Below are 288,358 nucleotides of genomic sequence, written 5' to 3'. Positions count from 1 at the left end.
CTTCACTATAGAACCCTCCTTGGGTCACCATTCTGCTCGTTGACATATTCAAAGCATGCAGAAATGGCCTTTCAGACTACAAAGCGACACCTCAAAGAATTGAGTCAGCTATAATATTCAAATAAAATGTTTTACGCATTCACATGAATCTCGTGACAACCACTCTCTCAGCTCAGATACAGTATGCCGTGTTCATATCAGAAAAAGGGGACCACCTTAATTTGTCTTTTTGCATTAGCTTATGGGAGAACGTCTCTAAAGCCAAGTTCTGTTTTAAACCCAAAGCGTATTGAACTAGTAGATCAGATCAGCTACTCTACTTTCGGTGCACGGCGGCGTCGTATGACAGAGCATAAATTAAGCATTAGAACGTTCAGGAGAGAAATCTGCAGTGGTCTGAACGACCCCTAATAGAACAGTTGGTTCTGTGGGCTGTGTGCAGTCTGAGGAGCGGAGCGGATGAGCCACATGGAGATAGATTATGTGGACTAGAATTTCGCCCCCCTTCGGGGGGCTCAATCCTAGTGTCGTTGCAGCGCAATATGGGAAGAAGGAAATTGCGGGAATTGACAGACTCCACTTCATGTTTCAGCTGTGGTTTTAAACTCAGTAGTGTGCCCTGCACACAGCGCACACTCGCAATTGCAGCTGGAGGGCGACGCGACACACACACACACACACACACACACACACACACACACACACACACACACACACACACACACACACAGAGCGATGTGTGGATAAATCACTGAGATTTGGGAAATGTGTTCAGAAGTACAACGATTAAGCACGCACAGGCAAATGTCAGAAGCATCTGTTTCGGTTTCCAAACAGGAAGTTGTAAATGTGCTTATTAGACGGAGGCAGCGTGATGCTGGCATCTATTGTGATGCCAGCATCACCACATTTCACATAGAAATATAAGCACCCATTTACTCGCTTAGCGGAGACTGTGGGGTGGTAGAGGACATCTCCCCGGACGCGTGGGTATGTCCAGATAGTTGCCTCGCGGAGGCCTCTTTGTCCAGTGTCCATTCTGGGTCTGGAAACGGCACTTTTTTGAGTGTTGACCCCAATAGAAGGTCTGCTGCTCTGAATTTTACACCTCTCCCGCTTAGCGGAGACTGTGGGGTGGTAGAGGACATCTCCCCGGACGCGTGGGTATGTCCAGATAGTTGCCTCGCGGAGCCGTCTTTTGTCCAGTGTCCAGTCTGGGTCCGGAAACGGTAATTTATTTTGCATTGACCCCAGTAGAAGCTCTGCTGCTCTGAATTTTACACCTCTCTCGCTTAGCGGAGACTGTGGGGTGGTAGAGGACATCTCCCCGGACGCGTGGGTATGTCCAGATAGTTGCCTCGCGGAGGCCTCTTTGTCCAGTGTCCATTCTGGGTCTGGAAACGGCACTTTTTTGAGTGTTGACCCCAATAGAAGGTCTGCTGCTCTGAATTTTACACCTCTCCCGCTTAGCGGAGACTGTGGGGTGGTAGAGGACATCTCCCCGGACGCGTGGGTATGTCCAGATAGTTGCCTCGCGGAGGCCTCTTTGTCCAGTGTCCATTCTGGGTCCGGAAACGGTACATTTTTTTGCATTGACCCCAGTAGAAGCTCTGCTGCTGTGAATTTTACACCTCTCCCGCTTAGCGGAGACTGTGGGGTGGTAGAGGACATCTTCCCAAACGCGTGGGTATGTCCAGATAGTTGCCTGGCGGAGCCGTCTTTTGTCCAGTGTCCACTTTATAAAGTCCATGCACTCCAGTGAATAGCATTTATCCATTTAGATAACTTTTTTATGTTATTTAATTACTTATTTTTACACAGAAACATAATGTGTGTCTTTACAATAACTGTAATGTAATAATAATACTAATAATGTAATGTAAAAATTATTTAATTAACGAATTAAATAATCTTATTTTATTCTGAAAGCAACCGGATGTCTTAAATCTGCTAGCTGTCAGACCGGAAGTTCTAAATTTGCTCATAAGACGGAGCCTTAGACGGAGCCAACTCGCAGGCAGTGCGAGAGGCTGGTTACAGGATTCTATAGGTCAGCCGTTTTGGTGTGACACACACGGCTTCCACATTTAGCTTCATACTGGGTGAAAGTGTCCTTCCAAAAATTATTATTTCGCTCGAAATTCTTATTCACAATGACATCGAGTTGAGGTGTTTGTGTTTTAGGGTAATTGTTGCATAAGCGCTATTTCGCACTATTTCTCCCTCCCCTCCCCTGTGTCTGAAGCAGCTAGCATGGAAGCTATATGGATTATGGAAGCTTTCCCTCCGATGTTATCCACGGAGTCCATCCGTATCCACGCGTCCATCCGATTGCTTTTAATGTAAATGTCCCATCCACTGAGCAATAGCGATATAAGCGCCTTATTCATTCATTCGATTCATTTGGGTGTGGGGCTGTGCAGTGCTGTGGGCAGCCTTTCTGACGGAGGCTCGGAGCTGCTGCTGCTGACGCTGTTCGAGTCGCATGGAGCAGTATAGAGTAGGCGTGGCGCAGCATTAGAAGGGCGCAGCAAATGCACGACATTGAGGGGTAGAAACCATCCCGGTCGCGTGGTTCATCTAACGCGTGTGTCACTGTGAAGGACTGGCCCCAATAAGTGAACGTAGTTGGCGTAGTAGACGCCAACATGACGATTCTGACGTAGGCTGGTGATGTTGAGCAACAATGGCGTGGTTGACAAAAGTAATATTTATTCAGTAATTAAGACATTTCTTTCAATGAAATGTAGCCTATATGTATTCTGGGAGTGTGCCGAATTTATTTTGCATATAGAGATGTGTGGTGAAAGTGTGGTTGGGTCGGAGAAAGCTGTTGGATAAACGGCCATGTGCTTATGTACCCCTGTCTATTAGGGTAGCAGGATTATTATGATTATTATTAGTAGTATTGTTATTGTGATTATTACATGGATTATTGTTGTGATGTGAGCTTGTGGCTGACTCACTATCTAGAAAATAAAAACATGGCACTTCATTTAAAATAGGTTACAGACCCCTGTTATATGCGCTTGTTTTGGGATTCTTTTTAAAGACCTATTTACTTGTTTCTATGAGACATGGCAACGCCAACAGCGCAGCGAAAGGCATCCACGTCTTTCTCTTGTGAAATGCTGAGATTAGAAACGACCATAATTATTTCATTTCTCAACCTTAAAAAAAAAATAAAGACATCTCCATAATCCTTGGGAAGTGTGTGTAGCAAAAGTAGTCGGCATTGTCATGGTTGAAAGTATTCATGCAACACTGACGCTGTAAGCTGTGTGATGCTAACGCGCTAACACCGTTAGCATGGTCTGTGTTGGTCAAAGGAAAAAGGATAGATATGAAACTACTGGCCAAAGTGTCATACAAAACACAACACCTAAAATCGGAATGTGATGGTGACCTATTGAGCACAAACAGACAATCATGATTTGCTTGCTGGACCTATAATTAATTTATGTGCATTACATTTCCACCTCGCACATATAAATCAAAAGCAAGATGGATGCTAACGCGCTAACACCGTTAGCATGTTCTGTGTTGGTCGGAAAAAGGATAGATATGAAACTACTGGCCCAAATAAATGTCATAGAAAACACAACACCTAAAATCGGAATGTGATGGTGGCCTATTGAGCACAAACAGACAATCATGATTTGCTTGCTGGACCTATAATTAATTTATGTGCATTACATTTCAACCTCGCACATATAAATCAAGCCACAGTGCAGTCAGAGAGTAGTTCACAGGTCACACACAGGAGCAGTGAAAGGGGGAGGGGACTTGGGATGGCAGTGTAGAGTAGGCACGACATTGAGGGGTAGAAACCATCCCGGTCGCGTGGTTGATCTAACGCGTGTGTCACTGTGAAGGACTGGCCCCATTAAGTGAACGTAGTTGGCGTAGTAGACGCCAACATGACGATTCTGACGTAGGCTGTTGAGGTTGAGCAAGAATAGCGTGTTTCAGAAAAGTAATATTTAAACAGTAAAGAAGACATTTTTGGCGAATGCAATGTAGTCTATGTCTTTTGTGGGAGTGTGCAGGTTTTATTTTGCATAGAGAGATGTGTGGTGGAAGTGTGGCTTGGTCGGAGATAGAGCACGAATGAACGGCCAGGTGCTCATGTACCCCTGTCTATTAGGGTAGCAGGATGCTCAGCTACATGAGGAAATCGTGTTGTCCTAGCACTAGGCCATGGCTGGCATGGACCCCAAGTACTCCCCAAGATTACAGCCACACACAGTAATAAATGGCTGAGGATCCCAGATGCTGGAGGCCTGGGTGGGAGAGAAGAGAGATGAGCTTGGTAATAGGTCAAAGCTATTACTAGGGCCTTATCATTCCCTTAACGCCATTCCAGTGGAGTCACCCTGCACCGGCAAACAGAATATGTCAGCCTTTTTTCCCAATCATGAGTAATATGGCAGCTGAAGATAATAGCTAAAAACATAATGCATCAAAGTTGCTTATTTATTGAATTATTCTAGTAGAGTGGTCTACATCAGATGTTGCTCTTGCGTTTGCTATTTGATACTTTTGTCAGAAAACAATCAATTTTAACTGGAAAGCTACTGTACTTGTACTATCTACTTGTAGCTATCTGCTACTTTACATAATGTAAACCGTTAACTGCATTCGTAATAGACACCTGTATTTTATCAGATTCAAAAGCAGCGTCCTTCCACCATGTAAAAGTGTTGTGCCTTGTCAAGGACACTTTAGTACTGGAAGTGGGCATTGTAGAGTAAAACAAAACGCCTGCGGTCTCCGAGGCTACTTTTCGAGTAATTCACAGCTGGAATGTTCACAACTGTTGCTGCCAGAGATTAAACCAGCAGGTGCTTAGTCTCTCTGCCTTAATGCTCATCTGCTGGTTTAATTAAACTAAATGTGCAGGCTTGCACGTGCAGAGGCGTGCCCTATCCTGAATAACTTTGCCCGGCTAAAGGACAGACCTATAATGAGGTTGTTTACTTTATGTCTGGCATTATGCTGTCAAAGTGCAGGAGAAAATATCCTTGAAGTAAAGTTAGAGGTAAAGCTTGAAGTGAAAACTTTATTAACCCATTCTGACCTGAGATCAGATTCATACGAGGTTTCCACTGGACACACACTGGTCTGATGAACCCATTCTGACCTGAGATCAGATTCTAAAAATGTCAGTCGTTCTTCGAATTTTTCAAAAATAGCAGACCTACAAGCTCGTATCGTGCCACTCGGTGGCGCGATATGAGCTTGTAGATCTGCTATTTTTCAATAGGTAAAGCATAACATGATGCTAACACCAAAATGGGTGCCCGGTCAGAATGGGTTAAATGAGCCATCAAATATGAATCACTATCATTTGCCCTAGTTCTTCAGTTTCATTGTCATGCAGCGGGAACAGAGAACAATCTTCATTTCACAATGATGAGCCTAAATAATTGAAACAGTAGTTATTTATCTCAATTTGTGCTCTGGCCTCTGCCTCCTTCTTTTAAATTCCACTCTGTTAAGGGAGATGTGCTGAGACAGATCTGCTGATAACATATCCTGCTACCCTAATAGACAGCGGTGCATGAGCACCTGGCCGTTCATTCGTGCTCTATCTCCGACCAAGCCACACTTCCACCACACATCTCTCTATGCAAAATAAAACCTGCACACTCCCACAAAAGACATAGACTACATTGCATTCGCCAAAAATGTCTTCTTTACTGTTTAAATATTACTTTTCTGAAACACGCTATTCTTGCTCAACCTCAACAGCCTACGTCAGAATCGTCATGTTGGCGTCTACTACGCCAACTACGTTCACTTAATGGGGCCAGTCCTTCACAGTGACACACGCGTTAGATGAACCACGCGACCGGGATGGTTTCTACCCCTCAATGTCGTGCCTACTCTACACTGCCATCCCAAGTCCCCTCCCCCTTTCACTGCTCCTGTGTGTGACCTGTGAACTACTCTCTGACTGCACTGTGGCTTGATTTATATGTGCGAGGTTGAAATGTAATGCACATAAATTAATTATAGGTCCAGCAAGCAAATCATGATTGTCTGTTTGTGCTCAATAGGTCACCATCACATTCCGATTTTAGGTGTTGTGTTTTCTATGACATTTATTTGGGCCAGTATAGTTTCATATCTATCCTTTTTCCGACCAACACAGAACATGCTAACGGTGTTAGCGCGTTAGCATCCATCTTGCTTTTGATTTATATGTGCGAGGTGGAAATGTAATGCACATAAATTAATTATAGGTCCAGCAAGCAAATCATGATTGTCTGTTTGTGCTCAATAGGTCACCATCACATTCCGATTTTAGGTGTTGTGTTTTGTATGACACTTTGGCCAGTAGTTTCATATCTATCCTTTTTCCTTTGACCAACACAGACCATGCTAACGGTGTTAGCGCGTTAGCATCACACAGCTTACAGCGTCAGTGTTGCATGAATACTTTCAACCATGACAATGCCGACTACTTTTGCTACACACACTTCCCAAGGATTATGGAGATGTCTTTATTTTTTTTTTAAGGTTGAGAAATGAAATAATTATGGTCGTTTCTAATCTCAGCATTTCACAAGAGAAAGACGTGGATGCCTTTCGCTGCGCTGTTGGCGTTGCCATGTCTCATAGAAACAAGTAAATAGGTCTTTAAAAAGAATCCCAAAACAAGCGCATATAACAGGGGTCTGTAACCTATTTTAAATGAAGTGCCATGTTTTTATTTTCTAGATAGTGAGTCAGCCACAAGCTCACATCACAACAATAATCCATGTAATAATCACAATAACAATACTAATAATAATAATCATAATAATCCTGCTACCCTAATAGACAGGGGTACATAAGCACATGGCCGTTTATCCAACAGCTTTCTCCGACCCAACCACACTTTCACCACACATCTCTATATGCAAAATAAATTCGGCACACTCCCAGAATACATATAGGCTACATTTCATTGAAAGAAATGTCTTAATTACTGAATAAATATTACTTTTGTCAACCACGCCATTGTTGCTCAACATCACCAGCCTACGTCAGAATCGTCATGTTGGCGTCTACTACGCCAACTACGTTCACTTATTGGGGCCAGTCCTTCACAGTGACACACGCGTTAGATGAACCACGCGACCGCGATGGTTTCTACCCCTCAATGTCGTGCATTTGCTGCGCCCTTCTAATGCTGCGCCACGCCTACTCTATACTGCTCCATGCGACTCGAACAGCGTCAGCAGCAGCAGCTCCGAGCCTCCGTCAGAAAGGCTGCCCACAGCACTGCACAGCCCCACACCCAAATGAATCGAATGAATGAATAAGGCGCTTATATCGCTATTGCTCAGTGGATGGGACATTTACATTAAAAGCAATCGGATGGACGCGTGGATAACGGCATGGTTGTGTGCAATCGGAGGGAAAGCTTCCATAATCCATATAGCTTCCATGCTAGCTGCTTCAGACACAGGGGAGGGGAGGGAGAAATAGTGCGAAATAGCGCTTATGCAACAATTACCCTAAAACACAAACACCTCAACTCGATGTCATTGTGAATAAGAATTTCGAGCAAAAAAATAATTTTTGGAAGGACACTTTCACCCAGTATGAAGCTAAATGTGGAAGCCGTGTGTGTCACAGCAAAACGGCTGACCTATAGAATCCTGTAACCAGCCTCTCGCACTGCCTGCGAGTTGGCTCCGTCTAAGGCTCCGTCTTATGAGCAAATTTAGAACTTCCGGTCTGACAGCTAGCAGATTTAAGACATCCGGTTGCTTTCAGAATCAAATAAGATTATTTAATTCGTTAATTAAATAATTTTTACATTACATTATTAGTATTATTATTACATTACAGTTATTGTAAAGACACACATTATGTTTCTGTGTAAAAATAAGTAATTAAATAACATAAAAAAGTTATCTAAATGGATAAATGCTATTCACTGGAGTGCATGGACTTTATAAAGTGGACACTGGACAAAAGACGGCTCCGCCAGGCAACTATCTGGACATACCCACGCGTTTGGGAAGATGTCCTCTACCACCCCACAGTCTCCGCTAAGCGGGAGAGGTGTAAAATTCACAGCAGCAGAGCTTCTACTGGGGTCAATGCAAAAAAATGTACCGTTTCCGGACCCAGAATGGACACTGGACAAAGAGGCCTCCGCGAGGCAACTATCTGGACATACCCACGCGTCCGGGGAGATGTCCTCTACCACCCCACAGTCTCCGCTAAGCGGGAGAGGTGTAAAATTCAGAGCAGCAGACCTTCTATTGGGGTCAACACTCAAAAAAGTGCCGTTTCCAGACCCAGAATGGACACTGGACAAAGAGGCCTCCGCGAGGCAACTATCTGGACATACCCACGCGTCCGGGGAGATGTCCTCTACCACCCCACAGTCTCCGCTAAGCGAGAGAGGTGTAAAATTCAGAGCAGCAGAGCTTCTACTGGGGTCAATGCAAAATAAATTACCGTTTCCGGACCCAGACTGGACACTGGACAAAAGACGGCTCCGCGAGGCAACTATCTGGACATACCCACGCGTCCGGGGAGATGTCCTCTACCACCCCACAGTCTCCGCTAAGCGGGAGAGGTGTAAAATTCAGAGCAGCAGACCTTCTATTGGGGTCAACACTCAAAAAAGTGCCGTTTCCAGACCCAGAATGGACACTGGACAAAGAGGCCTCCGCGAGGCAACTATCTGGACATACCCACGCGTCCGGGGAGATGTCCTCTACCACCCCACAGTCTCCGCTAAGCGAGTAAATGGGTGCTTATATTTCTATGTGAAATGTGGTGATGCTGGCATCACAATAGATGCCAGCATCACGCTGCCTCCGTCTAATAAGCACATTTACAACTTCCTGTTTGGAAACCGAAACAGATGCTTCTGACATTTGCCTGTGCGTGCTTAATCGTTGTACTTCTGAACACATTTCCCAAATCTCAGTGATTTATCCACACATCGCTCTGTGTGTGTGTGTGTGTGTGTGTGTGTGTGTGTGTCGCGTCGCCCTCCAGCTGCAATTGCGAGTGTGCGCTGTGTGCAGGGCACACTACTGAGTTTAAAACCACAGCTGAAACATGAAGTGGAGTCTGTCAATTCCCGCAATTTCCTTCTTCCCATATTGCGCTGCAACGACACTAGGATTGAGCCCCCCGAAGGGGGGCGAAATTCTAGTATTGTTAACTGACAGCATGCCACGTCTATATCTGCACAATAACACTCCACACAAGCCTTTAGAAGTCTATTGGACTCATTACCTGCGACACAGTGATTTAATGAAAAAGGTTTCTCTCCCACTCTCATTTGCTTTCATGTTGGCAGGATTGAAAAGATGAATAGAAACTATAAATGAGCTGCTGTGAACCACTGTAGTGTATGTACAGTATTACAGTACAGAATGTTGGTGTATGACATAATTTGAATGGCAGATTTTCCATGGTAAAAACAAGATCCTGGTATGCAACATACACGGCCCTAATGACTGTTCCCATTTTATTTAGTCTCCTGCATTGTTAATAACCACTTTAACCATGGTGTCCCTATTTGTTGCATAACATTCTAGGATCTAGGTGAAAATGTCTAATTTCAAATAGAGATGCATATTACGACCTGGCTCTTAAGGGAGGCATCCTTTGGTAGACACGTGACTGGTTTAAAAGTGTACACAATGATACATTAACTGAAATATGCAACAAATCATTTGGGGTGTGTTAATCAGTGAGATCAGTAGTGTAAATGAGTCAATGTAGTGGTGTGTTGAATGGTGAAAATGCTGCTGCTCTCATGGAAGGAGCGAGGGACTGAGTGTGACCACACCCAGCCTTTTATAGTGCACACTGGGAACACTGACCAGGTGATCCCAAAGCACCTGATTGTCGTGCCAGCAGCAGAAATCAGCCCTCAACAGCTTCTGTCAGAAATATGGGGAGGGGAAGCCTCGCCACCACGGGTGATGCTTCCCCTCCCCTACCCCTCCCTTACTGGGCAGGGCTTTTCTGAGTTGGAGATTGGAGATGAAAAAATATATAATAATTAATGATATGATATACTACATTTAACCCTTAATCCGCCAGGGTTCATTAATAACGTGCCCCGTTCAACCCTTATTTTGAAAATCCAAAACACCATGACCGGATGTTGTGTCAGCTTAATGGTGTGTGTGTGTGTGTGTGTGTGTGTGTGTGTGTGTGTGTGTGTAATTGTCGCATCGATTGTTATTGTTTCACAAGCCGAGGAGAAGCATAGGCCGGCGCCATTACTGCGACCACTAGGCTCCGTGCAATAAGTGTTGTTTTGACCAGAAATGCCGCCTGGGATGGGGATTTGGAGACTAATTCGACTGAAAGCGTGCGTGTGCGCGCACACACGCGCGTGCACAATTAAGATGGCACAGTCCAGTGTCTAAGCTAACAACAGATAGCCATCCGAAGCTAGATCGGATCAAACACATTTATACAACTGAATAAACGTAGGCTACTGTATGTATTTTGTATTGGGACAAATGAATAGGATATTTTTCAGTGGGTCCAGAAAACCACACCCACTGCTATGCTCTATAGAGCGTCGCAGTCCCACCCCCTTTCATGACGACGCCAGGCCCAGGAAATGTTTCCCAATGCATTTTTCCCATAGACATTTAAAAAGGTATTTATTTAAAGACAGTTACACAGCGGACAAAACTAACTCGAGTCGTGACAACTCATGACAACAAACACAATATTTTGGACCAAACTAATAATTACAAAGAAGAAAAACAACAAAAGAAGTGTTGTAACCTGCCGTTTTTTTCTTCTTTCTAATTATTTGTTCGGCCCAAAAAATGGTGTTTGTTGTCATGATTTGTCACGACAAGAGTTGGCTCTGTCCGCGGCGTAAACGTCTTTAAATAAATACTTTCTGAAATGTCTATGAGGAAAATGAACGGAGAATCATTTCCTGGGCCCTGGTAGGGGGCGGAACTGCGACGCTCTATAGTCATGCAGTTGTAACAGGGAGGAATCTTTATTTCACTATGAAGAGTAAGAGTTTAACTGGTCCACTGTGTTGGTATGCTGAAGGCAGTCTCCATGAAGCCGAAAGGGATCGATATGCGTTCCATCCTGAGGCACCTATAACCATGCTGTGGCCGTGCCCCTCGCATCCCGTGTGGGTTTGACACAAGTCTCATCCAACCGCAGGGCCGCGAGGTGATTTGGAGGACCTTGCCTTTTTCTTTTGTTACAGTGACAGCAAGTCAATCCAAAGCGCAGGAGATAAACCTCATCGATCCATATCCGTTTTCCACACAATGTAGCGGTACCCGCTGTTGATCGATTATCAGCTTGATTAAGTAACCTTGCGCCATATACAGTATTTACTTACTGTAGATCCTGCACTGAATAGCAGTTCAGACAGGAGGTAGAAAAATGGAAGCGATACCTTGACAATACATTTTCTCTTCGTCAAAAATGGCTGCAGTTTCAGGGGGAATGATGGCCATTAAAAACTGTTTTGGCTGTCACATTACATACTATTACTTTTTAGTTTTTACACACACACACACACACACGCACACACGCACGCACGCACACACACACACACACACACACACGCATGCACGCACGCACGCACGCACGCACACACACACACACACACACACACACACACACACACACACACACACACACACACACACAAACAAATGTGTGGATGCACACATAAACACACATTCATGCACTGCTGGTGCTGGATCTCATTATGCAAATGCAAACATTTGTGTTCAGTGCTGTTACAAATTCATCGTCACTCAACATGTTTGGAGATAGAAATGACCCATTTGGATTTTACATGAGCCCATCTATAGTACAATACGAGGTACTGTGTATCATATAAATGTACCATTTATCATTTAAGTGTAAACTGGAATCTCTTCTCTATCTGTTCCAAAAAATATTATTATCATACATACTGTACCAGTATTAGTAGTTACTCCATGGCAATTTATTACTCTCATTTACTTATCAGTCTAAATGTTTAATGCATAGGCATTCGGGTGGGCCATTGTGTGTCTCATGTATTTGTTGATGAAGGCATTTTCCTGGAATTGACTCTTAATAACGGCTGGGAACTTGATGTTAATGAATGAAATTTCTCTTGGCAAGTATTGATTTCGGGGTCTTCATTTCTCTGTTGTAGAGCCTTGAAAACGCTATGAGGTGGAGACCATTTAAGCGCGCTGCTACATTTGCTAAAGATCAATAGTATTCTATTTACAAAACAGACGAAGGTGACTCAGTTAATTTGACCATGAGAATACCATCTCAGGTTGTCAGCCTGGACAATGGACAAAAACGAATGGAATAACCACAAGATGACCTCCTAAAGTTAACATTTTCCAGAGTGCCTTAAGTTTGACGTAATTTCACATCCTACCCGGTTTGCATTTTTTGCCCCCATTCTGAATTCCCATAAACTTTTTTCATATCGCGTTAAATAAGAACTGTGTTCCAAAAACATAATTCTGGCGGTTTGACTCATATGGATAAAGAAAGAATCAAACGCTGTTACTGCTGCCGAATTAGTAACATTTTGACCAGAAACAGACTGTATCAAATATGAGTGATACAGAACAATATTATCCAAATTGCAGAGACATTTTATATACGAGATGATTTCAACATGACCCAATGTTATTCTGCATCTGTTATTATTTATATAAAGTCCTGATGTCACAATATCCCCATGTATCTCTAATACATGGGGATATTGTGACATCAGGACTTTATATAAATACAAATGGCTTGAACTGGGCCATTGGAAAGATGGAGAGCAATAAAAATCCAATGCTGAAATGCATGTTACATCGGCCGTGTATTTACCCAGACTTTTTCATTGCTAGTGAATGACTCATACTGTTATTTATTTAAGCAGAGTCTGAAACTTATCTTTTCATTACCAACTGTGCACCCTTTTCAGCTAGAACATTGACATGGGCTAGAATAAATAAAATAAAAACTCACTTTCACTGATATTTTTACAAGAGATTGGCTGTATCTGTAAACCCATCAATTATTTAAATGACCAACAAAACATCCACAATGAATATTTGATTATTACTATTATCAGCCACTGCCTAATGTGGAATTTGACGAAACAAGTTCAGCCCATGGTATAGGAGCCACAAAAGTGTGTTTATGTGTGTGCGTGGGTATGTGTCATATACTGTACCATATGATATGTGATTATGCAACCATATTCAGTACATCACCAGTTAAACATGAATCATGCAATGTTCTATGTCAATGTCTTAATAGTATTAATAGCAATATGCCCAAAGTGTTACCCAGGTGGCTTGTGCAAATTAGGTCCAGGTGGGTGGAGCAATCTGTGGCCTGTCAGTTGACAGTGAGGTGTGCTGCAGACCGAGATGTAGCCCAATGATGCAGACTGGTTTCAGGCTGATGGAAGCTGTGGAGCAGACAGTAGGCTTGAGTGTGCCCGGCCCACCGTCTGACAGGGCACACTAAAACCTGCATGAATAATTACCTAATGTGGCAGAACGGCACTCTTGACATGCACACGCTAACGTCTTCCAGACAAGATCAGCCTTCTCTGCCTCAACTTTATAATCATCAAACTCTCTGCCAAAGGAATATGCCCATGGACAATGCCATATTTCCATTGAGGGTAATGCAGTATTGCCTTACCGTGTGAATAATGCTGATGTTTGATTATGCCACCTATAGTCAAGAGGCCAAATGCACTGAAGACCTCTTATTCTGCTGCCTGGACAATTTGCGCTCAATTTGTGAAATGAACCTATTGAATATTTCATTAGATAACAAACGCTTGTTTCCACTCAGAATCTTTTAGCCCATTCACTATTCAGGTCTCTGCACATTGCCATGATACAATGGCCTATGAGTAATGGGATCAAACTGAGGATTGTGTATTACGTGGTTTTTGCTGCTCACTGGTTTTTGCTCTTGTGGTTTTCCTGCTTCCGTCTCCCTGGGGTGCTGATGAAAGTGATTTGACTAGTTTTGCAACATAACAGATGCATGCAGTTTAGTGCATGTCCTCCACACGGGAATTATCCATCAATGAGAGATGTCCCCAGCTCTACTCTTCAGGTCTACTGTTACAGTACAGACTGCAGAGAATAAAATAGAGAATTCTCCAGTATCTTAATTTAATGACTCAAGGCTACAGTATGTGGGTGAATTGGGAATCAAAAGGCAATATAATTGTATTATACCTAACCACTTGTTTGTACTTCAGTTGCATTACATATCACAAAAGTCTGTTTGTGATATTGTCTCTGTTTAAACTGGAGTGACACCAACTCATACAGACAGTCACGCTGCCACCTCACCTTCATCCCCTTCACCGACAATCTTTCTCCAGGAAGTTAATCACTGAATAATTCATTCTGCTCTGTTCCTTCCGTGAAATATATGTCTGTTGTTTGATAAAGCTCCTGATCTGAGATTCTGAAGAGGAATTCTTTGCCCTAGCCTGTACATTCCAGTCTTTGGTTGCGACTTGGTACAGCATGGGTGTCAGCTGGCCCACTGTGCTCGTCCTGTGTCAGAGAGAAATCAAAGGACAGCTGGACCATATCCACAATTTTTATTTTTTTCAATTATTTTGGGTGTAGGCTACAATTATGATGCAAAGCATTTGGCTGTTTCGTACTTTGCCGAAAAGCGGTTTATAGGCAAACTGTATGCAGAAGCTGTGCTCAAATCAGTGAGTGGGCTTTGATCATCAGTCCTGCAGTAGGTGGGTATTTTCAAAGGTATCAAGGAGAAACAGACATTCTTTGATCCTTGCTGGGTTCTCTTTCGCGTGGAGAAACGATTGCTGAGGAATTATTATAAGTACAGTATGTTATCAGATTAGTGATAAAAGCCTCCCAAAACACAAGCCTGAACACTCAAATGTGGTAGTAGATCAGAGGTACAATGATAATTAAATTAGGTAGAGAGAAGTTGTAAGCCAATTGTTGGCCATGCATGTACTAGTGTAACTGTAAGTTACAGGGAAAAGCTCAATGTGGAGTAACTTGGAAGGAATTGCAGAGAGAGGAGGGGAGTGAGTCTTAAGCCTGATTTATACTTTTGCTTGAATATTTGTTTTTGTCGGCAAGCGATTGATTGATTGATTGAGTGATTGATTGATTGATTGAATACTTTATTAACATCCATCTGTAGCCTGTCTTGGACGGATATAATCCTGACGTAAAAAACTATCCATTATCAGTACATGCAGTACAAGTACAGTGTCAAAGGTTATACTTAAAAGGATAAGACAAAATTGTGGTCCATACCATGCTATGGCAACAGAGGTGGACTAAGTACATTCTCATGAAGGTGAGAGTGAAAACGTCTGAGGTGAAAGATCACTGGCTGGGAGCTATATACATAGGACAAGAGGTACCCTGAGAGAATAGTCCTGAGCATGGGAGATGGGCTATCCAGGGTCGGAAGCTAACTATGACCAGTGAGTGTGTAGATGGAGCCATGATTTCAGGTCTTTCCTAAATATTGCAATAGAATTTAGGGATTTCAGGGCTGGAGGGAGTGCATTCCACAGAGTAGTGGCTGCGTAGAAAAAATATTTTTTTCCCTTGAGTGTCCTGAAACTGGGGGGAACTAGATCATAAGGACTTCCTCTGGTTGAGTACCTGTGAGCATCCCTCACTCTGGGCAGGTAGCCCAGCAGGTACTCTGGAACAGAGGCACCTAGGATCTTGAAGACCAGACACAATGAGAGCTGAGATACTCTCTCCTCCACCCTTAGCCATCCCAGGCTACTAAAGTGGGCAGGTTAAATCTATTCATGACTGAATTAATATTTGATTCATTAAAGTAAACTACTGTGATCATGCTTTCCAGAACTTTTCTCTTCACATGAGATTGAGATTGAATGGAAGAATAATACTGCTGAGAAAAAATGTCAGAATTACTGTAAGTCTTTCTTTTCATTTGCAGACCTTGAAAGGCTTTTGGAACAACCTGCCTGAAAGTATAAATTATAACAAATGGATGTACACTGAGCCATTAATTGGCTTGTCTGTATAAGATGTTTTGGACATTTTATGCTTTATTTCAGATAGGTCAAGGTCAATATAGAGAGACAGGAAACCAAGGGGAGGGAGAGAGAGAGAGAGAGAGAGAGAGAGAGAGAGACAGACAGAGAAGAGTTTGGGACGTGTGGAGCGTTGTCCCGGCGGTTTTAGTACCCTCACTAAAAACGCGAGGACAACGCTCCACAGTCCACACGTCCCAAACTCTTCTCCCTTCTTTCCCCAAAACTGTGGAATGCACTTCCCGTTGCAATCAGAACTGCAGCATCACTCCTAATCTTCCGCCGTAGTCTGAAAACCCACCTTTTCAGACGCCCATAGCACTTACCCTACCCCCTTAGTTAGCACTTTTTAGACTTACTGTAGATAGCATTTTAAACAGACTTATAGCATGTCATGTAGACAGCACAATAATTGCATTGTATGTAGTCATAGCACTTCATAGTACATAGCATAGTATAGACAGTATATATGTATAGTTTATATGTATAGTGTCATTATATAGATATGTTCTAGTTACGTTCTTAGCTTACGCATGTTTCATGATAAATGCATTTTTTATACAGTATGTGATGTATTCCCATGCCTTTTTGTTCTTGCTTAATGTAAATCACTCTGGATTAAGAGCGTCTGCTAAATGCCTAAATTGTAAATTGTAGAGACATGCAAGACACAACGGGTCCTCAAACTCCTCACACTGTCAAGTAGCATGGTCTGTGCACTAACTGGCTGAGCCACCAGCCACCCTGACCTTTCTGTCTGAAAAGCCTCTGCTCTGTAGAGGGGTCACTGACCTATAGCACTGTGATGAATAAGAGAGAATGAGAAAGAGACAGCATTGCAGCATTGGATGACCGTGTTCTGCTGGTGTATTGTTAGACATTTTATGGGAGATGGTTTCTGGTCTTTGATCAAGGGCATGTGTGAGTGAGCTCACTGTGAGCATGAGGACAGTCTGCACTTCTGTGCATCTCTGCCGTTCACTCTTTCTTGGACTGGTTTCATCTCCTCATATTCACAGATTTGTTTTCCCCTTTGCATTTTCTCATCTCACAACATTTATTTTCAAACTTTCAAACTACAAATATCTATGCAAATGCAATACTTTGTTTTTCTGCGTGCATGTGCAAATGTGATGTTTTGTCTGCAGTAAGACTATAGTGTTTCAGTGTATTCCTTTATCACGACACAACAATACTACAGTATTGCTCTCTCTATCTTTCTTTATCGTTCATTTCTTTTTTTGCTCTCATGCCCGCTTCTGCACCCCATTTTGCCTCTCTGGCCTGTCCACCATGCGACCATGGTTTCGTCCTCGGGTTGAGTACAGAGTAGCCTGGAACTCACCTATGCTTTTTATGGCATAGGCAGCTCCCGGCAGGATCCGCCGGGAGAATATATGCGCAGCTGCGCGACATGAGACTAATTACTTAGAGCGACAGAGAGAGAGAGGAGCGTGTGTGTGTCAAGTTTACAAAGGTGCAGACAATCAGAAATCAGCAGAGAGTGAGCAATGTTTGCGCTACTCTATGCCGAATTTTCTCCCTGGAAATAAAAACGTCTGTGTTTCCGAGGCTAAGTACAGAGTGACGTAGAGGGTGCGCTGTGACTGGCCAGTCGCTGTGATTGACAGCCTACACCTAAACCTAACCCTAACCGTAACCTCAGTAAAACTATACCTAAACCTAACCCTAACCCTAACCTTAACCTCAGTAAAACTATACCTAAACCTAACCCTAACCCTAACCTTAACCTCAGTAAAACTATACCTAAACCTAACCTCAGTAAACTATACCTAAACCTAACCTCAGTAAAACTAACGCAGTGGCTGGGGGGCGTTTCCAAGAACCCGAATCCGAGGACGAAACCATGCTAGCGTCCACCATGCATATGGACAATAATGACTTGCACAGAGTTCTTACATCACTCATATGGACAATAATGACTTGCACAGAGTTCTTACATCACTCATATGGACAATAATGACTTGCACAGAGTTCTTACATCACTCCCATACATTGGCCTCAGGAATAATTCTGCGACTCTCACTGCAATATGACAATTCCTCCCAGTCCCCAATGCCAAATTGTTCGGGTAGCTTCATCTGGACTATGTCCTAGATATAAGTACAACTGCATTCATTACTTAGGTCTGATTGGATAGCTGTAAGGATATGTAAAACTGGCATTGTGGGAATATCAGGGCCATGTGAAAGTACAGCCAAGTCAGTGTGAGAGCTCTGAGCATTGGGAAATGAGCCACATCAATTTCCCTTCAATGGGCTCGACATGCAGGCCCATAATGCTTGGCAGAGAAGTCATTCCATTAGAAATGTGCATTAAAGGAAACCATCAAGTTTTATTGCATCATAATTGTGCACATTCTTATCATTTGTAAGAATTACATGAAAGTATTTCTTTAAATTATAAGTTTTATGACTCATGCATAATGTATTAATTGCAATACTTGCATATAAGTTATTAAAGTAATCTCAAAATCTACTTGTAGGAGTCAGAGGCTGTGAGACAGAAGGAATCAAATAAAGTGCAGTACTTTCATAGCACCGCAGGGTACTAGTCTCTTAAAATCAAGTGGTTATGAGATCAATATACTGTAAGCTGCATTGTTCTTGATTAAATATATTCATTATAACTTGGCATAGCCAAACGGCCGGCTAATCAAAGCTCTTCAGGTTATGAAAGTCATTAAAGGATGGAGTAGACAATACTACTAATGCAGAAGTGCAGAGAGGTGCCGAACTGTATGGGTTATATGCAGACCACTGATGTACATTAGATAGCACACATGCTAATGTCTTCTAAGGCTTTTGTCACACTCCCTCATCAGCCAAGAGGAATGTAATGAATCATTTGTGTGTTGAGGTTTGTGAGACTTTGGTTTTTGTGGTATGGGAGAGTGATGACTGTGTTGAATGTCTAGTTCAGAGAATGAAGTGGAGCCTGGGCAGGCCACAGGTAGGTTATTGTGGTATGGGAGAGTGATGGCTGGGTTGAATGTCTAGTTCAGAGAATGAAGTAGAGCCTGGGCAGGCCACAGGTAGTGTGGTATGGGAGAGTGATGACTGGGTTGAATGTCTAGTTCAGAGAATGAAGTGGAGCCTGGGCAGGCCACAGGTAGGTTATTGTGTGGCAGTAATGTTTTGCGGCAACCGGACACTGCATGCGTTCATGATTGGAGGCATGTTGTTCAAAATGGGCCCACTGCTGCAAACTTTGGAAGCCAATCGAGGTCAAAACACCGACAGACGTTGGTTTACAACCGACCGACGTTGTAAAAAAAATGGGTCCAGGAAAACTTGGCCTCCAGTAAGCGTGCATGGTTTCATGCCTGTAACCGAGACTCTATATCAACGAGCCTGACATCTGGTCTGGGAATTGCAGCCGAGAGACTAACCGTGGTAATTACGGTCAGAATGATAGTCCCTTGAGAATAGGTGAAATAGGTGAAATAGTGGAAAGTAAGCTAGTAAGTAGTAATCTCCCCAAATATCTTCTTAATCCGACTTGGTTATCCTATTTAGGCCTGATATAGTCTTGGTGATCATCTCTGACATCACTGCTGTGATATCCTTCGTAACAATGCCCATCGGTCTAATGGTGCTGGTGATTAGCTGTTCACAGACGGACGGATAAACAGACACACAGTCACACACACAAACACATGCGCGCTCGCATGCATGCACGCACACACACACACACACACACACACACACACACACACACACACACACACACACATACTCATCACCATTACTATCGCTAAGTAAACGAGCCTCTTGAATTGGTAATCAAGGAAACAACTAAACACCACACAGTGGTCACAAGTGACCTGTGAGCTTGTAGAGCTCACAGGTCACAGGTCACGCTATTTTCAGATATTTAATGTACAACAAAAAACGAAAAGTACCTAGTATAGAGACCTTAGGGACTCCGGTAAATCAAGTATGGCGTTTAAGTGTAGGAATTACGTACATGTTATAGGCTATGGTTCTAGGCCATGAAGGCCATGGCTATTGTGCCCCCTGGGTTTGGCCTTATGCCCCTCTGAAGAATGAAATGACCCGAGGCCCGCCCACACTGTCCCAGTGCCCTAGAGCTGATTTCATATTGTTCACCTCTGACCTCATTCTTGTCAATACAGTTCATAGATACCAGTGTCTTTTATTTGGAGTCTGAATTCTTAACAAATACCTCCTCTCATCGTCTCACTCCCTGATCAACCCCTACAACACCCCATAAACTCCCCACCAATGCTTATGTTTAGTCCAATGCTTTGTTTGTCTGGTTCCCTTTTGTTCATTTGTGTTGTTCTTATTTCTTGTGTGTTGTGCTCACTATGTACCAGCAGCCAAAAAGCCTTATATTTATACTTCGGTGCGCGTCAACGTGCACAGAAAATGTGAGATGTGACCTTTTAGATCGTCTATACAGTATAAAATACTTCATGCAGTGGTTCCCAAAATGTTTAGCCTGTGACCCAAAAGAGAAATTTGTCTCCCCAGGACGGGACCCACAAACGGGGTCCCGACCCAGTGTTTGGGAACCATTGCTATTTAATTTAGCATAAATCAACCTTAAGATTCTCACGGCATCAGCTCTGTACAGATTCTGCGGGGTCCCCCACCCATGTGTTACACGATGTGAAGTGCGTTGAGGTTTCTCCTGTCAACCCGTTTACTTGTATCTCTGCCGGCATTATCATTAATTCAGGGACTGCTCAAGTACACGCCTTGTCTCCTCCCCCCTCCTCTTTCTCCCAGGCCCCTTGCCTTGGCCTCTTTGTTATAGGAATGAAAAGGACAGGATGATTACACTGTAGGAGTTTCTCCTACTTGGTAATTGTAGTTGTGCTGTCACATTAGAAGATTTAATTGTCTCACACTGCAAGAGATCAATCAGAGCAATGGTGAGTTTTGCTACAATACACTGTACTACCGTACACCGCTCACCCCGCCCTAACAGGTATGTAAAATGTAATAGGTTGCGTCACCTATTACATTTTACATGTCAAAGTCTACATTTTGTTTCTACATAAATAGAGACGCGTTTATGCATTGTACCTATACCTATACCCTGTTATTCCATTATTCGGTGGGATATTTAGTCTACCTTAATTGCAGTTCGATTATGTGAAAACTGGCTGGCTTCCACTTTGTTCTCTGCTGCTTGACAAACAGAGGGGGTCACGCAGGCGCTGTCCCAGGTGCTGAAATGAGACGACAGATCTCGTTAAAGATACACAGACATTCAGATTAGACTGACGATAGTGTCCTGCCTGAGTCGCATTCCAAGTTGTTACCTCCAGACGAGTCCAGAGGTAAACGGTGCATTCATCAATACGATGTGTGCAGCTTATACATCAGTTGTGGCCTCCCATGTAAGCCCTCTTGGTACAGTAGGTACAGTAGTAGTAGATTACGGGAACTCAGAACGCAGTCCTCCTGGAGGACCCTTGTGTTGAGGTCAGGGGGGCAGAGGTGTTGGGGTTGATTCTTAGGTTTCTGACCTTTATGAGTCTGGGGGGACTAGGGTGTTGAATGCAGAGCTGGAATGTATAAACAACATTCTCAATTTCTCATGTAGGATTTCCTAATTTCCAGGTGGGAGAGGGCAGTGTGTCGTTTTGTGGCATCGTCTGTGGATATGTTTTCCCGTTTCCCGCAAATTGGTGCGGGTTAACAACTTGCTATTGATCAGCTCTTTGACATGCTTCTCATGCCCACTATATGGGGGTGAGAGCCATGGGCCTGATGGGGGACCCGGGGACACCAGTCATTTAGAGACAAAAAAAAGACTGCAGCTTTTGGTACCTCTAAGTTGAATCTGTAGGCTACTTTATCCCTGTACTGTTGTTTGGCTGAATGAACTGCACTTCTAAGGACATACTGTAGCTTGTGGAATGTTTCTCCTCCTCAGTTCCAGACACAAAAATAACCTTTAGTTTTGATGGGGGCTAAATCAGTTTGATTTACAACAGCAAAAGCATTTCTTTTAAATATATGTACTCCATCACTAGACACTCACCGTGTTCAGCCAGTAAATGTCACTGCTTACCATTGTCACCATCCATTAAGTGGTTTCTTGTGTCTTAGCTCAGGCTCACTGTTCTGTGAACCACTGTGAAGGACACGTCTGACTCATGGAGATTAGGGGGTTAAATTAATATACGTTTATAAGAATATAAGTATGGTTATGAGAAAATAATCTGCAATAATAATAATAATCGTTTCAGGCAGCCATGTGTGGTTGGACTTTAGAAGTCTCCATAATGGCCAGAAATACTACATACAATTCTTCCATGGTTGTTATTCAGCTACAGTAATGTATTTTTGTCAGCCAGGTGTTTCGCTAATTACGAACCAGACTGCTTCCATGAATTAGAAGTACATTATGATTCATTACGCTAGTTCTGTTCTCATTAGCTGTGTTTGTAGAGTAACTGTAATGTACGTGTACGTAAATACAGAAAGGTTTTAGGGCTGTTCACCTATACAGTACCAAGGGTTTACAGGATTGCTGACATAAGTTATGTCCACACTCCTACATACAGTACGTTAATAACAATCATATTTCCCCCTTATTCAATGTCAAATGAATTGCATTTTTCCTTTGGCCCGAGTCCCCACAACAGAGGGTAAATATGAAATATGTCTGTGTTGAAGGGCAGTATTTCTCCTTGTTGTTATCCACCCCTGCTAGGACAAGCACTTTCAGTATGCACACCATGTCAAGTGCAGCCAATGCCAGCTTCCTGACAAGTAAATGAAAGGCCCCATCGTTCTTCTTGTTTCTTCCCAGGTGACACCCTCTGTCCCCATTCCGTCACCATCAAAAAGCTGAACAAGATGCCGAGAACCTCAAAAACGGTCCATTATGGGCTGCCAGGGGGAGCGCAGACACCATTAAGGAACGATATCGGTTACAAATAATGCATGTCTCCAGCCTCATTCTCATCCTGTCTGAGAGAGGAGGGACAGCGCTGAGATGTACAGATGCACCACAGAGACCTTGCAGGCGGTGCAGCGTCCTCGCTCTCGCAGACCAAGGGCATTTCCCCCCCACCAGAGACATAGTTTCTGCATATAGAGCATGTCATGTAATTCCGCACTGAACACACGTACCGAACATACACTGTAGATAGAGCGATTGAAATGAGTGAACTATATTGCCGCCCTAAGCACACGCCATTTGCGTCTTTACATCACAGCATATTGTGATGTTCTTTATTGCTCTGTTTTCGGTGATGGAGGATACATAATACTGCAGTTCATAAAGTGGTCTGATAAACGAGGGCTCTCATCAGTCTCAATAACCTCACCATCGGTGATATCAATGTCACTTTTCATGGCTGCTGAAATTAAAGACCGCAGGGATGGAGGAAGTCATTACTTAGAAAAGTCATTTAAACATCTCCTCCCATAGTGTATGAAACGGCACTGTCAAACGACCAACCTTTGCGTTCGGCTGCACAAGGTTAGTCAAGCACGTAGTACTTGTAACATCTCCTTTAGCGGTAAAAGATGCAGTAATCAAGATGAGACAAATTCCACAATGGTTTTTGTGTGCTAAGGGAACCTTCGCAGTTCGGTAGGCTTAATCACATTTGTCTTACCATAAAGTTTGTGCTGGGGTTAAACTCAATTATCTTCCTCGTGTTTTACCATGATGTAATTTTCTCTTTAGATGATCTCGCTAGAAACAGTAGTGATAGGAAATGATTTCACTGCAGCCAACCATGGTTTGCTGGATTCAAACCCAGGGAAAACAAACTTCTACCACTCTTCCAATCGGGAATTTCTCCATGATGGCAGAGTTTCTTTACTATACTACCACAAGCACAGACAAGACAATAGAAAGACAAAAACATTTTAAGATGTGTTGCAGAACTTTACTGTAAATCATTGGATGACTCCAAGCTTTTACTGTTGATTGTTTAATTGTGATAAAAAGGCAACAGTCAGTGACCAGATAAACAGTAGTATAAGTGCAACATTCTTAAAATGTAATCTCAAAACCCTGAAGGCTCACCCTTTCACAGTGAGATGCCATTAGGTTTTGAGGCATTTATGTCTTTTTAATGAGAGAGCTAAATTGCTTTCATACGCAGTGATTTTTGTGCAACTGAAAGCCTTACAGACTATGCATGTCAAGTAGACAGCTAAATGTTCCCTGGCACAGTGCAGGCCATGGGCTATAGCATTAGGAGGCTCACAAATGACCATGTGACTTCTGCTCTGCAAGAAAAGAAAAATTACAACGTAATGGATGAAATGCAGATTTCTGCCAGGAACAAGCTTTACGCTACAAGTCACCTACTCCTACATACAGGATATCATCACTTGTGGGTGGAAACTTTGTATGGTTACATTTCAGAAAATGTCAAAAAGCGCCTGTGATCCAATATAATTATTATTTATTCACAAGCTCTTTTCATTGGTTAAAAATGTCTAAAAAGACACACGTAACCACCTATAGTTTCACTTAATTGTAGCTTTTCTTTAAGAAATATAAAGAATAGATGATCTACAAGCTCCCAACACATAGGTAGGTAAACTGAGACCTCGCGTGGCTTATTACTTTTCTAAAGCGGTTACTTGAAATGGCAACATAAAAATCATAGACACGTCCTAATTAAAACAGTTCTTAATAATTCACTACAAGAACAACTTCTACAAGAAAGTAGTTCTCGGGTACCAGGAAGAGCAACTTCAACCTGACAGAGATGAGTGTCTGTTTACTCAACCACAGCCAGTCTATGTTAGACGTCAACTTTCCCCAAACAAACACATAGAGAAACAAAACTTAACTGTTTCTAAAACATAACTCAATATCTAGATATTCAATAGAGCAGGGATTCCCAAACTGTTGTGTGTGCACCCCCTGTGGTGTTTGAGTGCCTTCTAGGGGGAGCGCCTAGGAGGTGCATAACAAGGCTAATGGTGCTTGCGAACACTTAAAATTACAATTATAGCATGATGAACATATACTGCAATATATGGCAAGTGTATGCAGAATATACAGTATGCCATATATGTGGATATGAAATATTATAAGAGCAAAAAGTGTGAAGAAAATTCTGAATGGTGGAAAATCTTTCTAGACGCAAATGGGCGTGGCCTAAATGTTATAGTTAGTAGCTATAGAGCGTCGCAGTCCCGCCCCCTTTCATGACGACGCCAGGCCCAGGAATTTATTCCCAATGCATTTTTCCCATAGACATTTCAAAAAGTATTTATTTAAAGACGGTTACGCCGCGGACAAAGCCAACTCGAGTCGTGACAACTCATGACAACAAACACAATATTTTGGACCAAAAAAAAAGTGTTGTAACCTGCCGTTTTTTTCTTCTTTCTAATTATTTGTCCGGCCCAATTTGTTGTCATGAGTTGTCACGAATCAAGTTGGCTCTGTCCGCGGCGTAAACTTATTTAAATAAATCTTTTTTTAAATGTCTATGAGGAAAATGAACGGAGAATAATTTCCTGGGCCCTTGTATGGGGTGGGACTGCGACGCTCTATATGGCAAAAGGTAAAGTGGCCACCTGACATCTGTAATGACAACCACAGTCACAACCAGGAGATTATGTTCATGTATACAGTACACATTAAAGCATCAGTTGTTTAATATTTGCCATAAACATGGTATGGCTGAATGTCCTAAGATCAGCTCGCTCCTTTTGAGTACAGATATGTCCTCCTAATTAGTAGCTCCACCAAGTACCAACATTTTAGTCGTATAGATTTAAAATGTGTTTAAACAATATGACCATTGTGTTTGTAACTGCTGGGAAAACTATCAAGCAACCAGAGAAACATATATTTGCTAGCTGGCCTACAAAATGTTGTTTATTCATTAGTAGATGTACTAGTGGTATAAACACTGACTGGACATTGACAAGGTTTTCACACATCTCCTATTGCAGCAGCATTAGCATGTTGAAACCATCTAGGGCCTCTCCTAGAGATGTTAAGCAATAAATCATTGCAGATAATCATATTTCTTTCACCAAAAAAACAAAAACCCTGTCCATATTGGTAAAGAAACTTGCTTTTTCTGATGAGCTGGTGTTTTACATCTAGTTTGAGACCGCAAAGAGATGTGACGGGTAATGGATATTGTTGTCAAGACGAATGTGAAAATCTGTCATGCACACTGTCAGCATGAGAGCCTTGAAATAAATGAAACACAGAATAGCCAATATATGTCAAACTTTTCATGATGACAGGTGGAACTAAATGTAAGTATCATACAGTTTACATTTCGTTATGTAAATTGTGGAATAAGTCAGTAAGAGTAGACAGGCCAAAGACTGTGACTACATGTTATTATAGATGATTCTAAATATAAACAATCCAAACTCATTTTATACTTTAATACTTTTTACAAAATGTAAAGGCATTTTAACATCTATTTTCACTAATGAAGAGCATAAAAGTTAATGTACTTTGTGTAATTATGCCTTATGTTAATGTAAATAACATTAAATAAATAAGATCAGGCTGAAATTAATTATAATAAAAAGACTTCTGGTGGGTAAAATTAAGTATTTATTTCTCAGGAGATAATTGCTTTCTACTAGTTTTTCTTTGTGGGATCTAGCATAAACACTGATAGCAATTATTTCCCTCGTTGTACCCCATAATTACATTCACATCATGATTTTGACATTCAACCTTAATGCCCTATACTGTTCCAGAAAAATGCCTTGTGTGTTTAGAACAGAGAATACTTTATTAGGAGCGGGAACTTACTGTATTGCCTGTATAGGGAGCAAGGGTGTAGTATTTATAGTGCTTCACCCCAGGCTACAGGGCCGCATTGATGCTGAAATTAAACCTTGGAATCCTGCCAGACAATCTTCAGGGAGAGTCTCCTGGCAGGACACAATGCACTATAGCACAGTTCTTGGCCTTTCGCTCCCAGAAGGATAGTATGTACGTTCTTGTGCAGTTCCACAGGTAGACTGCATTGTTGTTGTCTCACCTGCTGGGGAACAGAATTCCTCCCTCAGGACTCATCCCATGTGTTAACGAGATGGCGACAGGAAGGCCAAGACAGTTTGTCCTCTACAAACCTTCTTTGATGAGATTTTAAACCCCCTGCCAATGGCCACATTGCAACAACAGCCAAGTCAATTTATATTCAGCCATATATTCTAGAATGTTTTAGTGTCTACACTTCTAATATATTGAGTTTGAATTGACCTCTGAGAGTGTAGTGCTCGCCGGGTGGTACAGTGGTGAGGTCCCTGCCCACACCACCACGGAGTGTAGTGGTTTGAATCCACCGCGGTGCATCCGGCATTGTTGAGCATCTATTCGGAAAAGATTGGCCTGTATTTGTCACTGAACGTACTCCTACAGCAACACCTGGAAGTGTTGGGTTGGAGGACTTTTCTCCCAGTGTGGGCTCCTCACTGGCAGGTGAGCCAGTAGGGTACAATAACAGCGGCGAGTGGCGCCCTCTGGCCAAGTGGTCCAGGCACATGCCACATATAGGCTTTGGCCTATTGCGCGTTCCGTTCATGACGACCTTTGCTGCATGTCTCTCCCCTTCTCTCTCTCCCTCTTCCCTGTCCATCTTCACTTGATACTATCAATAAAGTCAGAAAAGCCAAAAACGAATCTTTATTTTAATTTTTATAATAACCATACGTACCTGTGCAGTTCTCTATATTGGCCTTTACACTGTTTTCACTTTGCAATGTGGTACTGTTTGTTTGTGCGAGGTAGAAATGCTAAAGGAGTCTCTCAAAGAGCTGTAGAGTAGTTTTGCCCAGGGCAGCACCACCGGCACACCCATATATCCATTATCCAGTGTTGAATGCCAAGGTCCAGACATGATCTGCTACTTTGATGTAGAGTTCATGCCTGAGCTGTAGGCACGTTATCTCCAAGCGCCTGTATGTTTGAATGGTGGTAGTGGTGTTGGGGAGTGAACTTTTTATTATATTCAGTACGGGGCATGAAGGTGAAGATTGGCTAAACCTGCCTTTGGTAAGGTTGTTGTGCACATGTATCTCATGAGACACACTCACTCACAGTGGAGGAGTTTATTCTCTGTACCAACTGTAAGGTTGTTGTGCACATGTATCTCATGAGACACACTCACTCACAGTGGAGGAGTTTATTCTCTGTACCGACTATATTCTTCATCACACTTTTGGAACTGCATCGCAACCTAAATAAAAAGTAAATACTATATGTTGTTTGTAGATCTACAGTTAATAGTCTTGGTTTACATTTACACTGTAAATTACTGTAGATTCCACAGTAATTGTGTCATTATTAATTGCATTATAGGTAAATGAGTCATACTTTCGAGTTTCGTCCCTTTGTCTTTCTGTAGTAGGCCTACATACATCTATCTACTGTATGTAGGTAGTACTGTATGGATGCCCCCGTGATCAATGCCTGTGTGTTGACTCCTGTAGCACAAGCTTGCTGACTGGGAGCTTGTGGTTTCTGTGGCGGTGACTGACCAGCCCCTTCTCCTGGCTGCTATCTTCTCACTCACTGGATGTTCTGGGGACCCCCCAGGGACTCCTCTGGGACCCCCGGAGACCCCCACATGGTCACTCTCTCATTTCTCTATACTGTTTCGGATGTGGGGCGGCTCGCCGGAACCGGGCCGTGGTCCTGTGGGTCTGGAACTTCTGGGGAACCCCCGGGGACCCCCAAACGGAGTTGCACCACTCACTTCACAGTCACACGGGTGTGATTTGTTCTGTATTATGTTTCTATTCACATGAATGAAATCATTATGAACATCTTCCCAGTCCCACACCAGTAGGGTAGTCTCTTTGGAAACAAAGAATGAAGAGAAAGCTGCTCATATCTAGCAATCTAGCAGCAAAAGGCAAAGAATAGGGTAACGCACAACATAGGCAGAGATGAACACGGTGAACACGGCAGTTGAAGGGGAAGATTGACGAGTGAAATCACCAGTGTGATTTATCTGACAACCTTTAAGGAAAGGTTGTGTGTCCCCAGGGAGTGCTGCCATGCAGTAGAACATAGTGAAGAAAAGGTCAAGAGTCAAGTGAGGTGCAGGATTGCAGAAAGAGAATTTCCTCAGATGTAGCATTTCTTGTCTCCACTGCATTCTTGCAAGGCTGTTCTGGGTTTGTGTATACACAACATTGGCTTGTGATTGGCTGATCACCCCATAGCGATGATTTGATTGGCTGAGCAAAGTACTTATTGAAGATAAAGTGAGTGCAGAAAAATGAAGACGGAAAAGTGAGGATGCAAATTGTGATTGGCCAGAATGAGATGATGTATGATGATAAGAGCGCCCCTCACTTCACACGTGTGTGATTGCTTTGAGGAGCTCTAGCTCCTCATGTTCAGCTTTGGGTGTATGTGCAAACACAAACGTCTTACACAAACATTACATGCCATTGACAATGAATGGACAAACACAAACATTGCAACACAAACATTGAAGTCAAAAGAGATGACACAACTTGTGGCCGAAATGAGATCATATATGATGATGTATGATGATAAGAGCGCCCCTTCACACAGGTGTGATTTTTATATTCTATTGTGGTTGGCTAACATCTAAAGTGTGGTCTACTACTTACAGTACACTGCTCACTGCATTAGCCTTTCTTCTACACTTTGATTGATTGAATACTTTATTAGTCAGCGATGTAAACAGCATGAGGTACAGTCAGGTCGTACTCAGACATAGGGACATACATAGATACAGACATACACACTCCGTCACTTAAAGGATCGGTTGGCACCGCTTAAAATAACACAAACATTTCATCAATAAATACAAAACACTATACTGTATATATCAGTACAAAGGAGAAAAGGGGAAGACATCAGTAAAGTACACCTCCTTTCTATTGGAAATTGCATTCACCCACCCTTGTGGTCTCATGATAGATATTTGGTACAAAATCATTGTCGCTTCCTCTAGTAATGTTGTTCATACAGATCAGAGCGATGGTTATTGTTTCACTTCACCCTGATGACTCGTTCACCTTCAAGCACATGATGCTACAATTTCAAAATTCTACACTTGATCTGTTTGACAAGAGATGTCAGCTTATCCACCGATTCCAGTCATTCCACATCCAAAGGCATGAGCTGAGGCAAAAAGTACATACCGGTATGTCCTTGACTCCTTTTTAGTAGCATGCAATCATGGAGGGGCAGCAGGCTGAAATCATGTCATTGAGGTTAATTACAGGCAATTAAACGCCAGTTGGCTGTTGCACTGACACTAGGTGAGGATGAGTCGTGGTTTACAGTCTAATGAGTCTATCAGAAGTGTCTGTCCGTGTGGTGTTATTGGAGGGGGCGGGTGTGGGAGCCTGAAGGTGTGGGCTCAAGTCTACTGTAACTTCCTGTGGAGCGGTTCTATTTTTGTTAAAGTGACTTTTGTCCTTCATACATACTTTTGATATTCTACATTCTACACTACAGTATTAGAGCTGTGTGTTTTGTGAATAAAGTCTTGAAACACTGCATTATGTGCACACGGTGCCACACAACGTTATATTAAACAATGGAGCTTGTGAAGCTTGTAAACTTAGGTTTCAAAAGGCTGACAGCTTTCAAATCATCTTGATTTGATAGCTGACAAATCACTGTAGCCCGGCGTAGATGAATCCTACGGTCCGTGGTATTAATCTTCACATCAGTTATAAAGCTGTATTGCTATCTGCTTCGTCCTGTATATCACCTCTCTTAATTTTCCCTTTTCCCCCCGTGATTCCATTCCTCCCCATCTCATCCTCTTAAACAACCCTATTTAGCCTAAGTTGCTCTGCTTGTTTCTGCTGCTTCAGAGCTGAGCATTCTGGGGAATCGGGGATGAGTGAGATTCAATGTATCTCACATCCATTATTGATCCTTATCCTTATTACACGGCTTGGTTGAATGCTTGATTCTGATTGGTCAGTCACAACATTCAGCGGTGTGTTATTTCTTGATAACAGACCAGTCCGCTCAGAGCGCTGACTAATCAAAAGCTCGGAGCACCTGGCTGCGGCGCTGCGCTGCTTGGATTTTATGCTGTACCCAAAATGACATAACCTGACTCCGCCAGCTGGTGGCAGCAGAGATTTCCTCCTCCTGCTCCCATCTGGTCCCTCTTGGGCAGAGACGATGTACTCCGAGCCATTTCTGACCGGAGAGATATGTGCCCGTATGCGGCCGCTAGAGGCGGAATTAACGCGATACTGATGATGTATTGCCGCGCTGCCACAGTGCAAATGTAAACACAACCTAACAAGACTACGACTCGAAATGATTGTGGAGATATCATCATTTTTGTCCCGCTGCTTCCGGTTTGTCGTTTCTGCTTGAGAGAGCCCAGATCCAGGCAGGAGGAGGGAACTTGTGGACTCAATACTGCCGCAATCTGGCGGAGTCGGCTAAAAAAATGACAGCCATGTAAACTAACACACAATGTCATTTAACTAAACAACATGCTTTCAAGAATGTTTTTGAAAACATTTGAAGCGAGAAATAGACGACGCAGTACCCAAACATTTATTCCATTTGATCAACACTCACTTTCTTGTTTCCGAGACGACTCGTTGCGCTCTAGCTGCTGCGGCATTATTATTACATATTTAACCAAAGTTGAACAAGGCCTCTAATTAAACACTTAAACACACAAAGGTTGGGAACTCTTTCCTGAAGGATTTGTCTCTGTTACAGTGTTAATGGCTGTCCACATGACAAATGTTAGCTGTAACTATAAATACATATTTTTAAAACAATATCGTTGGGTCACTTTTAGAGCAATTTGATGGACCATAGAATACTGACAGCGAATCAAATTTTACAGGGCATCACATTCAGCACATCACTTACCGTATGTACATAATTATTATTCGTTATTATTGTGTACAGTAGATGCTCACATTATTATCATTATCAATCTTAAATTTGCAGCTGCTATTTCATTCATTCATTCATTTTCCTTGGTGGTGGTGTTATTATTATTATAGGTATCCTTATGATTTACACTCTGTCAACACCTCATATTGTGAGCTTGTATAGTTTGGCTATTTTTTGGCATGTGACATCAGTTGTACGGTGAAGTATAAATCAGGTTTCAGAAGGGAGAAGCTCAGCGAGACGTCTCCACAGACACTGATGTGTTGTGACACTGATGGTGCACACAGCTGACCTTTGAGGCTGTTGAGTGCGGCTCAGACAACACTTGCTGCATGTGTTTGTGTCCCAGAGACAGTCTAATGAGGATGTGTCTGCCCACTCCAAGAGGAAGTGCCAGAATACAGCTGCTGCCAACAGCGCTGTAATCACAGCGCCTTTGCCTGACTCATATTGCATTACATACTTGTCTGGGGAGGATTATTCCTATGGTGCTTTAAAGGGTTGAGATATTATCCCCTAAATTAACTTACTGTAAATCTTATATATATTTTGGTATTTTTGTGGTTTGATGAACCAGACAATAATATTGTTTTTGTTTTGTGCACTTGGCTGAAGGATTGGTTTTTAAAACATACAGTGTGCTATACAGTGTAAAATCTGGGAGTGCAAATTTAACTAGTCTATAAATAGACTCTGCAGTGGCAGGGAGGAAATGCTGTTTTTGGTAGTAGACAATTGTTAATGAAAATTAGATGAAGTGGCTCCACCAAAGTACAGTATGACTGAAATTACAGTAGATAATTTGATCTATCTTTATTCTTTACTAGATTAATTGTATTATTCCATTATCTGTCTGTCTGTCTGTCTGTCTGTCTGTCTGTCTGTCTGTCTGTCTGTCGTATAGTATAAATCAGGCATTACAGCCTTGAGACTGTGTGATTGTTCATGTGCACAGACATTTTCCCTGTGCAACCTATGTCCATTCCTTTGTGTGAATTCATGTGGATTACCCAGTAAAAACTCTGTATTAATTTAACTCTGAGGGTGCACAAAATGTCAAACGAACACTCAGGATTTGACAGTGTATTTTATGTTTGTTGTTGAAAGAACTGAAGCATGGAGCAGCTTTGGAGTCAGTGTGAAACCTCAGTGGCGCGCTCCACTTTATCCGGCCGGTCTGCTCTCGGGGGTCACATCAGATTGCCGCTCCCATTAAATATTCTCCTGGCACTCTTGAGGAAGACGTCACCTTAGGGGAGGCCTGCTTGGCCAACACCTGTCCCATCTCTGCTCTCCATTTGAGCTTGTTTTGACATACCTGTGGTTCAGGGGAGTGATAGATCTCCTTGGAGGTCCTCAGCCTTGCGATGAAGGGCGGACGGATGTGACATGCTGGGTTAATGGACAGGCAGGTCTCAAGTGTGCTCAAAAGAAAATCGATCTCCAGGACAGCTTTGAACGGATACTGTTGAGTTAACCTGTCATATAGTGCTATTTATTATGATGTTTTGAGTTTTGAGTTCATCTGCTTTGAAAGTGTTCTATATTCACACATTGTTAAACAGTAATGCTGTATTTCAGGGCAGATTCTGTTATCCTCCTTCAACCAATGAGGCGCAGTACTGTCCTCTACTTTGAATGTCCTTATGTTGGCACTACAGAATGCTGATGAATCTAAGTAAAGCTTCCTCGTTTGTCTTCCATGTTCAGTGGCTGTCCTTAGTCTTACAAGGATTGAGGAGATAGTCACTCTCTGGAGGAGAGTCAGTGGTGCATATGAAAAAGAATCACTCATTTAACAGCAACTCACCACCAAAATGCCAATGGAATACATTTTATGCTCTTAGAGGCTTTATAGGATTGGCTGACAAATGATGAGTATAATTTGTGCCTCTTCCTCTGAGCTTCACTTAGCGTAGGTGGGTCCGTTTTATTGACGGTAATCATGCCAATCAGAATTTCCTGAAAAGGAAATACAGGCAGGTACTGGACTAGGAACAAAAAACTCATCTTGCACTCCCTGTATGGTGCAGAAATACAATGTACTGTAAAAAGCTCTCTCTGATAATCTCATTACTGAAACTTTCTGTTTGCCAATTAGCATTCAACCTTGAAGTGTGAAGCCTAGTCAGAAAAGTCACCATCTGTCAGTACAATGCAGGGCAACCCTCTGTGATGTTGATGTGCTCACAGCTCTCTGACTGTGTTTGTTTTGGCTGCAGGAACTTCTACTACATCACCATGCTGCGCGACCCAGTCTCCCGCTACCTGAGTGAGTGGAAGCATGTGCAGCGCGGAGCCACCTGGAAGACCTCCCTCCACATGTGTGATGGACGCTCGCCCACCCAGGATGAGCTGCCCACCTGCTACAGTGGTGATGACTGGTCGGGTGTCACCCTGACGGAGTTCATGAATTGCCCGTCCAACCTGGCCAACAACCGGCAGGTCCGCATGTTAGCCGATCTCAGTCTGGTCGGCTGCTACAACCTGTCCTCTATGAACGAGAGCGAGCGGAACCACATCCTGCTAAGCAGCGCCATGAGCAACCTGAAGACCATGGCCTTCTACGGCCTGACCGAGTTCCAGCGCAAGACGCAGTATCTGTTTGAGCGGACGTTCAGCCTTCGCTTCATCGCTGCGTTCACACAGATCAACAGCACGCGCGCCGCCAACGTGGACCTCAGCGAGCCCGTGCGCAAGCGCATCGAAGAGCTCAACTTCCTGGACGTGCAGCTGTACGAGTACGCCAAGGACCTGTTCCTGCAGCGCTTTCAGTTCACCCGCCAGCGGGAGCATCAGGAGGTGCGCTTGAAGAGGCGCGAAGAGCGGCGCTGGCTCCGGGAGCAACGAGAGCAGGGCAGGTCCTGGCTCCCCAAGCGCAGAGGGGACGGGAACAGAGGTGGGAATGACGGAGGCGATAGAAAAGTTAATCACGGTGAATTAATTACCACTACTGAGGACTACACAAGCCAAGTGGCCCGTTGGTGAGGCTGTGGTTCCACATAGAGAGAGTGAGAGTGAATAGAGATTCTACAGAGAACAGTTTCAATACGTACTGTGAGCCTCTCTCTCTCTCTCTCTCTCTCTTTCTCTCCATCTCTCTCTCATCTCTTTCTATCTTTTTTTGTCTCACTATTTATCTATCTACTGTATCTATCTGTTTCTCAGCTTCAACGTGATCCAAGCGCTCTGCTAGTTTCTTTATTGTTATGAAAACTGCCAAGTCTGTGAGTCTCACAGCAGCTCTGCCTTGGAGTGCCCTTTGGTGTCTTAAATCTTTAAATGGATGGTTTTATTGATTATTTTGTAATGGTTGTTGATTTTGGTTGATTTTGGTTCTTATGTTTCGCTCCTTTATTTATAGGCTTATGCCTTGGTTATTCATTAACATGCAGATTGTTATAACTATTTAAAGACAGTAAAGCTGAAAGGCAAAACAATCAATAGAAACCGCTCATATGCTGCTGTGTTTTAATTTTAAATTGGACATTCACTGTGAAGGGGCGAATGTCAAATTAGTTTTTCTCGTAACTGGCAGAATAATTGTTCCACTTGAATTCTGTATAGAATAATTTACCGTTGCATGTCACACGTCCATGTTATAGTTATAGAACTGGGGAATGGAGAGTGACTTCCATAAAGAAATGATGAAAGCCAAAGTAAACACATTTACAAATTATATAAAAGTATATCTCCAATGTTGATATAACTGCTATACACCCTTTTTTAGTGCAATATTCTGCTGATTGTACCTATCCCAGAGAGAACTTATTCTTCATGCATTTTCTTTTAAAGGTATTTTGGGGGCTTTTCTGCCTTTATTTCTTTGGATAGCACAGGAAACAGGGAGAGAGAGAGAGAGAGAGAGACAGGGAGTGACACGCAGCAAAGACCGTCAGGCTCGGGAATTGAACCTGTGACTCGCTGTCAGGGATATGGTTAGGCTGCATTTGAGCTTAAATGTGGCTGAATCAGTAGGCCATCGGCACACCATTCAACACGCATTTTCTTTTCTGTCTCCAACTTCAGTTCTGACATTCTGAAGTTGCTATTCATAGAGCCACAAAGGCATGCTAAAACCATTAACGCATAATTCAGCATTGTTCAGCCAGGTACCATTCTGCCTCACTCTGAATGAGACTTTAACCACATACTGTAACCGTATAGACAAATCCATGTAGACCAGGTGTAGCTAATTAAGGCTGAGGTGTAAAGCTGCGCTTGGTACACCTCAGTTATGGCTGCGCCCAATCCTCCATGGATTTGTCTATAGACTTTGTTGATTTGTTAGACTTTGTTGACTAGTCTTTCTATAGACTTTGGTCTGTTGGTCCCCATCTTCTTTCACCTCCACCCTGTATATCTTTTATCTCACCAAAAATAGCAGCTGAATATTCACCTGTATTTCTGTCAAAACTGTTCATCAGTGACACGTTATCGTCCTTATCGTTATCGTAAGTAGGCCTACTCTGATGTAATCCAAAACATATAATTATGCTCGAGTTATTTCAGATTTTCTGAAGTAATAGTGGAGATTTGGTAAACATTGCAGTTGATGAAATAGGTCAGTGTGGCTGGAGCGTGTGTGTGGCCTGACTACCAATGTAACGCTCAGCATTCGGCAGGAGTGCTTCTCTCGCCGGTCACAGCGGCTGCACCATCCTAAATGTTAGTAGATCTCCACGTCAGCCGTGCCAAGGGCCACCAGTAGCCTAACCCATTTAGACCTGAGGACGCGTCTGTATCGTCTTAGCTTTTAACCACTTTAACATCAATTTTAAACTTTAGCTACTGACAAATAGCAGATCTACAAGCTCATAGCGCGGCACCGAGAGCTTGTAGATTTTTTTTTTGAAAAATCGTGAAAATGTGGTGCAAATCTTTGGATATATATTATTTCACAGAAAACGTTTTAACACAAGTCTTTGCTTCTGGGGGGTCCCTGGTATACAACATGTTTTTAGGTTGGGGGTCGACGGCCGAATACATTCTTGGGGTCCTTGACATGAAATAGTTTGAGAACCACTACGTTTTTCAGATTTAAAAGACATTTGTAGAATCTGATGATCTCACGTCTTAATGGGCTAATGTCAGCAGAGACAGCTGGTGTACAAAGCCCAAACTTAAAGCAAACAACGGAGAAATAAAACACGCCAGTTTCCAGTCCCCCAAATACAATTTGTAGGGCAGTATACGTGAAAGATGAATGCGGACATTTCATATATGGTTAAACGGGCATCAAAGGCTGTGCAGCTCTCATGTCTCTTATCTCGTGCAATGTTAAATGTCTGCTTACCATATTAATGCCTTAATTGTCTGTACAGTATAGGCCTACTCATCTTGCTCTTGCTGGTGGTACAAACCACCCAGGGATTCATAGGCTACAACTGTTTTATATAACAATCAAATTCACTGCTGTCAAAGAAGTTGTGTTGGTTCAGATGTTGGGCAACTGAACTGATACAATACAGTTGTGTGAGTACGTGTATACTGTACGTGTTCATGTAATGTTATACAATTATGAGGTATTTGCATTTTAGAAAGAACATACTGTACTGTGTCATAATAGAGGAATGGAATGTTTGTGGCATGTTATTCATGTTTCAGTTTTTAACTGAAACTTTAATAGCATATGGCTTTTCTGACACTGTAAGCTTATAATAATAATAATAATTATTATTATTATTACCCCTATTATTATAATTATAATTGTATTTGTGTTGCACTTTGCTCTGCACTGTTGGAGAGCACGTATGTGTATCGGTGCATAAATATGCAAGTGAGTGGGTAAACGGGATATGGGGAAGATACAAAGTCAAACCCTGTGAGGATAATTAGTGGCATATTGTGGGGATCACCAAGTCTGTTTTACCCACCATTCAATACATCCATCCTAGACTGCAGTTGAAATCATTAGTATTATTTTCAGTTATGGTAAATGCGTCCAAGATATATTTAGAATGTTTTGCTCAGTAAATTGCCTCATTGTTCCCCTACTATTCCAACTTCACATTTATAAAAGGTGTGTAGTATGAATGTGTTATCAACTAGAAGTAAAAGCGTGGTAGCGAATATATATATTCTTTTTTTGGTACTGTACTCCTCCCTGGCCTGTGTGTGTGTGTGTGTGTGTGTGTGTGTGTGTGTGTGTGTGTGTGTGTGTGTGTCTGTGTGTGTGTCTGTGTGTGTGTACGTACACACATAGCTCCGCATAGGAGTGGCGCTAGCGCCACAAAAAAATGGACAGACATTTATATTTACCACATTAATTGTTAAATTAACACAATTTGTGTGCTTTTCTGTTTTGGTGTTTTCGCAGTTAACTTTGCAGTTAAAAACATTTGTATTTTTGTTTTCATTTTATATATTTTGCAAACTTAATAAAACAACCACACCTAGCCAATTAAACCCTCTGATATATCTTAGTACAACAGACCTAAGTTGCAACTGTACTTCACCAAATCTCTTTTATCTCAAATTAAACGATCTATATGCGTTGACACGTTGTGAGCATGTAGATCACTAATCCATTGCTCCAGCATCATCAACATTGGAGATACAGTAGCCTATAAACTAAAGGCACGAAACAATCCAATTAATCCTCAAACCAGTGTATGAATCTTTCATGCATGCTAAAGGGTGATTTATAGTTATTTGCACGCCGGTGTCGCGCAACTAAGTATAACTCAAGCATATGGTTAATTTCTTTATTCTCAGCGAGAACAAAATATACATGGAATGACTGCCTGTTATAGTGAAAGAAGGCTAAATAAAGTGTATATAACTATATTATTACTGTGATTATTTATTTACCAAATAATTTCCTGAAAGAAACACAATAAATTATGAAATTAAAAAGTGAAAGCCTATCATTAAGTGATGAAACAAGAGTTAATAAGGGTTTGTCATTGTACTGCCATTCCCAGAACCGTGACATGTGACATCTTGTGAAAGAATGATTTGAATAAACTTGAACTGCCACTCAATGAAAGTGCACATATCTATGGAGCTGATTAACTTGTATTTGTTTGTTTATTTATTTATGTATTGTTGCAAAAATAATTATTTTGCCTGACAGAAAATTATAGGATTACCAAAACTGAAATGATGGTGAAGGAAAGCTTTCTTAGTGTAAGAATTTATATGTTCCTGTTAAAATGATTGTGACATATGAATGGACCGGTTTCAATGCCATTTGGCATGTCATTTTATCTGCAATTTACTTGTCAGATCTGCAAAAAATAAGCAAATACTACTTAAGATATCCAAAATAAATGCATTGAATGGCCATACAGTATAATCATGTTTGGATTAATTTCGTATGTTGTTGTCCTTTATACTGCATGTGTATATGTATTGTGTCTTGTCCTTTGTGTGTGTGTGTGTGTGTGTGTGTGTGTGTGTGTGTGTGTGTGTGTGTGTGTGTGTGTGTGTGTGTACAGGAAGTTAATAGTCAAATTCAAGGGCTAAAGATTACTGTGTCAATCATCTAATGTGATCCTGGGCTCTACACACCCTCCACCAACCTAGTCCCCCATATATGGGGGACAAGGGGAGAGCAGCGGCCTTGAACTCACGCTTCCTTCATGCCTGAGTGTCCAAGTTGCTCCTTTACACCTGACAGGGGGGAGTTTCCCTGGTTGGACGTAGCGCGTGGAAGGAACACGTTATTCCAACCAGTTCCTTTCCCCTCCATCAGATTTTTTATATTATTGACGTCATAGATGACAAACGTCATAGACTGGCCCCATGATCAACATGGAAGCCACGCCGTTAACCTAATGATGACGCCGTTAAACTGATATCTGTGACTCGCTCAGGGTCCCAAATGATGTCCTGTCAGCAAACTGCTGCAGGCACCCAATTTAGCCAAATGCAGGTAAATGTATAGTATTTGTTTTGGGGAGTAAATTTTGGAGACCATCTGCCACTGTGGCCGGTATAAAGAAAATCTACTTACGGTAAATCTACTCTTTCCTCCTTTCTCTTCTACAAAACTAACAACAATACTAAACGGAGGTCAGATTATGTACTTATCTGAAATGTACAGTGTTTACATTGCTAACTCAAATATGTAAAGTGCGTGTGTGTGTGTGTGTGTGTGTGTGTGTGTGTGTGTGTGTGTGTGTGTGTGTGTGTGTGTGTGTGTGTGTTTGAGTGTGCATGCATTATTATTTATTCATATAGGAATATAATATTTAGATTTTGTTCTATTGTTTTATGTGATCATAATTATACAAAACCAATTTGTTGGAATGGTTAATATTAGATAGTTAGACTTTTATTGATCCTGCAGCACAAACACAGGGTATTTTGTACCCTGGTCTTACACACATACAGTATGACACATAATAACATACAGTCATACAGTATATGCACTCCATCAGCAGTCATCGAGGTAACATTGACACTCACCCTATTGTAAGTGCGTCTGCGGGGGAAATAGACCATAAGGACACAGAACAATTTGAAGGAATATTCTTCAGAGTTTTTCCCGTCTTGTTAAAGGTCAAGTAGTAGAATGTTCAGAGAAGGTTATATACAGTAATGGTTAGTGTATTTTAGTGTATTTTGGCCTTGGCAGTGCAAGGAAACAGAGCAGACACCTACCTATCGTGAAGGAGTGTAAGGACATACAATATAGCCTATACCAGTGGTTCCCAAAGTGGGGTCCGGGGACCCCCAGGGGTACCTGAGGGAGTTCCAGGGGGGACCCATCTATTTTGTTCATGTTCATAAAGTGCTAAAGTGTTGAAAGCAGTGGTTCCCAAACTTACATTTAGACGTCTACATTTAGACGTCTGTATACATTTTGACCAGTGGTTCCCAAAGTGGGGTCCGGGGACCCCCAGGGGTACCTGAGGGAGTTCCAGGGGGGACCCATCTATTTTGTTCATGTTCATAAAGTGCTAAAGTGTTGAAAGCAGTGGTTCCCAAACTTACATTTAGATGTCTACATTTAGACGTCTACATTTAGACGTCTACATTTAGACGTCTGTATACATTTAGACCAGTGGTTCCCAAAGTGGGGTCCGGGGACCCCCAGGGGTACCTGAGGGAGTTCCAGGGGGGACCCATCTATTTTGTTCATGTTCATAAAGTGCTAAAGTGTTGAAAGCAGTGGTTCCCAAACTTACATTTAGACGTCTACATTTAGACGTCTGTATACATTTATACAACTTTACTTACTTTACTTATGCTCTTCGCCCCCATATGGGGTATATGCCTATATGGCATTGATAATGTTCCTCCACCTATGACAGTCTTTGGCAACCAGTTGTGCCGTGCCCCACGAGAGACCCATCTCTAGCAGCTCAGCCTCTACAGTTCTGCGCCAGTTGATCTTAGGTTGGCCTTGTTTCCTTTTCCCTGGGGTGTCCAATCCATCTGAGGGCCACTTTGGGGATCCGCTCTGGGGGCATTCGGAGTACGTGTCCAGGCCATCTTAGACTTCTGTGATCACGCATAGAACACTATAGTGCTATAGTCCTATAGTGTAATTTCCAGATAAAAATGAATTCATGAGACCTAAATCTTCTTGGAACAGTTTTCCGTTGCAGTATAAGTAAATCATTAGTTGATTTATAAAAAGCATTTATCGACAGGATTGTTTTGTTGATTTTAATGTTTGGTTAGTTACCCTGTGTAATTGATGGTCAGAGAGTAATGGCCCGGATGGTTATCTCAACCATCTGGGCACCCTCGCACCTTGACTGCTGAGCCAGCCTGATGGTGAACTGCAGGTTCAACTCCCGATCCCAACGGCCTTTGCTGTGTGTCTTCCTCCCCATTTCCTTTCAGATTACTTTCAACCTATCAATAAAGGCAGAAAAAGCCAAAAAATATATCTTAAAAAAAGAATAAGTGTGTTTGGGGCCAGGTGAAGGGATGGGGTAAGTGAATGTTTTAATGATCGATATAAATGTAATATAAAGATGAAAAAAATGAATATATTAGAATTAGACGCTGATGTTAATATATGTTAAAATAATGTTTAGAATGATGCAGTCAAGTTGAGTCAACCTACGTAGGTCAGAACTTATTCATTCTCCATCACCTGATCTAACTATTATGCTTGGCATATGGCATATGCAATCCAGCTCTGCATCATGGTGCTCCTACACTCACAAGTCACAACCAACTGACTGTGCCTCCCTCAACCCCTCTGTCAGTGGATCACCAACTTCCTGACAGGCAGGAACTTCCAGGAAGCAACATGTCAGCTGGAAAAGCACATCTCAAGCCCACTGACCCAGCGGCACCCGGCACCGCAAGGCTGTAGTGTAGTTTGTACTGTACGTGTAGTGCTCTGCTCTGCTCTCCCCTCCCCTTTATTCCTACACCAATCTACACCTCCTCTACACAACACAATCTACGAACTCCTCTGTAAAGCTTCTCAAGTTTGTGGATGTCATGACCATGATTATGCGACGCGTAAACCGTAAAGAAAGAAAGGACTGTCCATGAGGTGAAACATGATCTCTCTGGTGACAGGTGAGGATTCTGTGTCAAATGGCCCTGGCATTGTATAAAAGAAGAAGATGATATTCATGATAAGTGTTTGTGATAAGTGTGTGTGTGTGTGTGTGTGTGTGTGTGTGGGTGGGTGTGTGTGTGCGTGTGCGTGTGTGCGCGCGCGTGTGTGCTCGCACATTTGTGGAAAGATAATGCTTTTGACATATAAGAGGACACTGACATCTAGCGGCAAAGACATAACATTGCATAACATTGCTACTTGTATTATATTCTGATTATTTCCTTGAAATGCAATTATGCAAACAATTTCCAATTTTATTTTTGGTGACCTTTAAGATTGCAGTAAAATTAGATGAGAACAAATTCTGGCTTTATCTCTGAAATTGAGCCAAGTCCAAGTATCCTCCATGCCAAACAGCCAAACACTCCACACATAATATGCCCTAGTTTGTTTCATTGAAAATGCATCACCACTAGATGGGGTGGTATTCACTCCCCTGAGTGCCCTCTATTGCCAAACTTGTTCAAATGAGCCAAAAAGCCTTATTTATATATTAAAACACCATTTGAATCGATCTAGTTTATGTGATTTGAAACCTGAGAAAGTTCTTGTCAGTGCTTTTAGTCCCCTCCATCCAAGAGCAGTTGTCTTTCTTTTTTTAAATCCCCTGATTTTACCTAGTTTTTAGTTTGACCCTTATTATTATTATTATTATTATCTTCTTTTAAAGATTTATACGGTTCACTTTAGAAAATTAATTGCAAGCACATTTATATTTTGTACATTGCCAGATATATATGGTTTTTTGTTGCAGGATTTCAAACATACAGTAAAGGCATGTAGTTCAAAGTTAATATGTGATAGGACACCACAGAGTGCTGCATAACTCCTTCAAATACCTAGCTTAACTTGAATATTATATAGCATTATGTATAATTACGCTGATACTGAAGGTGAGTTCCGCTAAGTACATAAAAAATAGAAGTCCACACATGACTTTGCAAAAGCTCCCTGCAGTCAAGGCTTTATTAGGCCTAGATTAACGTTTTGACAGTCTTCTTCAGAATGTTGAATTTCCCCCTTTTGGGTTATGTATGAGACAGGTCAGAATCAATACATTTTAATTATTAAGAATAACCTAAATCATTGGTCATCCATTCAATCCAATCAAACAACCAACCAACCAACAGAATGCTTTGTAAAATGGTCAGCAGCAGTAATGTAGGCTAATATTTGAGAAATATTCAGTTAACCTTAACATGCCAAACCTCTGAGAATTATAGGTTATAGGTTGAATTCTCTGTACTGACATTTCCCTCGAAGGCTGCAATATGGTGAACTTTTTATGTGGCTTGATGTCACTGCTCTTTAGAAGGGGATTGTCAATGTGACAGATCAGATCAGATACAGTAACGTAAATACAATAACAAATAGGCTACACCATAACTGGTGTGTGTGTGTGTGTGTGTGTGTGTGTGTGTGTGTGTGTGTGTGTGTGTGTGTGTGTGTGTGTGTGTGTGTGTGTGTGTGTGTGTGTGTGTGTGTGTGTGTGCGTGCGTGCGTGCGTGCGTCCGTGCGTGCGTGCATGTGGAGGCGGGGGATTAGGCCTATGCTATTTACCAGCCAGGGACATATTAACATTGATACATATAATATCCTATGTCTTTGTTGAGTTAGTCTCATGCAGTTAAATAATAGCATCACATAAAAAGAGTTATAATACGTTTTGAATAACTCAAGTACATAAGTTAGACACAACAAAGAGTTGCAAGTGCAACCAGAATCAACTGCCTGTTGAAAGTGTGGCCTTTTCTGTTGTTACCATAATTTGGCACATGCATTTGTCAATTGGCAGTCAAATGTGCTCTTGCATTGCACAAATGCACATGGAAGGTACCATATGCTATGATGTTGCCAGTTAGGTGGAGCACAATTATAAAGCTTGCCAACGGTCTGAAATTCCAGTCTGCTCATCTTTTTTTGGACGCATTTAACAATACAGCCCATCATTCCATGCATACCAAATTCAATCTACTGGAAAGAATGTGTTGTCTCCATAAATACCTATCTAATCCCAAATCTGGCACCCGGATAAATGGCAGAGAAATAGTAGTACAGTTAGCCTAGGCCCTACACATAGTCCATGGAAGGTGAGTCCAAACTCATAAGGCAAGAAAGACATGATCTCATTGAAAGTGGAGCACCTATTATACAGATACAGTGAGGAAAAAGTAAGCAACATCTCTATTACACACACACACACACACACACACACACACACACACACACACACACACACACACACACACACACACACACACACACACACACACACACACACGGTTGATAGGTCAACATCCATCTTATATGACCTTGAGAGTTCATGTATTATGTATGTACGTACGTACATACGTACGTACGTACATACAGTACATACAGTTTGACAGTGGGAGAGCAGCCAGTTACAACGTGCATGGACGGCAAAGCATCGTTACATACAGGGCATTAGACATAAATCATGGATAAAGGAAACAACGCCTCCTCCAAATTGAGTGGCTTCGTATAATGGCTGAAACTGAGCAGTACCTCGCTAACTGCTTGGCTCTCCTTTTGGAAAGGCCGGCCATTTGTAAGCCCCTCACAACCAACATATGCACATGCCCTAGGCTGCCAAAGATAAAAACTAAAAGTTTACATCTGTAGCCTAGCTGTGAGATGGTCTGCACTAGCTGCTGATACTTCAGCACTTTGGTTAGAAAGGCTTCTTCCAGGCTATAGTCAAAGGTACAGCCGACCTCGAGAATGAACACCTCTCTATGGTTTTCATTTACAACAATGACATCAGGGGTGTCACACACACACACACACACACACACACACACACACACACACACACACACACACAGGGTTGATAGGTCAACATCCATCTTATATGACCTTGAGAGTTCATGTATTATGTGCACGCACGCACGCACGCACGCACGCACGCACGCACGCACGCACGCACACACACACACACACACACACACACACACACACACACACACACACACACGTACGTACGTACGTGTGTGTGCGTATGTATGTACACCGGTAGTCACCGTTACTCCGTTAGCCTGACTTTGGGAAGTCTGGAGTCGTTTTAAGGGCCTTTGAGGTGCTGTACACATGGTACCAGAAGTCTTCAAGGTGTTTTTGTTGTCCAGTGAGGAGATCTTGTTCTTTGGTTGACCTTTTAGATTTTTTCACAGGAAAGATTTGCCTCCAGGATGGTAGGCAATTTCATCTTTTTGTGCCTACGCTATACATTTTATAATATTATTAGTTTTTATTCCTTTTTACAGGTCAAATACAGACAGGCGATTCAGTCACAACAGTTTTTTTTTTTCTTCCCCCCCCCCTTCCCCCCGTCCAGAGACAGCAGACAGATGCTAGGATATATAGTATATATACGCAAAGTTTATATAGAGAAATGGTAGCACACACACATACAGAATACAAAAACAGAAAACAAAAGACAATAAAGGTACAAAGACTGTAATAGTAAAGAATCTATATAAAAGTAAAAAGCCTACGCTATACATTTTAAGAAAAATATATATACAGTATACTTGAATCAGAAAAAAATGAATGAGTGGATGAAATGTCATACTTTATCCAATCTGTGGTCTCAGTAAAAAGAAATCTTTAAATAAAACAAATAGCCTAAATATGCAAATAGAGTAGACACATAAACGGTCTCAATTGGAAACAATGAATCTTAAACAAAGTGAATAGAGTGAATAATTGTATATGTTTGACACAAATAAAATAAACAATTATCAATTGCTCATACATTTATTATGAGTAACAAACATCTGTAACGTGGAAAAACCTCACTGTTTCACTCCTGTTCCCTTGGTAACAAGCAAACCCTTGCCCTTCTAAGAGCCTCCTGGTATTCGTGTGGATCGTACCATGTTGCGCTGGTATAGGGGTACATCAGTACATTTCCATTATATAAAATCTGAACTTAACCGGCGATTGGCATCTTCAAAACAATTAAACGTTTTGGTATTTCAACATATTTTATAATTTGATATTATATGTTTGACATCTTGCACAGTGCTAAACACTGTTACTGTGTTGGATTGCATGTGCACCGGAGGAAACCCCTTCATCACATCCAACTGGCGTCTGGCCGTCGTACAGTAAGCTGTCAAAAGCTTGTTGCTTAAATCTGTGCAGTGCTACAAACTAACGGAAGAAGTGAGGTTCTGGCATCTTGACAGGTTTGTCTTCAACGTAGTTGATACACGATGCAATTTTGCGAACAGGGCGAGAATTCGGTGGATCATTCAACAGTCGCTTCGACTTGATTTGGTCTTGTTTTCCTTTAGTTCAATGGTGCTCCGTGCCGTCGGGTCCTGGCTGGTGCGTGACTGCTGTAGCTCGGCTCTGGGGAGCGGTTCTCCGGTGATGATGAGGTAAGCAGGTGTGTTTGTTTGTGTGTGTGTGTATGTGTGTGTGTTTGTGAGTGAGAGAGAGGGATTTTTCTAGCACTCTAGCTAACGTTAGCTAATATCAGAGTCCTGTATGCGACGTCACTGTCTGGCCAAGTATTTATGAGTAGCTGAAGTGGCCTAGCAAATAATGCTAAGCCAGATAAACTATAGATGAAGCCCGAGGAAGTAGCCAAACTAGCTGACCGATCAGACCGAGTAATCTATGCAATGTTGGTTAACACAGCTAATTTTGTCAACAGTTATTGAACGGCCGGGGGTTGATTTAGCTTTAAGGCAAGCTGTTGAAACTTTGTTATCCATGTGGCTAGGTGACTGTTATAAACGTCTGGTTTCCGAGGCTAGGTGACTGTAGGACGAGTCTATGTTTGGCCTACTATTAATTTACAGCACGTTAGTCAGGTATCGTTGCCAGTGTGGCCTCGGGGAGGTGTTGTTATGCGTCCTACATACATCATGTTATATTTTCACCAATCACCTCCATTGTGAGCTGCAGAAAGACTAGATTTATCACAGGCGTTTTCAAACTTTTACATGCCACACTCTTAGATGAACTATGTCCTGGAGATCCTGGTATGAAAATGTTTATTTTGTTTTAAATTAAATTGTCCAAATTTAATAAATTACACGAGAAATTGATTTCATAATGATGACATTGTATATTACATAGAATATGCACACATACAGTTTCTATTTGGCAATAATTTAATTATAGTGAAATCAAAGGGACCCCCTGCAACCCCCTTGAGGGCCCCTGAGGTCTCCTTTCCTCCTGACATTGAAAACCACTGGGCTATCACACTCAATGCTATAATAATCAATACGTGTGTGTGAAGGTCATGCTGCATACAGGAACCGAAAGTATGTCAATCTAAACGCAATATCGTGTTAATTAGTTGCCACTGGTAATTTTGGGCAAATAATCGCATGTACATTTCAGGTTTCACATACATTCTGTATCGATATTCTGAACCTGAAATGAATTGATTTTTCTCTCCCAACATTTATAAATGTGTAATTGCATTTAAAAAAATATAGCAATCGACAGACGTCTGTTCATAATGTCAAATTGTAGCTTGCCTACCAAGAAGATTTAACCTGACTAGAGATTAGTAGAGGTGAGAAATTAACACATTTACAATCCAAAATATCCTAAATACAATCCATACAATAGTTTATATAGTTTGTGTATATTTGTGGACTTTGAGTTCAACAAGACAAGTTACTGGTAGTTACTAACCTCGCCTCACCAGGCTTTCCACCACCTCAAAGGAAAGCCTGGTATCCGTTTCAAAAGTCTGTATGATCGATTTTTCTCAATAAAAGCTAAAAAAATCTGTTTGAGGGAAAAGGAAGTTGCCGCCTGTTGTTCCTGTCTGTCGACTACAAAACAATACTACAACATGACGTAATGATATCATCCGCTCCCGACAGGATCATTAATACCCTAAATGAAATGGTGCCCAGGCTAGGTAGTTACAGGATGCATATTAGAATACAAACGAGTAACGCCACATGAATGGTGGCCTCCTTGTCCAATCTTTAGCCATGAATAAAGTACTAGTGGTGTGGTTCATGAACGAATGAATCTGCAGTTTCTGCACCAATTACAATGCAGTGTTTGATGGCATTGTCCCCACATGGACGAACTGGCTGCTTGTGAGCATGTAATTTCGTGTCACACTTGAGTTTCCCTTTGGCATACCTGGTCCATTGTACTGTTTATGCTGCCTATTCAGAATCATGAAAACCACCTAGTTTGACATGTCACATCACATGCTACATAATGACATTTTTTAAATCTTGCCTTATATGGTATGGTCACATATATCCCCCTATAAAAGATTTCTCAATACCGACAGCCGGTCAGCAAGTGGATTCATGAATGTATGTATATAGACAATAGCAAATTTCAAAATCTCATATAGGCTGCCGGACTATAATGTGAAAAAAAGGTGAATGTATTTCACATTTTGTCAATTCATGATCTCATATCCACCCGTTGATTCACAGAACCAAACTCCAAATCGGGGCCAGACCTATGTCATCAATTACAGGGTGGCTACACTGACCTTGTCTTCTTCTCTCTGCAATGTTATATCATATGGCCCTATACCTTTCTTATGTCTTCTAAAAAGATGAAAGAAAATGTCATCATACAGGATAAAAGGCACCTCACTTCACACGAGTGATTTTAATTTAAATTTTATGGAAAGGCAGTGGTGATAGAATCATGCTGTATATGGAAATCATATGTCATATATATGTCATGACATAGAGGACTGACTAGCCACACTTCCTGCCGGAGCTACAGTTTACACTCAGTGTTGGCTTTACATAAACCACACACTAGTGTAAACTTATATTGACCTAGTCAAATAACTTGCAGAGTGTGAGTTTGTGCCTCATGATTACTAGTCTACATCGTCAGAGGCAGAGCAGAGTGAGAGTAAATAACCTCCTACTGTTCTTGTGTCAACTCTTTCATATCATTGCTGTCATACATTCTGTAGTATTGCATTGTTTTTATTTACCAAAGAGATCTTGTTCCAAGTCACAGTTTGAATGATAAGCTACAAACGGCCTGCAGCACAGTCTGGCCTGTGTGTGCACACATAGATTTCTAGTACACAGCACACCAGCTTCTGACTTTCTATTGGCCAGTGATTTCTGGGAGGTCTTTCCTGGAGGCGGGCACGAAGGCAGGAAGGGGGTGGCTGGAAATGTTTCAGTCAGAGTTAAGCAGACAGCCTTTTTCCTACACTATTGCGGAAAGAAAATCTTTTTATGGATACCGAGGCCACAGGACGGCAAAGAAAATGAGATATTCTCCTGGTGATTATCTTCAGATGGTAACTACTCAGTTGTTGGACTACTAACCCATATACAGTAAATGAGGTTAGAGACTGTGTTCCCACTTCCCAGTACTGCATGAAGTGGAGGTTAGTTCTCTTGCTCTTGTTTCCTGATTTGCGCTTGAAGGAATTTGCTGCATTATGCTGTTAAATACCATGTGGTGTGGCTAAGGGGGGAATTACAGTATATGATTTCAGTTTACAGTGGTGTTTGGAGAGAACATTTTGCTTCTGTTTGTAAGTTGGCAGTCACTGCTGACTACTTTCAGTGCATTAGGTGTGTTCCTAACTTCCTACTGTGTAAATGCATTCAGCTAGGGGAGTTAACCTCCCTTGATGCCTGCTCTGCAACTTCCTGAGTGAGTCAACATTAAATGTACCAATTTGTCTACCCCGTGTTGAACTCTCCAAATCTTGTAAGCCTATGGTTGCAAGTTTCGCGGTAGTGCTTTTATTATTTCAGTCAACTTTACAACACTGTTGTATCTATCTATCTATCTATTGGAAAGAAACAGTCAAGCAAAGTTGGGTATTCAAGGAGAGACATTATGGGCCTTTTAGATTTGTTTTGGAAGTTCAGTCACAAGTCCATGATCATGACAGTCAATCTGTAGCTTGACTGTTGTAACTCATTTTGGCAAATAGTGCAGTAGGACTACAAGCACAGATAGCCTTCAAAATGGATTTTGTGTGCACAGCTAGCCTGCTCAGGAATACCAGATATACTTTTAAAGATTGTTCAGTAAGCTTTTGAAGGCCAGGAAAATGTTCCTCACATAATAGCACTACTCTAAACTGAGACTTGTTTTAATGTAAAAGCTCAGATAAACATTCCACAAAGTTATCCTCCCATATGTTATAAATGAATCTGCAGATCCAGAGAGATTCACTGGATGTCATCACAAAACAATAAAGATCTCTCTTTAAAAAATAAAATACTGTATATAGTGATTTGTGTCCAACTATAAAATGACCAGGCATTCAGGGTTTGTTTTTGTTCAATTTTCCCTTTAAGATTATTGACTTATTAATATACCTATATACTTGGGCTGACTCGGTAAACTGATGCATTCATGAATGCTTGTTTGGTGATCTCAGCACTAAACTAGGAAAAGCCAGCAGTTTTTAAAAGCTGCTTTGTATCCCTATGAATTCAAGTCGGAGTTCATTACAAGATGAAATTCCAAAGGGCTAACAGTTGTGGAATCCAGGTGCAATTCTACTTTATTTATAATGTAATACACACACACACACACACACACACACACACACACACACACACACACACTACTCAGGACTACTACTTCGGGACAGTGTTATACATCTAGATAAGTTGTGGTTGTAGTGCCCCAGTCCCCCAAATAGGCCTGTATCTGTGGCTTTGTCTAAATGGACGTTTTCCGGTTCCGAGTTCTGATGAGATTGAGCATACTGTAGTACTGCATGGAATTCAAATTTCATAAACTCCAGGCTGAAGCTAATTCTAGGCCAGAGATATTGGTCAGTCACATGACATGTATCATTCTGATTGCAGAACACCACAGGGTTACCACAGGGTTACAAGGCTGACTCGTCAAATCAGACACACTGGATATCAGTGCTTTTCCCCTGGTGTGCTACGTCTTTCTCCCACTTTGATTAGTAGACTTATGGCCTACACATCAATTACATCAGTTACAATTGTCCAGAGGAAGTTCTCATGTCTGCCAGAGGGGTAGTACCACAAAATCCAGAGTGAGCAATTGAAAAAATGTCAGGTCTATTGGCCCAATTAGTTCATACCACTTTAGTTTAAATTAACAGGGGGTGGCAGTCTTATGTGAAGTATTGGGTGCTTAATCAATTTGAGACCATGTGTTGTCTATCCAGTCTAGGTTGAGTAGGTGAACTTCGACTTATTAGAAACTTCATTCAACACATTGATATCAGTTATAACCTATTCAGCAGAGATTGTGGTATACAGTAGTAGGTCATAATTTTAACTAGCTACAGTAATAGTAATTAATTACTGACATATATAGTTCTGCCTCTGATATGTAGGTCTGCCTTTGTACACAGTGAAATCCTCAAGTGTTAATTTTAGGCTGTGTAAAAATGGACACAATTGCATTTTTAAACTCTGTTAAATAACTCTAATTTGACTGTAAAGTGTGTATCTATCTAAACTGTAATAACAGGTGAGCAGTACTTGAGTAGAAAACGACCCTACTTACATGCCACTGCAAATAATTGAGTGTGCATACTGTGTGTAATTGGGGTTGTCAAGTTGGAACCGCCCATATCAAATTTCTTGTTGAATCAGGTTCAAAACACAAATGTCTCGGCTTAGTTGCATTGCATCCGCTCTTAGCGGGAAGGTATTATAAACCTTGTTTTTATTTACTTATTACGTCTTGGCAGTTGGCAAAAAGTCTTTGTGTGACGTGCCGGCGCGAGTTGGTAAATGGGCGACTTTGTTGGTATTCTTTGCATTGTTAACTCAAATATGTCAAGTGTAGATCAATGATTCTCTTCAATAATGTATTCTTCTTTTATCTTTCAGATCAACAACAGGAAGTGCCTTTCATACAACGCCCCCAACTTGAAGCTCGTCCTGTGAGCCTTTACTCCCTTTAAGGCAGAAAGATACCTCAGCCACATAACCTCTGCCACCATTTCAATTTGTACAACAGCAGCACCTAAAGGAGCGATTTAATGTGGAGGCAGGAGAAGGCCAAAGGACAACAGTGCAAGAAATTGGGACCATCTTTTTTTCTTTTTTTTTTGCTGAACGTGATATTTCTGGTCACTACCAGTAAAGGAGCACACTTTGAATGTGTCACAGAGCAACACTCTTGCTCACTCTTCCCTCAGTCGGTGTTGGCTGTTACAGAGTGATTGACTGGTCCTCTAGTTTATTCATTGCAACGGATGGAGGGCTCATTGGTGTGCTTTAATAGAGGACTTTTAACACGGAGCCAAACATTTTGATCAACTTATAGTTTTTATTTTTTATATATATATGGCATATTAGCCAAATAATTGGTTTTAAGGTTTTTAATTTGTACCACAATCCGGTCTCTGGACATGGCTTTGAATAATTTTTCCTCAATAAGGGACACAAAATGGCTAACTCTGGAAGTGTGTCGGCAGTTTCAGAGAGGAACTTGCTCACGTAGTGATGAGGAATGCAAATTTGCACATCCACCAAAGAGCTGCCAGGTTGAAAATGGGAGAGTTATTGCCTGCTTTGACTCACTAAAGGTAAGCAATATCAAGCACACTACATTATGCCTGACAACTTATAATGATACATTGTTATAATAAAAAAGAAATGAGCTCGGAGACTTTGGAATCTTTACACATCCCCCCCATGTCCTATAGAACTGTAAAAGCAGAAAGTAATTAGTTTAATCACTTAAAATTGGTTTTAATTGAAGGCAATTTGCAGCAAGTATAAAACAAATCACACCTGTGTGAAGTGAGTGGTGCAACTCTGTGTGGGGATCCCCAGGGTCTTCCCGGAACCTCCAGACCCACATGAACGAGCCGGGGGGGGGCAGCCTGGTTCCGGCGGGCCGCCCTGCGACCGAACAAGCGAGAAATGACTGTTACTGTGTGGGGGTCCCTGTACTGTACTGTCACTGTACTGTCTCACCCAAAATCGTGTGTGTGTGAAACTAGTTACACACACACACACACACACACACAGTTGATGTGTGTGTTACGCAATTTTCGTACTCGGACACAGCCAGGGACCCAGAGACACACAAAGCTCCGTATAGGAGTGGTTGCACCACTCAATAACACGTTTGTGAGGTTAGGCCACACTCTTCCTAATATTGCAGACAAACACTCACTTCACACTCCTCGTTGAATCGAGGTTATGGATGACTGCTGGCTTACAATTGGATTTCAGCTGATTACACCCCACCCCCCCCCTTCATCCCTGTGCAGTGTGCGGCCAGTTTGGGGTTAATCTGCATTGTGGCTTTCGCTGCTATCACAACACAATGCAGTCATGCCCCCTTGATTATTCTCATGTGGAATCATCATCTTAGTGCCTCAATTGCTAGTCAACATGCACGGCCAAAGGGCCTATTTTATATATATATAGTGTATAACATGATAGACTATGGGTTGTAGTGAACACCAATGAGTATCATCCCTAAAATTAGCTAATTGTTCAGAGCTTATGTAGTACAAGTAGAGCAGTTATCCTGCTTATGTCTGCATTATTTCCCAGTCATTAATCATCATGATTATTACGAAGTGTCATACTGTTGCCACTGATTATGTTAAACAGTGCATGTATTGAACTGCTCGTCCCCATGGGTCCATATCTACTGTCACGTGTTCTATTGTGATTGATGCCATCCCACCGAGAGAGAGAGAGCGAGAAGCCTGTGAGGGGACCTGCTCCTGCAGGTCTCCTCACCTTTTTACCAAAAAGACATTTGTTCAATGTTTTGTCATCTTTTGAAGTTATTGTTAAAATATTGTGGTGAGAAAACACTAGGCTAATGCCATCAGCAGCTTCAAACGGGATAGAAATGCCCACAGTCGCATGAACCCACCCACACGTAAAAATTCACATATTGACGTGATTTTAATTGTTGCCTTGTAATTTCTGATACTGTAGCTGGGATTGTATCAAACCTGCATTGCAGTATTTGGTCACACCATCTTTAACCAAATAACCTCCTACAAATACACTGTCACTGTAACCTAATGGGAAAGTGTATTATTTATTTTGTACATTCAAACCCTAAGGAACATATTGTGTTTTGAAGCCTAGTGTTTCTTTCTTGTTTTGATATCTGGAATTTGTACAAGCCTTGAAGAATTACAGGGAGTCTGTCAAGATGGAAAGGAAGATTGGCTGGGAAATCTGCTATGACTGCAGTCATGTGATGAAGTCACAACTCTTCCTCGTGAATAGCCTGTTGTTTAAGAAAGGTTCTCTAACTAGTTGTCTCTTACTGACATTCACACTGTTATCCTGTCAACTAATACTAACTTGCCAACCATTTGGCAGTATGTATTACAAGCTACACAGTTCTGCTATATAACTAATGTTTATTTTTCCTTCATAGTCCTCTTGTCATGTAGGGAATGTGTGATTTTGAAGGACATTACCAAACTTGGTGGTTGATTTCAGGGTAGCCTTTAAAGTTAAACAATTCACAATTGCAGAATTCCTGTAGTAGGTTTCTGCTGATTGACCAATTATTTCTAACATTCTTGAGCCAACTTGATTCCGTGCATGTGGTGTCGTATAGTAACTAGTATCTCATGACTACTCTCAAATTGGTTAAAGAAAGTCCAACAGAGACTTGTCTTGTCCCCTGCTTGGCTCCATCTTTTTTGAGGGGCGCTAGCCCCTCCTATATTCAGCAATCGGTATAGATTTTTGTCTTATGGCCCCTACAGACTGTAAGAGTTTTAAAGTTGTCGGTGAGTCATCAGACCGTTGTACAGGAGTCTTTTCTTTTTAATTCGACTGTCATATCTGTGTGGCTTTCACACTAAACCATTGATAGCCATCAATCAGGCATCACACACTGCAAGAGTTCACCAAGATGCCATCCAGACCTGATAGGCTCCATTTGTTTTTTATTCCAATTCATTTTGACATCTCACACACATGCAGGATGCCGTGATACAAGCACGAGACCGACACAGGACGCCTCTCTCTCTGCGTGCATGCCACACACAGGGGGCGAAATGTTTATTCCGATGGGGTTTTATCTACATTATTCAAGTGAAATGTGTTGGTTTTATAGACTATTTAACAGCACCATTGGGTTTGGGCTAATATAGTTACCAATATGTACGACACAGGGATAAGGAATAAAGGTTACCGGTATATATATGATCATCTATCTATCCATGCAGTCGACAGACGGTGTCAGTGAGCACAGCTGTCCTATGCTCTCATTGGCTGTAATACAGGCCTTCTCGGTGTGCGGTCGCAACCCAGTTCCAGAGCCATCTAATAGAGTTGCGATTTGGGGACGTAGAAAACAGCCCAGTCACGTGGTTCATGTACTTGCGCGAGCCCATAAACTCCAATGCATTCTGTAAACTTCTGGTTTAAACCAATAGATGGGTTATGGGTTACTCCGTGCCATGGTGGGAAATAAATAATTAATACAAGTACGATATAATACAAGACTCTCAAGAGAATTGACAGCTTGGCACACGTGGCAGTTACTTTTATTTTTGTAGAAGAGGCAAACTAATATTCTTTATGCCGTTGGCCTGTTTATTTGTATGTTTAAACTTGAAACATTATTGTATTGTAAAATGGTCTCTTTTTCCATGATCTTTTTTAGTATAATGGTATTAGTTTACTATAATTGGATTAATACACGATAATCACTTAACACTTTAATTTAGAACACAGCCAAATCAAATCATTGTACATACGTATTCAATCAAAGCAAACGGCACAAACTATTAGTTTGCCTCTTCTACAAAAAATTAAGTCACAAGTTACTGTCTTGCGTGTGCCAAGCTGCCATTCTCTTGTAATTGTATATTTTTATTTCCCACCACGGAGGAGGAAGACGTGCAGTGACGGTAGGCCAATCAGAGGCAGGCTTGGCGTTACCATGTCTATGCTCAGACGTAGAATAGATATACGCGTTACCCCCACATGAAGTAAGGGCAAAATGGCCGCCCGTCATGTGGTAAGGGGAACATGTATTTATTCAAGCTGTGGTGGCTTTCAGCCGGTTGCAAGTCATGATTGCTGGCTAATTGTAGCTGCTTCCTGTGTCCTGCCCTCTGATGACTGTTTTGGGTCAGAAGAATTCCCAGCAGAAAAGGAAATGTTGCTAATTCCCTTTGACTACTGGCATACTATAGTATCGTTGTTATTCCAATTCACTTTCTCACTCACTTCTGTTATCAGTTTTCCCGTTTAGTAAGTAGAGTAGGTGATCATTGGCTTATAGTGTGACTCTGTACTGTACAAGTAAAGTAGAATCCCTAGACAGGATGGGACTCACTTCACATCTGAAATTAAATGGTCTACTGTACTTTTAGGTTTAATAAAGCCTCAGTTATAGCCTAATACCGAAACATCCACTTGCAGGAGTATGGTTCAGAAAAATATCATCCTGTAGCGTTATTGAATTATGTATGCTATATAAGCTTACCATTACCTTGCCCAGTGAGAAAAATTATGTCTTTGTGGGGGTTTCTGGAACTCTGACCTGACGCATTAAAGACTTTGAAGGCAATCAGAAGAACCATAACTATATGATATAGAACTGGTTAATGCCCTACTTATGTGTTTACACTATTTACTTTTCAGAGGGATGCAAAGATGTTTATTGCTATGGATAAATAACCTGCATGACATGCACAGTTGCAGAGGCTTCCATGGTGGATTACTTCCTCTTCCATGTTTGACACAGAAGCACAACATTGCTATAAATGGAAATGAATTTTACACTTGTATATTTCTATGGCAAGAGTACTGCTCATTGCAGTAATCTTTAGACTGCCTTCTTCCAACTTAATGCTCTGCAATACTTAAGTATATTTGATTTAAGGTTTTTCAGGAAAGCAGAGGTATCTTAAGTACTGTAACTACTGTACCATATTATACTCTAATGGGATTGTCCTCACCGATTCTGGTTGGGGGACCTGGGTTGCACCATGTCATCCCTCTGTCCTTCCTTTCCTGTCTCTCTTCACTGTCTAAGTAAAGAGGTGTTGTCAGATAGACAGACTAGCCAGCCACACAAGAATTACTTTGTGAATCAATTATTTACTAGCTTACCACAAAACCAAAGTTAAAAGGACTTGAGAGACAGGGAATACTTTCACTGACACCACAAACTCTTATTATTCCTTTTAACCTGCTTCCAGAGCACCATAAAGTGAATTTGGTATGATTTTTTGTTTTTCGTTCCATTGCAGCCACTCCCCAGCTTTAGGGCTGTCTGTTTTTTGTGGAGTGGTGTTTAACATTCAGTGTGTGGGTGGGGTGCCCAACTGCCCACCACACCATGCTGCCTTTTACACTAGGATTTGTCAAATAGTATATGCACTACAAAATGTTTACAGCTAATAAAGTTGTTATGAAGACTGCTGTGAACAAATACAGTGACACAGAGACTAGCGTGTTTGACCTATGTCATATAATACACATAAATTGATGGGTACTGTACTTACAAATAAGTAAAGAAATGTGGCTACCAACAAATCAAAGGACATTTGTTTCTAGATGAGGCTCATTGTTTTATGTACATTAAGGATTACAATTTGGGCCAGATGGTCATTGGCATTCTATAATCGAACTGTTGGTTATCTACACTGTACAATTATGCTCTCTTTTTATCTTGTAACATAAAAAGCTGGGTTATTACTAATGTGTGGGACGTAGATTCGATTGGTCCCCAACCTTCTTAAAGTATTTTGACCCTAGTATTTCTGGCACTCTCCAGTTGGTTGGTGCCAGAGCCAACAGGAGGCTCTACTGCCTTGTGTGTTCTTGCTTCAAATCACAATTTAGGCATTTAGCAGACGCTATTAATCCAGAGCGATTTACAGTAAGGAAGAACAACACATGGTAATACATCAAATGCATACAAATAGTCTATACTCATCTAAGAACCTACAGTAGAACATCTGTACAGTGAATGTACACCAATGTAATGAGTATACACTATAGAGTGCTACAGTATGTCTACATCAAATGCTATCTAAATGACATACGTTGAGCCTTTGCATATGCCTATATTGCAGGGCTAAAATGGAATCTGAAGAGGTGGGTTTTCAGACTACAGTGGAAGATTAGGAGTGAGTCTGCAGTTCTGATTGCAATGGGAAGTTCATCCACAGTTTTAGAGCCAGAAGGGAGAAGAGTCTTAGTGAATGTTCTGCCAGCCTTCCTGTGTTTGCTGATCTGAGCACTTGGAGGTTTGTATGGTCCGATCAGACAGAAGACATGGGGGTTCTATACCTTTTTGGTTGCTTTGAAGGCCAGCATCAGAGTTTTGTACTCTGCAGCAACCGAGAGCCAATGGAGGGAGCGGAGAGGGAAGACATTTTGGCTGGTTGAAGACCAAGCGTTCTGCAGCATTCTGGATCAATTGGAGAGGCTTAAAGGGACACTTCACCCTTTTTGCTAAAAAATATATGTTAATGACGTTTAGAAGCTTTAGAACACTTTCCTGGGGGTATTTATGTGTGTAATATGTGGTTTTAGATATTTTAGATTGTAGCAGTGAGCCTGTTGTCTCTGATGTCATGGACACTGGGCTCACTTCCTTCCTGGACTACATGTTGTCTCAGTAAGACAGCTCTCCCCCCTATCCACAAGGAGGAGAAGTGCACCAAATAATTATGGGAATTGTAGTCCAGGAAGGTAGTGAGACCAGTGTCCATGACATCAGAGACAACAGGCTCACTGCTACAATCTAAAATATCTAAAACCACATATTACACACATAAATACCCCCAGGAAAGTGTTCTAAAGCTTCTAAACGTCATTAACATATATTTTTTTGCAAAAAGGGTGAAGTGTCCCTTTAACTGCACATGCCGGTAGGCCAGTAAGAGAGTTACAACAGTTACGTTTTTATATGACTGTCTGGATAAGGTGCTGGGCTAAGTCCTGGGTGAGGAAGGGTCTAATCCTTTGAATGTTATATACAGTAGTGTAAACCTACAGGATCGAGTGACTGCTGTAATGTGTGCTTTGAATGAGAGCTGTCTAGGACAACACCAAGTTTCTTGGCTGTTGGAACCAAAGTCATCAAGGCGTTGTCTATGGAAATAGTTAGATTCTGCATGGGGCAGGACTTGGCTCGAAAGAAGAGCAGCTCAGTCTTGTCTGGGTTGACTTCCTGCCTAGGGTCCTTCTACGTCTCACACAGACTCGCAGACTGTACATGCATCCGTCCTTGTCCACACTTGGCCTAACTCTAGTGTATTTGAGTCAAGGTGGTTTGTTTGAGCCTTCTGCGTCTGTCACTGTCCTTGTTGCCGTGGTTGAATCTGTCCTAGGGAGTCTCTCTTCCTCCCTCCTCTCGGGAGCCTGGGGGTATTGCTCATTTGTATGATCTGTAGCTTGCTTGGTGCCCTTGGTGCTTGGTGCGAGTGCAGCAACAGGGGTTGCTGGCCCCTGTTACCCTGCCAGTCTTACTTGGAGGTCAGCAGTCTCTCCAGTGTCCTGACCTTCCTTGGTTGCCACCCAGACTTTCCTGGAAGTCACTGGTTGCCCGGGGAGTTCAGTTTGTAAATACATCAAAGATGCGATTATAATCCATCTATAATGGATAAAGCCTTGGCCTGGAAGAGAGGTCATCAGGTGGTCACTAGCCAACACATTTACTGCCATTCACACATACTTCAAACACACCTGTTGTCTGCCATTAACGAATATATGTGTTAATGTTGTATATTGATTCAGAATGGTCTCGTTATAAGCTCCATTTTCTTGCAGCGGCCCAGTTGCTAGACAACGCTTGCTTCGGCTTTGCTCTGCCTTTTCCGGATTTCCCTGCCGTCCACTTCCTGTAGTCATTTTGACTTAAAGTAGCGGTGCCATCCAAAAAAGGGGGGTAATCGTCAGGCTATCTAATTGGCTAATAATTTGATGATGCCACATTGGGAGTGTAAATCTAAATCAATAACTAAATAACTAAACCAGGAAGTGACTTTACATGAAAAATTCCTTTATTTGTAAATCTGTGCATATAAAATATATATTTTATTTCCCCTCAAATATCTTAGTTTTACCAACATTGTTCATGCTTATTTATTGAAATGATGAGAATCGCGGCTTCACTCATTCAGAGCCCTGATGGTCCGGGGGTGTAAATCTGAAATTCTGCCCCAGGAGAATGCACCTCGGCTGGGGACACACAGGGCTTGGTGACCGTAGGCTTGCGGGACTCGAGTGTGATATTGTGATTATGCAACAGTTACCCTAAAAGAAAACACTCCAACTCAATTTCATTGTAACTAAGATATGTGACTGTTTAGTACCACAGTCATGAGGTATTTAACGCCCACTGATCAATCGTATATATTTGAGGGGCGCTAGCCCCTCCTAGGCCCAGCTTTCCGGGTTTGTGTGAACACAAACATTGAAGCTAAAAGTGAGGGCAGAAAAGTGAAGACGGAAAAGTGAGGACGCAAATTGTGATTGGCCGGAATGCCATTTGTGATGATTTGATTGAGCACGGAATGTGATGTATGATGATGAGAGCGCCCCTCACTTCACACGGGTGTGCCACACTCCTGCCACATTCCTGCTTTCTAAGAAGGAATGTTACCTCAACAGAAGTCATCCTTTTAAGCTTGGATTAAACAGTGGACAGCTGCCTCAGTGGTGGCATATCAAATAATTAAAGGGCCCATCATCCTTGTTTGTACAGCCTAAGACATGGCATGACAAAACCCTAGAGCAGTAGTGTAAGAAGACAGATGAGCACTTTGTCTAATTTGGGGGAACAGTGATCTTGTGTTCATAGACCTTCTTTACATTTTCTGTTTAAATCTGGCTATTTAATTTGGTGATGAATAGGGATGGGCTGGACTGGAGGACACATCATAGATCTCGCTCAATGCAGGCTAATTTAAATATGTGCACCCCCTTTTTTATGAACAAGGCTAAATTGTGTACACTGACCAGCTGTTTTAGCTCCTCTGTAGGCCTGCTAAACAGTTATTCTGTGTCCCATTGATGAGGGATAGTGTCTCATTCATGTGCAATGTAAATTACACACTACTAGATTTGAAAATCTTTTAGCATACAAAAATGTGTTCTGTGAATCAGTAGTTGGTTACCATGATATAAAAGCACCACTATTGAAAAACATATAGTGTTCTTGAATAAATTATTAGGCCTATTTGTAAGAGATGAACACAATAGTTTGTTCCTAAACTCTTGAAACGAAATATTTCTTTATTAACATGCTCTCTGAATGCAAATAAAATGTAATTATCTTATTTAATTGTAACAGTGCTTTGTTTAGGCTATGTTATCTGAATATGTAATGCAATATTGAATATAATCTGCAGGCTGTAGGTGACCGAAACAGTAAGATGATAGACCTTATGCAATAGCTCATCAAAGTGTTTCATTCCTTAATGAATATTAATTGTAGGTTAAATCCACATGGACAGTTATGGGAAATAATTATTGATTCTCTTGGGAGAAAATGCAATTGAGTTGAAATTAGTTCTCTGCTCATTTGAAGGATTTACTATATGAAAATGTAGGACAAAAGAGGCTAATCTCTGATTAGGCTAATTCACTTGCTTGATTGACAGATATGACAGCATTAGGCTAATTATGCTGTCAAGTCCATTAGGATAGGATATAATATGATATGATAATATCCTGTTATTTATAAGCACATGTTGCTCACATATCAGCTCAAGGCTATTGAATATAATTTCCATCTATTTCAAGTGACTGTAAAGAGGCTTTTGGTGAATATATATTGTACATTATACTGTATTATATACTGTAATATACACCATGGTATATGTTAGTAAATGGTAGTATAAACACAAATTCACAATTAGGATTGGTTCACACTACAGTATGACTGTTGTTTTTTGCCCCTTAAATGTCAGATGTGTGGTTGGAATCGGCATAGTAATAATCTCACAGTATGTCGTGCTGTAATGTGTTTTGAGCTTGTAGATTGGCTGTTTTCAGTGCGGGACAACCGTGCACAATGAAGTATAACTCTTACGTGTGGATTGTTGGAGGAGGATAATTGACCTTTTGCAGACCGGGTCCATCTTGCCATGAGAGTTTGGAAGCGCTCGTTTTCAGTAAAGCAACGTCCTGCTGCCTCCTGTATTATGTGCAGAAATGGGTGGTACGCATGGGTCCGGCCGTTAAGTGATATCCAACGAGCACTTCCAATCTCCAACACTTAGAAAGATAATCGCCTGCAAAAACAGAAAGTAGCTCATAAAATATATGGATTTTTATGAAACAATCACTTTGCAGATATAGATGATAATTCAAGCTTTTCGTACAGCTGCAAATTGTTGGTGACTTGTTTGATGCTTACATTTTATACAATCAGATGGGACTTTTCTGTTTGGATTTATGGGTTCAGGTTGTCGGTGGGAAAATAGGTGGAGGGCTTCAATGAGGGGAGGGCCCATAGGTGGAGGGCTTCAAGAATATACTGCAGCTAATGTATGAACTATGAAGAACCTTGGAGTAACTAGAGGGGAGGGCCGTTATGCGGTCCTCACCACTACGCTGCACTGCTAATCCGACTCATAGACTTGGAGGGCTTTGTCAGACTACCCGTTGTACCCATCAGGCTGTGTCCCTTTTTATGCCCATATATGGTCCTGGTCATGGATATATCTGTATCTGTCGGTGCCCCCTGGTGTTCAATGACAGATCAAATAAAGAAAAGTAAGATCAAGTATCTGCTACTCAATGACGTCCCCCATTCTTCATTTGTCATTGTTGTGTATAAATATCTCATGGGAAATCTCGCCAGTCACCACCGTTTTAGAAGAACTCCTACAATATACATTTCCATGGTTGACGTTGAAACGGACCCAATTGAAAAAGAGCCACTGACCCGGCCACAACCTTCAGTTTCTGATCTCCTCTTTCTCTCTGAATACAGGGCCGGTGCTCAAGAGAAAACTGCAAGTATCTTCATCCACCTTCGCACTTAAAAACCCAGTTGGAGATAAACGGACGCAACAATCTCATTCAGCAGAAGACGGCAGCAGCCATGCTGGCACAACAAATGCAGTTCATGATCCCAGGAACAAGCATGCAGCCTGTGGTGAGTTGCTCGTACTCCTTAAACCTGCAACTACCACTGACTTCTTCAAGTTTTTTACCCTTTATGATTTCATTTAACATTACATTATAATAAACTATAACCTCTCCCCTCATAGCACACATTTCCTGTATCGCAGGGACTTGGTTCCAACCCTGGTCTCAGCTATGCTCCGTATATTACACACATGAGCCATGGAATGGGCCTCGTTCCCACGGAGATCATGCCCAGCACGTCCGTCATGGTCTCCGGAAGCCCGCCCATCAATGTCCAGACCTCCTCCTCTTCCTCCTCCCCCACACAGAAGCTGCAACGCACAGACAAACTAGAGGTATCGCAACAACACATGCATGGGTCCATTCTACATACGGTACACACAATATGAAATCTTAGGAATAGGAAGAGTCGATGCAGCCCCCAAAATGAAGCTTGTTTTTTTTACCTGCAACTTCACTTTAATTCGGTCCCCACCTAGGTATGCCGTGAGTTTCAGCGGGGAAACTGTGCAAGAGGGGAGACGGACTGCCGCTTCGCTCACCCCAATGACAGTCCCATGATAGACACCAGTGACAACACAGTCACCGTTTGCATGGACTACATTAAGAGCCGCTGCTCCAGGGAGAAGTGCAAGTATTTCCACCCGCCTGCACACTTACAGGCCAAAATCAAAGCCAGTCAGCAGCAGGTCAACCAGACAGTGGCAGCCCAGGCCGCACAGGCAGCTGCTGTAGCCATGGTAAGACAGATGCTTTTAAGCCTACATTTTCCAGCGAAAAACTCATTTTTCACTCGAAAATCTATGTATGACAAAGTATTTACGTACTCTCCTGACTTCTGGAGCATATTAGGCTATGACTTTTAAATAAAATCATGCCCTAAGTCAACGTGAGATTAAAAAAAAGAATAGTGCCACAGTCACCAGGTTCACCTAAAACATCATAGAATGTGGAGCACTGCTTTTTATTTAATATATAATATAGAGGGGAAAAAACTGTTGTGGCATAAAATAAACAAAACCAAAACCTGAGTAGCAGTGTAGAGTGATTTGATAATAAACTGTCACGTAAAAGCTTTATGGGCTCATTTATAACCGCAAAGTGTGGCAGTGACATTTTTTTTTAGATCTGTCATTGAACATACACCAGGCATTTAATACAGTAGAATGGCTTGTTGAGTAGTTTCACAGATAGAGGCTAATTTAAGCAATGGCTAGCCATCTTCCACTATGACTCCACTAAGTGCCTGCCTGGTAAAGTGCAATAACGTCAAATGCCACAGTATTAATCATGACACAGGCTAAGTTAATTATCTAAAAGTTTAATTTGACCACCTTCTTCTGCTCTTAATTACTTTGCAAACTTTTGTTGAGTGAAACAACTCATTTTCTTATTGTGTTACTGTAGTTGTACTAATCTGAAAGGTCTTCTTTAGGCCTAGCAGATGATGTCTAAAAGCTTATAAACAACATCTTTAGATATTGGCACTTATTTCTGTTCCTCGCTGATTATTATGGATGCCGTTGACAGACTGCCCTTGTAGACCCACTACTTGACATTGTCTTTTGTGTATTCCATTTTAAGTGGTTAGTATTTCATTTACATTTTCTGTGTTTTATTTTGTGCATGCCACTTGGTGCTCGTTTAGATGCTCTGTTATTCTGGTATAAAACTGTAGAAAGGTTACAGAAACCTAAAAAAAACTATTAGTGTAAGAAATCAACCAAAGGTCATACCTTGGATATTATATTCTAATAGTAAACGGAGCTCCACATTCTGTGCTTTTTCATATTAGAGAAATATTATTCTTGTGTGACATTGTGGACTTTGGCTACCTTTTAAATTTGTGAATGCTCTGAATCAAAATCTGCTTTATCTCGTGGATAAAACAAAGTAATCTTGTTCATGAAATATCAACATGAAATGTAATGTTGTGGTTGTATGCTTTACCTAATTATATCTTGTGTAGACTAGATTATCATTCTTAGAGTGGTAGCTGCAATATTTCTATTATGATTAACAATCACTGATTAACCAATTATTTCAAGTGATCAATCTAAATAACGATCTGAAAATAACTATGGCACTGTAGAGTATTCTAAATCGTATTAATTGATGCTTTTGATTAATAGTATATGCTGGCATACTAATTGAGAAGTTACACACTATAGTTAGCCTAGCTGTGTGTCCTTGAATCAGTTATTTTGGTTACTGCGCATGTGTATTGTTTTTGTATGTGGTATACTACATTCAGATTATTTTGTTTTTTGTTTTTTTTCCTTCTCACCTATCCACAATGCAATGCTGTTCCCCCATGACGCACCTCTGCTTGCTGTTACCTGTATGTTAATACGCTTGAATCCCATTGGCCCACTGCCATCATGTGCTCGCTGCCTGCTATTAAAAGACTCAGTCGACTGCCAAAGCAATGAAGCGACCCCTCGAGGCGACTGTAGACCTGGTACTTTGACCTTTTGCTTTGCATGTAGCTATTAATTATACTGTAATAACACTAAAGTTTTTGATTTTTGTCATTTTGTTGTACAACCACTTAAATACTCATGTATTGTTATTAGTCTATCTTTTTTTTAATCTCCCATCAGTTTAATTAATTTGAAGGATGTTTTTAGATGTGCTTGGTTGAAGCATTATTGCCATTCACATTGTTTTATCATAAATGCTTGCTTGATTTTTGTCATCCTGTGGTAGTGGTAACCTTTTCATAGTGGTGTCTAGGCTGTTGTTGTTTTTCTTTAAGAATACTATGTACAGTTTTTAGAGTATGCGCCTCTTCATTTAAACTTTGAGATACGACTGCATTGCTCAATGAAAGAAACCGATTTGAGCGATGCTGTTGTATGACAAAGTACAGTATAAACTAGATTTTAACCAAACAAAACGGCTATTATGAGGGAGGTTGACTGAGTTATGTCTTGTCACTTGCAGGCCTTTCCCCATAGTGTCCTGCAGCCCCTACCAAAGAGACAAGCATTTGAGAAGAGCAACGGTGCCTGCTCTCTCTTCAACCCCAGCTTTTTGCACTACCAGCAGGCTTTGGCCAATGCACAGTTCCATCAACCCTCGTTCTTTCCACACGGTAGGTCCAAAAGCAAACATATCTTCTTATGTCTTTCATGATTTACTGTACATGGTCTGTTTCTTTCTTCTGCATGAGTCAGTATTCCTTAAATATGTATGTGTAAATCATGCTCCAGATTATTTTATTTTTTTCAGGAGCAGGAGGAGGTGGGGGATTACATGCGTTTTCATATTTCTGACGGTTACAAATAGTAATGAAATTAGATGGGTCTGTAATCAGTGTGATCAGAATGTGCTTACTAAGCGTAATAAATGTAATTGGCCCATTATTAAGACCTTGATCCCTGGGTATTAGTGCCTAAATAGAGGCCCAGTATGTTGGAGGACATCTGCTTGGTTCCAGACCAAGTTGAGTAAATCACTTGTGTGTTGTACATTGTTTGGAGTCCTGAATACTAGTTTGTAGTTATACATTGTTTGTAGTTAAACATGAAACTTAACAGTAAACTATGAACTCCACTTTTTGTGGCATCTTTTAATCAACAGGAGCAGACAGTATATGAACAGACAGGAACAGTGTGCTGCCTTTTACTAATTTGGTGTTTTGTCTCGGTGCCTTGCTCTTGTATGTTTGCTTCAGTTACATTATTAGTTTGTTCTGCATGCTTATTCCTTTGGGAGAAAACAAATTAAAGAATGCCTCACCACTCTACAATATACTGTAGGATTTTTTTGCTTCTGGCTCACTAAACTAAATAACTTACTAATTAAGTTTATTTAAAGAAATTTGCTTTCCATAGAGGTGCTCACATCTGTTTTTATTTGGGGGATATGTGTAAATCATGCTTCGAAGTAGTCTCAACCTAACCTGTTTTCCACTTTCCATTACATAATCACACAGGGTCAGTGTTGTGCATGAGTCCTACCGGCGTTGGTAGGTCCCTTGCTTATTTTTTTTTGTAATGTCTTGTAATGAATGGAGTCCATGGGTTGAAAGTTTGTTCTGTTGATTTAAAAGTCATGCTTGTTATTTTAATACGGCATGGTTAAACATGACTTCTAATCAAGGGGAACTATTAAGCAATACACATAGAGGCACACATTTCAGAATCACCTGAAAGAAGGTGTGTGTGTGTGTGTGTGTGTGTGTGTGTGTGTGTGTGTGTGTGCGTGTGTGTGCGTGTGTGTGTGTGTGTGTGTGTGTGTGTGTGTGTGTGTGTGTGTGAGAAAGTATGTTGGGAATATTTCACAACAAACTATTCATTTTGCCTCATTCATTCAGGTTGATGCTTATATTCTTTAAAAAGAATAAAACTAAATAAACAACGTCGCTATATCTCCGTGTAATCTAATCATGTTCTGTATGCATGTACTCATGACACAAATGGCAGTTTAAATTGATGCAAATTAATCACAGGAAATAAACGCTCCTGGTGTGTTCCAGATACTCAAAGCACAATAAATACACTCATTCAAGCATTTTTGGTGAACATAATTTATAGCTCTTCACAATTAAGTTTGATCAGTAGCCCAGAAAACATACTCTGCACTTTCTTATGCTTTGCTAATACTTGAATGCAAAGTAAAATGCTTTAAAAAAAAGGCATTGCATAGTACGTTTCACATGGGAATCAATGCTTTGATAGGTTTAGCTTCATTATATGCCATCTCCCTCTTGGGATGTTAAAATATGGACACATTTCCTAGGCTGCTTCTGTTATTAGCCTTCCTCTATTATGCCCCCCTCCCCCTGCTGTCTTGCTTTGCTGTGTGATTGCATGCCATCTGCTGGTCTAACCCAATGATGGCTTGCTGCTAATGTCATTCTGTATTCACCCGGCAAGGGAGAGACAGAGGGAAAACGTTGCTATAGTTACCATAATGCTCCACCTACCTTCTCATTGCTTTCATGGTTCCCTTCCTGAAAAAGTCCCCATGATGTACAGTGCTACGCCTGCTACTGTCTCTGCAGCATCTACTCCTGCCACAAGTGTTTCCTACGCAGCAACAGCACCAGCCAATCAGGTTTGCTCCTTTTTAAAGCTTTCTTTCATAAATCCTGGATCTCTAAATAAGTGCATATTATTATTATTATTAGTAGTAGTAGATTATTAAATAGGATTAGTGCTTTGTTATCTTTGCACTAACATACTCACATGGTCCATCACAGATTACTCTAGAGACCTGTTGTTAAGCTGTATTTATTAAGTATGCTTATGATAGTCTGCACTTCTTTAGAGATCTCTCATCTGCATACAGTAGTCGTGTTGCATACGTTTCTTTTTTGCATGTTTTGCTTTTTTCTGTGTTTTTTTTTTTATCAACATAGTTAGAAATTATCTGTCTTAGCTACTCTACCCTACCCTGATCCGGGGGGGGGGGGGGGGGGGGGGGGGGTGCACTCTCACATACATTAGTATGTTTAATTGAACAAACTGCTCAGCTGTGAGTGAGAGGATGGTTGTTGCAGATTTGGGACTTTACCGGTACTTCACCTCCACTGCCCTAGACCAAGTCATTAAATGGTAGCAAGAGGTGAAGTGGGTGTTTGTGCCAAAGATTAACCTTTACTTTCTAATCTCAAGGCATGTACTGTTGTTGCACATGTGGTGGTATTCAAATATATTGATTATAATACCTCCTTTCTTCCACATCACACACTGGAGTCGACTGAGATTTGCTGATCTTTTAGCAAGTCTGTATGTTTTAATTTAATTCTGGAAATTGTATAGACATTATTTACACGCTGATTCCAAATCCATGTAAGCAACTGATTAATACTTTCTCCTAAGAAAAACAAGACACATTGACCCGGGCCTGTTCCTGGTGAGTGCAAATAGTGAGTGACATCTTTTTTTGTTTGTTTTTGTTTTTTTACCTCTGAAACAGATCATCCTCAAGTAACCACCCGAAACGGACGCGAGTGCCAAGTTGCTGCCATTAAAGGCGCTAAACAGCCCTCCTGTAAATACCACATTAACTCAATACACAGTCTACATCAAGCTGCATGCTGACTGGAAGATTACCAATGTAAACATAACCTTGATCTCTGGTAACACAATGCATAGGAGGAGTGCTAGGATTATACTGTTAGATATACTGTACAGTATGTCACAGGATTATTATGCCGCACACACATAATTGGAGATAGTAAAGAATTTAATCACAGATATAGTTAAGAGTTTAATGAATTATATTTAACAAGCACTTATTTCCTTCTCCTTTTTAACATTTCTTGTAAACTCACAGAACATGTATGTCTCACAGTAATGATTGTTTATCTGGTGCCAGATGGATGTTTTTTTCTTTTTAATGAACTATAGAAAAAGCACTAATATTTTAACCCTGCATTGTAAAGGTCACATTTGGCATCTCGGTCAGACTCTCTCAGAAGTTCATTAAGAAAGCCACCTAAATGGGGCTGCTTTTTGTTCAACCTCTTGGCATCCTCATATAGTAGAACAGGATCAGTGCTCCACCTCCTGGTGTGCCTTTGCCTTGCATATGTGTTAGTTACATACTGTAACCCCAGTTTCTATGAGTATAGAATGCGCTTTCTAAGAGCTATTGTACATGTGGGGTTAACCCTGTACCCAGCAAACATGTCATCGTTAATCAAATGTCTTGTGAATGTTGGTCCATGTGTTGGAGGTAATCGGGATTAATTCATGTGTTGGTGCACAAGGAAAAATATTACTAAATAGAAAGCGAGGAAATTGATGCTATGAAAAAAGTTTTAACCTCTATATTGGCCATAATATGATGGCATATTGCATTTAGAATAACACATCAGTAACACAATGCTATAAACAAAACACTACCTTGCACACTCAAGTTACAATTTTATACTGTTATACCATTCCCAAAAATTCATGTCGGCAAATGGTTAAAATAACTTCACATTTATAGGTGTATTAGACTTGGCCTCGACAAAGATTGAAGAAATGTTTGCTGGGTAGTTATAGATCTTAAAAAGCGAAGTTTATACAAAATAGAAAAGCAGTTTGAATGAGACATTGCTGCTGAATAGTTTTTTTTTTTTTTCCTATGTTAAAGTAGTAAATCGACTGTGATTCTGAAAGTTTTATTCTCGAGAATTGTATATAGTGTGACACCATCTCATTGGCCTGAGTTTTGGTTGGATTGTTGCATTCTCAAGAGATTCACACTTGAAAAGTAATGGTGTTCGCCCCACTATTTGATGTCATAGGGACTGAAATAGACATAGCTTGTGAGCTATGAATCCTAAATCTAATCGTCGTTAATCCTGAGTTATTTGAATGTTAGAAGTGCCTAAAGAATCATACGGTGACAACTAAACATCAGACTTTGTGTGACAATTACTAAACTATTGACAGTACAATTCCTCTTACTTTCAGAGTCTACTCCAATCTAAATAAATGATTAGGTTCTATGATACTAATTTGGTGCATTGGTATTCTCTGTACAAGTATATAGATGTAGTCTTTCAGCAGATTGTCATTATTCTTTGCATAACTGTATCAATGATTTATCATTCAACAGAATTGTATTTTGTTTGACCTAAAGTTAAGCGACCCTAGTTTCCAGCTAAGGAGAAGATATGAAAGATGTTCAGAGGAGGAACGTTAGTCTATTCATGAGTCTCAATATGTATAATGCACATTATCTACAGTACACTTGGTCACAAACTTGTCAAGTAGAATGATAGACAAATAGATGTATTGGTGATGTTTAGGTGTGGTATGATGCTTTATCACATTATGCAATTTAAAGTACTTCATTATGTCATACTGTTGCCGCACTTCTGTGCTGTTTGAAACTAGCACCAGACAGAGTGGACCTTTTGGCTGGTAAGATGTAAATGAAGAAAAATGAAAAAAAGAAAAAAAAAACTTTTCATTTAGATGTGTATTGTTTTTTCAGCCATCTTTTGTATATTTCATTATCAATATTTTATTTTGCATATGTGCAAATGGTTTAACTTTCCTTTTAGTTTTACATTATTTTCCCTTCCTTAATATCTTTTGTGTGTCCGAAATCAGTTTGCATACAAATACGGTAAAAGTTATGCGTATAGACAGACAATCCACATAGAGACTTTGGGTATTCTCGATCTCTTTATTAGTACAATATGTTTCCAATTTCATTGCAAAACTTTTTACACATTGTTGGATGGACTATACGGAATATACTTACAATAGTTTATTAGTTTAGCATTAGTTATAGAACACATTTTTATAATGTATTCTGATATTTTAAAAATGAATGTAATTTATTAAGCTGACCTTAGATCTGCTGAAGGTTCCTCAAAGGGCCGTGTCCTGTTACAGTAGCCTATGAAAAGCTGCCTGTGTTCAGGGATTGACTGTTGGAGCCATGTTGAGCTTAAACATCTCATCCTTGTCACCGCTTTGCCACCTGTGCAGGACGATACCTAAGCATGAGCAAGGCCGTACAGTTTCCTTTGTTATGTATAAAATGTATTGGATAGGTCACATTTTACAAAAAAGGAAAAAAAAAGAAATAAAAAATGCGTTTCTTTATAGTGTGGTATATCATAACTGCATTGAGTTGTTGCTGTGGCAACCTGAAGTTATAGTGATGAAAAATGTATTTTTGTAGGTGATGAAACTCTTGTTTTCTTTTTCTGCAACATAACTCATTATACATTGTACTGCCAGAATATTTTTTATTTTAATGGCAACAATAGCCTTCTGGTATTTGAAAGTGTCATGCTCCTGTAACACAGCATACCCATTTTTCATTTAATACAGGTTTTTTTAATGGCATGCTAACATCTCACAGTAAAAATAAATCCCCAATAGAATAATCTGATTGCTGACAGAAATACCAAGGACTCGGATAAAAGTTGTTTATTGGAAACACCGATGTTTAGAATTGCACTTTGTCCCCAGAATTTAATTCATTTTCAAAATGTAGCTTTCTCTACATGTGTGACATTTAGAACTAATTTCAATTGCAAACTAAAAGGCATATTTCACAATGTAAATACCAGTATTGTAAGCTTGGAAACATAATTTCATTTGTTTTTGACATGCCTGAATGCCATGTAAGATTCATCTGCACATGAGTCATTTCATATTTTAGTTCACCCACTCAAAAAAGATGTGGACAGTCAGAATGTTTGCTCTTACTGATGGAAACATAATTCTAAGCACTTTCTGAGCAGTTGGTAAACTGAGCAGACAAGTTCTTTTGTGAACTTTGCCTTATCTCTGGCCTATTGTTCTTAAGTTTCTGTGTGTTTCTGTAATTCTGTTAATTATTAAGACATTTATATAGTATGTTAGACATTTAGTTTTCAGTAAAAAATAAAAAATCCTTGAAATTCTCACTAAGTTTCCATTTTGAGGCCACAGATTGTAAAACAAACTCTTGGATTACAATGCTTGATGAATAGACTGGTTAGCATGCCATTATAAATGGCTATGCTAAAGCTTTTGCAGAACTCTGTTGAAAGCCTGATTTATACTTTGTCATTGCTGAAAATAGCAGATTTAAAAACCTCAACAATTGTGTTGTGAGCTTGTAGATCGGCATTTCCAGCGTACAACAGCTTCATACAACAGTATAAATTAGGCAAAAGATGCTGTGCCAGTGCCGCTTGGTTCCATCTGTAATGCCATAGACGAGGCCGACAACCTACATATAAATTTGATTCATTTTAAATGTTTGTGATTTTTAAATATTTTATTTGTGTATAATTGTTATTTTTATGTGAATAGTTTTGTTCCAGTAAATCCAAAATTGTGTAAAAGCTAATGTTAAAGAAAATAAAGTTGAGTAAATCCATGCTTTGTATCCTGTGTTTGTGTATATGTATTGCACATTTGTTGGCGTAATATTTTGTTTTAATTTCCTAGACTAAATGTAGGCTATTTACAGAATAGCGGAATGACACACACACACACACATACACATAATATATATATATTTATTTATATATATAATTTCAGCACTTGTTAAGAATATACACTTTAGGCCTAGGCCTGCATAGAACATTCTAGACATTGTTATTGCTATACATTAGTTTCCCCCCCACAAACCAATTTAGGTTGGAGCATGTCGAATGGCTTCACATTAAGTTTTATTTAGTTTTATCCACTTGCACTGTTAGACATCAGCCAATGATGTAACAGGTCCCTGCATCAAATTTATAATGTTAAGCAGCTTTTATACAGACTTCCATTTAAACTCGCTGCAGCGTTACCATAGCAACAGCATCCGGTGCACTTTCCTCCTCTTGGATACACATCCTCAAGCTGCCACCGTGATTGGATGAACGCTCCCTGGATGTCACTGGGGTAACCGAATGATGGGCATTTTAACACATGAACGGAAATCTAGGTAGTGAATTTGACTGGATCCCTCCGTGTGGCATTCAAACGGTCATCACAGAGGTTTAGGGGTAGCCGATGTATCCCATTGGACAGTTTTCACATCTTTCTACCGAGGGAGGTTCCATATCGGTTTTGTTGGTACGGGAGCCGAGTGGGGACTAGCTAGTTACGCAGCGGCGGTGGGTCTCCGCCCGAGAGTATGGCGGCTCGGGTTGTATTGGTGAGCGAATGAGAAACGGAGACTTGCAAGAGATGGTGGAAAAGAAACAAAGAGACGAAAGTTGTTTTATTAACTATCGATATAGTTTTATTTTAGCATCATCTTCTCGGGTAGCCTAGCTCGTGCATTTGTGCTCACACTCCGTTCTAGGATTTGCCCAGTCCCCCCCCTCAATGTCTTCGATGGAGCAAGTTTGTTTTTTATGATGCATAGAAGGGTGAGCTGAGCTAACTAAGCAGATGAAAACCCGCACGTCCCCATCATCGGGCGCTTTTTATTTGTATTCCTTGCTATGCATATTTTGACATTTCAGCTCTCGGATGCATGTGTAATTATCATTTATCAATGCCTGACCTGCGTGGAGGAATTTCTACAATGAAATTCATCTTAGGGCACCGAGTCTTTGTGCTCTGCCATAGCTGAGCAGCGGCGAGCAAGATTGTATATTATTGACAGCCGTTCAAAATGAGACACGAATGGTGAATGTAGTTTGTGCGAGGATATTTTAGCTCATTTCAATGTCGCGCGGAAATTGATACTTTTCGACAATCTCTTGATTTAATCAATTAGCAAGGGAGCAATGCGCGAGTATAAAGTGGTGGTCCTAGGCAGCGGTGGGGTCGGGAAATCCGCCCTCACTGTGCAGTTTGTCACCGGGACGTTCATTGAGAAGTACGACCCTACCATAGAGGATTTTTACCGCAAGGAAATTGAGGTAGATTCCTCGCCCTCAGTTCTGGAGATTCTTGACACTGCTGGTACCGAACAGTTTGCTTCTATGCGGGACCTTTACATCAAAAACGGCCAAGGATTCATACTGGTCTACAGCCTTGTCAACCAGCAAAGCTTCCAAGACATAAAGCCGATGAGGGATCAAATCATAAGAGTGAAAAGGTTGGTACAATTATGCATGTGAAAGAATTATGTCCAAATACCGCGGTGGTTCATTATGGATGTAATGCACTTTTTCTGACATGTTGGCCTGTGGGCCCTGTGGTTTCAGGACGGGCCTATAGGCCTGGCCTTATGTATTCTCCTTAAGGGCAGGCTACACACCACATCATCTGTTCTATGTTATATCTGCTCACATTTGTCAACATTTTCTGGTCTTAATTCTTAAATGACTGTCTTCTCTGTTTTTAAAGATGTATTTGTTGGTCAAGGCAGTAGTCATTCAAGATCTTAACAAGATCTCACCTGCACCATCAACAAAGTCAGGGCCAGTCTGCAGCTCTGTTGTCATGACATGACAGATATTGTCTCTCACATGCTGCTGTTTGTTGCACAGAATGTCCACAGTGCTGGATGCTGCAACCTCTGTGAAACAAGTCAGTCAGAATAAAATACCCAAGCTTCAGAGCAACAGGGTCTCAGCAGAGAGCCCTCAGACACACCGCTAAATCAATAGGGGGCTTGAAGTCACATGCAACATTTGGAAAAAGCCCACCAGTTTGTGCAGAAAAGCCATGTTTTTAATGAACAAACAATCTGGTTGGAAAGACAAGAAGAGCGAGCATCCCAACCAGGAACCAGCCATGACTCTGAGCTACTAACATCCGCCACGCATGATGTAGTGGTGAGGTCATCACCAGTGGGGGATGCTGATTGATACATGCAGAGGTTAACTGAGGGTGTTTGAATATTCTGTCTTGTTATTAGTATTCCTATAGCTCAGGGCTATTGTCCTATACAGGGACAGTTCACCCCCCCAAACAAAATCAGTTTTTCTATTGATTACTAGCCCGGGTCGCCCCATGGAGAAAATGTCATTTCGGGGGTTAACTATCCCTGTAATATTAACTGATTCGAACATGCCATGGAAAATCACTGCCCAAAATAACTGCATAGACCAAGTAGTTTAATTATAGGGCATGGAGTCTACTGACATGCATGATGCATAGTTGTTGTGTACAGGTCAAGATCCTCCTGTAGAGTGTACTATAGAGTATGGCATGCACTGTGCATGCCATGTGCATGGCATGCACAGTGTCAGTGAATGAATCATGCAGTCAGAAAATCTGCCTCAATGGATGGATGTACAGAGTAGACAGTGTAAACTTCTAGAAAAACATCCTCTGTGCAAGCTGTCACTGAAGATATTCATACAGCAGGATAAATGCAGAGCACTATACAAATGCTGTTCATCACTTGGGGTGATTATTTTATTTTCCTGTGTGTGTGTGTGTGTGTGTGTGTGTGTGTGTGTGTGTGTGTGTGTGTGTGTGTGTGTGTGTGTGTGTGTGTGTGCGCGCGCCTGTGTGGGGGTGTGTATACATACACGCACAGTGCGTCAGTATGGATGGTTTGACTTTGAGGGTCAATTAAATGCAGGATCTCCCAAATGGCCTTTATAAACATTCTCCAAAATCCATGATTCTGGATGAAAGAATGAGGTCAACATGTTTTCCTTCCGTATGGAGGCATAGGGAAAAGGTGTGTGTGCGTGTGCGTGTGCGTGCTCACATGTAAGCTACATGTTCACAAGCACACAGCATATCAGGTGTGGCCCAGCTGTGTTTCAAACATAGCCTAATACCCAGAGAGATTCCTGAAATTCCTGTTATTTTATATTCCCAAAAGTCACAGGGAGCTTTTTTTCTAAAATCCAAACAATGTGATGAGCCTATTCAAATTGGTTGTGTGTGGGTGTGTTTCTGATCATTATGACTCATATCCAGTGTTCACTGTACAGTCCTTCACTGACTTGTTTACAGTGTAGAAGATTAGCTATGTTTTTATGACTTTAGTATAATACTAGCAAACGTTTATGTTAAAGGTTGAGCAAAGGATACCTCAGATTGGGGGTCTGAGAAACCATCACCAGTGAGTGACTATATGAATCACCATTAGTACTGCAACATTTGGGAAACCTTGCTTCATTTAGTTACATTTCTTACAACCTATCACTATCATATACAGACAAGGTCTCGTTGTATGTGGGTCTGACTATAAACTTTAAGACCTTATTCATAACCGCCCCCTTTCATGTTAGCCCTGCTTGTAAACAGTGTAATATACCATTTACAAGCATGCACCTAAACGCTGGTCTAAATATTGTTATGAAGAGAAAAATGCCCTGCTCACCTGTATCAAATTTACCTAGCAGAGGTGCTGGACTTAAAATAATAATATTCTCTGACAGTTTAGATATCATGAAAATGTGGATTTTCAGTGTTTTGCAATCATCAATGCAGACGTTCGGCTTCTTCAGAGTTGGATGTAGGTTGTATGCTCCATAACGCGGTGACAAGAGCAATGAGCCCATAGTGAAAACAGTTAAGAATGCTGTTTGATTGTTTGAAAAAAATATTTTACAGTATGTATGTAGAATGGGTATTCAAAGTAACAAAAGCACAAGTCAATACAAAAACTGCTACTTTGTGGACGAAACCATGAAAAGCACAAGACTTGTTTACACCGGGGTCCATCATTTTCAATTAATAGATATGCAAATATACACTTTTATGAAAAAAACAGGAAATCATCATATAAAGAAAATAAAAAGGGGAAAACGTGTACAGTATGGGGCTAAAGAGGTGGGTGGGGTTTGCATGTGGTTTGTTGAACTCCCTCTGGTGTTGTGAGTGTGGACTTTGTTGACATTAAGGAAGTATTTAGACAGGTATCTTGGTGGTGTAGTGAATCTTGTAGGCCAGACCCATTGCAAGATGCTGTACTCTGTCGTCAACCCTAAGAAATTCCAGCCTATCAAAATGGGCAGGGGTGAGGTGGGTTCTGGGAGTGAGGCCAAGTAGTAGCCTGACCAGTTTGTTTTGGGAAGTCTGGAGGAGCCTTGTTTTAAGGGCCTTTTGAGGTGCTGTGGTACCAAGCCGTGCATGCATGCATAGTCGAAGAAACTTTGTACGAGGGCTCCTGTTTTTAAGGTGTTTTTGTTGACCAGTGAGGAGATCCTGTAGCCTACAGGAATCTGTATTTGGTTGACTTTTCTGACCAGCTTTGTTGTTGTGTTATATCTAGTGTTTGTGTTTGGAGCTACAGTATGATGCAGTTTATTTCTTTCTCCATTGTATTATTATATCTGCAAACATCGGAAAAGCAGTATTTAAACAATAAATGAAATGCCATAGAATAGATGAAAGGAAGACATTTCCCCCAGTATCAATTCAAATATGGTGAAGCATTTATTTTCTGCTTGCAGAAGGTCAAGGAAGATCACAAATATGCAAGGCAAATGCAAAATTGTCTGGTCAACAAGTGTTTAAATTCCAGTCACTATAACAATGTATTATGGGGACACTCAGAAGAGTTGACTGGAGTCTGGAACTTTCAACCTGGTTCTGATAGGGGCTTGATAATGATATACTTTGTTGTGTGCAGTGTCACACAAAATATATTGATCTACAAGTTCACAGTTCAGCTTGTAGATCTAATTTTTTTAGTGTGTGACACCAGTATCTGTCGCAATCTGGCTTGATAATATACACAATGGTCGTCCATACTCGCATATAGAGGGTATTCGCATTCATAAAGTGAGTGGAAAATCGAGTGGCAAAGTAAGTTTAATGTTGTTTAACGTTGTTTAATGCAATCAGATTTGTTTGGATGTATGGGCTGTCAAGGCCAGAAAGTAGTTTTTACTAGTCCTTACCCGTCCTGAACATATGAACAGCAAATGATGTTCAGTGTGGGTAATGCAATGTAATAGATCACATTACTGATAGGGGGGAATTGTTTCCAGATGGTCTTGGGAAGTTGGGTTGGGCACAAAAGTAGGCTAATTAAACGTTTCTGTAAATGCTGTAGTACACCATTGATGTGTGATGTAAATTTGGTGGTGATATTCTGCCTATAATTGGAAGTTCAGTCAGACAACTCACAAATAGATTTACCTGAATATTTATTACAGAATGAGAATACAAGACAAGTGTGCATTATGATATTACACTTGGTGTTCGGCTCTGCTGCATTTTCTCCCTGCTCGGCGCGATTAAACACCAACGTAAAACATTAAGAGCAGGGAGATAGATATACAATAAACCCCCATGGGGAACATAAATAACAGAGCCCACCGGTGGTGGTGGGAGCAAACATCACATAACAACCAGGAACCATATGCAGAGGAAGGCAGGAAGAGCATGCAGACTGGTGAGCTTAAGTAGCCCGCCCAATTGGTCAGCTGACTACCACATCAGCGAATGACGTGTGGGACTTGCACACAATTATACACCCACGAAGTAATGCAGCATGTTAACCCCTTGAGTATAGTATGCGCCTTTGAGCATGGCATGAACCCCCTAGAGTATGTCTGAATGAACTAACTCTGCAAGCTACGTCTCATTTATTGAATATTTTCACGTTCGGTGTTGCACTTTGTAGACGGTCCCTAACCGCTCCCCGTCTGCTGCCCATGGAGATAATAATATAAGCTATTAAACGATGAACGCGGAGGTTGGCTTTTTGTGCTGCAAAGTGCAAAGCAAGTTGTAGTTTGTTATTTTTATAATCAGTCTTGCTCTATGCTAAGCAAGTATTCTGACTGAAAGACAGCGAGCGAGCGAAATAGACAGCGAGCGAGCTACCGCTAAATTATTAGATAGATTATCGTGTGAACGATGGCTTCCATTTTCGCATTGCAACTTTTCAGGAATAGGAAGCCTGCAGTTTTTATTAACTTGGTTTCCACATCAATGATGTGGAGGGGTTTCTGAACTGCCTACAGCCCTCCTATGAGACACAGACCGAGTAGAAATAAATTGTGGCATTTTATCATGATCATTAGTGAGGACCAATTATATGAAGATAGGTTGAAAAGTGGTGAAGTGGTCCTTTAAGAGAGACCACCAATTATTTTACTTTCAAATTCAACCTTTAGAGATGGCTTAAAGCAGTGTTTTTCAACCAGTGGTCCTTGAGGGGGTTCCAGGTGGTCCCCAGCTAAATGACGGGGAGTTGGAAAACAAATCTTTAACCATTGAGAGTGTAAAATTATTGTTAAACATCCGCATTACTTAATTTACAAGAAGTCTACACAATTTAGAGAATGTGGAAGAACTGGTATTTTGATTGTTTGCCTCTCTCAGCATGGAGTTGTGGACAAATATTCTAAGTTTTGCGTCTGAGAGGCTAAATGTCATCAAATGGTGGTCCGTGACTCAAATGCTGAATAAATAATGGGAAAATTAGCACTTTTTACTTTCAACAACTGCAGATGAAAATGAGCTCTTTTCTAACTCTGGCTCATTTACATGGATGTGAAAGCTGAGATGTTGATTAATGTGCCTCCCTGGTAATTAAATAAAAATATATTTATTTTGGTTATGTTGTGCTATTATGTTTGAGGATCCTACTAATCACTCATCCTGTTAGATCTATGAATGCAGTCACAGGACTTCCAACTGCTGTAATTCAATTAATTCTGAAGTCAATGTGTCAAGCTGTACCAATTGGTCAGGGAAAATAGAGGAGTGTGGTTGGAGGCGTTTTTTTGTGTTAGTTTAGCTGTTTGTTGGTATGTCTTTAGTTCATTATGCATTTGTTTTAACCTGTAAACAGTCATTTGTATTGTGTCTGCAAATACTAGTGCTGTTCGGTTCGATGTCTTCTAAAGTTATTTAGTTCTGTATCTAAAAACAGTGTTTTAAGGATATTCGTTTGCTTTCTGTATCTAAAAACAGTGTTTTAAGGATATTCGTTTGCTTTCTGTATCTAAAAACAGTGTTTTAAGGATATTCAAGTGTCACAGTGGCTTTCACTTTGGATGCTGGTAGAGGCTGAACTAAATCTACAGGACATCCAGTCGGCCGATTGGTTGTAGTTGCACTGGGAGGTCAATGAGAGCCAGGTGGACCCGCTAATGAATAAACACCATTTCTGAACGATTGCGACCTTTGAAATAATCAATTCAGGAAAATAAAAGACATGCAACACTTTGTTTTCTGCTGTGTTGCTTTTCGATGTGCGCACTATAATTAAAAGTCCATTTAAAAGTTTAATCTAAAGAACACATTTCTGAATGTGCAGTAAAGTATGGGATGTTATTACGAGACTGTCAATCATTGACAAGCTGTCGATACTGCCGAGCCAGAAAAGATATGAAGATATGAAAATAATTACATATATTTTACATATAATTACATATGCGGACATCGAAAAACAAGTGATCAGAAAACATTGTGTCATAATATGTGATTATATGACAATGGTTGAAATGCAATCATGCAATATTGTTTGTAAGCTGGTCCAGCTGGCTCTCATCGACTTCAATGCTTTCTATAAAACATCCGGTTCCAGTTTGCCTCTCAGGTGCATCATGCCCAGCATCAAACACGTCCGTTCCTTTGTTCTTCCTTGCTGTAGTCCAGGAAGAATTGAGATTCCCACTCACATCATGGATTACATATAACTGTATAATGAGGATGGGATTTGGGTTATAGACATTATAAATGTCACATCATGATGTGAACATGTTATGTTGCAACATCAAATCTGTTTAGATGCCACGCCAGAGATGACGTGATTAATCTAGCTTTGTCCAGTTCGCCACCCCCGAGAGAACGAGATTTGATTAATTGGCGCTAATCGAACGTTTAAAAAAAATTAATTTGCATTTTTAGCTAAAAGCAGCCACGTAAAAATGGCCAAAAGTCCCTGCGTGCACTCACGCAGGGAGAAATAGGCATGATCGGCACGTCGATCGACTTTGTTTCACTTCCACCAAAACAACAAGACCGCCTCTTCTTCGCTCATGTTCCAAATTCACCCCATTCGACCGAGCCTTTTGAACTGCAATGAAAACAGGCAAATTCATAGGCACAATTGGCAAATTGTTATGTAATTTGTGGACTCTTGCATCACAGTCCACAGGAAACTCGAGAACGTGGAAGAATTCTGTATAGCAATGTTGAAAACGAAGAGATGCATGTGCCTTCACTGCATGTACACATTCAGTCCCCGACTGCTCAGGACTGGAGGCTTAGGCTTGTATAGTCGAGTTGACACTGCTCACTTCAATCCTGCCCCCACCCAACCCCACTCTCGTCATCGGCCCACCCTGGCGGCCCAGCGTGGTCACATGCCACCCTCCCAGGTCAGGGGTGCTCCCACTCTGAGCGCTGTCACCACCTATCAGTGTCTACTGTCTGTGGAACGGGCAGGCATTAGCACAGAGGCCCTGTAACACGACCGCTGGGGACCTCATCACAGCACACTTCAGCAACAGTTAGCTATACATCCAGGTGACGCTTTATGAGGGGTGCTGTGTGACTGTCCAGGCCACTGTTACAGTGAGTCTCTCTCTCTCTACGTAGCCCTGGCTGATACAGTGAAGTGCTCTTGTTATTTTGTTTGATATTTTAAGATTTGCACTCCATGCTACCACTCGACAAGTCCGTCAACCATGATGTATTTTAATGGATGTAAACAAAGCATACAGTTTTAAAAGGATAATGTTTGTACTTGTCCTGCTATAGTTGATCATATCGATCATATAAATGGCCAGTTGATCACTCAACACTAACAAGTAATGCTTTTACTTGATTGAATACTTTATTAACAAGCTTATTATTAACAGTGCAGGTAGTACAGTTATACTAAAAGGATAACACAAAAACTCCAGGCACTTGTTTCCATTGTGTTCCATTTATTGTTTACGGATAAGGTCATTCTGTTTTGAACAGAAGAAATGGAAATATTTGAAATTGATAACATTTTCTTCAGTCACCACCACTGGCATACTGCTTTTGTTATTTCAAAATGCAGTGCATTTTAATTAAACCACTCTCAGTATATACTGTACATCTACTACTTACCTCAGCATTGCAGACACTTGTGCTGCAGGGCTTTCAATGATGGAGTCATCATTACAGAACTTGTTCATTTGCCAGCTGGTCGAAAGGATCCAGGGTCATTAAATAAATGTGTCAGTGGTCTCATTTTCCTTATTGCGGCACTCCAGGGAGAAAAATCCCCCTTTCATCTGTGTCTTGGTTGATTGTGAAAGCCGATGAAAAGTCCAAGACCAAAGTCTAATGTTGAGTACTGTAAAGGAATTCAGTGGAATTGGAAAGTGGAGAAGAATCTCTTGAGAGACAGCCAATCTATGATTCGTTCAATATATGTTTTGTATAGTTGTTGTCTGTTGAAGTACAATGGCTTTGCAAGAGGCCCATTGTCTCTGCAAAACAACCATGTCTATTTGACCATTTTGGCTGAGCTTGTCCGCTTTAGCCTACAGTATACCACAACTCTAGGGTAAGACAGAGTGGATAATAATGGCACATTATTCTGTGTTATGATCAACACGTGCATGGTAGACCATGGCAAATATCATTCGGCTATTATTAGAGAACTATTATCATACATAAGACTTTTTATGCTGTTGCCATGGATAATGATGAGGTGGACGAAAACAACAGGCAATTATGAAAACAGCAACGGAACAAGCAGCCTGAGAACAAATATCTTTTATAGCTTGTTCTTGTTTTCTACGGCATAAATGCTTTTGGGGGAGATTACATCCAAAACATAATTGTAATTGTTCATAGCTGACTGCCAAACATTCTTAATTGGTAACTAAACAACACAACAATTGTGCTACACAGAATATTTATAATATCAACAGCCTATCCTCATCTGTAGTGATTCCCATGGCTATTTGACTTTCTGTTCTCCACCATTATCATAATGGTAAAGTCATTATGCTTCATGTAGTGTGACTGTCATTTTCAAGTAGACCCAGGAATCAGGAGATGGAGAGAAGCAGGAGGCGGACTGACGGGCAGTTCCACTATGGCCATCTATAATTTACAAAAACCCATAAATTAGACTCTGCTAACTATAGCTTCTTTGCTTCTCCTTTCCCTTCCAGATACAGTAGTGTCACTTTGCATTTCAGATTCCCGCACATGTAATTTGTAAGACTGGGAATTTGTCTTTGAAAGTGTAATTACCCAGTATACCAGCTATGAGAGTACAGTGGCTGAGGGGAGCATAGCAAATGTATCTCGTCCAGGAGTGACAAGCCTATGCGGCTTGTAACACTGCCACATGTCCTCACCGTTTGGATCTCGTACAGTTTTGGAAACCCGTCATCATCTGAGAATAGTATCAAGAGCTTTGAAGGAAACGGGAAGAAAGAGAGTTTCCTTTTGCTACCTTGAGAGGATCCACATGAGACTTTTGTAAGGAGCCTGGATGATAGAGTACTATCCCAGCTGTTGTTTTGTGAAATCATTCATTCTCTTGAAGTTTTTTATATGCCACTGCCTGGCTGACTGACCTTGCTGCATTGAGTAGCCATGGCTCCTTGTAAATGTGCAGTTAAGTAAATGGGTAAATGGCTTAAAATATCTAGACCTTTACTGTAAAAGAGGAACGTATTGCACCCCGTAACTCAGCCAAATGCGAGAGACTAGCTCCAGGAAAGCCACAGTTCTGGGCAGCATAAAGCAGTAATCACATCCCTCTCTGCAGCAATCCAGCATACAGTACATGTATCATAGACAACTTTCTGTTAATTATTTATTTTTTACAATAAGTTTCAAGTCTCTGCATGTGATTATTATATCTTGTCATATTTTTGAACACTAAACAAAACCACGGTATGCTTTGGAGTTTGGAACACTCATGAATGTCAAGTATACTGTGAGACTGAGACATATGTGGGCCAGACTTCTGGTATGGTACTTTATGTGGGCCAGAGCCAACCCAGAGACTTTGGGACCACCAGGACTGGTCACACCCTGCCCTGGCTAGGTCTATATCAGTTGATGCATCATGCATTATAGATAAGCTATGTCTGGGAGAACCGGGGTGGGAGTTTTTGCTGTATGAGTGTTTCAGTACAAATGCATAGTCACACTCGCACGCTTTAGGCTACAGTAACACATGGCAGGTTCTGTCAACTGCTGTGTCTGCCTCGTTTGCATTGCTGTTTCTTAATCTCAAAATTCTGCAGTTGACCGCGACTGTCATTGAAGTTGGGGTCTAAAATGAGTCACGTAACACAGACACAGCTGCCCTCTGCCCCTGTATGTGTTTTATGGGCATTATCCACTGTTTAATCCAGGCGCAGACAGCGAGTGGGCAATACCCCACCCACGTCGGCACCATGCTGAATCCAATCCCTGGGAGTTTTTGTATCCATGGCAGCCAGCCGCCCTCACACCTCCTGAGTTTGCAGGTTTCCCCTCTGTTATTATGGCTATTTATAGAACTCCTCCCCGTTGGTGCCAAATGACAAGTGTTTTTCTTTGTGCTGCCCACAGCCCACTGGCCTGTGATGAGGCTGGAATGAGATACAGTATTGAAACTGCATGTAGCTTGGGTTTCAAATGTAATATTTAAAAAAGGAGCATAAATTATGATCTCATTTTTCTCCAATATGATTTTGTTCCCCCAGTGAGCATAACACACATCATGAAGGTACGTTTCTACAGTCTAGTGCAGATCAGGAGGAATGTGTTGGATTCCAGAGCTCTGTGCTGTTGGCACAGCAGTTATAACAACATCACAGGGGAGATCAGCTCAACTGTGTAATGTGCTCATCCGCACATCAGAAGTCACTTCCCACTTGAATGCCCTGGGTCAAAAATCATAAAGCTATTGACAGAAACCTTGTATCTCCGTATTTCAACTTTTAATGTTTTGTTTATTATATACATATACATATACTTATGCCTATTTGTGCTGCGTTATGAGCTTGTAGATCTGCTAATTTGCAAACTTTTGTATAGCGAATATGGCTAAGTCTGACTGTGGGGTTTACTTTATAAATATTTCAATAAAATAAAAAAGTATTTACAAGAGCTTGTGACTAAATAATAACAACATTGGAAGTTGGAACACTGGTTTATTTTTTATTTATTTTTTATTTCCTGAAAAGTATCGGTAAAGTAAAGGTTTCTGCCCAACACGGCAACAAATTATTTTCCCACCTATTTCAGGAGAGAAGAGCTGTGCTGTGTGCATTTGTCAGCCTCGGCTCACATACACTCATGTGTGTTACTCTCAATAGAATGCTGTTTCTGTGGAACATGCCTTTCACAGTAGGGGCAGGACAGTTCACAGTAGGGGCAGGACAGGTTAATGGAAGCTTGGATGAGGCAACATGTGAACTGATGACAGTGTGAGATTCAGGCTTGCAGCAACAGATCAGTAGCTGAATGGCGCAGCCGCATATATACCAAATGGCCGCAGAATGCCTTCTTCAGCGTGATTCGGTTTGACTCCCTGCTGGCCAGACTGTTTGCTGTGTGTCATTCCCCTGGCTCTCTGTCCACCTTTCCTCTCTTTACTTCACCGTTGCAAAAAAAATCTGTTACCATAGTGATCATGAAAGACAGTGGGTGTGTTTAAGTCAAATAAACCTACGGTAAATTATTTAGGAGCATGAATATTTCATAGAGCCAGGCAAACATTTGAAAACTCTTAATGATGATGAAAGGTGTCTGTATGCATTATTTTCTCCAATCTGCGATGTTGCTCTGTATCGCCGGCAGAGGTAGGGGGGGGGGGGGGGGGGGTGTGTGTGTGTGCGTGTGCGTGTGTGTGTGTGTGTGTGTGTGTGTGTGTGTGTGTGTGTGTGTGTGCGTGTGCGTGTGTGCGCGCGTGCGTGTACGTGCGTGCATATACTCTGTAAACACCCGTTAGTTGTGCTTGATCTTTTCTTGTGTTATTTTGTTTATGTTAAACAAAATGAAGGCGACACAGTGTTTCCTTATGTATTCTATGGCACTGACATACCGAAAATAGAGTTTGTGGGGGAAATCCTGGCCTGTTCAGAAGCACAGCAACCTACATAATGTGACATGTTGTGTCTTTAGTTTCTCCAGTAGTAACTAGTCCAGTTCCACAGTGGCATCCACTCCTCGTGTAACATGGCAGCGAGTTCAAAGCTCACAGGATTATGGCCACTTCCTGCCCTCAGGGGAGTGGGGCTATGTCGCACCATTTCCCAGTGGTGTAAAGTAACTAAGTACATTTACTTAAGCACTTGTACTTAAATACAATTTTGAGGAACTTTTACTTAAGCGAGTATTTCCAATTTTAAGTACTTTTACTTCTAGTCCACTACATTTAAGAGGCAAATATTGTACATTTACTCCACTACATTTAGAAATGAGACATTCAGCATAATGAGTACTTTTTACTTTTGATACTTTAAGTACATTTTGATGCCAATAGTTTTGTACTTTACTCAAGTACATTTTGAATTCTGGACTTTTACTCGTAACAGAGTATTTCTACATCGCAGTATTGATACTTTTACGTAAGTAACACAAATGTGAGTACTTTTTCCACCACTGTCTGTTGCATCAGGCTCCAAACAGACACTAATGGTGTCATGAGAATATAGGCTAGCACGTGGACATGCAGAGTGGTCTATTCTTCCATGTAACCCCCCAAACATTCGATAACTGCTATAGGCTGTTTTAGTCAATTGTATTTGAAAATAGTATGGATGCACTTTACATAAATGGCTCATTAATTGCTTGATTGATTGTCTTTCAGTGCCAGAGAGAGACATATTCTTGATTGGCTCTTGTAGCAGTACATGTAGAAAGATGGATGAGGAGTACATGTGTCACTACAAGCAGGGTGAAATAGGTCTGCAACTAACGAATGTCTTCTTTTTAAATTAACCAAATAATTTGAGTTTGTTTTTTTATAATCAATTAAATCAATTAATCTGATTAACCACTTAAATGCTGTTCTTGTACAACGGCATGCAAGCTTGTAGATCTGGCATTCACCCACAATAGCAGATCTACAAGCTTTGCAGATCAGTTATTTTTGTCGAAGTGTGTAGAGATGAGAATAAAACGGACCAAATACAGTTCAGTCAGGACAACTCATGAATGGATGGAATATGTATTTAATATTTATTGAATATAAAATGAGCAATATATTTATTATAGTTTGGCGATTAATTGGATCTGCTTTTTAGACCCCGATCAAGCGCATCAGGCCCAACCATAGGGGCTCCGAATCCCCCGTACCTAAACGGCAGATCCAAAACGACAGGTGGTACGTAGCTGGGGTGGAGGAGGGTGAGCAGCAAAAGTTTAGCAGAAAGCAGCACAGCAGTATCAGTGTGCAACAGCAAGCAAGCAGGATGAGCAGTGCAAACTTCCAGTTTAAATAGCCGGTATGAAGTTGGAATGAGTGTGTGTGATTGGATGAGTGAATCATGTGAATGAGAACGTGATGCTGAGGCGGCCCAATGAACGGCCGCCGGCAAGTGCACTGTATAAAAAAGTGGAGAGAAACAAGTTTCAATGTCTTCATCCTTATGCTAACATGCTGTCTTCATCAGTATAGTATGTCAAACCCACAGATGTTATAGTTCAGAATCATTTCCAAAGTGATCAAATTATTTTGTGCAATTAAATGGTCAGCTAGATAATGATAAAAAGGTGAGTATGTGAATACCAATGATGGTACCAATGATATTTCAGGATATTGTTTACTAATGAATTACATTGTTTCGGTACTTTGGTGTTTAAAACGCATTCCTACTTCATCTAGTGTAAACTCTAAACAACTATCCTCTCTCTCTCTCAATTCAATGCAATTTAAATAAAGGTGAAGTAAAACTAAAATGCACTAAAACGTGGCGAGTTCTCCGGTTACCTCTGTGACAGGCGTGATGCTCCTTTGCAACTCGGGTCCCTTTCACTAAGACTAGAGGGTTTAAGTCAGTGGTTCCCAAACTGTTCAGCCCGTGACCCAAAACAGAAATATTCGCCCGGGACCCATACTAGTGAAAATAGTGGTTAAGAAAATTCTCGTTAACTCACTTTCCTCATGTGACGTCTCTCTCTCTCTGTGTGTGCCTGGGTGTCTGTCTGTGTCAGATACGAGAAGGTGCCAGTGATCCTCGTGGGAAACAAGGTGGACCTGGAGAGCGAGAGGGAGGTGTCCTCCAGCGAGGGCCAGGCATTGGCCGAGGAGTGGGGCTGCCCCTTCATGGAGACGTCGGCCAAGAGCAAAACCATGGTGGACGAATTGTTCGCCGAGATCGTAAGGCAGATGGACTACGCCGCGCAGCCAGACAAGGATGACCCCTGCTGCTCCTCTTGCAATATACAATAGCCCTCAGCCAGGGCCTACAAGGAGCACGTCAGGCAGGAAGTCTATACTTAGAGGAAGTTGTTTCCGACTTCAACAGAGAAATATACTTCTAGACACAAACACACGCATACACACCTTCACATGCGTGAGTGCGCGTGAGCGCACACACGCACACGCACACGCACACACCCCAACTGAACAAAAATCCATGGTTGAACTAGTGGGATTTTAACACTCCCTCTTTGGTGCATAAAATGAATCGTGGCATAATAATAATAATAATAATAATGACATGTCAGTAATTAATATAATTGAATGAAGAATGCAAGGAATTTGCCGCAAGAGAAATTGACAAAGCTGGACAAATTAAAAAACAAAAACAAAGTGCACTCGCCTTATGTTTGTCTCTGGTTTCTGTTGTTTTGGTGCATTTTTTTTATTTTATCTTTTGGGTTGATACAAAAACAATGAAACAAAAAAGATTCAACAGTGTAGAGTTCAGTTACTGATCAGGTTTTGTATGCTCTAATACAGTTGTTGTGCAAGCTGCTTTGGTCAAGGATTTTGGTGAAATTATCCTTCTGTTGTTGTTTTGTTCAGTTTTCATGACCCAGTTTTAAACACAGTATATCTAGCTGGAGTGCTCACTGCATTGTTTCTGTTACCATGCAGCTAAAAAGCCACTGTACACAGACCTAAAAACTACTTGTTAAAAACATTGATGAGTAATTGTTTAGCGGGTGTACCGTTTTCTTTCTTTTTTTCCTCTCTCTCTAAGCTTACAGTTTGTTTTTTTAATTGGTTGGCCAATTTGTTCTTATTGTTTTACATCCAGTACTTATCACAGACAGAACCAAAGAGGTGACTTGAAAGCGCCTCCATTTATTTTTTAATTATTATTGGTTTAAGGGAATGGAATGAAAATGGTTTAAAAGTCAGTGTCTTTCTTGAAACATCTGGTGCAAACTAGAGGTGTCATCTCCTTTTCAAATGTTGTCATTTTGGAGATCTAATTGTAAGCATAGCAGAGTCTCACATATATTTTAGTTCGTTTGTTGCTTGTTCATTTAATTATTTTTTTTATTTGTGGGGGAGGGGGGTCTTGAGCCCATCTCTGAGTCTAAATAGCTCCACCAAGGATCTCTTATAAAAAATCTATCTTCTCTTCAGGAATGGATGACACTTCAAGTGAAGACACCAACATTTGTCATATACTTTCCATTTCTGTTCTCCGCACTATCAAAATGGTGTTTGAGATTTTCAAACATCCCTATTCCCATTGTTTATGTATTCAGAGTATTCAGATTCATAATAAATATAATAATGATGGCGACAATAATGAGAATAATTGTTGGTAGTGTAAATATTTTGTATTGAAAGTGCCAGCTCCTTTGAAGACACTGACTCAACACGTGGAATTGTCAACTGTATGCATGGCTAGTAAACAAAAAAGGACTTTTATTGTTTGAGATTAAAATAGGCTGTGGAAATGTGCAAAGCAAACACATTCACGTTTGGATCTGGACACTGTTCTCAACTGTACATCTATATTGCCACGGGAACCAGACTTTTCCCCGTGTTACCATTTTCATTGTTGATTTTCTATTTTTTTATGTGACCATTTACTCTTTATTCCCTTCCCTAAATTAATGGTGACACTGTTTCATTTGATACCTAAACAATAAAAGTGTGTTCAACACTAGACTGAGACTGTGACATGTCTCTGAAGTGAGTGGCATAATGTCAAATTGTTGCTGGGAAACTGTTTTAGAAGGAAATTAATAATTTGATATCACTCTTGTCCTGGTTGTTTGTATTGTACTTTCATGAATAATATATCTTTTGTATGTCCCCATTGGTGGTGGTACACAGATATAGATTGATATCTTTGTTGTTGAGTACTGGTCCTGGAATATGTATAGCTTACTTCTAGCCTGTTCGGTTGTGGGCCCAAATACACAGTTTACAGGTCCTTACTTTAACCACAAACCCCAGCTTTCATATTCTGGTCATGTCATAATAGGCAAATATAAACATCTGGCAAACATTCAGCAAAAATAGCAGATGTACTTGCTTTGTGAGCTAGTAGTAGATAGTATTTCCGCTATTATGCTGTTAAAAAAAGTATGCATTGGTCTGACTACAGCAATAATGTGCATGGACTGCTTTAATGACATGTACATTAGATTATAATACAGTCCACTAGACACTTTCAGGTTCCTGTATTTTACTGTAGTAGGTACTTCTAGGTAATGGAAAAATGCATTAATTAGGCCCAGTAAAGTGACTTGTTTCCAATTAGGTAATGAGTTGTACAAATTGCTACGGTAGATATGTCAACAGTAATTTGATCGTAAATGCTATAAAGCCATTGTGACATAAATGTGGTTCTCTTAGAGTAAAGTTTGTAAATTTGTTAAAAATTGAGCGGTGCCTAACCACTCCAATGACTGGCCACATCTGTATCTGTATGTATGTCTGTTTAGGGTACAAACAGCTGCAATACCACTGGGTGACCTAAAGTGGCACTGTTGAGCAGCCTAAATGACCATTCACACTGAGCATTATAACTAACTGCAGCCAGCTAGCGGTGTTGTTGAGCAGCCCGCACCGCTCAGTTCACACGGGTGTGATTTTTTTTTAAACAAGCACACATACTGTAGATCTAATGCTGAATTTAGATTTTTAAGCTATTGGTATGGTGTTGTTTAGCTATGTACATAGCGCTCAAGGATTCGTGTGATTCCTTATTGTGTTAGCCACAGAGAAGCAGAGGGGGGAACACTGTGCTGTTTCACTCTTAAAAAGTCTTGCACTCTTGTATTATCTCTCACTCTCCTTAGTCCTTACTCTCTCTCCAGGGGACACTACAGCCTCGATTAGGGGCAGCTCACGACAGTGAATACTGAGGATTGTTTTGTGTGTTTATTTAAGATGCAATTATGATTTTAGATATATTGTACAATGACTATGCAGATAGCCAATTTGAGCTGGGCTGCATGGAGGTTAATTCTCTTGTTTGATCCTGGAAAATGGATTCCCAGCTTTGAATTACATTGACTATTAATGAACAGATGTTGCATTGTTGTGGCCACAGTATGTGGCATTGCAAATATTCAATTTTTTGTAATATGAAAAAGTTATATGAAAAGCTAACATTCTCTTTTCTTTATTTGGATCCCCACTAGCTGCCGCCGCCTGCCACCAATGTACAGTAGCAGATGTTCTTCTCTCGTTGACTTTCATGTGAACCCAAAATGTACTTGAGGGATGAAAATGCAAGAAAGGATCAAAGCCTCCTCTTGATTCCTGTCTCTTCTCGGTTCACCTCCAGGCTAATTTTAGCAATGGTGTCACTGATGGACAAGTACAAGTGTCACATCAGGGGAATCACTGGCTACTAGATCTAAAGAGGTGTCTGCTGCATCTCCTCTGGGGCACCTGTCAGCATCCACGTTCAGTCCTTCACAATCACACACCTTGCTGCCTGCTGCAAGGTGTGTGCAGCCTAATGTATATACTCTGTCGCCAAAACCAGACAAACTAAGAGCCCACAATGCATTGTGAGCTTGTAGATGGGTTATAGTTAAAACAGTATCAAGTGCATCTTAAGTGTCTGAGAATGTATGTGCACAGGGACCACATTCTCCCAACACAGCCTGTTTGTGCTGTCAAGGCTTGTCAAGGTGCTTCATCCAGATAGATGAGACCACACAGGGGGGCCTAAAGATCCTTGTGGTTGAGGTCTCAGCGGGGTTCATTAGGAGACAAGGAACCTCTGGCATTACTCGCTATGCAACAGCATCATTAATGTTTATGGGAGGATTATTTAAGCAATGCGACACAATATGATCGGGTAATAGTCTAATGAGAATGGATTGTCAGACGCTGGAGAACACATCCCTGCGTTTGTCGTGTGGATTTGCACTTGAACTGGTGTGTGATAAATTATAATGTACACTCCTGGCAAGTTTGAAAAGGTCACCATGCACTCTGGTTCCTCCCTCCCACATGTCCTTACCACAGAGTCATCACAAGAATGACTTTCAGAGAATGCAAAGCAGCATGATGACAGTCTGCATTCTCTGTGGAGAGAACAGGCTTGAAAAAATAAGAGAACCCCCTGAGCTCTGGCGCATAGGTGTATGAATTAAATAGGAGCTGAGCTGACTCATGGTTACCTGTTCTCTGCACTGTAGGCCAGAGGGGCTGTAGTGCACAAGCGCTGCAGCTGTGACACATTGTGCATTGTTTATTCCAGCTGATGTCCACCACATCCGTACGTCAATTGTCAACATGAAGGCAAGAGCTGCATTAGTCACGCCACACAGCAGCCCTACCCCCTTTTTTAAACCAGTCCCTTGACTTGAAGTGCTCTCGGGAGGTTCCCTCGTCAGGAAGTGCCCCTCCAGCTGAATCAAGTTCCCTTGATTAGGGTGCTAGGTATAAAAAACAGCTTGGCCCTTTTTGTGAATATAAGGCCCTTTTTGAAACCGCCTCCTCGCCACTTGCCCTACACACTTGGACTCACACTTGCACTCTTGCACTTGCACTCGTTTGGTACGTACAATTCTGTTTGTGATACAAGATTTGGTTAAATCTTGCCTGTCTGTATTCTTTTGTGATAGTAGTTAATGGCCGATCTACAGAGAGCCCAAACACGACCCCTAGGTCAAGGTGGTGCCCAGTTGTCCCCATAACCCACATTAAAGGTCATCTTTGGCATGTTTTGGCATGTTTCTATATCATAGGCCTAATGGCACTAATGGCTTTTATTGCAACTGAAGGTCGCAGTTAACTCTGAAACCTTGCATTTTTTGTCACTCAAAATCCCCATACATTTTGTCACTCAAAATCCCCATACACGGGGAATGCCCCCATATATTGTGCCCATGTCTCGTGACATCACTATGACATAGATCTTGTGACATCACTGTGACATCACTATGACATCATCAGGGATGATAGTATATCAGGGATCATCTCATAGTAAATGCGACGTGCTGTCGCAATTAAAGGACCACTTTTCAACCTGCTTTCATATAATTGGTCGTCACTAATGTTCATGATAAAATGTCACCATTTTTATCTACTCAGTCTATGTCTCATGGGATGTGGGCAGTTCAGAAACCCGTCCACCAGTGACATCATCGATAGGGAATCCAAGAAAATAGAAACTGCAGGCTTTATTCGTGAAAAGTTGCAATGCGAAAATGGAAGCCATCACAACACACAACATTGTGTAATGTTGTGTCTCTGTCTCCTATTGTTATGTGTTTTTGTTTGTCACTGGTGTTTTACTGGTGTGGCTGCAGTTGGGGTGAAAGCTCAAGACACATTTCCCTTGTGGACAATAAAGTTTACCTTGACCTTGACCCTAATTGAATGATATTAAAATTTAAATTTGAATGATATAAAATTTTGCAGCAAGTCTACTGGATTAGGAACAGTGTTAAGTATACCAGTGGTTCCCAAACCTTTTCATGTCAAGGACTCCCAAATTGACACTAATTAGCCCACGGACCCCCATTTGAAAAGATATGCCAGGAGCCTGCATAATATAATATAATAAAGATTTGTACGGCTCTAGCAGTGATTTCAACCTGTCTACAAACCCCCATTTAATGGCATTTCTATCTCTGGGACCCCAATTTATATTGTAAAATCTATGTTAATTCTGAGAGAGTGCAAATGTACACTCTCAGAGTTACAGACCCATAAGGGTCCATTTGGTTCCAAACTATCATTTACCTGGGGGTCTCCGGACCGGCGGACCCCATGGGAACCACTGCAGTAAATACTTAAAAGTGTTCAGTGTTCTGACTCCCCATGCCAAAGCGCAATCGCTCGCCCAGCAGTCTGCTGTCACCTGTCTGCTGTCATCGGATATGTTGATCTGACTCCCCATTCCAAAGCGCCAACGCTCGCCCAGCAGTCTGCTGTCACCCAGGCGGATGCTTGCACGCCCTAAGGCTGGTAGTATTTATATAACAGTAGCACAATTTGAAATTTGTATACCTTTATGGCCATAAACATTATCTGTACAGCATGGTCATGTTACGGTGAAATTGATGACCGGCTGTAGACATCACATAATGTAATAAATAATTGCGGTTTGTTTATTATTAGAGTTTTATCTAGCACTATTTAGGCCACGTATTTAAAGACTGGGAGGAGACCCCGGGGCAGACCAAGGCACAGATGGAGGGATTACATCGACTCACTGGCCTTGGAACGCCTCCGGGATCCCCCAGGAGGAAGTCACTAATGTTGCTCTGGAGAGGAATGTCTGGAGCTGTCTGGTGGAGTTGTTGTCCCCGTGACCCGACTACGGATAAGCGGTTGAAGATGGATGGATGGATTTAAAGACCGTGAAAGTTATGTGAAGTCCACATGACTATTTTTTTTTTTTTTTTTTACTTTTTTAAGGTGTTTTGCTGTTGCTTCAAGACTAACCGAAGTGCCCTCTAGTGGATCATGTACGAAGTGCAGCACAGACTAGAGTTCTTCCAACTGGTGGCATAGTATTAATTTATATAGTTTAAGTTTAATAATAATAATAAATGAATTACACTAATATTTTCACAAAGTTAATGTTACAAAGTGTTTTCCACTGTAATGTCCCTCTATGCTAACCCTCAGTCTGTGACATGATTTCCTTGCCTTCCTCACTCAGAAGGCAAGTCATTACATGTCCATCATATTGGAAAGAAAACCAGGTAGGACTTGTTTCAAATGATCAGAATAAGATGTTTGATCTTTCTACATTAAACGCTAACATTTGTCACAATTATTAACATCGACTTCAGCTCTCTCAGCAGTGTTGGGATCGGGTGAATTGGGGTTATTATCAATACTGTTCACTGAAAATGTCAATCAATCAATCAATCCTGTTTCTGTAGCATGAGGTGGTATCCCTCAGCCAGCCAAGTACACCCTGCCACTGGATAGTAGGCCTATGTCGCAGCCTCATGGACTTACCAGTTAAAGGGATATTTCACTTTCAAAAAAACTTTTGGTCATTTCATCATCTACTCAGTCTTATGTGAACACCCCAGACAGTTTTCATGTTGCTTGGTTCAACGCAAACCGCATTGTAACTTCAAACTCCATTTACTGTTTTCATTTATTTTTAATAATTATTTGGGTAAATGTGGCAGATCATGTAACGAGAGAGTCTCTCCCCATGCCTTCGGACTGGTGGAGACAATAAATGAAAACAGTAAAATAAAAAGCACGGCCCCCTCACGTATTAGAAGGACAGTATCAGTCACCATAAAAAAGGTTGGGTGTTTTCGATGAATCTATCATGGTTACATTTTTTGAATAGGAGGGGGTCGACCGGTCAGGGGAGCTAAAATGAATATCAAATATCTAAAATACTGAATCAAGCAACATGAAAACTGTCTGTGGTGTTAAGACTGAGTAGATAAATTAACAAAAGTTTTTTTGAAAGTGAAATATATATATATATATCACCCATTCTTGAGATAAGGGACAAAACTTTTTTCAAACTGGATTTTTTTTTTTTTTAAGATACATTCAAATCAAATAGATGTATTTGTAGACACAGGTCTCAACTACCAATCTTGAGAAGGAACAGGTTTTTCGCATAACATTTCTTTCTAAAATGGGACATTTATGCACTTAATACCTGATTCATGTCAACTCCGTCAGACACACTAAAATCCCTTTTAATTGAATTTTATCATTTCAACAATAATATAAAGTCCTCAGTTATCTTATAATGGCTTTCAGTAATCAAGTTAAGTAATACAAATCTTTTAATATCATTTTGTTCCAATATCACACTATTATGAAATATCCAATTTCTCAAAACCGTCATTTCAACCTTTATTTTCAATATTATAACATGAAAACCATGTAAAAAAATATAAAAATCATCATTACGTATCATTTCAGTTGGTGTTTCAATACATAAGCACAAAAGATTTGACAGCGAATTTTCTATTTCTTTGGAAATTAACAAAAACATCACGGGACGAACGTCTGACGGAGTTGACGAACATCTGACGGAGTTGACAAGTTTAACTGATTTAGGTTCTAGACCACCTAGGATCTTGATTCTGGTGACTAATCCCACATTTTCAAGGATGAGGAATACAGTGGTACTATTTAGATTTGCCCTGTGAACATGGCAGCCATTTTTCAAAATGGCCGCCAACTTTCTGTTATTTCCCAATAACTCAAGTTCTACACCACCTAGGATCTTGATTCTGGTGACTAATCATACATTTTCAAGGATGTGGGATACATTGGTACTATTTAGATTTGTCCTGTGACCATGGTAGACATTTTTCAAAATGGCCGCCAACTTTCTGTTATTTCCCAATAACTCAAGTTCTACACCACCTAGGATCTTGATTCTGGTGACTAATCATACATTTTCAAGGGTGAGGAATACAGTTGTACTATTTAGATTTATCCTGTGACCATGGATGGTAGACATTTTCAAAAATGGTGGACCTGCTATTATTTTACCAATTTACTCAGGGAATATTATCAGAATAATATAAAATCTGTGAATACATTTCTTACCAAGAATTTTCTTCACCAATGTTTGTAAAGGTGTCTACTAACATATCCCACATTGGTTTCTATTTGACCACCCTAGGGGCATGTTTGACAGCTGCTGAAAGTTGGGTACCATCAACAACCAATATAAGGCTAAATGTTCTAAATTTCATTATGCTTTAAGTAGCATGTGGCATGTCAAACTAGGGGCTTTTCATGATTCTGGATCCATTCCAAGCATTAGTTTTGCACAAAAAACACTACGTTGGCTAAAAACGGCCATAGCCATCATCACAGATGTGATGAGGTCGGCACATTTGGGCAAGTGGCTATGGCCAAACTAGGGGGTCTATGGCCAAACTAGGGGTCAAACTCCTTGGGCTAAATTCGGTGAGGTGAACAGTGAGCAGTGAACAGTGAGCGATAGACTGAAGACAGAAGATTTGGCTTCAGGACCATCAGGCAGGATGTGCAGACACTGAAGGCATCAGTGTCTTTCTCTGTGTCCCCAGCATGTCAACCAAAGCAATGTTACCAAATCAAAGGAGCCTTCACCTCATGTCACCTGGGGCTGGGTGAGCAATCGTATCCTGTATCTAAACTCACAACTAAATACAGACACTTGGCCAGACTGCCGTTTGAAAGGGTCAAACCCCTCATCCTGATTGGGGAAGACCACCCCACCTAATCACACCAACCGAACAAGTGAGGTTGGGGCCTCCAGGTGGGCCAGCAGCCATCTGCACAAGACTGGGCTGGACCCTGCAGGAAAGCAATCTACAATGTAAGTTGACTATAACAGAGCCCCAGAACACAGAGCTCAGGAGAAGGATGGAGAAACACTGGCAGGAGGCCACCAAGATACAATGCCCCAGAGACCCAGAGTGTGCCACCACTGGCAGTAAGGAGATCAACTGCTGCAGCAAAGATGTCATGAAAGGCAAGTCTCCACCAAAAAAAACCCTGAACCTAATCGGGGTGTGAAGAGACCAAAGTTTCTCCCCCACAGTTCCCTGCAGTGGCCAGTGAAGTCAAACTGTGCATCTGTACCTGAAAGGGGCAAGTCAAAGGCCAGAAAGCCCACCTCCTTTTAATGTCCTGTCAGTAGAAACTCAACTTGCACCTGAAATAAGCCCTTACCTCTCCCAGAGAAAGTTCATCCTTGAAAATGTAATGATTAGTCGCCAGAATCAAGATCCTTGGTGGTCTGGTTATTGGTAAAATAACAGCAGGTTGGTGGTCATTTTGAAAAACAATGGCTGCCATGGTCACAGGACAAATCTAAATAGTACCACTGTATTTCTTATCTTTTAAAATGTATGATTAGTTGCCAAAATCAAGATCCTAGGTGGTCTAAAACTTGAGTTATTGTAAAATAACAGCAGGTGGCGGCCATTTTGAAAAAAAAATGGCTGCTATGGTCACAGGACAAATCTAAATATTACCAATGTACCCCACATCCTTGAAAATGTATGATTAGTCACCAGAATCAAGATCCTAGGTGGTGTAGAACTTGAGTTATTGTAAAATAACAGCAGGTGGCGGCCATTTTGAAAAATGGCTGCCATGGTCACAGGGAAAGTCTAAATTGTACCACTGTATCCCTCATCCTTGAAAATGAGGTCTTAGTCACCAGAATCAAGATCCTAGGTGGTGTAGAACTTGAGTTATTGTAAAATAACATCAGGTGGCGGCTCTTTTGTAATATGGCTGCCATGGTCACCACGAGACAAATCTGTGATGGCCCCATAGCCAAAAATGTTCCTTAAGGCATGCTCTAACTGTGTGCCAAATTAGAATACTGCCCATTATTCAAAAACAATAATTTTATTGTTTTAGGAACACTTTTGTCAACTCCGTCAGTTACACGTCAACTCCGTCAGACACAAAATCTGACGGAGTTGACGTCTGACGGAGTTGACAAAATGGCATTTGTTTTCATCTTAACCCTCTTTAGTACAATGTAGCCATTTTGTTTTTGCTTAATTTTGTTAGCTAAACCTAACCCCTAAACTAAAATAATAAACATTATTTTGGAATTCTTAACAAAGATCATAAAAATGTGCAGACGGAGTTGACATGTAAAAGCTGTGACCACATTGTTATCAACATTGTTTGTTTAAAATATCAAACAATTGAATGCTTGTCAGACCAGGTACTCCACTGTTGCAACAAATATAAATGGGACTTGGAAAAGGAGTCTTCAGGCTAAATCTGTCGACAATATTTTCTGATTAATTTAAGACTTTAAAAAAAACCTGACGGAGTTGACGGAGACGTGGGACGAACATTTGATATGAGATATTTAATAGAAAATATAAATTAAAATTAACTGTGTATATTATTTGCTATGTTGTTGACAATCTACTTTAATTTAGTATGTATATTTATGTGATTGTGACAGTATTAGACACTTTTTTGGCAGTTTGAAATTGTGGCCACTTGCTGGGGACAGGCTAAATACAGGCCTTTTTGGGTACAGGGCCTGCTTTTAACTAATTCAGATGGAATATGAAAACAATTATAATGGAATTAAGGGCATAATAATACACAACTGTATTACACTTAACTTTGCAAGTGCTTTTATTTTTATGAATTAATTTATTTTTTACATAAAATAAGGCTCTTATGTGTGGGACATGTTTTTTCCACTTTTGTCCCTCATCTCAAGAATGAGTGATATATATATATATATATATATATATATATTAACCCCAATGGTAAATAGGCCCAGCCGAGGAATTGAACCCTGACCCCAATAAATAAAACAAAATAAAGATCCATCAATGATCAATGGCTGTTAGTTACTAAATCAATTTAATACAGTTGGAATACTAGGAATTTGTTTATCGATTTTATAATTAATTGCATTTTATAGCACTTTTCCAAGTGCTCAAAGCGCTTTACAATGGTTCATTCATTCATACATTGGGAGGTGAAGCGGCGAACAGTCGACGTCAGCGTCCTCACTTCACTTCCCACATTCACACACCAATGGTGGCGAGCTCACACCGACCAACTCATTGGAGGCAATGTAGGGTTCAGTGTCTTGCCCAAGGACACTTCGACATGTGGACAGGAGTCAGGAGGAGCCGGGATTCGAACCGCCGACCCAGGGACAGGGACGGATTAACCCCTACGAGGGCCCCTGGGCCGGTAATATTTTCAGGGTCCCCTTTCGTGTTTTTCTGTGTTTTTATCATCTTTTTAACCTAAATTTAACACAATCAACAGCCAATAAAGGGCCCCAGGAGCCCTTTTCAGGGCGTCAAACCTAGTACCTCACGGTCCAATTTCCCCAAAGGGCCCCTGAGAGACAAGGCCCCCTGGTCCACGGACCCACTGGCTAATTTGTCCCTGCCCAGGGATCATTGGACGACCTGCTCTACCTCCTGAGCCACAGCCGCCCCGCGTGGCACCACTAGATGGTGCTATTGCTATTCAGTTGACGCGGTCTGTTACCAAAGCTGTAGGCACTGCGCCTCCTTCATTGTCTGAGTTCTTACCAAGTGGATCTGCCGCTCGTTTCAATGTAATCCCGTTCCGTTCCCGTCTCTCCTCGGCAGTCGGCACACACACCGAGTCGTCCGCAATGGCGACCATGAAAAAGCCTCTCTCCGGAACGTCCAGCATCTAAAGTGAACCAGGCTCCTGAGCTGCTCGCTGCGACTGGAGGTGGATGTAATATCTTCTGTCAACTGGGAAATACATACGTGGATTGCCCACATTTCAAAGAAGGGGTAAGATTCCAGTCTTAATAGCTCAAGTTCTGTGTGTAGAATGTGTGATCAAGTGATCAACTTGTTTGAGGAGATTAGACATAAGTCGGAGAAGTATCTTTGCCATCGATTGATGTGGTTTAGTGGATTTGTGGAAGGAAAAAACAAGACACACAACATCTAAAGCCTTATTTAGTGCATAGCGGTCACTGCCCGGACAGAGACGAGGGTAAATGAATTTAATGCTGCAGGCATTTCACTCAGTGATGGGTTGGTGGCGGAATGAACTATGATGATCTACATTTAAAAGACGCAATTGTCAAAATGTTGCACATAGTGGATTGCTACTTTGTTAGTTGGTCAGGTGAGGCAGGCGGTCCATGTCACATCATACGCGTGGTTGCATACTAATGTGTTTCGGATTACTTGTACTGTAGCCTGCTCTCTTAATCTAGATTACATTATTGATGTCAACACAATCAGACCTTTGCGGGAACAGTCTACACATGGAAGGAAGATCAGCATTGATCCCCCCCCTGAATTAATACTTAACTGTGTAGAATGCGGCTCTTGTGAAAATACTTAAATTCCCATTCAATTTGGTTTATGGCACCAGGATAGCCCATTGCTGGTCATCATTTTACATTGAATCATCCAATGCCCGACGCAACATATTCCCTTTAATGCACACATGTTATGTTGCTGTCTGATATCAGCGGGAACTTCCATACCATGCAAGGCGAGCCACACCCAAGTATCAATGCAGATCCGTGGTGCTGAATAAAGTGGAAACGGAGCTTTTTGGGGGCATGTTTCAGGTAGACTCGGGCCGTCCTCTGGCCGTTCAGCTGTCAGTAATGAAATCCAGCTGTGCAGCTGCAGAAATGGTGCCTGCGTGCATGTGTTGGACTGCACTGAAGGGGCTCTGTGTGCCCTTCCCCTTGCATACAGAGAAAGCACTGTTACACCATACGCCATACACCAGCACAGCGAGAAGCCACGGCGTACATGTTACACAGTTGTGTGGGGAATTTCAAGCAAAACAAGTTCAAAGGCATGGTAATTCACCCCAGAAACGTTCTGGTCTCTGGCCTGGTCTTCTATGCTTCTTCGTACGACGGTATCCGGCGACGACGATCTACGTAGCTCACGAGTCACAAGACAACGCGTTGCAGAGTGCAGACTGCAGACTATAAATTAGACATGTGAGTTTATGACCCTCCAGCATTGATGTACTAAAATTGCCCATGCCAAACCACCTGTGCATACCGTATGCACACAGTATGCGTTTGTGGAGCTGGATGCCTGGTGACTGTTTTGTATGTTGTTGTGTTTTTGTGGCTTTTTTTGGGGGGGGGGGGGGCAGAAACTGGGTACTTATTTAGAGTTAGCCACATAAACTGAAGCTCATGACTGGTTGATTCATGAGCTTGGGGGCAGGGTGGCGTAGGTGTTGGCTGTCAGGCTGAAATAATCACTGTCTGCTCTTTCATTGCCCTCTTGTTTCACTCATCTTTTGTTTGAAGAGTGTAGGGTTACTGGCATTGCTGGCGTGGGTCACAATATACAGTATAAGCCATGAATCTACGGACTTGACATAAAACATTTGCCAATGATCAAGCCAGGGGCCAGTGATGGTGGCACAAAGGGGTACGGTGTCATAATTGAGGTTTGGACTGAGCAATATGCATTTTTCATTCTATGACCCTGATGACCACATTAACTCTGGTTTCCATCAACTAACCAAGGGAATGGAGACCTTGCGATGGAAAACTCAAACAGATCTCATCTCACGCACTGCCTTGTGATGACAGCGAATGGACAGGTGCAAATTATGAGCACACACACACACACTACTATAGCTGAACAGCTCAGCTGTTTGGAGAGGCAACAACCTCACTCCAACTAGCAACTAGTACTCATTCACTGCATGCAGTGGAGGACCGCTCCCCCCGGGTCCTCATTGAAAACAAAACGCTTATTTGATCCGCTCTTAGACTGACTGTTAGAATTAAACAGATAGCGCACTTTTGGCCTGTGCGGGCTCCCTTGGATTGAAACGTCCGCTCTTTGAAAATGGTTTAGCTTTCAGCTTGAACTTGGCAACATTCTAATTTCTAACCCACCCACCACTGTGTTATCTATCCTGAACAACTGCCCAGTGCCTGCCCATGGTTGCCCCTTCCACACTCCGATGAACCAGTTGGTGGGGTCTTGAGGTGACATCAGCAGGCAGGAATGTGTGATGAAGGGAGAATTAAAGAGGACAACAGGGCCTCTGGGGGTCTGACTGTGTAGACTAGACTAGACGGGGTGGGGTGGGGTGGCAGGGGTAGATAGTGGCCTACTCATGTGTCAACCCAGAATGAATGGCTCCACGACTAGTCCCAACATATTCCAGCACCTGGGGCTAGCTTTCACAAATAGCCACAGAATGAGTCACATTTAACATTATTTAGGAATACTGGGCATCAGCTTTAATTAAAACATCACAGAGGGGCGAGGGCCTAATGGTGACCACAATTGCAAATGTTTTATTTTGTTTGTTTTTGCCTTAATACGTTATTATTCTGCAAATATTAATGAAATGCTTCAAGTTATCTGAGCAGCAAGTTCCCCATGGTAAAGAGCATTCAACTGCCAACATGGACTAAACTACTGAGATGTCTAATAATATTCACAACTGGATCTACAGTAGATAACTGAACTGTGGGCTTAACCTGCTACAGTACCTACAGTGTGTACTTGCCAATACATAGATCCCAATTCATTATTTCCGTTTCCACTTTTAGATCGGACATGACGCCCTTGGGAACAATAAAGACCTGTGTCTCTGTGTGGTACTAAAGTTGTGCTTACGACTTCCTGATTCAAGTCATTCTTTTTCTATTGTCATTCTGACTCTTTGATCTTTAATGCCAAGATATATTATTCAGTTATTAATTTAGGATGGTCTGTGCCTTGAAATCATAAAAACTCTTTGTACAGTAATTGGTTATCCCAAAGGCTTCAATTATCACCCATTAGCTTAGAGTGAAAATACATAATTTGCAGTTGTATCATTAACCCATTCTGACCGGGCACCCATTTTGGTGTTAGCATCATGTTATGCTTTAGCTATTTAAAAATAGCAGATCTACAAGCTCATAGCGCGCCACCGAGTGGCGCGCTACGAGCTTGTAGGTCTGCTATTTTTGAAAAATCGAAGAACGACTGACATTTTTATAGAATCTGATCTCAGGTCAGAATTGGTTAATCAGACCAGTGTGTGTCCAGTGGAAACCTCGTATGAATCTGATCTCAGGTCAGAATGGGTTAAGCATGATTTACTTCATACGACGGTGTCGTGCAATCAAAATAGCATATCTACAAGCTCACGACAAAGCTATGAACTCTCTTCTGTGTCCTAATGTATTTCATGTAAGCCATCTACCAGTACCAGACAGTGTGTGTATCCTAAAATCACTTGAGTGTATTGAGTGTTTACCCCTTCCAGTTTCTCACATACCGTGGCTTCTTGTACAGGCTGGGCAGCATCAGCGCAGCAGAGCACCATGGTAGAGCCAGAACCAGTGGCTTCTATAGCAGGCCAGCGTCTTGGCGCCCCAGAGACGCTGGGCGTCAGTACCCTGGACCCCAGCCACAAGCCTCCAAGCATGCCCCCCGGACGACACATCAGCATCAGGGTGCGCATGCTGGACGACACAGAAGAGCTTTTCGACATATCGGTAAATTGTTTAATTTATTCCTATTTCCTGATGAGGTTGTTAAAGTCAGAATATGATTCTTCATTATTCGCCCTCCCACACCGTAGTTGAGGGAGACTTCTTGTCTTTATCATTGCAGCAGCAGTCTGTCGTTAACCTGGCAACCAGTTGGCATGGCAACTGAATAACTTAAAAGTGCTGAATACATGGATGAGATGGGAGTGATCTCCATAATGTCAGCTGGCTCACATCTTAAGGTTAATTCATACTTCATCAAATGACTGTCTCAGAAAAAAAAAATACAAATTGTCTTGATGTTAATACTATACAGCTATATATAGCTATAACAACTATAATACAACTATAATTTGTATATTATCTGTAATAATTGGCACAGTCTTTCGAGAGTATAACATTGTGACTTAGTGCAGTGATCTTTGATTGTTGAGTAGCAGTCTCGTATCATTCTTTAGACCCCTTGAAACTATTATTAAATCCTTGGGAAAGTGTGATTTGCTAGGAACAACTGAACTGTTCTGCTATCAAATCCTGAGTCAGAGACACCTGACATCTTCATAATACAAACACCTTGGATCCATGCACATGATATTTCACAGTTCTCTCCGATTGCAGACGTAGACATGTGTGAGACCCACAGGCACTGATACTAATATTGGTAGTTGGATCGAAAGGTTGGTTTTTAATGTTCTTGAATGGGTGGAGGTGTCATTGTCTCCACCAGGCCGAAGGCATGCAGGGGAGAGTATTTTTTGCACTCCGTGTGTGTGTGTGTGTGTGTGTGTGTGTGTGTGTGTGTGTGTGTGTGTGTGTGTGTGTGTGTGTGTGTGTGTGTGTGTGTGTGTGTGTGTGTGTGTGTGTGTGTGTGTGTGTGTGTGTGTGTGTGTGTGTGTGTGTGTGTGTGTGTGTGTGTGTGTGTGTGTGTGTGTGCGTCCGTCCGTCCGTCCGTTACCAGCTAATCTCCTGCAACGTTGGCCTGCCGATGCCAAACTTTGCACACACACTCCCTGGATGCCAACGACGAACCTCTGCCCCAATTATTTTGCAAAACACATTTCTTTATATTACTCGTACATATTTTATCCATACATCACGTAAATCGGTATACACTATCTCTATAGTCATGTGATCAACACAGACCTGTCCGCTTCCCCATATTCCATCTCCAATGGCTAAGATTGCCCTCCAAAGTTTGCAGGATTGGTCCGTTTTGAACAAAATGCCTCAACTCATGAACACAGCGTGCAATCAGATATCCCTGAAAATCTGCACACACATTCCCACTAGTTGGAATTAGAATTGCTTTTGTGGTTCCAGGTATTTATTAACCATATTATTCCAACACGATATAAATCTATATTTAGATATGTATTGTTTATTTTGATCTATGGCTTTAAACTTGAGTCTTTCTTGAATGATACATGATTTTAAGCTTTATTTTGGTAAAAATGACAAAATAGGGATGTACATTTTCAGTCAGTATCACACAAAGGTTTGGATATGCTTTTTTATGCCTATGATGCATATATTATGTTGCTTGATGTTGAGTTAATGTATGCATTCAATTAGGCAGCACGGTACCAAAGTGTTAAGATGTGAGATTTGGGGAGAGAGAGGGAGAGATTAGCACTTCCCTCAAGAATTCCTATGAACTTGTGGTATTTCATAAGGTATACTCTACAACCCCATTTTAGCAGCACAAATGCAGGGTGGAGCAAGGGAAAAGACTGCTATTTTCCTGAGAATAGAAGACCTAGCAATTCTCTGACCACAGTACTTCCGTCTGGAGATAGATGAGTAGATATAGAAGAGAGAGCAGAGAAGTGGTGATGGAGGGAAATGGAACAGAGGCGTTTTTCATTTGTGCAATGAATGGAGGCTTGGTAGTAAAGCTGCCTGAAACGGAACTCTTAACGTACAGTATAGTGAGTGGGCAGTGTGGAGATGTCTGGTTGAATGTTTCCCAGGGACTATGGCTGAGCTGAAGTCTTATTCCCACAGTGTGCTATCAGACCCTGATCAGTCCTTCAGAGAGGATGGGGTGCTAATGTGTTTAGCTAGTGCTCTCATGTGCTGTACATCACACTTGGCTCACTTGAGTATCTTACAGTGAGATTCCATAACAGACAGTGGGCAGTCCTCATTTAACTCAGATCGTGCCTGATAGCTATTTCTTGTCCTTTGGGTGAGGTGAGTCATAATAAAGGATTCATAATAAAAGAGTAATTGGCCTTTGTTTGCTGTGTCAGTGACTAATTAGAAGATCTTTCCCTCCCTCTTTGCAAGGACATGAGCTAAACACAAGTGCCCTGGCCTGTATGTGTCCCTAATGACACCCGTTGCTGCATTTTTGATTGCATTATTTATCTCTGATCATTTGTAACATTGTAATATAATATTCCCACTTCAAATTGTGCTATACTGCATTTATTCACAGTTACAACAAACCAACATCATAACCGGATGAGGAACGTATTCATTTTTGTGCACTATAATCTACACTTTATTAAAGTGTAGATTATAGTGTATAATAGATTATTGAAAGGTAAAGCATGAATGTACAGTAAAGTTTACTGTACGTTCATGCTTTGCCTTTCAATAAGCCTCGGTTTGTCAATCATTGGCTGGCATTCTTGTAGACAAAACAGTGTTGCAATGATTTTGTTGATTTGTGGTGATTGAGGTCAGTATGGCTTTTGTAATGGGCTGCAAAAGGCTGAGCTGATGCAAGCTGAAGAGACTGCACAGGAGAGAAAGCTTTTCTCAATGCTCAATTTAACACATATTCAATCTCTTTTTTTTCTTGTCGTCGCAGCACTGGTGGAAGAAATGTCAGTGGTCTGTTTGGGCTTGCGTATTGCCTATGTGGTGTCCTATAGAGACCATTTTCCAAAATCACTGGTGCATTATTCCGGGAGAGAAAAGGTTGCTTATCTTTTGAACAAATGCAATGCAAAATTTACTTTCCACTCCATTTGCCTAGCGCCTTTTTTCTACATTATTATTTTTGCCTCAGTAGCCAGTAGACGATTTGAACATTTGATGCTTGTAGCACTCAGCTCTTCATCCATTCATCCAAAGTGTTTCCTCTCCCATTCCAACTGATGGGTTGTGTCCTAGTAGCACCCTTTGAAGGAGGCTGATTGAAACATTGAGGACCTTTCTGGGGGTCCTGTAATTTGGTGCTATTTAATTTACTTTATGTTTGCGGATACTTTGCACTGTTGTTTGCATAACTCTTTGCAATTTTCAGATTTAGAATTGTGTTTATTTCTTTCAGATATATTTTCTACATGAATATAACCATATTATAACCATATAAGATTTAATGGGAGTTAAATGACAAAATATGACTCCTAACGTCATTGAAGCGGGACTCATAAAATGTCCATGGGACCCATCTAAAACACCCCTTGGTCCCGGGAACCTTACCATAAATGGTAAATGGTGCATTTATATAGCACCTTTATCCAAGGCGCTTTACATAGACTATTACATCTTCCCAGACAAGTGCATTACATTTTTACTTGTCCGTTGGACAAGTGACTCTTGGTTTCACTTTTTCTGTGACGCTCCAACCAGTCTGGCTTTCCTAATCATCACCTTTCCAATATTGTTAATAGCCCTAGAATGTCTGTAATCTTACATACAGTTCATGTATTCCAAATACCAAATACACAGGTCCTATCAGAGCAGTTAGCAGACTTACCACGTCAGCATGTAAACTTGTAGCACTGCGTGTATACTCACCCAGTAATTAATTACTAAGACTTTGAGTCAGATACTGTCCTCTAGTTTCATATCCATGTGACATTTCTGGCAGAAAACATATGTTATGTAAAATATCACTACTTTTACATGAGGAAAAGCTAGACTGAAAATAATATTCAAACATGTATTCACCAAGTAAAACCAACTTACAGTTAGTTGATTTAAATTGTAGGCCTATTTGTGTGCTCTTTTGTGTACCCATTCACAAATGTACTTGTCCGAAGGACAAGTGCCTCAAAAAGTTAATTTCAAGCCCTGCACCCATTCATTCATACACCAATGGTGGCGGAAACCATGCAAGGCACCAACCAGCACATCAGGGGCAATTAGGAGTTCAGTGTCTTGCTCAAGGACACTTCAACACTAACTCTAGGGGAGCCCGGGTTCGAACTGGCAACGTTGCGGTTACCATCCGGCCACTCTACCCCTGAGCCACCGCCACCCATCACATTAAAAACCTATTTACATCACTGTGAGGGTGTCAATAACTATCTTCTGTTTACACTGGCTCATGATCATGTAATGACTGTGTTTGGTGTTGTCCAGTTCATTCTAGCAAATGAGAATGTCAACCAGCTGCAAAGGTAGGCAGGGGATGCTTAAATGAATGACTTGGCTTGTACCCAACAGAGATTGATGTTACCTCTGCAGTGGTGAGGAAAGATGATTGTGTAGTTTCAAAATCACTTTTCACAAGCAGTTAGCTGATGATCTTGTAATCTTGTATTTTCATTACAGGAACATTTTGTGCCATTAGTTACAAACTTAATCTGAGATTTATGCTCATTGTGTCTGAAAAACAACACAAGTTCCAACCCCCAACCGTAACTGATACACACGGCTATAGTTGCTATTTCTCTGGCTCAGAGGGATAGGATTCCACCTCGCCAGGCAGGGTATCAGATGTTTGAGAAACAAAAAGGGGCCATCTATCTATCTCGTGGGTCACATACCATACTGTGGCCTACTTAGTACACTGGCTGTGAACAAGCGTCTGTCTGCAGTACAGACAAGACAGGCACTTTTTTTTTTTTTTAATGTTCTGTTTATTCATTTTTTGTTTTTTACAAATAGAAGTAAATTCAGAAATAAAAACAGAGTGACAAATACAAAAATAAACTAAAACACACACACAATGACAAAACACAAACTCCAAATCAAGACAACCAAAGAACATTCAAAGCACAATAAAAATAATATATAAAAAATAAAATCCAATATAGTCAATATACATAGATCATGGTCACAAACATCATCCAGACAAGACAGGTTGGCCAGTCAGGCGCCAGTTATACAGGTTCAATCGGGGGCACAAGTGTAAGGCGGTCAACATGAGATAGAAAAGGCACTCCAATTTATTCAATATACAAAGCAGATCTCGGTCACAAACATCATCCAGACAAGACAGGTTGGCAAGTCAGGCGACAGTTCAGGTTCAATCCGGTAGTCAGGCACATTTTGACTCTATAGTGATGCACCACTTGACCACAAAATGGCACTCCTTTCGTAGATGTTGCTTGCATTTTACCTGACGTTTGTAGCCCAAAAGCGACCAGAGGCTATCTGTCGAATGACGTTTACAGCAGAGGGTTCATTCGAGGAACGGATCCACATGATAACCTCTGTCTTTCCAGTTGGTCTAACATGTCCTCGATGGAACTATGATTATGTGGATGATGCTTAATGTTTGCTGACGGGTGGTGAAAGCTCCACCAGCAGAGGACCTTTTGAATGGATGAGTCTTTGAATGTAACTTGTAGAGAGAGGGATGGAAATAATGAGTTAAGGGGAAGGACCGCTCTGTGCTCATTTGTCAGCATGAAGTCAAAAGACAGGGTGAATTAGCACCAGATATGTAACGAAAGAATATGAACACATTCCACTGCTCTTTTATACTTTATTTCTTCACTGGCAGGTGCGCAAATCCAAATTGAACGCGATGGGGTGGTCCATCTCCGGATGCGGAAATAGCCGGATCTAGCCGGATCTGACAAATTATATATAACTCTATGATCTAGCCTAGTGGGAACCGGATACGTTGTTTCAGAGGCTGGACAAGAGCGAGGACTCGATTAATAAACGGCGATAAAACAATAACTCGTTACTCGCCCCTGTCTCCCCCTATTTGTGTCCGTGACCACTGGAAACATTGAATAAAGGTGTGAGTTTGTGTGTGTGTGTGTGTGTGTGTGTGTGTGTGTGTGTGTGTGTGTGACGTGTGTCGTGTGCGAATAATTTATATATATACCGTACAATTTATATACCTACTACAAGATCATATTATTTCATTTTTGTCGAAATCCAACTGCATCACAGCAACATGCAACCTGTAAGTCCCTTACATTGAAGAAAGCCAATGTTATTATTAATAACAACCTAAACCCACCCCCTTTTCTGCCAATGTGAACCAATGGCATCAGGTTAATGGTTTTAGTTTAATTCTCTACTCAATAAATCACTGCGCCCCCCCCCCCCCCCCCCCACACACACACACACACACACGCTCAGGCACTTGTGTTCTCTCTCCATTAGAGCCACAGTACAGCTCTTGGTCTGCGAAAAGCCATGAATTATTTAATTACAGACCCATAGTTCTCACTCTTACGTTTTTATTCACGTTCCATAGGAGACATGAGAGCAAGTGGATGTAGTATATCTATCTACCCAATACGTCATCAGCCTGGGATGTAACACTGTTATATATTCTCACTTCATATTAATAACGGGACACATCAAGTGTACACACACACACACACACACACACACACACACACACACAATGTAAAAGTCCTCAGCAAGAATGGTTTTCTGAATCCCATGGCCTCTGTGATGGTTACTAATCCAGCCAATGGGCGTCCGATCCCCCAGTACTTTACCTCCACAACAATGGCTAGATCAGGGTTTAGATTAGGATTCACTGAAGACCAGGATTCATGGCTTGTTCTACATGCAGGTTTTTATACTCCCCGCAACTTTTTTCACACAGTATTATCCAGTAGTTATATTCTCTATTTATTCTCTATAATGCTGTGATCTAATATGAAAATATGCATTGCAATATAAATTCGATATTTCGTAAAATCAATCTTTTCTCCAGGGTTTTTCAAAAGTTTTAAATGCTTTCAAATTAATACAAATTTTATAATGGCCAAAAATAAAAAAGGAAAATTCTTTTGTTGGATGACCCACCCACCTCAAACCAAATTCAAGACCCTGCAACTTCAAGTACATTTTAATATCGTACTGAACTGAATAGAAGCCCAGAAGCCTTGAATATCAAAGAAACCACGGCATGCCATGCTTTGGAAAATGGTTGGCAGACAAGTCAAATATCTGGAGTCGTAGTCCATGGGATATATACTGTACATGCCATCAATATTGTGGTGATATGGTGCTTTAAGCCAGTACTGTATACTTATGAGTAAGCCATACTATGCAGTGATATATGAGATCTCTCCATCCCTGCAGTGAGCACGACACAGGTCAGCTGCATCTGTCACAGTGCTGTTGCATACATGGATTCGTTTCCCATACTGTAGACCATGTTCTTCATGTCTCTGAAATGTATTATTCCCATGGCCACATTTGATCACTGTCAAAGGACAGCGAATTCTGATGTACTTGAAGGGAGATGAGATCACCAGGGTTTAGCTACTGTCTTGAACAAAATACATTTCTCCACTGTATTATTCCTGGGACCAGCAATTTCTGACCTACACTATATTGGGATCACTCAAAGGGCCTCTGGCGATCCATCCCTTTTGCTTCAAACCCCATTGCCCTTTTTGTTTATTCCCAGAACTTTTTTTTTTTAAAGAGAAAAAAGATTCTCGCCCCAAAAAGTGGGCAGAGAAATCAGGGCAATAAGGACCACCCATGTTTCAGTAGACTGTGTCACAAAAGGGCGACCTGTGTTTTTTTTTTAGGGCAAGACACTTACACCAGTCCAGAGGACAGCACAATGAACGCAACACTCATTCGTTCCCCGTTTGCTGACTGCCATCCATTCAATTGCATGCAATTAGGGCAGTAAGCTGCAGTGTGCCTCGTTGACAGTTGAATGGTAATGAGGTTCCAACTTAATGAGTAGAAACTTGATGAAGGGCTTCTTTCAGATTCACCAGCTTCAATATGGATGCCCACTGAGTCACTGACTGAGAGGTGTGGCCAAACTATGATGGTAGCAGGGCACACATTTACCTCCATCTGGTGGATTCTCATCCAAAACATGTTTTTTGATCACTGATTAAGAAGACAAACATGATAAAAGCCATTCCGACTATCATTCAAGTGAGTGCCTCGGCTCAGCTCAGCATGCTGTTGTAAATTAGTCAAAAAAGCCTCAATAACTTTGCAAAGCGAATTCAGGCATGAACAGTTGATGGGTAACATTGATAGCGAGTTAGCCATAAATCCACAAGTCTGCAGATGTTTCTCTTCCTCGCAACTCCCCAGTGAGGTGGGTCCGTCCACGTAATTGAAAATTCCAGTTGCGCGTTATCGGGTCATATTACAGACCACCAAAGGCTCTCAGCGTTTTGCGTTTCATGGAGTGTATTTTCATATGTAATATCTCGGCTGTGGTTAGGGGAGAGGCAGGGCTCAGAATGAGAATGAGGTAGACGGCGTAGTCTCAGAGCACTGTGTTAAATCCTGTTTAACTCAGAGCTGTGGTGGAGTCAGCGCTACACGGTCTGGTACACCAGTCTCATTGTGCTAGAGGGGGAGAATTGACAGTGATGGTGGTTTAAAGACTCGGGCACGGAGTATGATTTGGCGCTGGTATTGTTCTGATGAGACGTCATTGGCCAAGTATGATAAAGCGGATATGATTGTCCCGTTCTCGCTGGGGGGAGGAATGGGACGACACCCGCGTTACCCATGGGTGTGACCATGAATCTTATTATCTACCTTCATAGTGTGACAATGACGCTTTTTTATTTTATATCCCATTACTGGCTCTTGCCTTTCACTGCCATGACTTATACAACAGTAACATCAAAAAAGGCAACATTAAATTAAGCTATTTCCCCCCCCCTATTACTGTAGAGAATGTGATTTTAGAAAAGAGGCCTAAAGCCAAGCCACTCCACATCCAACGGGCGAAGATGTGCAATAAGATGGTGACCATGGCAACCTGATCCCCCCAGGGTGTGCTTGGCTTTACAGAGAGTTGTGAATGAAGGGATTGTTAAAGACAGTGTGCAGACACATGAGTGTCTCTCTAATTTCATTTCCCATGATGACTGGGAGGGGGGGGGGGGGTGATCTGAGTTTTGTGTGAGAGAGAGAGACAGACAATCACAGACAGGCCTTGATTTAGTAAAGGAACACGGGAGTCACTCGCCGTCGTCTGATGTTGACGGCGTGGAAGCATCTCTTATTCATCCCAGATTCTTACTCAGGATAACAGAAAGAACTGCAGTTCTTCTGGGAATTTTCAGGCCCTGCTAATCTCTTTATAATATTCTCTTAGAAGATAATGTGTAACTATTATAGCTTTCTGTGTCCCGCCTGCTCTGAAAATAAATTCGTCAGGATTCCCCTGTGCCAAATACGTGTCATTTATCATCCCGCGGCCGCCCTCTACTGTACACAGACCACCCTGCTGACTGTCCCTGGCTTGGCTACAGTGTCCTTGGAGCTCACCAGTCTCCTCTGTATAGAGTGCTGCCGCTCGAGCTGTGTACGCTTGCTCAGTATAGTGCATTTTTCATCACTATATGAGTTTGTTGGCGAGAGGCCACATAAAATCATGGGTTGCCTCCCTGCCTATCTCTGTAGGGTTGTCATGGCTACGTGTGAAGCAGAGGGGGGAGGGCGGATCTGTCGTGCTGCAGAGTTCTGTCTTCCACTGACATCTCGCCGCCATGTCCTCTGACGTACACTGTGAAAATCCTGAGCATCAATTTCACCCACAGAGTGTACAAAATGGATCCATAATGGTTATTGAACCCGCGGGGTCTCCATGCAGGGGTTTAATGAGCATATAGTGCGTCTGTGCATGCATAGGCTGCTGCAATGTGCCAATTACGACGGACGTGTTCAGGAGACAGTCTGCTGCTTCTGTGCAGACCTTTTTCTGTTTTTTTGTAATCTAATTTAATTTCCTGACAGAAAATATGGCTGACAATAAATTTTGAGGGATTATTAGCTCTTCGGGCTTTCAATGTAGATTGACCCAGTTTCACTGAAACATGGCATTGTGTCGGCATGGCAGGGGCATCTGGAGGGGGGGGGGGCATACCCTTTGTGTCAACATGAAAATATAAACAGTGCCAGTGCTGAGCCAACATATCAAAGGGTCTTCCACAATGGATTGCAAAATGAGGATGAAGGCTTTTTCCTAATCTTCCTCTTTTTGAATTAAGCAGATGCATAGTGAAGCAAAGGTACTGTACAGTAGTACAGTACGTGATGTCACGCTGTTGCGACATCAGAGTCGTTTCACATTGTGCACAGGGCAGGTTCACCTTGTGTCACTCCGGGATTGAATATCAGCTGCCTGTCTGTCACATAACTAGAGCACGACCAGGACCAGATTTCTAGATCTGATGCTGATCCTGATTTTTGGGACAGTACTAGACCACCGATAATACATCATTTATATGTGAGAAACACAAATAAAGTTTGAAAATAACATAATAACATTTAACAATGAACAATCAACCAATTAAAAAATAAACTTTTATTTAAACACTTTTCCTTGTCCTTTTCAAAACATTTCGGATACCACAAAAAAAAAGTCAAATTATGGCCAATATGTTGGCCAAACTGATATATTGATCAACACACATTTTAACACTTTCATCCTTCCCTCGGATGAACTCTGAAGCCTGCGCTGCCTTTTTCATAGGCATGAAATTGAAATCTCACAGAGGGATGTCTCCACGGGTGCGCACTCGGGACCACTTTGCAGATGTTGTGGTAGTGTGTATGATGCGTACCGTTCCCGGGAGCGGATCACCCAACCGTACACGGGATCGCAATCAATTAAGTCTCGGATACGGATCACTGGCTGCAATGTGAAAGCCGTTTTTATAATGACACATTTACCTGAGTTGTACTTCTGGTAGTTCTACTTGAATATTGACAAAGAATGATTGATTATCCGCTAGTGTTTGAGTAGCACAGCACGAGCCGGAAAAAAAAGGGAAAAAAAGAAACACATGCCATGCGCAGCAGCTAGGACAAACATACCAAGGATATGTACGTGACATCACCGTCATACAGACGAGAGATAACGTTACATTGCGCTGTTTAAGACCATAACCGCACACTGCTTTAGTTGTGTGTTGTTATTTTAACTCAAGACAACGTCAGGAACACAGCCAAACTTTATTATTTGCTCTAAACTCTGAAAGTGACTCTTCTATGACATGACATTTTCTGTCTCCCAAAGCCCCATAGTCCACAGCGCCCCTCTGAGGCACATAAGTTGAATGAAGTGTACCGGGTGCGCTGTTGAATCTCGGCCAGGCAACCGTATTCAGGAACGGTTCGAATCAACCAATCATGTTTGTCTTCTCAGTGTGAATACCCTTATCAGAAGTCTGCATTAGATGAGCACATCTCTGTCCATGCAGATTGGACAGAGACATGTGCGTGTGTGTGTGTGTGTGTGTGTGTGTGTGTGTGTGTGTGTGTGTGTGTGTGTGTAACTGTGTATGCTCGTGCTCGTCAATCAACAACGCCATGTTTCCCATATTTGCAAGACTCCCTAGCGGTGTGAAGAAATTACATTTCAGTCAGCCATCTAATAGGGATGTGTACTGTACGTCAGATGCATTTGAGTGCCTCTGAGAATTGGTTGAACTTGTTACGGTTCTCCTGTCAGATTTCCCAGATTGGGGACCGTCTGGGGGAGTTTCAGTTGATGGGTTGTGAGAGACAGACTAATGTCTGGATGCCAACATTTTACATCATGTCATGTGTGTAGACTAATAAAGCGGGTTGGAAGAATAGATTTATTCAGTGCCTGTGGCACTTTTTACCTCTAGCTGCAGTAACAGCATTTACTTCATCTCTGCGCAGATCTGTCATAATCGCAATAAAGTGACAATAATGAGTCTGCATGAAGACTTAAACAGGCAACATGGCGTTTGAAAATCCAGCATGACAATGCTTTATGCAGCAGCCCATTCACGTTTCATGACCACTGCAAACTGTTACACTGTATGGACAAACTGACGCTGACGCATAGCAACACCAACTCACCAAGGTCATCAGTTTGAGCGAAACTGTGCCAATAGTACAATGCTGGGTTCTGTTTGCTGCACTGGATTCTATATTGTGCATAGGTGCATTGGGACAAGTGATGCCCTTTTATAATAATATCTGTCCTGTTCCTATGGTAACTCAGCTTGCCGTCCTTGTGGAACCCCTTCTCGTGTTTGTTTGGCTAAGTCTACTCTGAGTCGACTCTGTCTGTGAACTGCCATATTGTCAGACAGACAGAGTCAGGATATGCAAACACCACCAGGAATCTCTTTGTTGTTTTTTTGTATGACAGATGCATGATGGGGGGAAACCTCACATGCCCATGCACAAACTCAAAGCAATCACATAACATGATTTATTTCCATTGAACATTCTTCAAACATTTTTATGAATAAATTCGTATTATTTCATTACGCCGTGATTGAAGTCATGGAGCTGCATCCCAGTGTCAACCAGTGGCTGAACAGTGGTGGTCGGCAGCATGTCCCAGTTGCACAGTAACTTCACAGCTGGCATCGCCCGCCCTCAATGAATAATGAATCTCTCATTGATATTCCAAAGGCTGATTAACATGTCAAAGCCACCCAACGGTGTGATATCGTAGGATTATCCCGATCTTGCGGTGCCTTATTTTACCCTAAAGCCCTGACAGTGGGCTGGGTTCACCTTTCCTGTCCCCCGCCTCCCGAAACACCCTCCTCGTGTCCTTGTTCAGCTACATATGAGCAAGCACAGCGAAATCCTGAACACTGTAACGGTCAGCAGGATTGGTGTAGACGGAGCTGGGATTTGCAGCATTGTTCGTGTTGGCGTCTTCTTGACTTCAATACAATGATGTCACGACCAAGATGTGTTTGATTCTCCCAGCCTCTACCCGGCTACAGTGGCTAGGCCTCTGCGTCTGCCTCCCACTGCTCTCTGACAGTAATTGCATTTGGGACCTATAGGGTAAGGCAAGGCAAGTTTATTAGTACTAGAGTTTTGGACGTTGTATGTAGGCCCTCGCACTTATGTTGCACAGCCGATCCGATCAATATGTTTGAGTCACATTGGAGGCTTTATCAGAATACCCGTTGTACAAGTGTGTCTGTGTCCCTTTTGTGCCCATATATGGAGATCTCTGTATCTGTCTGTCCTTCATTCAATGCTCATGTATGGTAAATGGTGCATTTATATAGTGCTTTTATCCAAAGCGCTTTACATAGATTTGTGCATTACATTCTGCCATCCACACAGCACACACTGATGGCAGAGGAAACCATGCAAGGCACCAACCTGCACATCAGGAGCTGTTAGGGTTTCAGTGTCTTGCTCAAAGACACTTAGGTCGCCTTCACAGCAGAAAGCTTTACTGCGATTAAAACGAATCCTGCTGCACATTGTCAGAAAGTGTGCTTCGTTTGGCAGATGTGAAGCCTCAAATAATGAAGCAAACAATGTGGCGGATGAATGAGGAGTAAAGTTGGACTAGGAGAAGGGATATTTTACGCAGCGCTAAGATGTCACCCCACTAAAGTTGGTACTATTTTGGTTACCTGTTACATTATGCATAGGTCTGGTTTGGGCATAATAATTAAACCAATCCGTTGCCGTTATGCCCAGTGCTATTGCTTCATAGCCTTACAGTCTCCCATGGAAGAGTGATGCGTTGCTTGCCTTGAAGTCTTACTTGTGCTGCACTCGCCCCCTCCCCCTCTGTGCCGTTTTTCTTCTTTTCTTCCCACAGCGCACAGAGCCAAGAACACTTGTTCTCTTCATTGAGTCACAACTCATTTTTAACATTTCAAAGTGCTGTGTGTACATCGAAATTCAAGCTTTCATTTGGTATATAGATCGGATGAAACCCCATTTGCTGCGCTTTGGGGTGATGAAACTGAACGAGCAATATCGCGCACAATGGCTGACACAACTTAAGTCAAATAACTTCTTTGACTAGACATATATAAACACAATGGACACAAGGAAGGCACAAGGAAGCTGGCACTCACTTCTGCTAATTATAGGAAAATTACAAAGAGATTAAGGAGAATAAGGAGAGATGATCAGATGAAGCAGCCTGACTCTCCATTGCAGGCGTGCGGTGCGCTAACTAATTGGCTTACGGGTGCTTTTAAACTCCACTATGCGCCTTCCCAAATGTGTGTGACCAAAATAGCAATTTAGGGGAAAGCGTGCCAACACGCCTATGACCACACCTCTAGGCGCAAATACCGGTGTCGGCATAATAGATAGCGGGTGACGCTAGACCAAAATACCATTTAGGGACAGAACAAGTTCCTATACGACAAAAATGGAGACCATGGTCTTTCACCCTTTGAGCAGTGGTGTGATCTCCACTGAGAAGTTGATCATCTTGTTATTGAAGAGCACAAAGTAGGCTACTTTGTGAAAAGCCAGAGTGCACGTAAAACACACACACACACACACACACACACACACACACACACACACACACACGAAGCAGTGGAAGAATGCAGAGCGAGAGAAACGGGGAGAGGGAGAGAGATTAAAAAAAAACACGGTGACATCGCATCTAATCAACTTCTAGTGAAGCAGGGACCACACTGCGAGTTATTGTGTAGCAGAGAGACATATTTAAATGGGCCGCCCTGTTGAGGGAATGAGGCGTGATTGGAGCGTGTGACGTAATGATCAGTTGAGATGTGAATGAGGCAAAGGAAGCTAGGCTGATGGATACAATCAGCTGACTGAGGCGTTGCAGTGACCCTGTATAAACTAATGCTGTGCTTCATTTTTACTAACCTTTCAAGACCTGCAGAATATTTTGCTCCAGTGTCTCAAAGGACGGAGGAGAGTCTCTGCTTTCATCTTAGGTATTGGCAGAGGAAGAAAAATCCTTTAACATTAGATCGGATGGGGTTGGATTTGTTTAGACCACGTTATGTGTACTGTGTACACTGCTTTGGAAGTCATAGGATAACTGAAAACGGCTCCTCTCCTGTTTAGTTCTGATTCTGGGTTCAGAAAGCAGACTCGTCCCAGGCGACCTGAGAAGTCTGGATGGCTCATGATGTATCACAAGATCTGAATTGTATTTAGGAATGTGGCAAACAGAGAGCCAGTGTAAAGATCTGAGTAGTGCATGCTGGAGTGATACGATCCACTACTTGGTGTGTGAATAAGGACTCGAGCAGCAGAGTTCTGAATCAGAATGCAGCTAAAGACAACACATCGGTCGGCCCATCTGTAGTCTGCCTTCTGGGCAGATATTGAAAGGGCAGCAGTGCCCTCACAAGAGGAAACCGTTGCATAAGCCTTCACAACATAAGATTTAATTTGGCTCCCCAGAGCACGAAAATGGACAGGTTCTCAGCCCCTTCCTCTGCCTAGTAGTCTGTACTGTAGGTATGTTTAGTCCATTTAGCTTTAAACTGGGCATCCCTGCTGTGCAGCCTTTCTGTGGCTGTCTCCATTGGTAAGTGACACTCGGAAGTCCTGCACTGAATGAATCAAAGCTTTGTCAAAGGGAGCCAATGTGTGAATGCCCCCTAATTGATATCAAAGGGTCTGTCACTGGGGACGTCTCCTTTCACAGAGCCAGCAGGGACAATCTGCTATGGGCATGCAAGGCTGGGTAGGTAGCAACTAGTCCTCTGAGACCGCAGCCGTTAGGTAGCAACTGACTATTTAAGGTTGTCTGCATTTGGCCATATTCATCAATGGCCGTTTCTCTCTTATGTCATAATGGTTGGTGGGAATTAGGGTAGAGTGGCCGGATGGGAACCGCAAGGTGGCCAGTTCGTACCCGGGCTCCCCCAGAGGGGTGTCGAAGTGTCCCTAAGCAAGACACTGAACCCCTAATTGCTCCAGATGTGCAACTTGGTGCCTTGCATGGTTTCCTCTGCCATCTGTGTGTGAATGGGTGAATGTTATGCACAATCTATGTAAAGCGCCTTGGATAAAGGCGTTTAAATAGTAGATTAGAATAGAGTAATATAATTTATTTTTCAAAGGTCGGCCTCCTGGTGGCGCTATAACAGGCCGTTCTGGAAAATGTGGGGCAGAGGTTCATCGTTGGCATCCAGGGAGTGTGCGTGCAAAATTTGCCACCGACCGGGTTAACGGTGCCGGAGATTAGCTGCTAACAGACGGACGGACGGACACACTCGCTCACACACGGACTCACACACACACACGGATGGAGTGCAAAACATACTCTCTCCCCATGCCTTCGGCCTGGTGGAGACAATGAGGGTACAATTGAGGTAGCCTGGCTCCAGACCATAGACCACGTCCAATCCACTGAGTGGAATGCTTCTTCAGTCTGATAATCAGGCTCAATTGAGTATGGACAATACTCAATAAAGGTTATGTTGATGATAATTGATTATAATTATCTTGTTATTAAAGATAATGAAGGCATTATTCCATGTAATGACCACATTTCATTTTTGTTACAGGTCAGCACATTTACTTATTTTAAATGTAGGGGAATAAATACCGTACTTGGGGAATACAACTTTGGTGGTCTAAAGACATTGTGTATGTTTGTGTTCTACGGACAGGTCTTGTGATCTCATGTGATTTCACTTGTCTTATTACGTTAACATCAATTACATATTAATAGTGTCTTCTTGGTACTCAGTTGACCTCCTTTTGTACAGTTGGAGGGAACATGGGAGAATTTAGCTTAATATGCGTATATTTAGTTAGTGAAATTGCACTCAAATGACATGAAGTGTGATGTAAGCGCAGAATTGGGGCCAGAAAGTCCAAATCTAAACCATGTGCTCTGAATGATCATTTTATTAGTAGTCTAAAACAGTTGCCAATAGTACTACACATTTTTCTATGAACTTTCTTATGCAGCTTTCTTTGAGGGGCGCTAGCCCTCCTACAGTATATTCAGCTATTGGTGTACTGTAGATTCCCGTCCTACACAAACATTAAATTCCCATTGACAATGAATGGAGAATTTTACGTCATAGTGTCTGAGCTAACATCAATTGATGTACGATGACAAGAGCGCCCCTCATTTCACACGGGTGTGATCTTTTTGTATGTACTTGCATTTTTCCCAAATAATTCCAAATATCAGATCTTCAAATTCACAATTTATCCCACCGCGAGGGCTTGTGAGCTTGTAGGCTGGCTATTCTCGAATAGCCAAAGTATAAAATAGGGCTTATATTAAGTGGTTAATTACAGAGAGTGAGTGAGGCCATGACATGACATGCGTTAAAGATCAGGTCTGGATTCAAACCTGTAACATTGAGGGTACATGACAAGCACTTTAATCCCACTATATCACCGGGATATCCAGGTTCTCAGTTCTTCCACAGAACTTGTGGGAGGTGCTGGAATGCTGTGTGTAACAGGCCTTATCCCTGACTAAACCTCACCGCTATTCATTATGACATGCCTCGTACCACTCCCACCCAGTGGTGAGCAGCTTACTCTTCTATAGCCCTTCATTTAATTTCACTCAATGGGGGCTTAAAGCCACAGTGGTGAGATGCTGGTAACCACAGCCAGATCTATCTGTGATAGCGGGCCACAAGTGGAAAGGGTGATAATCTGGACAAAATGGTCTGTTTTTGTATTTGAGAAGCCTTGTTATTCTGAGCCTGTCAAAGCATCACCATCACTGCACCCAGCAGGAGCATTGGCCCTTTCTACTGCAGTGTATTCTGCTAGTCAGCTCAGGTCTCAGCTTCAGCACTCTGAGCTTCCCCGGGGAGATGAAAATGGTCTTGGGTGTGCTCGAGAAGTCATAATATTATGAACCGGGTGTGGTGTTTGAGTCCTATCTATTTTAGATTCCAAAAACCACGGTTCTGGTCACAGTAATTATAACATTATTATGCAGAAAACGAGAACTCTCTGCTCTGGACTGGAGCATATGGTTACACTCTACAGGAACACGAACAACACAGTTTTGCGTGAAGATAATTGCTGCTGTATGTGTACAGTCACAAACCATTTAGCTTATGCAAACACACTTCCACTGTTCTACAGCTCTATTTGATTCCAGCATTTATTTAATTATTTCTTTCTTCTGAGAAATTAGGAATCATATTTTATTTTTTATGTTGCCATGGTTACTGTTCTGGCTCTCTCTTCAGAGGGAGGGAAATTGGTATTCTGTAGTCACAAAGACCTAAATTCCTGCTAGACCCAGTGTCCTGCAGACATACAGCCACAACAGCAGGCCTTGGCAATGCAAGTTTGTCCCAGCTCCTGTTTTTCGGAGCCTGTGCTTATGCCTGTAGCTATTCCCTTAACTAGAAATGAGCGTCCCTCACTGTAACAATAACAAATGTGTATGAATGCATAATGGTAGGTAGCATTTGGTGTTAGAGTAGAGGGTTTATTCTACTATGTAAGGTAAGCAACGTATAAAGTATACATTAGTATAGGCTACTTTTTCTGTGGCTTTGTAGATTGTAGAAGTGGTAGAAAGAAGTCTTGTCAGTGATGTGTTCCACAAAATGACAATTTAAGGGGCAGATGAAAGTCAAAGTGTGTGGAAAAAGAACAGATCACATTGAGGTGCGGCACGTTGTTAGCTTGTAGATCTGTGCTGGAAATGTGTGATATAAATTGTGTCAGAGCACATCTGGAAGTAGTCTGCAAAAGTATGAGGCAATAATGGAGTTTCATGCAAACTGTACATCCGTGCGCAAAGCAACCTATAGGCAGAGCACTGAGCTGGATGTGTGGAAAATGTGGAGTTAGATGGAGGACTCGTGTGGTGTGAGACCCTCCCCAACGCTGACTACGGCTGCCGGGGTACGGGCTTCAATTAGGTAGCAAGATGTGAGTACTACTCACCTCAGGCCAGCATCCACATGTATCACTGTTTGAACGTATGGCCTGGGCTGCTGCCAGCCAGTGGCTCACATTTTTGTCAGATTTTCATCTCACTGCAGTTACAGAATCATGGGTATGATCAGCTGAACATGTCTGCTGTGCATTAAAGTATAAATGAGCCTTAAGGGGCCTTACGTGCTTTTTGATGCCATGCATTTCTATGGTAAACACAGGCTGGAGCCCTAGTGCCAAGCATAGCTTGTCAGAGCGTTTGGCTCTGAAGCAGAAAATAATTGTTCGACTTTAGTAAAGGAGTAAAACGCTTTTGTGTGCTATGACTTGCTTACTATACTGTTATTGTCAGTGACCTGGAATTCGGGTTGAACCCCATATGTGCTCCCAATGCAGCAGTAACACCACAGTGCTTTTAATCAGTTGATTTAATTTCAGGGGAACTTGAAAAGTATCCATTTGGTCATGCACGCAATACTCTATTCCTCACAGTTCAACACCCCTGCTGACCAACCTTGTTGAGTCGCTGGTGCAGTGAAATGTTGCCCATCCCTACCCAGCTTTCCATCTGCGAACACGTCTAATTGTGGTTCTATGGTGGTTTGTACAATCCAGAGGTTATGTGATTACTAGTTACAGTATGTTTGTCTCAAACAGGAAGTGATTTCTTGGCTGTTGACCTTAATCCCTATCCACAGCGAGTGTGGACTCGGGGTCCGGGGTGAGACAAATCGACAGGTCTGTGTTCCGGAGGGGGGGTTTGGCGGTCGGACGGTCGACATAGAAGGCGATATCCCTTGTTTCTACGATCAATTATGTTGTAGTATGCCTGGGAAATTCTTGAACTCTTCTATATTGACAGGGTCCGCCTGATGCAATCCTCTGATGATTGGAGGCAAAGTGGTTGGTATGTTGGAACGCTTACTTGGGTCATAATGACTTATTGATTCAATGCAAACAATCCTTGGAGTTTAATTTGTCATGCAGCTAGTATGGTGATTGTGATTGTGTTCTACAATTAGCCTATCTGTGGGACTTTCTACCACACTCTGCAGCTATGGACAAATCAACTTGTAAAAACACTAATTCTGAAGATTATTGCATCAACAGTGCTTGATATGTGGAAGATTAAGGTTGATCACTCTGATTGGCGTGGTACAGTTTCATCATGATTGTCAAGATTAGAGAGGATGCATGCAGTACAGTGTCTCTCGTGCTTTCCCACAGCATGCAGAGTACCGTACCTTGGATTTGTTGCACCGACTGCTAAGTAGTTTAGGCTAATCTCTAGGAGGCAAATTGATTGGCCTTGCCAGTAACGTGGCTTCTGTGGCTGTCTTTACTTATTACCGGAGAAGATTATGGGTAAAGGGCAGGACAGTACTGTCAACCAGCATACTCCTCAGGAAGCCTTGGGTGTCCCCAACCCAAACTTATACCCTAGTTGAAGTCTCTCTCTCTCTCTCTCTCTCTCTCTCTCTCTCTCTCTCTCTCTCTCTCTCTCTCTCTCTCTCTCTCTCTCGCTATATTCTGTTGTGGTGGTGAGACAGTAAAGCAGCTCATGGATGGTTGGTTCAGTTACCCGGCCTTTTGTGTCTATTCAAGTGGATTTGTGTGTTTATGCCACACAACATCCCCCAGACAGAAGGCATCTCTTATACAGTAGTGCTAAATCATGAGCTGGCAGACTTCCGTTGATGTGACACTATTCACAGGATCTGAAATTTGAGACCACCCATTCGCATACTTACACTGAGTGTTAATTTAACTTTTTATTTTAACCAAATGGACCCAAATGTAGTTACATTTGTACAGTCTCTGAGTTAAATGAACACGCAGGATTTTACTCTGCACCCGGTGTTTTCCTGAATTCTTCCTGGCAGCTATAACTTTCATTTGCATTTTTGTTATCATTATCATGTTGTCTTTGCCTCTGCGGATTTTCTAAACCAAGCCCTGTGTTTTTAATTAGAATGAATATATTTAATAATGTTTATACACCATGGCTTATTAACATTCCATCATAGTTCTCTGTTACTGTATCTCTCTCCCTTTCTCTCTCATATGACTACAGTACAAAAGTGAAGTCACACAGAGATGAAAGTATATCCCCGCCAGGCAGAAACCTTGTACAGTGTCTCCACATTTCAACGTTTTATGTGTTTTTTCCCCCCGTAAATGAATACCTTACTTCAATGCAAGAGTATTGCACAAAGTGAGCTTGTACCGTGTCTATTTTCACTATTAAATTACAAAATAATAGTAACGATAAAAAAGGAGTGGTTTTGGACGTACGTTCCACCCGACATTGCCGATATCGATATCCCTGTGCTTTTGTTTTGCATATGAAAATGTCATAGTCTGCCATAGTCTGAGGATACATTTCCCAAGATGCCTATTAACAGACTTTGCATAATTTCTTTTCAAGAAAAATGTGTCCTGTCCGTTTTGTAACTGATGGGTTTCTAAAATGAAACATGATAAAATGCCTATTCACTCTGAACTATGTCTGCCCAGGTTGCTACAGTAATTCAACAGCTGCTCAAAGCTACACTGTGTAGTCACTTTTTGTGAATACATTTATATTTTGACCAGTCTGTATGGTAGAGTATGTTAATACAATATAACTAAATTAACACTACTGCAGTGGTTGTATTTGGTTTTCCTGCTGTTAGGTTATTAGAGAAATTTAGGACCACTACTGGTTGACAAGTGGTACTGCTTGTAGGTCAAAAAATCTTTGCGCAAGCAGGGAGGAATGCTATTATATTTACTTTATTTATATATCACCTTTTCAAAAACAAGTTTACAAAGTGCTGCAGTTGCAGTAGCACTGCCTCATTGGCTATGTGGCTCAGCAGTGAATATTTTAGCACCCGTGCAGGAAAGCCAGGTTTGAATCCCTGGTAGGATGCGAAAGTTACAGAGGGCAGCTAAGTGCACCGGGCCAGTGATTTTCTGCTTTGGATTACACTTAACAGTAGTAACCTACTACTAGACACTGTAATATCCTGAGCGTTAATTTGAACTCTGAGAGTTTACGAATGGAACCACTATCCACAGATGGTGAAGGTATTTATACCCTAGTGAAGTCTCTCTGTCTTAGATCTCTGTTATCTTCAGTCTGTTTGTTGTTATCATAGACATTCTCTCAGATGCACTCATTATGCATTTGAAAGCACTGATAGGCCCGTTGGCACATTAAGCTCAGCATAATGCCATGTACAGTTCCACTGTGCTCCGGGGCCATGTTCCCGCCTGGAATCATGTGATGTTATTGTACACCAGTGGTGTAAAGTACATTTACTTAAAAGTACTGTACTTAAGTACAATTTTGAGGTACTGTACTTGAGTATTTATTTTCGATTTCAAATACTTCTACTCCACTACATCTCAAAGACAAATATTGTACTTTTACTCCACTACAATTATTTGAAAACTTTAGTTACTAGTTAAGTTACTTTGTACTTCTTTTAATATTATTACAAAACATACATTAACCACATCAGCCCTATTTCGGCCATTTGAAAATAGCAGATCTACAAGCTCCACCGCTATTTGCAAAAGATGTTTATACATTTGAAAACTTGAAATGGGACATTCTGCACAATGAGTACTTTACTTTTGGTACGTTAAGTACATTTTAATGCCAATACTTTTATACTTTCGAGATTATGGATTTCACAATGCCACGCCAGACTTTCTGGTCCTTCATTGCCACCCCCAGTTCCTGCTTACTGATGCATGTGTCCCTAGCCATGACATCAGGGAACGACAGTTTTCTACCTCTGGTCTGCTTTGAGGCAGGATTCCAGAGAAGAATGGAAGAATAGTACGAATAGTACAGTAACAGGAGTACGGTACAGTACTACTACAGTGCAGTACAGTACGTATAGTTGCACCGCTCAGTTCACACGGGTGTGATTTTTATTAACGTTATATTACAATCTTTTGGCAATTACTTTGGAGCCCCTTGCAATATCCTCACAGCCCACCAGTGGGTAGACAATTTGGAGTTAGATGAAGAATGTGATTAACTCAGCAGATGATGATGCTTCCCCCTCTTATACAGGAAGTCCATCAATACAAATAATGAACAATTATATCTTTAATGACTTTTGTAAGTTTGTATAAAGTGTGTGTATGACAGTTTTGGCCCGACCCTTGTGCTGGTCGTTGGTGAGAGTTACAGTCAATTAATCTCTTAATTAACCTATTGAACCGATTGACTTCAGTCTCATGAGCACTAAGCTGTATTCAAATCTGTGAAAGAGAGAGCGTCCACCTCCCTCTGTGATCGATGTAGCCTCCGTTTAGGCTACGTTTATTTCAGAAATGATGACAGACATGCATTTATATGTGTTATGTCATAATTTGTTATTTTAGTAACAAGTAGAAGTAGCAAGTTGTATCTTTGGCCCTCTGACCATAACCACTATCTCCGGTTCAGTTACAGCTGTGCCTCATGTCAAGTCCTCAATATGCACACACATTTTATTCTTATATTAATCTCTATTACATTTATGTACTTTTATATTTTATGAATCTTAGTTGTGTCCCTCTACTCTTACCTGCACCTGGTCTGTTTAAGCATAGAGCTCAGGTATTGTGGTCGTGCTGGTACGAATGCACGTGTATGCTTGGTAGACCTTGATGGTGACGTATTTAATGCCGGGTTATAACTGGCTGATGCTGACGTAATAAAGAGAGGTTTCAGATTACATACATGTATATATACATACAGACATTACCTTTAATTCACCCGACACTGAAACATATCCTAATTACGTCACCATCGACAGCCAGTTATAACGGAATCGGTCAGAATCAGTATCGGCAGATATGAGGACTGCAAATAATCGGAGATCGAATATCGGTCATAATTTCATAATCGTGCACCCCTAATATCAATATAATGTCATGAATGCTGCAAGAGCGATACAGCGGTTAATAACATTTTGAAATCCTTCTTTGGTGATAACTCAGGGAAATGGCACCAATCGCAGGTTAGCATTCATACAGTGTTGCCGTTGGTTTGCAATCAGTCCCAGAGTGACAGCAATTCTTGTAGCTCTGGGAAAGCTTTAGTAGCTGAATCTAACCAGCATGGGTCTAGAATTTCAAGTGCCCAGAGAGAGAGAGAGATGTTTTCTTTGGTAATTTGCTAGTTTCCTTCTCATCCGCTCTGTACTTACAGTATATCCCTGATCCTCTATGTCAGAGAAGAAAGATCCTTGTGACGTGACGTCCTTTATAGTAACTCACTCCTGTATGTTTCACATGAGATCATGTCTTAGTAATGGTCACTGAAGCAGAACATGCCTCCTCCTGCCAGTCTGTGCATTTTGGTGAATCCTTTCCTATGGCTTGTCTTATTATCTTCCACTGGGAGGGCCGCTAAATCAATTTGGTGATTCCTGGCATTCAGACTAAACAGTGGGAGTTCCTCGCACAGAACCCTGCCAGGTTAGCTATTCAGTGGCGCAATTGTCACAACAGGACATATATTATGTTTTATGCCAAATCAATACATCTCTAGCTGTCCAGACAGGCTTCCAAAGAGGGTGGAAAATGAAGACAATGCGGGGGGGAAATACCAGAAGACTGAAGAGGATGCTATCACGGTTAGCTACGTAGCTCTACCCCATTCCCAAAGCTAGAACCTCGGAGACATTCTTGTCATGGTTTTCCTCTCCAAGCCTGGAGGCAGACCTACTGAGACAGAATGATTCCGACAGCTGTTGCAACCAAATAACGTTTCCTCGGTTTCCTTTTATGTTGATGTTTTTCATCTGTGGTCTTGCGGTTTAGAAAAAAGCAAAATAGGGAATAGGAAAAAAACATTAAATATTTACTGCTTGATACAGACAGTATCTTTTTTTCTCCACGTTAAAACCTGTCACAGCTTATTCTATAATATTGTACATATTAAGTATTGTATACATTTGTTTACATTTTGTCCAAAGCTAAAGCTAAACAAAAATGCACAGTTAATCATTTTTCCAAGGACTGTTTTCTGCACTACATACATTTACACACATTAACCAACAAAGCAAATACGTCCACACAATTATATTTTGTGTATAGCATTATCTAAGTATCTCGAGTAAGTTTCAAGTCTCTGCAGGTTGATTTTCATACTGTAGGCCTACATAAATAAATGAAAGACCGAACAAACCACTGCTAAAATGTTAAGTAGTAGTTTAGTTAGTGGTTTTTTCCCCCTTTTTTTTCTTCTTTATTGTATCAATTTTGTCATTTTGTCATTGTTTCTGGTTTTATTTGTCTCTATGTTGTCCTATGTGGCCTTTATATTTCGTCATACGAAACGACAGTCACCTGCCAACATTACTGTTTTGAAACTAAAACGTATTTTTAATTTTCAGTTACTTTTGGACTAGCACTCTAGTAGAACAGAGTATTTACACTACTAGGCTTTCTACTGTGTGGCTGTGTTTAGACCAGACCTATTTGTATTACAGTTGTTCATCTTGATGTGATGAGAGAAAAGCTGTCTGCCCTAATTCAGAGCACAACCTTGTGAAATAAACCTGTGTGCTTCCTCGTGTGTGTGTGTGTGTGTGTGTGTGTACACTTACAGTACACACACACACACACACACACACACACACACACACACAGTCACACACACACACACACACACACACACGTGACATGCGAGGGCACGCATGTTGTAACGCACACACGCAGTGAATTGACAGTATTATCGTGTGCCTCCAACTGATTCGTGCTCCTTTGTCAGCTCACTGCTGCAGTGGGGAGGGAGTCACCGTGGACACACTGCTGCACACCACCTGAATGTCAATGAAGTATCACTCAGTGGTTCCTGCCCCTTCCCTTTACAGTATAGCCTACATGGCATGCACATGCGCTCACGCACATTCACACACACCACATGCACAGTATGGAACCCCATGCAAGCATGCCCACATGTGCAGTATGGAATTTTGAAGTGTTGTGATTGTAAGGTGGCGGTGCATTATCCCACGTGCATGTGTAACTCCACCTAAATTTAGACTTCAGAACAAGGTCAGACAATGTTTCTGTTTCACTGACGGCACCAGGAGGAGTGTGTTGTAGTACTTAGTAATGATTGATTGATTCATTGATTGGATTCATTGACTAATTTTATTTCAGATAAAAAAGACAACAGGATAACATATGTTCTTTCTAACATGGTGCATGACATTATAACCATTATTGACCATAACCATAAAGAATATTACTCCACTCCCTGTTGGTAGAATCTTCCTTTTTAATCCCAATACATTTGTCCTAAATGCATTCAGACACACACACACACACACACACACACACACACACACACAGGCACGCGCACACACACACACACACACACACACACACACACACACACACACACACACACACACACACACACACACACACACACACACACACACACACACACAACATAATGATGTGCATAGGACCTGTCTGTCATTGTCTGGTTATCTTACCCCAGAGATGAGCCCTGACCTCTAAAAACCCTCTGGAATTTCACATTTGATGCTAAGTGGAAAGCTGTTCCACACTATGGTCCCTGTAGCTCCAGCTACACCGTTCACTCGTGGCACCTTGCATGAGCATAGTGTTGTGACCATGATGATATGAACATTGCTGGGATCCCAAGTATTCAGGGGAAGCATTACTGATGATGTTATACACTTGCTCGAGTTTCATCTGTTCCACCCTTTGATGTATTGGCAGCAGGCCCACCTTCTTGAATTTACCTCCTACATGAGTTCTGGACGGTTGATGTTATTATTATTCTGCATAACCTTTATCTTGTTCCTTAGTTTCGTTGTCAGGTCACTGTACCATGCAGAACAGCCATAATCAAAGTGATACTGTATCCGTCTTGTAACAAGGAGTTTTTTTTATAGTAATTTCAAACACTCTCGTTCTGTAACAGGGACTTGCGTTTATGGCTACTCTTGGTCTTGACTACTTTCTTTTCTTTCTTTTTATGATTTTCCTTTGGTGGGAGAGGAGGATATTCTGCCGCTACTGGGGGAATCCTGGTTAGTTTATTTTCCTCCGCTTAGTAATATGCTTAAATTCAGCGGGTCCTCTCGTCTGATCTGAGGTCGTTGTGAGAGTTTGTGGGGCTTTGTGCGTGTCCCCCGTGACGTCATGTGGCAGCCAAGTCTATGAACCTTTTATGTTTGCTTTTGTGTGTGCCCCACACAAGTTTAAAAAATACATATATACTATATTTGGTTCAGTTTATTGTTGTTTTAAACTTGAAAAATATGACATAGGCCATTGCTTTCAGAAAGTGATGATATTTAAGCATTGTGTTTGGTGACTTGGCTCTGTTGCGGTATCTCCCTGTCCTTCCATGCACAGCCACAGAAAGCAAGCAAAGCACACCCCCTGCAGAGCAGCAGTAAAAATGGCATCAGACGACAATGACATTTGTAAGATCAGACAAGCATAAAAAGGGAGGAGCTTGGGTGGGGGCATGCATATGCTGTGGCAGGAATAGGCAAAAAGTAGCGTTTATAAACGGCATTGCATAACGTGAATGGCTAATGACAGTTGAACATCAGCTCATATGCTTGAGCATGCTTGGCATAAATCAGCTGAATGCTGTCAAGCAAGCTTGACTATCAAGTCTTACCACAACTAATGCTGTGACTGCAGCAGCCTTCAATCTAGTCGTCTATTGATCTCTTCTAGTTTGGGCAGTAGGCTCCTCGTGTTCAGGGGAAAGAAATTAGTCCCCTCTGAATTAAGTGCTTATGGGGTACTTCATTCTGCGCGTCCAGGCTATCTGCTGTCTCCTCCACCAAGACAGCCAGTTTATATTCATATTTAGATTATACAGTACACTTTAACTTTTCTATCAGCAGAGTCTTGCTAGGTTTTGGCTTGTCCATCCATACGTGTACAGTACATGTGATTTTGAGTTTGTTTTGTTGTTTGTGTCTGTGTGTAATGCTGGTGGTGGTACTGTGGGTTCATGATGCTGTTTTATCCATTGTTGCTTTTGTATTTTGTGAACTTCTGTGTGCTTCTTTCTTGACCAGGGCTCACTTACAAATGAGATATAAATCTCAATATGATTTCTTAAAGGATACAAAAAAAAAAAAAAAAAGGATGCTGCCAGGGTGACATGCTTGAAAAAGATTGCACTGTATTCAATATTCTATAGCATCATCATTTTTTAAGAAATAATTATTTATTTGCACACTTGTGAACAATGGATGCCAGAGCTGTGTTGACAGTCTCGAGTTACTATGACCTCTCTCGGTTTACAGTTCTTCTGACCTTTTTGAAATGCCACAGCCAGGGAATTACAACCGTGAGAGATACACAGCATGGTGGTTGTGTTATAACCAGAGGATACCTGAAGAATGCCAAATTAAATCATAAAACCATGTAATGTCACCGGTGACTCCCGCACCCCACCATCCTCCATTCCTCCAGTTCACCATGTCTCCAATACCTAACCAGGCATGACTCCCTTTGTTCTCCCTCCGTGGAATTGTGTTCATCACCCAAACCCCGCTGCTCACCCACCCTTACATCCTCACCCCCAGGAGAAGTTTAGTGTGCAGTGGGCTGGTTCACGGTGGGTGAATTGGACCATGCCAAATGTGTCCTGGGGGTGCAGTGGGGGGCAGTGGCAGGCATTGCTTTACACCTGACCTCAAAAAGATTCTTTATTTATGTATTTATTTATGTATTTATTTTGCTGACACAAAAATATGAGCTGAAGAGGAGATCAAAGGTTTGACTAGGCGTATGTAGAGATAGGGCCGTGTGTGTGTGTGTGTGTGTGTGTGTGTGTGTGTGTGCTGTCATCTTTATTTACCCCCCGCCCCCCCTTTCTATCAGTGGAAGCGTGTAGAGGTCAGTGGAGCGAAGAGTGAGCGTCTGGGTTCACAGATGTAAACAGCAGTAGCATCCTATGAGACAGTGTTCAAACATGAGAAACCCAGACAGCCCCTTCAGTCTGAAGGCCTGGAGGAGCTGAATCACTGCGCAACGTGACTGACGCTATTTAACTGCTACTACTGTGTTTCTACTACTACTATTTACACAGTAAAATCCAGAGTGATCATTTAACTCTGACCCATTAGGGTACATTATTTCACTCTCAGAATTATCATGATTTCACTTTGTGTTGTGCTTTTTGAGGGACTCTAATGTGTGCCTTTTGAAGATTGCATCATACTGGCAGCCAAGTCTATGGACTTTTTAATGTTTATTTAGAGCATGTATGACGTAAATCGTTTGCCCACCAAATCAATGGAGGGCACTAATGATAATGTAAGACGCCATGCGGCCGATATCTCTCACTTCACACAAGTGTGATTTTTAAATTGTAGGCCAAAGACTTGTGAGTTGTGATGTGCCCTTATAGTACATTACACAAAAAATGTGGGTGAGCATGTACAGTATTACCTTTTCGGCGCACGGGAATCATCCATACATGTGCGCCAGGACCAATGCGCGCGTGTCATCAGGCACAGTCTTTAGCGTAGTGCTGTTCGATCTTGCATGCATGTGGTACCCCTATAAGTTGACTTTATAGGGGTACTACTACTACTACTACTAGTCCAGACATAGTGACCTCGGATCGCAGAATGGAGCAAGATTGAAGGTCTGACCATGTGAGACTCCCGATGTGCAGGTTGGTGCCTTGCATGGCTTATTGGCTTCCTCTGCCATCGGTGTGTGAATGGGTGAATGTAATGCACAATATATGTAAAGCGCATTGGATAAAAGCGCTATATAAATTTACCATTTAGAGAGATTAAGAGATTTAAAATGGGTTCTGTAGCCTAACTGGGGGTCCTTGAAATGAAGAAATACGTGTAGCAATTCTGCACACTGCGCAGTAGCTGTAACCTGGCAGCCATCAATTGTGATGACTCATGTGCTTCATTAATGGCTCGGTTCTTGTTGTGTGGGTCTTGTGCTGGCCTGGCTATTACTCCAGTGGGATGCTCGCGCGTTTAATCTAATACGGCCAGCTCTAATCAGCCCCAGCCTCGGCCCAACATCTCTCCGCTCATTGCAATCCCGCACTGACTGCATCTTCATTCTTCATACCGGCGCTGGTAATGAGGGAGCTCCACTAAAACACATGACAGGCCGTTCGATTGTCTTCTGTGTCGTTACTCTCCCTTAGCGTCACATATACTGTCCTAATGGGTCCAGGAAACTTGCAAGACGTTCTCAAAATGTATCCCAAATCCCATGTTCTCTCCTCTGGGGGCCATTGCAGTGGTTCCCAAATGTTTTAGCCTGTGACCCAAAAGAGAAATGAGACGTTTGACCGGGACCCAAACTAGTGAAAATAGCAGATCTACAACCTCACTTGTAGAGGGGCCCATAAAAATGTGTCTGCGACCCACAAATGGGTCCAGACCCACGTTTTCGGAAACGGTGGTCTACACAGCAGTGAGGACTGGAGTGCAGCTGTGTGTGTGTGTGTGTGTGTGTCTTGTGTGTTTTGGCCAGTGTCCGTGGTCCTCCAGCCCTCCCTGTGGCTGTGGTGTCGCCTCATCAGCCAGCCACCACATGGAAACAGCTGGTCCCCAGTGGCAGGCTGCCCTCTGACAGTGTTGCCAGATTTTGCGAGAGAATTAAGCTACCAGGTCTATGCCATAAAAGAAGCGACTAGGCTACGGCTATTTGAAAATGACCAGGTGCAGTTTGTCTGGTGAAGATGGATTATATTATGCTGTGTAGATTTGGTTGTGGAAATGTAAACCATCTTAATTTGTGTAAGTGTGAACCAAGTACCAACCATTTTACTGCGTTGATGGATGAGGGCTGAATGACTGAAGGTTTTATTCTGTTAGAATTAATGGACATACTGTTTCTCAATGAAACACTAGTCCTACAACACACATTTCCTAGTGGGTAAATCCTTTAATGTCAGAGGAAACAAGGAACTGTTACACAAATTGAGTTGATTCAATAAAATCCTTCCTAAATCTTAACTGTGTCATTGTAATAAACAGTCTTATTATTTAGTTTTGATGCGAGGGAGGGGAGATTTTGGTGTGCACAAAGGATTGGAAACACTCTAAACAGTACTGGATTATTATCCCAGCCAGGGGGAACTGGTACCATAAACAATTGCATAGCTCTGCGCTCTGGTGCAAACCAATCACAAGAATGCCGCCCAGCTTTCTGCTATAACACATCTGTCTTCTCAGGACATTTTATTTTATTCTTAACGGTGAGATTTGTCTTTATGAAGGGACAACAGTGGCCTTTTGAGGTTGTCATGATGTTTGCCTGTGATTTGTCCTTTCTCCTTTGGAATGTCAGGGTTCATAGCGCTGTGTTTTTGTTTGCGAGCACGTGTTGGGTATTTGGTGAAGTAATCGCCCACCTCTCTTGACTCTTGACCGGTTTCAAAGGCTGTTGATGGTCCGGTCTCCAGTCCGTCAGTGACACTGGAAAAGCAGAACAAAGTCTCAGGGACAGCTCTGCATGGCCTGACCCCTGAGTGTGCCCCCGTACCCCCCTCAGCTTGTTTTGAGCTCACAAACTGAGCCTTTGAAGCCTGAGGGGGAGATGAGGAAAGGGTGGTGGGGTTAGTCAGCCAGGGAGGGAATGCTATTTATTCTGTGTTGGTCTTCTGTGTTCAAGCTTCTCTGTCATTAGGGGTTTTCCAATGTTTAATGGCTTTTGATTGGCTTAGAAGACTGTCAGATGTCACATTGCCACTGCAAACAACGACAAATTGTTCCAAAAATGATGATAAACGCCAATGTTTTGTGTTTATTTATGTATGTGTTTATTTATCCAGTGCACCACAAGGCTTTGAATTTCACACTAATTTCCTTTCCCTTTTTCACAGCAAAGAGCCTCGGGCAAGGTGCTGTTTGACCTGGTGTGTTCCCACATGAACCTCGTCGAGGGCGACTACTTTGGCTTAGAGTTTCAGGACCACCACAAGATGATGGTAAGCAAGTTGTTGAAGAAAATCAAACTGATTGGCTTGTTAATGTTTCTACCCTGAATAGCAAGCTGGTGATCATTTTCCTTTGTTTCACAGGTTTGGTTAGACCTCATCAAGCCCATTATCAAACAGCTCAGACGTAAGTGACTCTCCGACAAGGGTTTATTAGCAGCTTAAAAACCTTCATATGACAACATTGTTCTTAATGCGTAACATCATTTGAAAACTCCATGCTCTAATCTTGAGAGCAATCGGAAAAGCTGTTGATTTTAAAGGAGGATACATGCTTTTAGTTTCACACAGACTGGGGAGTTCTGTTCAGCCAACGCTAACCACAATGGAAAAGTTTAAATTCCCTTCAGGCATTTCATTTGGATGTTGTTTTTCTCCCACATCTGCACTAACTAACTTGTCTCGTCCAGTTGGGAGAAGGGGAGCAAAATGGCTGCTATTTTTAATATTGTCAATTTCTACAGGGCCGAAGAACACAGTCCTGAGGTTTGTGGTGAAGTTCTTTCCTCCGGACCATGCTCAGCTTCTGGAGGAACTCACACGGTGAGGTCACACACACACAGACCACAGCCAAATGTGTATCTCTGTGCTGCAGGTGTGCTGTGCTTTTTTCCACAGCTATGTGGTAATGCACCTGTAAAGGTCCTTTCAGATGGGCAGTGACTGAGCGACTATCGACTGCTAGTGATTGATTTTCAATGAGAGCCCTGCGTTTTTCTTTTGTACGTGAGCAGAAGTTGAGGGGCGACAACGCAAGCGGCATTATGTGGGCGTGTTCCTGTGGAATTGTTGTGCGCGTGCTCGTTCCGTGCACACGCCCGCAGCGACTGACTAGACCTGGATTGTGTTGAGCTTTTATTTTTGTACGCTTGCGTTGTCACGCCCCTCATGAGCAGACCTGGAGCAGACCTGTTGTTGATCCAGGCGACAGCGTCTGCGCCACCCGCTGCCCATCTGAAAAGAAGGGATATTTCACTTTCACTTTACTTTTGGTCATACTACTCAGGCTTATGTGAAAACCCCAGACAATTTTTAAGTTGCACGAGTCAGTACTATTTACATATTTCATTAGCTGCACCACCCCCTTCTTATACAAACCAATTGTAATTTCAAACACTATTTTTCATACTTTTAACCATTTTCATAAATAAAACTATTGTTATGCTTGTACCATACTCCTGTATCCTTATCATTCACTGTTTTCATTTATTTCTTATAATTCTTTTTGATTTTATTTGTCTCTTGCAGGCTCCTCCTGGATGAGGAGCCTTTCCAGAAAAACATATTAAAATTAAATGAAAACAGTAAATGGAAAAAGGTATTAGAAGACGATACAATGACCAGACGTTCTTTTGTGAAGTGAATTATCCATTTATTGCTGTTGAATGTGGCATACTGTTGCAGCCAGCAGTGTTCATAATTAGCATGGGATATAGCTCCACCCTCTATTATGTTTGTTGGTGGATATAATGCATGTCCATTTGCGTAAATGACTTCGATGTGACTAAAAGTGAATGCTAATGCAGAATTGGGGGGGAAAAAAGTGCCTCAGCCTCCGTAAAGATTTATTTCCTCCCAGCCGTGTAATTCCCATCACATGCCTGCCATGTTTCTCATTTAGCTAATGATTTCCCGATTTCTTGTTTCTCTTTGACTGGGACTTGACAATTATCCTGTTTTGTCATTCACTCAGATGATGTAACCCCCCACTCCCTCTAGTATGAGTCCTGTGTTGTTATAAAGTATTCATAAAGCAAGTAGATGTCAAATAGATCATGATATCTTGGTTAATTAAACCTCAAATACCATAACACTCTTTGATGGTCCTACATGAATTATACAGTACATGGTGTTGATTAGCTCGGAGCTCATCTGAGAGGTTCATTTGATCTTGCTCTGAGAGAGTTGCCATTATCTGTTTGATTGAATCCTGTCGCCTTTGTATTTGTTTTCTTTTGTCCAGGTACCTGTTTGCCCTGCAGATAAAACAGGATATGGCCTGTGGACGACTGACCTGTAATGACACTAGTGCTGCGCTGTTGGTCTCCCATATTATCCAATGTAAGACTCTCTTTCCACTTCCAACCCAGGAGACCAGAGAATCAACAGAGCACATAACTGTGTCAGAAAATACATTGCTTTTCATGCAGAGCCATCCCCAAACAGTGTCAACAGCATACTGCGTAGCATAGCAAATCAAAAATCCATGGGTTGCTATGGATACCTTTCAGTCGAATGTCTGCATGTAATCTGGCAGTGCAGGCTCAGAATAACCAAACATGGCAGCGCTTTGAAACACTGGGCCTTTTCTGAGATATCATACTTGAGTATGATTTATAAACTTTACCTTAATCTGGTTTTTTACTGTAATTGGCTTGTAGTGTGCATGTACTGTTAAGTGATTTATTTTATGTATTTATTCATAAGAGAAAGCCTGTAATTCAACCTACACTATATAGAGGATAAGACACAGTGATAATAGATGGACTGTTTTATGATAATTACTAAATCTGTCTCCTCTTCACCTGTGCTGTTTAGCTGAGATTGGGGACTTTGAGGAGAGCCAGTGCAGGTCGCACCTTCTCAATAACAACTACATCCCAGATCAAATGGCCCTGATGGATAAGATCATGGAATTTCACTCAAAGAATATGTGAGTTGCTGATGCTAGTCTAGACAATTCTTAACCAATTAAACCTTATATGACTGGGGTATGTCTGCTCCTTCTTACCAGCTGCTTGAAAAGCATGCTTGTCTATTTTCTCTCGGGTTGGCTTCCACGACCAATTTCTCATTGGCTGCCTTAGTGACGACCTATCGAGCTGTACAAGCTCACTAGGTTGCGATGCATTGTCAGGTCGTAGATCTATTTTTGCCAAATGAACATTACCATAAGGATGCTAATGTTCCTGGGGTTAAAGAAGCTGCTACTTGGAAGCCAATACCACTTTGTAACACTGCTGTAAAGTTGTTAAAAGCCAGGGCTGAACGCTGGGATTATTCTCCTCACCCCTGAATAGAAAATAAAGTTGTTCCAGACCTCACTTCCCTGGGGAATGTTTTATAATGCAGGTGACACATTCAGGAAGCTAGCTACTGAATGAATTGGCTGTTTCTCAAAGTGCTTTATGGAATTCTTTATCGTATTTGGACAAGGCATAGCAAGTCCCTGTTTTACTGCCTTTGCCTGGGGGTGAATGTGGGGTTGTCTGCCACTTTATTAACAAAAGACTGCTCTTCTCCCCAAAAGGACTAGAATGCTCCTTCAGACCAACCAGCCAAATGTGTCACATAGCCTCTGCCAGAAGGGTTAACGGGTTAAGACCTCAGACTGTCTCTGAACCTATTCTCCTGCATCTAATGAGAACATTTGTTTAGGGGAATGTGTTCTTGAACCCATCTCCTTTCCCCAATCTTTCCTCAGCACTGACACCACTGAGTTGCACCGAGTGTGCATCAATAAAAAGCTTCCGGATCTTTTGCCACCATCCAATCTCGAAGTGTACTGATTGACGCAGCGTAACTGCATTTTTGCCAAAATACGGCCGGCCCCTGTCTCACCCCCACGCTACAGTGGTGCCACGGATGAGATGGGATCACAGCTGGAAGCTGACACATGAAAGGAGCCCCATTAGATGTGAATGCCCAAATTTCTGACTATTTCTTTTTTTAAATTTTAAGGCTTAACAGTTGATAACCGTAACCACAGTGTTTTTGGCAGGGTGCCGTGCTGAGAGTTAAGTCTCAAATTAAGTACCAGTGCCACATACAGGAAACAGGAAGGCTTTGTGCTGATAAGAAATTGTAAAGTCAGTTAGTATGCAGCTTATTCCCCTCCTCGTTCTGTCTCGTATCAAATGAACATGGGAAGACCAGTTCTATTTGAACTCTGACCTCAATTAGTGAGATACACGAAAGGATTTCCACGTATCGTGATCTCAGTAATTTGTACTAAACTGCTGAAGGTATAATCCACGCTACAGTAAGATGAGGGTGAAACCAGTAGGGTATATTGAGTTCTTTAATACCTGGCTTCTATACTGTGTACATTCTGCTCTTTACCAAAACACATACTTTCTTTGTCAGATCAGTACAAATTAACCCGTAACTTTGTGTGTGTTTTTTCTTTAGCGGTCAGACACCTGCAGAATCAGACTACCAGCTATTGGAGGTGGCGCGCCGTCTGGAGATGTATGGGATTCGCCTCCACCCTGCAAAGGACCGGGAGGGTACCAGGCTCAGCCTTGCAGTGGGACACACTGGAGTCCTGGTCATTCAGGTGATTAGCTGAAATGTGTACTTTGGAGTCAGCTTCATTGACACACATCACACGTTTGTGATGTGTGTAAAATTGTGGGTGAAATTTGGTGTGAAACTGTTCGAATATGGAAGAGAGAACAGTGAAGAAAGGAACACGGAACATAGAATGTGCAATGGATAGATGACACTAAGGAAAGCAGAAATGCTTCTTGTGAAGGTGAAAAAAAGTATGATGGGTGGTTTGGTAACATTGACCGTATTCACATGGCCAATGGTCAGTTACAGTCTGTTTTCAATAGATGTCTTTGGTGGTAAAAGTCTGAATATTGTTGTCTATTTCAGCCCAAGTGAAAGTTTATTAATGCTCTCAACAGGGACAAACGAAGATCAATGCCTTCAACTGGTCTAAAGTGCGTAAGCTAAGCTTCAAAAGGAAACGATTCCTTATCAAGCTCAGGCCAGATTTAAATGTAAGTCATGCTTCTTGACCTCTCTGTAAAACGCAAAACATATTGTCCATTTTCACACAGCAGCCCGTACAATACTGTACATCATACTCGGAGTGGGGTATGATGTATGAGTAAATTTGCTGCTACAGTATGTTAATATACTCAATTGATGCTTGGAATTACAAATGTAAATATATCATTGGCAAGTAACATAACTATAAATGTGCCTACCTTGTACCAGAGTTCATATCAGGACACTCTAGAGTTCCTGATGGGCAGCAGGGACTGCTGTAAAGTCTTCTGGAAGATCTGTGTTGAATACCATGCCTTCTTCCGCCTCTTTGAAGAGCCCAAGCCCAAGCCCAAACCTGTGCTGTTTTCACGAGGCTCCTCGTTCAGATTCAGGTAGGCTGGTTAGACCTCTCTCTCTCTCTCTCTCTCTCTCTCTCTCTCTCTCTCTCTCTCTCTCTCTCTCTCTGGACAGTTAACCACATGAAACCTAGCATCCTTATTTTGGGCATGTCATAGTAGGCAAACATTCAAGCTCACAGCTCAACGAGTTGTGAGCTTGTAGACTTTCACTATTTGATGTACAATACGAAGGTTTTATGCGTTTAAGAAAGCTGGCAAGTTTGATGAAGTACCGGCACCACCACTGCCAGCCTGTGAATCTAATTTCTACCTGTTACATAACACACGTTATCTCCCCTAGCTCTTGACGATAGTTCACTTACCTTTGTCATCCCACTTGTGCTTGTCTCTGCAGCGGTCGCACACAGAAGCAGGTGATTGATTATGTAAAGGAATCAGAATTTAAAAAGATCCCATTTGAAAGGTAAAGGCTCTGTGCATTTTCAGTTTTTTGACACATGTAGTCTGCCCCTGCAGACAGTTTGGAGACCCTGAACGCTGACCTCTGTCAACCTGTCTCCTAGGAAACACAGTCGGATCCAATGCAACAGTCGTCTGTCACCGTTGCCTTCTCCACGCCGCCATGAAGTGCCAACAGAGGTTGGTGTCTCAATCATTCCTTCAGTACTCCTAAACCATTACAAGCAAAGTGGTCCATAACAGGAGCAGCTGTGTCTGCTGGCCATCTGATTGTTTTCATTATATACAAAGCAACGGTTAATTAGGTCCGTTCATTCAAAATGTCAGTATTGATTTCGTGTCTATGACTGAATCGATCACGTCATGATCATAAATTAAAAGTATTTCTCGTTTACTGCTCCTTCTCGCCAGAGTGGAGCTCCAGGAGATATGGTTGACTCTCCGACTCGGCGCAACTGGAAGGAGTCGGCGTTGGTGAGTGCTGAAGACCCCTCAGCCCTGCGGACACGGGCCAGCCCTTCCAGCCAGAGAAACGGCCGTGAGGACAGACAGGGGCCCGGGGCCAGCCCGGGGACGGAAGAGGCCAGAGACTCCAGGCCGTACCACGCAGAGCATCTGAGTACAGGTCCAGCCTCTTGGGCTGCTAAAGGCAGCAGCTCCTCAATCCCCTACATTGACTGCGGTGATATAGATAGTGTATATGATATGACATGGGGCCCAGCTAGCAGGTTTAACGCTAACCACAATTATGACAAGCAGGACATGCCACGCCGTGGCTCTGGCACTGGGAGTGTCGACGGGGCTGTGCAGGCTCAGCACCCTCTAGGCAGGATGAGATGCAGGGAATCCCCATCCTCTCCTAAAGCCCAGCTCAACATGAGCAGTGAGCTGGATGTATCAGTCAAGCAGATGCGCTATGGCTATCAAAGCCCTCTCCACAACGCTGTGACGGAGCCCAGTGTCTACAGTGTACAGAGTGGACTGCTGCACAGTAGCAGGAGCAGTCCCCTTACAGTTCGACATGCGGCAGGTTCCAAGAGTGCCACCTCCAGCCCCGTGATAAGCACCTTCCACCGAGCAGGCTCCCTCAGTTACGCTGAGCAGAATGGCCTGAGCTCTGCCCCCCGCCGCGGCCTTGACACTTGGGCGCAGGGAACCCGTAGCGATGAGGGTCTCCCTCACAGCGGTAGCTACTCTCCCATCCTGAGCCGTTCTCCACACTTACAGAAGCTCCATCAAATGCAGAACCGCTCTGACACAGACCCCTGTGTCCTGAGCCAGACATTGCCCGTGCTCGCACACGAGCCCCGGCCTGTCCTGTCCCGGGCCGAGCGCTTCGCCGCTCTAGAGCGCCGTATGTTGGCCAACGGCCTGACGGTACCCGGGCGGGCCAGGGCCAGCCCTCTGCAGAAGCGCTTAGGGCAGCCCAGTGCAACACATGTGGGTGCCGTTCAGATGCACGACGGCTCCACTACCAGTGGTTCAGAGTCTAGCGAGTCCGAGATAGAGGCCGCCAGGGGCAGCCCTGAGAGCGACACACTGACGCATGGTGGTGGTAACCCCATAAATGGAAAGCACTCTTCCCCAATACCCAGGAACAAGTACTCCTTTGGTAGCCTCCAGCTGGATGAGGAGGCAGAGGATGACAGTGGCCATGCCTTTAGTGATGAGGATGTGGTTCCGGTGTTCAGTTGTTAGGCTTCATATCTGCAACCGAGGAGAATATACTGTAGGGAGCTTGCCTCTGGGTACAAATGGGATATTGGAGGTGATGAGCAGTTCATAAAGGAATAGATTTTTTTTTCCTGTCAGGGGACCAGGGAACCAAGTGGACCAATGTGTTGTGTGCTCTTCCTGTGCACTGCATAATAGAAGCACTGTCTAAATCTAAATCCAGTCTGTCTCCCATTGGGATGAGCTGACCTTTGTGAAATTGCATTGAAGAAGGGATGGATTGAAAGCCTTTTCATTCATCACATTGAGGGCTTATCTTTCACGTCCATATGTGTTGATTATTAACATATCTTTGTAAAAGGTTGTGTTTAAGTGCCAATTCCTATGATTTAAGATTGTACAGTCAGTTATTTTTACTAAAGAGCGACAGTTCCCAATGCTCCTATATGAAAGATGATATTTTGGAAACTTAATTCTGGTGTTGCACTTTTTCTTATTCTTTGAGCAGAGTCCAGCTCCTCCGTCAGATGCCTTTATTATTTCCTTCTATAGAAAGAATGCATATCAATATTATTTTTTAACTGACAATAGTAGATGAATGTTCTATTGTTTATTGGGTAGGTCGATTAATGTGGAAATATTTTATAGTTGAAACCCGTTGACCTTTCTGGTGGACATGCTGAATGGAGATGAGGATAGTCAGTCTCAAGTGATCTGGATTGTATATGTATATGTTATAATGTGGACAGAACTCTTGTAGATATTTATGGAAGTAATCATATCTCTTTGTATTGTTAATACTGTATACTCCTAAGTCTCCTATGCTGGTCTCGTCAGTGATAGTTAGTTTGTAGATCAGATTGGCTTCAAGTCCCACCCTGAGCGCCTAATCGGTTTTCCATAGTCTTTGTTTACAATAACTTCTCTCCTTTATCAATTGGTAAAGGATCGCTAGTTTTCCTATCATTGTTGTGAAAGTAATAGGGAAAGGACATGTTATCTCACATTGTTGATGTATATCGTCTCATAGGATATGAGACAACTGTGGTCTGTTCAAGATGAATTGAAGTGTGATTATAATTTAGTGAAACATCTGTTGTAGTGGTAGCTTGGTCATGCCACATCAGATTAAGGCTCTTAGGCTCACTGGTGATGGCCTGCTCTGCACTTGACCTGTGTTAGCATGTCTCGGGCAAACATTCTTTTGGTTTTGGACTCAACAAATCTAAGTAGCCTTCCCATAAGGGGTGTAAACACAACTCACTGGCTTGCCCTTTCCCAGACACTGCAAAGTTTGCAATTCTTTTAACAAAATGGCACTGCACTTTTTATTTCTGCTCTGTGGCACACCAATCTTATTTTTTGCTTCATTTTTGTCATGTTTCTTTGTTTTGCATTACATTGTGTTGTTTGAGCAAGCGATTTGCTTTATATCACAATTCTGTTCTGTTCACCTTTCTTTTTCTGATGTATGCAATTCTGTCAGCATGAAAAGTGTCTTATCCTTTCTCTGTTTTCCCTCTCTGACAGCATGTAAACCACCTGTACCTGTACTGCTGTTCTGTCATTTACTACTGTATGTATGTAAGAAGGAGAAAGAGACTACCAGTAACTGGGTTCCCCCTTACTGCACTTATCCAGTTACCAGGTACAGTACAGAGCAGACAGAGGACAGTGGCCAGACTGGAAATGAGAAAACGCGTCAGGTTAAGGTTTAGGTTTGTGAATAGCCTGGACAATAGGGGCAGGATTCAGTATGTACAGTACTCCATGTATGTGTATGTGTAATGTAGGTGTGAAAGGCAGTTTAAGGGCAGCACCTGAAAGCTCCAAGTCTCTTGGCTCATCCATCACTGTCAAGTGCTTTACTGCTTCTATGGCCCTCCCAGACACTTTCAGCAATGAGTGAGATTTTGTGGAGTATGAAAATATTAGATTTTTCATGGCCCATTGAATGAATTCACAGATGAGTTTGAAAGCTAAGAGAGATGATGTTAATACGGTGTTACTGGATCACTGCAGTGTGAGAGAACCCTCACTGGTACACAATGCTCTCTTGTAGATCTGGAGTGTCAGACTGCTACACATTCTCTTGAAAATGCAGAGTATCATAACGACATTACAGTATACATTTTGGAGCAGATGGAAAGTGTCAAGCCTGGCATTTGTTCGCTAAACCTGATTAACTCTAGATAACTTAATCTAACAGTGCTGATGTGGCAACTGAAACTCACAGGTCTAGAGATGAGGCTTGTGTGTGTTTGCAACCATTGCTGTCATATAAGCCTGATTTCTACGTAGTTGTGCGACACCACACCACGTGCAACAAAGTATAATCAAGCCTTAAGAGTTTTGATTCCACCGCATGTTTCTCTAACGCAGGACGGCTGCGGCTCACCTGCCCTGGTTGTGTTCAATCAATCCGTTGACTTCAAGTCACAATAATGACATCATTTCATTTTAATGACAAATAATGTAAGCCAACATCTTAGTCAATAGAGAATATTACTATTTGATGTTTATCATAAAAATATAACGAACATGAACATGTTACAATTATAAATGGCAGTTTAATTAAAACTGTTTTGTATTACGGTAATTATTGGGAACCTCTGTGTTCCTCATGTCCAAATGGCTGTCTTAGTAAAGTAACTGAAATTTATGTCACAAGGCTGCGTTGATAAATGCATGAGGCAGACCTTCGAGGTACTTAATATTAGACGAGGCCTAGAATTGTATTCATTAATTCAGAAAAGCTTTTCTTACTGCCCTTGCCCCCGCACCACCCCCTCTCTCTCCCCATCTCTCAGTCTCTCTCGTCCACTCACAATGTCCCTCTTAACAAATTATGTGGTTGTGGTACATTTTATATCCTCCCCTCTTAATGGAAGATTTGATTCATTTTAACATTGTATGAAGCTGTGTCATGCTAGTGTCAATAAAAGTTGACCTTTATCCAGCGGAATTGCCGAATCGTCATTTTGAGACGCCAACGTCATTGTCACAGTACAGGGCTTTCTCTGTTAGCCTCCCCTCTGCCTATTGTCGTAGGCTAGATGTTGTAGTGTTAGTTGTGTTGCTAAATGTCTGTAGTCTGTTAAATTCAGTCATGTCTGTCTTGTGAATGTGCTTGTATTGTTGCTATTGTGGGTTCCCCTCCCTTCCTCTGTAATGTGTAGAGCAGAACTTAACCACAGTTGTGTTCGTTTATTAAGCAAAGCGCTAACCTTCTAGCTGTTTTCGTTTCTTTGAGCAAAGAAAGCCTAACTGGAGTTGTGCGGTTGTGTTGAGGAAACGCCATCCCAGAGGTGGTGCTGGTGTGTTTAATCACTCTTCTGTTCATGCCCACCTGTCAGAGGACAACCCAGACAGTGGTGGAAAATATGCTCAGTCAACATAGTGAGTAAAGCCTAATTTATATTTTGTTGTACGACTGCGTACACTTGCCGGGCATACAATAACAGATTTTCAACCGAAAAATTATTGGGATTTTTATGTTGAAAATCTGGCAAGTGACACCATCATACGACAAAGCATAAATTTGCCATAAGTAGGTTTAGTGACCGTAGTGTAGATGGCATAGGACAAGCCATTTCTCTTGATTGTTGTAGGCTACTGATCCAATCAGTAGCAGAGTGTGTACCTCGGCTGGCCTCGTGTTGAAAGCCCAGCAGTGGTGGGGGAAGCCGAGCATCAGGGCTGTCTGGACTGTGGACTGAGTCATGATGATGACTGAATGTCACCAGCCAGAGGAAAATCCTCATTGCTCTATAGTCTTGTGTGGCTCACATACACTGTGTAGACCTGGGCCAAATTGTACTTTAAATATGGCTTGTTTTAACTCACCCTGGTGTCACTGAATAGGGTTTGCCACTTAGGACAATATACTAATGTGGTATACTGTTCTGTGATAGTATAGTAGTGCACCTCATACTGTCTGTAGTGCTCTAATGTGGCAAACCCCACTTCATTGTCCCATTATCTAGTACTCCAAACAGGTTAAAATGATTTGCTGTTTTTCCCAGGTCTGCTAGACTTGTGTGTTTGCTGTTATTTGCAAAACTCTAACTTGGCTCTCCCCTTCCTCCCCCATCTCTGCGATTCCTGCCTGAACCTGTACAGCTGTGGTGGCTAACAGTCCGCACCTGTCCGCCTCCTCTGGCCATTCCCAGGGAATGGTCAATGGTCAGAAGTCCCTGGATCTGTGTGGTCACAGTCCAGATGGTCGACAGCCCTCGCCCCTCACCAGCCCCCTGCTCAACGATGCCTGCAGCGTTCGCACTGATGATGAAGATGAGGTTCGGAGGAAGGTTTGTGGTTTGTGGTCCAGTGAGGGCCCCTCTTAACCACTTTCAACCTGGCATCCCTATTTTGGGCATGTTATCATAGGTGGAAATTGAAATAAATTCAGTTTTTCAAAAATAGTGAAAATAGCAGATCGACAGTATAACGTGTCATATTTTAATGCCTGTACTTAAAAAACACTACTGTCTCATGCTTAAAATAGCGCAGGACCTAGATTACCTGTCCTAAATAACTACCCACTGGGGCGTAGGCTATGTACTGTCTACCAAATCGAAGAAATGGGTTATGTGTCAGGAAATACAATTGATGGGATGGAGAAAAGGGACATGAAGCACTCATTTGCAGGCAAATGGTCCAGTTTGTGTCTCTCATTGTCTTTTGGTGTGCTTCCTGCAGAGGTTCCCAACCGACCGGGCCTACTTCATAGCCAAGGAGCTGCTGACCACGGAACGAACCTATTTGAAGGACCTGGAGGTGGTAACAGTGGTAAGATAAGACCATAGATACACCATATTATCTGTGGATGAATGACTGATTTTCAGTCGTGACAGAGTACAAATTAGGCTTAAGGCAGGGGCCCCCTCTCTGTCAAAACACTGCTCTCTTGTTTGTTTTCTCCTCTCCTCTGGGGAGAAAACATCGATTATTCCGGTTAGCTGCCCAACCCGCAAAACATACAGTGGGAACTAGGCGATACAGGGATTTTACGGTAGCTGTGATTCTTTTTTTCCTACTTTTTTCCACCAGAGCAGTGGTCCAAAAAGCATTTATCCGTTAGTCTCACTCAAGGCTTTGAATAATAAATCGTGTGTGTGTGTGTGTGTGTGTGTGTGTGTGTGTGTGTGTGTGTGTGTCCCCTTTCTCACTGGAGTTGACTTCCTTCTTCAGACTAGATTCTTTAGGTTTCACGGGGTTGTTATAGTGTATATACACACACACACACACTATAATACTCACTCATCATAATATATGGCCACATTTGTATTTGGTCTGATCTTAGGGGAAGATCCAATGACAGCAGGATATTAAACAGGAGGGGCTACTCATCTCCTCTGCAAACAGGGGGATGTTCTTAATAGGCCGTGTGTGAGAGAGAGACGGGCAGACAGACAGACAGACAGACAAAGTGCTGTGGTTCTTCTCCACAGAGAGCCCATTTCTGTCTTTTTAAGGGCTACAGCTTTTCTCATCCTCCTGATGTTCAGAGAAGGCCCTCCACACATCTCATAAATATTTGGGTTGGCTCCTCTCCCCATCCTTTTTCGGAGTGTGTGTGCGTGTGTGTGTGTGCGCGTGTGTGTGTGCGCATGTGTGTGTTTATGCACGTGTGTGTGCACACGCCATTCGTTCTAGCTCTCTCTCCCGCTCCTGCTATTCTTGCTCCCCAGCTCTGTCGCTTTCTCCATTCCCTCTATATCTGTCTTTCTCCGTCTCTCGCCCACAGACTGGTGCTGCTGTTAGGGTGAAGTCATCTGAAGAACAGCTGTTGCCCTCTGGTTCTCTTCCCAAGCCTCTCTTACAATGCTCTGTTTCCTCTGAGCTTCCCCGGCCCGTTCCCACCTCACACTACTAGCTAAATAAAGCCTTTTCTCCCAAACATGCGGCACACAATGTTTCTCGTTAGCCTTAATCTGATGGGCTTGTTCTTAATGAGGTGGTCCCTGGGGCTGCCGTTGAGAATGATGGGCTATCGATTACTCCGTTCATCCCTCGCAGTTAAAGGATTTAAAGGGAGGTCATGAGGTGTGACTGCTAAACAAAAGGAACACACACAGGTCGTCCATCCAAAACAAAAAACTAATTGTTTTCCATTTCCCCCCCCAATTTTATTTTATATATATATATTTATATATATTTAAAAAGATTAATAACAAAGGCAAATAAAAGCTGATTACAAGCTCACAACTGAACTTGTAGATTGGCTAAAATCTGTGGTACCATTGAAAATGTATCTAAAATAAGATTAGCAAAACTCTTTGACTTACTTGATGCTTTACCTCCAAAATCAAATTATTGCTGTAAATTCACTGTGTGTGTGTGTGTGTGTGTGTGTGTGTGTGTGTGTGTGTGTGTGTGTGTGTGTGTGTGTGTGTGTGTGTGTGTGTGTGTGTGTGTGTGTGTGTGTGTGTGTGTGTGTGTGTGTGTGTGTGTGTGTGTGTGTGTGTGTGTGTGTGTGTGTGTGTGCGTGCGCACGTGCATGTGATTTCAGTCTTTTCAGGGTGCTGTAGGTAAGGAAGAGGCTATTCCTGAGTCTCTGAAAAGTGCCATCTTCTCCAACTTTGAGCCTCTGCACAAGTTCCACACAAGCTTCCTCAGGGAGGTGGAGCAGAGATTGGCTCAATGGTGAGAAACCATTGCTTTGTCAATGTACACATACACTCAGACACATTGTTATGGGTCCCTAGTAGTTTGTTTACTACATTTTGTTGAATTAATATTTCAAAAGAGAATTCAAAAAATATTCCAGTAATTTCATGACTGATGAATGATTTCAAGGACAATCTAAGAAATTTCATATATCAGAAAACAAATGTTTAAGAAGTAGTGAAAATAGTCGATCTACAAGCTACAAGCGTTGTGAGCTTATAGATCTGCCGTTTAGGTCTCAGGCTAACCTCTCTTTTAGGTTACAAGCTAAAAAGTTTGGGAACCACTGCCCTAAAACCATCACTTACAGGCTTACCGCCGCAGGGCTGACTGACAACGTGGACAGTCGGATCTCTTCGGAACGATTGATCATAATTCCTGACCCTTATTTAATGAGCATTATTGGCGTACAGTCTCTGAGGGCTCGCCAGAACAACCCCCCCTCCCCTTAAAAGACCTGAGGTGCTGACGTCTCCATGGCAACCGCTGTGCCGCATCAAGGCTTGCCTTTTCTTGCCTGTGGGCTTCTACTGTCTGATCCTCTTAATGATGTCGATGTATCACATAGACACACACACACGTCCGCAGACTGTGACACATAAGGCCTGACATGCTGTCAGGGGTTAAGGATATGGCCTTTAGCCACAGACATATTTTTTATTTCAATTCCTAATGTGACTATGTCAATGTGAGACCTCTGGAATGAGAATGAAAGTGACTAAAGTTGAGCCTCTTTGAAAGTGACTAAAGTTGAGCCTCTGGTGTTGACAAGGACCACAGTCAAATGGGTAGAGCATGTGCAGTATTATACTACATTTAACTCCATAGCTACTTTGCATAATTAAAATATCTTCTATCCTTCTTGTTGACCAGAAGTAGAGCAGAGATACTTAATAAAAAGGTTATGTTTATTTATTTAAAAAATGTATCCAGTGTTTAATTTTTTTCAGTAGGCTATGTGATCCGAAAACTACAGACATTTTGCATGAAATCCACTGAGGCAGGCCATTCACATTTGCATGTGGATGGGTTACATTTTGCTCAAGGGAGACACCTGCTGGTGATGCTGGTCAATTAAGTTCAAACTTGATTGGAATTAATCTTGAGTGAACACTGATGCTTTCTTGAGCAATCAATAGGCTTTATGCACTGTTCTTTTCTGTAGGAGTTTACAGAGGCCAGTAGCTCTATAACATTTCAAGCATGAGAAGTGCTGATGCATTCTCTTCTTCAGGGAAGGGCGTTCCAATGCTCACATCAAAGGAGACTATCAGCGAATTGGTGATGTCATGTTGAAGAACCTCCAAGCCCTAAAGGTAAAAAGCTAACTATCATTATATTTAAAGCTCACAAATGCTTCAATATTGTAATGGAATACCATATAATGTTGTTGGTTTGATTCCAGTTCAGAGAAAATATTTGTTCTGTATTAGAAAAGTGGTTCTCAAACTTTCTTCATTCAAATTAGTTTTTAACTAAGTACACCACTTCAGCAGCACATAACATTATTCCTGATACTGACTGTGACACATTTGTGGTGTCCTGTCTTCAATGGTCTATTTTATGTTATTTGTTGGCCTTTTAATGTTAATAAAACAAAACAAAACAAAAGATTTTAAAGTTTCTTAATACCCCCTAGGGGTACTACTAGTGTCCAATTTAACAAAACTATCCACCTAGAACTGTAATGCTGATTGCTGACCGTGTTAGTATTAATTCTGTCCACATTAGCCCCTGACGGCAAACCTCCAGAAGCAGTCGGAGGCCCTGGTGGAACTGGAGAAGGTGTGCCGGGGGTCTCGCAGGTTGGAGGGCCTATGCAGGGACTTTGAGCTGCAGAAGGTGTGCTACATCCCCCTCAATGTCTTCATACTACGGCCGCTGCACCGTCTCATGCATTACAAGCAGATTTTGGAGCGCCTGTGCAAGCACTACCCACCAACTCACGTGGACTTCAGGGACTGCAGAGGTACTCGCTGACTGTATAGTTTTTATTATATTTTGACACTTGCTTTGGCAATGTAAACCATGTATGTTTTCTCATGCCAATACAGCTCATTTGAATTAATTTGACTGTACTGTACCGTACCTTCATGTTCAAACAGGCATATCTCAGGGCGACCTGATAAGCGAATGGTTAGCTGGGGGCACATATCACATGGTCTCCAATGCATGACTGCGAGTCATGACCTGCGCTGTAGACGCTATCATTTGTTTTGGGAGGAAGTTGCAGGATTTGGGCGGAAGTACCGCTCAAGGAAATTCCGTTGATGCTTTACAAATCAGTTTACATTCTCTGTGAATGAGACGAGTGTTGTGATTGGTCGGAATTATATCGTATCCGGGGGAAATGCATCTGACGGATGTTCCGGACCGACACTTCCACAGATAGCGTCTCTGCCTTAGGTTGTGACCAGGCTTTTCTCTTCGCAGATGAGTAAGCCTGGGACCGAGGCTAGACTGCGAGTCCCTGGTTCAGTTTCCAGCCAGACCATTTGCTGCATGTCACTCCCCTACTCTCTCTCGTCACTCCCCTAATCTCTCTCCCCCTACTCTCTCTCCCCCTACTCTCTCTCTCTCTCTGTTTCCTGTCTGTCTACAGTACACACTGTATACCTATCAAATGAAGGCTCAAGGAAAAAACTAAACTAAAAACATGCCTATCTCCATTCTCCAGTACAACATCACACCATGTCTCTCTTGCTAGCTGCTTTTCCCCTGGCTGGGCTCTTTTATTTCTAATGGCCTTTTCTCCATCTCGTCTCTTTTATTTCTAATGTAATTCTCTCCAGCGGGTCTCTTTTATTTCAATAGCCTTTCTCCAGCTTTTCTCTTTTATTTCTAATGGCCTTTTCTCCGGTTGGTCTCTAGCTGCTCTGGCAGATGTGTCTGAGGTGGTGGAACAGCTTCAGGAAAGCATGATAAAAATGGAGAACTTCCAGAAGCTACTGGAGCTTAAGAAAGATTTGATTGGCATTGAAAATCTTGTCATTCCTGGGCGGGTGAGTTCAAGGACTGAGCATCTGCCTTCATTCATTGTCCTCAATATTTCATTTTTATGAGGTTAACTTTGTCCTGTTTTATTCATTAATGTCTTTGTCCTCCCCTTTCTGTTATTAAGGAGTTCATCAGGTTGGGCTGTCTCAGCAAGCTGTCTGGAAAAGGCCTCCAACAACGAATGTTTTTTCTGGTAAAAACTGCCTCTGAGTAATAAATTGTTCAATTAAATGTCATTGGAAAAATATATTCAAATACATATGATGTGACACATTTACAAGTATGCTTCACTTACATACTGTAGCCTCAGGAAGATAACTTCTGGTGGTTTATATATAGATATGAACTTTTCTCCTGCCTGGTCATTTACAGCTACAGTATGGTGTCGGTAAAAATATAATTTAGTCAAACAAGACATTCATCATTTGGTCTAAAAGATTGGAAATGTATGCGGCTATGTAATATTTATTTTATACTGAGCCATCTTACATTGTTCTTGAGGTCTGTGCAGATCAGATAGCATTTCTGGTGTGGGCTATCTAATACATAAATGCATGGTGGTAACAGTCATTACATTTGTATCTAAGATGAATAAAGGGTAAGTGAATTTAGACCACTACTTTAGAATTTCTCTCTTGTTCTCTGTTAACAGTTCAACGACGTCATTTTGTACACAAGTAGAGGGATGACGGCCACCAATCAGTTCAAAGTGCACGGGCAGCTGCCACTCCATGGCATGACAGTAAGTGTTGTCCTGCACACTCAATGTTTAGTTTTAAGTTTTTATTGAATTAAATCAGACTTCAGAGTAAAACAGGTTCATGGAGATGCAACATTGAAAAAAATACTTTATCGATTGTATTGTTCATTAACCACTTAAGCCCTATATACTTTTCTGTACGGCAAATAACAAAAATAACAGATCTTCTATTTTCGTTGAATGTTCGCCCATCTTTGCCAAATGTTCTTCTATTTTGCCATGCCCAGAATAGGGATGTGCGGGTTCATGTTCGAGAGATATATTGTCCAGCCTTACATCTGTCTCTCTCTCTTGTCTCCTGACTCTCTCTTTTTAACCTCCGCTCTCTATTTCAGTCCTTGCTTGTCCTAGATACTCATTCTCTTTCTCTCATGCATTTTCTGTATTTTTTTTTTCCAGATCAGAGAGAGTGAGGATGAGTGGGGTGTGCCTCATGCATTCACCCTGGTTGGGCAGCGGCAGTCAGTTGTGGTAGCAGCAAGGTGAGAACATAAGACTATCTGGACCCGAGATCTGTATCCATTTATTTGGTGAAGACGTTCTATAAGCAGAGACATTATGTAACTCATTGCATCGTGTCAACAAGAATGTCTGAATGTAAATACGAAGGCACATTCATTATTTACGCTGTTTGTTTGTAAAAAAAAATCACACACATTTGAAGTAAGTGGTGCAACTCCCCGAAACTTCCAGACCCACATGAACGCGCCCCCAGACCCACAGGGTGCCGGCCCGGTTCCAGCAAGCCACCCCGTGTCCAAAATGGTCGAGAAATTACAGAGTTACCTTGTGGTGGTCCCCGGGGGTCGCCAGGGGGGTGTGTGTGTTAGGCTGCCCAACAGTGACACTTGGTTGTGAAAACCAACCAAATGCTATTTTCGTGCTCGGACACAGCCAGGGACAGACACAGCCAGCCAGCCAGCCACTCACAGCTGTGTAAGGAAGTGGTTGCACCACTTAAAAATAACCAATAAGCAAACGAGCCCAAACTTTTCGGCCCCCAACACCAAAATAATGCTGCCATTGACTCGCGACTAATCCCAGAGGTGATGTTATGCACATAAACGTGCACGTTTAGTGCACATTTGTCCGCATATAATGTATTAAGCCTAGGGGTTTTGTAACAATTATGGTTCAGATGTATTTGTAATCATTTTTACATTGTATTTCACTCATTCTGTTGAATTATTTTCAGGTCTGTAAAAAAGAAAGTAAAAAACAAATTGGTGACCCAAAATAATTTCTTTGGGAACCCCTGGTTTAGGCAGTTACTTAAGGGTACAATGTCCTGTTCAAGGACTAATGATCTTTGTTGGACAGACATCAACCGTTGTGGGGTCACATGATGTAATGTACAGTATCTTTGTCCACTCTGAGCACCTGTATCCATATGTGTGTCTTTAGTTCTCTGTCCGAGATGGAAAAGTGGATGGAAGACATTAAAATGGCAATAGACATGGCAGAGAGCAGCAACGGCCCTACATCTGACCTGCTGGCCAGCAGTCTGATTGAAAACAGTAAGTTGGTTACATACTGTACACGCACATTACTGACCCGGCTGATTACCACGCACGCAACATGGTGGAATCTCACATAACCACGACTAAATGGATATTACAGTAAACCTTTCACATCCTGGGAATACCCAGATAATACCTGTATAAAAGACTTCCGTCCAGTCATCAGTATGAATATAACTGTTTTAAAGAGTGATATAAATACAGTATATCATCGCTGTAGGCAGAAACCTTGTTTCTCCATATTTCATCTTTGTTTGTTTTTGAGTACCAACAGGTGATAAGGTGGCACTGTTGAGCACCCATGCACAGTGTGAAGGGATGCAGTACTTAGTTTAGATTTAGACTAGTCATTGGTGTGCACAGGTGCATGATGGGAAGATGAGTTTTTAGTGTTAGTGTAACGGGATCCGCACGTAATTCCGACGGAGCATTAGTCCGACATGCGGGAACCGCTCGAACATGCGCTGCTCCCGTGCTTGCGGTTATGGTTAGGTTAGGGTTTGAGGTAGGTTGTCGTTTGTTGGACCAATGACTAGTCTGAACTAAGTACTGCGCACTGGTGCATGATGAGCGTCAGTCCGACAGCCAATAGTCCGACAACCAATTGTCCGACAACCCAACAGCACCACTCAATTCTCGCCTTAAATGGGATGGCCACAATAGGGACAACAGGTTGAAAGTGTTTAAGTCTATCTGTTTAACCAATGAAAAGTAATAGTAAAAAAGCAAAATAGTAACTTCATTGGACCTACAGTACTAGATTATAGAACACAGGTACCGGTAATTCTTTCCACCCTGATTTCCTGAAAAGTCAATATTTTGAGCACACAAGGTTTCCACCTGACAGCGACGACATAAGACTGCACATGCATGAAACTACAGCTGAGTTGGAAATGTGTCTTTGTGTGCGTGTGTGTATGTTGTCGTTGTTGTTTTTTTGCTTCCACATCGTCCCAAGTCATTCTTCTAGTAGTAACAGCCTCATGACTTTCCCAGAATGCCCAGAGGACTCCTCGGTGGAGGCAGAGTCCGAGGACGACATGACGGCGTCACGCACCTCCCTGGAGAGGCCCACCCCACACCGTGGTAACACCACGGTGCATGTGTGCTGGCACAGGAACACCAGTGTGTCCATGGTGGACTTTAGCATAGCTGTGGAGGTACCGGCAAAGAAATAACATAAAATAAAAACCTCAGCCTTAACCTCAGAACCTGCCCCTCTCTCCCTTCCTACTCTGTTCTCTCTTCTTGTCTCTGTATCTTGAGTCTGTGCTGTATCTCCTCTCTTGGTTAGCGTGGTGTACTGTAACCTGTCTGGTGGGAACAGAATCCTTCAGTGCTGTATCCTCCCACACTGTCTGAGCTGCACTGATCTCATCGCTGCTTGTGTATCACTTTCTCTTTTAGTTTTCCAAATGCTTTCAAAGCGTAAAACATAAAAGAGAAAGAAATACACAAAACAAATTATAACATCAAATGACGTATACAGTATTATGTATAGGCTCCCGCAGGCTCATAAAACATCTATATTTCCGATTCTGTGTGCTAATAAACTAACCATTTGAGACAGATATGAACTGCTTTGTCTTGTGCATTATGAATATGTATTTAAATCATAATGCAATCTTCGCTTATGGGCACGGTGAGCTGCACTGCAGAGTTGTTTCCACCAACATACTTCTTTTTTTTGGTGGGGGGGATAACCGGCGTGACATTGTTCTCTAAACCAGCTGTGTCTATCCTCTGTGGTTCTTGTCCTCCTTTTCCCTCTGACCGTCTGTATTTATAAATAGTATGTAAATGTGTGCTAGATGTCATCATCTCATAATTTCAGAACCGATCGTGCTTAGGATGTAGCATTGCTGCAGCCCAGCTAATGGCTATATTCATATGGTGGCCATTTTGTGCTTATGTCTTATGGGGATTCCTATCCCCCCCACGAGTATGATGTAAAAACAAACTGACTGCCACATGGATATGGTTCAGATCTAGTTCTGCTCTCGTGGTAACCACGTCCTCTTCACAGCCTTGCCTGGACACACCGTCGGCCCCTGTTGTCCCTTACACTGCATGCACGTGTGACACCTACTCAGCTTCTGTTTCTGTCCCTCCTTCCCTGTCTTTCTTTTCTTCTGTCCTCCCTGTCTCTTCTATCCCTGTGCGTCTGTGCATCATCCATGGTAGAGGACCCTAGCCCAGTCAATGAGAGTGTGGCCCCCGTGGTGGGGCCCGCCAGTGGCCAGGGGGGACCTGTACCTCTGGCTCTTATCTGCTGGTACCGAATTCAGAGCCTCTCCTTTAGTGAATCCTGCACGAGCCTAGAGGTAAAGGAGCCAGGGGCAGACAGGAGGAGGGCCACTTTGGTCACAAAACTGTAGTTCTTGATAATTCACTTTATTTGTATGGCTCTTCAGTATGTTTTTTTTTGTTTTGTGTTTTAAACCAAGTTATAAAATGCTTCATAGATAGAATTTATGCTTTCAATTCAGTTACACCCGAGCCTCATTTTTTATAGATCAGTGATGTTGCATTGATTGGTTTTATATTATATTACATCATTATTACTTTTGAGCCGCAGCATCAGGGCAAAATAGGTAGTAAGTAGTATAATAGTTGACAGCTGATACGTCGTCAATAGCAGTTATCAAGTATATGTACACAGCATAGAGACATCTTGTTGATATAGCTTTTCAGATACACCAGCAGGTAGATTTACTGGGCCTTTGATAATTATAGATTCCATTTTGGTGGCTGGGCAGCTATACTGCCCAGCCCTACATGTTATACAGAATGTCCCATTATTTGTAGCTTGTCATTGATTTCTTTTTTTTATCCTCTGTAGAATCAGCTGTCAGGAAACCTATTGAGGAAGTTCAAAAACAGCAACGGTTGGCAGAAGCTCTGGGTGGTCTTCACGAACTTCAGCTTGTTTTTCTACAAGACATACCAGGTGAGGACGCTTGCTCCCATATTTATTCTCCTTTCCAATATTTACCCTCCTGCCCAAGAACATCACATCTCAATGTAGAATGTTAAATCTGCCTGCCATGTTTTTAGAGGTTTTTGTACTTTCCCATGTGACTTTATTAATTGACTGTTGCATTTTTACACAAATGTGTTGCATAATAAATCAAACAGTTATTTCACAACTTTTTGTTTAGGCAAAATTTGGTTTAAAGTCTTTCAGACTAGATTAAATCAGAAAGGATAAGACAAGCTAAACATTATTGATCCCTCTGGATTGGAGTAGAGAGATAAGAATTCCGATAAAACTAGAAAAAGTAATCCTAGGAGCACAGCTCTCCGTCAGGTCAGGTACTGAAATAATGTGTACCGAATTGCATTATGTTTGGACAAAATCTATAGGAGTAATGGGAGAAAAATGTGTTATGCAAAAATCAGCCTCCTGGTAGTGCTATAACAGGACATTGTGAAAAGGGTGGCATTTCCTCCTCTGCCTATACTAGTGAGAATGTGTGTGCACAGTTTCATGGATATCAGTTATTTCTTGGCCTCTAGGGAGTGTACATGCAAAGTTTCACTGATTGGTCCAGTTATAGTTAAAATTGTGAATCGGCCTGTTATAGCGTCACCATGAGGCTGATTTAAGAAATGTAGTGTGGCATTTCTTCCTTGGCCTAGTGGAAATGTGCTGCAAAGTTTCACGGCAATCTCACGCTGCGTTCATGATTTGAGGACCACTCCTGCAACCTTTCAGGATGGAATATGAAAAATCGGACAGATCCGTCTTCATCACATGACTATAGAGATACTGTGTACCGAATACCGATTTGGGTGATCTGTAGGAGTAATACCAGTAAGACGCCCTAAAGGGCAGGGTCGCATGCATGCATCCGCCTGGACGACGGCAGACTGCTGGCGCTTAATTGGCATGGGGGGTCAGATGAACATATGGAATGAACTCTGTACTGGCAATATGCTGCCGGGCGCGGGTGCACTAATAACTTTGGGGCGGGCCCATCGGGGTGCATACTTAGTTTAGACTAGTCATTGGTTAGACAAGGGTTAAGGTTAGGTTTAGGTGTGCTGCCCCTGTGGGAGGTTAGGGTTAGGGTGAGGGTTTGAGATAGGTTGTAGTTGTAGAACTAATGACTGGTCTAACCAAATGACTAGTCTAAGCTAAGTACTGCACCCGGGCCCATCTAGAGTTTGAATGGACAGGTATCAGTCAAAAGGGAGACATCGAAGAGGAAGGACGGGTGGGGTAGGATCAACATGGATTGTCAGCTTCAAGCAGCTGACGTTTTGAGCAAGACAACCTCTTTAGAAGATATATGTAGACTTCTGAGGATAATAAATTCCTTCCAACAAGAGCTATCTGGCATGTTGAATTCTAATTTGGCACGGTACTTTTGGTCCATGACTGACCACTGATGTGTGTGTCGTTTTTTTTATTGGTATTTGCACAGAAATAGCACATCTGAAACAATTTATCTGTTTTTTCTTTTCAGGATGATTATCCACTAGCCAGTCTTCCTCTACTAGGATATTCAGTCACAGTGCCCTCAGATACAGAAAACATCCACAAGGACTATGTCTTCAAACTGCATTTCAAGTCCCACGTCTACTATTTCCGATCTGAGAGTGAATATACATTTGAAAGGTACGGTATAGATCCATCCAGATGCACATATTTTTAAAACAAACAAAAAGTGTTTTTTTGTCAGAGCATGTCGAAGGTAACTGACCACGTCTCTTCCGCTAGGTGGATGGAGGTCATTCGCAGTGCCACAATCTCCTCCAGTCGTACACGCATCTTGAACCGGAAAGAGACCCATCCTCACTGAGTCGTATCCATACCCCCTACCACCCCACCCACCCGTCCCAAAACATACTGTCCCAGGGATGTGGCTTCGTTTGGGGGAGGACACCACCCTCCTCCTGTCTGTCCCCTGAGCCCAGGCTCAGATGGGTGGCTGCCTTCTCCTACCCATTTGAGCTTAGAACTCCGTTGCCACTCACTCACATTCTGTTTCCGGTCGTTTTTTTTATTTTCTACACATATCTAGGACATTTGTACACTGAGCAGTGTCCATGCACTTTTGGTGCTTTTTAATGCTTTAATGGTGACATGTCCGCTGGTTTAGACTGCATCAGAGACTGCATTTTTTGGCATTTTTATTCAACTCTGAAACCTCTTTTTTAGGATGTCATTTTATACTGTTTTCTAACGGTCTGAACCACTTCCTATCTTTCTGGTTTTACATTTTGTCATTTGTTGTTTTTACAGCAGAGAACACGTTGGTATAGATAATTCAAACATTTTTTTCTTAGATGGTTAAACTATCACTACATTATCACAAGTTTATTGTCTATGCGTTCATTTTATGGAAAATGGCTGCTTTTAAATGTCCTTATATCTGCAGTGCCAAACTGATTTTTATCAATGTCCTAGACTTTCTAATGCTATTTTATTACAATGGTGATAAAGAGGGTCTTCTAATTATGAGATTTTAAACTTCATGTAAAACAGGTCACCCAAGGTAGATGTTTTGTTCACATTGCCCCAATGCAGTGTGTTCTCATAAAAGAAAATGTTGTAAAATCAAAATATGAAACTATTTTGTTGTATTACAGTATCAACATAACCAGGATAGCTACCGTACCATCACCACTAATAACATTCGAAGTGAATATTCCTATTTGCTGATATTTGTTTTTTCTCTTTTTTTTCCCTCCTTTCTTTTGTATGAAGTTTGAAGTTGAAATCCATTTTCAGCTGTATGAGAAAATGTGAGAGATGTTCATAATCTGTGTATTGTGAAGGAAACTGTAATGGAAAGCTTTAAGATTCTTTGTGAAACAAAATGTAAACTTTCAGTTCCAAGCGCCATTGCCCTCATTGGACCCGGCTGCCCTTATATAAGTGATCTTTTATGGGTCCAAACTGAACGGAAATATGCATATGACAGGGTTTTGCAGTGTAGCATTCGAGAAGGAAAATCTCAGTTCCTTTGAATTGCTGTTTTTTCCAGACAACAGAGAGCTCTTTGGAAATGAAAGCAATAAAAACCTCATTTTAACTTACATTTGTTGTCATTTTTACTATAATTGATGGTGCACAAGATGTTGACTCACCAGTATCACCTTGGTAGATATATGGTCCTATGGAAATGACTGGTTAATGGTATTTGCGATTTAAATCCTACTATTCAGATGCTCAAATGAAGTACAATCATGTTTTTCCTCAATGGGGGAGTAATAATGCAAGAACTGTAATATTATGGATACCTTTGTATTCTCATCTGTTCAGTCTCAAGTATGAAATCAATGAGTCATACCATTCTACCACATCAGTATATATCCTTATCTAAAAACCATGTATAATATTATCTACTATGGAATAAAGGCAAAAAATAAATAAGAATATTCCTGCAATAAATTTGAATGTTCCATTCTAGAAATTGCTTTGGACAGTGGGTCTAATCAAAATGCTCAGGTAGGCTAATAAACATGGTTTTTGAAGTGCAAGTTAAGACGGAAGGAGAAACTTTAGTTGTTTGGGATTATAAATGCTTTTCCTAAAGCAGGTAGGATGTTAGTGTTTTACTAGCCTCGGAAACCCAGACGTTTTATTTCCTGGAAGAAAGAAAGTGTTTTACAAGTGCCAGAGGTGAGCGGGCTGTGACCTACAGGTGGCATCATAGCTCAAGGAATTGTTGCTAGGCCTATATGAACTATAGTTGTGGAAGAATAATAACTATTGAATAAGTATTGTTACGTAATACTGGCATCCTTTCCAAATTCCACCTATTGTTTTGTTTATACAATTGTGTAGAATACACAAATCAATATACAACAAATAATAGGCCTACATATTTTATGTCACTTACAATATACAGTATAATAAAGTAGCCTACGAATATACTTATATACTTTTTAAACATGTAACGGTTCTCTAATCAGTGTTTCTGTTTGTAAGTATTGATCCATTCATTCATGGCGGCTTTCCAAAGTCCATAACTATAGGCTACACTTACTACACTGTCAATATATAGAAAAGCTGGAGTGGGCAGGCCTCTACCCGGTGAGGGGCGGAGTGCAGTGTGAGCGCTCAGCCTGCTGTCTGTCTGGAGGGACGGCGCAGGGCGAGGAATGAAGCGAGGGACCGCGATAATGAAACGGTGACAGCTGGACAATTATTATTATCACAAGACATACATCCGAGATGCAAAGTACTGTATAGCTCCGAAATAATGCAACATATATTTACTTTTTAAGGTGAACATTATGAGTTCGACAACTCAGACTGATTCAACCAAAACAACAACTATACCACAACATGATCCAACTTCAAACTCATGGTCGGTGCTGCTAGCGGGATCGAAGAAGCGGATAAACGACCGGCCGGTTCTTTTTCGTTCTGCGTTTCTCTTATAAGTTTATCGGCTCTCAAAATAAGGACTCGGTGATGGCTAATCACATACAGCCGGAGACCAGGAGGTTTACTCGGGGTCTTAGTAAACCTGGCACGGCGGCTGAACTAAGGCAAAGTGTCTCCGAGGTTGTCAGGACGTCGGTGCTGGTTGTAAGTACATTTGATTTAAATCCCCTCCTTCCTCGCATTCTTCCCTATCCCTACACAGTACACGTTCAAATGTCCACCTGTGTCCACCAGGTTGGTGTGTGGCTTGATGTCACTCGGTTAGACGCCATCCATGTGTCAAACAATTACTGACTTATTATCAGCTTGTGCAGGACTTCCATATATCAGTCGCACCTGCCGATTCCGTAGCAGTGAAATGAGTGTGTGTGAGAGAGAGATGAAAATCAGGATAAATTGCACGTGTGTGTGTGTGTGTGTGTGTGTGCGTGCGTGTGCGTGCACGCGCGTGCGTGCCAGATAAAGCTAATTGTGATGTAGGCCCTACAAAGCTATCACTCATTGCAGTTACATTTATTTCATGACACCATGAACATTTTTATTATGAATATAATTAATATTTCTTATGAATCTCCGTCTCTGGTTGATTAAGTTGTTGTCATCAGCATCATTGAGGGTATCAGTTTTCATAGAGATGAACTTTGAGAGGCAACTCCAAAACAAGGGAAAGCATTTGGGTTCAATTTCATGGTTGGTATACCAGGCAGTATCAAATTACATGCATGTCATAATGGATTTCACTATTCAGCCCCTAACATTTGGGCAGCGGGAGACCTGCAGTAACCCAAAGCATCAGTTTTTCAAAGATGCAGGGGAGGAAGGAGTTGAACGTTGTGTGTGTGTGTGTGTGTGTGTGTGTGTGTGTGTGTGTGTGGGGGGGGGGTGTACTGTACACTTTGATTGTTCCAACTTTCCTGGGGAAGTTGCTAGGTAACCGAAACGGACACCATCCAGGCTCTCTGTCAGGGAAATGGAATCCTGAGTCAGGATCCCAGGCATTCAACCACACCTTCACATTATTTATTCATTCTCTCTGGTGGGCTGCCAGGGAAGCCAGTGGGAGGAGATCGGGAACAGATAGAAGTGTGTGTGTGTGTGTGTGTGTGTTGAGAAATCGAGCATGTTTTGTGTTGAACCAACTCGCAGCAGCGTAGGGCATTCTCCTCCTCCTCTCCTGTAGTAGCTATGGCTTGGCAGCCTATTTGCTGACAAACATATGTTCAGCTGTGGAAGTGGAAGTATAGCACTCTTGTTGTGTTGGAAGCCGAGCGGCAACGTCACGGTCTCAGTGGGACAGGAATGTGAGTGTACACGAGACCACTGTCCACACAGCTTGTAATTAATTCCTCCATGAAACACGTAAATACCCCGGGAGGAATAGAGGGATCTGTTTCAGGCATATAAAGAGGAGATTGTGACTGACAACCCCCCCAAGCCTTCCCATTGTGCCTGATTGTGTTTCAGTGTGCATTGAAACACAAATGTATTGTATGCCACTGTGCCTATAACATGCCCTTTAAAGACTGAACCCTCAATACAATACCATTATTGCATGGATCACATTTTCATGCCATCTAATGAAGGCCAACAATTGCCGTCATGTACAGTATCTGTAAAATGCCAGCTTTTCTAAAATAAAGTATTGTATTGTGCGGACCTCTCCTCTACATTATCACATTTTGTTATTTTGTAAGAACATGACATGAATTCTAATGTGGAGTACATGGGCCTACTCTCTTTCTCCACTAGCAATTTGTGCTGTTTCACTGGCCAGAGACCCTTTTGTTTATTGTTTGAGATGGTGTGCCGAGCAGAGGGATGTGTGAGTGAACAGAGCCCACAGCTGAGATGTCCCTCTGTTCCTCTGCACTTCAGACATGCTGGGAATACTATTAGCTCCGTGATGGCTGTCATCAGCTTTGAATTTGATGGTGGTGGCTTCAAAGACTTTGAAACAAAAATGAGCTTTCCAGTTTCCACCTTGCTTATTGAATTTCAATCCCCCCCCCCCCCCCCCCCCCTTTTTTAATCCGATATCATTATCCTGTTCATATGAGGACATTGGCATAACAAATCAATGCTTGTTGGAAATGTTTGGTTAATGTAAAGTGTATAAAGCAGTTGGGGCCAGTTGTGTAATTGCAATCAATAGTCCTATGCTGCCTTTCAACCAATGGCGATATACTTTACTGTAGCCCCTCGCTGGTTCTGTTGTGTGTCCGACCTCTGGGAACTGTGGACCAGATGGGTGTCATAGGTGTGTGCTGTCATTAGCAGCCTGTGGCTAGTCCATATACTGTTAAGTATACAGTACACTTGACTCTAACTGTGTACCCTGAAGGTACGCTGTAGTTCACACTGGAAAAGTAGCCTAAATCATTGTCAACGACATGGACCGTTATCAGCAGAGCTCCCATGTTGTTATTGATGTTCTGCCAGCTCGTCCCTGGGCATGCAGCTTCGAAAAAGCGGAGCACAACCTAGAACAATAGCAGCAATCATTCATGTTCTCGCTCTATCTTCTTTGGGAGCCCTGTGACGATGAAGGCAGTGTTTCCCCTATATGCATTATTGTGTGGTGGGCCAAACAATCATGAGTCTCATGACCGATGAAAAAAATCATACTGTCTGTGGTTGCACCACAGTATGATTTATTTTTTCATGGGTGGCCGCAAATAGACCAAAAAAAGCAAATAACCGCAAAAGACAAGCAAAAAAAGAACGCAAATATAATCAAAAAAATTGCACTTGCGCTGCACGAGTGTGCATGCATGAAAGCTCCCCTCCTCACTACCAGCTTCTGTCTAGGGGAAACACTGGAAGGGTAACGAAGAAATCAGATGCCCCGTCGGTCTGGCAGGCAGAACAGAAAATAATTTCCTGTTTCATGATTTTATCCAATCACAGTGAGTTACTAAACATCAACAGAGGTCACTCAACCTCTCAGTATATGCATGTAATTGACCATTTCCCTTTGCTTGCATCTCTTGCATTCTGTTCCTATTGTCCATGAAATTTCCTCAGACATCTTGTAACATGCTCAATCATGCTTGTTTACTCAAGTGAAGCTCTTCCAATGAGTCCCTCTCTACGATACACAAAGTAAACTCTAGAGGACCTCAAGTGAGCTCACATTGTAAAAATGCTGACAGCTTGACTGGAGCGCTTTTTATTTTGGGGGTGGAGTGGGGGGACAGTGGTGTCCCATGTATGCTGCAGAGCCAAGCCAGTCTGAAGATTACAATTCTGTAACTATGAGTTAGACACTATAAGTAGCTTGACATCTGTCTTTAGTCTAACTTCATCAAGTGACCTACGAACTTTAAGATGGAACAAGGTCTCGACGCATACATTTGCCTTTTGCTTTCTCTGTCCCTCTATGTTGTAGGTACTTTTTCTACAGTTTAATTGACCCTCTCTAGTGTCTTATTTTATACTTTATTGTGAGCTTGCAGAGATATATATTTTATATATTTTATTTTTTTAATGAAGATTTTTCCTAAAGACATGCCCAACATAGGGAAGCCATAGTGAACAATCGCCCAGGACGAAGTTCACCGTCCTTTCTATTAGTAACACCCAGCGCCCAGGACGAAGTTTTATCCAAAAGACGAAGTTTATTGATATGAAAACCGATCGCATCGCTCCACAACCTAAGAGCGCCTGTTGCGCAATCCTCGATGTTGCACAACAGTGGGACGTCATCGCAAATGTTCTCCCCCTCTTTAGCTGACGACAACGAAAATCTTAAAACATTAATAACTCGCGATCTAAATCATCCTGCCCAATTCTAAGAAAAGATCATGTGTTAGACGGCCCACCACTGTCCAGTCAGTGTGCTGTATCTTGCAAGGCTGTGTGATCGTAATTTATGTACAAATGTACTGTAGGCCCAGGGCAGGGGGTGGGGGTAGAGATGAGCTCCCTGGTGGGTCAATAATGCATGAGGTTGCTCTAGTAACCTGTGCAAGCCATTGAAAGACTCTCTTCTGTGCTGTGGTTTAGATAAACTGAAAGCTTAGTCAAGTTTGGTAATGTGTGACGGAGAGAGAGGGTTAGGTATGGTAGTATGGTACTGTGGTTCCACCTTCTAATGATTGAAGGTGTAGTCCTAATTCTACAGTAATTTGATAATAAACCACTAGCTTAAAGAAGTATTTGTATCTCTTTTATATCAATATGCTAATTACCGTACATTGCTAGAGAAAGATGCATTCTTAAATTACATTTTTGGTGCAGACTAATTGTAAAGACATAATTTCCTGACACACAATCCTGCCTTGCCAGCTTTACGGTATATTCTCTACAGAGGTTTCACATCAGAGTTCACGGTTTCATCTGCTTGTGATTGTGACGAGCATAACTTTTATTCTGCATCCTTGGTATCGCTGCTAGCAGCTTAAACATTGCTAGCTGGATTGGAGTGCATTCACGCTCCCCAGAGGATGAACACCTTTGAGTGACCCCTTGACCTTCTTCTATGCACCACTCATCTAATTTAATAGGCGGATTGTAGGATGAACCATATTGATTATTAATTTAAGGTATGGTGTTTGCTTTTGTTTACTAATGTGTTACTGTTATTCCTTCAGTGAATATACAAAAGATACACACACACCATTCTGGCCCTAATAATAAATTCCCTTTTTTTGCTCCACTAGTGAAAGTGTCCAAGAATGGCAATGTTGGTTTATTCAAAGTTCAAACCATTTTGGTCTGTTCGGGTATAAGGAACAGTTTGTGCTGCTCCTTCTAGTATCTGGGATTTTAGGCTCTGAGAAATATGTGTGTACTTGACTGTTTCATGATGAACCTTACAATATCTATTCTGTCCTGTCTACTCTGAATTCCAAACTATCTGAAATGATGTCCATTCAATGACATGACACTAAACACTGTGTTGGAATGCAGTCTTAGTCCAATTTCTCCTTTCATTTATTGACAGATAATTGCAATTACGGGCGTAAAGGCAACTTAACGAGACTCAGTAGACTGGAAACATTCAAACTGCACATGACTTCAATATGAGCTGTGATGCACAGTTTGTTGAGAGGAGGCTTCACAGAAAGTGGGAAATAAATTGCACTCACTGTGCTCACCATAAAATGTGTCTGCTTGGATTTGGGCTGGGTTTTTGGCAGTTGAGGTTGGAATCTAAACCAGATTCACCACTCAAGGCTTTTATGGTCAGAGGAAGAGAAATGCCTTCGAGTTTGTTAGGTTAGGCTATATAGACCACAAATACAAACTTTGGTTATTCCACCTCTATATACAGTAGTGCTGCTATGGCCAGCTGAAATGATCTCATGGCCAGGCAAACAGCTTTTGTTCGAATTCTAAGGAAAAGCTATTAAACACATCATACACACTTAAGTTTAGTGTCAAAATAAATATAAATGTAAAGCCAAGATGAGGTCCTGGGTGTGGTTTTATGGTAATATAGAATCTACAAATGATTTACCCTCCTCTTGCTCATATGAAAAACTATTACAGTAACTGGAAAATGTGGGAAAACTTAATTGCCATTCCCAGCTCTTTTACAAATTGGTATAATTCTTCTTGTACAATATACATGCCCCTGGTCTAGTGATTTTGTTTCAGTGGCTTCACCCAGGATTCAATATTTTAGAAATGATTTAATGGTTGTTACATAATTGTGTATTTCTGGAATGATACATACATACCTCAACTTTGCCAAAAGAATGTGCAATCACATTCCATGAAAACAAGTCAAATCAACGGAACAGTGTTTGTTTTTGTCCATGTGATTGATTTCCTTGCAGAAAAAAAGATGATCTCACTGTCAAAAATCTATCCCAACCAGCCTGGAAAGGAAATACCCATGCCTTCCTGTCTCCCATCGTCTTGTGGGAGAGCAGAGGCCTGCATGTTCCTAGATAGAGCTCGTTTCCTGCACTGGCTTTGGCTGGAGGCTGGACAGGGGATGCAGGCGGACAGTGCCACGGAGAAGGGACTGACTGAGAAACGGCCCACTCCGTGTGTGAGCGTTCTGCTTGACAGAGCGGTACTGTATTTGAACACGGGGTGGGTTACCATAACAGAGAGGCAGCGTTCTAAAGAGCCTGATCAGTGGGTTTCCTGTTAGCAAGTGCAGGGCACAGTTCTGGGACCTATTTCACACTCACCACTTACTAAACTTATAATCTTTATCCGACCTACAGGATCTTACTGACTTCCTGCCAGGTGTTGGCTCAAAATGTAATAATGATATTTAATCCCTATAGCCTATACTAGGGGTTCTCAACCCATGGGTCGTGACCCCTCGGCCTCGGGGGTCGCCAAACATTTTCCCCCTTTTTTTTGCAACTGAATGGCTGGAGAATGGAATTTCCAGGGGTCCCCAGTCCAAAACGTTGAGAACCCCTGGCCTATACTATAGTTTGGGTTTTGGAAATGGTTTTAGATTAATTTCGGAATAGAATTGTCGAGGCTTGTTGGTGAAATGGGGTTTGTTTTGACGAAGGCTGGAATGCTCCCTCCGGTGCTTTTGACAATTTGTTTAGTTTTTACACTCTCTCATCCATTCAGACAGAGACCCTATTGGAAGAGCAAAGTGGTTGGGTGGTTGTGGTGGCGGAAGAACTTGTGACTCTTCCAACTGCCTACATGTCAAGACATCAAACTGCATTCTCATGTTGTGGCCGGGCCCCCCTCTCCCAGATCACCATTACAGACAATATCCTCAACAGCTCACCCTCCTGATGTAATGTACTTACAATCGATTGAAAGGATGGAATATTGCTTCAGTCCAGGCCATTTAATAGGGTTACTATTTTGAGTCATAAGTGTAGGTGTAACTGTGTGGGACACATGTACTGAGTCACATCCCTCTGGCCTTGTTGTCCTCCTGTGGATATTATGTGGCTAATCCAGTTTGCGTTCCTCTGTAAACTGATAACTGTCATTTTCATCTGGGATCCAATCAGAGACTCCCTTTGATTGACGTGTGTGTGTGTGTGTGTGTGTGTGTGTGTGTGTGTGTGTGTGTGTGTGTGTGTGTGTGTGTGTGTGTGTGTGTGTGTGTGTGTGTGTGTGTGTGTGTGTGTGTGTGTGTGTGTGTGTGTGTGTGTGTGTGTGTGTGTGTGTGTGTGTGTGTGTGTGTGTGTGTGTGTGTGTGTGTGTGTGTGTGTGTGTGTGTGTGTGCGCGCGCGCAACCGCGCATGTTTGTGTTATGTCACAGAAATGATTGTGTAATGCCTACAACACAGAGGGAGCATGATGCCTATTTCTAGAGCCAGCATGTGATTACTATTAGGCTTAGGCTGTAGACAGTGTATCATGTTGGAGCATTTACAGTAACACTTAAACTGAACTCAAGTAACAATGTCTTATTTTGACATGGCCCTTTTTAATTATCAAGGCAGTTAATGTGTAACAACATTAAGCTGTGAGCTATGTTCTTCTACTGCCTTTTCCTGATTCTGTGTCTCATATGGAAGTGCAGTAAGTGTAATTTAACTCCAAGCTATAGGAAACCAAGGGTCACAGAGACAGAGAGAGAGAGAGAAGAGAATGTGAGGAGAGACACAAGACGAGGTCTCTGCACTACAGGCTGAGACACCAGGCACCACACTCCAAGCTGTTTCTAATGATGTATTTAATTTTATTACTTGATCATTTTCGTTGTTTCCGTCCAATGTAGTCATTATGCCAATGTGAGTTACATTATGCCGACAGTGAAGAGTTTGACCCGGGGGAGCATAACACACGTTATACGTCCCAGTTCCTCCCCCTGCTGAACAGACCAACCTGTAGAATTCCATAGTACTGCGACAAAGACCACCCAAACCCTGCTGGCTTCCCAAGGTCCACAAACGAGGCCAATTGGGTTCGTTGGAGCGCCCGGCAAAGCTACAGTCACCAAGGTGGTGCCACCCGAATATCCCAGTTCATAACATTATTATGTAATTATGGTTCCATTACAGACAGGTCCTTCTCAGTACCAATACCAAGCAGAAATCAGAGCAATGTCGGTAGATGTAATATAGGTGGCCATTATTATGCCTGCAGATACTAGCACAGGTTTTGTAAGATTAACCAAGAGGTGAAATTGGTCATGCCTAAAAGCATCACAGATAACTTCTGCACACATCCATCAGATTAAGCTCATCGGATTACAGTAGGCCCTGAAAAGCACTATACTAGAGACACAATAATAACACACAGCCATGTTGGCTGATGGGGGGGGGGGGATGTCTCAAAAGAGCAGACTAATGACAAGCAATTTCATTTTAAGAGTCTGTTTTTTTTTTGTGTGAGGTGTATTTATCCTCTCAGCCCCCTTGATTTGTCTATAAATGAAAAGTTCCACTCCCATTCCCCTGACTGCAAATGACCATTAACATGTAATTGTGGGAACAGAGCAGTTGGCCTGACGGATGAAATTGGAGGGTAGGCTAAAGTCGAAGCACTCCGAGCCTTGTCATTGGATCTGCGTTTTTTCCACTGAATAGCATTTGCTCCATATATGAACCATTTTTGTTTTGTTTTACCCTGTCTGTGCTATATGAGATTTAAGCTCTCCTCTACCTGAAGAAATTCTGAGTCTGTTCTGTTTGATGCTTTTTATTGAGGGGTGCTATATTCAGCTAGTATAGTGTAGATTTTCGTCTTACACAAACATTAAATTCCCATTGACAAAGAATGGAGAATATACATCATATGTAGATGAGAGAATCGGCTATTTTTGTCCTACACAAAGATATGATGTACGATGATAAGAGCACCCCACGACTTCAAATTCGACACGCGCTCCACACCCACACAGGGAGGGCAGTGCCTGGTGTCAAGTCTTGTCGCCAGTTGTCCAGAACCAGCACAAAAGCCCCTGCCCGGGCTCTGGACATCTCCATATATGAAGCTGGCCTGTTCTCACATCCTAATGACATCTACATATACTCCATATTTGGGCATGCCTGACAAAGAACTCCATATATGGGCATAAAAGGGACACAGACATGATAACTGGGTGGGGCATGCATTTCCACCTTGCATCTTTCCATGTAGGCCAGTGCCCAGCAGGCACCGCTCTAGTATCATAATAATATACAGAACAAAAATATTCACGTAAGATCTTAAGATTGTCACTAGGCAAGGCACGTCACGTGTATTTACATGTTTCTGGTTAAAGTATAGCCATTCAGAGTAGACCAACATGGTACACTCTCTGAGAAGTCCGTCCGTGTGATTGCTGCATGCACCAGGGGATTCCTAGTGTCAGCTGGAACGAGACTGCATTCAGTAGGTTAATCTCCATTGAATTGCATGTCATAGCTCTTCCTCTGGATTTCGCTCCAACAATACTGATGCTGGCCTCTCTTACTCTAGCTCACTGACCTCCCATTCACATTCACGCAGCTTGCAACAGGATCAGTGATCGGATGTGGTGCATCACAGACCAAGGGATTAGAGTACAATTGGCCTAGGCTGTACGATGGCTGGCTTTTTAATAAATGTTATATTGGTCGAAAAGAATCGCCAAGTAGAGAATGTTGCGTATATTGTTGCAATTCAGTTTCAGCTTGACTTGATTCAGACTCTGGCAAGAGGCAGAACAGTATTCACTATGTTTTCATTGCAGCTGAACTCAGCTGTTATGCTAGAATATTTATTTGTTCTATGTTGAGGACTCAGGGCTGCTGAGGAGTGTTTAGGGAACAACTTAACATTCCAACTCTGCTGCTGTCTTTACTGCTATCAACCATAAGAGATGAAAGTGAAACTTTGCTTTGATGTGAACTCTATCCTCTCATCCATCCGGGATTTCCCTAGAAAGTCTGGGCCTTATCATGTCCGGACCTGAAAGTTATAGCACTCTACAGTCTACACAGTACGAGAAGAGAAACTACAGCATTGTTTATTTGGTGAAGTCTCTCGTAATGATGGATGACTAAAGTCACTTTACACCTTAAGAGGAAGTTCATTCATGGATCTAATCTTCCCCTCTCACATCAGATCAGTATAATCATACTGGTAGCTTCATTAAACAGGATTTCGAAGTGTGTGTGTGTGTGTGTGTGTGTGTGTGTGTGTGTGTGTGTGTGTGTGTGTGTGTGTGTGTGTGTGTGTGTGTGTGTGTGTGTGTGTGTGTGTGTGTGTGTGTGTGTGTGTGTGTGTGTGTGTGTGTGTGTGTGTGTGTGTGTGTGTGTGTGTGTGTGTGTGTGTGTGTGTGTGTGTGTGTGTGTGGCTTAAAATATGACCACACAAATATGACTGTAGCTCAGCTACCGCAAGTTACAGCAAAAATGTAGCTCAGCTACATGTAGCTTAACTTGGCCAACACTGCGTACGTGCGTGTGCGCCCCCAATGACTTTTCAACAGGCAAGCTGCATAGTTGGCATTCTTCAGTCTGATGATGGCAGGGGTGGAGGGGAGTAGACACAGGGGGGCTCTTCTCCTCACACTGGTTGTGGGAAGGGAGCCGGGTTCTCATCCAGCTTGCCTCATGTTGGCATTATGGCCCGACAGGCAGATTTTCATGTTCGGTATGATTGCTAGGGCTGCGAATCTTTAGGTGTCCCACGATTCGATTCGATTCCGATTCTTGGGGTGACGATTCGATTCAAAAACGATCTTTTCGATTTTTCCGATTCTCGATTCAAAAAAGATTTTTTTCGATTCTAAAGCAGTTTATTTTATTTTATTAAAAACAATTAAATAGAATTTTAGCATGATCTACTCCAGTCTTCTGGCATGAAAGCAGAGTACATTTAGTAAAAAGCTTGTATAATTGTAAAGGTTTTATCAACTGAATGATTTAAACACACAAAGGTTAAATCCAAGAGTAAGAACATGTCTCATGTATTTAGCTTGCACAAATTTGAACCAGTCCAGTACAAAAGTTACAAAATCTCTTCTCACTCAATACCAGAACAATACATTAGTATTAAAACAGGTGTAAAATAAATACAATTGGCAGGCTTAGCTTAGCTGGTAGTAAATGCACTATGCAGAAACCCATGCCATAATGCATTGCATGCACAGGTACATTTGTGGAAAAAAAGAAAAAAAGTTTTTTTTTCTTTGAAAAATCGATTTTTGGAAAATGAGAATCGATTCTGAATCGGACAGCATTAGAATCGCGATTCTAACTCGAATCGATTTTTTTTGACAGGCCTAATGATTGCCCACCCTGATTTTGGAGAGTCTAGCCCTAACCCTAACAATAACCCAGGATAGGCAATCCCTGAACAGTTTTTAACATGATGTCCAAAAAGTTAAAAACCTTCAAAGCAAACAAATAAATAACTAGAATACAAACGGTGGATCTACAAGCTCACAAATAAAGGTTTGGCTATAATTGCATGCCCAAAATAGGCACAAAAGTGGTTTGAAAATGAACCGGACGGCGGGACACATTGGCTACATAACTGCTGATGCAGATTTTGTCTGTCAAATAATGGCCCTAGTTAGTTGTCTAAATGAAATGAAAATACTGAACAGTATTATAATTTCTTCTTTTTCAAAAGTGACAGAGCCATTGTGTGTTCACCCTCCCACAATGCACAAATGAGGTCTGTTTAAAGTCACTGAGTCATGCAGATCCGGGGCTGCTGTTTATGTTAATTCCTTTCTCTGTAGCTGTATTAGCTGACATTCCGAAAAATGAAAGGGCAGAAAACTAACTCAATGACTTAAAGACACAAACAGAAGCCTCAGCCTCTGTCTCAGTAGGAAGGCATATGACCTTAGTGGTCAGTGTTTGGTTTCTGTTAGTTTTTCAGGGATTTAGCATTTAGGAAGCAGGACTGCATTGAGCGTGCACTGTGATCCAGCAGCATCCTCAACCAGGCCAGGATAAATAATGTTAGCTGTTGTATGGATGAGAACCATTGTGGCTGTGTGCCTGGGGGCCTGCCACTAATCACACTTGTTTGTGATGAAGACCTCAGTGGTTACCCTGGACACTGCTCTGTTTATGTCCTGGCTGGACTTTGTGTTGGTTGATGTGTATCATCAAAACAGACGGTGTGTGTGGAGGAGAGCATTGTGAGCATGCAGCATCACTCCATGGTTCATGGAGTCCACGCATACTCCTTGGCTGGATAACGAGGTCAGTATCTCTGGCTCAGCTTAACCACTTATTTTGTTGACCAGGCTCCCCCAGGCGTCTGTTTTTCGCCCACTCATTTTTCAACAATCTTTGCCAACGTGACATGTTTGTGAGCTTGTAGATCTGCTATTTTCACAGAATGTTGGCCTATTATGACCAGAATATGGATGCTAGGGTTCATGTGGTTAATCTGTTATTAGTGTGTCCACTCAACCGTAGATAAATAACAACACCATCCCCCCACTTCAGGTTGTAGAATCTACTGTGATTCTCCAACGTATATTCAAGAAAGGAGAAAATTACATCCAAAACATGATCTAAGTTTTCATGCAAACTTTAACCCTTTAAGACTTTTATGTACCATAACAAACTGCTTAGCCAAACCAGCCAAATAAAGAAGAAGAACATTAGTTTTATTTATTTATTTGCATCCAGACTTAGGAATGTCATATTATATTATTGAATACATTTCAACAAGGCCATTCTCAAGTGTCATGGTTTGAGATTAGAAAAATAAATTGTCCAATCCATCGCAGCTGCCATGGCAACCATTGAGCTTATTGTGGCATGAGTCTGATCCCTGAAGTGAGTTTGAACCTCTTCAAATACCAGCAATGGAGAGAGGATCAGCTGTAAATAATGACATTTCTTTTGTCATCTTGAGTATTGCATAGTGAGCTACAGTACAGCTAATGTACTCTCCAGTACAGTCCAGTATATATAACTGTATGGGGGCAGTTGCCCCCAATGCAGTGGTTCCCAAATAGTGTGCCTTGCGTGACATAAGTCCAGGTGTCCCTTGGGATTTCATTTACAACCACATTATTATTGCAATATATACAACTTTACCAAAAGTTATTTTTTTAAATTGACTACATCAGTACTACCTACTGTATATCCGAAATGTTTGTGAACCACTGACTTAGCTGACCACCAGAATGAAAAACAAAGTTAATTGTACTCTTGAGAGTGTAAAAGTAGACACGTAATGGTCAGTGTATTCAAGACACAGACTATGAGACAAAAGTATGCAGTTCAATATTGACAGTCCGTCCCAGTCTGACCATTCTAAACTAGGGATGTGTATCTGGTAACACGTGTTTCCTCTGCCAGGAAGGGTGAGGGCCATTGAGGGGAGAGGCTGTGGTGTAACTGGGTAAACTTTAGCACCCAGCTGACTACAATACATTTCAGTGGTGGAAAGTAACAAAGTACATTTACGTAAGTACTGTACTTAAGTACGATGTTGAGGTATTTCCAATTTTCTATACCGGTAATTTTACTTCAACTGCACTGCTATTTTAAAAGAGTATTATACATTTGAGTACTTTCTACTTTTGCATTTTGAAACCAATACCATGTACTACTACTTTTACTCAGGTAATTTTTTTATTACGGACTTTTACTTGTAACAAAGTATTTCTATATTACAGTATTAAGCCAATTAAAAGTATTGAGCCAATTCCTAACTTGTCTGTGCAGCATTCAGAGAACCACATTGCCAAGAAAGATTAGATTACGACACAAAATTAAGTTTGACTCTGATTAACCCAATCAGCCACACCTGTTAATTTGTTTATTTCCCATTTTATGCAGACCAATATGAACTTCTGCTGACAGCCTTTTTTCTTCATGTAAAATATACGTTTATTGGTACAACAATGATTATTCTCTTGCATCGTTGTGTAGTTCGTTATAATTGCATAATGTTGCAAAATTAGCTTTGTTTTATGCTTGCAATAATTGAGTGTGTAGTGTTGAACATGTTTATTCTGGCACGGCCGGGGCAAGCCGGCCGTGCCACCTTCACGCCATGCCACCTGAACTCTGTAATGTATTTATGTTTATTGTAATCATGTCATTGGTTCAGACATCCATTCCTAAGAGCTTTGCTTCATTAATATTCTACATGTCATGCAGTGCAATCAAGAGTAGTGCTTGCTGTCTACTCTCAACTACTTGAACAGTAGCCTTAGGCTATGCCAGGCCAGCTCCTTACACCAACCTTTCCCCAGATAGTCAGTCATACAGGAGGCTAAGCCATCACCATGGGTTTCACACCATCATGTTACAAAGTCTAATTTAGGGGTTTTGTGGCCTCCCCATGAGCGTCTTTGGCATAGTTAAAGAGACTGCCACAGCCATAGTGTTCCAGGTGGACGGACATGCGTTCATCTGACATGTCCGTGTGTTTCCCTTCATTGTCAACGGTGTTCAGTGTACAGGGCTCAAGAGGATTTCCACTGATTACAGAGAGAGAGAGCCAAGTCAAGATTAGCTGATCCTCACATAGGATCCCAAACCCTTGTCTTCCCTGCCCCACTCGGCCCCTCCCACTTCTATACGGCGCCTTCATGTCTCCATCCATAACAGACAAATATGCCAGATGCTTATGGTCCATTTCATTAGCTGTACGTTATTTATATCATCACACAGTTGCACTTCATAGAAAATCTCTTGAATGGGTGTTAAACTTAACATGTCCCTTTCCCAGACTAGCAGGAGGATGCAGCAGCGGCCTTCCTAACTGATTAAGAGAGAAATGATCAGGCTGTTAATTTCCTCGCTTATACAGTTTGTCAAGCCAAACTATAGGTTTCTCAGTGAGGAGGCCCAGCGCTGCATGCTCCTGCTAGTCTGTATTTTGGTTCTACTTTCACACACACATTTGGATCCTGTTCCATGCTGGTTTTTGCAGCATGGGGCCTATAAAGATTAGCCTCCCCACCCACTACGTCTCTGATTCTCTCTTTACTCCTCTCTTCCAGTACGCTCCGTTTGGGTGACGACAGTTTCCTGCTATTCTTCCTTGCTTCCTTCACCCAACACCTTCCTCGTGTTACACATGCTCTTTTAAAAAACATGGTTATATCATCATGCTGCTGTGTGCCTATTCTATTAACTCTGGACAAGACATGTTACTAGTTTTTAATCTGTTCAGTCAGTGTAGCTGGGTCTTATTATGGGGTTTCCTGAAGAAAATCGTGGTAGGCTACATACCATCTGTCAGGCAACAACAACTTAATCCCTTAATGATGTGTTCTATTTTAGGACAGCATCTTCTTCTACAGTAGCTGCACAAGAGTAAACCAGTGATAGTGCACTGCATGGTTTATTTCTAAATAGTGTAATCCAGTTATCAGTGATTTATAATTGCATTTATAATCGAGTTACAGCTTCCTGGCTTTTGAGCCCATGATTAACTTGCAGGTTATTATATATAGATATAGTGTATCATAATTTAAGTTGCTGACCCCAGGTCTCCTGTGCAAGTGCCAAAATGTTGACCACTGCACTAGACAGACTGATGGAGCCTGCCTGCTTGCTCTTGGGAGAAACATAATTTTGACTTTCAGACAGTACCAGGGAGACTTAAGTTGTATTAAAATACTCTATCATACACATTGGATAAAATCACATAGTATTCATTAAAAGAAGGACAGTACAGCTTTAAAGTGTGTTCCCTGTGGTCAAATATTATATTGTGGCACTTGTGAACGTGCCACAATCTCGAAACAGAAACCAGAAAATCAAGACTCATATCTGTAATGTCATCAGGATGTGCAAACAGCAGCTCCTTCGTTGCTAATAGCCTACTATAAATGACTGACAGAGTCGGTGAATGGTTGTTTCACTTTATTTAACACATGTGTTTATTTAGTAGTAGCAAAACGTAACACCTCATACACGTCACTGTTTTGCTTATCCCGCTCAAACCTGCAACCCCTCATTTAACAACAGCGTTGTGAACTTGTCGATCAGCTATTTTCACACGGTTAAATATACAGTATAGGACTTACGCGCTTACAGTGAGTGAACATTCCTGGATGTCTGACTCTATAGGAAAAATATGTGTGAAAGTACGTAACGTATAAAGTCAGCTTTGTTCCCGTATGACTCAATCCAGGGGCTGCTGTTTTGACCATCAGAACATGTCTATTTGTGGTGGCCTCTTGGGGGGGGGGGGGTTGTTTCAGGAGCTCGTATGTGTTTGTTTCAGGATCTCTCAACACCCACCCTTCAGGCACCATGTCAGAACATGACCCTGGTGATTTGACCCCCTGCCTCTAGTCACTATATGACACCTGGGAATTGGGCGATAGCCCACCTGCGGGTGGTCGGGTCACATCTGTGTCGGCACAGTAAGTGATGAAAAGTGTTCTAATCTGGGTATCCTTTTTCATTCTTTGTAAAAGCGTAGGTGTGTTTTTTTGTCCAATCAAATATTGAATTGAATTCTCGCTACGGTAGATTGAAACATTGTGGCTATCGCAATGTTATCATGGAGCCAATATTGCTTTTGGGTTGTGAAACTGAATGAGTTTTCGGAGCTGTGTAAATAATGAAAGGGCTCTCAGTACAGTTTACCTAAGCTCACTTCTTCCTGAGCAAAGATTGTGCTGTTGAAATTGATTGTTTTAACACGCCATGGCCTTGATAAACAATAGCTGTTGTATGCGCTAGTGAGAGACTTGACAGCCAGCATAGTTGGATCATTTCAAGACGATCGTGAAAACTACACAGTCATTTTTTTTAAATTTTAAAATACATGTAGCTCTACAATTACAGGATATTAATATTGTGTAGGTCTTGCCTCGTGAGCTACTCTATATAATCTCATACAACATCATCATCATGATACATGTTATGTTAACATTTAGTTTGGAGCATTGTGTTACTATAGTAGTAGCCTGAAATCATACAGTACTGAAGGTTGAGCTCCTTCAACTTAATTTAGTACAATTTGTATGCACAAGTGATGTAAAAATCTATTGTGCATTCAGTGTAGTGTATTCCAGTGCCTGTAGGTGGCAGTAATAGCATTCATAGTTTGTTTTTGGATGTTTTGTTGGCAAGGAGATTGTATGCTCTTTGTTGCTCCTGTATATTGTATCTTCACCCAGTCTATGATCTTAACACAGACATTCAGGTTACAAAAATATCATGAAAATACTTCTTTAAAGTCTAGTGTCTGCATTTATTCTTATATTTAAATGTCCATTGTGAGTGACTGTTTTCTTGTGCTTTTAGTTGTCAAAATATGATATTCAAATCAAGGTAGCTGAGAAATTATAATCGGCACATTGTTAGCTTATTGCTTTTTATTTCAAGATCAAGATGTCAATCATCTACAAATCTTCATTATGTTTGTCCATCTACTGATAACCAGGCTGTACTTTTCTAATTGAAAGCTGATATTAGAATTAGATAGTTTGTTTTGGCTATAGCCAATATAAATTATATACATTTTATTGATGACATAATAAAAAAAAGAACTAAACCCAATTCGTAACCTTTTCCTTTTCATTTAACCACATTTAATCACTGCATGGCTCCCCAGTTTTGAAAGCGGAGTATGTGAGTGTTGTGAGAGCCAATCCAAACACAGCTGGCACAGGGTCAGAGAGTGGCTGCAGGCCCTTGAGGCTTGGCACTGCTTCAGACCAGTGCTGCAGCAGGCACTCTGGAAAGAGCACACATTGAAGAGTGGTAGCACTTTCTAATGAGACACTGATCCCACAGTTGCCACCACAGGGCGCAGGGACTGAATGAAGTGAGAGATATTAGCGATGAAGAAGTGGATTCTTAAGCCTAATTTACTTCAGTTATTGTATTATTCAGGTATTGAGTGTCAACGTTGTGTAATGAAACGTAAATTAGGCTTCAGTGTTTAGGAAGACAGGGTGGCACCAAAAGTCTCCACGAGGACAGTACCTCATGGGGACCAATGCCAGGTGAGGAAAGGGGGTATTTTTATGGTTTTAAAATACTTTTTAGAGTTAGTGTTACAATTATCAAAAGATTCAGGTTAGGATTAAGCATTGGGTGTTATGTGGATTTAGATTCAGAATTGTATTCTTAAATTAAGGTTAGGGATAGGTTGGGCCAGCAGAGAGTGAGAGATATACTTTTACTTGGTGGTGATTATTCTTTTGCACAGCATATTTACGTAGCACCCAGTGGCTGCACTACAAAGTCAAGGAAACAGTGCCCCTCAGGAAAATGGGTCATTTTCTTTTCTCTTGGGATAAATAAACCATCCCAAAATACTGAGTAGCAGGAAGAGGATGTGGCCCCTTATATTTGTGTTGGTGACATTTTAAGATGAACAGGCTAACCTGGATGTTAACTTCAGGGAGGAGAGGCTCAATGAGAGACTCCAGTTAAATCTGTGTAGTTCATTCTCTAAATCAGTAGTAGAGAATATCCCCAGGGGACCACAACTTTGACTCTACTCTGTTGTCTGTTATGTAAGGTCTGTGTGCTGTAGGTATTCTATTTTGGGATGGTAATGGATATACACATTGGCATCTAAAATGTGTGAGGAATTCAAGTTAGAGTTTTGTAGGCACCATGCCTCCAGTATATAACCGTGATGCATACATAACTATTGGACCCCCTAAACATCTCAAAATCAATAATCCTTATATCCAAGATAAGAGGTATTTAATGTCTTTACTTTGCTCTGGTAGTACTGGTACACGTACGTACACACACACACACACACACACACACACGCTTGCTTTCTGTCTTACGTTTCAACTCAAGGAGTCTTCCCTTCCATTTGTGTAAGTGACCTTGGATGGCAGAGGGAGGTAACATTAAAGTGATAAATATATAAATATCTCAGGGTTTCACCAGTTTTAATCGAGTTTTGAGGAAAGTGGGCAGAGACAGACCAGGGGGGGGGTCTTTGTTACAACAGTTTTTGTTTGTACACACACATCAGCAGGAAACAGCCACTTCCCTCTCCGCATCCCCAGAGATGGCCAGCTGGGAGTCAACCTGTGTCATCTAGCCTGTGGCTCGGTTCGATGTGGGGGGTTGATGTCACTGTTGTCCACCATACTGTGGCCTACACATGTACACACATACACACACACACACACACACTTCTTCCTGCAGGGATCCACTGCGAACCCTCCCCAACCCTGGGCATTGGAACGAAGCCAGCTTTGGACTTGACCTTCATCATGGGGATTCTCCTCAGATGAAATGCCAACTCGTCCTGATATCCCCCTCCTCTCCTGAGCCATGGTGGGGTGTTTATGGCCTTGTTGTTTTATGGTATCGTGTATCGTGTACTTTCCACTGTGAGGAGGGGAAACCTGGACTGACCAATCTCTATCCACATGGGCTGGCTTTGATGATTTTAATTAGGTCCCGCCCGCTTCGCTGCTAGCAGCTTGATGTTGCTATATCACTTCAAGGGGAGTCATCAGGGGCTATTGCAGGCCAGTGACACAATCGCCAGATGCTGCTGGCTGTGGCCAGTGTCCCCAGGTGGAGAAGAGCAGCGGTTCTATGATCGTGCACTCCGTAAAATACTTTCAGTTTGGCCTCTGTCTTTCTGCTTGGCCTCGGGCCTCGGGCTTGAGAGCAGCATTTATCCAGATTACATTTGAGTGAATCCTTGCTGTATGCCATCACCGTACTTTTATTACATTTCTGTCTATTCCAGAAATCTCCTGCTGCAGGTCACATGGGTCTGGTTCTTACTTGAACCAAAATAAACATCTGGTTAATTGATTGAAAACCGGCAGTACACAGATGGCTAAATGGTTAATTGAAAACTGTAAGGATTCTCTGTATAGTTAAAATAAAAATGTAGTGTTACTGCACAAAAGATCTAGGATCTTTTGTGCAGTAACACTAACATTTTATTTTACCATTTGTACCCGTGCCAAAAAAGATAGCCACCCCCTGGACACAGCTGAGCTGTAACCAGGTTGCGGAGCGGCATACAGTAAAATCCATGTGTGTTTGTTCATTTAACTCAGGAGTGTACAAATGGAACCACATGGACCCGTAAACACTGGGATGCTAGTGTTGTAATCCATGTTTCATTAAAACACGCTGCTCCATAAGTCCAGCTGTGTCGCAGACTGGGTGTTATCTGCTGGGCAGCAGCTGTGTAGCGCAGCAGAGCAGCCAATGGAGCCTCGGCGTCCTCTACAGCACTGGTTCCCAAACCCTGGCTCAGGACCCATTTCTGGGTCGCGAACACATTTTTATGGGTCCCTTGACTCCCATTATTATTATTATTATTATTACAAAACAAAGATTTTCATGAATTCAAAAGAAAAAAGCAATGATTTTCTTGTCTTTTCAAGAAGAAATAAAAGACAAAAAACTAAATGTTTATGAAGTAGCAAAAATACCTGATCTGCGTACGTTTTTAAATCATAATTAAAATAACATATTTTATTGAATTTTTACATAAAGATGAATCATAAATGTAATACTAGATAAAGTGATATCAATGAATATACGGTACACAGAAAACTTTGAATAGCTTTTTTTATAGTTTACTAAATCAACTAAAACAACTCAAGCCCTGTTTTATACTTTGTCGTACAATGGTGTAGCACAAATAGCGGATGAACAAGATTGTTGATCTGCTATATTAACTTAATTTATTTATTTATAAATTGATTAGTTTAATTAACTGCTGCACCCTATACAGATCAAGTCCAATCATTCTCACTTTGGCTCATTCTCAAGCTCCAACTCTCATAGTGGAGGCGCTACATCCAGCTCCATACCAGTTTAATGGCCTACAGTGTAACCTGCAGGTTGCGGTCCTGTACTGTATGGAATGCCTGCATACCGCTAATGTCACATTACTGGGGAGTGCGGACAGAATGTTGGAGTTAAACTGAGACACGGTATGACCCGAGTGTTGACGGTCAACTCCACTATTTCCAAGGGCATTATTTGTGTCTGGTTCGCATTGATCATAATGAGGCTTTTTGCTGACTGTGCTGCTGGAGACTGTAGAATGAGCCCTCCTGAGCTCCTCACTGTAGAATGAGCCCTCCTGAGCTCCTCACTGTAGAATGAGCCCTCCTGAGCTCCTCACTGTAGAATGAGCCCTCCTGAGCTCCTCACTGGAACAAAATGACTCGGCACTCTTCATTCCTGACCTGGAGAATTCATCAATTATGGCCTGACCCCGAAATTGAAAAAAAATCTTCTACATTTTTTGAAATAAATATTTTCACGATTTTTCAAAAATAGCAGACCTACAAGCTTGTAGTGCGCCACTTGGTGGCGCTCTATGAGCTTGCAGATTGTCAGGTGCCTGCCAATGGTCTAAACTTTAAAGGTTTGAGTTTAACAGCCAGACTGTCAGTCCATCTCCCGGGGGAACCCTGTCAGAGGGCGCTCTTATCTCGGGGTTCTGTGATTGGTCAATAGGATCCCCTCTCTGCAGAATGCAGATAACCAGCAGTAGGTACTACGGTCGTCTCGCTCTCCTTACATATTTATTAATATAAATATATTTTTGCCACACTCACCGACCGACATTGTACAACATGTAGAATTAGTTGGCGTGTGAATCATTCTTGTGCTTTGGCAATCTTTTGTGTTTTATTATGGCCCATTCTTTCTTTGGAAATGTCATTCAATTTGAGACCCCACTGAAACAGAAGTGAAGAGTAAACATAAGCGGGTTCCTCCTGTAACATCACAGTGGAAATGTCAAATATTCCGTCCACTGTGGCATTTTCTGAGAGCGTGTCATTGCATTGTTACTGACATGTCCTAGCATGCGCGTGAAGAACCCTGTGTCTTTGAGCCAGTAGATTTATCTTCACCAGCTGCGACACTTCAGACAATGTCTGCCTGTAGCCATGAATCATTGTCCATTTAGCCTTGCTGTTATTTATGTTGGTTCTCTCTCAGTAATAACTGACAGCTTGTCTTTCCCAAAAGAGATAACAAATCGCTTGAGAGGACAAAGCGGTTTGTGTTCTCTCTGCAATGCCTCAATGGATTGTGTAGCTTTAGGAAGTCTTCTCTTGGCCACTGAAGCCAGAGAAAGCACATAAGCTTAGCTTGTTAAATAAAATATATGCTACATTCAAGAATGTATAGAGTAAAATCAAACGCCACCCAAAACGGCAACAAACACCAAGGAATAATCTTGATTCACTTCCATGTGTGATATCTTACTTTGCAGTTTTACAGCAGATTACTTCTCGTTATTCCATATGTTAAGCCTAAAAGCCCCCTGCAGTAACTGGAGAATGAAAGGCGTGGATCAGCGGGATACATTGTGAAAGGACACACTTTCAACAGATCAATGGGTGTAATCAAAGTCTTCTCTCTGCCTCTGGTCTCTCACTTTCTTTAGGGCTCGGCTGCTTGCTTCTGCAGCTAATCTCCTCGTCCCCAAGCAAATGTAGTTCAGTGTGTCAAGCACTGCTGAAATATTAACAGCGAAGAAGGATACAGTCAGTGCATGCATGCGTGCAAGCAAATAGGAGTTTAATGCACCAGCGAGACCTGTGAAAACATTTCACATTCTGCAAAGGTGCTATGGTTGTCTCAATCAATGCCCCTCTGTGTCTTTGGTGTGATTGAACATGATGAAACGTGAGCCAAACTATGGCATTTGAACATCAATGTTGTGCTGGCCATCAATAGACATCAATATGTTATTACTAGTTATAACATAATATGCGTAACAGCTGTTCATTTTATAGTCTGTATCAATGCTTCTAAGGGCAACATCATGCGTCAGTCAGTTGTGTGTGTGTGTGTGTGTGTGTGTGTGTGTGTGTGTTAGGGTCTGCGTGTCTTCGAGTGTGTGTGTGTGTCTGCGTGTGTGTGTGTGTGTGTGTGTGCGTGTGTGTGTGTGTGTTAGGGTCTGCGTGTCTTCGAGTGTGTGTGTGTGTGTGTGTGTGTGTGTGTGTCTGCGTGTCTGTCTGTGTGTCTTCGAGTGTGACAGCTACAGGAAGCACAGAGGCGAGCAGAAATAAACAGAGATGGACAATGTCCTGTTTCTCTGCTGCCTGTCCTCCCCTTCCCTCATAATGAGGACGTGCGACATGGCCAGTCCCTGCAGGTTACACTGCGTCATACCGGAGGTATGCTGCCACAGGGACCTGTTGTAGAACCCAGTCCTATTGTATTACCGTAATTTAACCATTCCTTTCAGTTTCTCTCGCTCTCTCTCTGTGTGTATTTCATCCCAATGGTGGCACACCCTCTTATAGCACATTTCAACAACAAATCAATTCAATGTGCTTTACACAAAACATCAAGCAAAGGAAACACAATAATGAAATTATAAAATGTCATTAGGATTAATTAATAGAGAGAATTGCTGAGAAACAGCTATCCAGTGTTTTTGTGTTTGTGTGCAACACCGTCGTTAAAACTGTCTGCGATTAACAACAGTCTATTGTATTTGGTCATGTGTTATTATGACTATTGCGATTACATAAGGAAGCATGTGGATGAGACTGTCTGCTTTTGCCATCAAGACCACAGTGTTACACCTCGGTAGTAGCATCCTCTACCCATCCTTTTTCTGTGAATATACCTTTTGCTGCCACTGTATTGTATGTATTGTACGGTATGTTTGTATTATATGTACTAGACCGGTGCCCGGCTGTAGAGCACCGAGTCTGTAACGATGGAAGTTGGAGATCCATGCAATAACCGTTTTACCCGCATGTCAGAGTACCCGTTCCACCCATCTGTCCCTTTTATGCCCATATATGGAGATTTCTGTATCTTGTCTCTCTATGTCCCTTTATTCCTATATATGGAGTTCTGTGTCAGGCATGACCAAATATGAAGTGTTGTGATGTCAGAACAGACCAGCTACACACGTACAGTATATGGCGATATAGGGGTGATCAGGTCCTGTCTACCTGTACTGTTTGTTAACACTCTTGATAATAAAGTATTCAATCAGTCAATCAAAGTGTGCTACTTGGGCACTGCATTCCAAGATGACGATAAAGAAACACAATGAAAAAATACAAAGGGGACGATAGGCTGTGTTGGAGGCAGTGTGGGGCAAAGAAAGCCAACCACTTTCACATTTTCTGGGGGTGCCCCAAATTGGGGGTGTTTTGGAACAATATTCATAAATCACTGTGCTCAGTATTTAATACTCCAATACCCTTCAACTTCACAACCATGTACCTGGGCCACATTGAATGTCTTAACCAGTCGAGATACACAAAGCTACTGCAGATTCTCTTGGCAGCCAGCAAAAAATCAATAACAAGAAGATGGCTATCCCCAATCACACCCACAATGGACGATTGGCATGGAATAATCCTAGACATCTTCAAAATGGAAAAATTAACATACATGTTAAGAACTAGATTAGACAATTTCTACCAAATTTGGAACAACTGGATTGTGCATATTGCCCCCCTGAGAGCGGACTTTGTGTAATCTCACTGGTTCATTGCCTGCTGTATGATTGTATAAATATAAAATGTATAAGACACCTCTCCTCCTCTCGTGGTCGAAGACCAAAGCTATATTGTTTTTGTCCCCCTCAGCATAAATGTATATACTTTAGTTGGTGTTGTTTTTTGTTTCTTATGTCTTTTTCCGCCCACTCTTTCTTTTTTTCTTTGTCCTCCTGAAATGCACCACCTGAAGTGTTACTGCCGTGCCTGTCTCTGTTTGAGTGTGGACTCGATGCCTTATATAGGAAAAAGGACTATACTATACAGAGACATTGGAGATGTTGCCACATGGAGGGGGGATGAGGGAGGGAAGAGGGGTCGGGGAAAAAAAAGAAAAGAAGAAAATCTTGGGAACTGCTCTTATATCGTTTGTAGAAATGCTATATGTACAATTATACTGCACTTTCCGAATAAAACAAATATTATAAAAAAAAAAAAAAAAAAAAAAAAAGAAACACAATGAGAGTAATTAGGCTTGTGTGGATTGGAATCTGTTTGGTTTGGTTACCTATTACAGAGTCTCAGACGTGAGTATATTTTATTGGGCTCATCGCCATTGCAGCAACAAGACTAAATAGCAATAAACGGTAATGGTAATAATAAATAATAGACATTGTACTAAAATATGTCTCTGTCATACCTCAATTAGCCAACTACTTGAAAATAACACCAAATAAATCAAACAAAATATGTAAAAAGTAACAAAATATGTAAAAAGTACAAGGTCGGTGAGGAACACCAAACAAGGCAACAGTACTGTACTGTGTCTTGTTTGCAGATAGGATTGTTTTTCTTTTAAGGATTTGAATGTTTTTTAAATACAATTCCCACCCATTTTAATGGGGGGCCCGGGGGGGGGTACTGTTTTCCATCCTTTATTCTCTGCTTTTCTGTTCTTGATCACATCGGGAGACATTTTAATGAAAGGTCAAGCTATGGGATGAATCATTCTGATCAGATTTTGTCATCCCATGCTTGATATATCTGTGTGTGTACTTAGAACAGGGAGTACGGCATGTTGTGCTCAACTAGCTCATCATCTTTTATAGAAATGAAAACTCTCCCTGTTGTTGTCTCGGCATAAACCCGCCCATGACCTTGATATATTTTGTAAATAGAGATGTCTTTGAGGCTCAAGTCAGTCCTTTGGGGTTTACCACCATATTTGGATATTTTCACATATACTGTACTCTAGGCCTAGTTTCCCCAATCAAACTCAAATCCACAGTTTGTACTTTTTACATTTCAGTTCTGCATGCATTCTGCATGCATTGGGGTCATAAATGACCCCAATGATGATCATTTGTCAGCTAGCATTATACTAGAATTAGATGTTTTTAATTAGGCCTGATATTTCTGTTTTAAACTTGTGACAGAATTATCTAGCACAGGCTGCTGCATGTTTGAACCCATGTTGCTCTGTGATTCATTCACAGAGCAATTCATTCGCTTCTCGGTTGAACTAAATAAGCAGTCAGCCATACTGTTGTTCGCCTGACTGTGGAAAAGGTCTCTCCCTCTGGATATAAGGATGGCATTATCACACCCCATTTATTTCATATTTATTCAGATTATTTCAATCACATTAACATTGCTTTATTACACATTGCTTTCTGTAGAGCAGAAATGGTCAGGTGAGGACACCTGCTTATTTCTAAAAATAGTTAAGAGATTACATTGATTTATTTCTGCTCATGGACATGACCTTTTGGTACTGTATGCCTCATACTGTACATACGAATCTTTGTCATGGAACACAAATGAAAACGGGTGTTTTAGTTTCTAACATTGAGTGTTAAAGTGTATAAAAATAAGGTAATTGTTTTTACACTCGGGAGGTAGTGTGGATTTTGTAGTGTTTTTTCAGTCAAGATGATGCGAAAATGGAATGAGAACAATGGTCACATAATAAGAGTCATGAATGACAGAGATAGGAGAGAGAGGTGTGTGTGAGACAGATAATAAGAGTCATGAATGACAGAGATGGGAGAGAGAGGTGTGTGTGTGAGACAGATGGATGGATAGATGCTTGCTGCATCTGCAGCTAGTTTCATGTGGAAGCTGAGCATTGGCTGAAGCTGCAGCTCAGAATTCACACACAGCATCCTTCATCCCCCCCTCCTCATCCCTCGCTCTCTGCTCTCTCTCTAACTCACTTACTCGCTCTATATCCTCTGCTGACTGAGGCACTCCTGCGACCATCGACCAGGGCAGGTCTGGGCTTTACAGTGAGGCTTGTACATTCCTCCAGCACCCCGCCTAGGTTCCGCGCATCTCTGGCTCCCTTTACCCACACATCGGGTACCTTCCCTGAGTCTGAGGCTGGAGGTTTGTGGGTCTTAGGTTAGATCATGGAGCAGGCTGGAGGAGCAGGAGCCGATCAAGGAAACTGGGTCACTCATGGCAGGCTTTCCTGACTGAAGCCCGTCTTGACCGGGAGTGATGGGTTGTACCACCAGTACGGCTGTGCTCGAGGGACTGCGCACTGTCCTGGAGAGGAACTGTAGCGGCTACGTCTGTAAGGGTGCAGCTGAGCCCATCGGGCCGTCTGAGGCCGAGCGGTCGCTGAGCCGGAGGGAATCCCGTGCGTGGCCAACGCCGAGAGTACTGAAGGTGTGCGTGTGTGTTTGTGTGTGCGCTGCCTGTTCACACGTGTGTCTACTGTATACTGTGTGTGTGCAGTGCACATATGCATGATTGTTTTGTTAAGTGTGTCTGTGTGTTCACACAATATACAGTATTTGTTATAATGTACATGCCTGTGTGCACAGCAATTATTTTATTTTCAAATGTATTGAATGGGCTGGACTTTTAAGTCAGAAATGTTATTGTCGGCAGAGACTCTGTAACTCATTGTTGCTATGGTCCTTCCTTACACATTTAAATATAAATGGGACATGAAAGCACCTTGCAGGAAGGACATGATAATATTGATCAATGATTCATACTGCAGTCATGTTAATAATATGTATTTGCAGGATTCTTGCCTGCAGTCCACACAGCCCTTTCCTGGTCTATGAAGGAAATGCACCCATTCTGTGTCTAGATTACGTTTTAATTATACTTTTATTTGCTCATGGCCCTAAATGCTGCATGATTAATAGTAAGTTTTGTCCATGATGATGAATTCATGTGTTTTAGGAGCAAATCTGTTTTGAGCTTGGTAAAGTGAGCAAGCAGGAATGCATGTGACAGTATCAAATATAGGGCAGTGGGAGGCTTGGGTCTTATGTCTTGCTAAGTGCTGCATGGGGTAAAGCCACTGTGTGTGGGGTGTGGGTGGGCCACAGTGAGATCTGTGTCTGCTTGAAATCAATCAGTGCTCTTTATCTGCGAGCTCGCAGGCTTGGCAGTGCTTCTAGCGCTCCGTACCAGCTTGCCTTGCTGTTTACTGGTTGTGTGTGCGGTCTGTGTAGCTGTGATGTATCTTTTCGTCTAGCAGGGTTGTGGTCAGATTGACTGACTGTGGTGACAGGGATGACGGGGACTGTTTGAGAGCAGGGAAGTTTGTCAAGGGCAGGGCTGACGGTCTTGGCTCAGAGATGGGAATCGTCACTTAACGGGGTCAAATGAATCCTCACTCAGCATTTAGCAGTCTCAGAAATCAATAAGCTACTGTAAAAGAATGGAAAAAGATGTCTGCTCGCCCAACAACAATATCTCAAATCAAAAGGTAGCAGTTGGTCAACAGATTCCCGACAGAATAATGATTTGTAATGATTTTAAAAATAAATATTAGCACTTTTTTTCATTATGAACCATACTCTGGTGACCTTTACCGGATTCATACGAGTCATTATCTCATCTGTGGGAATTTCAAGCAGGTTTGATGGGGTTAGAGGCCACACAAATACAGCATGTGTATACACATGCTTTATTTTATTCCACACATACACACACACACACACACACCCCCGCACACCCATGCAGGGCAGGCGGTGGGAGGTTGATGTGTTCCTACAGTTAGTCATTAGGTGGTCTGTTTTGGTCTGTTTTAAGGTTCTGTTATTCCACTCACTCTGATTACACCAGCGCACCCTTTTCCTTCCTCATGGAAACATATCTCACGCTCCTCTGGTGGGGGGGGGGGGTGTTGCATGCCTTTCAGTAACAAACGACAGCGCAATCGAAGAATACCGCTCGTCCTTACATAACTCATGCTGGCTATCACTTGTTGCCCATTTTCACACAATGCCTGACCTGAGAAGCCACTATACTTTTTAATGATCTTCATGTTTAGTACTGTACGTTTACACAGGGGCACACAGCTTCCTTCCTATATTTGAAATGTCTGAGGCCCAGGGCAATACCGTCATGTAAAAGCGAATGTGTGCTCCAGTCTTATCAATGGAATGTTGTTGGCTGGAAAGAAAGAAGTGTGCAGTGATGTCAGTTTGGTCCAGGATGAAAGCTGATTTTATCAGCTGATGTTTTGAGCAGTAATGCCTCTAAAAGAGAACTTAATGTTTTTTGCTAGAAATGAAGCATGCCTAATGAGTCACTTGTGCGGTTTATATGTTTCAATGTGTTAGGAGTGCAGTCAGTAAAACCAGGCCTGTATAGCATCACTATTTAATGGATTTAATAGATTAATTTAACCTAGCCAAGTACAGATCTGCTTTCCTTATTGTCTTTAGTAAGTGATGTCAATTATTTACAGTAATTTTACAATTATTAATATTGATTAATAATTAATATTATTACATTTTGCATACAGAATTGAGGTATTTCTACATTTACTGTTATTTATTTACTGTTCAAGAGTAAAAAAAATCTGACATTACAAGAGAAAGTTTTGAGAACCCCCCCCCCCCCCCTCCCTGTTTTAGTGTTCTTGACTTAAGTGCAGCTAAAAGGCATACTTTGCTCATCTAAAGTATTGCTGTCCCTACCATAATTGTTTCCTACTATGTTAGGCATCTCAGTCATCCTATAGTAGTCATTCTATATTGCTCGAGGGAGGGTTCCACACAGGAACCGTGAGAATTGTTTTGTTTGTTTCCCTTGCTGATTGAGACACAGGACCATTATCCCCAGAACTTGTTGTTTTCCCATAGAGTAGAAATATTCACATTTTCTGAATTAGAATTATTTTATTTAAGCATTTGACAGTTTCTAATCTCACTTTTTTTAATTATAATTATCCAGAGCCGTACTGGTGGTTGGGCAGGTGTAGCCCATTGACTATAACTCATAGTATACTTTCCAAAGTAAAGTACTTTTAGATCTTTGAGGAAGACATGATTCCTTTTGTTTCTTATGAAAAACAACTTGCTACAGATAGATAATCCAACGCAGCAAATTTCTGAGCCCCTTGATTTTTGGTCAAAGTTTATGTTATCATAGTAGTATAATAAAAGAAAAGGTCTGGCCTGGGCCGGCTTAGCGGTCCAGGCACCTTGGCTGGTAATCCAGCATGACAGTGTGACACCGAGTACCGATCCTGACGAACTTTGCTGTGCCATGGTCACATACCATTTACATGTTGAGTGCATGCTTTGATGGTTACACTTTTATAATCAGTTTTGATGAGTTTTATGGAGATACTCTCAGTTCTCATAGTAGGATGGAAAATGAAATCCTTTTGCATTTGGAGAGAATGTGAAGTACTGTACTGGATATGAACAGAAAACGTTCAGTTGGATACACAAACTCTAGAGCTGCCTTCATTTCAGCTGATTGTCTGTCTGGCAGGCTGTTAACGAGCGATCGTTAACTGTGTGTGTGTGTGTGTGTGTGTGTGTGTGAGAGAGAGAGAGGGGTAGAGAAGAGGAGAAGAGTGGCTTTTCTCAACTTGATTTATACTTCTATTCTCCACTCTGATGAAGGTACATGTTCGATTTTTTTTTTTAGACTCCCGCGATTAATCTAAAAATCGATTAGTCGTTGGCATCCCTAAGTGATATAATGGTCAGGTGAAGGAAGCGCGTTGTGTTCTCCAACTTCTCCCCCCATATTAGTGTGATTATTGTTTTATTAGTAACGTACTGTATGTTTGTGTCACAACCTCTCGCTTCGCAGCCGTTTGCGTGCGCTGTCTCTGTTATGTGTGTGTGTGTGTGTGTGTGTGTGTGTCCATATTAGTATGATTATTATTTTAGTAACGTGTATGCAGCCGCGTCTAGTGTGAAGTTATATTGAGTGACGTTCTAACATTGCAAACATGTCTTCCCAGTCAAGCCGCGAGTGTTACGGCGAGTCTTCACTGTCTCAGACAGACAGACAATCACAATGTTGTTGCCAGCAGAGTAATATGGTTGACAGTGTTGGCAACTGTCGTGACAGAAATAAGCTAACCAACCTCCAAAAACCAGGCAAGCAGCTGTGGAAAAAAAACAATCCAAGTTTTGCTGGAAATAAACGCACTTGGCAACCCTGCCTGGAGTAAAATGGTAAATGGGGCATTTATATAGAGCCTTTATCCAAGGCGCTTTACATTCAGCCATTCATACGGCGGAAACCACGCAAGGCACCAACCAGCACATCAGGAGCGATTAGGGGTTCAGTGTCTTGCTGCACATCAGGAGCGATTAGGGGTTCAGTGTCTTGCTGCACATCAGGAGCGATTAGGGGTTCAGTGTCTTGCTGCACATCAGGAGCGATTAGGGGTTCAGTGTCTTGCTGCACATCAGGAGCGATTAGGGGTTCAGTGTCTTGCTCAAGGACACTTCAACACTAACTCTGGGGGAGCCCGGGTTCGAACTGGCAACCTTGCGATTACCATCCAGCCACTCTACCCCTGAGCCACTGCTGCCGAGTCGACCAGAGCCAGAGTTACGCAAACTCCATTCACTTCATGGGGCCAGTCAAATGGCTGCTCTTTATAGACTTCTATTGAATGGGGACAATGAATGGGGACAGCCGGAAGTTGTTTTCTGCCCCCTCAATATTGCAACTCTTCTATTAGAGTCGACTGGGTGGCGACCATGTCTACATTTCACAAGTAGATGTTAGGTCAGGTCGTTACCTGACCAAAAAAACTAAAAGAAAAGGTCTAGAACATGATTGAAAAACTTGAACATGATTAAATTAATATCGAAAATGGATTGTCAACATACTATGGTATACAAGCTTCTAAATTATGTAAAATAATAATAAAATACAGCAACCAAGAAAAACAAGGAAGGGAAAAGATAATTAGAATTAAGTGATGTGGTTAATCAGAACATACTTAAATTTGTTCTAATATAAATGAAGAGAAGAAGGTTGCTGACCAGTAGAGTTTGATGTATTTGTAAAACTGACTGGTACGATAAAGGGGAGGGTGAAGATGACTGCATGTGAGTGTCAGTACTGAGTTGGTCCCGTGTTCCCTAGTATGTCACTGTTACATCTTCCATATGTCCCATATGTTTCTAGTTGTCCAACCAATCGTACCATGACGACTTCCTGTATAGATCACTGCTTTTCGGGAACAAAGTGACTCATCCTGAATCTGAATTGTGCTGCATTGAGATGACAGTCTCCTGGCTTTCTTTTTCTACCCGGTTATTCTCAACTTATGCTTGTCTTTATCTCAAGGGTAAAATATCACTGTGGGAATGACAGGCCACTGGGTGGTGGTGGGTCCTGGAGCTTGTGCTACTACAGTACGACGAGGGAGGGTCTGCATGTTTTTCTTCCATTCCAGGTTACACCCTGTTTTCCTCTGGATCATGCAGGGAAGGCTCAGTGATTGCATCAAGCCCTTGTTATGCAATTGACCAGCCCAATAGTAGTATTATAATTGTACAGGCCTGGCCGGGGTGGATGCTGGCTGGGTGTGTGGGAGGTGGCAGGCTGGATGTGCTTCATCTGCTTGACATGGCATCAGCCCTGCGTGTTATGACGTCAATATGGAGAGATTAATCATTACAGTATGAAAAAAGTAAGAGAATGCTCTGTTTGTAGTGGTAAGGACATCTATGGTTAACCCTAACTATAAAGACAGCAATGACTCAAAGCATTCCTGTGTTGTAACTTGTGCACAATGTGATGAAACAAAAATACAGTAACTCATTAGTAAGTTAATTTGGTGGATAGAATCCAATAAGAATCTGAAATGAATGTAGACAAGACCAGATAAAGCAGATCTTAATGAGAAAGAAAGATAATGTGCATTCAACTAACATCAAAACCCTCCTCCTGGCTGTGTTTTCTGTGACAGATTTCTCTGCATGAGCAGTACCACCAGGCAGGATTTTGCCAAATGCAGATTGAAATGGATGACAGATCAAGTCTGAAATTGTTCTTGCATCACAGCAGCCCCATCCATATTCCTCCAAAAAACTAAAATTAAGATGCGAGAGAGAAAGACTTAAAGTCAGGCACACATGATAGGAGTCAACCAGTGCCTGAGTGCCTGCCCATTGCTTTCATATCTATCTATAAATGCACCATGTCTCTGTACGTCTGTCTGTCTGTCTGTGTGTACGGCTGTAATGCACGTAACTCAGGAACCGTTCGCCCCACCGACTTCAAATTCGACACACGTGTTCCACACCCCCACAGGGAGTGCAGTGCCGAGTTGTCGAGTTGGTCGAACCCACGGTTGTCCAGAACCGCCACAAAAGGCATCTGCCCGCCCCGGGCTCTGGACAGGGCCCCTTCCCAGGGTTCATATATGGAGCTGGCCTGTTCTGACATCAGGGGCTCCACCAACTATCAGGCTCATAGTTTGAAACATTGTCCAAATGTGGAGTTATACGTCACTAGAGGTTTGGGATCTAGAGATGGGGCCGCTACGCAGACTTCAACAACTATGTTGCACCACCTGATTGGACCAATAGTGGAGCCATAGTAAAGTGTGGGTGAGTTCACACAGCCCTGCATACAAGAACATAATTTCAGAATTCTTCTTCTTCAATGTACATTTGATCTGCGATTAAAGGAGTAGTCAATTGAGTCTCCTACTGAATTATTATGTTAGGCCGATTGATCGATTTTATCAAGGCAGTTGGCTTACAGCCTTTTGAACTAATTTTCATTAGTTTGAGTAGATTTCTCTTTACTCAATTGCAGTGTTCCTCAGCCATTCAAACCATCCTGTGGAATTGTCACCTTGCATAAAACACTTTATTTGTAGTGTTGGGCTACCCGTGGAAAAATTCACCTTTTCTAAATGTGGAGAGAGGAATAACACTTGAGCAAACTGACTTGACTATGAAGGCGCTTTGTGTACTTTCAAGTAGCTGTCAGTCATCTGGGAATACAGTAGCAGGGCTGCAGTGCAGAAGAGGAAGTCTCTTTGAAGTTATCTCTTATTGCTAGAGATAGGAACTGCCTGGGAGAGGAAGCCAGTAGCTCCTCCTGTTTCTGTTTAAACACATTAGGCTTCCATGATCAAAGTTAGACAGATAGAACAGGCCAACACTGCTGTTAATGTGCCATTGTTCCCTGTGCGTCACCCACTGTAACATTAAAACATGTCCATTTAGGCTACACCATTGATTGTAGTAGTACCAGACCACTCAATATTGTTAGATGGATCCATCTATAGATGGATAGATTATATATCCCATTAATGTAATATCTCATTAATATAATATCTGGATTATCTTCTGAACCATAATGCTTATAACTTTAAATTACCTTTAGAGCTTCTTTGTGTAATCTATTATATACAGTAGCAGGGGTTAATAGCATACCTTAAGTCATAGGAAGAAAGACATTCAGTAAAAGTGTTTTTTCAGAGAATGTTGGATAGAAATTGGTCTCGCGATTGTCATTGAGTGGGAGTACTAGTGTCTTGTGCTAACACAAGTGTGCACTACACTATTTGAGTGCACGTCCAATCGGTGCAGATAAACAGGCGATGACACACAGGTTGAAATAGCAAGACGTGAAGCTGACACATGTGGGACTATCTATAGGGCAGTCGTTTTCCCAGGAAAACACCTGCCTCGTTTAGTGTAGCTGTGACGATGGTATTCCAACTCAAAAACCTATCGAGGTTTCTCAACACAGCTGTTGGAGCAAAGCGACAGGGAAGAGACAAAAAGGTGCGTGATGTCATGACTCACCCTTGCCACTCTGGGCCCCTTGGAGAACTGGCTTACTGAATATGCCCTTAGGTAGATCTCTGAACTGTAAGACATTCCACTGTGGAACCTGTCATGATCGTTAAGGCTCCCAGTCCCAGCCCTTTCTCGTGTGTGTGTGTATGTGTGTGTGGTACTGTACTGTGATGATGGGGAGGTGCAGGTGACAGTGGGAGGGGAGGAGCAGCAGCTGTAAAGTGAGCCTGGCCCCTCCCCCCGTGGTGTTAAACTCTGACACAGGCATGAAAAGATAACATCCTCCCCGCTTTGGCCCACGGAGGAATCCGGAGGGTCAGGCCCACTCCTAGGTGGGTTGGCTGGGGCTGCGTCACATCGGAATGCCCCTCCAGCACAGATGGATCAACAACCGGGGGGCTGTGGGGGCAGACAGGAGTCAGGTCTAATCTCTCTGCACGCCTCACCCCTGTGATTACAAACAGACTCTGTAAAATTCATTCTACAGCTACACGTTGAAAATATCTGGAGATATCATCATAACACATCATATATTGCATATCGTCACTGTCGGACAGAAACCTTGTATCTCCTTGTATATTTCATATTTTTTTTAAATGTACCTATTTTATACTTTGACAGTGTCACGCAAAAGTAGCATAAAGTAAAAAGTAGCCGTTCTAAAATCTCACACCGAACAAACTTGTAGATGTGCGATCTTCACTAATCACTGCATGAAATAGTTGGGAAACTTTGGGAAATCTTTGCCTAATATTGACATGCCAAAAATAGAGACATCAGGTTGAAAGCCGTTAAGACTTTTCACTGGTTAAATATTTACAAAACCCACAGACAGACTTAACAAGAGCTTGTGACTGCGACATACTAGCGTCATGTCCAGGGGGTGTACTTGTACATCACGCTACGGAAACGGGAGATAGGCTCCTGATTTGACCTATGGGCCACATCACTCAGGAATCATTGGTCCCTAAGGCTACTTACTGCGTGCCGACTAAATAATAACACAAAACGCAGGTTATTTTTCCATTTCCTGAAAACAAGCGGTTTTGGACATAAAAGGTTTCTGCTCAACAGTAACAAAAGGTTTCTGCTCGACAGCAACAATATCTGGCATACAGAATTTAAAAGTGTCGTTTAGATGGCGGTGTATGTACAGGACTTTATTTTGGTCAAGAACTGTCCATGTTGTATCAGAGGCACTCGCTATGAACTCGGTCTGATCCACCCATACTGGTGTTTTATGGAGGGTTTTTCATGTTACTTCTTCATGTTACTTGTTGCTGTGTGATATTGCTGCATTGAGGTGTCCTCTCATTCTCCTCTGTAGTCAGTTCTCAATGTTGTAGTGCAGTGGAAGGCAGCTCTGACTCCAGCTGTCCTGCTACAGAAGGCGCGGACGCTCCCTGGTCAGACTGTAATACTTAAGGAATGTGTCTCTTTTATTTTCCTTTGTCAGGCCTGTGTCAGTGTGCAGGTGGATGGCAAGGGGTCAGATAAGTGTGTGTGTGTGTGTGTGTGTGTGTGTGTGTGTGTGTGTGTGTGTGTGTGTGTGTGTGTGTGTGTGTGTGTGTGTGTGTGTGTGTGTGTGTGTGTGTGTGTGTGTGTGTGTGTGTGTGTGTGTGTGTGTGTGTGTGTGTGTGTGTGTGCGTGCCTGTGTGCGTGTGGTTGTGTGTCCATTGCAAGCATGCGTGTGCGCTACTGCCCTAGGCAGTACAGCTGAGTGTGGGAGGGGCCATCTCTCCAGCCTGGGTGTGAGTCCCGGGTGTTCTTCAGACTCCCAGAGCAGTGTGTAGAGGGAGAGCTGTAGTGTGATACAGAGTGTATGTGTGGAGGAGAAACTTCCCTGGCGTTTTCCTGCACAAGGCTTTTCTTCATTGGATATGCTGGCTGTCCGCTTGTCTTTGGGATCTAGTGAGGAGATATCTTGCCACAGCTGTTGACAATGCAAGGAAGGGCGAATAAAACCCCAAAGAAGGAACTGGTCATTGAGTCTCCGCAGCAGTACAAGACTCTGGCTGAGGCAGAGACGGAGGTAGACGCTGTGCCACAGGTGGTGGTAAGTCATGGACTAGATTTAAATTAAACTTGAAAAACGTGCACGCATGCTTCACTGCTAAGCTATTCAATTTATCCTGTCGTATACGGTACAATGTCTTGTAGAACTACACTGCTACTGTACATCACTGTCTTATGTATTGATTTGTCATGGTCAATACTGTAAGTCCATGATCAGTAAGGCTGCCATAAAGCGTGAGAAGAGCCTGAGGACTGTCAACTGAATGTTTGTCATTTCTTGGTGATTCCTCACAATGATCAGGAATGACAGGAGTCATATTTCAAAAGTGCTATGTTGGCACCAGCAGAGAGGACGATGGCCTTGACAGGTGCTAAAACTACCTGAATGGATATAGAGTGCAACACGGTTACTGAGCACGCCTCGTAAAAAAAGCACCATTCGGCTCAAAAGTCAACTTTAACAACAGCGATATATAATCCGTGGCAGGTTGAAATTTTCAACTCACACCCTGGGTCTCTACAATGATCTCTATGAACAACAGTCGGTAGAAAAATGTATGGGTTATGGGGAACTATAAAGTACTATTATTTGAGTCTGGGTAAAGACTGCTGTGCTGTGCTATGATGTGATGGAAGCCTTGGAAGGAATGGCTGGTGCCTAGCGAGACAGCTGTCACTGTCCTGTGGAGATGGAGCTCAACAGTCTGCTCTGCTCCAGAAGCTTCAACTGTCAAGTTCTTATTGCAAAGTGGTGTTTATTTATGGACTAGGTTATATACTTTGTTGTGCCATGAATAGTGATTATATTTTTGAAAATATAACTTGAAATTATTATATGAATAAATATACAAATATTAACAAAAAATAGGGACACTAGGGTTAATGTGATTAATCTTACAGATGTAGGACAACAGCTCCATTCTCCATGGCCATATTTATACTGCACTTGAAAATCACTGAAAACAGGATCTTGTGTCCTTTCCCTGATCAGTTAGTGTTCGTGATCTTCAAGACATACAGTAACAGAACCAGGTCCATTCACTATGTTTATTATGGCCAGAGGGCTGTGGGCAGAGGGAATGACTGGGCTCCTGTTTGTGAATGGGCATTTTCTTATACCCAGTGCTTAGTGTACAGTGTGGTTTGACCCCTCTGGTCACTGACATAAGCAATAAGCATGTGGTGGAGCTCAGTCAGTGCTGATGTGGATGGAGAGAGTGGGAGGATATGGAGACACACAATAGACCAGATTATTGTCATCAGCAGGGGAGAGTGGGTTTAGGAATCCAAAAATGGTGAGAGGAGGAAACCATTGCTAATAATGAGGCCAAATCTGTTAGTGGAAGAAAATATATATATATATCTGAATGGTTAAGCCCCCTTTTTCTTTAATTTCAGGTTTTTTAAGTGCAGCCGTTAGGACTTCACCAGGTTTTTTGGGACGCTAAAAGCATAATTAGAGTAGATTAATGTGGGAGAGTTAAAATACATAACCTTTGCCTGTTGATTGAGTGCCTTCAACTCTTGAGTCTGAACAGACCCACATGTATGTCCCATGTGCATGATGTTATTCCTGGTATCTGACTGGCTGTCTGTCTGAGGCTGAAGCGTTGTATTGTGTCTCAGGCTATGAAAAGCTATTGGTACTGGAGCGGGCATGTGGTTCTAATGTTTTCTGGTCTTAGGTTACCACTGTGTCTATCAAACTGTCATTGACTGTCATTGGGCTGTAAAGACAAAAATAGGAGATCTACGAGATCACAGCATGGCACGTTGTGAGCTTGTCGATTGGCTATTTCGGTACACACACACGCACACACACACACACACACACACACACACACACACACACACACACACACACACACACACACACACACACACACACACACACACACCTAAAGATGACATCTGACATCCATTAGCAAAACAGCAGCAATGTACTCTACACCCTATTTCAGTAAATCCTCTGGAACAGATGTGGTTGGTTATACAATAAGGTGATGATGGGAGATTTATGGTACATCATGGCACCCAGTAGCTGTGTAATGTTGTCATGATCCCAATCCACTAAAATCCACTTGCTGAGGCCTGATTGCATAGAGAGACTCACTGTGGAGATAAAGTTGGCATTAGAGATAGCTACATGTAGTGCAGCCTCTCAACAGCACCGGCTGATAGGAGGAGGGATCTAATGCTGAAGTGTGTGTGAATTTAACAGCCAGGGAGATAGCGGGGTGTGAAGTGAAGAGTGTAGTGCAGCTCGATCTTTAATCATATACTGTAGCAGGACAAGGTCTCTCGCTGACAAATAACAGATTTACAACAAAATACATGACGCAACGTGCCACTTTTTTTTTAAGCACTGACGTACTACGATTAAGCACACTGTAAACATGTACATCTAACTGTTTAAGTGTACAAATACACATTCTCAGAGTTATATGAACACTCATGATTTAGGCTTCAAGAGCATGTTGCCTCCACATCTGGAGCTGATCATGCTAGCATGATCTCAGAGGGAGAGTCTTGAATATTATTGACCAATTCTATTTCTTGTGTGTGCGTGTCTCTCGACGATAACACAGCACCTCGCGTCATAGACAAGCGGGACTGGTTCTCGTATCTCTCCCTCTATCAGTTTCAGAGACGGGGAGCAGATCAGGAGGACGTGGAGTGCCACCCTGTCTGTCTGCCACCTGCGGGCCTGAGACATTATCAGGCATCATTACGATGAGCAATGGCTTACTCAGAATTCTTCTAGAACACAAATGTACACTGGCCACGTGCCTGACTGGCCCATAGGGTACAGTACATACAGCTCACTGTGAGGATGTCTCAAGACACACAGAAGGAGAGAGAGATATTCAGAATGTAAGTCGAGAAAGAGATACATGCACAGAGAGACAATGAAACGAAGAGTGTGGGCAGACAGGCCAGGTGAGTCAGGAAGTGAAGATGGTTAAATACTTGTGTTACAGACAGTAGATAACAACACAGGCAAACAATGTGTCTACTGGTCGTGCGTGTACGTGCGTCCGGAGGAAATGAAGGTCACAGATTATTCATGACAATACACTGTGTTGACGTGAATGAATAACAACAAAAGTAGCCTTATTGTTATCCCAAAAAGGAGATGATAGATAACATTGAGTCTTCTTGTTTCTTATGCCAGAAGCCAGATGGGTCAAAAGATGAGAAGGAAGGCCGACGTCCTCTACGGCGTATAGGATAACCGTGTATTGTATGCATGGATCCAAGAGTAGCATGATACCGTATTGTTGTAGTTCTATTTTGGTGTGTGTGTGTGTGTGTGTGTGTGTGTGTGTGTGTGCGTGTGTGTGTGTGTGTGTGTGTGTGTGTGTGTGTGTGTGTGTGTGTGTGTGTGTGTGAGTGAGTGTGAGTGTCAGTCATGGAGGGATGAGGTCATTATGACCCTCCCACTATAGTGCTGAGGCGGATGTATTCTCTATGGGTGAATAGAGCCCTCATACTGTCTGCTGTCACGGCATGTCAGACATGTGGTGGAAAGAGTACTTAAAGGGCCACTTCACCCGCTTATTTTAATGTTGTTTAGGGCACAAGAAACACTTTCTTTGAGTTTTTATGTGTGTAATATGGTTTTTTAGATATTTTAGTTATGAAGCCATGTTGATAGCCAAAAACATGGTCTCACTTCCTTCATGGACTACAAAGTCACGCATCCATGCAGCCTCTCCACATTTAGCAATCCAGTCAAACACATACAGTATCTGGCCATATGGTGCAAATTTCAAATTGTGCTGCTGTTATCTACTACAAATACTATTAAGTGACTGATTGAGTGACTGCAGTTTCTTCCAGTGGTGAAATGTCCATTTAAGTTCAGTCAGATTTTTTTCTCCCTGCTCGGCAGGGAGAGAAAATATGATATTAAATGATGTTCATTGTCATATCTTCCCTGTGCACCTTAAGTGTTTACACTTTTGGAATTACAAATGCATACATAACATTTTATTTGTGTAGCACACATGTTCTTAACCACTGCACTGTTTTCCAACTTTAAATGTTTGGACTGGGGAATAGCACAGGGCAGGGGGTGTTCTGATTGTGATCGTTCACAGGCCAAATGTTCAGACTATCAAACCATCTAGCCATAATTGAGCTTGTGGATTGATGGAATCCCGCCCTGGGATGGTTGTCTTCTGTTATTACATCTGTAGTGCATTTAGATGATGTGCTCTGTCAACTTATGCTGCTTGACCCACAAAAGCATTGCTTCGGTATCACTTTTTTTTGTGCATACTTTTTTATTTTTAACAGTATACTGTGGCCTTCGCTTTCCACCCACAGCTAGAATAGTTTCCATCTCTACTGCTGTTGGGGTGTGAAGAGATCTCTGTTGAGGTGATCTATCTTCACCACTGACCCTTGTGTTTTGGTTCCTTTTTTGTGAATGTGTATGTATGTACTGTACTGTATGCAGCTGTGACTCTTATCTCCAAGACAAATTTCTCCTGAGGGAGACAAATAAAGACAACCTTGAACCTTGAACCTATCCTGTTCACTTTCGATTAGATGAATTTGCAAAGTGGAACATTATAAAGTGGAAACTGAAAAGCTGTTTTCAGTTAGAAAAATAAATGTCTAGAGTCCTGCAAGTAGCCCCAAGCAACACCCCAGGTAATATTTCACAATAAGGACAAATTTTTGGCTTAGTTCCCATTAGATTTCGAGACATTAATGTGCCATTGAGACCAACATTTGGTTAATAAATGCAGAGCATAAATGCACCTGGCAAGGTGCTCGGCAATCCATTCATTCGATTTGGAGATGACTACTGACTAAAATCAATATTATCATCATTATTCGTACAGTAAGTGAATAGGACATAATTTGCTGTAGTTCAAATGAGCTCAGCATCTTTCTATTGGGTGACTAAAGTGGGATATAAAGAGGAAAGATGATACCGCTCTACAGGTCAGATATACAGAGGAATACCAAACGACTCGCCCCTTTACCAACTCGCCCCCGCAAAATGTGTTAATGTAGTTAACAGGTCATTTAGTATTTCCCTCCCTCTCTGAAATTATCTTGTATACAGATTTATTTGATTGTATAGTAGTCGATCTCTATACTAACATTAGACAGAGACGGTGACTGCTTAATTAAGTTAATTTAGGACCTTCTAGCAGTTAATTTCCCAGTAATTGCCCATGTTTTGTAATGGCATTTTATGGCTTTTATGCCCGTGGATATACAGAGTGGACTTAACAATGATACATTAATATGATAATACCTTTTATCTATATAATCACCAACATGAATTATGTTTGTTATTTACAGCTAGGTAGAATAGTGGGGCGAGATGGAAAGGGGGGCGACCGTACCTGTTACCACACAGAATTTCCTTGTCTTTATGTCGTCTCCCCCCCCCCCCCCCCCCCCCTATTTTCTCTATTTGTCAATGTATCTTGGTCTGAGCACTGTTTGTGCTATACATGTATATTATATTATGATGAATACCATATTAAAAGAGTATTGTCTGTGTTCCGTAGGTGAAGCCCAAAGTGATCGAGCCGTTGGACTATGAGAATGTGCTGGTGCAGAGGAAGACCCAGATCCTCAGTGATGCTCTCAGAGACATGCTGCAGTTCCCTCTGGAGGACTTCCAAGTGAGTTTGTAGTGTACATCATCAACACCAACACTCAGGCATGATAAGGATAAAGGCCATGGTACTAGGGCTGGGTAATATATCAACATTATATCTATCGAAAAATTGTCAAAGATCAAAGAAAAGGCAATGTATAAGGGTTATTCTCTCTGTTTTTGAAAAATCTTGAAGAATAAAATTGATTGAAATCACAATAAGATATCATATAAACATCACTATATCAATATTGAGCATATTGTTATAATTTATTTTGTATGTCCATATCGCCCAGCCCGAGGCCATAGGAACATATAGATCAATTATTTGTTTACAAACATTGGGACTGGGCGCACGGATGATTGTTTGATGTAATCAATTCCCAACAGATCTCCAAACCTGTTGTTTTGTGGAGCGCTGGTTTCAGTCCATTCAACCTCCTCTTGTGTGTTGCCTAGTGAGGTGCACCCTAGGAGACATTTATACTTCAAAGCCCAACAGTATTGCGCACAGAGAACAGCTGATATACAAGCTCACATCGCATCGCGGATGCGACTGTTGTGAGCGTAGAGGTCTGCGTGTGCGACACCATCGCGGGATGAAGCATAAACTTCATTATACTTGCATATACTTGATGGGCTGCAGGTGTGCGTGCAGCCGTACACAAATAGGCTCTGCTGAAGTTAGAAGTTATCCATTGCATCTTATGAGAGGAAGGATTCTTGTGCTGCCGCTATGCGCGCGCATGCTGGTGCTTATCTGTGTGACGTCGTCTGTTAAGACTATTGGTAACGGTAATGTATTTAGAAGTGACTTACAAAGTTCAAGATTGGAGTAAGCAACAGAAGGGGTCAAGTAAATATAATTCCAAGAAACTGAGTGTTATAAATGAATTAGGATAGCTGGTAAACATCATTATATTTAAATATCAACAACTCATTCCACAGCTTGAGAGCCAGGAGGGAGAACAGTCTACAGTAGGTTTTCATACTGTAGCTCACATGATTATGGGGTCCAATAGTTAATCAAACTAATTGATTTAATTGGCCTGGACTGCTGGCAATGCAGCTTGACATTGTGTCGATAGGTAGGACACAACCATCTTGCCTTCTTATCTTTCTCCCCCTCCGTGTTGGCCCTGACACAACTGGACTATACGCAGTGCATGTTTGTTGCCAGTGCTTACTGACGTTATTGTTCATCAGTGTGGAAGCTCACATCATTAACGTTATACTAGTAATAGTTGTGGTGTTTGGCGTGAACGGCCCTTTACACAGGACTGTGTCGCGAGGAGTCCATCCATATATGGCCACTCTATTTACACGTTATCTTTTCAGAACCATCAGTCCCCCCGTTCCATTTACATGTTTTCTTTGTTGTGTTTGTTTGGGTTTTTCACAGGCCACGGTCCGTGTAGTGAGTGCTGGGCGCGGTCCTCCACAGAGGCTTTCCTTTTATTTACGTCCCGTTGTAAGGGGTCACAGGTCATCTGTTTTATTGGCTCATTTGGCCTCACATGTTGTGACAGAGTTTAGGGGTTATCTCCAGTGCCATTCTGCAGGACGTGTGCTCTCAGAACTTTTCCAGCAGCGCAGCCCAGCGTGTCAGACGCTGCGGATGGAAACACTTGAAATGGAAAGCTGGCCTGGCAGTGGAGCTTCAGGATGTGAGACCACTTAGGAAGATGTCCTTAACATCAGCAGGAGTGAGACGTACTATATGTCCTCACATCTGACTGTCAGCCTCACTGTCTCACTTACCAGAGGAGTTTAGACAGGGATTTTATTGTCATTGCTCTCCCTCCACAGAGAGCCTTCTTTGTTTCACTAACTCTGATGACTTTAACATCTTTCTTTTAGAATTCCTAGACTAAGGCACTGCAAAAAAAAGTGATGGTTAGATGAATTATTCTGCACATCAGCTGTTTTCCCTATGAAAGGCATATACGGAACGGCATGTACATTTACAGTGAATATGTATGTTGTTTGCATAAACTTTATAAAGCTGCTATGAAATTTCAAATATCACAAAGGCTTCCTAAATATGGTGTCTTGCTGTAGTCAGACTAGAGCTGCAAAGATTAATCGTAATCGATTAGTTGTTGTAATCGATAAATCGAATCGAGTTTTTTGTAATTTATCATATGTTATTTCCCAGTTCCCACTTAACCATAGTTTTTCCAGTGCACAGTAGCGAATGAAAAGCAAAATATGACATAATGATCAAGAAAGAACAAAACATATGGCTGGAATATTTATTTTTAAATTACCTATTTGAGTTCAGAAGAGTACTGTTCCTTTTAGACTGACAAGCTATTCTTTAATCAAATGTATACAGTCACACATAACTAACACTATGAGTTGCTTTCATTTTTGAATAGTTAGAACAGGTGATAGCTAAATAAGTGTCATAATCCGATTAATCGATTATGAAAATAATCGTTAGTTGTAGCCCTAAGTCAGACAAAACAAAGTCTGTAATTAATTCCCAAACATAAATCTCTCTATGCACATGCAAACATTTGTAATGTGATTTGAAGATAAGAGACGGAAGTGTTGCTAGGTTTGTCCCAGCTGCTGTGTTGAGGCCATGCTTAGATTGTTGCGACCTTTCTGTTTTCACTGAAGGCCGGGCAGCTGGGGGGGTTCAGTGACAGACAGCCCAGCAGCCTTGACCATGTCTTCTCTGGTATCATTCTGCTACAGCGCGCCACTCTCCCCATGACACGCCAGGCTTACACACAAACACTCTGTTGTCAGCGGAGCGACAGGTGACCCTTGCCGTCGGAGGGGAAAAAAAGAAAGAAAAACCACTTAAGGCACGCTGACTGAACCCAACATCTGTGCAGGCTTCGAGCGAGCCTTTAATCTGCTCGTATGTCAAGACCTTTCGATGGTGTGTGTGCTTTGTTGGTAAAGGGAGGCGCTACTTGGCGTTTCTTCACACACTGAGACATTGCTAAGCATACAGCGATGGTTATAAATCCGAGATGGAGCAGGCGGAGAGGGGCTCCTCTGACCACAGTCCCGGGCTTGTGTGTTGTTCTCGGCTGCCGTATAAATCCTCTTTTTGGCTGCGATCAAACTGGAGGAACTGCTATCAGCGCTCTTACCTTGTGCTCTGCCCCAGTGCTCAGTCCAACCAAATCCTTAATTTGAGGTATTTTGTCAAATTGTATCTTGCAGAAGAGAGACATGACTGTTTAGGGGAAAACCTATGAGGCTGTGTTTATAGTATCTCCATCTGGTCTTGATCAGGGAGCTCTTGGTACAGGGGAGTTGTGCATGGGTCTCTCTCTGCACAGTTTTAAGTGTTCAGTGATAATTTAACTATGAGACTCAAAAAATGCACCCAGATGGACAGATTGGGTCAATTTTTACACTGTGTAAAAAAAATGTTTTTGTTCTCCCTACATGTCTTCTTGGGAAATCTGTGTGGGATTACCAAGTGCAGACCTCCCTTCCCTTCAGCTCCAACTTGAGCTGTGATCAGGAAGACCACAGTCACAGAATTTGCCCTCAGGAATATTCAGACACTATTCCTTTACCTGCTTCACAGTTGCAGACTTGCAGTGTTGGTTTTGATAACACGTGCTGTATGTCTTTTGGTTTTTTCAACGAAAGTTCATGTTTTCGGTTGTTATTAGAGAAAGTAAAGATGGGTGTAAATTTTCTTTCATTTGCTGTTTTGGTTTTATGGTAAAAAAATAATATTATTATTAACTATAGTCCTACTAGACTCCAGGAAATTACATCTATAGAGCGTCGCAGTCCCGCCCCCTTTCAGAACGACGAGGGACCCAGACGATAATTTCCCATGCATTTTTCCCATAGATGTTTCAAAAAGCCAACTCGGATTGTGACAAATCATGACAATGAACTAAATAATTAGAAGAAAAAAAGGGCAGGGTACTTTGTACCAACACTTAGTTGTTGTTTTTATTCTTTGTAATTATTTGTTCGGCCCAAAATATTGTGTTTATTGTCATGATTTGTCACGATCCGAGTTGGCTTTGTCCGAGGCTTACAGGTCTTTAAATAAATACTTTTTGAAACATCTATGGGAAAAATGCATGGGAAATTATCGTCTGGGTCCCTCGTCGTTCTGAAAGGGGTCTGTGACGCTCTATAGATGTAAATCGATAGAAATCGCCTTAAAATATGTATTTAGCCCCGTGTTCAAATGCCCCCCTGTCAAAAATAGCTCAAATCGCTAAAACAAATGAAAGCAGCAAATGAAAACGTTTACACTCATCTTTAACTTACACTCATCTTTAACACCCAAAGTTGTCCTTTAAGAATTGACAGACATCCGGAAGTATAAGGCAGTAATATCCAGAAGCACACATGGAGAATTCCTGATGGCTGGGCTCAGGCTTGAGATGGTATATCCAATAAAAAATGACATGACTTCAGCATTTCCCTACCGTGTGCAGCTGTGTCCCTAGTTCACCAGAGAGGTCACTCTGTGGTCCTCCCCAACGACTCATATCCCAATTAAATGCTTCCTGTTGCCCACTTCCTGGCTCCCTCTTGCCTCCATGTCTGTTTGTTTCTGCTGCTTAAGATTATGGAGATTACCATCTCCCTGCAGGAAACCTGGGCCGAGGAGAGGAAGGGGAGACCTCAAGTTCACAAATAAGGTCTATGTTATAGTTAAGGTATTGGTTATAGTAGGGACAGCCTGGCCTTCAGTCTTAACACTAAATGCAAGGTCATAGAGAGGGACAGGAAGTCAAAGTGAAGGTTAGGGGTCGTATTTACCGCTGCATTGATTGCCAGTTGTAATGTTTTTTGCTGAAAACGAAACTTCTGATTTGGACCTACTAAATTCCATCAACTCCCTCGTACAACTGCAAGATACTGCACAGTTTCCAAACTTCCCATTACTGCACCAGGGATTAAATTCAGCCTGTGAAATATAAGTAATATTATTCCTCTGCACACTTTGTTTTGAGTATAGAATATATGGCGATTGTTGTGTCTCATTTCACAGTCTAAGAATCTTGCTACACTAATTGAAAGGGGGGTCACCCGTTTAGCCCTCCTACCAAACCACACTGTTTGCACAAATCTCTCCATGCACAACCTACTGCATGCCTGTCCAGACGTATTGCATCCATGCAACACTGTCATAACTACTGTACAGTTTGCATTTGCATGAAATACCATGTTATTGCGCACCATTTTACTGTGATGCAAAGTACATCACATTTTAGGCCACTCCCCTTTCTACTGCGCACGCTCACGCACGCACGCACACACACACACAGTGCGCAGCAGCACAGTACGGTACAGTACGGTGCAGTATGCTACAACACGGTACGGTACAGTACAGTATGCTACAGTACAGTACGGTACGGTACAGTACAGTATGGTACAGTACACTGGCTACCTGGATGGCGTGGTGTGGCGCTAGAGTGAATTCTAGTCTTTTTAATTGGACCTGCTGCTTCCAGCACCATGTTGGGGGGGGAAAAACTGTATAAGATAATGACTAAAGCAGACTTTATGGGTGTGCTGCCCAGGAAAGAGCATGGGAGATTTATTGCTGTCTTGAATTGCTTACTTCATTTTTGTGCCATTGCATTGAATCTTAAAATATGCTTTACTGGAAGCCAGGTGCCACGGCATCTCTCCCTTATGACTTTCCATTGGAACCACTCCTTCAGAGGTATTCAAAGATATGTGAGTCAGTGGACGCTCTTGAGCTTTGTTATCATTTGTTTCTTTGTTGTGGGGCAGGCAGTGGTGGAAAGTAACTAAGTACATGTACTGTACAATGTTGAGGTATTTTCTTTTACAAGTATTTCCAAATTACAATTATTTGAAAACTTGAATTAAGTAATTAAGTTACTTTGTAGAGTTGGATTATTATTACAAAATATGCATTAACCACATGAGCCCTATGCGGTACTTCAGATATTTGAAAGTAACCAATGTGAAATGGTACATTCTACATATTGAGTACTTTTTTGATACTTTAAGTAGGCCTACATTTTGATGCCATTACTTTTGTACTTTTACTCAAGTACATTTTGAATTCCAGACTTGGAAAGTGTATTTCTACATTGCAGTGTTGATAGTTTTACTTAAGTAAAAATGTGAGTATTTTTTCCACCACTGGAGGCAGGTGTAGGTCATGCTCTGCAGTGGCCTTTCACATGCTGTTTGTGTTCTAATTACAGCACATTTTAAGTAAATGTCCTCCAAAGAAACCCTCATGGGAAAGAGAGCAAGTTCCAAAACACTCCCTTGAAGTTATTATCTGGAGGGATCTTAGTGAGATACCGGACGTCAAACGTGACTTAGTTGAGCTGGAAACTAGGCTCCTAAAACCCCTACAAACAATGAACTTGTCATAATAGGCATGAACGTCTGTCAGCGATTGACATTTAAGCACATTTAGCATAAATCCTCCTAGCGCTCAAGAATATAGTATTTCTCACACATAATTCATTCATAAAATGACTTGTAGTGGATGTTGTTTTTAGTGTGTGTGTGTGTGTTTGTGTGTGTGTGTGTGTAATAAGTGCTTGCTCACCTAATTTACTAGGCATTGGATGCAATAGCATAGTAAACTAGAAAGGTCGCAATTTTTCAAAATTGCAAAGTGTGGTTGCAACAGTCGCTTACATAGGCCCCTCCCACTAATATTGCCAGCCAATTACAATGTCACGTCACCCCTGTGATCATGCATAACTACTTCGGAGGATATTTATCTTCCAAAAATCATGTTTTTGCGACAAACGGTAAAACGGTAAAGGGCCCCAGCACGAAAAGCTACTATACGGCCTGTTTTGAAACCGAATATACAAAAGATATTTTGACACTACTTTTCTTTCACTTAAAGGAGGAAACTGATGACAAAAAGATACAAAAAGAGAGAACTATTTCAACTTCATGTTGACATATCCGTGGTGCAGTAGATCATATCATGGAGATGTGGTCCGGTCCCATTTAGACCTGAAGACATTTCTGCAAATGTCAGTTTTCTGAAAACCCTATGTCAGTCATTCTTAAAGTTTTTCATGTCAAGGACCCCAAAGATATATGTAATTGGCCGCCGACCCCCATCTGAAAATATGTTGTTCCAGGGACCCCCCATGAAGCAAAGATTGAGTTAAAAACGATCGCTCTGACAGAATATATATTCAAAGATTTGCAGATTTGCAGACCTACAAGCTCGTAGCGTGGCACTCTGTGCCTCGTTATGAGCTTGTAGATATGCTACTTTTCAATAGCTAAAGTATAACATACTTCTTAAAACACCAATATACTGTACAGTACTATGCTGCGTGAATAAACATACAATTTGATAGCATACAGTAGAATAGATCACCCAGGTTTTATGGTTTTTCAATCCTCACACGTGTGCGTGTGTGTATGTATAAGTGTTGCAACACTTAAAATGTAGAATATGACATTTTAACAGTAATATCGTATATCGTATCGATATTGCAATATTTGGCATAAAAACAGAGATTTGTAATACGGAAGTTTACGGAATGTATTGTAGTCGATAGGGCTCGCGTGAGTACATGAACACGTGACCGGGCTGTTTTCTGCGCCCTCAATGTCGCAACTCTGTCTATACTCTATGGCTCTGTTGTAATCCAAACGTACACGTATAGGGGGGATAGGGTGGCCTGGCTGGGTGTATGACTTGACTACCGCGGCCTGAATGATTCAGCCCTGCAGCGAGATATGATCTGGACAACAGATGTCAATATGAAGTTGTGGATAACATTGACCATTTCTGTGTCTTAGTCATACTTCTCTCTCCTTTCTTTTGTAATCTTTTTTGTCATCAGACAGACAGCTTGGTCATATACTTCTCTCTTTGTTGACGTTTTGTTAACTCATCCTCCTGCCGTTAACCCAGTGGTGGAAAGTAAATAAGTACATTTACTCAAATACTGTACTTAAGCACAATTTTGAGTTATTTGTACTTTACTTGACTCCAATTTCCAATACATTTACAAAATCTGTAGGAGGAGAAGCCAAAAGTGTGTTTTGGAGAAAATGCATCATGACCAAAGGAATCCATGGAAAAAGAAAATTTGATTGTATGACTTACGGTTCAAGAGTTATAGGGAAAAACGTAAAGTGGGCTGTTATAGCGCCACCATGAGGCCGACTGATGTAATTACTTTTCAATTAATTTTCATAATTATTATGAACCTCCCTTCCAAGTCTTGTAAATATGGCGCTTACAGTCTCCACTCTCCAATGGAAAAAAATACTTACATTTAGTCTTCGATTTCCCCATTATAAATCTATGGAGAACTAATGAATTAATCAATTAAACTATACAACGGATCTCTTAGCAAAATACAAGCACACGATTCCCGATGAAGCCGGTCAATTTGACATATGGCTTGAGTGTGTGCGGCAGAAACTGTGGGAGGAGTAGTGCGGCAAAGTATCGCTCATTTACAATAACAATAGTCTGGTTGCCCTGTTAGGGCAACCACACTAATGAGCAGTACATCAGTGCAGTGAGTCAGCCTATAGTCTAGAGTGGTCATTAGACTGAAACTTAAAGGAACGCATTAGACAGCATTAGTGTTGAGATGCTACTCTTGAGAGCCCCTGTACACCAGTGGCAGGGAGCCAGACCCTGGGTGTGTCTGTGGGTCCAGGAACAATATGGAGGAGCATCCTGCTTCTCTCACATTCTTCCCCTTTGAACTGCAACAAAGACATTAGCTTTTCTTTCTGGAAGAATATTTAGGGGAGCAGTCAGCGCAATCATGTCCAGCTGAGCCCACACGCTGCAGGGTTACTTGGGAAAAGGTGTCGGAAATATGCATTACCTGATTTTAGCTTTGTGTGGTTCCTTGTAATTGATCTGTATATCAATCTTTGTGATGATGTGCTGTTTAGTCATGGTATGAATCCTTCTCTTTCCCCCCCCCCCCCATCTATAGATTTCAACATTAAGACGCCAAGGAAGAACCCTCTACCCTACAGTGCCTGACAATGCAGAGAAAGAAGCCCAGAGTCTATTTGTCCAAGAGGTAAACTAATCCCACAAAACTGTGAAACTATCCTGAGCATGCAGTGGGTTTTATAGATGGTATGGAGATGGAGTTGATTTGATTAGCTATTGTTCCATGAAGACATGTATAGTACCAGGCCACCTTATGGAGACGAATACGAAAGATATTTCAGAATTTTACCCTCTCACTATCATAGACCAGAAGATATAACCACCCGTTAGACTGTAAACACTTCCGAATAGTTTTTTTAATGTGTCCACACAGAACTTCCATTTTGTATGGCACATTCTTTGTGACACAAAGTTGTTTTATTCTTTGGAGTGCATATAAGGCCCACACTCTTTACTGGAGCCTATCCATTTGACTGGGCTATTTCTTAGCGTTTCTGATTTTCTTCCGAAACATCTATTCAAGCCAGAGGATTAAGAACTGATAATGTGTAATGAACCTTTACTGTCCTCCCACAAGCTTATCAGACTTTAAATATTTTACTGTAGTTGATTGTTTATAGTGGTGTCTGTCATAGCATTTGTTTGTGATTTTCACTTCACATTTCCAAATGTGGTTTTCATAGTCAAACATCCAGACATTTAATTATTCCCAGTTTGGGTAGCTAAACGGCTCATTGCTCCATTTCACAAAGATACGGTATTTCCTGTGCAGTGCACAATGGTTTATTTATGTCCTGCCCAATACTGTCCTCTCTGTCCTCATAAGCCGGTGGCCAACTGGCTGTTGTCAGTTTTACCTTTCAGTTCAAAGGTCAGTGTTTTCGGGGGAATCCTGTCTTAAATCATATAAAGATATAATTCCTCTTGCTCAAATGAAGCGTGACATCAGCGGGACAGCTGCTGAGATCAGCCCAGCAAGAGCACCTCTGTTTTCCGTTGTCCCACTGATCATATTGCACTTGACCACCCCCATCAGAGCAGTTCTGGTTGAACTCTATAGCAGATAAACACCGTGTTGTCCATGTAACCGCTGACTTTAACAATGAACAGATGTCTTCATTCCAAGCCAGAGATATAGAGCTGTACTCCCTCCCAGATCGTGTTGGTCATAATACATGGTTAGAATGAGTTGAAGGGTGCACATAGGCCTTAAACTGACTTCCACAGTCCTGACATATTGTTTGTCTTGGCTTCAGTGTGCATATAGTTCAGAGTTCATCCTATAATACAGTGCTCATTTTGTTTTGAATGTAGGCTTCACTGATCCACTGACACATGTTGTACTCAAAAATCACTGTCCACTTCATCAATAGACTGCCACTGCTTTACAGAATGAAACACAATGACCTCAAGGCAGCGTTTTATCATATTAATATCAAATGTCTCTCCGTTACTGATGATTTCTGCAGTCAACCAGCTGGTGTACAGAGCATGCACTGAGGAAGCACCTGCATGAATGATAGAATATTGTTTTATGGCATATACTAAATCCCATGGAAGGCTTTAAATTCTGCCTGCTCAAAGATGATCGCTCTCTTTGATTTGTCTTCCTCTTCCTGCAGAAATTTCTAATCTGATTGGACGAGGAAAAAAGCATTTGCAGACAGCACAGCATTGTTGGATTAGAAAACCTTGATGCAGCCTTGAGATGCTGTATAGGGACGATTGCTTTTAGCAGGAGAACCTTACAGTTTGGTTTGTTATTCACTGATTTCTGTGTGTTTTCTCAGTGCATCAAGACCTACAACTCTGACTGGCATGTCGTTAACTACAAGTATGAGGACTATTCTGGGGACTTTCGGCAACTTCCAAAGTAAGCCTCTTGTGTACTATGACAACCTTATTTGCAAGTGATGTGGGTATTGCATCATGACATGCTAGTGGGAACAGCTACCATGCTTAATGCATGGATGCCAGAGATACAAACTGAAACACACTCATGCGCAACTGCACACACATAGTATTTATGCATGCACATTGCACACACATTTTCACATGTGTTTTTGTCCACTTGTCAGCAAGCTTTAGTCACTTTATTCCTGCCTTACTGTTGAAGATATGTTGGTGGAATAACCTTGCTACAAGGAAACACCGGTGACAATTTTGTTTTCTCCTTTTGTGTAACATCAATTATTCCTGTGCTTTACTCTGTGTGGAAACCACCATCAGAGTTATACGATTGGGTTGTGATCTCTGCTGTCTTTCCTGAAGAATAGTTTTTATTGTCATTGTGTTTAAATGACAGAAAGACCTTGGCACTATTACTGTTGCCATTCCCTTTGTCCTTGCTTTTTAATGCCAGGGAAGTTGAAACAATACTACATGACGTCACTTCCCTCGTTAACATTTCACAATAGTTTCCCCTAATGTGTATTCATCTTTGGTAGATTTTCAATTTATTTTCCTTTTTTTCCCCAATAGCCGCTGTTAGTTGTTCCTAGAGAGAGAGAGAGGAGAGAGAGAGAGAGAGAGAGAGGAGAGAGGAGAGAGGAGAGAGGAGAGAGGAGAGAGGAGAGTGCGAGAGACAGTCATTGTACTTTCTCTCTATAGATAATTGCAAAAAAAATTGTATTCCATATTTATCGGTTATTTAGACATGAGAAATACTTATTCATGCACAGACAGACAAGACAGACTGACCTTTATTGAACCCTGATGGTAATTCAATTGTCATTGTCTTTTGTCATCAAGTTCTTTAATGATTTTTCAATAAAAGAATACAAAATACACATGACTTACATAAAGAAAAAGACAAAAAATAAATAAATACACAACTAGCAGTCAAAAACTACGCTACATGGACAACATTATGTTGACAATAGTGATTATATCATCTGTAATGAATTACAAATTGTTAATGCAACAATCCTTTAATATACAAAAAAAAGTAGTCCCATACTAAATACTTTCCTTTGACATTGTTCTTCTTGGCAATTGAGTATTCAAAATATGCAGTTTCAGTCATAAGTTGGGTCTCTCTGTCATTGTCATCGTCACCATCTGCAAGTTATATTAGTCTTGTTTAATTGACTATTAATTTACTAGTGTTGACAATGTTTTCCAGCAAAGTGCCCAGACCGGACAAGTTGGCCATCCATGTGTTTGAGGTGGATGAGGATGTTGACAAAGATGAGGTGAGTTCATACCATGCATGCGTGTGTTAGAGTTCTAGCCAACCCAAGTCAACACGTCTTATTATATGAACAGAATATATAAAGAGACATGATTCAATGCTCTGCAAGCTACTGAGTTAAATACTATTCTTTAAAATAACTTTATCTTCTTGGAATCATATCTTTCCAAGAGAAATAAACTCTATTAATGGTTATATGCCCCTTAATAAGTCTTATTGTGGTCATTATTTATTTCTGGCCAAAGGAACTAAGTTGCCTTTCCTGTTTCCATCATAGTTATAAAGATGAAAGCCTTGCAGTGCCTTAATAGCTCATTTTAATGTAAAGGATTGTGTGCAATTATGACTATTAAATTACTTTACTGGCTAATCGTTTCAACAGCTTTGCTTTGGATTCCTCTCCTTTCTTCTCAGGCTGAAGTCTTCAAGGCTCTAGTGAAACATTAAACTCCATTAATCTTCACCTAATCTATGTAATTCTGTTGGTGTGCGTGCGTGCGTGTGAAAGAGAGAGAGAGAAAAACTGTGTAAATCTTCCTTTGTTGGTCTTGGATTGGCTGATGGAAGCTTCAAGCACACCCCTGAGAGCTCAGAGGTCACCAGATAGAAAGTTAACTTTGAAGGGCTGACAGGCCAACGGATGTCTGAATGGCTTTTGATGATTCTGATGTTATCCAACAGGCCATCAGGGCCATTCTGTCCAACAAGACATAACGATGACAGTCAACTGGACTTCTTCTCATACTGTTTCAAACTATGCCCCCTGTAGGTGATGAAACACTTTGCAAAACGATATACTGTACATACAGTGTATTGTATATGCCAGTGTAGCAGTGGCTCAGAGCCTGATAGGCCTCAAAGGTCTAATATCTCCCCCGGTCCATAGGGAATAGGGATATCCCTTCGGTCTAGTGGTTAAGATATTGGACTTTCACGCGGGAGGCCCGAGTTCGAATCCCGGGTGTCTCACCTGTATTATGTACACAGTTAAATCGTTGTATCCTACTGACTCGCCACCAGTGAGGAGCCCCCACCAGGAGACTGTACAAATGTAACCAAATTGGCCATTATGTGTCCATTTTGGTTACATTTGTAAACTCTCACAGTTACAAATAGGTACAGGAGTTTGCTGTGTATACCAAGACTTCAATGCAGGACCCATAGGTTCAAACCAAATTTGAGACATTGGCATTTGTGCAAAGAATATTGTATCTGTTTCCTATGTGTGTTAAATAATAATAAACGCTCTCCTTGGAGTCGATGAGGGAGTGGGACACTATCAGACACTATCAGAGCCAATGAACCTGCCCAAATGTGCCCTCACCGCTCCCCTTACCCCCATCGTTCTCATAGATCATTCTTTTAAACGGGAAGCTCGCCATGACCTTGCACTGCGCTGATGAAAGTGAAGGGATTAAAACTATTGCCCCTAAAATCCCCAGAATTATTAATAACCATGTTACTGTAGCTTTGCATTGTGTTATTAGCAAAGAATAATTTATACCGAAATCTATACCAAAAACAATTTTCAACAACAAAATATGTCTTGATTTTTGGTTGGAAATCAGTTATTTTCAGCAGCATCATACTGTACAACAAAGTATAAATTACCTATTTTAAACATTGTGGAGCGAGAGGGATTTCAGCGAGCGTGAACCTGAACCCCATGCTTTTGTTTGACCCTATGGGGGAGAGGTCCGTGCCGTCTAGACAATGATGAGTGGAAGCAGGCCCTGAACCTTTCCAGACGCTCCGCAAATCGCTCCCAAGACATGCTGAAAATATTCCCAAAACCTGCCAACACTTTCTGAAAATCTTTTCACTCACTGTAACCGAGGGAAAATAAATCTTCTGGACAATGGGCATCTTAAAAACGTATTCATTACTGTTAGATCGTAAATGTGTCTGGGACACAGTTCTTCACTGTAGTCTGTCAGCAGCTGGCAGTGTAGAGCTGCTCATGACATGTCCCAGCAAGCCCAATGACGTCATGATGACGTCCTCCGGTGATGTCCATGACGTTCAGGACTAGGCCAGATCACAGCCCATTATGGGGATGATCTTTACATCATTTCCACGACGTCTTCACCAGTTGATCTGACTAGTCTTGGTTTGACTTGATCTGGCCCCAATCGAGACGTCACCAATTCGTCCAAGTCTTGACCCTGCTTGCTGGGGTGTTCTCTTTACGGTGGAGTTGATCTAAAGCAAGGCAGCTGATGCCCCATCACCTTTTCCCTCTCCTAATTGTTGAGGTGCGCTAGCCCCTCCTATATACAGGTTTAATGTTTGTTTTTAGGGCCGGCGGTGGCTCAGGGGTAGAGTGGCTGGATGGTAACCGCAAGGTTGCCAGTTCGAACCCGGGCTCCCCCAGAGAGTTAGTGTCGAAGTGTCCTTGAGCAAGACTCTGAACCCCTAATTGCTCCTGATGCGCTGGTTGGTGCCTTGCATGGTTTCGGTGTATGAATGTGTGTGTGAATGGGTGAATGTAATGCACAATCTGTAAAGCGCCTTGGATAAAGGCGCTATATAAATGCACCATTTACCATTTACAATAATGCCATTGACAATGAAGAGGAATGAATGTTTGTTTAGTCACTAACACAAACATTAAATCCCATTAACAATAAAGAGAATTTAATGTTTGTTTGAACACCGTTTGTTTTTCATCATCATTACATCACTCCTCGATGTTGTAAGATGATAAGAGCGGCCCTCACTTCACACGGGTGTTCAGGGCATAATGTCATATCAGCCTGTGAATGTGCTGGTCTTACTATATATCCTGATAAATGTCTTGTCATACTGTAGTTTGGTTACCGTTCTCTTGTAGTTTGTTTAAAGCCCCCACCCACCACCACCTCTGGACAACCAAAAAAAAAGTACAAACCATTTAAATAAACAACAGGGATTACATGTACATTAATGAATGGAGACAGAAACCACAGAAATGTAATCTACTAGGTGCCCCCAAGTATCAACAGAATTTTATCACCCTAATCCCGCGGGGTGTACTTAATCTTCTCCGGCCTCATAAAATCTCAGATCCACTGTGTAAACGTTCTCTTGGTTGCTCTTTTGGAGTTGGCCGGAGCTTTAATAGATCTCGGCCACAGGATGGAAGTAGTCGTGATGTGCACCATTAGGTGAGATTCTGGCCAGGCAGAAGTCTTGGTAGGATGTGTTTGTATAAAAGTGTTTTGATGTGGTGCTGAACTGTGTGAGAATGCTTTGAACGTGTCTGATCTTTGTGTGTCTGAATCTCTTAGGACACGGCCTCCTTGGGTTCCCAGAAAGGAGGGATCAACAAACATGGCTGGCTGTACAAGGGCAACATGAACAGTGCCATCAGTGTCACCATGAGGGTGAGAGGTTCTAATGATTATAGTTAAGGAAATATTAGGAACTAGACTTCTTGGTTTGTTCCTTTTTGTTTTCCTGTTTTTCAATTGTGTTTTCTTTTTTCCTTCTCAGTCTTTTAAGCGGAGGTACTTCCACCTAACTCAGCTGGGAGATGGCTCGTACAATCTAAATTTCTACAAGGATGAGAAGATTTCCAAAGAACCCAAAGGAACAATCTTCCTGGATTCCTGCATGGGCGTAGTTCAGGTAACACGCTCCGAAACAACCCCAGTGGCCTCTGCCAAAACGCCAATGATTGTTAACATTATCCAAGAATAGGCTGAGTCTGCGGATGTAGCAATTTCCTCTCCGAAGCACAATTTTGTCGCCTCCATGTCGTGTAAAATGTCATGTGATAACAAAAAAAAATGTCAACACAAGTTACACTGGCACCGGGGGACTGCCTGCCGCTGCAATGCTTCTGCCTTTTCCCTCTCCCACCCATGGGGCTGAAACCGGAGCTCATCCATCTGCTCTTTCCCTCCCCCGCCAAGGTCATCCATAAATGCTGACGAATGCTGATGTCACACCGACACGCACTCTACTGCAGCTTCACAATCGATACCACATGCGAGCAGATGTGCATGCCCCGAGACAGACCGCAAACATCATTATCTGTCTATCATCCAGAAGAAAAGGGAGAGGTCTCCTCTCCTCTTAATGACTAAGCATTCAGCTTGACGTTTATGATGGAAAATATTAGGAGAATGGAGGTTGGAATTGGCCAGGTCTGCCTGTGTGTCTCTCACCCTGTGGGAGGGGAGTGTTGTTGAACCCAGGGAGGAAGGAGGGCCCTGGAAGCTCAGGAGGGGAAGGGTTTTAAAACGTGTGGCCTTGGTATGGCCAGTGGTGGAAAACGTACGGTACTCAAATTTGTAAAAGTATCAATACGCAATATAGAAATACTTGAGAAATACTCGTTATGCTACGTAAAGTAGAGTACAAGTCCCGTATTCAAAATGTATACTTGAGTATTGCACTTGAGAGTACTTTTATACTTAAGTACAAAAGTATCAGCATCAAAATGTACTTAAAGTACTAAAAGTAAAAGTACTCATATAGGGCTGGTTTTTAATTAAAATCTACAAAGTAACTAGTAAGTAAAGTTTTCAAATAATTGTAAGTGGAGTAAAAGTACAATATTTGCCTCTGAAATGTAGTGGAGTAGAAGTAAGTACTAGATACTCTACAAATACCTCAAAGTTGTACTTAAATACAGTACTAAAGTAAAATAGTTTCCACCACTGGCTTTAGCATTTGGAGATCTGAGTCGTGCATGTTTTCTTTTCCGTTCCCTGATTTTGTCAAACCCCCACAAACCACACGCCTCCCATGAAGCATTCTTAGTGGAGGAGTGGGTGAGATAATTGTTAGATCTTCTTGTCCAGGAAGATAAACAAGCTTCTCTCTCTCTCTCTTATATTATAAACAAGTCTATTCAGACTTCTTTAAATAAAAAGGCCTGGATCTTTTATTCCCCATTTGCTTTAGGTGTTGCTAGTCATCCTGGGGTCCACAAATAAAATTTAGAAAGCCAATACAGTGCAATATGGCACAGAAATAAAGCGGCTCAAAAGGTTCCTGTATTCCTGCATGGCCATAGTAATGAAGAAGGGCTAGTGATGATGCTCTAACTGCCTACTGGCACCCTTCTCTGGCAGGAAATACATGGTTGGTTTTGTCTGGCTGTCTGTGGTGGTTTTGTTTGAGTGATCCCTTAATTATAACACAGATCTTATACTCTATTTGTCTTCACTATGATGTTGGGCCAGTCGGCCCCTGCGCTCAGTTGATATTGTGCTGTCCTGTGGTATACCACTGTGTTTTTTGTTTTGTTTCGCCAACATTTAGTGGTAAAGATTTGTGCCTTAAACATCTCAGCCACAGTAAGTGTGCATCTGCAGCTGATTAAGTTATATTGGCGTGTGTGTGGTGTGACGCCATGCCCAGCTTCAAGTTGCTTTTGCACATTTCACATGCTTGTGAAAAGCCAACACACAGTCAAGTACATACACTGAGGCATTCCACCTGCCAACTTTTATCTCCTTCAGACATCCTATTCGGTGTCTTGTTGTGTCCCAGGACAGCCGTTTGTTTTCTGTCCCTCCCTCTACTTGAGCCTTTCTCTTTAAACTCTGCTCACTCCCCTTTCCTGTGATCATGCTTTCCATGATTACAGAAACAGAGGAAACATCTCGCTTCTACCCCCGCCTCGCCGTTCCTCTCACACCGCTGTGTCTGTGTTGAGGGGTGGGTACAATATGTGTGCAGCTAAACGTACTTCTATATTTAACTCGTTTGCGCAGCTGGAGTCCCTGTAGTGGGAGTGAATGGGAGACTGTCCTGATAGCAAGTTCAACTGCTCGTATAATTGACAGAAATGCTCAGGATCTCCTGCAGTCTTTATTACTGTCATGCGTTTAACATCCCTTGACGATTACTCCACTCTGGTTTCTGTCCCAAATACTTCTCCAGTTTATCCATGTTTGTTCAGCTCGCCTTTAGATAATGACCCTCCCTCCCATTCACTCCCACACCGCAGTTTCAGCAGCTCAGCCAAATTATAAAGACAACTGTGGCCTAACAATCCTCTGACCATAATATTACAGCGACTGCCGCTCTTTTATACCATGCTCTCTATTCATGTGTTAATTGTACTGAGTGCCATTGTCCCTTTAATCAAAGATATGGATGTTTTATTGGAATCTATGAACATCAACATCAAGCAGTGGAGGCTTGGCATGTGTGTGCATATGTACGTGGATGTACGGCCACATGTGTATAGTAGTAGTGGGTTGTAGACCGTAGTAGTTCTATTTCGTCCCTGCTGACCGCCAGAGGCGGTGCTTTAAGCATGAATATGTCCTTCGCGCATGCGTCGTCGAGTGTTGTATACAAACAAAGTCAATTTTGACCCCGTGATGACCCGAAGTAGTCTATATCTTCCGGCAGTCTGCAGGGGATCAGTCTCTAATTTTTCTCGCGCGTCGTGGTGAGAAATTTGCACTGGGCTGCGAGGTATTGCTATGCAATACAATATGCAGCTACGGTGCCTGTACCTGGTCGCCGGTAGTTCTGTGACGGCGTGACTGCCCGTCGGAGTAGCGTTTGTTCGCCCTCCAGGAACTGCGACTATGGTTTTCTATCTCCTCGATGAATGGAGTTTATTTCGCGGATTCACGTGGACGCAGGAGCGTCCAATCTCTCTCGCCGGTAAGGAAGGCTAACCCCCCTCGGACGAAAGGTACGTTATCGTTTAAAGTGGTGCTATCCCCGCTAAACAGACGTCCAAATGATATGATATATATTTTTATCATGGCATAAACTCTTGTGAGTAGAGGCTGCGTTCGCGCCGCCTCCCTGCTCTGCATAAAAGTTTTTTTCGACTGTGAACGCTAACAGACGTTCAAATTATATGATTATTGTATCATGGCATAAACTCTTGTGAGTAGAGGCTGCGTTCGCGCCGCCTCCCTGCTCTGCATGTTTTGTTCAACTGTGAACGCTAGCGCTTATTATAAGCGACTATAAGACTTGCCGAAGGATAAGAACACTGTCATAATATTACCTTCGTTTGATAAACACGCTACTGTCAAGCTTTGGTTAGCCCCTGCTGATGGCAAGCATTGTCGCTACATACTCTCAGCAGTCGACATATAACTTATGACTTAAGTTAGTTAAGGCTAACCGGCATTTTCTGTTTGACAAGCCCCGCTGGCCAAAGCCATATACCAATATTGGCAGCATTCAAGCTTAACCGCTTTTGCGAATAGCTTGTATTCTTGTTGTTATTATTAGCCCGGTACAGGAGCAGCTACCTGCGTCCTCCCAGGGTATTGATGTTGCTACCAGTATAGTCTGTAGCTAAATAGCTATTGGTGTACATAGCCTGTCTGGTTGTTAACCCAGCTGGCCCGGTGGCCCCCAGCAGTGGGCCTAGCTGAAGCTGCTACCAGTATGTATTATTATACAGTATGATTTTATATTATTTTATTTTAATGTGAAGCACTTTGAGTTACATTTATGTATGAAAATGTGCTATATAAATAAAGTTTATTATTATTATGTCTGGAGCTCAAAGCTCCATTAACAGTTTTTGCATATACAGTGGGTGCAACTTGGTTTGTCCACCTGTAGGTCCCATTAACCCAGCTGGTCCCCAGCACAGGGTATCTGGCACTGCTGCCAGCGTAGCTCACAGCAGCTACCAGTAGTTTAAAGTTAAAGCTGTTTATGAACAGGCTATAGCTTGTCTTGTTTTTAGTAGCCCAGCTGGTCTCCAGCATAGATCTCTAACTGGCGCTGCTACCTGTAGTTGTAGCCCAAGCGCTTATTATACTATCTAAGATAAAAAAAAAGCTATCTGTGTATAGCTTGCTTTACTGTTTGTTGGCCCAGCTGGTACAGGGCAGGCAGCGTATGCGCTCCGCTCCTCCAGCATACGGCCAGCTTGATGTTACTTACTACTAATGTTTGTTAGCTCAAGCATTTATTAACAGCTATCGGTGTATAGCTTGTTCTGTTCTTAGCTGCAGCTGATACAGGCAGCGTACGCGCTCCCTTCCTTCGGCAGGTGGCCCCTATTGGTGGAGCTATCGGTTGTAGCCTTTTCTCCAAAACTAGCTTGTGTCGGTTTATTTAACCAAACTTCTGGCTGGGGTAGGCAGCGTTAGTGCTCCCTCCTCCCAGCATGAATGCGTAGTAGTGCACACTTGACTAGTGTATTGGAAGTGTCTTTTGTTTCGCTCTGGACTAGCAAACATAAATTACAATAGTCTGGTTGCCCTTTAACCACACTAATAATAATGCACTTGGAGTTTGGATAAATGTCATAGTGCTGGGATAAGCGTTCGCATAGGAAACACTACAGCTGCTACATAGCAGCGTCCAAACCTTGACTGGAGGCTACTTTATTATCATAATGTATAAGTAAGCCTCCGCCGGGGGTACAGGTAGCGTACGAGCTCCCCTCCCCCACCGCGACCATGCAGGTCGCACAGTCTATCTAACAGCAACATCTGTGTGCTGTTTCTATGATGCACTTTACATCTGGTTGAATCTCAAAGTGCTCCAATGAGCATTTGCATAAAACGTAAATGCATGCTGCGGCAGGTATAGCAGCATTCAGTTTTTCGATTAAGTCATTAGATGCCGATCTAAGTTAAAGCCTCTGCTGGTACAGGCAGCGTCCGCGCTCCCTTCCTACAGCATACGGCCCCACCCCTAGCAACCAGTAGCGTCCGCGCCCTGGGCTAGTTGGGACTGGTGTGCACCGGCCGGCCCAAAGGAACCGGTGCCACCACAACGGAAAGTTCCCACTTTTGTACCTCGAAAGCCTCTGCTGGTACAGGCAGCGTACGCGCCTCCTCCCCCCAGCATACGGCCAACACCTAGCAACCAGCAGCGTCCGCGCCCTGGGCTAGTTGGGACTTGTGCGCACCGGCCGGTCCAGAGTAACCGGTGCCACCACAATGGAGAGCTCCCACTTTTGTACCTCGTATGAAGCTCTCCTTCAGCCGTGAGCCAACCTTGGTCCTGCCCCGTGTGCCAGGAGGAAAAGGTCTGACCGCTGGCTACAGCAGATCCGAGAGGGCTCAGCTATCTGCGGAGTTGGCCCACATGAGGTCCATGCTCACTTCGGATGACACCTAGGCACCTCGGAGGGTGCCGAAGCGCCTCCCTCTCTGATGCCACAGCTGACTCGAGGTTGATGTGCTCTCCCCGACAGCTTAAGCTATGCACTTCCATGACTATGAGGAAGATGCAGAAGGCAGTGCCTCCCAGGCATCAGAGCCAGCCTCCCACTTCTCAGCTCATGCGCATAGCCGTGGAACGCATACTAAAGCAGGCAGTCGGCTCCTCCAAGCGCCTACTGCAGACGCGGCTTTGCCGTCTTCGCCGTCCCCCACGCCTGTACCTGAGTCAGCTACAGGCCTGCCGGGCGGACGATCAGGGCTTTCTCCCATCTCTATACCGATGGCGAAATCCTGGCAGCCCTGCCCTGATTGAAAAAAGTGTCCTGAGACAACCCGTTACGACTTGACACTTTAATAGATTGGAACGCACAAGGCGATAAGGGCTGGCCTGGGTTACATGCCAGCCACCAAGCCTGTCACTGCATCCCTCATTGTGTTCTCCAACGAGGCCCGGCGGCGGAACGCTAGGTGACCTCGACCCCAGTACAGGAGCACAGGCAACCTGCTCACTGGGGCCTCCTTTTCACACCTAATAGTGGCAACGTTAATACTGGCTCAGCCACCTTGGGTGTATCACTGGAGGCATTGGCGTCATGTCCTCAGAGCACGGACGGCTGATGCCCATCGTATCTCTAGCCCGTCGCCAAGCCGGGTTTCCACAGTCAAGCTTGACTGATGAGACTAGGCCAACTCTCCGTAGTCTCCCTGAGGAGCCAGGAGCACTAGGTGGTTCAGCCGGGGCGAGAAGCGCCGGAGCGAACCATCCAGGTGGGGAAGACCAGGCTGCAGCTTGTAGGCCTACGACACATCACGCCTCCCAAAGGGCCGAGCTCCAACATTGATGAAATCATCTTGACTGCCCTCGGAGCTCACGTATCACCGCCGGCCCACACTAGAGGCCAGCGTGTTCCCTGGCGTCCCACGCAGGGACCTGACTGTGACTTTCCGGGCTGTGCAGCGCCTTCTGACGCCAGCCCCCCATATCCGGCGGGTCAAAATGGCCATTATCAGCAACATGACGAGAGCCCTACTATCAGACCAGGAGTGATGTGTCCTCCTGCCCAAGGGCGCAACAGAGGCTGTATATCCTCAGTCACACTAAGGGAAGTCCGATCTACATACTTCCTTGTGACGCAAGACAGACGGGTGTCGACATGTCTTGAAGCTGATGGGACCCAACAGGTTTATGAAGTTCGTGCCAGTCTACTGGGCCGAACACGGCAATGTGCTGGAGCGGCAAGTGGTGTGCTCCGCTCTACAGCACTTCCTGCCGTATTTTTATTTAACCTTTATTTAACCAGTAAAAAAATCACATTGAGACTTGTGTGCACTTCCTGCCGTACAGGAGAGGCGAGCACATTCTCATACGTTCGGGCAACACCTCGATCGTGTATCACGTAAGTCATCGGGCAGGGCCACGTTTGCTTGGCTGCTGTAGGTGTCTATGGACCCCCTCCTGACTTGGGCAGCCTCCCCGCCCGATCAGCCTATAGGCAAGTTGTCTGAGTGGAGAGCGGGACTACATGGTAGGCTCTCCCTCCCATCGAAAGCTTCCATGAGGGGAGCGGTACCCCATCCAGTGGTGGTGAACACTAATCAGAGGCTACCCCGGCAGAGCGGAGGTGGACCTCCTCACCCTGGACCTCACTAACCTCCCTGGTTCTCCCTAACGGAGACACCCAGCCCACCGGGCCAGGACGCAAGGGTCCGACGGTTTCATAGAACCTGAACGCCACAAATGGCTGTCAGCCTGCTGGACTTCTTAGGCTTCCTGCCACATAGCCAGTATGAACGGAACGACCTACATCGTTCCTGACACACATGGCCCTAAGCAGACCACCGCCCACAGGGCACTATCCTTTTAAATGCGCACTGCCAGAGGCACTGCATATGCCTTGCCACTGCCTCTCTGATACGACCAGCGCCTCAGAGTTATTTAGGAGGGTCACACCATACTGCTGGTTGCCCCCCCCCCCCCCCAGCCAAGAAGTACTTGGTCTCCAGACCCAGTCGGAGGACGCCATGGCGTCTCCCCGACAGAGGTCTCCCCAACTGGGAGGCGGTCGGATACGGCATTCAAATGCTCAACGCCCCCAACTGTGCGTTTGGCCACTGGCGGCCCTGAACCGCTGTGTGGAACCAGCCAGGCATGCCACCCTGAATTCAAGGGTGACATCCATGACATCCATCAGGCTACTGTACGATAACCGATGGAACCTATTTCCAACTGAGGCCAGAGCAAAGACCTAGTGCGCTGCTCTGCCTACCTGTCTGGAGTTCCGCAGTCCCTCCTAGACAAGGGCCGATCTCCTACTCTAAAAGCATAAGTAGGGGCAATATCATGTTGATATGCTAGAATCAATATTGCTGTAACGAAGCGTGGCCGTGAGCGGCACGTCCTGTCTGTTAGTGACTTGCGTTCGAAGCAAAGCTCAGACGGCCTGAGTGTCTCTGTGGCCGAACAGTGTTCCTCCTGAGGGTGCTGTCACATACACACCTCAACCAGCCTATACGGCTAGCATAGTTTTACCCTCCACCAGGAGAGTGGATGGACGAGCGGGACCTATTGCGCCCAGTGTGGGCCCTGAGAGCCGCTTGTTAGACCTGCCGAATGCTTTCGGCGGTCAGAATGGCTGTTCCGTTGTGACGATGGCCCTTTCAAAGGTAGCGCTCTCTCCAGACAGCGCCCGCCCCACACTATTGTGGATGCCATCAACCACGTTTATGGGGCGAGTGATCGTACCTTACCATTTGGCGTGAGGTGCCACTCTTAACGGGAGCGTCCCCACATCATGGGCTGCCCCGAGGGAAGTACCCCTGGAATGTATCTGTGCCGCTGCCTCATGGGCATCACAGCGAGTTGTCTGTTCCTCTGGGTGAGTGTTGCCACTCCCCACCCGCTGGACGTGGTCCTCTTACGAGAGTCCTCCAAGCCTACTCCTTATGGTTTGTGATCAGGATCCCTCGTGACTTGGCTGGCATAAGTCATTCATGCTTAAAGCACCGCCTCTGGCGGTCAGCAGGGACGAAATAGAACGATAGTTACGTATGTAAAACTACGGTTCTATGAGTCCCGAATGACCGCCAGAGGCACTCTGTCACTCAGAATCCTCGAGTTCGCGCGAGAAAATTCTGTAGAGACTGATCCCCTGCAGACTGCCGGAAGATATAGACTACTTCGGGTCATCACGGGGTCAAAATTGACTTTGTTTGTATACAACACTCGACGACGCATGCGCGAAGGACATATTCATGCTTAAAGCACCGCCTCTGGCGGTCATTCGGGACTCATAGAACCGTAGTTACATACGTAACTATCGAAACAGATGCTCGAGGAGAAGCCCAAATGTGACGGTGACCTCACACTTCCTGGCTGATAGGAGGTGATAGTCCATCTCCGTGGCTGCAGCCGTGTGCTGTTGAATCGACTAACTCGCTAGCTAATCTACAGAAAGTCTCTGCTGAAGGCCTATTTGTAGAGCTGGAAAATGTCCTTATTCAAATTTATACCTAGGTATTGTTTGGCCTCATCGTTCTAACATGAAGGCACACTTTTTGCACGTCTTTTAAGATGAGATAAATACTGTACGCATTAAAATTAGTAGCAGCAGTACCCTGTCAACATAGCTGCTATAAATTATGCTGATAACTTATCTTCTCTTGTGTGTGTGCTTTTTTTTTCTTTTCTTTTTTTCAGAACAACAAAGTTCGGAGGTTTGCTTTCGAGCTGAAGATGCAGGACAAGAGCAGCTATCTGCTGGCTGCTGAGGGTGAGGGAGAGATGGAGGACTGGATCAGCACCCTCAACAAGATCCTCCACAGCAGCTTTGAGATCGCCATGCAGGAGAAGAGGAACGGAGATGTTCATGATGGTGTGTGGGTGTGTGTGTGTGTGTGTGTGTGTGTGTGAGCGTGCGTGCGTGCGTGCGGTATATAATGCATTTAATTCCAGGAATGTGTGCCCATGTCTCACACATGGGGGGGGGGGGGGGGGGGGGGGGGGGGGGGGGGGGGGGTTAGGATATATATTCAAAGAGCAGATATGAGCTGGAATCATATTTTTCTTAACCTTGCAAAAATGTTATCCACCTTAAAATCGAAACCCCTTTTAACACGAAAAACTTGCTTTTCATAATGTTACGGCAAAGAAAATATCCAGAGTTCAGTTTTCCTCAGGGGAACAAGAGTGTGTAAACAAGTCTTGTTCTGCAGACTAAAATGTCAGACCAGACGATTGTCTTTGGCTTAACACTCACACTGCATGGCTCCTGCCACTGGAAGTAAGGAATCAATATTTAACATTTTGCTTAGGTAGTCCAGATAAAATATATTATACATTTGAAGATCTACATTCCAAAGTGATATATTACCATTTAGTGTTTCACTCCCAAAATTGCCTTTTCATTTACTGAAATACAAGCCTGTACGGCATTTGTACAATCTAAGAGTCTGTTATAAAAGGGTCCTTTGGTTCCATTTGTAGTAGGCTATTCAGAGTTACAGTCACCTAGACAGATCCTAGATAGATAGACACATAGGTCTATTTACATTTCATAGCACAATTCTGCAGATATAATAACGCACCTGGTAATTATGAATGTCAGGCATGTCAGTTTGTTTTTTTGTTTTGTGTTTTTACATTGAATGGAGAATCCAAAAACAAAGAAAATGGCTGATGAATTGAAGTTAATAGTTGATCAAGTTTAACAACAAAAGTATATCAAAATAATTTCAGTAATGATTGCGAGTATGCCTTTTATGATCCTGTAGTTAATTTACTCTGAATCAGTGCACCAACCTTTGTGTGCATTGCGCTGCCGCTTGCTACAGCCGGCACGCAGTGTTTATTGTTTTAATTAATGTTAAATACAAAAGATATCTCGTTTTCGAGGGTGTCCACAAGCACAACACACAAACCATAACAATAAATGGAACATGTGAACATACATGACAAACAATGTGACTACATCAACAAGGACACATAAGGGACATACACCAAAATAGTACAAAAACAGATATCCTTGTGCCTATGCCCTAAGCACCCTACAGTGCAGTAGTTCTCTTTATCATTTCTCAAATGATTTAAGCATGCACATGTTACTGTATGATGTGTTTGTTGTTTAAAAACGACATCAAGCCATAGGCTATTTTTAGCACCAGAGTAGCCGTCTGTCTGTGTCGGCCCTCAGGTGCATTCAGTAACTTATTTTCACACCTTCCAACCGACTCATCTCATCTCATCTCACTGCCAGTCTGTAGTTATCTGTGGTATAGTCTGTTGGGATCCAGCTTTCATTTCAACTTTGCTGTGTAGTGCCTCAGTTGCCTCCTAGTTCTCCAACGGCTCTGTCTAGTCTGTGGTGATGCACTGTTGGACCACCCAGACATTCTAATGCTCACCTCCTGTCTCATAGGAGGCCTACTGCCAGGAGGAAAGAGCCTGTGTGTGTCTGCGCAAAGAGGCTCCACTAATCTTCCTAACGTCTTAGCCTTTATTAATCACTCCATGCAAGGGGAGAGAAAAGACATCCCAGGCCTGGGATCTTGAAGCTCTAACACAGATCAACATGATCCCAGTGCAGCTGAATTACTGTTTACTGAACATTAAGTGTTAGCGTGGGATTAAGAGGACTTTGTGGTAAAGACAATAATGTTTCAAAATTCCTTTAGCTTGGATCCAGTAATTTCCTTTATTTCTCCTCCTGTCTTAGATGATGAGCTGGGAAAGTCAGATAGTTCCTCTGGCAGTATGGACAGCTTTCAGGTAGGTCCTTTTTTCCACTAACTGGAAGCCAATACCTTGGGATTTTGCTAGGGCCAATAGGTAAAAACATCATTGGAATTAGCAGCATGAACTCAGTATGCCGAATCCTCACTGGGGTAACTACAAAGAAGCCCTCTCTGTATAACCTCTGTCATAAACACGTGTTTCATTTAGACTCAAGGAGACTTGTTTGATTACATTCCTCAATTCTCCACCATTTGTTATATTCCTAAAAGAACAGAACCTTTGCATGCACACCTACAGTATTCTAGACTGAATGGTGGAGAATGCATGGGCTGACTATTGCAAGACAAAGGACTCCCACACACTGTCTTCTTCACTTGCAGTTGGTAACAATGTTTTGGTGCACAGAACTTCTTCTGGTTCGTTTTGAATATTCCCAAAAGTGTATCAAATGCCAAAGAACATTAAACTGTTCAGATGTGATAATTCAAGACCACTCAAAGAGTTAGACCAAACAATGACTTCTCCATTCAGTGCCGTTCCTGTAACAGCCTAGAGTTCAGTCCAAAGTGGACTTTGAGAGTCCAAACAGCACGTGTCCATAATATGGCCCCAAGTAGCAGGCTATAGTTAAGCCACATGTGCATGGAAACTGGTGGTGACAAGTTAGCTGGAATACCACCCTGACATGCTGCGTTAGGCAGTACTGTGCTGCACTGTATGTGATGTTAGCCCCCTGATCTCACTCACTGAGACTGTCCTCTCCATCTCCATGATCAGCTCGTAAAATTCGAAGCCTTATTTCCAGATGTGACACAAATGAAGAGAATTGTCCAAATGGCTAAACCAGTTGAAACTTTCAAAACGGTAATGCTCTGTGGTTCTGATGACTAAGCATGTGCGTGGTGTGAGATGAATAAAAAAATGCCTCTTCTATTCTCAGAGTGCACGTGATATTGAATCTAAGATAAGGAATGAAACCAGATTGAAGCTTTTCACGTTGGATCCTGACACACAGGTGAGCATAAAGCACACAGTAACTCAATTTAAATCCCTTACTGTAATTCTACAAAACACATTAACCTTGGCATCCCTCTTTTGACCATGTCATTATAGATGAAAATTAGGCTTCCTGTATATGCATAATTAAAACTCTGTCGTATGCTGGTGTTGTACAGTAAAAAATAACTTTCTACAACTTCACAGAATCACAATGTATTTTAGATTGGCTATTTCCACAGTGCAACACCATTTTACCACAAACCTAACAGCACCTACTATAATGCCTGGTATCTGGATGTACCTTTCCTCATTATGTCCTGCAGAAATTGGATTTCTCAGGGATTGAGCCGGACATAAAGCAGTTTGAGGAGAAGTTCGGCAAGCGCATTCTGGTGAACTGCAATGACCTTTCGTTCAATTTGCAAAGCTGTGTGGCGGAAAACGAGGAAGGACCCACAACAAATGTAAGACGGCTTTTTATGTTTTTTCTGGCCACAATGAATAGTCTAAATATTAGGAGCCAGATCCACTGTGAATAAGGAAGCTAGTAACAGGATGCGATGGTGCGTCCAACTGGGGTTGACACGGTTACCAGGCCAGAGGCTCAGTAATGGGGAAGGAGTCTGGTGTCCTGCTGTCCCTCCCGGTAGTAGAAGCTATCTAATAAAGACTTGTGTTGTCAGAGGCACTGATACAACACACACACACAAATACAAACCGGTTCTGTTCCCACAGAGTCACTGACATGACACACAAACACACAAATACAAACTGTTTCTGAGAAAGATGATATCGTTTTAATTGAAAATATATAAAAGAACAACTGGTATGGTGTAATATGCAACCAAAGCCTCTTCCTCCGACCAGGTGTTCATGCACTAAAGATGACAGTTTTCTGTTCTGCTTCCATGTCAGGTGGAACCATTCTATGTCAGTCTGTCACTATTCGACATCCAGAACAGCAGAAAGATCTCCTCAGACTTCCACGTGGACCTTAACAACCCGTCGGTCCGAGGCATGGTGGCCAATCACAACAGCCAGTATATGAACGGGGGAGGGGACACGATCCACGGGGGGCAACGATTGGTCCACAGCGTGCCAGAGGCGACCATGCAGTATCCAAGACAGGTACACGTCTTGTTATTCTTTTCCCTCTCATTCTTATTAGCCAGAGAGACCATGTTATTTTATACATGGTTAAGAAATGCAGAATCCTACTCAACTTCAGCATTTTGTGTTGGAACTTGTTTTGGCCTCAGGGAGTGTTCTCGGTAACGTGCCCACACCCAGACATCTTCCTGGTGGCACGCATTGAGAAGGTCCTCCAGGGGGGAATCGCCTCTTGTGCCGAACCATACATGAAGAATTCCGACTCCACCAAGGTATACTGTCCTGCCCATGCCCACAGCACATCCCAGCATCTTCCTTAACCCATTTCGACCTGAGAACGATTCTACAAATGCCTTCTAAATCCTGACTGTTTTCTTGAAAAAGCTATGTTTTTCTATGTCAGTCGTTCTCAAACACTTTCATGTCACTTTTCACGATTCTTCAAAAATAGCAGACCTACAAGCTCATAGCACGCCACTCGGTGGCGCGCTATGAGCTTGTAGATCTGCTATTTTTCAATAGCTAAAGCATAACATATCTCCATGCTCAGCAGATTCCATCTGATTATTCCACATGATAGATGATCAAATCATCCTTGTTATAAGTGCAGGCCAGTTGCAAAAACACTCAACACAAACATTGGCTTTGGCTATACAAATCTGGTTATGCACCATCGGGGGGGCTACAGTGGGCCGTAATGGGATTCAGAAGAACATGTTAAGAGTGTGTGTGTGTGCTGAGTGTGCAAGCATGTCGTTGAGAGTGCGCGCACCAGGAGTGAATAATTATAAGACTAGTCTGGGTATGTGTTAACATTGGCACCATTCTGAATTCATGCAGTAGAATAATGTTTTCTCCAATGCTATTCCTCTCTTCCACCAGGTGGCACAGAAGGTCCTAAAGAATGCCAAGCTGGCCTGTAACCGGTTAGGCCAGTATAAAATGCCTTTTGCATGGGCAGCCAGGTATGTATGTAACACATCTTGTGAAATATAGAAGTGCTTGCACTTGTAAAATGTAAAATGTAAATGTTTTTTGTGTTTTGCCATGGTGGCATTGTTTGAATCTACAGTACACATATACATGCATGTACACTTGCATGCAGACAGAAATGCACTTACAAATTCACACCAGAAAAAGATTAGCCTTACAAGCCTATCAGCCTTACAAGAGGTGCTGGACAAAGTCTGTAAAGAATAATAACTGATTTTTATAGCACATTTTCAAGTGCTTCACAATAATAGAATTGAGGAGAATGTACAAACCCTTCCATCCATGCCTGAAGGGGATGTAAAATGTTAGAAGTTAGATGTGAGCGGTATCATTGACATTCTCACCGCCCTGCCTCTTTCTGACTCATCCATACTTTCCTTCCTTCAGGCCGCTGTTCAAAGACGCTTCAGGGACACTGGACAAAAGTGCCCGCTTTTCGGCCCTCTACAGACAGGACAGCAACAAACTGTCCAATGATGACATGTTCAAACTGCTGGCTGACTTCAGGAAGTTAGTACCATCCCTATGAGTGGCAGATGTAATGATCACCTAGCTAATGACTGTTTGAAAAGTGGTTTTGTAAAAAAGACGTTACAAAGGATGTTTTAACAAAGACACTTTGTTAGACATTTTGAAATCCTTTTAGTAAATCTTTTATCACCTCAGCAAATATTGTGTTATCCTCTTTAGTTCTGCTCAGTTCCAGGCAGCATGCCTGTTTTCCATTTGCTTCCTAGGTAGACAATAACAACGGTTTTAACCTATGCTTATTTTTCTTCTCGTCTCCAGACCAGAAAAGATGGCCAAGTTGCCTGTAATCCTAGGAAACCTAGATGTTACCATTGACAATGTAGCCCCCGATTTGACAAGTAAGTCCTCCAAATTCAATACATCCAGCCAACATCAAAGATGAAGGCCGCGGGTGCTCGGGTCAGATGGGTCACGTTGTCTGCCAACTGTTTATTTGGTCTCCCTCGTGTGTGTGTGTGTGTGTGTGTGTGTGTGTGTGTGTGTGTGTGCGCGTGTAGATTGCGTGACCTCATCCTACATTCCTGTGAAGCAGTTTGAGACTAGTGAAAAGACCAGCATCCTCTTTGAAGTGGAGGAGTTTGTGCCGTGCATCGCCAAGTGCTCCCAGCCCTTCACCATCTACAACAATCACCTCTATATCTACCCAAAGCACCTGAAATATGACAGCCAAAAGTCTTTTGCAAAGGTATGAGAAGTTTCCGTTGTATGATGTTGTTTTCGCTACACACAAAAGGAAACTCAGATTCTTCTCTACAAACAGTATGAATGTGTGCATGCACACTATAAATATTCTAAGCACATAGCTTTTTCGTTTTTTTTTACAGACACGCTTTTCTTTAACTCTGCAGCCTATTTGTCCCCCATTTGTAGTCTGTGCAAGTGGGTCAGCTTTGTTGTACCGTACAGTGTATGTTTTTGTCCTCAGGCTCGAAACGTAGCTGTCTGCATGGAGTTCAAGGACTCGGATGAGGAGGAGGCGGTCTCACTCAAGGTAAACTCATAGTCACATCACCTGGCAGAGGTTGCTCTACTTCTTGGCATGGCAGGCAACTAACTAACTAACTGTTGTAATAATTTGGCAGTGCATCTACGGGCGACCAGGTGGGCCCCTGTTGACTAAAAGTGCTGTCGCTGCAGTGTTACATCACCAGCACAACCCAGAGTTCTATGATGAGGTGAGATGCATGCTCATGTTATTATTTTCATTGTTGTTCCAGATGCCAGTATCTGAAATGCCTCCTGATAGAGCTAAACATGCCATTTTCATTTTATTTATTTATTTCAAACATATTAAATATAAATATAAATGATGAAAGACAAATAAAGGAAATTATTTAACAAAGAAAGTTTAGTAAAACTTCCCCCTTCTTTTGTATCAAGTATGTAACACACAGGTATCGAATCGGTACACTGCACTGACTGATAGTTCACTTATTGGAATCGGCATTGAATGGGAAACCAAAACAGTATGGGAACATCTCTAGTTATTGTAGAGTGTTGCAGAGATGGGGCAGACGGTGGGTAGCGCGTGTTCATCGCTAACCCCAGGACTGTGTGGTTATGATCTTGGCCCTCAGTTTAAGATCGAGCTGCCAACACAGCTCCATGAGAAACACCACCTGCTCTTCACCTTCTTCCATGTCAGCTGTGACAGCAACAGCAAGGCCAGCACCAAGAAGAAAGACACGGTTGAGACGCAAGGTAAGATTAAAACACATGCATGCGCACACACACACACACACACACACACACACACACACACACACACACACACACACATACACATACACATACACACACACACACACACACACACATGCACGGATTGCACGCACACACACTCTGGTGGCGAATGCTCTGGGGCGTCGATACTATTGGCTGTCAATCTCTCCTCCCTCCCCCCCCCCCCCCCTGTCCTTGTCCTTGTCCCCAGTGGGTTACGCTTGGCTCCCCTTGCTGAAAGATGGCCGGGTGATTATGAATGAAAGTCACATCTCAGTGGCTGCCAACCTGCCTGCTGGCTATCTCAGCTGTCAAGAGGGCGTCAGCAAGGTAATATTTAACGTTCCTTTTAAACCTGGAGCAGATTGTTCCTGAGATGACTGTAGTTGTTGATGTTATCGGTCTACATCGGTTAGCGTTTATGAAAGAAAATGTCAACACCATTGGTCACAAAACACCCATCTTCCAATGGATCCAATGAAGTTATTATTTAGTCACAAGAACTTGTTAATACTTTGAATTAGTTAAAAATGTTATATATATAATTATTTTTGCAGATGAGCTTAGTAGATTGCCTATTTTGCTACTTTTATGTGACATTGTAGTATGATGAAGTAGTGCATTCATTTACTAAAACATTATATAAGTTTACATTTGTAGATACAGTGTACAACAACCTGTACCAGGTTTCTGCCCGACAGTGGTGATATGTTACTAAGTTCAAAGTGAACAGAAACATGTTTTGCTAGAATCTTTCTCATTTCTTTTATCACAGCATTCCGTTCCTGAAATGAAATGGGTGGATGGAGGCAAGCCTTTGTTCAAGGTCTCCACTCACCTTGTGTCCACTGTCTACACTCAGGTTAGTTTCACACACACAGCTGCAATATTACTAATACTAAGACAGTCAAACTTCCTTGCATTAAAAAAGTGTATTTTGGAAATGGATTTAATTGTCACAGGGCCTTGATGCAAATTTGATTTTCGCCTCAGTTTGGTTTCCCTGCATAAATAAACATTTTGATTTGCTAGAATTATATAAATGCTTGCTATAACCGATGTCTTTATGAATTTGCCTCTATCTCTCTCTCTCTCTCTCTCTCTCTCTCATTGGGATTTCTCTCTCGTCTCTATAGGATCAACATTTGGACAATTTCTTCCACCACTGTCAGAGCACAGGCTCCTCAGATCAAATATCAGGAGGGGAACTGGTCAAATACCTGAAGGTAAAACTGCAATATATTAGTTAGAGCTGTAACACAGGGACACAGGGACACTCCTGTCTCTCCATCTTTCTGTGACGTTTGTGGCCCACCTGTCGCTCATTCCGTAATCTAAATTCAGTCTGATTTCCTCAGGATATTTAGAAACCTGTGCTTGTTTGCTCAGGGTCTATGGAACATTGTTAACATGACCAAACTTTACAAACTGGGAATCACAGTCCATTGTCCCCTGCTGGTCACTGACATGGAGAGAGACACTTAGTTTGATGCATCTCTCGGGGGGGGATAATGTAAACACAACTGTGCACACAAACAATGGCCAGAGGGCCAGACGTAAGGTCAGCCAGAGCAGCCGTTTTCACTGGCAGCTTGCCAAATGACTTGGCAAGCATGGTCTTATTGCCCTGTACGTGGCCAGTGATGCACCACTACCACTACCCATGCTCTACCTCGGTCCTGGAACTGGATCATTAGTTGGGGGTGATTATCACACGGTTGTTCCCTTATGTCCTGTTATTTTCTGTTACACTGGTTTCCTCCTGCGTCATACTGTACTCACTTTGTTTGAGTAGACAGGACGTTCGGAGCCTCAAGGGACGTGGCCCAAAGCATCTAGCAACTTTTCCCCCTAATTATTTCCTAGACCGACATAATCATGATTTTGTAAACCTAATTATAACCTACATGTATAGCAAGTATTTCCTATGTGTGTCCCATGATGTTCTACAGGTCATCTAATCAACTTAATGTATAGCAGTGATGGCGGGCTATTTTCAGTGAGTCGGTCAATTACCTGACCCAAACCGAGAGCTGGTCGCAGTTGATCACAAATGACATATTTGTTGTTCATACATACTGTAATTATCTGCACCCAGAGTCTTCATGCTATGGAGAGCCATGTGATGATTAAGTTCCTGCCCACCATTCTGAACCAGCTGTTTCGGGTACTGACCAGTGCCACCCATGAGGATGTGGCAGTGAATGTCACCAGGCAAGTGCTGTCTCACTGAGACAAATAAATAAAAGTCTCTCTGACTTAATCCTAGGTTCAAATGTGTGATAGTCAAAATTATAGTCTTTATAATCGGATTTTTCAGAACATTTTCAACCTAAAAACATGACTTGTGGCATTAGGCTCTGCTTAGGATCTGCAACAACACTGTTATTTCACATGGCTTTTCCTTTACCCCATCCTTCCTTTCAGAGTTATGATTCATGTTGTATCCCAGTGCCATGAAGAGGGCTTGGAGCACTACCTGAGATCATACGTAAAGGTGAAAATCCACAGCTCAACCTCATACTGTATGCTGCAAATTCTCATGTTACATCTGTCCTGTTCTAGAGTAGGGCAATCACGATCATGACATTGGAGATTAATTGTCGTACAAATAATTGTGATTAATGAGTTAATTGTGTTTTTGGCATTGGACACACATATGATTTAAAACATTGCGCGTGAAATGCCCGTTAGATGCAAAATATACAGAAATTACTGATTTCATACGGTGGGCTTGTAGATCCTGCATTTTTTGCAAATGTTTATTTTGTACATTTTCAACAAACTATTATGATGAATATGCAACATAATTATAATCTCAAATAATTATGAGATTAGGTTAGATTAGGAGATTATGAAATAATTGTGACAGGCCTACTAGACTCTAGAGAGATGATGTTGGTTTCTGTGTGCCTCTGTTCTCAGTACGTATTTAAGACTGAGCCACACACAGCCTCCACCACCAGAACGGTGCATGAGGAGCTGGCCAAAGCCATGACTGCAATCCTAAAGCCTTCCACTGACTTCCTCACCTGCAACAAGCTGCTCAAGGTAACCAGGTCCCCCAGGGGTCTGTACTTGGTCCCCTCCTTTCTTCACCGAAAATAGCTCATCTACAAACTCACTAGGTAGATCTGCTAATATGGATGCTAGGGTTCATGTGATTAAGCCTGATTTACACTTGTTGTGCGCTTACGTTGGGTGACGAAAATAGCAGATGTACAAGCTCACAATGCATTGTAAATTTGTTGATCAGCTATATCCGTCTACAATTAAGTATAAATCAACATTGTTTAAAGGACAGTTTAAAGTACTGTACTAATGCAACATTAATTTTGCCTTTCCATGGTTAACTGATTGCTTACATACTTTTGTCTCTTCCTTGCAGTACTCCTGGTATTTTTATGAAGCTTTAGTCAAATCTATGGCTCAGTATCTGATCGAAAGCGGCAAAGTCAAGGTATGTCTGCCCTAACAACACGTGCATTTGATTTGACTCACAGAGGAGTCTGCTCTTGCCCACCGCATCGTAGCTGAAGTGAACAGCTGTACTTTATAACAAGCCCCGTCTCGTGGACAACCACAGTACCATAATCACAGCATTGTGTATCACGGCCTACACCACTTCGCTGTGCATTTTATTGGCCGCATTTTGTACATGGCCCGTAACTCAACCACATCCCCACATTTCCAATTTACAGGCATCACCCTGTGTCATCTGGAGGCTTCTGTGGAAACTAGTATTCTCTCACAAGAGTAGGTTGTATTAAACAGGAACCAGAGGGACTCAAATATGGCGAGCACCTCCTGTGGTACTGCGGTTTGACTATGTTGTATTTAAAGCCTGATTTATGCTTCGGCAAGTGTCACGCAGCAACAAAAAAAAAGTATTTTCAACTGGAAGAAGTTAGACGTTTTTTGTCAAAATGATACATCACACGCCACTTTGTCGCTGTAAAGCCTCAGGCTTCACATGGCTGTAAGTACTACGCACCACCACAGTGTGATTGTTGTTCTTCAGCTGTCAAGGAACCAGCGCTTCTCAGCAGCCTTCCACCACACCGTGGAGACGCTGGTGAACATGATGATGCCTCACATCACACAGAAGTACAAGGACAACCTGGACGCAGCCCGGAACGCCAACCACAGCCTGGCAGTGTTCATCAAGGTTAGCATCTCTACGATGTATATATATATATTAGATCATACAGTTATCTCATACTGTATATATATACATCTGTTGCTGTCGGGCAGAAACCTTTTTTAAATGTTTCCATGTTTATTCGTAAATTAACTAAATGAACTTGATCATACTCCGGTGTCACACAAAAGTATAATAAGTAGGAGATCTGCAAGCTCGACACGCTGTGTGAAGCGACACAAGTTTTGAGCTTGTCCATCTGCTACTTTAGCTATTTTTGAATTTGAATCTTTAAAAGTAACAGTTTTGGACTGTCAGGTTACCACCTGACAGTCGATATACAGTTTGGTATTAGTATGGCTAGCAAAACACATTATTTACACCATGGGTTTTCAACAGGTGGTCCATGGACCACTGGTGGTCCGTGAAGGTATTGCATGTGGTCCCTGACCATGCATTTAGTAATGTAGGAAAGTGAAGATTTGTGTTTTAATTTATTGTATTGACCACAAGTTGAGAAACAATGCAGTAAATAACGCGGTGACATACGATGATGACGCTCGATCGATGTTGTCAGTTACTGGGAAGTCGGACGTCGAGGAGAACTTCCACAGAAAAGGGAGGTGGAATCTCAAGGGAAACTGTACCGGTTTGCCTGGCTGAGTCACCATTATAAGGAAATGTGCCCATAATTTATTAAATGTGTCTGCTTGCTCATACATACAGTAAGTTACAATGAACAGCAACATGATTTTAATAACGGAAGGTTAATTTTCCCCCCACACCACGCCCATATCCCCCCTCCCAACACAACAGTGGTCCCCAGGTTGATTCTCAGTCAGGGTGGTGGTCCCTGGTTCATAATCAGTTGAAAACCCCTGATTTACACGTTATACTTATACATGCATACAAGGATTGTAAAAAGAATAATTTATATAGTACAAAGAACGTGACAGAGAATATACTGTAGTTTTGTGGTTGCCATACTGTAAATATAATAATGACAAATAATAATATTAAATGAACACAACATCTTCCTGTATTCTGCAGCGCTGTTTCACCTTGATGGACAGAGGCTTTGCCTTCAAGCAGATCAACAACTATATCAACTGCTTTGTGCCTGGAGACTCTAAGGTACAGTGAGAAAGAGCAGTTAATATAAGGAGAAACACATGGTATAATGTTTTGTAAAAAAAGAAAAACGTGTTTTCAGAAGTAAAGAAAGGTTGGTCCCAAATATTTGGGGCCTTGATGGGAGAGACCTTTATTCTTTAGACTTTAGAATGATCTCAGGATTCAGAGGAGCACAATTTTAGTCTGTGCTCGGGAAATGAATGTGTTTTGGACAGGGTTGAGCGTTGGTTTAATATTGTTTGTTTTGCCTCAGTGATGCATCTAGTGTTTTCACTTGCAGACCCTGTTTGAATTCAAGTTTGAGTTCCTGCGTGTTGTCTGCAACCACGAGCACTACGTACCCCTCAATCTGCCCATGCCTTTTGGAAAGGGAAGGATACAGAGATTTCAAGGTGAGTTCATTGTCTCCACCTTTGCACACATTTTAGGCAAAACACATTTCTGTAGATTACTCGTACACATTTTATCCATACATCACACAATTCGGTATACACTATCTCCATAGTGTATCACACACATTTCCACTAGGCCGAGGATGACATTTTTTTCCAACTCAGCTTCATGGTGGCGCTATAACAGGCCAATTCCTGTTTTTAGCTATAACTGCATCTATCTGTATACAACTTATGTATGCGCACTCCCTAAAGGCTAAAGGAAAAATATTGTCCCTGCATCCCTCCACATCTGCCGGTTATAGCGCCACCATGAGGCCAATTTCTGCAAAACACATTGCTTATGTTAGTCACACAGATTTCATCCAAATCTCACGCAAATCGGTACACATGATCTCTGTAGTCATGTGATCAAGATGAGTCTGTTTGTATCTGTATTTCTCAGATTCTACACTGATTGGCTAACATTGCCTTCCAAAGTTTTCAGCAGTGGCCCGTTTCGTTCAAAATGTCCTGCTCATCCAGAATTCTATCCTCAGAGATGCTATGAGTGAGGTCTCCTGGTGCCCAGAAGGGCACTTTTTCTAGTTGAGAATATAATCATCAGCCATTCTGAACCTTTTTAATTTCATGGACGGCCAGTTTGATATGCATTAGGTTATGGACTCCCATTTCTTATGATTTTATAAAATGTTGATGTATCTCTTGTGAGATTTGGAAATTAAATGTTTGTATTATGTTTAATAAGGTCACCAATCAAACCATACTGAATTACTGGACAAGGCTAGCACTAATATAACGGTTCTTCTAATCAATAACTTGATGGATTACATCATGCAATAATGCTACAATACCTACTAGTCTGTTTTACACCGTAATGTATGAATAATCTGTATTACTGTAAATGTGCTTATGCTGAAAATCCTGCTTTTACAGCAGAGCAGAGGTTATTGTATTTCTATGTTCTATTCCCCCTCTCTCACTCTTGCCAATTATGACAAATGTATAACTAGATCATACAGTGCTGTCACAAGGCAGAAAAATCACAGATCTACAAGCTCACATTGCATATAAATCAGAAAAACTAAACTGCTCCAGTGCTCCAATCAAGGCCACATGGGTTAAAAGATTTTCCAGAAAACCTGAACTCAATTAGTTAGCATCATTACATGTAATTAGCGTGGAATGATTTATTTTTGTATTTCTTTTTTCCAATCCATTTCAAAATGTTGCACAGTAAAACGATGGTACTCGTGATTTGTGTGCACGAATATGAACTGCAACACATTTTTTGGTGTGGGTGGGGTGTTATGTGTAATTGGGAGTTTTCTTTTTTTTGTGTGTGTCATAAAGTTTTAAGGTTTCTCAACAGTTTGGAATTTATGACTCGCACCAAGTTTAACCCTAAGGACACGTTGTTTTCTCTTAGCTCATGAGCTCAGATCTTAAAGGTGTTAAAACTTGCATGCCGTGAGTTTTGATAGGATCCTAATCATTGGAACCCCTATACTTGTCTTCTGCTCATCTCTCATGGGCTGTGGTGGTGTCTTCATTTCTTTGCCAGTTTGAACTCATCTGGTTTTGCTCATTCACCTAGTCCACTTTCACAATAAAGCGCTGTTGATTTGGATTGATTTATTTAGTTTTTTAACACATTATTTTGTTAAATCGATCATTAACCACATTGAACCCCAATTTATCTATTCTGGGATGTCATAGCCATGCGTCACAACAGGGGGAAAGGGGAAGTACAGTACAGAGCCCTGGGGGACCCTAGGAAGTATTTAGGCTTTTAAGTGGTTAATAGAGTCTGAATCATTTGAAGATAAGGTAAATAAATCTGTACTTTCCCCATGGACCTGGTTAGATGGCATGAACTTGTATCTCTAGAGGTAAAGCAGATCTATGAGAGACTATGACAAAGAAGAGGGACACGCACAAAGCAGGGCAGATTCTGAGAGAAGATCAGTGCAAAAAACAACATTTAGACATGTGTTCCTACTCACCGTGATTCAATGTCGAGCAATGGAAATATTTCACATTATGCTCAAGGGTTTTTTATGTTATTATGTACCTCAGCAATCTAGCCATCTTCCTTGTTTGTCTTTTATTGCCGTTGTCACAAGCATCTGTTTTATGCAATTCGAGATCTCAGTTAAAATGTGTTTACATGAGTCTATTGAGTTTCTTCGACTCCCTCCACTTGCTTTGTTAGGCCAATCCTCATGTCTTCCTCCCTCTTTCAGACCTCCAGCTGGACTACTCGCTGACAGATGACTTCTGCAGGAACCACTTCTTGGTCGGCCTGCTCCTCAGGGAGGTGGGTGCGGCTCTGCAGGAGTTCAGGGACGTTCGCCAGATATCCATCCAAGTGCTGAAGAACCTGATGATCAAGCACACCTTTGATGAGCGCTACACCTCCAAGGTAAGCTGCACCTTCATTCTTGCATCTGGCAAGAGTCCGATTAAGTGCCACAGGTTTGAGTGTTCTCTTCAAGACGTTACAAAGAGTGACTGATTCGTATTTCAGAGCCAGCAAGCCAGATTGGCAACCCTCTACTTGCCCCTGTTTGGTCTGCTCCAAGAGAACGTCAACAGGCTCAATGTGAAGGAAGTAGCCCCGTTCAGCATCAACCACTCCAACAATGTAAGTATGCCACCTAGTGGCTGTGGATCCAAATCAACACAACAACACTAGCATGCAGGTCTGGACTCTGACTGGGTGGAATAATGCTTGCTGTGTTTCCCTACAGAATGGAAGAGAAGATTCCCTCATAGCTAACTCCCTGATGACCCCTCCGAGGTCCAGCACCATTCTGGACAACAGCCTCCACAAGGATGTGTTCGGAGTCATCTCTGGCACTGGTCGGTTCAACACAACTATTCATGCACAGTGTATGATGCTAGGAAAGACAAGTAGACAAGCAGAAAGTGTTAATATACCATTATCGATAATGTTTTGGAACAAACATTAACACTAAGACTGCGTGTGTGATGTCAATCTAATATTAACCATCATGTGTTACAGCCTCACCGCACATGTCTTCCACCCCCAATATAAACTCGGTGCGTCATGCTGATTCTCGTGGGTCGCTCATCAGCACAGACTCTGTAAACAGCATCCCAGAGAAGAACGATAAGATCCACTCTCTAGACAAGGTATGTTTTTGGCATAATGTAACTTGGACACAGACTTGCATACTGCATAGTTCAGTGTAGACGGTGGCAGTCATGTGATATTTTGCCTATGAGCTCTACTAAAATTGTTTTTTTTCTTATCAAGGTAAGTAGAGGATTTGGTTTTGTATTCAACTAGTCTGAAATGTGATTAGTGAGAGATTAGTGTAATTAAAAACAACATTGGAAATTCAAATAATGTCATAAACATAAACGCTGTATGTTATAATTTGCTTGTCTGAGGACGATCTAGAGAGATTCTCATAAACGCTAAATATGTTATACTGTACCGGTATATATTTTGGAAATCGCTGTTTAAACCGCTAAATCTGCCTTGCCCAACAACTACAATGTTATATGACAATATTGTAATGATGAATTATATTGATGTATATTGATTGACATGATATTTCAATATACATTTAATTTCACAGTTTAAAGCAGAGAGGCTTCCAGAGCTTGTTTTGTGTGTGAGATATTTACAATGTGCCAATGTGAATGTACCAATAGGCCACTAATTATACAGTCAATGCACCATGTACCAATAGGCCACTAATTATACCGTCAATGCACCATGTACCTGATTGTTATCACCCCTTTGGTGTGTGCAGCGCTTTATCTTATCATTTAAAAATGCACAGAGCTTAAAATAACTGTTGATAGTCATAGTCAAGGAGATAATTCATTTCTTCAGGACAGTGTTTTGCCAACACGTACAGTAGCAAATGCTTTTTCTTGTCATGTCTGAATAAACGCATTAGATACATACTTGTTGTATGTATCGTGGGAGGTGTTGTGGGAGGTTTGTACGTGTACTGTAGATTGGAACGTCAACTTCAACATGGCGCTGTGTCCACAGCACGTGCTTGCGAACATCAGCTGTGCTCTTGTAATTGGCCAAAGATCTGCATTGTAGAATAGTAGATGTCAAGTAAACGAGTGAAAGTTTTGATATAAAACACATTTCCATCAAAAGGTCCCCTTATGATAATATCAGATAAAAGACAGAGACAATGACAGAGATATAAATTGATGCTCTTCCATGTTAATATTGCAACATTGACTCCACCCAACCACCCCCCTGACCCCCCCTCCACCACCCTTTCGCGCTCCCTGCATGGCCGACAGTGGCAGAAAGAGAAGTTCGTGCGGAGGCACTCCGCCAACGTCCTGCGCTTCTTTACTGACACCGAGGAGTTGCATGTGCTGTCCGTGCGCAACAAGCGCCTCACCATGGACTTCTCCCTGCTCTCTGTACCAGAGCAGCCCAACGTTTCACTTCAAGTACATAAAAACTAATCTACAAACATCACCCTTCTTTACCCATTCATCCTCCTCCCCCCCTGCCCTCCTAGAAGTGTGTCCCATCTGGGAATGTAAGAGTATATACACAGTAAAACAAAATCCTCAGAGTCAATTTAACTCGGAGAGTGTGAAAATAGACCCTTCAGGGATTTTACTGTGTGTCCCTCTGACTGTGTGTGTGTTTGTGTGTTTTGTCTTGTCCTTGCCTCAAGCCACTTTCTTTGCCAGAAATGTATTTACAGGCAAGGCCCTATCTTGTCCTCTCTGGTGTCATAAAGCAGAGCTGCTGCTGTGCTAGAGGGTCTCTGCTCTCTTGAGTCTTGACCTCCAAACTTTGTTTATAAACATGGACGCAAATGGGATAATTTTTTCCTATTCCACGCTGTGTCATTTTAGTTTTCAGTCTGAAAGACCAACATAACGTCCTCAGTCAGTCAGACTTATTTGGGGCAGCTAACTTTAGCTTTCAAGTTCCCCACTCTGTTGAATGCATTCTGGACAAACCATAGCCTCATGCTTTCCATGAAGTCAATCCCCAACCATTTTTATGGTCTAGACTAGCTCACCGCTGGCAAAGGAACGTGCTGCTATACACTGCCAATCCCTCGCTGTGGTAGAGCTAGTTGCTCCACTGTTTTGGTTCTCTCTTTGCCCTGCTCTTTATATCAACTTGGAGAGGTAGTGATCATTAGTTTCATGTAGAGGTCAGCGGCAGACTGACCACAAAGAGGCCTGGTAGGACTCTGTTATAGAGTAGTTAGACCATTCTAACCCCAGGGCCTGAGAAAACCCATAGTACAGTCTGTTAGCATTTTAGGAACTACATTCACATGCCAAGTGTAGTGATGCATAGCTAACCACTTCAAGGATAATCTAAGCTTATTGTGTCTTTTTAATACTTAATGACCAGTTTCTCAGGCACAGATTAAGGTTTTGATCTGGGTCCCAGAAACCACTGAAGCTCAATTTGACAATTGTAATTTGATATTGACGTCACCACAAGGAAATACATCACTGGTGGATAAACTTCAAACATTGATAGTTTCTGCTAAAAGCAAAAGGAGCTGCCTCTATGTAGTAGAGTATAAGAGAGGAGATGGGAGAGGATTACGTCATCTCGTTATGGATCTCTGACAAGTATCTCTTGTCCTTCAGAGCCAACATGCCTCAACCTTGGGCAGCACCCTACTGCGATGTGACAAACTGGACCAGGCAGAGATCAAGAGCCTGCTCATGTGCTTCTTACATGTGCTCAAGAGCATGTCGGAGGGTAAGATCTCAGTCAGGAACTATAGATCTACAGTATATTGTCGTCACTCACACACGTGTGTGTGTGTGTGTGTGTGTGTGTGTGTGTGTGTGTGTGTGTGTGTGTGTGTGTGTGTGTGTGTGTGTGTGTGTGTGTGTGTGTGTGTGTGTGTTTAATTAACAGGAAAATAAATGTAATTAAGGGCTAATTATGGTTACTGTACACATACTAATTACCTACAGACTGGTGTCTTGCATTCTGTCTTATAATTTCTCTATGCTCTGTACTGTTATTGTTCACTCGACTGTAGTGATGAAACAGCCGTATCTAAAATGCACAAATATTGTGACGTTCATCTCTCCCTCTCAGATGCCCTGTTCACATACTGGAACAAGGCTACATCCGCTGAGCTGATGGACTTCTTCACGCTAGTAGAGTAAGACCTCTAATCTCTCATCCTTGTCTCCTTATTGTCATCATTGTCTCCTTATTGTCATCATTGTCTCCTTATTGTCGTCATTGTCTCCTTATTGTCGTCATTGTCTCCTTATTGTCATCATTGTCTCCTTATTGTCGTCATTGTCTCCTTGTTGTCATCGTTGTTTCCTTGAAACACAATTAGTAACGTTTCACTCCTTTCTTTCTCAGAGTGTGCCTCCATCAGTTCAGATATATGGGAAAGCGATACATCGCCAGGTAATGTTGTCAGTGCCCACTTCAGGTGCTTACATATAGTGTTTAACCCATTTTGGCCTGAGATCAGATTCTAAAAATGTCTGTTTGAAAATGATGTTTTCTGAAAAAGCTATGTTTCTATGTCAGTGGTTCTTCGATTTTTCAATAGCTAAAGCATTACCGGTACATAATGCTAACAACAAAAGGGGTTCCCGCCCAAAATGGGTTAATAATGATCAGTGGCCTGTTTGTGCCATTTATTTATCGTTAGATTGGCTATATTTGGTGGTAGTCTCTGAAGAATTTGTTCAAAGGTGTTATTTTAAGATCAAGACGAGATCACCTTGATGGCGTTAAAACGATCGATTAGCATTTTTGACATTACATACATTGTAACATTGTACATCTGTAACAATTAGATTATTATGTTTTGCCTCGCCACTGTGAAACATTGTATGTAATGTGTGTATTGTGATATGACTGTAAACACACGCAAATGCAAATTCTCTTTCCAATATTGACCATATTCACACTGCAGTCATTTTGTGGTGGTGTTGTTACCAATTCCACATAAGAGCACATTGGCTGCTGTAGGAATATGGTCAAGGGCAGAGCTCTGTCCTTGACTCACAAGGGCTTCTGGGTGTTCACTCCCTCTAACCTCCCACTATTCTCTATTTCTGTTCACTTTAAATGCTGGCAAGTTTAACATAGTGACATAACACATGGCTCCTGCCCTCTCCTGCTTGGGTAAGAATACAGGCGGAATAAGCTCGTACGCCGAACGCATGTTCTCATCTTGTGAGTTTGCCATGCTGTGAGTCTGAGACATATACCACATATTGTATCTGAGCTCACTTCTGCTGTGCGAGTCTCTCATTTTCACCTGCATGGCTTACACGTGTGAAACCAGTCAGTCATGGTGTCTGGTTGCTTTAACTCTACGGGTGCTGCTTTCATACTTGATGTAATTGCATTCCAAACGCACACAATGCACTTTTCAGCTTGTCTTTATTTGCTGTAGTGGAGCTGAAGCCAAATTCCCACAATTAGCAGGACAAGTAATGCACACTAAAGGTTGTGGGAAAATTAAAAGAGGAACAACGTGGTTTGATGCAGTAACCTTAATTATGACTGATTTCGGACTACAGGTCTTCAAAAGAAACAAAATCAGTTGATTTTGAAGAAGGCCAGTAGGCTGAAATAATAATAATTAAAGGTAGGGTATTGTGATATATTTTGGTTAAAAGAAAGGTTTTTTTTGATAAAGGGTTACAGCACTATATAGAGTTTTATAACAGGGGTCTCACCATCTCTCCAGCTCGTTAATCAAAATAAAATAAATGTTCAGGTCTGTTGGCAAATTTTAGCCAATCAGGAGTGAGTACTCACTGGGTACTACCCAGTTTCAATTGTAGTATTAAAATTGGCTAATGGGATTGCAGGCCGGCCAGCCGGCAGGCAGACCATGGCCACGTCCCTCTGACTCATGATGACCATAAATAAACGCCATACGCCCAATATAGGCAGGACCACGGCCCTATGACTCGGACATGACCATAAACAAACCTGTTTTGCCCATATATAGTCATGTCACTATGACTTGGACATAACCATAAAGGAACCTTCGAAGGCTCTTCGCGTCGATTCATGCCCAAATCTCCTTCGCTCATCCTACTTCGCACTGCTCCCAGAATACCCCCCGCCCTTCTCCCCCGGCATGCAGCGGCATGCCGAAACCAGCAAAACAAGGCGTGGGATCCTGCGGTGGTCGGTACGGTGGGCGCGCTGCGCTGGGTAGTAGTGTTACAATTCCAATTGGGCGTGTTTATTTCTTAGTGTCATCACTTCCAATTTTAGTTGTACATCTTGTATCCTGCGTTCTCTCTCCTGATTGCAGTGGCGTCAACTCCGCGGGTGCTCAGGAGCAGAAGCACCCGCTGGCTAAATAATAAGCCAATAATAATAAGTTGCGGGGCGGGTGGGCACCTTAAAATATATAGGCTACTCTAAGGTGGGCACCCACTGTCGTTATAGGAACCTTCTGCCCCTGCCTGATTGGATACTAAAGAGCTAGAGAGACAGGTTACTGAACAAACACGATCAGAAGAAAGAGCTATTCAACACATACTCTTAACAGTAAAAGAGTTAAATCACTTAACCTACCTTGGGCCTGAGTAGTGTGCAACACTTTTTTCCTCTTATAAAAGTAAAATTATGTATATGATTGCTGGGTATATATATATATGCATATGACTTTATAACAAATACAACAACAAACATTTCTTGACTTGGAACATTCTTCATGATGAATGGCCGCAGATTCAGATAAAAGCAACTGAGATTTGACCAGCAACATGCAGGCTCCGGATGTCATTTCACCATTGGAGGCTGCAGGATTACAGTTTACAGAATCTGATCCACCCTAACCTGCTTGACTAACCCTGGCTGCGCTACATTAGTCAGCCGCTCATCTAACGGTGTCCTGTTTCCTCATCAGGAACCAGGATGGGGCAGGACCCATAGCACATGAGCGGAAGTCTCAGACTCTGCCTGTATCCCGTAACAGGGCGGGAATGATGCATGCCCGCTTACAGCAGCTAAGCAGCCTGGATAACTCATACACATTTAACCACAGTAAGTGCCCCATACAGTACTTACTGAATGTCCGTTCATCCAACGTCCTACACTGGGAGAGTCCCCCTTTCACTTCTCCCTCTCGTAATCTGACACACTCATCATCGGACACAAACTTGCTTATCATCATCATCATTCCCTCCTCCTTCCTCTTCTTCCTCCTCTTCATTGTCTGTGTTACACCCAGCCCGGTGTGGAACGCTAAAGAGTTTACCCATATGGGTCAGTCGTTTTCTTTTTCATTGGAGGCCAAGCTGTCTTCTTGTAGCGTCACAATGACTTTATTAAACATTTTGAATTTTGTGGTAAGTCTGTTAACCACTTTCAACCTGGCGTCCCTATGTTTGGCATGGCATTACATTACTCAGTCATTATAAGCAAAGATTATCAGTAATTGGCAATTTCTCTGCCGAAAATAGCCAATCTACAAGATCACAACGCAGCACACTCACTTGTAGATCGACTGTTTTAGAAATGTTTTTTTGGAACATTAAAAATATATACGGTATATGGAAATGGGGCTTAAATGGTTAAATGGTGTCATTTAATGAAGTACATTTCTTTGTGTTTTCAGTGTAAAAAAGATTTCAAGTTTGCTTGGAATAACTGTAGACTATGGTAAGAATGTATCAGGTCGACAGGCAGTTTGCAGTCTGTTATTGGCTCTGTTCATTTGGTTGAATTAAGAGCATGCCCCTTTTAGTTAAACATCTGCCATTAAAACCATCCATCTGTCGTACCCCTTTTCTCTTAACATTCATTTAGCTTTCACTTTCTGAAAAAACAGCAACAACTTCATGCCAATGTAAGCTTTCATTCAAAAATGATATATTCTAAATTATTTGAGGGGAAAATGGCCTACTTGAAACTTGTGCAGCTTGTCTGATTCCTAATAGCCTTCATTGTATAACATAAGGTAATTGAATAAAATGCACATTTCTTTCAAATGAAGGATAACTCATTTTAGAATGAAACCTTTATCCTTTTCATTCAGCTTTATTTTCCACTTTTTTGCAATGGCTTTGCATTTTTATACTACTGTGCCTCTTATTTTGATATGAATATTTACTTAAGTTAAAATGGAGACCATCTTTAATTTGGTGAAGCAAATGAACTACAGCTTTGTGCTGTCTTTGGTGCAGCCTACAGCCACTGTGACGCTGATGTTTTGAACCAGTCTCTCCTGGAGGCCAACATCGCCACTGAGGTGTGTCTGACTGTACTGGACACACTCAGCATCTTCATCATGGGATTCAAGGTAAAAATAAATGAGTGTATAATAAGTGCCGGGGTAATTGTGCTGAAAACGCGTCACTCAGCGTGTTCAGTTTTCAGTACCCAGCACTGGCCACGTTATTGTGTGGGTGAAATAGGCTCTCTCCACCTCTCGTTTCCCTCCCTTTCCCTCCCTCCCTCTCACACTATTCCCGTTCCTCTCTCAAGCAAAAGTGAAACAAAGCAATCAAAACAAAACGATGTATGTACATTATAAATGGGCATGAAGAAATGTGTAATCAGAGCTGTGTTACATTGCTAATTAGATGGAAATATATCATACAAAACTATACTTTATTTTTTTCATTTCCTGTCAGAAATGCTTACTGTATACATCCAGTGACGGATACCCCCTCCGAGGGCCGTGGCACAAAACCAAATGGTTTGCGTGCTCAGTGAATGAACGCGTGTAGCGTTCAGCACTATCGCCGCTGCTCCCATAGAGTTATATATAAGGCTGCTCCCCGACTGCTAAATAGCAGCAATTTATTCTAATGTAATTAAAAGTAGTAACAGTGCAGGGATACATTGCACATAATCATCACGTATTCCATCTCTCGCTATCCCTCTCTCACTCTTTATATACATGTATTTACTTTAACATTTTCCATTATGTGTGTGAATGAATGTGCTTCTTTCCTTACATATTTTAATATTGTATCTCTTTTGTATCTCTGCAGACGCAACTGTGCTCCGACCACGGCCACAACCCACTTATGAAGAAGGTGTTTGAGGTCCACCTCTGTTTTCTGAAGATCAACCAGTCTGAGACGGCCCTCAAGCAGGTCTTCACGTCACTGCGCACTTTCATCTACAAGGTATGAAGGATGTTCAGTCTGCTGAATTGTACACAGTAAAAGTGTTAATGTATCCATTTGTAACTCATTGAGACTACAATAATAGTTAAGAACCAACAGGTCTGTAACTCTGAGAGGGTACGACTGTAACCAAATGGTTAAATTGAATTAACACTAAGGGATTTTACTGTTTAGTCAGTCTGTCATTGTCGAAGCTCTTCTCACAAGTTGTCTGTCTGTCTGCCTGTCTGTCTGTCTTGCTCTCTAGTTCCCCTGCACGTTTTTTGAAGGCCGTGCGGACATGTGTGCCTCGTTCTGCTATGAGATTTTGAAATGTTGTAACTCTGCGCTGAGTTCCATCCGCAGCGACGCAGCTCACCTACTCTACTTCCTTATGAAGAGTAACTTTGACTACACGGGACGCAAGAACTTTGTTCGAACGCACTTACAGGTAGGACAGTGGACTGCTTTGGCCTTTGCCATACACATTGTCAGCGTTAGTTAGTCAGTAAGATTTGATGACAGCACATCTATCATTTCTTTCAGGTGGTGATTGCTGTCAGTCAGTTGATAGCTGATGTCATTGGGATTGGAAGCACTCGTTTCCAGCAGTCTCTGTCCATAATCAACAACTGTGCCAACAGTGACAGGACCATCAAGGTTGGAAACACAGTTGTTATGTTGTGCTTTCACTAAGAGGGGAAAAAACATTTACAATACTTTTTTGATATAAAAGCCTTAACTGCTAGCACGCCCCTCAACAGAACACAGCCTTTCCATCAGATGTGAAGGACCTGACTAAGCGGATCAGAACGGTTCTGATGGCCACGGCCCAGATGAAGGAACATGAGCGAGACCCGGAGATGCTAGTGGATCTCCAGTACAGCCTGGCCAAGTCGTACGCCAGCACGCCAGAGCTACGCAAGACCTGGTTGGACAGCATGGCTCGCATCCACGTGAAGAATGGGGACCTGTCAGAGGTCTGTGATGAGGCTTGTGACTCTGTGACAGCTCTATACAATCGCATGTTGGTGTAAAAGAAAACAAAAAACATGACACATTTTTTTGATTGAGTGAGTGAGTTTGTTGTTGTGTGCTGATCGTATTTGCATGCTTATTTGGCCTGATTTTTCTTTCTGTTGTCTACAGGCGGCCATGTGCTACGTGCATGTTGCAGCACTTGTGGCAGAATACCTGCGGAGAAAAGGTCCATTTAAAATCTTTAATAAAGATGTTGTTCTTTCCTGTGGCTTAATTTAATAACTCGACCATATTCACACAGCAGCCATTTTCCTCTTACATCATACTCAGGGTGATCGAGGTTTCCCTATACGAGTCAAAAGGCTATCGTGTGAATATGATGAACGATGCCATTATTTACTTTCAACATACTGCTACTGCAAAGCTATTGAAAAATGTTACAACACTGTTGACCGTATCTGTCTGTATGTATTTGAAGTAGTTTTGCTTGTGGTAAGAAAGACAGGGTTCATTGATGGAATGTTTCCATGTTTCATGTTTATTAGGCATGTTTAAGCAAGGCTGCACAGCATTCCGTGTGGTGACTCCAAACATTGATGAAGAGGCTTCAATGATAGAGGACGCAGGCATGGAGGATGTCCACTTCAATGAGGTGAAACAATATTAAAGTTATTATTTAACTTGTAAATACGTACATACAATACATGATGATTGATATGAATTAGACATGATCAACTGTACTGATCAACTGTGTCATGCTCTCCTCAGGATGTCCTGATGGAGCTTCTGGAGGAGTGTGCAAATGGCCTGTGGAAAGCTGAGCGTTATGAGCTCATCTCTGACGTCTACAAACTCATCATCCCCATTTATGAGAAGCGTAGGGACTTTGAGGTGCAGGGCTTCCTCAACCATTAGTTGATCATATTGAGTGTCCCAACAAGTGCAAAGGACCTACGACGAGGGCTAGAACGATTTGATTCTCAATCTGATAATATCACGTTGTTTGTGTTGCACAGAAACTGGCCCACCTATATGACACGTTGCACCGCGCATACAGCAAAGTCACCGAGGTCATGCACACAGGAAAGAGACTGCTGGGAACCTACTTCAGAGTCGCCTTCTTTGGCCAGGTGGGTGATCAGTATGGGAAGGAAATGATGGGCCGCTCACACCAAGCACAATAACTATAAATATAACTATACATATGTTTTGTCTCTTTAGTGGATGTAATAGCAGAGTCCACACCACATTTATTAGAATGACACCCGTGTGAATGCTCACGCGATTATCTGTGTAGTTACTGCATTGTTATAGTGATCATGCTTGGCGTGGACTTGGTTTACCTAATGGCAATGGGGCTTATGCCAGATAGGGGTTTCCTTTCATTTGTCTAACAGGACATGCGTTCATTTGATTTGCCACACTAACTGTATTTCAGAAATCATTCAAGCTTGATCTAAATGAGAGCACAAGCATTTATTTGGTATCCAGTATGACAAAATAATTTAACATCCGAGCATGGGAGCTGCTGAAAGTGATTTGTTTTATTCTTAAGAGCATGACCACGTTTTGTGGCCTTTTTATGATCCACTCTAATACCCCTTTTTCTGCTTTTTTTTGTCCTCCTTAAAGGCAGCGGTAAGTCATGCAGTAATGATTGTAGACTCTGCTAGCTTTTCTGAGCAGCCTAAGTCTGTGTGTGGTGTGGTGCTGCTGTAATTACATTACATTACTCAGTCTGATTTTGTTGCTTAAAGCTCGTAGCACTACTGTATCTCTTACTCACCAGAATTGTCATTATCATCATCTGTCTGTGCAATGCAGTGACACTCACTCATCTATAGAGCTGTCACGATTACAAATTTAACTTGATGATTAATTGTCACAAATAATTGCGAGTAACGATTTAATTGTGCTTTTTGCATTGAACATTGGTTTGTTTTCCTTTTAGGCTTCGTAATCACAGATTGCACAGGGAAGATACATGACAAATAACTTAACTTATCTACAAAGAAATCACTGACACATTTAATAGTTTTTTCTTTCCAAATAATGTACAAAATATCGGAAATAGTTGATCTACAAGCTTACAACACGTCACTTGTGGTAAGCTTGTAGATATGCTATTTTTGGGAAAAAAACATGGAAATGATTGACTATTATGCAATAATAATTGCGATTATATAAAAATTGTGACAGGCCTAGTCATCTGTCTGTGCAATGCAGTAACACTCACTCACCAGTATTGTTGTCATCTGCCTATCTGTGCAACAGCATTGCATGTTGCTGTTCCAGTGTGGTTTCTGCACTCACTTTTAGTTCTCCTGCTTCCATCTTCCACATCTTTCTTTCTACCAGTCTAGCTTTCCCTTTGTTTTGTTAACTTTTTAACTACATCATCAACCTTGCCATCCCAATTTTGTTCATGTCATTATTGGCAAAGCAAAAACATACATATACACACTGTGTGTGTGTGTGTGTGTGTGTGTGTGTGTGTGTGTGTGTGTGTGTGTGTGTGTGTGTGTGTTAAAATCACATCATACATTATCATACATCATCTCAATCCGGCCAATCACAATTTGCGTCCTCACCTTCGTCATCAATGTTTGTGTATACACTATGATGTACCATTTGACATAATTTGACTGACGTAAAATTCTCCATTCATTGTCAATGGGATTTTAATGTTTGTGTAGGACGAAGTTTGTGGATACACACCAAAAGCTGGACATAGAAAAATAACACGCGTCGCAATGCGACACAGTGGAAACTATTCATCATATTGTCATATGATGAAGTCTGTAGTAGGGCATAAGTGGAGAAAAGAATATCTGGATCTGGATCTGGGTGTGGTTAACTTGAACAGTGTGCTTTTGATAACAGTTGAGCTCCATAGAGCCATGTCTCTCTTGACATAGTGGCTGTCCATACCGGTGCAATATATGTGAATACTTAGTACCCTTCTAGATGGGTATTACTAGTCATGGAATAACATTTTGTTTTCTGTTGTCTACAACCATATAGCAGTACCAGTTTACTGACTCAGAGACTGAGGTAAATCAATGTGAATACCCACAATGAGGTTGTAGTGCAGTAAAGACTAGGCCTTGTTGTATATGTTCCTAATACAGTCAATGGTATGTTACCTTACTTATCTCTGACCTGTGTTGCCCTATAACTCCTCCAGCCTGATTTATACTTTGTTGTGCGACTCTGTGTCTCACTGAAATTAACTGATGTTCAAGGGGAAAATCGGACTTTACATTCTTAATTACCTATTCGACAAAGTATAAATTAGAATTTGAAGTGTTTGTCCTGATCCTAGAAAGACCGCATTGAAAGGTTTAATGGCAGGATTCCATGTTTCATTGGGTGACTGCATGACGTCATGCATTATGATCTGTGGAAATTCATCTTTAGTGTGTTCAACGTTTAATGTAGGACAAATTGGATGTTTAATGTATGGGCCATATTATTATTATAATGTGGGCCATATTGAAGACTTCTACACCCACTGACAATTTGAAATCCATCTCCCTACGTCTAACCTTCCTTCATCTCACCACCACTGAACTGACACCAGTTGATGTCTTGTCATATACTTTGTCTTCATGCTTGGACAGTGCATTGAGGAGCCTGTGGAGTGTGATTATTTTATTGTTTATTTTTTAAGAGGTTGTCAGAATGACTTTAATGCACTCACAGCTCACATATGATGTTTTGTCATGCCAGTATGTTTTTGTTTTGTACAAACAATTTATTTTTAATTCACGTTTACATTTTTGACATAATGACCATTTACCGTTTTTGAATCATTCCTAGGGGTTCTTTGAGGATGAAGATGGTAAAGAGTATATTTACAAAGAACCCAAATTCACTCCACTGTCAGAGGTATCCCAGAGGCTTCTCAAGCTGTACTCTGACAAGTTTGGCCAAGAGAATGTGAAGATGATTCAGGACTCTGGAAGGGTGAGACTTACATTTTTTATATGGTAGATTTTCCCCCCATTACGCTGTTTGTTCTTTAGCCCTTATACCCGTTTTTAAAACCATTTTCCATGTTGTGCTCTGACCTGAATCATCTACAGATAAACCCCAAAGACCTGGACTCCAAGTATGCCTATATCCAGGTGACACATGTGACGCCTTACCTGGAAGAGAAGGAGCTAGTTGACAGGAAAACAGACTTTGAAAAGGGCCACAACATCCGTCGCTTTGTGTTTGAGATGCCTTTCACCGTCTCTGGCAAGAAGCAAGGAGGGGTTGAGGAGCAATGCAAACGGAGAACAATACTGACCAGTAAGTGTGCCTGTCTTTTACAGTAGTAGTCCCAAAATGAATGAAGTTCAGCCTTAAGAGAAATTGTCATTATATTCAGCTTCAAAGTATACTTACTTCAGCAAGGTACGTAGATACTCTCTTCGCTTATTAGACCCCACGTCAGAACGCAGAACTACAGAAGCAATTTCTGTCCGACACAATTTGTGTCAGACAGAAATGTCAACCGGCTTTCTTTTCTCAATCAATAAAATAAATTCTCAATCAATAAAATAAATTGACCGCCCCCTCAATAATAATAATAAATAAATGATACATAATAATAATAAAAGAATCCTTCTGATTCACATTTAACTAGAAAAGAAAAGCATTTGTTTTGCCCCTTCCTACGTGAAAGGACCCCCTCCCACCCTGTGCCCCCCCGACACTGCCAGGCCTCCTCCCAACTGTCTGACTGTGACTGTTTTAACATGCATTGCACTAAAGAAACATTCTACAAGTATGGGAAATTTAGATTAGATTCAGAAGATGTCAGCACTTTGTCAAGGCCCGTTGGCCTGCCCTAATCGCTGTGGTTTTTATTGTTTTATGATTTTAAAGATCCAAAAGGTTCAACCTTTATCTCTTATCTTCCTTATCTGAAAACTGTCCATCTGATAACCTCGAAAGGCCTTCATTAGATGAGAGTATAATAAGCACATTAAGCAGACCATAAGCTATAAAACTGAACAATGTGTGCGAGAATTGATTTGTGCACAGACAAACATGTCAATCAAACTGTCTTACACCCCCCCCCCCCCCCCCCATCCTAATTCCTTCTCTCACCCAGCGACACATTGCTTTCCCTACGTGAAGAAACGTATAGCAGTGATGTACCAGCACCACACTGATCTGAATCCCATTGAGGTGGCCATCGATGAAATGAGCAAGAAGGTGGCAGAGATCCGACTGCTGTGCTCCTCTAGTGATGTTGACATGATCCGACTGCAGCTCAAGCTCCAGGGCAGCATCAGTGTTCAGGTGAACATGCATGTGCTCACATTCTTCACACTCTTCGACAGTATCGTCAGATGATGATAAGACTGCCCCTCACTTCACTCTTTTAATTGTTTCCGGAAGAGCTGATCTACAAGCTCTGTGAGATTGTAGAAAGGCAAATAGCTGAAAAATAAAAAGTGTTTCAAGTGTTCCTCATTTTGCTGTGGACCCCCTAGAAGCCCCTCAATGACCCCTCTGGGGGTAATTGTTTGTAGTACAAACTTTATATAATAAATACTATTAATTATGAATTATTAATACAATTATTATAATAAAAACTAAAACACACTGCTTGAAGTGAAGCCAATAAAGCATCAATTTGACGTGCAGTTTTAATGTCTGCCTTCAGGTAAATGCTGGACCGCTGGCGTACGCCCGAGCTTTCTTGGATGACGCGAGCAATAAGAAGTATCCTGATAACAAAGTCAAACAACTGAAAGAGGTGTTCAGGTGAGGTGATCATTATTGATGGGTGTGTGCAGACTTTAACCCGGTTTTCCTTTTTTTTATCTAATCGCCAGGAGATCATACATCAAACATAATATTGACACAGAAGAAGGAATTGGCAATGAGAGTTTGCAGATTACGGAGACATCTTTCCACAAAATAATAGAAAATGCTCGATAGTGGGCTCGATAAGAACCTGGCTCGATGAGCCTTATCGATAAGGTGATCGTTATCAATAAAGATTTACGAGCGCCCTCCCTACGGGTACTGTACATCGCTCTTGTTATTAGGGCATGCAAATCCGCAGAGAACACCTTTCTAGTTTGTATATACATAGTTCTTCTTTGCAACATTAACACTATATATATTTTTGTGAGCAGGCAGTTTGTGGAGGCATGTGGGCATGGCTTAGGCATCAATGAGCGACTCATCAAAGAGGACCAACAGGAGTACCATGATGAAATGAAGGCCAATTATAGAGACCTAGCACGAGAGCTCTCTGCCATCATGCATGAGCAAGTAAGTATATTATAAACCCATATGGACTGGGCAACTTTGGTGCAAGATCCACAAAGAAATGGCTGAGTCAATAAATCAATTTTATTAGTTTTATTTAATTAAAATGTTGTTTACCTAAAATAAATGCTATCAAATGTCATTTGATGCCACTTGTGATGGTTACTTTGACACACTTTCTACCATTAGTTTTATGGAATTACATATAATCTTCTTCTCAGATGGGTTTTATAGATATACAATATGCTTCCCAGTAGAGTCTGACATAAAACAAAGGCATTCATAAAGTATTTCTGATTTGATAACTGCTTTTTCTGTTTTACCTTCATGCGGACATGAGCAGATTGGATGGTAAATGCAATACTGTACATATTGTGATATTGTCTCTGAGGTTTATTAAAGCCTACCCTTTAACCACTCCATCCTTGCCCTCTTTCCCCCCCCTTCCTTTCCACATTCACTTCCTCCCAGATCAGTCCAGTTGAAGACGGCATGAAGAGTGTTCTTCCGGACTCGCTCCACATATTCAACGCCATCAGTGGTACGCCGACCAGTGCCACCATCCAGGGCATCCCCAGCTCATCCTCAGTGGTATGAGGCCAGAGCACGGGTAACCCCTGACCCCGACACCCCTCCGACGCCAACTAGGCATGCTGGTGATGCCATATATAGCCATTTCCATCACCTCTATTATGCCAAGTGTTTTCTCTCTTCTCAGCGATGCAGTCAACGTGGAGGTTGGCACTGGGATAAGCAGAGATTTTGGTGAAGTTCACCTTGGCCAGAGACCTAGCCAATGCACACTGACCCTGTACAGAGAGTATAGTCACTATACAGTCACTGTGGTGGATGTGGCCAATCATGTTCTGTGACAGAGGGGGGTGCAATAAAAGCATGGAAAGGAGGAGCCCTGGCTTACAGGGGACATGCTGACCAGTGGTGGCAGAAGTACTCTTTACTTAAGTAAAAGTAGCAATGCATAATGTTAGAAATACTCTGTTTCGAGTAAAGGTTCTCCATTAAAGATTTGACTTCAGTAAAAGTAAAAACAAAATATTGACATAAAAATTAAATATACTAGACAACAAAGTAAAAGTACGAAAATTCCAACATTGGTCAAACCTTTTTGAAAATGGGTGATCTACAAGCTCACAACGCATCGCGATCCCCTGCTATTATCGAATAGCCGGAGTATAAAATAGGACTTATGTGCTTAATGTATGTTTCGTAATAATAATCTACATCCACAGTAGCTAGTAACTAAAGCTGTCAAATACTTGGCAGTGGAAGTACAACATTTGTCTCTGAGATGTAGAGGAATAGAAGTATAAAGTATGGAAAAATGGAAATAAATCAAGTAAAGTAAAAAAGTCCCTTTGACTTGTCCTTTCCACCACTGATGGTGACACAGGTAAGCCATGGTGTAGCTGCTCCTTAACCAGACGTCCAGTACTGCAGGATTAACCATGACCTGCACTGTCTCCTCCATGGCCTGTTTTAATGTCTGGCAGTACTGGCTTGTGTTTCCTGTGGAGACATTCCTGTTGGAATCTATAACTGATGTGCATGTTATTATTACCCCGACCACCAACCTACCAAATAAACCTATTTTACCTGTGTTCATTTTTTTTATAATGTTTGCCCATTTGTTTTTTATGTACAGTATTCCATTTTTTTTACACGTCTCTCGATATTGATGTCTTGATGAACAGTATGCTGCATACATTGACACTCACCTTGTACATGAAGTTATATTTCTACAAGGCTGCAACCTGTATTTCAAAAAGAGACTCCTGTGGAAATATAGTATTCAACCGTAATCGCTTTGATGTCTTTGAATGGGACTTTTGAAATATTTAAAGTCATTGCATACAGTGAGTATATTCCACGTTGTTTATTCTTGTATATAAAAAAAAGGATTGTGTGCAATATTTCTCTTTTGCAAATTATCTTGCTGTGTGGGTTCAAACACTGTAAAGATTATGTTCACCTTCTTGCCAAAGCGATGAGGTGTGGAACCACGCAGCAAAATCCTGAGTGTTATTCAGTGTGTCGTTTCATTCATTTATTACACGCTCAGTCAAATTAACATTCAGGGTTTCACTGTGCAGAGACTAGGGCTACTGTGGAAGTAATATGAAGCTTTTACCATTTTAGTGTTCCTTGAAAATGTTTTTTATTTGGGAAGCAATGGGTTTTTATTTTTATTTAACAAAGTCACTGTTCTGCTGTAGACAGAAATGTTCCCTAATGCTTTTCTTTTAAATAAAATTCACTTATTTCTCTGCACTTCTACACATGAGTTCTAGCTTCATGTCTTATTACTCTGCCTGCAGCAATGTGTGTCAGTGTATTGTAATCAGTTTGTGTTTGTTGCAAGAAAACGCAGCCACTTAAACCCTCAAGCCTTAATGAAACGGACTTGAATGTCCTACCCCCCTCTCACATAATGGGGATGCTGGGGTTCAAGGGGTTAACACACATTTATGCAAGCTTTTGTTTATTTACTTCTGTCATGGAGTATGAAAATTGATATAGAGTGATGGGTGTTCATTGGGGGGGGGGCACTCTCTTATATCTCGTGTTCACACACAATTAAGACATCATAAAGAGAGGACAGGACTCTGTCCTCTCTTTATGATTGAGCCAGGACTCTGTCCTCTCTCAGCATTCTGCAAGGCACATCAAGGACTAATAATTACCTATACACCTTGTCTAGCCCTCCCTCTCTTGACAGTGGGAGACCAGCTCTCTGGCCAGACCTTAAGGAACTGTAAAGGGACATTAAAATTAACAAGTAGTGTAGTCTCTACTCTGCCATCATGACTGGTGAGTTATTCCTGAGGATATGATTAAGTTCAACTTGTTATGGATAAGATTTCTTTTTAACTGTGTGTAGTGTTGTAAAGTGATATTACTGTGTGCACAGATCATGAGGATATTAAGAAAGAGAAGGAGAAAGGGAAGGTAAAGTATAATAAATTACGTTCAGAACATTCATGTCATGTATTTCAAATGAATGATTTAGTTAGTGATACTGTAGCTCATATAGAGTTTTTTATTTTTGTGACTGACTGTGACCTGTGACTAAGCATAAATTAGATTTTAATGATCAACATTGGCTGTAGTTATTACTAACATTTGAGCATCAATGTGCCACTCTCTGAGTTGCTGTTATATACCACAATTTCCCCTGCTTTATCCATCAGAGTGCAGTGGTGTGTGGCTACCCCATTAGCATTTTCTTCATTGTCGTAAATGAATTCTGTGAGAGGTTCTCCTACTATGGCATGCGTGGTGAGTATTATAATATAAATGTATATATTGCAACAAAATATCACAGCTGTATCATCAGCCCTGTTAACGTTATATCAATTTGTAGTATACAGTGGTGGAAAAAGTACTCGCATGTTAAAACATGTGAGTACTTTTTCCACCAAAGTCAAATTAATCAATACCGTAATATTTAAATTCTGAATGTACTTTAGTAAAAGTAAAAGTCTACAAACGTATTGGCATCAAAATGTACTTAAAGTACCAAAAGTTAAAGTACCGGTACTCTAGTAATATGCAGAATGTCCCATTTCAAGTTTTAAAATGTCTTTTGAAATAGCATGCTAGTAGATCGGCTATTTTCAAATGGCCGAAGGGTTACTGTATGTTTTGTAATTCTAATCAACATCTATACAAAGTAACTAGTAGTAACTAAAATTTTCAAATAAATGTAGTGGAGTAAAAGTACAGGAAATTGGAAATACTCAAGTAAAGTAGAAATACTTCAAAGTTTGTACAGTACTCAAGTAAATAGTAGTTACTATCCACCACTGAGTATAGCATAACATAATGGTCATTGATCAATTGGAAATAATGTAGTGCCCTCTGCTTGTCCACAGCCGTGCTCGTACTGTACTTCAGGTACTTTTTGCGCTGGGATGATGACACGGCCACCTCCATCTATCATGCATTTGTTGCTCTCTGCTACCTGACCCCTATACTTGGCGCCATTGTGGCTGATTCCTGGCTGGGGAAGTTTAAGTGAGTGACCAACACCGTAATAAAGACTAATGAGTTTATGTGAAAGATTTGTATACCAGCACATTTTCATGATTGTTCTGTTTATTACAAATACTGTAAGTTATATTTGTATTAAGTTGTATTTTTATAACATTGTAAAGAAGTCAATAGTGAACATCTTCTTGATCTCTGTCTTCTGCAGGACTATCATCTATCTTTCCATTGTCTATGCAATTGGTCAGGTAGTAATGGCTGTTAGTGCTATCCATGACATCACAGACTCAGACAGAGACGGAATACCAGACAATATGACATTCCATGTGTGAGTGTTAATACTGCACTGTCCACCTCTGAATACTGCACAACAGAGTTCACAGTATGGATGATAATAAAAATGATGCTACAGTTTGTAGTTCCCAATGGGATCCCTTATCAAATTGCAATGCTTTTTTTTTTTTTTTTACCATATGCTTATCTATATGTTATTATGCAGAAGTCAAGATAATGTCAAAGGAAGTTTCACATTTTGTTCTATGACGACATTGCCTCAATTACACCTGTTGTTCTTCCCAACACTCTGTAGCGCATTGTCCATGGTGGGACTGTTCCTCATTGCTCTGGGCACTGGTGGCATCAAACCTTGTGTGGCTGCCTTTGGTGGAGACCAATTTGAGGAACACCAGGTTAGCATAGCCCACCACTACTGTTACTTGTGTGTATTTTGTTGAAGGGTGGTGGGGGTGCACTGAAGGTACAGTGCAATGTTATTGATTTTTTTCTTTCAATAGGCTAGGCAGAGGAGCACTTTCTTCTCTGTATTTTACTTATGCATCAATGCTGGGAGTCTCCTATCAACCATCATCACACCCGTTCTAAGAGGTACATAATAATAAAGCAGAAGTAGATGAGTATGACTGCATGCATACATGAATGTTTATCTCCTTGTCCATCTGCATCTGCAGCCCAGGAATGCGGTATCCATACTCAGCAGAAATGTTATCCTCTGGCCTTTGGTGTCCCTGCAGCTCTTATGGTGGTTGCTCTTGGTATGACAGATTAACTATATGTTCAGAAATCCAGATACGTTACCAATAACCTGTTTCGAGTTGGGAGGGTTTATTGTTTTTCTACTAATAAGTCTGTTGTGAATTAGTAAAGGCATAACAATGTATGCTGATGATTTGGTCGTATTTCTTGTTTTCTTGCAGTGGTCTTTATTGCTGGGAGTGGCATGTATTACAAAGCTGAGCCACAGGGAAATATTATGCTCGATGTGTGTAAATGCATTGGGGTAAGTCTTGATGATTCCTAGCATCTGCTTGCCTTGAATGCCCTTACTGCTGAAAGTCACTAAAAATGTTTCTCAAAATGCTATTGGTCCTGTTGCTTTCAGTTTGCTGTTAAAAACCGCTTCAGGCACAGAAGCAAGGCATATCCAAAGAGGGGACACTGGATGGACTGGGCAGAAGAGAAATATGAGGTAACAACTTTTGTTTCCTTCCTCACACACATAAATGCCATAATTTACTAAAAACTAGTATCTGAAAAACACTGACATCAGTTTAAATACTATTCTATTTTTATCATTATTATTATTTTTGTCTTATAGAAACTCCTCATTGCTCAAATCAAAATGGTGCTCAAGGTCCTCTTTCTATACATCCCACTTCCCATGTTCTGGACACTGTTTGACCAAAAGGTAACTTAAAGCTGCTACATCAAAAGGCAATATTATTACATAGTAGAGAAATACAAAATATAGCCATGGAAAATGTGATCAATTCTCCAACTCCTTGACAGGGCTCTAGATGGACTCTGCAAGCTACTACAATGGATGGGAACTTTGTATGTTTTGTTTTGTTGAAATAAAAGCATAGCCAACATTTTAAACGGTGTGCTCTGCAGACTCCTAATCACAGATATCATTATCTTTCCAGGGAATCATTATTCTGCAGCCTGATCAGATGCAAGTAAGTTAGAGCAATGTATCCAAGTCACTCTGGACCTGTATACTGTATAACAGTGGTTCCCAAAGTGGGGTCCGAGGACACCCGGGGGTCCTTGAGGGAGTTTCAGGGGGTCCCCAGCTAAATCATAGTTTGGATCCAAATGGACCCTTATGGGACCGTAACTCTGAGAGTGTACAAATGGAACCAAATGGACACTAATTGGTCCATTTGGTTTGAATTGTACACTCTCAGAGTTAAATTAACATTGATTTTACTATATATATAAATATAATATAAATTGGGGTCCCAGAGATAGAAATGCCATTAAATGAGGGTCTTTAGACTAATACGATTGTCAAACTGGTCCTTGAAATGAAATGGGTTGAGAATCACTGCTCCCTGGAATATCTTTTAAAATTATTAGTGTCAATTTGAGGATCCTTGACGTTTGGGAACCTGCACTGCTGTATCTTATTTGAAACATAATCCTCATACCTCCATTTATTGTTCTCTGCAGATGGTCAACCCCATCTTCATCCTGACTCTGGTGCCTATCACTGAAAGTATTATTTACCCTCTGATCAGAAAATGTGGCCTGAACTTCACGTAAGTTCTCCCAGACATCAAAGTGCTAATCATAGACTGAAATTGAGATGAATGGTATTAAAGTTATTGGGGGAGAAAAAACGACAACACAATGTCATAATGCTGTTATTAAAGTATTATTTAATTTATACTTTGTCTGACAACTGTTTGGTTCACCAAAAACAACTAATTTTAAAACACATTTTTAATTTGTGAATCCGGCCACCGACAAAGTATAAATTAGGCTTAAGCTATTCTGCTGTTACAAAGCTTACAAATCACAGATAACATAAATGTACTAAAGTTTTGATCCAACAGTCCTCTAAGAAGAATGACCGTGGGGATGCTTTTTGCAGCTATGGCATTTGTCGCTGCTGCTCTGGTTCAAATTGAGATTGACGTGAGTATTTCCAGAAACTCTAATGTAATTATCTTGTCATATAATAATTCACATATGCAGAAATCACATGAGAAATAAGGCAATAGTGGGGATGTCATTTGAAAATATTCTTGACTGGTGGGGAGTTCAAGAGAGAGTTCTTGTTCTATCTGCTGAAACAGCTCCAAAATGTTCATTTTTCAGGAAATGAAAAAACATCCAGCTCAAGTGGAGTTAGGAGGTTTTTGTCAAATAGCTTTTTAATACTTTTCATTGGTTCAATTTTTTTTTACCAAATCACAGACGTAAAGGGTGTTCAAAAGCACTGATTTATGAAAAGAAAGAAAAAGAAAAAAAGATTGATAAAGGGATGGAGTTAGGTGGTTTGGCAGATAGTTTGAGGGTTAAATGGAGTTAGTAGGTTTTCGCCTAAGCACTTTTTAATACTTTCCATTGGTTCAATGTATATGTATATATATATATTTTTTTACCAACACACAGATCTAAAGGGTGTTCAATAGCATTGATTTATATAAATAAATAAAAAATCTAAATCCTTAAAAATGTAGTTAGGTGGTTTCTTCCGGACAGCAACGAATTATGCTGTATTACTTTGCAGAAAACCTTGCCCATCTTTCCATCATCTTCTCAAAGCCAGCTGAAATTACTAAATATGGGTAGCAGTCCCTTGACGGTTACTCTGCCTCACAACAGTCCAGTGGAGCTAGCTGCAGCTCAGGTATGGTAATAAATGCTAAATAATGGTATAAATAATAAATGCTACTGTATTGGTTGAAGGACACAATTAATACCTTTTGATTGGGAACTATTTTTAGTTGTTTTCATTTTGTGAAGGTGAAACTCATAATTTGCTATATTCTATAACTTATTTTTTCACTATCTTTGTTTGTTTGTTTGTTTGTTTGCTTGCTTGCTTGTTTGTTTGCAGGCTAGTGAGAATTACTTTACATTTGATGAAGAAATAATCACAGTTTCAATGGGAAATCTTGCACAAGATGTTCCATTGCATAAGAAAATGCGACAAACACTTCTCATTCCTTTAAATATCAGCAACATTGTGTTGGTGAGTTACATACAACTCTATTAACAAATGAAATTCACAAAACAAGTAGTTTAAGACTGATTTGGTTCTAATTCTTCATTACAGACTAATGATACAATCAGCAAGCCAGAGCAGGGCAACAATAAAATAAGGTAGGCTACTCATTTGAATCAATTATTTGTGACAACTTAGTCATACTCATAAGCACTGTTCTCATGTGACATTTTGCTCATTCCCAGATTTGTTAATGCGTTGACTATACCAGTGCATGTAGGTGGCACAGCAGAGTTTGGACCAGTTGAACCATCGTTTTATTCCAACTACTCTCTGTTTCCAACTGGAAAGTAAGGAACTGTTTGTTTTTCATAAAAGTAGTTTTGTTCTTTCCATTATTTTTTTATTTTTGCAAACAGCAATACTTGTAATTTTATATTTAAAACTCTCTTGTACTCTTCTCTTGTATCAGTGCCCAGTTCGAAATAACAAATGGTGTACAGTCGTGCGAGTTCACCAGAGAGTTTGGCCAAGGAAGCTCTTACACTTTCCTTATTCCCACTACTTTCAGCTTTGAACCCAATGTAAGTTCCATTACCCCTGGAATCCTAAATCTTATCAATAACCTAATATGTTAAAATCATAAAATCACAAATCATACAATCAATACAATTATTAAATATGAATAATTATTGTATTCATATTTTCATAAATGTAGCCCCAACACCATGACATTACACTACTGTTACTGACATTACTGTTATTATTGTTAAATATTAGCATACTGTGAATATTATTCACCTGTGACATTCCTTTTAAATGTGAAGGTGAAAATAGGCAAGAATTCATCACTTTTCAACTTATCTTCATATAATTGGTCCTAACTAATGTTTATGATAAAATAGCACAATTATTTTCTACTCAGTCCGTCTCATAGAAGGGCTGTGGGCAATTCAGAAACCTGTCCACCAGTGACATCATCGTTAGGACGTTTTTTTTAAACAAGAGTAATTCTAATATATATATATTTAGATTTGTATTATCGTGAGAATGATGGCTTCCATAGTTCCATTATCGCATTGCAACTTTTCAGGAATAGAAAGCCTGCAGTTTCTATTAACTTGGATTCCCATCGATGATGTCACTGGTGGACAGGTTTCTGAACTGCCCACAGCTATATCCCAGACCGAGTTGAAAATAATTGTCACATTTTATCATAAACATTAGTGAGGACCAATTATATGACGATAGGTTGAAAAGTGGTGAAGTGGTCCTTTAAGATATTGGAAGCATTTCCATGTTTTTTTGTATTCATCACACTTAAATGTTCAATGATTAAACCAGGAGTCTTTATTTCACGCCAGAAAGTGTAAAAGCGTTCATTTTTATGCTTTCAGAATTAGAATGAACAATATGTTGCCTAAACTTGTGCCTAAACTTAAAGGGACATTTCACCGCTGGAAGAAATTGCAGTCACAATAGTACACTGTTACAATAGTATTTGTAGTAGATAACAGTAGCACAATTTGACCACCTATGATGGTCAAATGGTGATTTGGTGAATCACCCTATGGTCAGAAAAACAATGAAGTCTGTCATGTGTTTGATTAAGGGTTTGAATGAATTCCTACAATGCCCATAATGCTTTAGTGCACTTCCCCGCTTTGTGGAGAGGCTGCATGGAGGTGTGACCATAGATATACTGTATAATATATAAGAAAGGCTAGATGGCTCACCCGCACTGCTGGCCAATGGAGAGCGACGTCGCTACGTGGCGGCCATCTTACTTCGGGGCAGCATTGTGTCTATGGGGCATGTACTTTTTAAATAACATAATACAACATTTTCAAATAGTTTGGTTTGTTATAAACGTCAGAGACGTCCGCATACTTATATGCTTTTATATATGTCTATGGGTGTGACTTTGTAGTCCAGGAAGGAAGTGAGACCACATTTTCATGACAGGTTTTTGGTCATGAACATGGCGTTGGTGAACCTTTAAAAGATATTTCTTGGGGCTTTTCTGCCTTTATTTGATAGTGACAAAGTAGCTGACAGAAATGTGGGGAGAGAGATGGTGAGTGACATGCAGCAAAGGTCATCGGGATCGGGAGTCGAACCCGTGAATTAGCAGCCTAGGTGACCGGCCCTAGGCCGGCCTGGGCCTTGGTGAACCATTTTAAATCAGAACATTATGAGAATCACTACACTAGGTGGTAATATCCTAGAATTAGCTTGAGATAACATTACTCCTTTTGATTTCAGTGTGCATCCATTCATGCAATAGAAGACATCCAGCCCAACTCTGTTCACATGGCCCTTCAAGTTCCACAGTACTTCCTCATTACAGCTGGTGAAGTGGTTTTTTCTGTCACTGGTCTGGAGTTCTCCTACTCACAGGTAAATATCACACACCCATTTTTATATTTCATGTGAAATGGAAGAACATTTCTCTACCCTTTGTTTTAGTGCTGCGTCAGCATATGATGTTGGCTGTGATAGATGTCTGCTTTGTTCAAACCATAGTTTTCTGACATAAACTCTTCCTATAGGCACCAAGTAACATGAAATCAGTGCTGCAAGCTGGCTGGTTATTCACCGTAGCTATTGGCAATTTTATCGTGTTAATTGTAGCCGAGCTGGCAAAGCTCCCTGAACAGGTAAGAAGTCCCAGTCCAGTCCCACAATTGAATTTATATATTATTATTATTTAATTTTTTTGTGATTTTGTGAAAATTATTATAAACATATATTAATTTGTGGTTCCTCTCTTTTTTCATAGTGGGCCGAGTACATCCTTTTTGCCTCTCTGCTGGTTGCAGTCTGTATCATATTTTCTATTATGGCATATTTCTACACCTACAATGACCCTGCATCCATTGAGGAACTATTCAACAAGAAGAATGAAGATGATAATGAGGGCAAACGAAAGGATGAAGAGATAGAGATGGTGAAGAAAGACTCAAGCGAGCACATTAAGGACAATAAGGGAAGACAAACTAAAATGTAAACTAGTCGAAAATCCTGATGCATCATGAGCTTACGTGAACTGTGTGTGTGTGTGTGTGTGTGTGTGTGTGTGTGTGTGTGTGTGTGTGTGTGTGTGTGTGTGTGTGTGTGTGTGTGTGTGTTCCTGACATTGGCCTCAGGGCCCAGTTTGATACTGAAGTTCCATAGTTAGTTAGGGTGGGGGTTGGGATTTGGGTTATAGGTTTGGGGCGAATGTAAGTTCATTTAATGGCCCCAAAGGTCTGTGTATTGTGTACGTATGTGTATTTTGGTATGGATATGTAACTATAGAGAAAGAATGTGTACCCGTTGTATTATGTCCATATTTTGATGTGAAATTCATATCAAAAGAATATTACCTTTTTGGGTGTCGCATACACTTTAGGGTAGTAAGAGTTCTGCCAACTATATTTTCACTACATTGGAATTGAATTGTGTGTGTGTGTGTGTGTGTGTGTGTGTGTGTGTGTGTGTGTGTGTGTGTGTGTGTGTGTGTTGCAAGTTATGTTATGTATTAAAGCACTCTAAAACATAAAACATTTCTGTGTTCCTCATTCACAATTGATCTTTGTACTGTAATTTTGTTGTGATTTCCTTATGTAGGCCTATGATGTAGTAGGCTAGCTATAGTAGGGTATGGCAGTTTTTGACAACATTGTAGGCTATATAGTATGACTTCTTTGACGGAAGTACCTATATACGTTTGTTTATTTTGTACTACTAATAAGGGAAAATGTGCTAAATGTGTGGCAAATCTACAAAAAATGCTTACCACTAGCTTTCTTCACAAATGTCTTCATCAAGGTGTCTACTATCACATATAGGCCTACATTTGTTCCAACCCAACTCACTTGGGAAACCTTATGACAGCTGCTGAAAGTTGGAGTACCATTAACAACCAATATAAGGCAAAATATTCCAAATTTCATTATACTTTAAGTAGCATGTGATGTGACGTATGATTCTGAATCCATTGCAAGCATTAGTTTTGCACAGAAAACACACAAAAAGTGTCGATAGGTGTCATCACAAATGTGATGAGGTCAGCACATTTGGGCACATTTGGGCACATTTGGGCAAGTGGCTATGTCCAAATTTAACCCAAGTGCAAAACTGATGCTTGGAATGGATTCAGCATCATGAAAACCTCCTGTCACATGCTACTTAAAGCATATGAGATTTTGGGAATTTTGCTTTATAGGCTATTGGTTATTAATCTGGTACCCCAACTTTCAGCAGCTGTCAAAGTTTCCCAAGGAAGTAGGGTTGGAACAAATTTATGTGATAGTAGACATCATTAAACATTTGTGAAGAAAGCTAGTACTGGTATTAAAAGCGAATCGAAAAGATGACATCATGACAACTGTTAAAAGATTATTCTTAAGTGACACTTTTCGTTGGCGATCGGATGACGACACGTGCGCTGTTATTTTTTCCTCCGTCCTGATTGGTCGTCAGGAAAATGAGAGTGACAGCGATCAAGATGGCGTTGTGTTCCAGAGAAAAGTGATGAGGGTAGTAGAACAACAACAAAACGACACAACTGTACAGCGCCGCACGTTTTGTTTTCTGATGCGAATATTTCTCCGTCAAGTTATTTAGACACTGAAAGAGCGACGGTGAAACGCAGAGCGCTTCTGCGATAGTTATTTTAGCTAACGTTTGCTAGCTGCTATAGCTAACGTTAGCTTAACTGTGAGTCTATCTGCGGAAGAAGAGTGAGGAGGAGACACATTAGCTGTTCGAGGTACAGGGTAACTGGCTTAGCAATTGTTTTGAAATCGTCCAAGACCGTTTTTTTAGAATTGGCTAAGCTAAGCTTCCTGTTTGCACCAAAGTACTAAACTACCTTAGCCAGCCTGCGATCAACTAACTACAGCCATTTGCCTGTGATTAGGAAAGCTGAAGTGAGGCGTCATCTTTGCTGATTTGACACCATGGCTCACTCCCCTGTTCAGAGTGGACTGACTGGGATACAGGTAAGTTAACATCTGTGCAGCCTATCCTCTGGCTAATTTTATCCATCCCGTGTTTTGTCAACAACACCAAAAGCTCATATAGACCCGTTTATAATAATCTCTTGATTAATATACACGTACGTCGTCACAGATATGGCTAATTTCTTCGCCAGTCGTCAGAAAAGCACATACATCCCTGTGTTTATGTCTTTGCTTTCTTTCAGTCAGTAAAGACAGGATGTTGCCACAGACGCACTTGTTTGCACAACAGTTAGACAAACAACAGTGCTCTAAATCTTCATAACGCAACAAGTCATGTCTTTACTTATGTATCATTAAGTACAAATATAGTATCTGTATATCAATTGAATTGGTTAATTGGCCACTTTAAACCCTAGCCATAGTTGACTGACTGGATTCAAGGGCTCTATTCTAGGCTGTTTTTGCTTTAACTAAATATCTTAGCCGAAAATAGCCGATTTGAGGCACGTTGTGAGCTATAGTAGATAGCCCCAGGCCCAGAGTATAGGGATGCTAATTAAAGTGGTTAAATGCCACTCTCTGGACTAGACTATAATCACACTTTTTCAAAGTCAATTCTAACATGAAGTTTAGGATAGTTCATCATCACTATAATAATAACGAGCTGCAGTGTTACTTGGAATACTAATTAGCTTCAGTGCTGAACCAGACATTTTGAGCCCACAGCCAAGACATGATTATGGTCTAAGAACAAGTAGGTCACTTGGTCTTTCCCCATTCACACATGGATGTATGACTGACAAGCTGTTGGGGTGGCATTATGTTTTGAGCTGAATTTGTTGAATCGGTGCACTATGCTTGAGTTTGACTGCACAGTAAGTGTCAGTCAGTCTCTCTCTTGAATGCTAGACTTTTAAATTGCGGACAGTGCATCCACTGCCAGATAAGGGTTTTGGTGTGGATTTCAGAGTCTGAACTCTGAAGGCTCACGCAAAACTACAACAGGACGTCTCTGAGCTGGGGTGATAAGCGACTCAGTCCCTGCTCACCCGAGGCAGCACATCTCTGTTTTTACTAACCCTGCAGTGGTTGGATTATCACCTAAAAAGTAGGGGTGGGAAAAAACCGATTAATTTATATATCACAATTTTTTCTATAAATATAAATCAAATCGGCAGCCTGGGTATCGATATCGAATCAGGAAGTAAGTGAAAATCGTCTCACCCCTACTAAAAACTGGAGTATGGTCCCATGGAGCGGAGTAGACTATGAGAAGTAGGGGGAGCTGGTGATGAGCCTCAATGTCCAGGGTGTGGATGACAGTATCTGATCGATATATTGGCCATTATTTTACTTTTTTGACGACATCGGTATCAATTCACAATTTAGGCATTTAGCAGACGCTCTTAATCCAGAGTGATTTACATTAAGCAAGAACAAAAAGCATGGTAATACAGATCACATACATAAAAAGTAGTTATCATGAAACATGTGTAAATGTAAACTAAGAACGTAACAGTGGAATATCTATATAATGAAACTATACATATATACTATACTATGCTATACATATGTACTATGAAGTGCTATGACTACTGTACATACAATGCAATTCTAGTGCTGTCTACATAACATGCTATAAGTCTGTATCAAATGCTATCTAAGTCTACAAATCGGCAATTAATGCAGCCGATATGTCCCAATTATCCATTTAAAGGAGTTCAGTTTCCGAAAGTCTTTGTGTCTCCTACCGGAAAATACAGCAGGTAATCAAATTATTGGCTTAGGGATGCGTCAAAAACAAAAAAAGGAACGTGTCATGGCGTGTGTGTAATTTATAGAAAATAAGTCATTTTTTGGGTGAACGAGTCCTTTAAAAGCAGGTGTTGAACTTCAAACTACAAAACATAAAGACAAAATAAAAGATTGTACACTGTAGCTCCCTCTTGCATACAGTAAATATAATTATTTATTTTTTATATTTATTTTTGGGACCACCTGAGTGGTCTGAGTGACGTTTCGCGCACACTGCTCGAAGCATCTGAAGAAGAGCAGAAACGTCGCTCAGCCCACTTAGGTGGTCCCAAAAATGAATATGCACAACTGTAGCTCCCTACAGTCTACAAACTCGCAACTCGTGTTGCTACGGTTAAGTGGTTATTATTATTTTTTTTTTAAACTTACCAGTTAATTCTTCTTTTTTTTTATTGATTAGTAAATCTTTGAAATTCTTCACAAAATATCAGTCAAATCATTACTTCATCAGTAATCTGTGACCTAGGAGTTTCCTAAATCTGGCATCTGTCGGCCTCTAGACCATAGAGGCGTAGACCACACAGTTAATGATGGGTAGATTGAAGAGGATCAAACGCATGCTTTTAGAGGAGGTTCACCGAGCTTTAGGCCAGTTGTCGCTGTAAACCTGCTGACTGGGACAACGGTAAGTGGGTTCCCAACATGTGTATCCGTGGTCGCTGTGGCGGTGTTGTTGTTCTCCATTGTTTTTAGAGAGCTCCGACTCAACATGATCATTTTCACCTGGATGAATAACCACATTGGTGTTATGACAGCCATTTGGTTCTGCTGTTTCTGTTCTGCTTTATTCTGCACCGCTCTCCCTCTCCCCGTCTTTGTTCTAAAGTCCCCTTACTATCAAAATTCAGCAGCCCCTCTCTGCCTCTTTTTCTTTTTAGGAGCCGCCTGTGCCTTCCCATATAACTCTACCAGCCATGCATTAGCAGCCTTACAGGAAATAATTATCTGGGGAGATATGAATGTAGTGGACTTGGCCAGCCCACAGTACAAAGTCTAAGCACAGACAGAGTTATATCTGGTGAATTCAGAAATAGTTCAAATTAGCAATGGACTATTTTGTCTTGTTTTATTTTATTTATTTATTTCATATTAAATTGATAATGAACAAAGAAACAGCATTTTGTTTTATGTTCATATCTAGAATATAGGTTTGGCTCAGAAGTAGCACTGTAGCAGTGTTATTACTAGTCCTACTGCAACACAAAAATGACTGCTTTGTTTGTCAACAAGGCAAGAAATGAAAGTCTTAGGATTAGCAGCCCTGAGCTTGGCTGTCTGTGATTATTATGGGTAATGGATTTAAATTCCACACACACTGCTTGAATTTCTCAGGAGCATGGATGATGTTATTGACTCTGACGTTTGGGCACCACATCAAAGCCATGACGGCCTACTAGTATATCACATTCCTCATTAGCCCATACCATTCCTGATGGTCAGAGACTGTAAAGACTAGCCTGAGCCAGGATTTAAAAAAAATAGTATACAATCAATTCGTAAGCTTTGTTTAAGACAGGCATATTATCATTTACCATTGTCTATAGTGCAGGTTTTTTTTTTTTTTTTTTTTTTTTACGGGGGCTAGTGAATCATGGTGTGTGTGTGTGTGTGTGTGTGTGTGTGTGTGTGTGTGTGTGTGTGTGTGTGTGTGTGTGTGTGTGTGTGTGTGTGTGTGTGTGTGTGTGTGTGTGTGTGTGTGTGTGTGTGTGTGTGTGTGTGTGTGTGTGTGTGTGTGTGTGTGTGTGTGTGTGTGTGTGTGTGTGTGAGATATGAAATGTTACCACACAAATGTTACCACACTTTTCTAGTGAAAATCATGGAGACGGGAGTCTGAAATGCTCTCATTGGGTCCGATTTTTGTTTCCAATTGTGCCATTTCCTACCCTGTTATTGAGGCTAAATAACTTTAGCGCCACACTCTTGCATTTAGAATTTATATAAATTCAGCTCTATAAGAGAATTAAAATGGAGCAAGTCCTTTGTTACTTCATAGTTTACATTGGCAGGATAAACACATTAAATTCAAATCATAATGTTTGATTTATTTTTTAAAGAATGACCCAACATCCTGTTGACCAGTCCTGCCACAAGAACAGAACAGAGATTAGATCACAAATATGTTGGCCTGCTGTATCCAGAGTCTGGACTTTTGGTTGAATCATTGTCCCAAATGTTTCTCCATATGAACCATAGTATTAGGCCATTTTAGGACCATAACCCACTTCAGCAGGTGGATCAATGCTGCACTGTGTTGTACAATGAAATGGTAATAGTTCTTTCTTTCTCTCTTTCTTTCTCTCCCTCCCTACAGAATTTCAAAGCTGACCCAGAGGAGTTTTTCACCAAACTGGAGAGGATAGGAAAAGGCTCTTTTGGAGAGGTATTTAAAGGCATTGACAATCGGACTCAGAAAGTTGTGGCAATTAAAATCATTGATCTGGAGGAAGCGGAAGATGAAATAGAGGACATTCAGCAGGAAATCACTGTGCTTAGCCAATGCGACAGCCCCTTTGTAACAAAGTACTATGGATCCTACCTCAAGGTAAGCGTCAACGTAAACTTGAGTATCATGCTGTACAAGAGTTGTACCTATTTTATGTCCAAGAGGAAATATCATTTTTGTCATGCATGCAAGTGTATGACTGTACGTATACCTAGATTGGTCAATACATTATTCACTGGCAACTGCCCCAAGTCTCGCCATGAGTATTATTGAGGAGTGCTAACCCCTCCAATATCTGGCATTTGGAAATTATCTCATATGGCACCTCACCCCACGCAACGGCATTTGTCTATGGACATTTAATGTTTACATTTTTGCTGAAAAAAGGAGCACATTAAGCATACATTAAAGACAAGTGAAGCCAAGTCTATGGACTTTCTAATGTTTAAAGCTCTAAACAAACAAAGTACGATGTTTGTTTAAAGAAGTGAGGTGCCCGTCACACGATTAGTTATAATCACACGAGTGTGATTATAACTTGTAAAGTGTAAAACTGTGCAAATGATGGTTATGAGTTGACCAACTCCATCAAGCATATATCTTGTAAATAGATGTGTAGAAGAATACATGTAATGTGGCTTAATACTTTTAACGCCATTGCTGTAGATCTACGGCAAATGGTCTTTTATAGTGTTTATAATCGATCGAGTCGTGATGCTACTTGCATTAGTACTGGGTTGCTAGGTGAAGATGTAAGCAGCAATGGAGTGTGCCATCTTGAACTGCGCGCATCCAATGTAGCCGTCTCTTTGGATCGCCTTCATCTCCTGTGCCTTGTCCAAATTACATCTGGGGATGGCATTTCTGGTCCATAGCCAACGCAGTAATGGTCGCGGTGATCCTTTGCTGTGTCCGAGTGAGAGACCGGATCTTGTCCGTCCCTGTGCTACAGTATGCTAGGCTTCTGAGCACTGCCCTCAGAGACGTGTGTTATAGCTTCCGACAAGTGACCTTTGGAGCATCACTCAAAGGCACTTAGTGACAGGGTTCATTGATTCCACCATTGACTCAGTCTGTAGATTAAATATATTAAATACAATTAAATATTGTTGACAGTGTCACAGTGTGATATTACCATTACCAAGTCTGACAGCTGTAGCTGTACCATGTTGTTCCCTCTGTCTGTGCTGCGGACGTAATTCAGAATAGAAAGAAGCCTGTGGCAATGTGGCCTTCTTAACTCAGGCCGCACCCTGCCCTGATCAACCATCTAAATTCTAAAAGGATGAACATGGCCTAATCTATCCCTGTTGATGTTCACTCTCCAATGCATTATTAACCAGAGCATTCTTTGTAGTGTAGTTGGATGGCACTGAGAGCAGAGCTGTTCTTTTTTCACTCAAGTTTCTGCTTGTTCCTAAGACCCAAAGAGGAAAAAGGGGATTTTACCCCAATGAGACTGAAACAATTTACTTTATTTTAGTTATTGGAATGGACATTTAACTCCACACAAAGACCTTTGTTTACAGTTAGCATGTGAATTCCAATAATAGACATATTTTAGTTTTACCAATTCCCCTCCATTTGAAGTAATAATAAGAATCATCTTTCTGTAGCTAGACTTCTAACGTCATCGTTATCTCTCTGCCATATGATGCAATATGCCACAGATCATTGCACTAATTCAAAGCATACTGTGATACATTTTCTTTTCAAAAGTTCATTACTAATGTAATCTATCATTGAGTTCCACTAAGTACGATGAACGATATATTTATGATGTATTTTTTGCTTGCCACATAAATACAATACTGTAACATTTGACTGCACGGTGCTCTATGTGTCTTCTGTCTGTTCTGATATTAAAATACCTTCTTTCTCAGGATACCAAATTATGGATTATAATGGAATATTTGGGTGGAGGATCAGCTCTAGATTTGGTATGTTTACAAAGAAATAATCAAAATGCACTGATCTTGTTCAAAATAATTAGATTTTCATATAATCATTTGTATTTTTGTGGCTTGACATAACACTGAGTGTTGACTTACTTACTAACATAACCATGAACATATCCCATGTTCTAGTTGGAACCAGGTGCCCTGGATGAAACTCAGATTGCCACGATTCTTAGAGAGATACTAAAGGGTCTTGAGTATCTCCATTCGGAAAAGAAAATCCACAGAGACATCAAAGGTATTATGACATGTTATATTCATATTATTCTATTGTATTCTGCTTTATCAGCAGACCAAGCAGGCACTATTTTCTTTCCCCTGTTACTCTACATCTCGCTATTAATTCTGTGGAAGTAACAGTAACATTGGCATCAGTCTTTTTATTTAATCTTTATCCCCCGATTTTGCAACCCATTTTTTCACCCAGTGTCAATTATCTAATGTAATCCTGGGCGCTACACTTCCTCTGCTAACTTGCGGAGGGCAGCGGACTGACCTCATTCTTCCTTCTATGCATGATGAGTCCAATCTGCTTCTTTTCCCCGGCCGGATGTAGCGCGTCACCGCGGAAGGAACACATTATTCTGACTAGTTCCTTTCCCTTCCATCAGGCGGCCAGGGGGAGGTAGTTTAGAGACCAGGATTACTGCATGTTTTTTGTGAGGGTACCTACCCTAGGGGACACGGGGGGAACATGCCCCCATTGATTGATTGGCATCAGTCTTAACCATCTGTACACTTAAGCTTTGCCAAGATGTCTTCTCTGCCTGACAAATCCATTTATCAGAATATACCACGTTGTACCCTCCATACTTCACATTCAGCATTCTTATGTTGTGAGGTGTAATGGCCAAATATGATACTGAGCAGAGTGCTGATCTTTATTTCAGTAAAATATTATAGCGGTGTGCGATTTGTCTCATTTTCAGCGGCCAATGTGTTGCTGTCTGAACAAGGGGATGTGAAGCTGGCAGACTTTGGAGTTGCAGGCCAGCTGACAGACACGCAGATAAAGCGGAATACGTTTGTAGGCACCCCTTTCTGGATGGCACCTGAAGTAATAAAGCAGTCTGCCTATGACTCAAAGGTCAGAATTACCTCACACTCGCTCTCATTATGGCACTCAAGGTCAGGAATGGAACGTGCAAGGCATGTTATGTTCTACTGTGTAAAGATATGGGGAAGGAGGGCCGGTAACATAGTAAACCTCACGCTTGGAAGTTGTCAATGATTGTGCTGCTGGAAGTTGTCAATAACCGCTCTCATTATTAGTTTTAAAAACTGGCATGTTTGTGAAACAATTAAGCATTTGTCTTTTTTGTAAATGCCAAAAATATTTTAAGAAAGAGACATGTTGACCCTTTGGGTGACATCATTTTATGTTTTTCTAATAACCTTTTGAGCTAGAAATGTGTTTGAAAAATGTGCTATATAAATAAAGTGGATTGGATTGGAGAAATGTTTATATATTAGGAACTATGCAGCTTATCTGCAGAACCACTGACATGTTCTGAAAGATTCCAACACTACTCTGGCCTGCCAGCCTAAATACAAGTATATTTTATGTTTTCTCTTGATATCACATGGGTCAAGCAATTTATTTAAAAATATTTAATTAAAGTTTCTATTGTCCGAATCGTTACAGGCAGATATCTGGTCATTAGGTATCACTGCAATAGAACTGGCTAAAGGAGAACCACCCCACTCTGAGCTACATCCTATGAAGGTCTTATTCCTCATCCCAAAGAACAACCCACCCACACTGGAAGGAAACTACAGCAAACCTCTCAAAGAGTTTATAGAAGCATGCTTAAATAAGGAGCCCAGCTTTGTAAGTTCAAGAGTCGCATGCTCTTAATCTCAATTGCAGTCCTTTAAATATACGGCCTCTTGCGTTGGGAAAGGCTGCTGTCTTGTTGCCATTGAATGTCTGTTTTGTTTTGTATCTCTCAGAGGCCAACTGCCAAAGAGCTGTTGAAACATAAGCTGATTGTAAGGCACGCCAAAAAGACATCCTACCTATCAGAACTGGTTGACAAATATAAGAGGTGGAAAGCAGAACAGTCTCGGGAAGAATCCAGCTCAGATGAAGATTCGTAAGTTGGTCCAGTCCTTCATATGAAGATCAAGGGGAGACATGACAATGTTTCATATTGCCAAAGGGAAATCTTTACCAGCGAGGTTGCTATCAATCTGTTAATGCAGGGAACATGATGGCCAAGCATCTGGTGGCAATGACTCCAGTAATGATGACTGGATCTTCAACACCATCAGGGAGAAAGACCCCAAAAAGGTTCCGAATGGGACAGCACAGCTGGAGAGAAACAAGGTACACAACCACACACTGATGGAGGAAAAATAAGGAATTCTGCATATGAAGAAGTACACCTCATAAACACACTTCATAATACTAATGTAGTTTAATCACATGAACCCTAGCATCCCATTCATAGATTGCTGCTGTTTGACCAAGTCTATTGATAATGAAGGGGAAAAAAAGAAAAATTCCTATTCTTTACATTCTGTCATAATATTAAAAATCAGACCTGCCTGAAGTTAGTGATTAGTAATTAGTAATTTTTTAATTTTTTTCAAATCCTCAAAAAATGATGAAAAACGGCGCGCTATAGTATGCCGTACGATATGGGCTATAGCCCACGGTCCAAAATGATGAGAAACGAGGCTAACTTTTTTTTCCAAAATTTCAAAAAACATGGGCTATAACCCATCGTTTTTGTCATTTCGTCATTTTTTTCAAATCCTCAAAAATGATGAAAAACTGCGCGCTATAGTATGCCGTACGATATGGGCTATAGCCCACGGTCCAAAATGATGAGAAACGAGGCTAACTTTTTTTTTTCAAAATTTCAAAAAACATGGGCTATAACCCATCGTTTTTGTCATTTCGTCATTTTTTTCGAATCCTCAAAAATGATGAAAAACTGCGCGCTATAGTATGCCGTACAATATGGGCTATAGCCCACGGTCCAAAATGATGAGAAACGAGGCTAACTTTTTTTTTCAAAATTTCAAAAAACATGGGCTATAACCCATCGTTTTTGTCATTTCGTCATTTTTTTCAAATCCTCAAAAATGATGAAAAACTGCGCGCTATAGTATGCCGTACGATATGGGCTATAGCCCACGGTCCAAAATGATGAGAAACGAGGCTAACATTTTTTTTCAAAATTTCAAAAAACATGGGCTATAACCCATCGTTTTTGTCATTTCGTCATTTTTTTCGAATCCTCAAAAATGATGAAAAACTGCGCGCTATAGTATGCCGTACGATATGGGCTATAGCCCACGGTCCAAAATGATGAGAAACGAGGCTAACTTTTTTTTCCAAAATTTCAAAAAACATGGGCTATAACCCATCGTTTTTGTCATTTCGTCATTTTTTTCAAATCCTCAAAAATGATGAAAAACTGCGCGCTATAGTATGCCGTACGATATGGGCTATAGCCCACGGTCCAAAATGATGAGAAACGAGGCTAACTTTTTTTTCCAAAATTTCAAAAAACATGGGCTATAACCCATCGTTTTTGTCATTTCGTCATTTTTTTCAAATCCTCAAAAATGATGAAAAACTGCGCGCTATAGTATGCCGTACGATATGGGCTATAGCCCACGGTCCAAAATGATGAGAAACGAGGCTAACATTTTTTTTCAAAATTTCAAAAAACATGGGCTATAACCCATCGTTTTTGTCAATTTTCGTCATTTTTTTCGAATCCTCAAAAATGATGAAAAACTGCGCGCTATAGTATGCCGTACGATATGGGCTATAGCCCACGGTCCAAAATGATGAGAAACGAGGCTAACTTTTTTTTCCAAAATTTCAAAAAACATGGGCTATAACCCATCGTTTTTGTCATTTCGTCATTTTTTTAAAATCCTCAAAAATGATGAAAAACTGCGCGCTATAGTATGCCGTACGATATGGGCTATAGCCCACGGTCCAAAATGATGAGAAACGAGGCTAACTTTTTTTTTTCAAAATTTCAAAAAACATGGGCTATAACCCAGGGATACTCAAATAGATTTACCTGTGGGCCACATTAGAAAAATGGCAAGGGGCCAGGGGCCAGTAGATAAAATTACGACTTGATAACTTCTCTCTTTCAATTGCTTTATCAACTTGTACTGTACAAGCCCTCTTCCCTGGCCTGTCTGTGTGTTAGGCTGCACAACAGTGCAACTTGGTGGTGAACAAATGCTATTTTCGTGCTCAGACACAGGGACACAGCCACACACAGCTGTTTATAGGAGTGGTTGAAATAATCACCCGTGTGAAGTGAGGGGCGCTCTTATCATCGTACATCATCATGCCGTAATATGTCGATTTGCTCAGAGACATGATGTAAATGTTCTTTTCATTGTCAATGGCATTTATGACGTACATTTTGTTCAGGCACTTATGACGTAAATTCTCTTTTCATTGTCAATAGTAAATGTGAGAAAACAAAAATGGTCATCCGATCTCCATAGAGTCCCATAATCGCGACCTTCAGTGGAGTATATCTCCGAACAAATCCAGCCTAATTTGGTGAGATGAGATAAAGTATGCTCTTAGGATGGCACTAAAAGGCTGGCGCATCGCTCCGGTTATCATATTATCGTCTCGCATGCTAGTTGGGGACCCGATTGAGCGACGGACATGATGCGCTCTTACTTCCGGTTAAAAAATGGCCAACGGACCCACGAATTGACATAATTTTGTCAAACATGCCAGCAGGAAATGTTAAGTGGTTAATGCCTGTTAACTAAGCTCGGCACACAAAGTTCAGAAACTTCACTTTGGTCCATTATTTCTCCAGTGAAATAATACCAATTGGTATTAGAGAAATAATGGACCAAAGTCAAGTTTCTGAACTTTGTGTGCTGAGTTTCTAAAAACAAATCTGTTTTATTCAGGTGCAAGACAGTCCAAAGAGGTCTTCGTCTCAAACCTTGACAACAATCTTTTCGCCTCTATTTTCTGAAGTGAGTACATTTTTTGTCATGTTTTGCCAAGTTACTAAAATTATCAAGCTGCTCTAAATCATTGTTTCTAAATATTTAAACAAGAAATTACTCGAGTCATAATATATCAGCTGGCAGCCACAGCACACCCCCCCTTTATGGACGTTTTGTCGTCTCATCCGCAGATCGATGTTTTAGTCTTTTGTTTTAACCCCCTCTTTGTATACGTGTCGCTATGACATAAGTCTTTAAACTATTTGTATACAATATGTTGCCCTCGAAAAGTTGGTTTGTGAGGGAATCAGTATTTATCATCCATATAAAGTGGCCGAATGCTGTGGTGGGGGAGAGGAGAGCATGACACCTCTCGCTGTCTGTCGCTGTCTGCCGTGGGGCTTACTGTCCCTTTGGCCGTATAAGGTTAGTCTCCTATTGGCTTAGGGACCTGCCAATTATGAACATTGGCCGTATAGGGCTAGTCTACCATTGGTTTAGAGGCCATGGCAGCCAATCATGAAAATCTCACCACTACATCGCTACTACTACTCTGGGAGAACATTGATCATCTCTGCAAGCTGATAAAAAGTAGCCAATCACAAGACTGTATGGAAAACTTATGTGTACAAACACTGGAAGTTGTCTATATTCGCTTAAGCTATGTTACAGGAAAACTAGCCCAAAGTCGCTTATAATAAGCATAACTGGCAGTGCTCCAGGCTAATTTGCATGGGGTAAAATAATGTTTTGTACCAACGGACTGACATGCGGAAACAACGGTCGGGCATGAGGTAGATTGAGGTAGATTGTCGTCCTAATGACTGTCCAATAGTATGTCTAAACTAAAGCCTGTACCTGTGGAGTCACCTTTTCACTCTGACATGATCTGCCTTTCATTCTAATGGTCATTGTCACACTCTCCTGTTGAACCCCCCCCCCCCACACACACACACACACACACACACACACACACTCACACAGTTATTTGCAGTAGGGAAATCACATAAATGATGTCTCCTCAATGTCTCTCTCCTTGCAGTTGAAAGAGAAGAGTGAGGCCAGCAATGGCAAACCAGAAGCGTCAGAGGAGCTGAGAAAGGCTATTTTGCTGGCAGAGGAAGCATGTCCAGGGATCTGCGATGCCCTGGTGACTGAAATGGTGCAGAGACTTCAGAGGTAATGGGGATTCCAATAATTGCTTGCCACAACCTTATGATAACAAATTCTTTCACTGCACTCCAGACATTCTGATTTAACACTTGGCCTTCATAGAACTATTCCTTTCCATTTATCAGGTTTTCTCTGCCCAGGGCTGCCTCTTCTCAGTGAGAGAAGCCTTGGCTGCTATTGCCCCACCCCCCCACCCCCCAACACACCCTGATGGCAGCAGTCAGGTCATTGCCTCTGACATCCACAGCCGAGATGAAGTCTCCCAGGACAGTCTCCATAACTCATTCGCCTGAAGCAAATCCTGGCCTAATTATCTCTGTTTCTACGCAAACACATGGCGGATGTCCAGGACAGTCAGTGGCTAGTCGCACTGCCACCTGCTGTAAGATGTCTCGCCTCAATACTTCCTTCACCAGTGTTTTATTTAAGAATGGAGATTTAAATATTTTGCTGCAAAGACAACTTTGATGTGGCTTATTCTCAAAGGTTTACTCTAGGCAACCTTTTAGAGAAGGTATTTAACTTTCGTGCGTGCGTGTGTGTGTGTGTGTGTGTGTGTGTGTGTGTGTGTGTGTGTGCGTGTGTGTGTGTGTGTGTGTGTGTGTGTGTGTGTGTGCACGGTACGCGCGCGCGCTTGTGTGCATGTGTGTGCGCACGGATGTGTGGAGCTGTGCGCATTGTCCTGTGAAATGTACAGTGGAGATTTGAGTAGATTGACGCATTCTATTGAAAACTCAGGTATCCTGCTTCAAGCTGATTGGGTCCTCTGGGAGATGGAAAGAGCTCTATTGGGTGGCTGTATAGACTTGTAAATAGGTTCATTTTTACAGATATTGAAAAATAATGGAGTGTATGTAGAGGAATCACTGTGTACAAATGGCCAAATGAGAACTGTAGATACTGGTTAAAACGTAAATATTTTGAGTGACTTAAATGGCCACAGTTGAGATTGCCTTGCCTTTATTAGCTGTTCTTTTGTATATCAGTCTTTGATTTCTCCTGTTGTAAAACTTTAAGGACCATTAATCCATTGAATGAAAATGGCTGTCCTACTGGTATCTTGTTTCAGTGTTGATTTATTTTTGTGTTACTTAAATGCTCTTTGATTCCCCCCCCACGCACGCACGCGCGCGCACACACACACACACACACACACACACACACACACACACACACACACACACACACACACACACACACACACACACACACACACACACACACACACAATTATATGGCTGTCATTGCATTGTACAGTAGAGGATAATAGAATGTAAAAAGGCTGGTTCACTCAAACCCTCTCCAGTTCTAAACA

At 41.8% G+C, this 288,358-nt stretch overlaps 7 protein-coding genes across 24 annotated transcripts in view; all 7 read left to right on the top strand.

The window, feature by feature from the left end:
• The window catches only part of hs6st3b (heparan sulfate 6-O-sulfotransferase 3b), a gene marked incomplete at both ends in the record, with an annotated part of 67,820 nt that extends 32,875 nt beyond the window's left edge, over window positions 1–34,945 (top strand). The window contains one exon of the mRNA XM_080785500.1: window positions 34,180–34,945. Coding sequence (XP_080641626.1) covers window positions 34,180–34,945 — 766 coding nt within the window. The remainder of the gene's footprint in view (window positions 1–34,179) is intronic.
• An 11,667-nt stretch (window positions 34,946–46,612) lies between these two features.
• On the top strand, window positions 46,613–73,400 carry LOC308330231 (muscleblind-like protein 2a). Of its 11 annotated transcripts, none has more exons than XM_080785021.1 (11): window positions 46,613–46,705; window positions 46,814–46,900; window positions 52,334–53,034; window positions 63,408–63,572; window positions 63,688–63,900; window positions 64,045–64,305; window positions 65,973–66,026; window positions 66,512–66,662; window positions 67,506–67,538; window positions 68,577–68,629; window positions 69,494–73,400. In XM_080785021.1, the coding sequence occupies exons 3-11, from the start codon at window positions 52,858–52,860 to the stop codon at window positions 69,506–69,508; spliced, it is 1,122 nt and encodes a 373-aa protein (XP_080641147.1). In that variant the 5' UTR covers window positions 46,613–46,705; window positions 46,814–46,900; window positions 52,334–52,857; the 3' UTR covers window positions 69,509–73,400. The 11 variants fall into 11 exon arrangements, with proteins under 11 accessions (XP_080641147.1, XP_080641139.1, XP_080641148.1 ...); XM_080785013.1 differs by having other exon boundaries at window positions 68,535–68,629; XM_080785022.1 differs by lacking the exon at window positions 65,973–66,026 and having other exon boundaries at window positions 68,535–68,629.
• A 733-nt stretch (window positions 73,401–74,133) lies between these two features.
• Window positions 74,134–90,916, top strand: LOC308331268 (ras-related protein Rap-2a). The gene is made up of 2 exons (XM_080786616.1): window positions 74,134–75,061; window positions 88,984–90,916. Exons 1-2 carry the CDS (start codon window positions 74,748–74,750, stop codon window positions 89,219–89,221), a joined length of 552 nt encoding a protein of 183 aa, XP_080642742.1. The 5' UTR covers window positions 74,134–74,747; the 3' UTR covers window positions 89,222–90,916.
• Window positions 90,917–101,277: 10,361 nt separating this feature from the next.
• On the top strand, window positions 101,278–160,955 carry LOC308331162 (FERM, ARHGEF and pleckstrin domain-containing protein 1-like). Of its 2 annotated transcripts, none has more exons than XM_080786394.1 (27): window positions 101,278–101,475; window positions 104,980–105,182; window positions 136,828–136,932; window positions 137,026–137,068; window positions 137,406–137,484; window positions 138,905–139,002; window positions 139,480–139,594; window positions 141,073–141,220; window positions 141,576–141,671; window positions 141,892–142,055; window positions 142,417–142,485; window positions 142,586–142,661; window positions 142,893–143,100; window positions 148,278–148,465; window positions 148,857–148,946; window positions 150,670–150,803; window positions 152,062–152,143; window positions 152,559–152,796; window positions 153,699–153,829; window positions 153,949–154,017; window positions 154,477–154,566; window positions 154,984–155,066; window positions 155,989–156,101; window positions 157,101–157,264; window positions 158,947–159,054; window positions 160,577–160,728; window positions 160,831–160,955. In XM_080786394.1, exons 2-27 carry the CDS (start codon window positions 105,009–105,011, stop codon window positions 160,910–160,912), a joined length of 3,099 nt encoding a protein of 1,032 aa, XP_080642520.1. In that variant the 5' UTR covers window positions 101,278–101,475; window positions 104,980–105,008; the 3' UTR covers window positions 160,913–160,955. The 2 variants fall into 2 exon arrangements, with proteins under 2 accessions (XP_080642520.1, XP_080642519.1); XM_080786393.1 differs by having other exon boundaries at window positions 142,893–143,106.
• A 2,253-nt stretch (window positions 160,956–163,208) lies between these two features.
• LOC308330670 (dedicator of cytokinesis protein 9) lies at window positions 163,209–264,057 on the top strand. Of its 4 annotated transcripts, none has more exons than XM_080785626.1 (53): window positions 163,209–163,653; window positions 205,356–205,472; window positions 214,381–214,470; window positions 216,134–216,216; window positions 217,468–217,537; window positions 220,806–220,901; window positions 221,011–221,145; window positions 230,332–230,506; window positions 232,346–232,398; window positions 233,306–233,380; window positions 233,688–233,828; window positions 234,280–234,492; window positions 234,624–234,746; window positions 235,357–235,439; window positions 235,855–235,977; window positions 236,257–236,336; window positions 236,496–236,683; window positions 236,924–236,989; window positions 237,081–237,173; window positions 237,576–237,699; window positions 237,932–238,050; window positions 238,496–238,582; window positions 238,857–238,946; window positions 239,819–239,934; window positions 240,148–240,217; window positions 240,646–240,771; window positions 241,109–241,180; window positions 241,742–241,888; window positions 242,912–242,995; window positions 243,276–243,387; window positions 245,634–245,812; window positions 245,918–246,034; window positions 246,141–246,252; window positions 246,416–246,546; window positions 249,025–249,139; window positions 249,488–249,554; window positions 249,767–249,814; window positions 253,005–253,048; window positions 253,573–253,688; window positions 254,386–254,523; window positions 254,771–254,953; window positions 255,049–255,162; window positions 255,267–255,482; window positions 255,652–255,709; window positions 256,029–256,135; window positions 256,252–256,374; window positions 256,500–256,613; window positions 259,306–259,452; window positions 259,572–259,782; window positions 260,591–260,781; window positions 261,149–261,249; window positions 261,627–261,765; window positions 262,234–264,057. In XM_080785626.1, exons 1-53 carry the CDS (start codon window positions 163,537–163,539, stop codon window positions 262,357–262,359), a joined length of 6,165 nt encoding a protein of 2,054 aa, XP_080641752.1. In that variant the 5' UTR covers window positions 163,209–163,536; the 3' UTR covers window positions 262,360–264,057. The 4 variants fall into 4 exon arrangements, 3 of the variants coding, with proteins under 3 accessions (XP_080641752.1, XP_080641750.1, XP_080641751.1); XM_080785624.1 differs by lacking the exon at window positions 253,005–253,048 and adding an exon at window positions 252,294–252,430; XM_080785625.1 differs by lacking the exons at window positions 163,209–163,653; window positions 253,005–253,048 and adding exons at window positions 199,599–199,858; window positions 252,294–252,430.
• Window positions 264,058–264,436: 379 nt separating this feature from the next.
• On the top strand, window positions 264,437–273,143 carry slc15a1a (solute carrier family 15 member 1a). The gene is made up of 23 exons (XM_080785412.1): window positions 264,437–264,591; window positions 264,692–264,729; window positions 264,972–265,059; window positions 265,656–265,797; window positions 265,979–266,098; window positions 266,360–266,459; window positions 266,565–266,655; window positions 266,739–266,822; window positions 266,985–267,067; window positions 267,170–267,256; window positions 267,386–267,475; window positions 267,577–267,621; window positions 267,714–267,746; window positions 268,243–268,331; window positions 268,629–268,710; window positions 269,309–269,428; window positions 269,639–269,773; window positions 269,858–269,904; window positions 269,992–270,096; window positions 270,219–270,330; window positions 272,012–272,146; window positions 272,299–272,406; window positions 272,529–273,143. The coding sequence occupies exons 1-23, from the start codon at window positions 264,585–264,587 to the stop codon at window positions 272,754–272,756; spliced, it is 2,169 nt and encodes a 722-aa protein (XP_080641538.1). The 5' UTR covers window positions 264,437–264,584; the 3' UTR covers window positions 272,757–273,143.
• Window positions 273,144–274,234: 1,091 nt separating this feature from the next.
• Window positions 274,235–288,101, top strand: stk24a (serine/threonine kinase 24a; the record flags this gene model as incomplete). Of its 4 annotated transcripts, none has more annotated exons than XM_080785819.1 (12): window positions 274,235–274,502; window positions 274,653–274,734; window positions 278,822–279,052; window positions 280,837–280,893; window positions 281,041–281,149; window positions 281,841–281,998; window positions 282,557–282,742; window positions 282,865–283,007; window positions 283,117–283,240; window positions 285,829–285,897; window positions 286,913–287,049; window positions 287,169–288,101. In XM_080785819.1, exons 2-12 carry the CDS (start codon window positions 274,693–274,695, stop codon window positions 287,200–287,202), a joined length of 1,290 nt encoding a protein of 429 aa, XP_080641945.1. In that variant the 5' UTR covers window positions 274,235–274,502; window positions 274,653–274,692. The 4 variants fall into 4 exon arrangements, with proteins under 4 accessions (XP_080641945.1, XP_080641946.1, XP_080641944.1 ...); XM_080785820.1 differs by having other exon boundaries at window positions 274,235–274,509; XM_080785818.1 differs by having other exon boundaries at window positions 274,235–274,734.
• Between the last annotated feature and the right edge of the window lie 257 nt (window positions 288,102–288,358).

The sequence above is a fragment of the Protomyctophum bolini genome (assembly GCF_963924005.1).
Source record: "Protomyctophum bolini genome assembly, chromosome: 16".
Classification (NCBI taxonomy): Eukaryota; Metazoa; Chordata; class Actinopteri; order Myctophiformes; family Myctophidae; genus Protomyctophum; species Protomyctophum bolini.
Note: the sequence above shows the minus strand (reverse complement) of the source record. Positions and strands in the feature narration are given on the sequence as shown.

Excerpts from the sequence above, each read along its gene's own strand:
- LOC308330231 (XM_080785013.1), top strand. The coding sequence starts at position 52,858 with ATGGCTTTGAATAATTTTTCCTCAATAAGGGACACAAAATGGCTAACT. Across the intron at positions 53,035-63,407 it reads CCTGCTTTGACTCACTAAAG|GGCCGGTGCTCAAGAGAAAA; the intron begins GTAAGCAATATC and ends CTCTGAATACAG. Across the intron at positions 63,901-64,044 it reads AACGCACAGACAAACTAGAG|GTATGCCGTGAGTTTCAGCG; the intron begins GTATCGCAACAA and ends GTCCCCACCTAG.
- LOC308331162 (XM_080786393.1), top strand. The coding sequence starts at position 105,009 with ATGGTAGAGCCAGAACCAGTGGCTTCTATAGCAGGCCAGCGTCTTGGC. Across the intron at positions 153,830-153,948 it reads ATCTTGTCATTCCTGGGCGG|GAGTTCATCAGGTTGGGCTG; the intron begins GTGAGTTCAAGG and ends TCTGTTATTAAG. Across the intron at positions 154,018-154,476 it reads AACAACGAATGTTTTTTCTG|TTCAACGACGTCATTTTGTA; the intron begins GTAAAAACTGCC and ends CTCTGTTAACAG.
- LOC308331268 (XM_080786616.1), top strand. The coding sequence starts at position 74,748 with ATGCGCGAGTATAAAGTGGTGGTCCTAGGCAGCGGTGGGGTCGGGAAA. Across the intron at positions 75,062-88,983 it reads CAAATCATAAGAGTGAAAAG|ATACGAGAAGGTGCCAGTGA; the intron begins GTTGGTACAATT and ends TGTCTGTGTCAG.
- LOC308330670 (XM_080785624.1), top strand. The coding sequence starts at position 163,537 with ATGGCTAATCACATACAGCCGGAGACCAGGAGGTTTACTCGGGGTCTT. Across the intron at positions 220,902-221,010 it reads CCATCAGTGTCACCATGAGG|TCTTTTAAGCGGAGGTACTT; the intron begins GTGAGAGGTTCT and ends TTTCCTTCTCAG. Across the intron at positions 242,996-243,275 it reads TTGTGCCTGGAGACTCTAAG|ACCCTGTTTGAATTCAAGTT; the intron begins GTACAGTGAGAA and ends TTTCACTTGCAG.
- slc15a1a (XM_080785412.1), top strand. Across the intron at positions 266,460-266,564 it reads ACCAATTTGAGGAACACCAG|GCTAGGCAGAGGAGCACTTT; the intron begins GTTAGCATAGCC and ends TTCTTTCAATAG. Across the intron at positions 267,476-267,576 it reads GGACACTGTTTGACCAAAAG|GGCTCTAGATGGACTCTGCA; the intron begins GTAACTTAAAGC and ends ACTCCTTGACAG.